Raw genomic sequence first — 288,358 nt, 5'->3', positions numbered from 1 at the left:
GATCTAAAATAATGAACAAAATTAGGAAAGAAGAAAGAAAATCGATAGAGAAAATAATTAATGAATTTTATTCATACACCCAAAAAAAAATTATGAGAGAATACAATTCAATGTAATATATTGTACATGGTTGAACTCGGTGTTGCGGGGGAGCACCCCCCCCCCCCCCCGATCCCGCTCCCAATCCGTGCTCCAGGCGGGAGCGGGTCGGGAGTGCTCCCGATAAAAAAATTTGCGCTCCTTGCCAAATCCGGGAGCGTCGCTCCCATCGCTCCGGGAGAGAAATTTAAAGTCCGAGAGCGGTCAGGGAGCGATCGCTCCCCTATCGCTCCCAGGCTTTAAATTTTGTTCCCGGAGAGACGCGCGTGGAGGCCGAGAGTGAATTCGGTAAAAAAAAATTTGCGCAGCTAAAAAATCAATTTTTTTTTTATATAATGAGGGAGGGAGGGCTTTTATGATTCATTGTGACTTGAGTGAGACTGAGAGCGAGTCTTGGGTGCATTTGAGGTAGGTTAGCAATTTTTTTTTTAATGTTTATTAATTTACTCCTAATTTCTAAATAAATAAATAATTTTTTCTCTATTTCGGTTTCCCATTGGGCCATTCCCATTCCCATTCCATTTTATTAGATTTTGTAGATTCAAAACTACAAATTCAAACATCATGGTTATATATCTTGGCATTTTCTTTTTCTCGGTTCCTTTTCTGGTTATTATGGTGCTGGAGAGTAGGAAAAGGAGGGTTCAAAATGAAGAAGGGGATGAAGAAGGGGGACAAAGTGGATTTGAGGAAAACCCCGGTGAGGAGGAGCTGGAGGAGGGTGAACATGATTCAACAGCTGAAAAAACTAAACAAGACTAAACCCCATTGTCGAAATATGTTAACAGGCCTGAGGCAGGGAAAGGGGGTGGAACCACTAAATTTCATTGCCCCCATTGCAACAATAATTACACAAGTTCATACACCTGTGCTAGAAAACACCTCTGTAGGAAAATGCCATGGGATGGAGATAAAAAAATAGCAATTAAAACTTGTACAGGTGTGTCAGTAGCAGATAGAGCCAAATACATAAGGGAAGAGGAGGAAGCCCAATACAAATCTAAAAAATCAAGGGGTTTCTTTGAACCAAGCTCACAATCACAAGCACAAAAAACTTCAGCATCCTCCCAAGGTAGTGGATATGGAGGCACAGGAACCAGGTTTAAGGCGTAGAACCATATCAGATTTCCTTGATGAAGGGTGTAGGAATGATGTGGATTCAAAAGTTTACAAGTTTCTCTATGCATGTGGGATACCATTCAATGTTCTTCACTCACCTTATTGCACGAAATGGTTCCTGCCATAAATGATACCCCTAAAGGATACAAGAGCCCTGGGTATGACAAGGCAAGAACCGTTGGACTTGATCATGAAAAAGCAAAAATATCACATTCTTTGAATAGAATGACAAGTTCTTGGATTGGCCATGGGGTGTCCATTGTATCTGATGGATGGAAAAATGTAAAAGGCAAGCCATTGATAAGTATTCTTGTTGTGTCTGTTAGTGGTGCCATCTTTCTAAATGCATATGATTACTCAGAGAAGTTCAAGACTAGCATCAACATTGCAAAATTATTACTTGAAACAATTGACCGTATTGGGCCATACAATGTCATCCAAGTCATCACTGATAATGCTCCTAATTGTAAGTCAGCGAGAGCAATTATTGAGGATAAATACCCCAACATATTTTGTTCTGGGTGTTTGGTTCACACATTGAACCTTTTGATGCATGATGTTGTTAAGAACAAAAATGAACAATACAAATGGATTGGTGATTTGTACAAGAAAGGCAAACAAATGATAAAATTTATTACAAATCATAGCAATACCCATGGCCTTTTCTGCAGTCACTCAAGATTGGAGTTGTTGAAGATTGTGAGGACTAGATTTGGTAGCTATTACCTCACCTTAAAGCGCCTTTTGAAGGTAAGAGAGTCATTGGATAGCATGGTATCTAGTCCACACTGGCAGATATTAAAGGAAAGGGCTACAAATGCAGCTGACAGGCGAGGTTTTGAACTGGTGGAGGAGGCCGCTCTTGATGGTATGTTTTGGGCACGTGTGAGGCAAGTATTGGATTTCACCAAGACCATTTATCACATGATTAGGTTTGCAGATACAGATAAACCGGTGATTGGCGAGGTGTATGAGCAGATGGATACCATGTTGGGGAAAATAAAAGATATTGTTCATAACAATGATCCTGACTTGTACAAATTGATTCATGATTGTGTGTCTGTACGGTGGAATAAACTTAATCTTCCACTACATTGCTTGGCATATATCCTTACACCAAAATACTACTCTACATCTTGGTTGGGCCAACCTGCACCAGGGGGTGGGGTTAGGACCAAACCCCATATAGATGAAGAGGTATCTAAAGGATATTTGGAAGCATTAGAAAAGTTGATACCTGACAGGGAGAAATGTGCTAGTGTGCGCCTTGAAATAGGCAGATACTTCAGTGGCACTGGTTTGTTTGGTACCTTCCATGCAATGGAAGACAGAGACAAATTTGATGCTCTCACATGGTGGGAAACATATGGCGGCCATGGACTTTTGCCAAAATTGGCAAAAAAGTTCTATCACAGGTTGTAAATACTTCTTCTGCAGAGAGGTTTTGGAGCACCTACAACTTCATACATAATGTGAAAAGAAACATACTCAATGAAAACCAGGAAGAAAGCTTGGTTTATGTGCACTAAAACTTGAGGTTGTTGAGTAATTACTGTGATCGGGCTTATGAGGATCCAACATATAAAATCTGGGACAGCCACCCAGAGGATGGCACTATACATCTTGAAGAACTGGAGGAGGAACTTATAAGGGAGGAAGATGAAGCAGCAGCCATGCCACCTCCACCATCCAGTAGCAGTGCTCGAGTTCCGAGTCTTGTTCCTTTGCTGTCGCCACCTCCATCTACACCCTCACATGGAGGGCATGTGCCTTCTAGTTCTGGTCGTCGGTCTGTGTGGGAGACTCCTAGAAGACCACCACGACCTGCTCATACAGTAGACTCTCGTGGCAAGGGCCACATGCAGTAGTAGATAATAGATTTACAGTTTACTTGTCTTTTCTAGTTTCTATTAGTTTTCATAATTGTTGAGTCTTGACTCTTGACTCTTTCATATCATAATGATATTTTTTTGTAAACAATATATGACTGTGACAATGAAAGTTTGAAGTTTGCAGTTGGAAATTATAACTCATTGGTAATTATTCTGAATTATGAATATGATGCTTCGTGAAAGTAGTTTCATTTCATAATTCATTTTATAACATTTCATTTCATGTTAACAGTTAGATATTATTTCTTGTAATGGTTAAACTTAGCTTACAAGTACAACTTTGGTGATCAATGATGATAAATGTTATATATTGAATTTTCAATTTTGAAAGCTTGAAGTTGAAACTTTAATATTGATGAATCATGATTCACGAGACTCAATATGTTGTAATATGTATGTTACTAACTTGTGGACGTGGTTGATGAAGATTATAACTTCTAGATGATTGATGTGATATGGTTCAATGATCTATCTATATTTTTTTATGTTTTTTATATATAATTCATCTTTCTACATGTTTTTGTTGACATATATGTATCAAAATATAAAAAATAATAAATATATATATATTTTTAAAAAATCGCTCCAGGATTCGCTCCCAAACGGGGAGCTTTTGAAAATGTCGCTCCTGCTCCTGTTTTCGCTCCCACTCCCCGCTTTCGCTCCTGCTCCCAAGTAACACTGGTTGAACTAATATAGTAGTGGATCTATAGAGATGTAAACATGCACTGAAAACTGACACCCATACCTAGTTAATTGGCCATCTAATCATCAGTTAACTATCTCATGCAAGTCCCCGATGCGGGTGAAATTAATGAACTCAATGCTCTTCATGACAGATAGTAAGGTTTGGTACTGCCAGCTACAGGGCAACGTGGCTTCCCAGGATTTCACCCAGCGCAAGAAGGATAAACTTAAGAAGGGCAGATTTGGTAGGATCTCTGCATTAATGGTTTGCTTTGTTCAAGGTGAAGCAATGGTGGTTATAATCATGGCGCTCTCGATTATTCTCCCACAATTAGTGTTCAGCCTTCATGCTCCAGGCTATGGTTTGCTGCGGATTTTGGGGGAAAGCAGGTCTCTGCTCACAGAGGCAAGCTTCATGCCTGTAACCCATTATCCTGGTTGTGGTCTTATTATGTTAAGGGTCTTGATGGCAGCTTAAACTCTGCTATCAGCAGTAAGCTTTTTACTGCTCTAGAATTTCGAATTGGGAGGCCCTCATCATCCTCCCAGGCCTATCTTGTGCGCTCGAATTGGTACCCGGTGCAGTCTTATTGCCCTCCCGTCATTGTCCCTGGCTTTTCTGTGCCTCCCCCTACACACCTCAATATGGTTCGCCAGAGTGTGAGGAATCGTTCCGAGGGGCGCCGAGGTAGCCGAACGCGTTCGAAGGTAAGCAGTTCTGTGGACCTTGCCCTGTCTCCTGTTAATTTCCCCTCCTCTCCGGTGAATGTGCCTCTTCCTAGCCTTGCTCGCAGGCCGACTCCGAGCAGTGCGTTTCAAACCATGCACTTCAAGTTCCAAAGCAATCTCAATAAGCCAATGATCACTGCTCATATCACTATTATCCTTTCGGAAGAAGAAAACCAGTTTTATCCTCTGGTGTGCGTGGATTTTGAGCCTTCTCAAAGCAGTGAGAAATTTATGGATGGGGGAAGTCTAGAGAAACGAAATGGAGAGAGGCTCGGCAAGGTTGACGCCCCCAGCGTTACTCCGCCTCTTGAAGACATTGTCCCGGCAGTCGGGGAAGGGAATTCCAAAGCCACTCATCATCCCACGGCGAACCCAGCAGGCGAGAAGGCTAGAAGCAAATATTTGTGGATTGGCAATGCGTGTCCAGTGGTGGAGATGCCTCCTCGTGAGGACATGGATGTTTAAGGCCACCTGGGTCTGTTCAAACTTTCTTTTTTTGGTTTTGCTGACGTCTCAGATGACCATTTTCAGACAGTTTTGTTTGCAGTCATGGTTCAGCATCTCCAGCCATATGGTTTTTTTTTTCCTCTTGGGCAGTGGCAATATAATGATCTTCTGGTTAGCCAAGGAAAGGTTATGTCTTGCTTTCACGTCTCTTCTTATGTTATACTGGTCTATCTTTGGGTTCCACATCTGTTTTCTAGCTTTCTGTAACTGGTCTTCCCAGGTTCTTCCTATACTGGGGCAGTTTTGCTGCGTTGAGTGCTCTCGGGTACTGTTATCTGAGGCCTCAACTCCTTGTAATATTATTTTACTTTTCAGTTAATAGAATTAGTCTTTGCCGAGAAAAAAAAACTATCTCATGCAAGTGGAGATTGGTAAAACTCATGCATGCATTTGTGGAACTGTTCCCTATTGGTGATGATAATGAGGTTTCCATGCATAACTCCATTCATTAGTCTAATTGAAGTATAATTAAGTGTATTTTATCTCCAATACATACACTCCAAGGAAATTTAATGAAGAGATAAATATAACCAAAATATGGTGGTCATGTTTCTCCTTAAAAAATTCTACCATTTAAAATAGTCACAGGCCTAGAGAGTAGATATAAGAAACTACATTGTTGACTTATTTCTCATACAAAGTAGCAACTTCATGATCATTTATGTGGGCTTGTAAGTATAACTACTCTTTCATGAATGGGAACTAAGTCTATAACATGGAGACATTGCTTTCATACGTCATATTCTAGTTGCACCATTTGCAAAAGAAAGATAATTAGTACAGTTCACATTTCTACAAAGAGAGGAATTAACAGGGTAATAATTCCTATGGATAACTGGTTTCAAACCTAAGGTTGCAGATATTAAAAGGTAAGTAAGATCATGATTTCACAAATTGCTAGAGTAATATCATACATAAAAAAAATAAATGTTTTGTTATTATGTGTTTGTTCCAAGGTTTGAAGTTGCAAAATATTGTGACGCCATCATATTCTATGAGGCTATGAACTAGTTCAAGTGAATTGTATGCCAAAATATTGTAAACGCAAACTTGTAGTGCAAAGTAAGAGTAAGAACAAGAAACAAAGGAAAACTAGTTTATGGATACAAGATGTAGCATATTTCCATAAAAGAATGTATCATTTTTTAGTTTTGTGGTTGCAAGATGAAGAGACAAGTCAATCGAGGAAAAAAACATATTCAGGATATTTTTAGGAACCTAAGCATCTCAGTGGAAGCATGGTGAGTACATTGAAATGCAAAGGAGGTATAAAAGTTTGTGAAATAACATGGATAGCAAAAGTAATAGCTTAGTGAAGGAAGACATTGGATAATATGAGTTGGATAGAGAGAGAGATAGCCGAACTAAAGGAGGGATTGAGTATTTTGAGGGATCTACTCAAATAAAACTTGAATCATGGTTGGAAGCTTAAGAAGAGAGTTAAATGGCTTATTGTGAAATTGTATGCAAGGAAATTGATACAAAAGTTGAATGTTTGAATCAAAATAGAGAAAAAAACTCAATGGAACTACATATATATAGAGATCCATGAAGAGAAAGAAGTTCACATTTGTGAACCAGAGAAGGGAGCAATGCTTGGAGAAGATGATGAAGAAGATGAGAGAATTGATGAAAGTATTATGAAGCGTTGGGATGATTTAGACCAACAAAAGGAATAAATGTTAGAGGCATCAACGGAGACCAAGGAGACTCATGATTTTGAAACTTAGAGTTTGTCTGTATGCAGGTTATGCAGATTACGACGATGGATAGCCACCAGAAGTTGTCATAGAAGAAGAGGAGTAATTGCCTCATGAAGGTGTAGAAGAGGCTAGAATCAGAAAAAATCCAACATATGGAATAAAAGGGATAAAATATCTGGAACAAAAGTCAAAATTTATAGCATAAAGGTTTGAAAAATCCAAGCTGGATGAAGACTACATAGAGGTTACAGACATAATTCATATTATTTATAAGGAGCATATAAGAATGCCCAGCAATATTGGTATAGTTGAAGAAATCGAGGACAAAAAGGAGGATAAAGAATTTTTGAAACAATGGAAAAGTCAAGGGATGAAAACAAAAATCAGCAGTAAGGATCAATTAATTGAAGGTGCTTATGAAAGAAAAGAAATTGAGCAACAAGAAAGAGAAGAATAGGATCCTAGAAAAATGCAAATACTGAGAAAAACGACAAAGAAAGTGGACATAAACAACATAAAGTTTGGGATCCAGGTGGAATTAAAAATAGAGAAACCATGGATGAGAGGCCATGAAATTTTCTATACACCTTAGGATTCTAATGTAGAAGCATAACGGTAAATATGTTTTGTTCAAGCTATTTCTAGGTTCATAAGCATATGGAGGAATTTGTTTGTCCATAACCTCCAAAATGTCATGTAATGAGCAAAACAAATATAAGGTATTTTGTTTTAGCATATAGTTAGGGGTCTGAGCATAAAAATAGGAGTAGTTTTGATTTTCTGAGGTTTGGGAGATCTCAACACGATTTAGTTTGATCTTAGTCATGATCTATATAAAGGAGTTGTAAGCATTGTCATAATCGAAGTAATTGGAACTAAGAATATGTGTGATGATATTTGAATCCATTTCTCCATGTTTTGGAACTAGGTGTTATTATGTTACAACTCTATCTACATCATAGAGAGGGGAGGTATTTGTTGTAAGAATTAGTGGAACCTTAACTTCTTAGAGTTTTTCTATAGAAGTGGAATTTGACATTAATAAAATCAGCAGTTTCATTTGTTTGCAAGGTCAACCCATGATCGTTTGAGTTGTTGATTTCTAGCATTTAATGTGGTTTGTGGGATCAAGCATATGTTGAAGTTTTATGATAAATATTGGATGTTAGGGTTCTTTAAATCAAAAATAGTTGAATATCATTTCTACCGTAAACCTTATAGTAATTAAATTTGGATATGCATTATGGTTTTCCATTTTAATCCTATTACTCTATAATTGTTTAATTATTCAAGTTCAAATTGTGTTGGGCTTTGGTGATTTATAATAACTAGCCTAAGACTTTTGTTTGTCATTCTCTAACTATGGATTTCATCATTCAATGTTAGATTAATATCATTCCAAATGGATTTCCCTTTATCCATTATTTATTTTGCAATTTGTTTGCTTCTACATCTACGGTCTACTTAATTTGTACATGCTATACATACTATAACTAAAACAAATTTCTATTTTACCCATGGATTGTTAACTAAGTCTTTAGATTGTAGGGTAATCCTCATAAAGTATGAGAACTCGTGGTTGAGAGGTTTTACACCCACTTACCCCTCATACATTTCTTGAGATGTGAATCCTAGTGAACACAACATTGTAGATTTAGTATTCAATGGATTTCAACCTAAGATCCTACTAGAAGAGTTGTTCCATCAAAGATTCCCATGCTACTATGTCTCATTTCCTAGTATTTTATCATGCATTTAAAATTTTATCTCCTTATGCATAAAGATATCCAAATTAAAATAAATATGGATGGGTTACCAAAGATATTCCTCTAATGCTTTCTAGATATGGTTTAATCATTGAAAGTTTAAAGTATAGTTAGAGGTGGTGTTGAACCTAGTCTTTAAGGACTTTGAACATTTATTATCTAGTGAAGACTAGGTTACACTTGCAGAGATCAAAAATCGAAATTTGTGTTTAATGTAGTGATTAAAATTTTCAATGGGGTGCATTCATATATAAATCATACCCAATGACTATTTATGTTCTCCATTTCCTAGTCTAGGTGACAACTTTATTGCCTATTTTCCACTTTATTATATACACTATTTACAATGGAATTTACCCATTTACATTTGGTCACATATAAACATCAAGCATGCATATATTTATATGTTTATATTGTTATTTACCCAAATCTAGTGGCTTCAACGAAAAAATACTCTTAACACACCATTCACCCCCTCGGGTCATAAACATAGACATTCATAAAGAATAACTGCTTCTACCATTTGTTGCTTCTCTACTCCTATGACACACCTAGTACATGTTACCACAAAATCTAGCACTCTAGTGAAAAGCCTCACTAAGCACTCTAGATTAAGGAAAACAATGGGATCAACCACCATTGTCACCTTAGTAATTAATCCCTTGTTAATATGTGGATGGATATTATCACCACATGAGATGCTTTGCTAACAAAACTCATAGATTAGATGACCCCAGAAACTCCTAGGATAAATACCCTCCAAGGGATTTGCTAAATAAAACACTCAAATATGATACTCAATAAAGTAGGGCTCCGAGTGAAGTGAGTGATAATTCAAGGCAACATTTTCAAAGGAGTTATGGTTAAATCTATAAGGCTTGAATAGTCTTGGAGAGGCTCAAAAATATTTGAAACACATGTTACCTTCAAATTACCAATTGATGTTATAAACTAGGGTTTTTAGGAAGTTCAATTTACAGCATGCAAAATTTATGAAAACAATAACAAAATAGGCTATAAATAATGATAAACAACAAATAAACAAAAGATATTTAATGAGTAAACAAGGAAATAAGTTGCATAAATTTTTCAATGAATGAAAATGCATAAAACAGTTATTAAACCCTAAATGTCGTCCCTAAAAAGGTGGTTGAAAAATGCATTAAAAATGATATTTTTCTTTTTCAAATTAGTAGATCCAAAGCCTAACCATACTACTATATGGTTCAAGGTATTTTATGCTATTAAATGTAGATTTTGTTGTAACTTAATGCTAATTTACGCTAGAAAACGCGCAAAAAAAAATCAATGTTTTAAAATAGATTTAAGGTGATCACCTTCTGGCGGACTAGTTCCTAATCCTTTAGGGAGATTCATAGTCAAGAGTAATTATGACTATGGACATTGAATTTTCTATGTCAAGGAGGCCTCAAAGACAACTTCGCATAGCATTAGGGTAGTAACAAAAGCAACTTCAAGAACTTTATACTTCGTTTTGCAAGATTAATGGATTATCAAGATGAATTTCAATGAATAAGCATCTCTAGGAACATTCATTCATAATACATGGCCCATACATGAAGCATCACTATCTAGAAACTGAATTTCCACAACTTCCCATAAATGGATGCAGTAAATTAGCCCTAGTATAGCGAAATCCCAGCAACAATGTATGTGACAAGAATAAAAAAGAAAATATCATTAAATTGTACTTACATGTATTAAGAGTGTATCCAACCATCAAGAATTTTCCAATCAAGAAGCTCCAAGACAAGAGAAACTAATCCAAGAATCTGGAATGCGATACTCTTTGAGGATGTGGTAGGGCATCTGAGATAAGAATAATCATAGAGGATTGATATTGTTTGAGGAATGGGAATCCAAGATAAGAATAGTCCTGGTGGAACATGTTAGCCCCCACAATGACCCAAGCTGATAGGAATTGACAGAGGCAACCACAAACCAAGCTTTTAGTTTAGTAGCTTGCCCTACCAAACTAGAGAGGGATCTCTCTATGAGATCACAACCAAATAATTGATTGGAATATACAAGGATTTTAGGTTAGATATGATAGGCTCAGACAGGTTTTGAAAATTTAGGGTTTTGATGTTGGACAAGGGATGAAAACCAGGTAACTAGGTCAAAGGATCAAAAGGGTAACAACAACAAAGTATAAAGGAGAAAGGTAGCAATAATTTCATGATGGCTTAGGGTTTTTCATTGTAGTGTAGTGTTCAAAATAAAGAAGAGGTCTTAATGAGCATATATATCATGAATTCATTAAGCAAGGAATAAAGTAACACACAATGATATTCCCATCAAAACAGAGCTTTATGAAAAGAATTTTGCTTATAAACTTAAGGAAAAACCACTGAAGAAATGATGAATAGAAAGAGAAGATGAATATATTTCATATGAAACTATAAGAAATAAAATACAATCACAAACTCACTGCACATGAATTCCTAGATAATAGCTGCCATTGTTCCTTTGATTTCCTAAAAATGCTCAAGCACAAAGCTACAAGAGTTTTTTCCTCAAATGTCCAGCCTTTCTCTTTGACTGAGAAAATGATACATATAGACCAAAATAAACATTTTCCCCACCCTCAGGGGTCGAATCCATGAGTGGTGGAACAGTTCCCCCGAATATCTCAACCAATAACTAAGACTGAGAAGGTTCAATACAAACTCTTCGTTTAGACTTTGACTTGAGTTTTTCCTCTTTTATGAGGCCTAAGTTTACATAAAAACAACTTAACAAGACTAATTACCCACTATAACATCATGTTTATAGTAATATTACTCAATTACATCATTTACATCACCCTTTTGACTTTTACCAAAGTCAAACTAGGAATTACGAAACATCACACAATGAAAATTTTACAAAAATCTCATAAATTTCTAAGTGCGCGACGAGTTGTTGGAGGCCATTTTTTAGTGCCTTTCTGAAGTCCAAATCCATATCTGAAGCTTGTTATGTAAATATGGGAGAGTTTATATGTCTTTAGAGTATTTTTGCACTCAAAATGACCCATTTTTGGCTGAGATATGGCCATTATTCCAAGGTGTCTCCAAGTGTGCAGCGAAATGAAAAAAGAGAGGCAGAAAGGTGATTTTTGGCCTCTTCTTTGAAAATTTCTCAAAAACTAAGCCCTAGACTAGGAAAGTGGGAAAATGGGTTTTGAGAGGGGGTCATAATATTTCCAAAAATGTTGATTTTCCATCATTTGGAGCCTTGAGGAAGAAGCGCAGCGTGAGCTCGCTGTGCTCCTAGACAAAAATTGCCAAAAACTGCAAGTCTGCACCAGTATGCACCAAAACACAAAATTTTCTCCAAATCCTCCCAAAATTTGTTCAAAGATGCTTGATGAGGTATTTTATGCAACCATGGATGAATCAGCAAGAAAATCTAACTTACCCTTCTCCTCTTGGCTGATTAGGGTTTCATCTAGTTTGGCCTTCAACTCCTTGATTTTGCCCTTGCAAAGTTGATTTTCCTTGTGGTAGTGGATGGTCATTTTCCTTTGAAACTTGTTATCCTTGTTGGCCTTGTCAAGGAGCTTCTCAAGGTGGAAATTGAATTTGTCAAGCCAAAACTCCCTATCCTCATTTATTTCCATGGCAATCCTCTCTTCAAAGGTCAATTCTTCCATTGTTGGCTTTTGTTCTCTTTCCCTATGAAGTGCCTTCCTAAGACCCATTGTCCTTGGTCTCTTCCTTGCCACATGTCCTTCATGCTGCTCAGTGTCCTCATGGTCCACCATTGCCTTGCCTTTCATCTCTTGTTTCTTGGGTTTGAATTTCTCTTTCTCCATGACTAGTTGTTTTGCCTTAAGTTGATTGTTTTCTTGCACAAGGAATGAAATGATGAATTTGGCCCTTGTCAAATTGTCCTTGAGCTCCATGATATGAGAATCCTTCTCTTTGACGACTTGTTGTTAGTTTTGATGCTCATCTTATGCCTCCAAGTCAACTAGGTCAAAGTCATGCTCAATGGGCTCCTCATCATGCAAAGAAACCTCATGATGTGATGGTGACCATTGTTCTGCTAATGTAGTAGGCTTGGGCCCTTCCTAAATTTGAGAATCAAACACAAGCCTTTTGCCTCTCTAATATGTCTTGGTTACCTCAAGCCTATGTGCCTTGGAAACCTCATCATGTTTGCTTGATAACCCCACCTCCATTGGATGCGTTGACATGGTTTGGTATGCCTGTAGCTTGAGAAATGGCATCCACTAAAAACATGAAATCAGTTCGTGCAATGGTGATCTTGTCTTCCTTCAAGGTGACGGAAAATATACTTGTGAGATTCTCATGGTAACCTACTTCTTGCACTCTTTGACAAAACCCTAAACAATTGACATCTTCAAAGCATTTCATGACAAATGGGGAGGATGTGATTTCATTGCAAATGGGCTCAAACCTCAGTATCTTCCCCCCTTGTTGTACTTCCTCTTCTCTGATGGTGATGAGTCAAGCTCCATACTTCAAACCCTATGTGAAAGGGAAGCAAAAACAATGAAATATGTTGTTGTGAGGGAATGAGGAGGTATGATGGACTTAGGAGTTGCCTAAAATTTTAAGGAAGTTTAGGAAGTAGGGGATGATGTCAGTGAGTAGGGGAAGAAGTAATTTTGGGAAATGAGTGAGGGGAGGGAATGGAAAAGGCCAAAACACATGCCTACCCTAGAAAGAGATAAGGGTAGACTAGGGTTTAGAGGAAAATGATAGAAAATGGGGGGATAAGGCTTTGTGACAAATGGAGATGGCGTATTAGCTGCAAATAAAGGTTTAGGGACAAGGAATCTAGGGTTTAGGGCAATAATTCATCATTTGAAGATCAAAACCATGAAAATCATGTAAACCCTAGGAGAAGAAGTATTTGATCAATTTCTTGACATATGAGGCAAAGGAGGGCATGAAAATGATTAAACTTACTTGTTATAGAGCCTGGAGGATGAAATGACTGAAGAGGAGCTTTGAAAAATGGATTTTTGTGATCAAACACCAATTTTGGACAACTATGCCTCATGCGAAGCGCAGGCCTCTTGTGCATAGCGTGTTGTCCAGGTGTGCAGCGAGGGCTCTCTATGTGCAGTGAGGGCCAACTTTTTCCAATGAGGGCTATGGAATCACCATTTTTTGCAATGGAGAGGGGGGGGATCGATGCTAGGATGATAGAAGAGTGAAAATGAGTGTGAATGAGCCCCTCCATGTACTTTTATAACTTTCTTTTGGTGTCTAAGTGATTAATGAGGTAGTATGGCCCACCTCACCAATTCACTTTCTTTTTTAGTTTTGTAGCCTTAGGACCTCTTCTTGTAACTTTATAACCTTAGGAACATTATTACATATAAAAACATAAATTACATTTGAAATCAAGTTTTATTGAACAAATTTACCTATTTCCACTCCTCATTTGCCATATTTATACATGAAATGATTGATTTTGTGACCTTAACCCTAATGACCTAATGGTGACACTGAGCTAAATGGAGACCATGATGATGTGATTGAATTTATGTTAATGATGTTTTCATGATGGTAGACTCAACTGTGTGATGAAAGTGACCGTCATATGAAATCCTTGAGAGAGTTGAAATATCCCTAGACACACTAGCCAGTGATCAAATTTTTATCTGAATACTCACTAAAAAGACAAAAATTTGACCTCACACCCTAACAACACCTTGTAAGAGAATATTTGATAATTGGTGACAGACTAAACCGACCACACTAATCGAACATATTCTAAGAGAACCCATTTAGGGTATGTTCCAAGAGAGACAATGACGAGGGTGTCTATAAATCACTGGTCCCGCTAGCACTGTGCTATGATCTTGTGGAGAGATAGAGATATTAGTCAAGGCCTTGATATGTGACAATTCTAGAGGATATGATGCACATGGGTTACCAATCTGACAGTTCTTATGATAATTCTTCATATTGAGAATGTCCAAGTACCTTGTATGGATTACGAATACCTCCCTAGTTAAAAGGGAGTGTTGAAACATGTAACTAGGTTCGGTCTTCATAATGACATGTGTAATCATGATTTTATGTAAAGAAGAAAAATAAAATTAGTTTGTAATTCTTGAGTCATGGGTTTCATGATCAATGAATTTTATTTTATAGATGAAGCTCCCATTGTGAGCTATTAGGTTTGGTCATCAAGTCATAAATTCTAGTAAGTCAATGTCATGTATTGAAGACCCATTTGAGAATATTAAATATTGTAAAAAGAGAAATTGTTTGAGTCATTAACCCTCCAAGACCTTGTCACAAGCATTGGTTCAATTCGGCCTTCCAAAGAAGCGAGATACTATTCTAGAAGGAGATGTCAACCTAATATCAAGCACAAGTCAACTTATTCTACATGGACAAACTACTGTATATAGGAGGATTCAAACTCACTTGTAGGGCATCGATCAAGCCTCTGAAATACAATAAGAAGTGCGAACAAAAAGAGAGAACGAATCCTCTCATCCAAGCGAGGAAAGGAGGAAAGGAATCCGAAGTGTTTTGGGTATGTTTTGGGCTAATACCTCCCACACATGTGAAGAAGAATAATATAATCTGCTACTCAAGAAGTCGAGTTGTCACTACTATCCTAGGAGACCGAATTAAGGAATATTAAAAGACATCCATCAACCGAATTGGAGGAGAAGGCAATACTATCCAAGTGAAGGAAATCAAGGGATCAAATATTTGATTATCACCCGCGCGTGTTGCAACTAGGGTTTTTTGAAGAGGTTGAGAATTGCAAGTCTGTGGTAATAGGCTAAAATCTGTAGAAAAGTCGAGATTCTTATTGAAGCAAGAAGTTTGACTAGCGTTGACTCAAGGAAGAAGAAATACTTCAAGGAAGCCTTGTGACTTGGTCTTGGAGAGGTTAATAGGTCAAGGGTCTTGGTCTTGGAATTCGTCACTTGAAGATTCTATAAGAAGAATAATTCATTTGGGTTTTCCTCTCAAGTTGGAGAGGTTTTGGCCCTGGCTGATCGCCTATATCTTGTGTCCTTTGTCTCATTGTTATTTATGATTTGATAGTTGTTTGATGATAGTGAATACTAATAATTATCAAGATAAATAATAATCTAATGAAATAAAGTAAAAATACATCACAAACAACTATCATTGTAAAAGAAATCACCTACACTTTCTGCCCCTACATTTCTCAACACCCCTTAGGGTTGGAAGCAAACAACAAGGATTTCTGATAACCCTCCCATATCTAAGCATGGTAACTTGTTTACAAATCATAAGCTAGGAAGATATTTGAAGATGATTCTTGTGTGAAATTATTTTGTTCCTTTTGCATTAGATATGCCCCTTTGTGATTCTATTGTGGTTATTTTTAACCTATGATGATTATATCACTTGATTTTGAGGGTATGTTTCAGATCCTTACTCCCAAGTGAAGATTCCATCCCTTGAAGGATTGTATGGGACTTCTCCAACACTTAAGAGAGGTGTTGGGTAGTGGATCCCCCACGTAATGGTTTTGGGGCTTAAAGCCCACAATTTTGGGTATTGGTATTGTAAAGGCTCTGCGAAGTGCGCAGAGTGCGAATTGTAATGGGTCAAGTCAAAGGGTAGTCCACCCTAAAATATTGTAAATTAATCTAGAATGTGTCAGCCTACCCATGGTCCGCGAACCAAGGGAATGTATAAATAGAGTGAGGCTCTAAGTGTAGAAGGTAGCTTTTGTTGACACCAGAAGTGTATGGGTTTTTGAAAGTAATATTTGATCTAAGTCTGTAAGTCGGAAGTCGTGGGTCATAGTAGTAGAAGAGGCTCTACAGCTGTGTGCACAGAGGCCTAGTAGAGTCCGCAACTGTGTGCACGGACCCCTGTAGCTGAGTGCGCAGGGTAGGAAGTGAATTGTAACTGGAAAAATCATTAATAAAGATAAGTTGGTTTTGGAATATTGCATATCTGTTTCTATATTCTGGTTTATGCATCTGTTATGGTTTATGATTGCGCGCGTATCTGTTTATGTTAATTGATAACTGAAAGTATTGGACCTACTTAATTTAATTCAAGATCTATAATAATACTAAGCATAGAAAGGGGTAAAGAACATTCGCTCTCGTTATCTTAGCCGCGTGAAGGTAGTTGCACTGAATAGACGGTTGCGCAGAAGTAGCGTAGCGCATAGGATCGGTTCACGAGCTTTCCAGACCTCATTAAGACATCCCTAGGGTGCGGAAACCTGGTTCCAACACCCTCCCATACTACCTCAGGTGAGACCTCAGTCCACGCTCCGCGGACTGTTGCCGAAAGGGCCGGTAGTTCAGGATTTGTTTGGCTAAAACACTCTGAACCTGGGTCAGGCCCCATCAAGCCAACAAATGGTTTCATTGTCGGGACTGGGATTTGCCTAAGGGATGTCTGATTTTGGAACACTGGAACCCTACGAAGAAGGAAATTGAAGATTGGTTGGACCAGAAGCTTCACGAGTTCGTGATACAGGAAAACAAAACCCCGCAGATATCTAAGAAGAGGTGGCTGGATCGCTATGTATATACGGAAATCCACGAGATCTTGTTTGCGTCTTTCTCTTCCGAGCTATATGACTGGATCGCAAGGCTAGCAGACAACCAGGGAAGGTGCAAGCTTGATCAGCTGATAGTGTGGACTCCAGAGTTGGTGCGCAGGCTAGAGGCATCTGAAGATAAGATCGTGTGGGTCGTAGACCATTGGCTGGATCGAATGATAGGAGGGTTTATCACTGAATTTGCGAAAGACACGACTGTCAGCTACAGCAAAGTAGAAAGACGTTTTCTCAAGGGACCGCGAGGTAAATACATCAAATCTTTGAATACCTGGATTAAGATGTTGTTATGTGAAAAACAAGTGATGCGAATACATTAATGAGTGGAACGACACGAAGCGAAAAGGTCTACAAAGGTATTGAAGTGTTAGGAAACGGTCCTTTAATTTCACCTCGTGAGCAAGCGAGGAAGAGTGCACGTGGGGTTCTCCGAGGAGCGAGGTGAGTGTGATAAGACATCACATTCTGTAGTTACCATCCCCGCATACGCCGCCACCCATGACACCTCATTCGCCTCCATCTTCGCCCACACCACCTCCACCAAACCAACAATTCAGCATGGTGAGCGCGATCAAGCTGCCTGTATTCAGAGGAGTAGGGAACGAAGATCCATATCAGTTTTGGTTTGTAGTAAGAGCAGTATGGGAAGCACACGGGGTACGATAACATTAAGAAGGCCACATTAATAAGCGCACTATGGGACCGCACGCTGACTTGGTATATCAAGCACTCGAATGATCACCCAAATGCAGGAATAGCGGAGATCCAGATCGCGTTGAACAAAGAATTTAGCAGGCCGAAATCTGAAACACAGTCGATTATCATATTTAAGGAGATTGCAATGCTTCCAGGCGAAACCCCCTAGGAGCTGGATCAGAGGCTAAAAAGTACGATCTGCAAGGCTAATATGACACTGACAGATGCGCAACACTGTGCGTGGTTTGTGGCATCTTTGACACCACATCTGAGGATGGCGATGTCATAGTAGAAGCTCTCAACCCAGGCAGAAGCCTTGGAAATGGCTATGAGGTTGCATGAAACATTGATATAGGATCCAGGGTTGGGAGTCCAAAAAATCCACACGCAGCTACAAAACCTATGCTTGGAGATGCAGAGTTTGAAGAAGAATAGGGCACCTCGGCCAGAAGCGCGCGAAGAAGTGTGGTGCATAAAATGTAAAGGCCAAGGTCACAATAAGGATCACTTCCCCGTATTTGCAAACTATTTGGCGGGAGGAGGACTGATGTCGTTGAGGCCAGAGGCACAAGCGGGCCCAAGCGTGGCACCCACACTGTGGTTTGAGATCTGTCAAGTGGGAGGAAAGCACACGACAGACAACTGTCACCTGTTGCAGAAGTATACGCAAACTCCGCAACAGCTATTCTGTAATTTCTGTAGATTAGTGGGCCACAATGAGTGGACATGTCGGAGCTATGAGCTAATGATAGATAGGACTCCAGCCTATCGAATGTAGACAGAAGCGCGAGGCCTTGATCTAGCCGCAGCGATAGCACGCGGTGGATTTCAAGGATGCAAACGAGGGCGAGGAGGAATGGGACCTGGACGAGGGTGCGGACAGCTAATCTGTTACAATTGCAAAGGACCAAGGCACTACGCTCGCGATTGTACCAACCTGACGAGAATATCTTGTTCTTACTATGAGTACTTTGATCATGAAATGGTGGATTGTCTGACGCTGATCGCACAAATGCACGAGAAAGGGGTACTACAGCCTACTTCAACTCAAAATATCCAAATGATGAGGTTGGAACCACGTAAAGAAGACCCTAACGTGAACATGATGCTCAGAAGTGGCACGACCACAGGAGAGGATAAGGGGAAGCAGCCTAAGGAAGATACCTGGGTACGCAAGGCTCCTACAAAGGAACCTGAGTTTGACTTGGAGCGCACAAGAGAAATGTTTATGGAAGCTAAGAAGAGCTTCGCGAAGGTTTCTACTTCAGGTAGTAAGGATCAACCAGAGACAGGAATGGATCCTTCTATGCTTACTACCTTTTTAGATACATGCATGAAGTTTTTACGCGACAATAAGGTGGTTAAGGGACTACAAGATTTGATCACTAGGTGCGCCGGACCAGGTGAACCACGCGTAGTCTGAAAATTGGGAAGGCATGCACTACGCACTGGGAGGGAAATGAGATTGACAGCGCAGATTGGCGAGTATGAAATGGATCAGGTGATCTTAGACTTAGGTTTGGACGCGAATGTGTTACCAAAATAGACATGGGAATGCATGGGCAAGCCCACGTTATAGTGGTCTCCTATTCAATTATGGATGGCGAACCAGCAAAAGATCTTGCCCATGGGGAGATTGCAAGGGGTAATAGTGGATATCAAAGGTGCAAGGACATAAACGAACTTCGAGGTAATAGAGATTGTAGATGACAGTAACCCTTATCCTGCGTTGCTAGGAATAGACTGGGCCACGGATATGAATGGAGTCATCAACCTAAAAAAGTGGAAGATGATATTTGAGAAAAATTCCTTACGCGTAGTAGTTCCATTGGATCCAGCTGAAGGAGAGTGCTACACTGAACCCGTGCGCGATGATGGAGACGACGAGGAGCTAGATTGTATATACAAGATAACCGCGCGAAACCAGGATTGGCTAAATCCGACTGCAGGTAGAAGGGTCTCGTGGGAGCGTGCAGGTTCCTGCCCTTCGGATTCAGATGAAGAAGATGAACGTTGGCACAATTGGTTGAGTGAAGTAACGACGCTAAATTGTAATATGATGACCAAATCATTGCGATGCGTAACCGCCCAGGCTCGAGATCTACTGGCATATAATGGATTGACAGCGGTGGATGAATTCTTGAACAAGTTTGAGAGTGTAGTACCGAGCACCAAATATTTGATGCATTAAAGTGGGCGTTGCACGTGACACCTGTGCGTTGGTGGGGAACACATGAAGGAAACTTTGAAACCTGGCGCGACTGTAGGAGGATGATGCAGCTAAGTTTTGGGAAGATAGAACTACGAATAACCGAGAAATACGATGGACGCGATGACTTGCGCACACACCTCACAAAATGGACCAAAGCCTATGGAGAAGAACCCCAACCTGAATGGGTACACTTATTTTATCATACCTTGGATGTCATCCCAAGAAATTGGTATACCGAGACAGAACTCCGACATGGTACGGGCGAATGGGATATCTCGCATGAAGAATTCTTGTTAACGTTCTCATTTGAAGACCTATGGGCAGATATTGTTGATGATGCACTGAAAGCTGTGAAAGCCGCAATTTTCAAAATACCACAAGAACCATGGGAAATAGTTCAACCAGTATGTTCACCTCAATTAAGCCATGTCCTAGAATGTTACAACATGCAAGCAGAGGATGATGATGATGACCCCCGAAATATTAATATTATAGAAACAGAAGGGAGTCTCGAAGTTTGAGGACCGCCAATCAAGGACCCTAACATCACTGCGCCACTGAAAACAAAACAGGTAAACATTGGTACAGATGAGGAGTCGAAGTAAGCAACACTTGGGGACTATTGGGATGATGCCGCAGTGGATAAGGTCATCGAGTTACTTCGCAAATATCAAGAATTATTCCCAACCAAAATCACGGAGTTAAAAAGGATCCTCGGCAACCTAAGGATGGTGAAGATAACTCTGAAACCAGACGTGAAGCCAGTTAAGCAGCGTCCTTACCGTTTGAATCCGAAGTATAAGGAAAAGTTCCGCGGAGAATTGGACAAAATGCTTGCAGCAAGAATTATTGAACTAGTGGAATAGTCCGACTGGGTGAGTCCTATGATAGTGTAGGAGAAAAAACAGAAGGGTGAAATTCGAATCTGCGTGGACCTCAGAAAACTTAATGATGCCTGTGTTCACGATCCATTCTCGACACCATTTACAGATGAAGTATTGGAGAATGTTGGCGAACAGGAAGCTTACTCATTCACGGATGGGTTCTTAGGGTACCATCAGATCAAGATCGCACCGAAAGATAGGAGCAAGACAACCTTCGCGACCGAATGGGATTGTTTTCAGTACACTGTTATGCCCTTTGGGTAGAAAAACGCGCCAGCGATATTTTTGCGCGTAGTGGTGGCCACGTTCAAGGAATTCATCCACAAGTTTTTGGAAGTTTATTTCGATGATTGGACTGTATTTGGGTTAGTCAAGAAACATATAGCAAGCTTACGGTTGATGTTGGATACTTGCCGACGACACCAGATTGCGTTGAATCTTAAGAAGTGCACCTTCCTCATCCCCTTTGGAAATTTGCTCGGCCATGTGGTTTGCAGACAAGGCCTGATGGTGGACCCTACGAAGATTGTTGTCATACTCAATCTGGAAGCGCCGTGAAGTGTCAAACAACTCCGCACCATGTTGGGGCACACTGGCTACTATCAAAAGTTTATTAAGAGCTATGCACAAATCATGGCACCAATGGAACAGTTGTTGAAAAAGGACGCTACATATTGTTGGAATGATGATTGTAAGAAAAGTCTGGAGATTCTCAAGGAAAAAATGGCATCCGCTCCCATTTTGGTTTTCCCAAAATGGGACATCGAATTTCATGTACATGTTGATGCGTCGTGTATCACACTGGGCACTGTACTCACGCAGGAAGGAGCGGAAGGCATTGATCACCCATCGCGTTCGCAAGTCAACGATTGTCCAAAGCTGAAAAGAACTACTCTACTACTGAGCGCGAGGGATTGGCAATGGTATATGCACTCCAGAAATACTGCCACTATCTACTTGGTGGGCACTTCAAGATGTATACCGACCATTCCGCGTTGAAATACTTGGTGAAAAAGCCTACGTTGGGGGGATACATTTGTAGATGGTTGTTACTGTTTCAAGAGTATGACTTCGAGGTCATCGTAAAGCCGAGACGTCTAAAAACAGGCCCAGATCACCTATCGCGAATTGAGAATGGTGACGAGCCAACAAATTTGGAGGAAGGACTTCCTGATGCACAGCTCTATGCAGTGCACATCGTGGACAACCACTTCGAGGATATAATCCATTTCTTAACCACAGGGACCATGTCGCAGGGATATTCAGTTCAGCAAAAGAAAGAATTGGTGGCACGCGCGGTGGATTTTTCTGTTATTGCGGGGCACCTCTACAAAATGGGAAATGACGAAGATATGTACCTGAATTTGAACGAGGACAGATCCTCGCAGAAGCACATGGAGGGGTTGCAGGAGGACATTATGTAGGACGGGTGACAACACAGAAGATTCTTTGTGCTGGACTATGGTGGCCAACCCTACATCAAGACTCGAAAGCGTATTGTCGGGCCTGTGACGTATGTCAACAGACTGGGAAACCATCGCGAAGGGATGAGATTCCACTCAATCCACAGGTGACACTGCAGCCATTCAAAAGATGGGTGATAGACTTCGTGGGGCCCATCACACCTCAAGGGAAGACAATGGCGCACTATATCATCACTGCGACAGAGTACTTGACTCGGTGGGCGGAGGCACAGTCGGTTAAGGACTACACGGCTGCTACAGATGTGAAATTTTTATTCGACAACATGCAGACACGGTTTGGATGCCCGAAAATTCTAATGAGTGACCGCGGAACGCACTTCCTAAATGAAACTATCAACGCACTCACTGAGGAATTCCAGGTGTATCATCAGCAAAGTACATCGTACCATCCACAAGCAAATGGGACAGTAGAAGCATTCAACAAGATTTTGGAGACTGCGTTGACCAAAGTATGTAACGCGCAGCGAAACGATTGGGATTTGCACATTCTTATCATGCTATGGGCATACCGAACCACATGCATGAAATTGATGGGTCAGACACCCTTTAGGTTAGTCTACGGTACGGAAGTCATCATGCCCATGGAATACATTGTACCCAGTTTGCGAATAGCAGTGATGATAGGCATGTAGACCGCGAAGCCTTGGAAGAAAGGCTCGCGCAACTGGAAGAACTCGAGGAAGAATGGTTTCTGGTGGGATTCCATCAACAAGTACAGAAACAGTGCGAGAAAGCTTGGCACGATCGCCATATCAAGTTGCGCACATTTAAAGTAAACGATTTAGTATTGGTGTATGACAGCAAGTTCGAAAAATTCCCTGGGAAACTCCGACTACATTGGTTGGGACCATACGTGGTCAAAGAGGTTACCGACAGAGGCGCGGTCCAGCTCAGCTCTCCAAGCAGTTGAAAGAACGCGTGGGACTATAAATGAGTCCGCAAGAAAGTTGCGCGAAAACAGGGTTCTGCATAGGATGAGCCTATCGCAGGCATCGCGATCGCGCATAAGGGGCTGTGCTGCAGCGCAAACAGGCTAGAAAGTGACCGTTGAAGTCACTGTTCATGACAAGATGGTCAATTTAAGACAACGAGGAGCGGACCGTGGGCACTTAAGACACGGAGTCAGAACTAGATTTGAAACAATCTATAGGCAGTATCGCATTAATGAGCCAGAAAAGGAGGGAATGGTCGAATTTGAAAATCAACAGGCCTATAAATCACAATTGGTCATCCACCAAACAAACCATGGCACCTTGAGACTTAAGTTATTGCGCTATCTGATAGATATGGACCTATCCAACTCTGATGCTTTGAGAATAAGCCCAGTGGTTGACACATTGCCAAAAAATACACAAGACCCTCAGGACACTGTAATGTCGCCAGATGAGGCCGCCGTGCCAAGCCCAATGCCAATGGTGGGTGATGTGCTGCAAGTTCCCAGACAGATAGCAAAACTAGTCTGAATGTCGCCGCGAAACCTGTGGTCTGGTAAGTGATCTATGAAAGATAAGGCTGAGATGGTGAAGCTTAAGATGAAAGACAAGATTCTATTGAAAAGTGTGTCCCTGGGTCACGTGCCCACGATGAAACTTGAAAATTGGGACCTCGCGGATAGCAACATCTCTCTTGCAAAAATGCAACACAAGCTTCAACAGACATTGAGTATACTGGACCAGAGACCGCAAGCTTACTGATCTTGCACAAAAATTTCATGCCTTTGCCATCTCAGCTAGAGCTAAAATCCTATGAGGGGTCGCTTTGTGTTAACCTGGCAGAGCAGAATGAGCATCATCGGTTACACGAATTAGTAGGGGCAATGGATCAGAAGCTTAAAGAATTGTTGCAGGAGGCAAGGATGGAGCAACAGAGCGAAGTGCGTCACTCATAGGGATGGTGGATCGTGATGCCTTGGCAGCGCGTCTCGCAGCACCAACGGGTGACTCGGGACGAGTCACAATTATTGTGTTGGGGGCTTGTTGGGTAGCGTATCCCCCGCGTAACGGCTTTGGGACTTAAAGCCCACATTTTTGGGTACTGGTATTGTAAAGGCTCCACGAAGTGCATAAAGCGCGGGTCAAGTCAAAGGGTAGTCCACCCTAAAATATTGTAAACTAATCTAGAATGTGTTGACCTACCCATGGTCCGCGAACCAGGGGAATGTATAAATAGAGCGAGGCTCTAAGTGTAGAAGGTAGCTTTTGTTGAGATCAGAAGTGTATGGGTTTCTGAAAGTAATATTCAATCTAAGTCTATAAATCGGAAGTCGTGGGTCGTAGTAGTAGAAGAGGCTCTACAGCTGTGTGTGCAGAGGCCTAATAGAGTCCACAGTTATGTGCGCGGACCCTTGAAGCTAAGTGCGCAGGCTAGGAAGTGAATTGTAACTAGAAAAAGCATTAATAAATATAAGTTGGTTTTGGAATATTGCATATTTGCTTCTATATTCTGGTTTATGCATTTGTTATGGTTTATGATTTCGCGTGTATCTGTTTATGTTAATTGATAACTAAAAGTATTAGACCTACTTAATTTAATTCAAGATCTATAATAATACTAAGCACAGAAAGGGGTAAAGAACATTTGCTCTCGTTATCTTAGCCACGCGAAGGTATTTGCACTAAACAGATGGCTGCGCGGAAGTAGCGCAGCATGTAGGATCAGTTCGCGAGATTTCCAGACCTCATCAAGACATCCCTAGGGTGCGGAAACCTGGTTCCAGCACCCTCCCATACTACCTCGGGTGAGACCTTAGTGCGCTCTTTTCACACTGTTTCTGAAAGGGCCGGTAGTTCGGGATTTGTTTAGCTAAAACACTTTGAACCTGGGTCAGGCCCCATCAAGCCAACAAGAGGACATACAACAATATTTGATGAACGTTCTGGGCACCAGAGCTGGGATTTTGACCACCTTTTGAGGAGTGTTGAATTTGGGATGTATTCGACATTGACAATGGCCTTCTCCTCTCCCTTTAGAGCCTGAAATATTATGCATCTGAACTATGACATTTCCTAGAAAGGTGATGTACCTAATAGATAATACAATGCCCCTAGGCACACTATATTGTTGAGATGATTTAATGAGGATAATGACTTGAGACCCATGTGCAGGAAGTGATACACTTCCCTAGATGATGATGTTATGTCCTAGCCTTGTGATGTCCCCTTCATGTGGCTTGGAGTGATGATGTGGACTTGGTGGATGATGACATGTTGATGGGTATAGTTTTTCTTGATGATTTGACACCTTTTCTAGGAGATGGCCTTTTTGAGTGAGGATCACTCTTTGACCCATCCATGACACATTTGGATGGATATATTCACTTTTTGAGGATGGAATCACCCTTCGAGGCATTTTAATCACTTGTGGGGTTAAAAAGAGGCCTATTGCTATGTTTTATCATTGAGATATCTATCCTTTAAGTAAATTTGTGACATACTTGTATTCACAAATTTTATTATGAAGGATTTTAGTCAATTTTACTCATAAATGCACTGGTTGCCCTCCTATAAACAAAGGGAAATTGATTTAGAGAGAATCATTGTAACACATTGGTATCTTAGAGAGTGTACACTAGTAACATTTTTTTCTTTTGGATGCAATGGATCATTGATGTAGTGAATTGTCTTGAGTAGGATATTGTGGCTAGAAGGAATTTTCTCTTGGATGACGAAATGATTCTATGGTGATTTTGTGTAATTTTAGTGTGAGTATCTTCTTCCATTTTTTAATTGTTTTAGTAATAGGATTTCACTTAAATTTTCATCATATGTTGAATCTTTTATGACTCTAACATCTCCTATTGCAAAATTATCATCTAGTTTCAATGGAGGAATCTTGGTATAACATCCTTGACTTTTTATCTTCAATTGATTGAAAGTTTCTAAGGTTTGATGAAGAAAAACTTCTTTGGAGCATTCTCTCTCTCTATCTTAGCTCATTCACCAATAGGCCTTTTTTCGATAGACCTCATCCTTTGACTCCATCAACCGAGGACTGAGAAAAGACACTAGTCTATTAGTGTGTCAATCCTTTAAAACAATCCTCCATTATATCTTTCCAAGTGAAGACAATAATGATTTGTCTATCTCTCCTTGTGGCCTTCATAAGACTTACGGTTTTTAGTCTTAGTCTAGTGCATGACACATGAAGTAAAGAACCATAACTTGTCACTCCATCTTAAGAAGGGATGACCAACCCATTCTATAAAAGGAATGTACTCAAGCTCCCTCTTATCTAGTGACTTTACCAAGCTCCTTCATAACTAGGGGATTATTTCCAGCAACTCTTTTAGGTCGAGATCATGGGACAATCAGTTGCTTGAGGGGCTCCCTCTTTCTATGTCATGAATTTCATCTTCTTTGTTATGGAGCCTTCATCGTTTGGGACTTATTAGTAGGGCATGGACCATCCATCACTTTCATTCATGAATCATGTCAATCACATCATCCTTCTTTTCATCGGAAAGTAATCCATTAGTCCATGTCTAGCATTCCTTAATGCCTTGCTACCATATTCATGTCATGTTTCCTTAAGGACCTTTCATCCTACCTCATGAGCATCAGTTGTAGAATACTTCCGTAGCTCTTCCCTTGGTATCCTTGCATAATCCCATCCATATATTATTCAAAAATAGAAAATGAATATTAAATCAAAATTACCTTTGTGATGGTCTTTCATCATGACATCTCCTTGTTTGTATCAACATCCTACATACATATTGACACATCTCCAACAATATATATAATGTCAAGGGTCTCTTTCTTTTTCAGAATTCATCAAGGTCTTCATATCTTTCTCAAAAGATATCATAGTCAAATATTTTAGTCCTTGGATGTTGATTGTCTTCTCCATAGTTGCATTTTTCATGATCTCTTCCTTTCTTTCTTCACACATTTCTTTCCAGGAACTTCCAATCATAGTTCCTCCAATTTTGTCAACCACCTCATATTTCATATGAGGACATATTATGTTGATTTCATCTTGTCAATGTGTGAATCATGCCTTCCTACATCCTTCCAAAGGTGGAGATCTTTTTCTTTTGATCATGCTCTCGAGGTAGAGCATTCATTCATGATATTTGCAACCATATGACATGACTTAATTAAATATATGCATACATACCTCATTTATTTCTTTAGGTCATCTAGACTTCCTTCGCAGCTTCCTTGATTGAAAGAGATCCAATCATCTTGAACTTATTTGTATCTTATGACATCATACCTTTATTTCATGAATCCCATACAAGGTGGAATTCTCGAAACACTTTCTCCTTTCAATAGGTGAACCTTCCAATGAAGATTCCAATAGAGGATCTTGATTATCCTCATCCGGAAAATGTTCCTCTTGAATGATGTATGATGATATTTTTATACTAGATGACTTTTTTCTTTCCATAGGTACTACTTATACTTCTAATGAGGTTACCAAGAGCTACATCTTTCTATAGGTGGCTGCCATAGACTTCTATTTCAGTTAGCTTTCATACTTCTTCTAAGATAATGCCATGATCTCTTGCTTTCAATCATATGCTTCTATGATGCCATGATGCATCCTATCATGCTTCTTAGTACTTCCTATCATGATAGCTATACAACATAACAACTTGAAAACATAAACTTGAAAATGACTAGGTGAGGAAAACTATCTCAATCATAGTAGAGATCTTTAAATTCCTCTTTCTTGGATTTCTTCTTTTCAACTTCCTCCACTTCTTTAGTGATATGGGCTCATTCTCTTCCTCTTTTGATGTTTTCCTTCTTGATTTTAGGACAATATCTCATGTAGTGCCCATATTCTTGACATCCATATCATTGAACCTTTTCCATGTTATTCTTTCTTTTCTGAGGACCAAATTTTTCAAACTTCCCTTTTCTCTTTTCCATAGCAGCATATGCTTGAGTTTGCTCATTTTATCCTACATCATATTTTTCTTTTAACCTAGTATCTTCTATTTTACATAGTAACCATATATCCTTTAATGGAGTAGCTTCCTTCTTCCCATAAATAATTATTGTAAATTTACCCCATTCCTCAAGTAGTGCATTAAGTACTATGGTAGTCATTTCTTTGTCAGAGATAATTTCTCCCAAATCTTGGAGTTGATCCCTTATTTCAGATCTCCTCATAAAGTATGAGGTTATTCTGTATTCTTTAGATATCCTCAACTTGTAGAGTTCTTGTCTTAATGATATAACTTCTTATGCATTGCTTAAGGAAAACAACTCCACAAGTTTGTCATATATTTCTTTTGAAGTTTCAAGTTTTGATACATAGGGAATAAGGGGATCCTTGATGGATTCTATGAGAATACTTTGATCCCTTACTCCCCCTTTCATATACCTTGCGAGTTCTTAAGAATATTCTTTTTGAGGTTTGGTGATTGAGCCCTTAACATGTTCCATGACCTCATTTTCTATGAGGTTTAGATTTGTCCTTTTCTTCCATGCAAGAAAATTTGAAGCCCTAATCAACTTGTTGCTTTCCTTGCAAAAAAACGTTTTGATAGATTTAGATGTAGACATAAATATACTTACTTTAGAATATGCTCCTTTAACCTATTGCCTTCTTGAATTTGATGATGATATAGTAAATTGAAAACTTCTTCTTGTTTAAGATTATTTTCTTCAAGAGTGGTCCATGGCTCCAAAAAGAGGGAGATCACCTTGAATCCTTTAATGATGATGACAACGTCCTTGATCTTGATTCTCTTGGATGAGTAGACTTCAAGTTACTTGAGTTGTAGATCTCTTCAACTTGAGTAGAGGTAGGTTCGTTGTGGTCTCCTTCCTTGATCTTAAGCGAGGATCCCGAGAATGCTTCTAGTGTAGTCTTCTTCTTTGATCGATATAAGGTTTTGACACTTTTCTTCTAGATGATGATGTAGCCCTTGTCTTCTTTGAGATGAGAGGATATTCTTGATTCTTTGATGCCCTTGATGCCTTTATATAACTTTGGTATTTGATTACTTGAATGTCCCTTATTGCACTACCCTTCCTTGACTTGTCACCTTAGCTCTATTCCCATGTTGAGAAATCTAGGGGCAACAAGTGTAGGTGATTTCTCTTACAATGATAATTGTTTGTGATGTATTTTTACTTTATTTCATTAGCTTCTTCTTTATCTTGATTATTATTAGTATTCACTATCATCAAACAGCTACCAAATCATAAATAACAATGAGACAAAGGAAAAAAAATATAGGCGATCATCCAGGGCCAAAACCTCTCCAACTTGAGAGGAAAACCCAAACGAAATCTTCTTCTTATAGAATCTTCAAGTGACAAATTCCAAGACCAAGACCCTTGACCTATTAACCTCTCCAAGACCAAGTCACAAGGATTCCTTGAAGTAATTCTTCTTCCTTGAGTCAATGCTAGTCAAACTGCTTGCTTCACCAAGAATCTCAGCTTCTCTTCAGATTTCGGCCTATTACTACAGGCCTGCAATTCTCGGCCTCTTCGAAAAACCCTAGTTGCAGCATGTGTAGAGGATAAACAAATATTTGATCCCTTGATTTCCTTCGCTTGGATAGTATGACCTTCTCCTACAATTTTGCTTGATGGATGTCTTGTTATCTTCCTTGATTCGGTCTCCTAGGACAGTTGTGATAACTCAACTTCTCTAACAACGGATGGTATTACTCTTCTTCGCACATGTGAGAGGTATTGGCCCAAAATAGACCCAAAACACTTTGACTTCCTTTCCTCCTTTCTTAGCTTGGATGAGAGACTTCCTTCTCTCTTTTTTCTTTGCACTTATTATTGTATTTCAGATGCTTGATCGATGCCCTACAAGTGAGGTAAAATCCTCCTATATATAGTAGTATGTCCATGTAGAATAAGTTGACTTGTGCTTGATATTAGACCGACATCTCTTTCTAGAATAATCTCTAGCTTCTTTGGAAGGCCGACTTGAACCAATACTTATGACAAGGTCTTGGAGGGTTAATGACTCAAACAAATTCTCTTTTTACAATATGTAATATTCCCAAATGGGCCTTCAATACATGACATTGACCTACTAGACTTTATGACTTGATGACAAACCTAATAGTTCATAATGGGAGCTTCATCTATAAAATAAAATTCCTTGATCATGAAACCCATGACTTAAGCATTACAAAATAATTTTATTTTTCTTCTTTACATCAATTACATAAAATCAAGATTACACGTCGTTATGAAAACCGAACCTAGTTATATATTTCAACAATGGGGGGAATAGTTTCTAAGCCAACCCATCAATTAGTGGGTGCAAGTGGTTAGTGATATGGTAGAGTTTACTTCATGGAGGATGCCACAGTCTTTGTACCAGCTATGAAATTCCATCATCCTTGAGCGTTATAATGTGAAGGGGGAACAATCATGTGACTTAAATTACTTCTTTCCTCAGCCTATTTTTACCACCCTTGTGATAGGGTGGGGTTTACTTCATGGAGGACACCACAATATTTGTACCAGCTATGAAATTCCATCATCCTTGAGCACCATAATGTGAAGGGGGAACAATCGTGTGACTTGAGTTACCTCTTTCGTCGACCTATTTTAACTACCCCTCCGGTGTGCCTATTTCTTCATTGATTTTATTATTATTTTATTTTTTGTGAATAAGATAGATTATATTACTGCACAAAAGTTGTATTTACAAAAAGTTGGGTTGTGCGAGAAAAAAACTCTAGCACTAGAGCCAACAACACAGGCCTTCTTGGCTTCAGATGGAGCAATTTTACAATGAAGCTTACAAAAAAGAATTTCTGAGTTTTTCTGAGAAAAAATACAAAAAAATCGTGTTGATACTATCTCCCTTGATGTAGAAGCGACGGGTGACAGTGATGAAGGCATAATGGTCCCAAAATTCCTTATTGTCAATACTTTGCATGCCGATGAGAGCTCTTCGACAACTAAGAGCCAGAGAAAGAAACATAGCAAAAAATAAGTCTACCCCAGTTGTTAAGGATTGCCCTCCCCAGGGTCGTCGTCCAGGTTGATGGGCAGCTCTTGAGTGTTTCCTTTCTGTGTAACTAGGGCCACCAGACGACTAGAGGAAGAACCTATTACCTCCTTTTTTATGCTAGGAGATCAATCGATTGCCGAGCGGACACCCATGGCTACACATTTCTTCAGCTTTGCGTAGTGCGTAGATTCCCTGGTAACAAAGCGATATTGGTGCACTGATTCCACGTAGACGACAAACTTGTCCATAAGAATATCAATTTTTTCTTCCACAGCCTTGGACATTTATGCATGCTCCTACATCGCAAGATCGAGGATCATTTTAAGCTTCCAAGAGAGGTTAATTGTGCGAGTATACAGATTCTCCCTAGCCCTGGTGAGACTCGGGTCAAGGATCGAATCAAATTCCGCTGCCACCTCTTCCAAGGACACCCCGCGTCTAAGGACCCTTGCTTGAGCTTCCAGGTAAGAAATGTGTTCCTATGTCTCGGGGTTAACAGTAATGGCATAATTTGGGGCCACTCTCCTCGCGGAAGATTCAGCTCTGGTGGTAGGTAGAGTACCCAAGTTGTTCTACCACGTCAGGGAGCGGGCTATAACCTCACCTGAGTGCCATGATAGGGGGAGAGGGGATCAACATGAAGACTGGGAAAGGGGGCCGGGAGAAACAAGATGCAGGGACATGCAGGGTGACGGGGAGGAACGGGTGGGAGGGGGTATACATAGGAGCTGGAGAGCATCGAGGGGCGAGATGTCCTAAGGTAGGGAATGAATGCGGGCGGTGTACGAAAAGTTGGTGAGGGAGGTCATACCAGAGAGGGTTGATAAGATGGATAGATGACGCCCCTAAGGGGACGCAGAGCTTCTATTTTCACCTGTAGCAAGATTGGCATTGGGATTGCAGCTCAAGGTAGATTTCCTTTAGTACTTCCTTTGGCCGAGCAACTACTATCATTATTATTGAGACTGGAGATCTCAAAGCAGTTGGATCTCGTTATTCTGATTGTCATTTTCATTGATGGTCTCACATTGCTGACGTAGCCTACCGTTCTCCGGGTCAGTCCAAGCCAGTGATCATAGACGATAGTTGCCCACCATAACCTCATTTTCTAGTCTATCAATGAGGTCATTCCCTTTATGCCTGATAGCTTGGAAATGAAGACCCTCTCTATGTGGTCTTTTATTCGTTGGAGGATTCTATTTAGGTGCCAGTTGTATGACACCCCAGCAGCTTCCATGCCTTGTTGTAATTTTCGGCTGGCCTGAGGTTCCAACATTGAGCCCCCTTCAATGATCAAAGGCCTAAAGTTGTGGAGTTTGTTTATGGACATCTCTTGTTCCAAGGCCTATAATTTTGTTGCATTGTTGGTAGTGTTGCCAAGATTTCCCGCATAGATCCATTTGGTTTCCCCTTGCGAGTTCCGAAAAACACCCCCGAAACCTACTCTACCTGGGTTTCCTTTTGCTACCCCGTCATAGTTTAATTTAAGAGTGCCTATCTTCGAGGGAGAACAATGGTCTACATTCCCTAATTACCCAAAATCCTTGAGGCCTTGGAGTAATGGGTAAGATGAAGATCCAAGAGGGTTAGAATACGTTGTTCCGAACAAATGGGAGGTTCGTTGTGGCTCTCAAGAGTGGAAGAAGCCACAATTTCCCTGATATTCTACTTGACTATGGAAAGAACAACCTCTTCCGGAATGTGGATTCCCCTAAAAATTCTTGCATTCCTCTCCTTCCATAGAGCCCAGCAAATGATACCTCGTATAAGGTTCTAGGATCTATTCACCAACGGATTAGGGGATAAGGAGGATCTCCAATTCTCAATGGTGTTGAGGATGGAGGAGATATCCCTATCTAAAAATTTGAAAACTGAATAGACCCAGTTCCACAACTTGTTTGCGAAGGGGCAATCGTTTAGCAAATGGTTAGTTATTTAGTCACTTTGCTCACAAATATTGCATTTGGAGGGGCCAATGAACCCTTTCTTCCTAAAGTTGTCCCAGGTTAAAAATAAATAAATAAAAAATAAAAAAAAATTGTGCATGACGAGCCATACAAATAGGGTGATTTTAGGCCAGTGTTTCCTCTCCCACAGAGTCTACCATTTTCACTCCGATTGACATTGGTCATGGAGTGCAATGTAGTTGTAAGTCTCCTTTTGGTTGAAGTGCTCGGCCGGATTCTTCCCCCATCTGATCTTATCCTCATGAGTTTCAAATTGAATTTGTCTTTCCTAGAGTTTGATCAAGAGCTCCTACCACTCTAGAGGGTTAGGCAAGGGGTCCTAGTCTTTTTCATCTAACCATTCCCTCCAGTTATCACTACCATTGCTAGGCTTCCAGTGGTGGTTGGCCCTATTCTTGCCCTTGTTTTGCATTTTTATCTGGATCTGTTTAAATTTATCTTTGTTTATATCTAGCCTTTGTTTCCAAGTGTCTTCCCAAAAGAGAGATTTATCCTCATTTCCAACCTCCCAAAAACTGTGATTTTGTATGACTACTTTGTTGTCCCAAGCCTAGTTCCAAATGGAAGAGCCCTTGATGGTCCCATTGAGCCTGATGAGATGCTCATGCGAGTGGGTAGGAACATATTTCGCTTCCCAAATGATGCCCCAGGGGGAGTTTAGGTTTGCAATCCATATCCACCATGTTTTGGCTCCAAGGGTTTTCCCTAAGAGCTCAGGGTCCCTCAAATTGAGACCTCCTGCTTTTTTGGGTTTACACAACTTGTCCCAAGCCACCAGCGCCCACTTCTATTTTTTTTCCAAGCCCTTCCACAAGAAATTTCTCTAAAGATTTCTCGGAATGTTGGAGATGGATTTGGGGACCGCAAGGGCAGAATACAAATATTGGGTAATGACCTGCAGCACAGACTTGACTAAAACTAGACGACCTACCAAATTGAGAGATTTGAAGGTCCAGTCAGCTAGTCTTATTTCCATTTTGGCGATAAGATCTTCCCATATTGAACGAGCCAGGGGATTGTCCGTAAGAGGGACTACTAGATATTTTGAAGGGAGTTTGCATCTCTGAAATTCCATTATTCTAGCAATGTTCCTTTGGATGGCTAGAGGGGTGTTAGAGAAAAATGATTTGGACTTCTCTTGGTTTATAGATGTGCCAGAAGCATCAGAAAAAATGGAGAGGATGGCCTTTAAGGATAAGGCTTCTTTGATAGTGGGGAGGCCCATTAACAAGGTATCATCAACAAAGTGTTGATGTGTGGAGGGAGGAGCAGCGTTGAAGGAAATGTAACTAGGTTCGGCCTTCATAAATGTACTTTTGATATTTGTATTTATTCAAGAAAAGAATTATTATTTTTATAATATATGTCAATGAGTTTCTTGCTCATTGAAATAGGTCTAGCACATGTTAAAGTGATATAGGTGAGTTAAATGGTCAAAATAAAATGTTGAAGACCTTAAGGGCATGTTACACCATGTATGTTTATATACTAGAGTCAAGCGAATGCCTCCAAGCAAAGTCAACAAGTATCCTCCATACAACAACACTTATTAAAGAAGCAATCTGAATTATAAAAGGCAAGTTGGCCTTCAAGTTGTCCTACAAACAGTAAGTTGGCCTAAACGAGGGACAATCCTCTATATAGAGAGGTTTTCCACTCCTCCAAAGACAACACACTCATATCTTTGAAATCTACGAATAAAAGAGGCAAGTAAAGGGTAATGAAGGATGAAGAAGAGGTCTCCTAGTGCAGCAAAGAAAATGGATACATAACCAAGCATAGAGGATTGTTCTAGGGCTAGTTATAGCCACACATGCGAGGAAAGGAAGGTTGTCTCTGTGGTTATGACAGCAGCAACAAACAGTCTACTATCCCTCATTGTTTGGGGTTAAATCTAGGCCTACAAGGCCTCCTAATCAAGCATAGAAGAATGGTACTCAAGCGGAGGGGAGAAGGGTATACAACAGCAAGTAAACCTCCCACACGTGAGAGAATTTAGGGTTGTTTTATAGTCACTTCATTCTACATATACATCTCAAGAAGGATCTCATTTGAAGGAAAGTGTCTACATAAGTGAAGGATATCTCTAAGTATAGAAGAGAAGCATCTCATCTGGAGAAAGTGCTACAAGGTTTACCAATTGTTGAAAGAAGAACGAAGTGCTGAAAGGAAAAGGACAAAGTGCTGGAAGAAGGAAGTGTTAGGGAACAACGTGCAGAAAGGAGAAAGGACTTGACTTGTGCCTGGAGGACATTATAGTCAGGAGTCTAGGGTTTGGAATTGATCAATAATAAGCTTCAATAAGAGAAACTTACTAAAGGGTTTTTCTCTCAAGATAATAGAGGTTTTGGCCCTGGCAGAGAGCCAACATCTTGTGTTCTTGTTCTTATGTTTTTGGTAGAAATTTAATGAAGTACACACACATGCATTAATAATGAGAAGAAGAAAATTAAGATAACAAGAAAAAGTAAAAGGACTCCACAAATTGTTATCAAGTCAAGAAGAATCACACTACACCTAATTTCCCTTGACTCTTCAACATGGTATCAGAGCTAAGGTGACACATCAAGGAGAGTGCATCTCAAGAACACTCATCAAGGAAGGACATCTACAAAAGTTGAAGCATCTAGTCAAGAAGTCTCAATCACTTCAAGGATAAGAAGATATATCATCTATCTTTCATCAAGACATACTACGAAGCTAGAAGAAGAGCCTTACATAAAGGCACCTACAAGAAGAATGAATCAAAGAAGGACCTACATCAAGCTACAAGTCATCAAGCAAATCTCATCATCAAGCAAGTTCACTTGGAGAAAGCAACTTGAAGAACATCAAGATCTAAGGAAGGCAAGCCATCAAGTCTTCAAGGAGAAAGCAAGTCTACTACATCTCAAAATATATCAAGTATATGTCCCCTTCTGAATATACATCAATGTCTTTTTTCAAGGAAAGCAATAAATTGGTAGGTACCAATAACTTTCTTGCATGGAAGAATAGGATTGATTTACTTCTCAAGGATAATGAACTTCTAGAACACATCAAAGGGAATGTTACTATTCCTGCTAAGGAAAAAAATCAAGCCTTAGCCAAGTACAATAAGGATGAGACAAGAGCTCAAAGGATTCTAATAGAATCCATCAAAGACTCTCTCATTCCTTATGTCTCCAAACTTGAAACATCAAAAGAAATATATGATAAACTAGTAGAGCTATTCTCAGTAAGAACAGCTGGAGAAGTGATATCTCTACGAAATGAATTGTACAAGATGAATATATCAAAGGAAGGAATAGCTCCCTACTTCATGAAGATCTCTGAGATGAGGGATCAACTTCAAGAGCTAGGGGAAGTCATGTCTGACAGAGAAATGACAATTGTAGTACTCAATGCTCTACCTGAGGATTGGGGCAACTTCACATCAATCATATATGCCGAGAAGGAACCCACCCCACTAAGTAAAATGTGGTCTTTATGCAAGATATAGGAAACAAGACTCAAAGGAAAGGAAGATGTGGGATAAAAGGAGCAAGCATTTGCTACCATGGCCAAGAGAAAGGGAAAATTTTGGCAAATTTGGTCCAGGAAGAACAAACAACAAAGATATGTCCAAAGTCCAATGCTATGGATGCTAAGAATATGGAAATTAAAAAAGGAACTGTCCTAAACTAAAGAAGGGCAACAACAGCAAAAGAAAAAGGGAAAAATCTCACATGACTCAAGAGGTGAAAGAAGAAGAAAAGAAGAAAAAGAAGGAAGATCCTGTGGATCTCTACTATGACTAAGTCTACTTCTTTACTTAAAGTCTTCTTTCAAAGTTTTGAGTAGTATATGAGCATGTAGGAATAGAATAAAATTGCATGGCTAGAAACATATTTTAGAATCTAGAAGCATGATGTAAGCTCAAGATATTCATGTAGAAGGAGCATACATAGAATAGGACCTCATCCACAATGAAAGATGAATGAATGAATAACCGGGACTGCTTCTATCGTCTCGTACCACCGATCAATAGTGTCCAATCAACAGGGTCTAACCCGATCTATGGTACATGAACAAGCGGAGCAAGATCAAGGTGTAGCTATCTCAAGGAAAAGACATAGATCAAGGTGAAAGGCTTTTACCCACATCCATAGAATAAGAACTTCCAGATGATATCCCTTCCAGGAATAAGAAGAATCAATTCCTTCAAGGTGATATCCTCCCCCCTTCAATGAATAAGATAAGGAGAAGCTAATAGCTATCCAAGGAATAAGAACTTGATTCAAGGGAATATATTCCTCCACGGAATAGCGGCAATGCAGTAGGTCTAATGCTATAGGCCTGAATGCTGTAGGAATGAAAAACCAATAGCCTCGCAACTATTTGGTTAGGGCTTAGCTAATAGCCTTTCTTCCTTTCTAACCAACAGCCTTTCTTTCTTACTATTCTATCTGTACGGTATATATTGTAGCTGGGCTATCAGCCGACTTTATTACAATGACCTTCTGAACACCTTGCTTGGAGTAACCTATTGCAATCAATGCAGGGGATTCAATTCAAGAGTCGATACAAGAGATGCCAGGGAGGTTTTGATGCCGCTAGGATAGCCAGGATAGCCAGGAGGTAGGTGTAGATCTAATACTCCATGTTGATACTCACCCTAGTCCTTGATCCAGGAGTCCTTTCAAAAAGAAATTGATCATGATTAATTAATTTTAGAAGACCTTCATCATCAAAAAGAAAGAAACATTTGCGAGGTAAGGGTCTTCAAGATATTATGATGGAATCTTAAAAAGAAGATTCATAAACAAAAGCAAATGTATCATTGGCAATCCCATTCATGGGATTCAAGAAAAGGATGATATGCAGGCAAGCTAAGATGAAGCAAGAAGGGCCACATCAAGGATAGATAAATGAAGCTAAGATGATCAAAGGAGAATCAAGATGAAGTATGTGTGCATCAAATTTTAGTCATGTTATCATTTGTATATTATTGAGTCATGGGAATAGTTCTATAACATGATCAAGTAGGAAAGAATCTCTTTCACCAATGACATGCTCGAAGGCATGTACTACAATACAACGAAGGTCAACAAAAGAAAATACTCACATAAGGAGTATAAGATCGTTGACTAAGAAGCAAGTAAAGAAGAAATGTTGACTAATCCTAGAAGCAAGCAATGAAGAAGTGCTCTCACAAGGAGCAGAAAGTGGTTGACCAATCTATCCAAGAAGAAGCAAGTGAAGAAATAGATCAAGCATGTGAAGAAAACCATGATCACAAAGAATCACCATCTGACAAAGATCCATTGAAGACATCTCCCGAAAGAAGGCAAGAAAACTCTGACTAAGAAAGGAAAAGATCAAAGGACCCTTGACACCTATGAAGGCCTTGGAGATATGAAAGGTGTAGATAATTGATTCTACTCTACGAAGATGTCATGATGAAGAAGCCATCCAGCAAAAGAACCATTTAATGTTGAAGCAATATCAAGATGAAGTCATGAAGGACTACTAGATCAAAGCATGGGAACAAGCAATTACAAAGAAGCATCCATGTGAAGAGTAGTCTGAAGCATAGACAAGATGACAAGGAATAATCAGATGACAAGAGAACTTGATATGTGACAAGAAGGCCACTTTCCACGAAGGAAGCAATGACATGAAAAATAAGGAAGGAAAGTGATCGATGGATGGTGTGCTACCAAGAAGAAGTTCGAACAAAGACTTCATGACATCAAAGGAAGGAAGGATATCAAGTAGCTGGAGGAACCACGAAGAAGAAGTTGTTTATGAATGGAAAAGTCCCTAGCTAAGAGGGAGTTACAACAAGTTCCCTATTACAAAGGAACTTGGACAAGTACTTTTTCAGAGGATACCTTGGCATGCCTTCCTCAATTGAAAGGAAGTGATAGACACAACATTCTCGTCTTCACTTGGAAGGAAAAATGGGAGGATTGGGTAATCATATGGCATCTGATACTCTTTGAGAATGTGTAGGGCATCCAAGACGAGAGTAGGCAAGAGGACTGGTATTCTTTGAGGGATGGGAACTCGAGATAAGAATAGTCCTAGAAGGTCATACTCAGTGAACACCCGGGTGGGTATGTACCTTGAGAGACAATGACTAAGGTGTCTATAAGTCATTGGTCTCGCCAACATTGTGCTTTGATCTATTGAGAGATAAAGTTGTCATTCAAGGCCTTGTTGTGGAAACAATGTTGGTTATTATGATGCTATAACAGATGGATTGCAAATCTGGTTTCTCTTATGTGAATTCTTCAATATTGAAACATAGCCAAACACCTTGCAATGTTGTATGAATACCTCCCTAGTTAAGAGGGAGTGTTGAAGGAAATGTAACTAGGTTCGGTCTTCATAAATGTACTTTTGATATTTGTATTTATTCAAGAAAATAAATATTATTTTTATAATATATGTCAATGATTTTCTTGCTCATTGAAATAGGTCTAGCACATGTTAAAGTGTTATAGGTGAGTCAAATGGTCAAAATAAAATGTTGAAGACCTGAAGGGCATGTTACACCAGGTATGTTTATATATTAGAGACAAGAGAATACCTCCAAGAAAAGTCAACAAGTATCCTCCATGCAACGACACCTACAAAAGAAGCAATCTGAATTATAAAAGACAAGTTAGCCTACAAACAGTGAGTTGGCCTTCCAAGTCGGCCTAAAGGAGGGACAGTCTTCTATAGTTGTCTACTCCTCCAAAGACAACGAGCTCATATCTCTTAAATCTGTGAAGGAAAGAGGCAAGTAAAGGGTAACGAAGGATGAATAAGAGGTCTCCTAGTGTAGCGAAGAAAAGGGATACATAACCGAGCCTAAGAGGATTGTTCTAGGGCTAGTTATAGCCACACGTGCGGGGAAAGGAAGGTTGTCTCTGCGGTTATGACAGCAGCAACAAACAGTCTATTATCTCTCATTGTTTGGGTTAAATCTAGGCCTACAAGGCCTCCTACTCAAGCGTAGAAGAAGGGTTCTCAAGCGAAGGAGAGAAGGGTATACAACAACAAGTAAATCTCCCACACGTCCGAGAATCTAGGCTTGTTGTAGAGTCACTTCAATCTACACATATATCTCAAGAAGGATCACATTTGAAGGAAGGTGTCTACATAAGTGAAGGATATCTCTAAGTATAGAAGAGAAGCATCTCATATAGATCAAGTGCTACAAGGTTTACCAACAGTTGAAAGAAGAATGAAGTGTCGGAAAGAGGAGGACGAAGTACCGGGGAACGAAGTGCCAGAAGAAAGAAGTGTCGGGAGACAAAGTGCAGAAAGGAGAAAGGACTTGACTTGTGCATGGAGGACATTCTACTCAGGGGTCTAGGGTTAGGCATTGATCAATAAGAAGCTTCAAAAATAGAAACTTACTAAAGGGTTTTCCTCTTAAGAGAAGAGAGGTTTTGGTCCTGGCAGAGAGCCAACATCTTGTGTTCTTGTTCGTATGTTTTTTGTTAGCATTTTGATGAAGTACACACACATGCATTAATAAGAACAAGAAGAATATTAAGCTAACAAGAAAAAGTAAAAGGACTCCACAAGTTGTTATAAAGTCAAGAAGATTACACCTAATTTCCCTTGATTCTTCAACAAGCAGAGGCATAAAGCTTGAGGCCAGATAGGGCATTGTTGGAAAAGGAAACCATGATGGATCTGTTGAGGCCCTCGGCCATAATGACAAAATGGAAGGGAGAAATGGGATCCCCCTGTCGGATGCCTCTGCAGGGGCAGAAGGATTGAGATGGGGAGCCATTCAGGAGAATCGTGAAGAAAGCCCCAAAAACCATTGCCATTATCTATTTTATGCAGTCCTTGTGAAAACCAAAAGCTGCTAGGACATCTTTCATATACTCCCAACTAATTTTATTGAATTCTTTGGACATGTCCAACTGTATCATCATTCAAGGCTTCCTCTGAACTTTAAGGGAATGAATCAATTCATGGGAAAGGATGATGTCATCCAAGATTTGCCTTCCTTCCACATAACCTGATTGGTGTGGAGAAATCAATAGAGGCGGGATGGTTTTTATTCTATTGGCCAAGACTTTTGAGATGATCTTGTATATGACGTTGCAGAGGGCAATAGGGCGAAATTTATCCGGGGAGTTAGCACCCTCATCCTTGGGAATTAAGGTTAGAAAGGTGGCATTTAGAGCTTTTAGAACAAATTTTGTATTCTAGACTCCTCCACTAAGGCGTGAACCTCATTTTTTATCAAGGGCCAGCAGGCTTTGAGACATTGTCATTACTACTTCCTCCACCTCTTGCATTGAGACTTTTCTCAAGAGAATTTTATTGTTATCCTCGGTGATGATAACTGAAATGTTGTTGGTTATTTCCTGAATAGCCCTTGCTCTATCTATTCTAGGCTCAGTTACGAGATTGTTAAAGAACTGATTTAGTTCGGCATCCATGTCCTCATGAGAGTGGATAAGGTTTCCCTCTCTTTTTTTAGGGCCAAAACCCTATTGTGTCTTCTATGTTGTATCATCAAACTGTGAAAGAAAGATGAATTTCTTTCCTCACACTTAAGCCATTTTATGCGGGATTTCTGATACCAAAGTTTCTCTTCTTGAGAGACCCTTTCCTCCCAACTTTTTTGAATATTAATCTCTTCATGCTTCCTTTTTTCAGTGATGCCCTCGCTGATAGAGAGAATTACTCCCCTAGGGCTTTTTGGGTTGAAACCCTAGCAGACTGAAAGTTATCTATTCAAAGAAACATGCATTCATACAGCCATTATGTTATTGTAAGCAAATTCTATGATAAGGGTACGTACCTTTGGTCCTACGTTTGAGAAGGCCTTTAGGGTCCAAACCCTTCTTGGAGTTCCCTTCTTCTCTTTTGTCCTGCAAAACAACCAATTCAAAGAACACAGTAGTATATGGACAAAAACTTATAAAGAAACCATCTTCATGTTACAAAGAAAGGTAGTTAGTTATGAAATCCAAACAACCTTTTATATATGAATTCTAAGCATGAATATCATTAACATAAAGAAGATTCATTTCGGGAACCAAGACATGTGTTTCTTTCATTATAGACAAATAAAGTACATAAAAATGAATATTTTCACCTGAGTCACCTTCAGCAGGCTCCAAGCAAAGCTTCCTTCCAGATCCGTTCCAGCCTCAAGCCTCTAACAAACTCCTTCTATGACTCTCTCCATGATGTCATAAATGGTGGATGAACATCAACACACAAGGAAATAAAGGTTTCCTGTACAAAATGGGGGAAGTGCAGAAGGCACAAGGGACTTCAGACCTGGTCAAGGGAAAAATCTCAGCATAACCTTTCTCTCTCTTCTCTCCTCCTTTAGGCCTTCCCTTTGAGGTCTTTTTATACCATCTCCAAAGTAGTTTTTTAGTTAGGAGTTGGTTGGGAACAGTTGGGCCACGGGCACTAACAGGTGATCAGCAGGTAAAACCCGCGATCTCCGCCCAAAAATAAGGAGTTTTATATTTTTTTAAGTGTTTTAATACATACACGCGGGTTGGCTATACACATACCCGCGTATACACGCGTTTAACTCAGGGCAATGTCGCGTATAAGGGATAAAACATTGTTTTTTAAATTTTAGGACCAGGTCTGGAAGGAGGGGTTGCCCTAGGCCATGAGTACAGCATCACAAACCATAAGAGTGAGATTTGGAGCTATAACAGATGCCCCCTAATATATGAGGTCAGAAGGGGTACATGATGGCCGAAATATATTATGCGAGTACATGGAAAGGAAGTCTGTCAAAAACCGAGGAGGACTTCACCAGAATTCAGCCTGCCAAGCCACCAAAGGAGATCAGAAAGAAACACTGTCTGAGGCGGGCATACCCATGCTCAGAAAAAGTAAAGCATGTCCGCATATCAATTACAAGCGGATCCACTAAGTATACAAGTATAAATGACTGAAAGATACATAATGGATCATCTGATCATAATGAACAACTATATGTCTGAATATCACATATAAGACTGCCAATGATGCTGAAAGATGCAACGGATCACTCATATCAAAAACTGATCCCAAAAGGTACCACCTGAACATGATGGAATAGGATGGTACTACACTACAAACTCAGGTGCCAGCATATAAGATGTCAACATGACTGACTGCAACAAATAAAGTGGAGTGGTATCAACTAGCAGCAATAGGAGCAACTGTCAAGTGAACCAATGAATGCTTATACAACCTGAGGTCTTCACCGACCGCCGTGGTACATTTCTACACCATGGGAATAAATGATCTGAAGTCGACCATGTGAGAAATCGTTTGATTACCGGTCATTAATGTATACCGTTAACAAACGCGAGACTACTCACTGATAATGATAATGAGCGTCAAGGTACCCAGTACAATCTAACAAGTGTGAATAGATGAGCTGGAGTCGAACACCTGTAAGAATCTATCGATCAGGAGACAATGATGGTTTCCCACTGTCGATAGCGAAGGATCTGCCACTAATGACTGCAAACCCCAAGGTACTGCCAAATGGACTCTAGATCTTTGCCCCAGAGCAATGAGTCGGAGTCAATAGGGAAAGATCCGCTAGAAGGAAGGCATTAAGGCATCCTTCATCAATCTAGTGCGAGTGTAACCCGTAGGCCAATAATGTGGAAGGAATCAGACGAAAAAGATGTAGTAACCCAACCGAAGTACGTTTCCGGCATACACAAGATGTGGCTAGCGCACGACAGAAACCCTCTGAACCAACCAATAATGAAAGCTGACACAGAGGCGAGGTATCCACCAATAGGGTCAAATGGAAACCAAGGTACTGCACGAATCCCAATGTGTGATAATGTAAGCTGATGTCGAACACAAGGGAAACTACTCAGTCAAAGACCCATGATACTGATCGATGTTGAGCACAAGGTAACCTATCAATAATGAAAATAGGGCCAGGGTGTAGCTCTAGGCCCGTCCTCAGAGCGAGATGTCGTCGTCGATAAGGACAAGACCCGCCAGCAAGAAGTCAATGGGGACCTTCTCAAACCGTCACGAGTAAAAGACCAATAAAACTGATGTGATGATAGACATGACACTGACAAACAGGGATGGCCGACTGAAAAATGAGTCAAGAGACACCTCAGAGAGGTCGACTCGGGCTAACTTCCCTTGAACAAAAGCACAACTCAATGTGACTATGTGGCAGCATATGATGACTCTGTATAAGTTCGCCATGCAGGAGGCACGAACAAACCCTCCATATGATTGGAAGAGGTAACCAATCGGTGGAGAACTGACTCAATAACAAGATTATGGCGTACCTAAGTCAAACTAAATTCCACCCATACGGAGGAGACTTGTTTTGAGTGCTTTGTTCAAGGGCGACACGACTGACTCTAGCTGCCAACAATAAATGGAAATAATGTCCCGTTCCCGCTCTTTTTGGAATATTTAATTTTTTTTTGTCTTTTTCTGTTAAGCCGGAAAAAGAATAAAAGAATGCTATGGTACAGTGGAAAGAACGAGTGTCAGTGAAACAGATGATCTAGTTCCTGGGAAAGGAACGTTCCTATGCTCAATGCAGGGAGGTGAAAACTGGTCAGTGACACTCAAAGATATGTTCTTTCCACGGGTCAAGGTGTGTCAAGCTGCAGAAGTCAAGGGAATGCAAGGTTGATTTTGCAGATGTCATGGTCAAAAGTTGGCTTAAACACGAGTCCAAGTGAAGCCGGCTCTAGGCCAAAAGGTGCAAGTGGTCAACATGCAATGCAGTAGTACAACTCAACACAAAGGAGCCTCTAGGGTATATGGCCAGAACAAAGCAGAGAAGCTAAGAAGAATGAGTCTTCAATGCATAAGTCATGGTGGGACTACAGAGGACTCCCGAGCCTACTCAAAACGGAGCAGCATGGGCAACAAATGTCAGTGAGGTGCTAACTAGGATGCCCATGTAAAGGATGGCTCTACCATCGTGTCATGATTTAAAGAATCGGCAAGTGAAGATGGCTTACGAACCATAACACGATGGGATCGACCCTATGGCAGATGTATCGGTCAAATGGAGGCTAGTATGCATAATGCAACGGAAAAATGGTGTCCCTAACCTATATGCCAGTGAGAACACGATACCTGCCGTGACGGGTCAGCAGTCATTGAACCGTCTCGAACTGTCGAAAAACGTCCAAAATGTCCTGAAAAATAAACCAATCTCGACATTCCAAGCTCCCAAGTTAAAAGTCACATGAGGCCAAACAAAATAAAATTTTGAAAAAATTTTGCATTTTCAAAACTTATAAAAAGCATTTTGGACTCACCATTTTTACCATTTGAGTTTGAGAGTAAAATATTTGGAGCAAAAGGAGCAAACTTCCCACAGCCAGATTCAACCGTTCAAATTCGTCGAATACCTCCAGGTAACCCTTATACTTAACTTGCAATTGATTGTGACTGGTTTTAAGATCTTTGATTGATGTTTCACCGTTGAACTTTTGTCAAAAATTCGCTCGCGGCGTATACGCGGGTTGGTAATATTGAACCCGCGTACACGCGGGCCCTATACGCGACTGTGTGCACAGGGACCCGCGTATACGCCGCGAATCATTTTTAAACAAAAACTAATGGTTTAAACTCGATTTTTTCTCAGGATGCCTGTCACGTGGCGTGAAAGAGAACATGCAGCGGTAGACAATGAAGTTATGAACAGTCCAGAAGCATTAGATGCACTCCGGGGATGCGGTTTGCTTAAATTTTTCAAATTGCCAAATATGAAAGCGAACACGCATTTGCTGGAGATGCTCATTGATTATTGGGATGTCGATGAGGAAGCCTTTATGATTGATTAGATGCCGCTCAGGGTAGAAGTGGAGGATATCTATTTTATCACGGGCCTTTCCCGAAGAGGAGAGGTAGTACAGTCCCGGGGCAGGACACGAAGTGCCCTTTTGATAGAGGACTATGTACAGATATACTGCCCGGGACATCCCAAGAAGGTTGGGAGCCAGATTTCCATCACACGTGTGGCGATTTTATCACTTAGGATAATCATGTTTACCATGGCTCGAGTGAACGGATCATCCTCTCTGCATCAGGCATCACGGCAAAACATGAGCGTGGCAGTTGACTGTCTCACTACTGTGTTTGACTGGTGTACTCCTCTTCTGGCCATCATGAAGAGCCAGCTCACTTCTATCAGGAGGGGTCAGACTAAAAACTTTGGATATGGGAGCATCTTGTGTACTTTCTTTTTCGAGAAGGTTCCCGCACTCCGCCCCAGGGTAGCAATTTCCATCAGCACCCCACGCGATCCACGCATGGGCCGGTGGGTTGATCTGATGAAACGTCTGGGGGGTGGGGAGGTCCCAAGGACTGCCTTTGACGATGACTTCTTCACCTGGTGGGATCAGCAGATCATCGCCGTGGATGACTACCCCTATGCTGGGCTGGATTTCCAAGGAGATCCTGATCTAGCGTTACCACTGAATGCAGCATGGGGCGAGATTGGTAAGATTTTTTGATTTTATGATTTTTTTGGATTTTTCAAATATGATGAATTTTGAAAAATATTTTTTATGAGATTCAAATGAGTGATATGATGATCATGTTCCAGACATCGGGCCAGTACGACCAGATGGATTCCCGCGGCATGGACGGCGCGGCCGAGGAGCCGAAGAGGCGGCTGCTGATACAGAACGGACTCTGAACAACGTCCAGTGACACTTGGCGAGACTGAGCTACCGAGTACCGATGGCCGTCATAGAGGACCTTCCTGAGGATATGCAGCGTCATGTGGTTGGCATGCCACGTGACTGGGTTCGCATTTTTCGGCGTGTGGCCAATGCTATAGTGACATACTTAGACGCTCATCCTGAGCCGAGGCATTAGATATGCCGGACATGATTATGGGCATTTGAGTCCCAATTTTGTATATTTTTTGGACACACATATGTACACTCGAGACGTTTTACGATATATATATATATATATATATATATATATATATATACAATTTGACTTTTTGATGCTTGATTTTATTGTGATGAATGATTGATATGCCAGTCTAATGCTTGATTAGCGATAGAATCAGCGAACCAATTATGAGATCTTGGAATATGCAAATAATTAATATAAGTAAATGATCTTTGCAACAACCTCACCGTTAAATATTGGCGATATAAAGATGGATCCCGTACCCGATAAATGTTATTTAATTGAGACACTATCAATTGAGAATCAAGATATACTACCAACGAGTCGATCCCATGAGAGATTGCCTCGGATAATAAATTAATAACAGCAATATACTCGGCCATATTGTTTGAAGCAGGACCGATGCACACGCCTCTTGATGCCATCAATTGACCAGTTGGATAATAGAGTACCCAAGCTGCGGAAGCAAGATTCCGAGTGTGCCGACTAGCACCATCGGCGAACCCAAAATAGACCAAATCATTCATCAACACCTGCCACAGCAGACCAAAAAGTGCTGATATCAGAAAACTCTCGATGATATATGTACAAATATACATAAAAATACAAAGAAGCCATTGCCTGGTCAAAACTAAGCAAATTACTTCTTTAGGTAGAGCCCGTTGCGGGGCTCCGCCTGCTTGTTTCCTTCGAAATCAATTAACTCATACGATCCTTTTTCTAAAATGCGTTTAATAATGAAAGGACCGTACCACATAGGCTTAAATTTGCCTGCCCCCAAGGCGTCCTTATCTTGGTCATAGAACAGGACAAGGTCGCCTTCAGAAAAGACTCGAGGACGGACAGACTTATCATACTGTGTTTTAACCCTTTTCTTATGGGCCTCATTCATTGTGGCGGCATCTCGACGCTACTCATCGAGATGTTCCAAGTGAACTAGGCACTCCTCGAGACTCGAAGTCTCTGGAAGAAGCTCAACAGCCAACTTAAGAGATGGAATTTCAAATTCAACCAGAAAGATAGATTCCATCCCATAAGCCAATTGAAAAGGAGTAAAACCGGTAGCCGTTTTGACGGAGGTTCGGTATGCCCAAAGAGCCGAATACAACATAATGTGCCAGTTGGACTGATTTATATCGATTGTCCATTGGAGTATCGTCTTAAGAGTTTTATTGACTGCCTCGACCTATCCATTGGCCTGAGGATAATAAGGGGACGAATGCTCTTAGCGGAAACCTAATTTAAGAGCCAATTCGGACATCAGTTGATTCTGGAAATGACTGCATTGGTCAGTGACAATCTCTCTTGGGATACTGAATCTTGAGATAACCTGATTGAAAAGAAACAAAGCGGTCGTCTCACTATCGTTCTTATAAGTAGGCATGGCCTCAACCCACTTCGTAAAGTAGTCTATAGCCACGATAATGTACTTGTGATTCGCCGCTGAAGGCGGATTACAAGTTGTAAAATCAATACCCCACTTGGTAAAGGGACCGACGGTGACAACAGGAAAAAGGGGAGTTGGATGCGCGTGCATCTTCCGAGTAAAAATTTGACACGGGTGACAGCGTTTGACCGCTTCCACACAGTCTTTAAAGAGTGAAGGCCAAAAATAGCCGGCACGTAAGATGCGCTGGGCTGTAGCAAGCCCTGATAAATGACCACCACAAGCTCCACTGTGGTAGTCATTGAGCACAGACTCTGCTTCCTCTAAGGTTAAACAGCGCCGAAGGATGGAATCAACCCCTCGACGGTATAATGTGTCACCAATGATAACATAGTTTTTAGCCAGGTGACGTAATTTTCGACGTTCATCCTTGGAGAAAGTAGAGGGAAACTTCGAAGTCTGGAGATAGACAATGATATCTCCATACCAAGGGTCGAGTGAAGAGATGAGGAATAAATGTTCGTCGGGAAAACTTTCCTCATAAATAGTATCCTCTCCACAAGGAAGCTCAGAAATTAGCTCCGCGAAAACCATGGATTTCTTAGACTTGGCAGACAAGAACTCGAGATCGAATTCTTGCAAAATGACTATCCATCTATTATATTTGCCCCCAATCACTCGCCTACTAAGGACAAATTGAAATGGATTGACCGCCGCTAAGACAAAAGTTTTGCGTAGCAAGATATAATGATGGAGCCTCTGGACAGCATGGACAGCTGCCAAGGCCAACTTCTCAACCGGAGAATAGCGAAGTTCAGGACCTATTAAGCCTCGACTCAAATAATAAATCACGTGCTCGGCGAGAGCATCATCCTCATGAACTAGAACCATACTAATGGTTGATTCTGCTGCGGCGAGATATAAAAGGAAGTCTCTACCATAATCTGGTGGACTCAAAAGCGGGGCAGAGACTAATGCCTTTTTCAAAGCATCAAACGACCGCTGCGCAAAGTCGTCCCACACAAATGGAACTCCTTTTCGTAGCAAACGCATGAACCCTTTAGTGATCTCGGCATAGTTTGCTATAAACCGTCTTAAGAAATTAACCTTCCCTTGAAGACTTTGAAGTTGTCGAATTGAGGCCGGGGAGGAAACTAAACTATTGCCTCAACCTTGAAGGGATCAACCCGAATCCCTTCATTAGACACAATGAACCCTAACAACCGACCGGACGTAACCGCGAAAATGCACTTGTTGGGATTCAACCGGATTTTATAAAAACGACATCGTTCGAAAACCAATCGAAGATGACTAGGATGATCGATTCTCTTTCGAGAACGAGCAGCGAGATCATCCAAGTATGCCTCGATGACATGTTTGATGTCGTGGAAAGCATATGACATGGCCCGCTGAAAAGTGGCTCCAGCATTTTTAAGACCAAAAGGCATCTTTCTATATGCAAAGGTACCCCAGGGACATATAAAAGTTGTCTTATGTTGATCTTCAGGACGGATAGAGATTTGATTATAACCTGAAAAACCATCCATGAAGGAAAAAATTTCATTACCCACACACTCGTCGATAATCTGATCAATGAATGGCGTGGGGTAATTATCTTTCGGACAAGCCTTGTTTAGGTCCCTAAAATCGATGCATACTCGGATTGTTCCTTGCTTTTTGTCCACAGGGACTGGATTAGAAACCCAATCAGTAAGAGGAACAGGGTATATAAAACCCGCCTTTAGCAGCTTCTCAACCTCAGCTTTGATAGCTGCAGCTTTCCTAGGGTTAACCGGCTAAAGCCTCTGACGAACTGGTTTCGCGTTTTCATATGTCTTTATCTCATGTTGAACTATAGAAGGATCAATGCCAGGCATTTCTTCATAAGACCAAGAAAATACATCACGATATTCCTTGAACAGGTCGGTGTAGATTTGAATTTCTTCAGGGGAACACTCAATTCCAATGAAGATATTCTCGATGACACTAAGGTCCCTAGAGATGTTTATAGGTATCGTTTTTGAAATTACCGACATATTACCTTCGGCACGAATGTGTGCTGGAGCCAAAGGGTTTGACACCGTACAAACATCACTAGTGAGGAGCTCGGAGAATCTAGATTCTACTTCCTGCAATGGAGGAAAAAAGTATGAACGATGGTGTAAGTCTTCCCAAGGTCGATCTATACCCATCATTACTTCGAGGATTGCTTCTTCAGAAGGTAAAACCGAATCTAAGCAGTCCAAGGCAGAGGTAGAATCAAGGTTCCAAGCCGGGGCCACATGACCATCTAACTCCTCTTCGGAAAAAGGAGTAGAATGGTTGTCTGCAGAGTCTACGATAGACTGATATCTAAGCTCAGCTGCAGATATAGGGAATTCCATTCCATTTACTTGTCCTTCAACTAATGTGGTTGTAGGTGAAGGCAAGGTCCAAGGGTCTGAAAAATAACGAGTTCGAAAGAACTCTTCTCGAGGAGACTCCTTTGATGATGAAATAGCATTGATTTTAGCGAAAGGAGAGGGAAGATCAAATGTACCCATCAATGAGGAATACATCCCTACTCCTAAATTCTCAGTTGGCGGGCGAGGGTTATCCACTAAAAGGACAGTAGAGTCAGAGCTTGCTTGAGGATCGACTAGACAATAGTCCAATTGATCAACCTTAACGATTTTCCCCTCATGAGGAAAGCAAATGACACGAAACAGAGTCGAAACAACGGCATCCATCTCGTATACCCAGTTCCTTCCTAATAGGAGATTATAGTCAGGTTAGCATCTACGACCTCTACTTCAATATTGACGACCTTTCCCCCAACACATATAGGAAAGGCCGGGATAATCCCATGCGGCTTATGAAAATGACCATCAAATGCAGTCAAGATGGTGGGTGAAGGAACAGCCGAGGGTGATCCAATAACCTTCCAGCATGACATCGACATAACGCATGTGGAAGCTCCTTCATCTATCACGGTGCGAAAAATATTAATTTTTCGGTATGTAGACTTTATTTGGAAAGCCATATGATGAGGGAGTCGCTTTTTGACATTTAACATGTCAAAAGTGAGCACTAAAGAGTTAGCTGGATCGACTGCTCCAATTGCGGAGAGTAAAGCACTTCTCTGAGCCGGACACGACTGGAGAACCTCTAAAGCGGACATAGCGCACGGACTTTGAGCCAGATCCTCCACAATGGAGTAATTCTGGGCGGCCCTAGCATTAGGATTAATCGTCGCGCGTTTAGCGGAACCTTTCGGTATCTGTCGTATAGTCTCGATAGGGGGTCGCTCAATATGAAGGTCAGTACTTCCGGGAACAGTCTTGTCCTTGGAAGTTTCGGCTTCACCATAATCACGTGACCGAGTAGCCACATGGACATTAGAACCCATCATGAAAACATTTGACGATTTTTCCCCTTCCTGGTTGCCCCCAGCGGAGGTTCCAAGGTTTGAACTCGCGCCAGCCAGAAGTTGCTGCCCTTGGGGAAACGGGTTGGTTAACACAGCTTGAGAACTAGAAGTCCCTTGCTATCCTAACAAGCGCTGAGCGTCTTCAATCTTAGGGCAGAGATGAGTTAGATGATCTCCACTGCACAATTTTCATGGAAACTTAACTTTCTTTCTTGACTCATTTCTACCACCACCAGTGTTGTTGCCGGATTTATTTGCATTAGGCTTCCCATCCTGGTTATTTTTCTTACCTCGTCCTTTCTTTTTCCCATTGGAATTTTTATTTCCTTTGGGGTTATCAGATTGGACGGCATTTATTGAAGAAGTTTGGGAACCGGGGGATTAGACGATGTGACTTGGTTGTTAGAAGCAGCTTGCAAAGACAACTGCTGCAATTGATTCAACAAGTTCACTGTAGTTGTGTCTACTGACCCAATGATACCATCCGCGTGCGGACCTGGCTTCGACTTAGCTACGTCAACCGTAGATCCAGGAGCATCTGGAAAGTATTTCTGTAGGATCTCAGACTGAGAGTAGATTAATTCTAATTGTTGGGCCCTAAAAATGGCTTGCTCCTCAGAATAGACTCCAGACATGGAGACATCCTTGGAGATCTCGGGTTGTAAAGACTTCAAAAACCACTCGAGACGGTACTCCGGAGGGATTTCGGCTTTAATGAGCCTCTTTCTCCGTCTCCATTCCTGAATATGGTCAGAAATGTGGGTTGCTTTATCCTGACGAAAGGTGGCCAGAAGTTCAGTTCCGGCATCATAGCAGACAGGCAACTGAAAATGATTTAAGAAGATATTGGATAAGTCAGCGAATGATGTAAAGCTGCCCCCTGGCAACTCTATATACCATTTGGCTGCATTACCAGTCAAGGTGCGCTGAAAGAGTCTCAACCTAATCGAGTCATCAATAAGGGAGTTAGATGAGCACCACAAATGGAATGTGGTTACATGGTCGCCTGGGTCTTCACCACTCTTCCCTTCGAATTTTGGAATGTCCGAAGGGAGTTTGGTTGGGACTGGAGGCCAGGCCGGATTGTACTTGATTGGGTCATTTGTTAACTTAGTGAGATCTGGCAAGTTCAACGTTGCCAGAAACGGAAGCCTAGGTGGACCTTGGGGGTTCCACCCGGACTGGGCAGAACTTCCAAAGCTCTGAAAAGATTGTCCTGGAATTTGAGAGGCACCAGGTTGCCCGAAGTAACCAGTAGAACCGGCTGAACCAAAAGGCAAGCCTTCTGATCCAGCAAAATTCAAAGTTTGACCAACTCCAGCCGTATAACCTCCATAACTAGCAAAGTTTCCTCCTAAAGGATTGTAAGGAGTTGATAACCCTTGATACAGATTCCAAGCCGAAGCTAGAGGAGGAATAGTTTGAAACGATCTAACCGTGGAGTACGGCCTATTCCCTTGTTGGCCGATAAACGGATTCCCAGTTCCCGCGCTACTAACCCCAGGGTTATTCCAACCTTGGAAAGGATTGTTGCTTTATCCTACAGAAGAAAAAGGCATGGATCCTACCGTCGGGTTGGAATGTGGTATATGACCACTTCCAAAAGGAAAACCCTGGAATGAAGCCGATCCGCCCATCATGGACGTAGCGGCACTAAACGAAACCGATGGAATACCCTGTGAGTGGGTGCCAAATGGGAAGAATCCAGTACCAAAAGCATTGGTTTGGGCATTTCCACTCATGGACGGAATGGAGGTAGACCCAACTAAAGATGTGCTAGAAAAAGATCCAAACAAGGAAGCAGAGGAGATGGAAATGGTTCCTCCCCCTTGCACCGATGTTGGGGTTTTCATAGTCGTAGCACTTGTAGAAGCCATGCTTCCAGTAGTGGTCATCGATGGTAAGCGCGTAGCGTAACCTGGACTTGACGGTCTATGCGTTGGAGTCCCAACGTATTGCAGTACGTCTGGATGACTAGATGGTAGAGGAGAATTTGGAGCTGCTAACGACTCCGAAAGTTCTTCTACCTCTATGTTATTCTCCGCTTGAAAGAGAACTCGAGAAAGGACTGGAGTGTCCCTCTCTTGTTCAGAAGTGCCAGGCCTTGCTTGGCCGCTAATGCCCCCGAGAGGAGGATCAATCCCCGATGCGTCAACCGGCGTGGGACGGAACCCACTGGTAGTATTGCCTCTGCGCCTTCTAGGAGAAGGCTCTAAACTTGGTGACAAAAGACCATGAAGTCTTCGAGACCGTCTTGGAGATCGGTCAACCACTTTGAATTTTTTGTTATGATCTAATTAAAGACTCAAAAAATTGAAAGCTAGGCCAACTAGGAGCACAGAGCACACACTATAAAGTCCCTAAAGATACAGCCAGTCAAACAAATTCCAAGTATTTCCGCTCTGGGCGATTAAGACCGGACACCAAAATACTAGAAAGTGAATTAAGGGGCCTTCCGAAGATAGTCTGGGATGATGAGGGCCCAGTCCTATCAACGAAGGTATCAGAGGAAGTTACGCTGACCTCCTAACAACAGCCTGCGTCAGTGCAAGCCCCCAAGCTTCGCAAGGGTGCCCTCCAGTAGTACTGTCGAGAGTGATGCAACGTCGACCTCAGGTGCCACGGGATTCCCCTCTGCAGCCACCTGTGTAGTTCCCTAGGAGCAGCAACTATGGATACCAACTCGTCGCAGAAGCCAGGCGGAATAGTCGTGAGGTAAGTTCAGACAAGTAGGAGAGGGGGTATCTCTCTTCCCTGTCTTCACAGACCCTCGTGCTTAACTCCCAGATCCGGAGCTTTCCTGGTCTTCCTAACGCTATTGGATTTTCTCTCGTTATTCAGACTCCTACATTTGACGTTTATATGGCCTTGGAGAGTTAACTCTCCACTCGCCTAATCCAAGGCCCTAAAATCCTAATCTTGTTGGTGTAACTGACTAAAACAAAAAGTTCTAGTGAATTTTAGTTAGCGCTTGATTTTATTAGGCTGTTCTTTAAGTCACAAGGTAACGGAAGTGAAACTAGTGGTGTTTTTTGACGCAAAAGAAATTAATAAAAACTTAACTACATGCACATGCACTTTTTCGTTTTTCGATGAAGAACAATTTCTATAGGGTTCAGAGGTACTTCTAATAAAACAAAAAAAAAAAAAAATCGTTAATTCACACTTCACACTCACAAAAGCTAACAAAGTTATATATGCCTAAAACGGGGATGCAAATCTATCCTAATGCAACAACTATATGTGGATGCAAGATTTAAAACTACTCTAAAAACAAAAAATGAAAGTTGCTTGCTTATCAATCTTTATCTTGCCACTTAAAATGCCTAGATGGAATATGAGATGTTACCATTCATTTCGTCTAAACACTAAAAACAAGTACTAAGACAAACATAAAGCACTTTCACTTTACTAAAAGGAAACCAAATGAAAAGCAAGTTCAAGAAAGCAAAACTAAGATTTTCAAAAGATTTTCTTCAAAGCAACAAACAAAAGAGTCTTTTCAAAAGATGCTCTGAACACTAAAACTTGTGATTGAAGAATAGGCAATCAAACACTTTTGCGAATTGACATCACTCAATGGATGAAAACTCAACAAAAATAAATGTGTTTAAAATCGCTCTTAACAATCAAAAGCAGCAATGAAAGCTTTGGCAATGAAAACCAAAAGATCAAAAAGACAAATTCCAAGAAAGTGTCAATCAACAACTTTCATGAAACAAAGAAGTGGATGGTCACAAAAAGTGGTTTTGTCAAGCAAACAAAAAGTCACCAAAAGCAAGATTAACATAAAGATTGTGATCAATCTCCCTACTCTGATGAATCAGAGCAGCCAAGATTCCTAGCAAGAAATCTTGCGTGCTTTAGCAAAAAACGATGACGCTTGCAATCAACAAAAAATAAGACCAATACTCCTTATACTCAGAGAGAATTCAAAACGAGATGCTCGCTGTAAAACAAATAACTGATACTGGAAAATGTTTATTTCAGACTGACTCAAACCACCAGACAAACCTTCAGAGACTAAAAAGATTTATAAATCTTGAAAATTGCAATATATACGCGACTGTACTGAAGTACAGATTGCGTGTATACGCGACTGTATCTGAGGAAACTTGCGTATATGTGGGTTTACTCAAAGAAACAAGCGTATATACGCCTTTGTATCTAAGAAAAACAACGTATATGAAAAGCTTCAAGAAAAATAAATAAAAAAACAAACTGAAGAAACTGGCAAAGCTTACAGTTCAAGAACAGACCAGATAGTAACAGCAAGCAGACAAGGCAGCTGAGCCCTCATTGGCTTGAAAAACACGCAAACTAGGAACAACAAGAGTGTTGTCCCCAGTGGAGTCGCCAATTCTGATAGAGAGAATTACTCCCCTAGGGCTTTTTGGGTTGAAACCCTAGCAAACTGAAAGTTATCTATTCAAAGAAACATGCATTCATACAGCCATTATGCTATTGTAACCAAATTCTATGATAAGGGTACGTACCTTTGGTCCTACGTTTGAGAAGGCCTTTAGGGTCCAAACCCTTCTTGGAGTTCCCTTCTTCTCTTTTGTCCTGCAAAACAACCAATTCAAAGAACACAGTAGTATATGGACAAAAACTTATAAAGAAACCATCTTCATGTTACAAAGAAAGGTAGTTAGTTATGAAATCCAAACAACCTTTTATATATGAATTATAAGCATGAATATCATTAACATAAAGAAGATTCATTTCGGGAACCAAGACATGTGTTTCTTTTATTATAGACAAATAAAGTACATAAAAAGGAATATTTTCACCTGAGTCACCTTCAGCAAGCTCCAAGCAAAGCTTCCTTCCGGATCCGTTCCAGCCTCAAGCCTCTAACAAACTCCTTTTATGACTCTCTCCATGGTGTCATAAATGGTGGATGAACATCAACACACAAGGAAACAAAGGTTTCCTGTACAAAATGGGGGAAGTGCAGAAGGCACAAGGGACTTCAGACCTAGCCAAGGGAAAAATCTCAGCATAACCTTTCTCTCTCTTCTCTCCTCCTTTAGGCCTTCCCTTTGAGGTCTTTTTATACCATCTCCAAATTAGTTTTTTAGTTAGAAGTTGGTTGGGAACAGTTGGGCCACAGGCACTAACAGGTGATCAGCAGGTAAAACCCGCGATCTCCGCCCGAAAATAAGGAGTTTTATATTTTTTTAAGTGTTTTAATACATACACGCGGGTTGGCTATACACATACCCGCGTATACACGCGTTTAACTCAGGGCAATGTCGCGTATAAGGGATAAAACATTGTTTTTTAAATTTTAGGACCAGGTCTGGAAGGAGGGGTTGCCCTAGGCCATGAGTACAGCATCACAAACCATAAGAGTGAGATTTGGAGCTATAACACTCGCTAATGATTTGTTGCTGGAGGATTTCCATTCTAAGTTCCAGGTTCCTTTTGTCAATGGTGATGTTGCCAAAAGTTTCCTTGTTCTAGACTTTGATCTCATTTTTTATGAATTTCAGTTTCTGTTGGAATTTATACATCTTGTTTCCAGTTTGGGGCATTGGGTTACTCCACCATTCTTTCATTTTTTCCATGAAATCTAGGTGCTCCATCCAGAAGGATTCAAATCTAAAGGGTCTATTCTTCAGGCCAGAGGAAATGTGAACCTTCAAGGATATTGGCCAATGGTTGGATCCTGATTGACGAAGAATTTTGGCCTCTGTTTCCTAGAAGGTGAGATAGATCTCTTATGATGATGATGATGATGATTAACGTCCGCTGAGACCAAATAATGGTCTATCGTACCTTATTGCCTATGAAAGAAGGAAACGATCAAGCCTGGAAGAAATTTGCCTATTTCCCCCTCGTCTGTTATTCCAAGTGAAGATTCCATTGTTTGTAGGGATGTCAATTAGACTAAGGCCCTCGATGGTGGATTGGAAAGCTTCAAAGTCCTTATCTAGTTTTTTATGCCTCCCTTCTTTTCCCCGAGGTTTAGTACCATGTTAAAGTCATCTGCAACAATTTTGAAAGGCAGATGGATAGAATCAAGCAGCTTACATATGCTCTGCGACATCATGATTCTTTCAATCGCTCTGTGTGGAGCATATATATTGGTGACACATATGCTATCGTTGGTGCCAATGATTTTCAAAACAATTGTGATGGAGTGTTTTGTGGCAACTGAGGAGGTTAGATCATACTAAGAGCTTTTCCACATAGTCATGATTCCCCCTGTTGATCCTAGGGCTGAGTTCGTTGTATAGTTGTAATGATTGAAACCATTTTTTTGTAGGAGGGTGAGGTTAGCCATGTCAAGTTTGGTTTCTTGAATTAATAGGATATATGGTTTATCAGTTATGAGTTTGTTTTTCAAGACTATCTTCTTTCCAGGACCATTGAGTCCTCTAATATTCCAAGAGATGCAATTCATTGATAAAGAGTGGGAGTTAGGGCTAGGGCCTTTACCTTTCCTTTGTTAATGAGTCTAGCCCCAAGTTCCTGAAGAAGCTGACTAGTTGTTTTCCTTCCTCTTTTCCTGCTTGGGCCTTTTGGGTTGTATTTTCCTGCTGCCATATTTGCCAGAATGTCATTGACTGCATTGTTTCCAGGTGGTGTTTGACTTGATATTTGTTTTAATTCCTCCTGTAGGAGGTAGGCTCCTTCGATTTTTTGGATTTGGTCTTCTGGAATTGTTGCAAGGTTGTTTTTCTTCCATTCCTCTACGACCGATATGACGTAAACTTCTTCCAATGCCTCTTCTATTGCGTTTTCCTCCGGTGTAGAGTCCACCAGAACTTGTTCCATTTATGTTTCTTCTTATATATTCTCATCTTCAATGTTGTTGTGTTCCAAGTATTGATCCTCTTGCCTCTGGTTTGTTGTGTTTTGTTTATCTTCTTTGGCCTCCTTGTCATTTGAGTTGTTTGAGAGCGGTTGTTCTTGCATTTTGTTCAAAGCTTCAAATTTATTTAGGTTGGCTACCTGGTGCTACTCTTTCTTTGTGTGTGTCTTCTTGTTGTTTTTGTTCCTTGTGCTTACTTTGGTGAAACCCTGTTCATCCTTTTTCTTGTTAACCTGCTCACTGCTTTGAGGCATTTTATTTTGTGGACAGTCCCTAAAGAGGTGTCCATGCTCATGGAATTTTCTACATCAGAATGGGATGTGTTTGTAATCAATGCTCTAGAGCCAGACCTCATCCCTGAATATCAGTTTTATGGCCTCTGGAAGGGCTCCTGAGACGTCGATGTAAACGCATATTCTGGGATATGAAACATAATGTCTATTTCATGTGCCCTCAAACATTTTTATATATTAACCTAGTTGGTCTCCAATTCCTTTGAGGACTGATGGAGCCCAATAATCAGTTGGCAGGGAGTAGAGGTGAACCCACACTGGGACCCTAGTGAAGTCCTCTTTCTCTGGAGTGAAGCTTTCTTTCAAGAATCTCATACAAATTCCTGCAGAGTTGAAGAAGTAGGGTCCTCCCTCAGATATCTTGTATCTGCCTTCCAAGAGATCAAAGGTGATTGTAAAAAGCCCCTTTGAGCCTAGTTGTAGTTTGATTTTTCCCTTTGGTTTCCATTTGGATTGAAACCACCAGTTTAGTGCTTTCTCTGTGGGCAAAATGCCCATGAATTTACATATTATTATGTGTTCTTGCATATGGTATCTATATATAGCTACCCCCGAGTCTTGAATTTCCAACTCTGGGATTTTTTTTGCTTTTGGGTTGCAATTGCTTCTTAGTTTTGTTCTTGCCTTTTGCAGTTCTTCCTCTATGGTTTATGCCTCCAACATTGTTGATGCATTTGCAGAGGTGGTACCTGTAGTTGGTTGAGCCTCTACATTTTTCCCTTTTTCCTTCCGTTTTTCCCTTGCTTCAGGGCTCGTTATGGAGGAGTGAAAAGTTGTGCATGAAGCTAGCTTGGTGAAAAAAGAAGACTCCTGATCCTTCGATCGACCAGTAACCATATCACGAAAGGAGGGGGCCTTAAGGCCATCATCTAACTCCTCCATGGAAGTAGGAGAGGTGAGGGTTATGCCCTGGCGACTGAGCATCGTGGCACTCTGAGGGGAGCTGTCGGGAGAGCACAGAGGAGGCTAGACCCAATGCGCCTGCGCTTCAGATCGCATGTCGAGCCCGCCCGAAGTTTTTCTCTCTGGTTCGCTAAAAATGGATAGGGATATGTTGGTGATGCAATATTTCCATTGATTTTATTTTTATTGCAAAGCTTTTGTTACATGCTTTTAATTATGTAAAATTGATCGCTTAAAGATGAAGCGATTTATTGCTCATAGGGGTAGGTATATTCATAGTTACTTTCATTTTTATTACCCATGCATTAGCTAAGAACGGAGTGAGGGCTTATGAGTGGGTAAAGCTTAGTCTATGCTTTTGTCCACACATTTTATTATATCCTAGCCAATCTTCTCATGCTCTTAGTTTCTTTTTGTTGCATCAAATTCTCAAGGAAATGTTTCCAAACCTCTACTCAATGATGAAGAAAACAGGAATCCAACACTGGATATAAATAGAAATCAATCCAAAGATGGAATGTGGATACAAAGGACAAATTGAAAGTGTTAAGTATGGATTACCATGGACACATAACATCAATCAGTGCCTCCTATTTGCACCTCTCCTAGTAATTGGAAAGAAAGGCCTCAAGGAAGATCACGCTGGACTAGGAGTAAGTGATAACCACCAAGGTGAAGCATGGGAATAAGAATACAACCAAAAATGGTATATCATCCAATGAAACATGTGATCCATACTATAATTCCCTTGAACATTAAATGAAAGAACTTGATTACAAAAGTGGTTAATGTACCTTATAATAGATGACCCACCTTCATCTGACGAGTAAGCTAGATTAAATAAAGCACTAATTGGAGCATGGATGGAAGGCCTTTGAAGATAGATATATGTGGATCATCGTAGGGTTGTTGGTTGGCAAGCTAAACAAATAGGATAAAGAATTTCTCCTAGGGGTTACTGACTTAGGTGGGTAACATCTAGCTCCATCTTAGAAGGAACAAAAATAAAGTGCTAAATATGTATTACCATGAACAAGCAACATCAATCAGAGCCTCCTATTTTTGCCCCTTCTAGATAGTGAAAGAAAGGCCTCAAACAAGGTCACAGTGGACTAGGGTCAAGGAATACAGACCAAGATGAAGCATGGGAACAATAATACAACCAAAAGTATTTATCATTCAATTCAACATATAATCCATACTAAATTCCCTTAAACATTAAATGAAAGCACTTGATTACAAAAATAACTTATAATAAAATACCCACTTTCATCTTATGAGTAAGCTAGATGAAAGAAAGCACTAACCAAAGCATGGATTTAAGGGCTTTGAGGCTAGCTATCTATGGATCATCATAGGGTTGCTAGTTGGTAAGTTGTACAAATAGGAGAAACATTTTCTACTAGGGGTTACCCACTTCGGTGGGTAACAGTACCAACCATTAAGTTGTCCTCGCCATCATGTACCTCTACATTGAAAGTAGAATCCACCAATATTCCATGCTACTACATCAAATTGTCATGACCTTCATATTTAAGATAGAAACACATAATGCATTTTCCATGACCTGTAATGATGGGTAGTGGGGTTGAATGTGTGCATTTGATTTTAAGGTTACGAAGTCACCTCAACATCTAACACTAAATCCACCCCTCCCATCACTAATTGTAGGTTGTACCTTATAAACCCCTTAAGTGCGTATTTCATCTAGTTGGCTTTGATTTGTGCCCTAAGGAGCATCACAAGTCACGCATATTTACAACTTGTTTTACGCATCTAAAATGGTGCCCTCATTTATGTGCAACAACATGCATCTCTCATTCTAGTGTCCCACACCATTTCCCTAACTTGTCCTACTAACAAGGTACACATAGTGCTCTTGCATGTCTATCCATCTCTATAACCTCTAAACACTCATCTAACAACAATAACAAAAAATATACATACAAAGATCTATAACATCACTAAAATTTTAAAGTTTGTCTTCATTTGGTTTAATTTAACCTTGACATTGTACTTATTTCCCCAATGGAGCAATGGTAGTCAAAAGTATAAATGTCATATTTCCACCAAAACAAAAGTCAAAGTACAAATTGTTTTTGGGTCTTATATCCACATTTCTATGTAGAAATTTTTTAAAATTCTCTTTCATTATTGTTCCCCATTCAATACCTCAATTACACTCATTCAACAATATCCTTCTCTTGCATAACCACACTTGATTTTCTAACATGTATTTTTGAAGTTCAATGGATCTAAGCATTTATATTCATGTATCTTTTGCTAAATTATCACTTGGCCTTCTTAATTTGGACATCAATACTTAAGACAAATTGTAGAAAACACTCATGTAAATTTAAAACCAATGTTGCTCTCTAAGACCACATAAAAATTCAATAACAAACTTGCAAGAATAAATATACAAATTTTCACTAAATGCAATGATTCAAAATCCCCAAAAGATACATTCTATTATAGCTCACCCTGTAATTATTTCTATCTCCTATTATAGTTCATTTCTTATTCCAAGGGACACCTTGTATATTGTGTACTTATGTCACAATATTACACACTACCATTACATAATATAATTAACATTTGGTAATTTAAATATCAAATACATGTGTATGTTGATATTATCTCGATATTGAGCACCATGTTACAACAAAATCTCACTTCTAGAGATTAAGTCCAAAGCCTTAAGTCTGAGACCCATTATACTCAAGAGGGAGCCACTCTCACCTCACCAACCATCCTCTCGCTTTTGGCCAACTCTCTACTAGCTCAAGGGGGTTCTCCCTAGTAAAGCCTTGAGATTAAATGGCCCAGTCAAACCAAGTCAAGAGTGTTGGGTGTGACTTTTATACCTGTTTCCTACACTTTCTTTCCCCAGTTTTGATCCTCTTTCCCTCCAGGCCCATGAAACTTCACATGTTAATCACCCTTTTTCTCATTTATACAGCCTATTTCACCGTCATGTTATTTTGCCATGTTTTGTTGAATATTATGATACAATATTCCTTTTTGTGGCTAACTGGGGTAAGCATTGGAGAAGTATTTTGGACCCTCTTCTCTTTTTTAGGTGTTGCTTGCGGGGACGAGGTTATGGAGTGAACAAGCTGCGTTGATCGGTTTCAAAGCAGGGTAGAGCAGATTGTTGTTACACCCTATATGTTGTTACAGGTTGTTGTTACACACTGTATGTTGTTACAGGTTGTTGTTACACCACATGTTGATAAAGATGACCATTGTTACACCAAGGATGTTGTTACCCAGTGATTGTTGTTACATCCTGAACTGTCATTTGACCGTAGGATGTTGTTGCACCGTAGCTGGCAAAGTCGTGGGTACTATTCCACACAATAGTTGTCGGGGGTTATGAATTGTTTATTTAGAAGCAACAAATCCAAGCGGTTGCGATCTTAACCAATGTATCTGAGAAGCATTTGTATTTAGAAATAGGTTATAATTACTTCTATTTTATGATCAGCATGAGAATCGTGAGATTCTCATGACTGATCTATTCTTGATTTTGGGTATGTAATAATTATAAAAGAAACTCGATTTCTCATGTACGGGGACGGCATATAGAAAAGCATTATTACTCTGATCTTGTAACTTTTAATTATTTTTAATATTGAAGTCACTACGATGATGTTGTTATTTCTCCTCGTCTGATTCTTTAACTAATCTCGTGTTTATTCCTGCGCCCCAGATAAGGACGAAGGGCCCTCCTCTATAGCAGGGACTACAGCAATAAAAGTAGTTGTATAATATTGTTTCTTTTATTATTGTATGGTTTTATGTTCTTGTTGTATAAATTGTAAAATACACCCGCTTCAGTTCCAAATCATATTATGATGTTACACTGGTTTGATTAAACAGAATGGTAGTGACCAACTGGTGTAGTCATTAATTTACTGTGTGGTGCGACCTTGCTCTGGTAATTGCGAAGTGTGATTTCATTTATGTGGAGTGTTTTAATTTCTGCATGAATGATTTAATTTTTGCAATTGATTTAGCGACATTCTTTACTGTCTCTTTTTATTTTTCATTCTTGGCTATAGTGTATCAGCACAGACAGTGCGAACTCCATTGAAATAGCAAGACCTACCATGGGTTGACAATTAATGGTTGCAGTCTTGGTCAATTAGGATTAATTAAAACAACACTACATTTTGGCGTCATTGTCGGGGATGGCAGTTGACGATACAGTTAGTCAAGTTTTTTGTTTGATGATAGAGTGTTCCTAGTCCATAATCGTTGGGCGGTAAGACGAGAGGTAAGAACCTGTGCATCGATCTAACATACCTGGGCGGGCTCACCGTTGTGATCACTAGGGCACTTAGGGTGTGGAATTTTGGTGTTTGTTTAGCGTGTCTTCGGCTCTTCAGTTGCTGGGCGGTAAGACGAGAGGTAAGAACCCGCACATCGCTCTAACATACCTGGGTGGGCTCACCACTGTCGAAGACTGAGACACTTAGGGTGTGAATTAATACACATAGGGTCCATGTGTTGAAAAATGGCAACAAGAAATTGCTAAAAATAGCAGTTTGGGTATCAGTGCTGGATTGGAAAACAGGGAATGAAAAATGGAAGTGCTAAAAATAAGAGTTCTATTTTTAGCAGTTCAGTGTGGATTCCTATTTTAGTCAGTCCCTGGACTAGAAATAGGGAGTAAAATTCGAATTTGATATTAACAGCAGTTTGTAAATTAATTAATTAATTCACTTTGAGTTAATTAGTTGTGAATTATGAACTTGAAGTCTATGTGAGGACATGCAATAGTTTCCCCTTTGATTGAGGGATTTAACCATCAGTTAAAGGATGAGAATGAGTTGTAATTATGAGTTGCAATTAGTTGGCTCAGTTAACTGAGTCAAGTCCAGTTAGATTAAGTTAACAAGTTGTTAAATTAATGAGATTCAATTTGTTAATGCTTGCATGCATGTAACAACTGGTATTTTCATATAACTGAAGATTCACTCATGGATAACTCATGCATGTCAGTTCAGACAGAGACCCAGTTAAGATCAGATGGAGGGACAGTATACTATCAATTGCTAGGATATTCCTTTGTGAATATTCCTTGCATGTAGAAGGAATATTATTCCTTATGGATTGCGTAGTTGGACCTGAGGTTACAGCAGGTATGATGTGGCCAATTCACATATGTTATGTCATTGGACCCCAATCAAAACTGCACAAGGAAATAGGAGCTTGGAGGACTTGTGCAGCCTATATATACAGGCCTAGGTAGTCCATGAGCTACATCATTAGAGTACAGAGAGAGCAGGATAGCTTTTGAGCTGATTCTTTTTGTATGTTGTTGAGGATTTCCACTTGATTGATAATACAGAGATGGGGTTTTAGGCTGGTGCTTTTCCCGGATAAATTCTTCTGTGTTATGTGTGATTGATTCCTTCTTATCAGTTATATGTGTTCATGCTTGATGTTGCTCATGGTTGATTAGCTTCCGCAAAGTTTATGGTAGATGTAGATCTAGTATTATGCTTTAGTACATTGCATATATCAATTTGATCTGCAAGTGAAATTTCTACATGATATCAGTAAGCTAGCTAATTTGTAGAGAAAATTCTACACCATGTGTGAAACTGTAGGAATTATAGAAATACCAAAATTACCCCCCACTCTAATTAGTCACAGGAAAAACGGGTCGTAAAAAAGAAAGGAAGAGTGTAGATTAGGGAAGGAAAACATTTATCCAGGAACTGATCTTGAAGGCAGAAAAAGAACAATCAAATTCTCAAAGGGATGCAAGGAAAACAGGGCCAAAAAAAGTTGTTACTCCCATAACAAGGACAGAAACCTCTGATTCCTCTATCTCGGGGCCGGACCATTCTAAATCTAGCGAACATACTCCCAATATTAAGCATCCAATTCAGGAACCACAGGGGGAAGCTAGTAGCCAAAACTTTAGGATCGAGGGACAAGGGGAAACTAAAGGGGGCCATCAAAAACCTAAGACAAGAGAGCACCTATTGGTTTATCAATATCGGGATTCAGGTAGTGTGGTGAAACAGCCAGCCCTGAAGTCGCTTGAGCCATCAAATCCACTTGCAAGATAATCACGAGAACAGTTTGAAGAACCTTTGTTAAAGCAAGGATTAGAAGGGCTAGCAATGGGGGACAACAATGACAATGCTAAAACAGATGCTACTATCACTACCTTTGAGTTCCCAATTGTGGATATCAGAGGCAAGGCTCCCATGAAAAATATTATGTTATCATCCCTGGGGAAGACTCGGACACCTTCTTATTTGAATTTGATGTCTTATGCAGGAGTTATGACTATGTCTCAGATGCTCAGAAACTAAAATTATTTCCTGCTACTTTAAAAGGAGCAGCCTTGATATGGTTCATGGGGTTAAGCTCTGCTTCTATTCAAACATGGAGTGATACGAAGGAGACATTTTTATCAAAGTACCAAGACTATTGCAGAACTAGGGACTTAAAGGAGGAAGTATTCAGAATGACACAGGAGGATGAGAGCCTAGAGGACTATGTAGAGCGGTTCCACTATAATTTGCAGAGGTCTAAACACAGTGATTTAGATCATGAGATCTTAAAGACCATATTTATAAGAGGAATGAGGGACAACTGCCTTGATACCTTGAATGTACTAAGAAAAGGGGACATATCTCAAGAACCATTCACCGAAATTGTAAAGATCTGTCTAAGATGCTCTAGAGGATCGTCTAAGGGAAGAAGCACAATCTGAGATGCCTCTTCCCGAATACAAAAATCTGCAATCAAAGGAGTAACTAGAGCATATATCGGGAATTTATTCACAACTTTCAAGACCGACATCCTTATTACTCTATCTGCCCAGATAATGACAGCACAGATCAAGAAAACACAAGCAGAAGTTGATACACCTCTGGCTGTGTTCTGCCCAAATTTCTGGAAGAAACATCCCTTGAGGGAGTGTGAAATGAACAGCATCAGCTTGTGCAATATTTGTGAGTTGAAACATTCGACAGGTCAATGTCCGTAGCTTCCTATAATGAAAGAAATACTTAGAGAATCGAAGGAAAAAGTGCAGTCCTCTTATTTCATCGCACCTAACAGACCATGGCAGCCACGACCTCCAGGTATGTCCCAAGATTTTTCTTCTTTCAATTCGTGGAACAATGCATATAATACTCAGCAATGTCCATGGCAATATTTTGATCCTTCACTAGCACATTTTCCTTTGCCCTGGAACCAGTGGTCCCCCTCTCCCTCCATCTAATATCCTCCATCTCAACCATACCCTTGGAACCAGAACTGGAGGGGGAATGCCCAGAATACAGCTCCACCTGGATTACCAATGCAGCAGCAGCTACAATTTCCTCCTTTCCAAACTCTTGCTCCTACACCGCCTGTGCGACCCCAACTACCTATGCAACCTAACCCTAACCTGAACAATAAAGCAGCCCAGGGCATAGAGGCTCCGACTACCTTCCAGACTTACCTTATTACCCCTGTGGGACTTAATGAAATTCAATTGCGGTCGGGTAAGGTAATTAAACCAAATCACTCCCCTATCATTACCGAGGAGGAATGTGAACCTTCCAGAGGAGGTACAGTAGATCCTGAGGCGGTTGTTACACCTATAACAACCGATACAAAGCAAATTGTTACGTTTGTAATAGCCAACCCGAGAAGGATTGTTACTCCTATAACAGCCAACTCGGGTAAGGCTGATACACTTGTAGCAACCGACTCGACTATTATAACTCAGAATCCTCTGTATCCTCAGAGATTAACTGAGCCTGGAATGGCCTCACAACCCGAATCTGATTTTCTTAGGGAGTTGCAAAATTTGCATGTACGAATTCCTCTGTTGCAAGCTCTTAAAGAAGTACCTATTTATGCTAAAACAGTACGAGATTTGTGCATTAAGAAACCTGGAAGGAAGCCTAAGGACCCTGCTACTATACACGTGATGGGGAAATTGTCTGAATTAATGTCTGCTCAGCCTCTTCTAACCAAGTATAATGATCCAGGAAACCCTACGGTTACTGTCTACATTAATGACCAGCCCATAACTAACACATTGATCGATCTTGGGGCTTCCATTAATGTGATGACAAAGGACCTCTTACAACCCTGAGGCTACATGGGCTTAGACATACTCCTATTGTACTTGAATTAGTAGACAAGTCCCATGTCAAACCCAAGGGGGTGTTAGAAGACATAGTAATCACAATAGCCTCCTGGAGGTATCCGGCTGACTTTCTTATCTTACAGCCCAAATCCAACTTGGGGGGACATCCTTTGATCCTAGGGAGACCTTGGCTGGCCATTGCAGATGCATTTATAGGATGCAGATCTGGATCTATGGTGATCTCGAATGGCCAGGCTACAAAGAATCTTAATATTTACCCCCCAAAACCAAATGTGGATTTGTATAACCCCTGGTGGGATGAGTTTGATCCTAAATCAGATTTTTCCCTACAACTCCTCACTCTGGGGAAAGCCCAGTATTTCAAAGATGAGACAGAAGATGATATCATTAATGGTCTTATTAGTAACTCGCTTTTTGTCGCTTCCATTGAAAATTTTGTTAGCCTCCTATACCAATAGGTTTCATATATCATGATTGGCAGGGGAAATTCCAAATATGTTCTGCTCTGATGATGCAAAGATTCCATATTTGTGTGTAAAACACATCTGTAAACAATTTTGTTCATGTCCTACTTGTTGATGGGTGATCCAACAGTGTAATCTGGGTCATGCCATGTTTAAATTGATGTTGTAGAATAGAGAATGAGAATCTGTCCAAACAGTTTAATCTTGGCAGATTAATAGCTAGGTAGAGAATAAAGGTGCCCAACTGCTTAATCTGGGCCCTTGGAAGTAATAAGGGTAGTCTTAGATAGAAAGGCATTTGAAAAAGAAAAAGAAAAGAGCAATTGAGGGTTTTCAAGTCTAAATGCACCCTCCTTGAAGTAATAAAAAATGCTAGGTACTAAGATGGGTAGGTAGACAAGGGTTGCAGAAGCTTGACTTCCTTCATGTTGCTGGCCTTGACAAAGAAAGCATATATTGCCAAGAATAGAGATATCTACTCAACATCTTTATAACAAAGTATGGAATCATGTCTAATTTCCCCATCATTCCTCACAATACTTCTTTCTAACATCCCCTCAGTGGACCAGTGGGATCTCCTCATCCAGTCCTAACATCACTCTAAGATTGCAGCAACATCAAGCCAAGGTGCTAGTCTCCATCACACAAGAAAGCCACATTTCCTGTGTAAAACCATTCCCCACTCTCATATGCTTCCAAATCCAAGTTTACTTCCTAAGCTTAGCCTTCAGTTCTTCTTTCACCCTTTAAATCCATATTAACCTCTAATCTTACTATATAACTCCCCGACTTTTCCCCTTCCCCTAGTATTATAGCATTTTTTATGCAAAAAATCCCAAAATATGTATATATCCTCCCCTTGGGCAATTTAGCCATATACCCTAAAGAGTGAAAGTATAATAAAGTTGAAATCTAATGTAGATTGATGTTCATACTATATTTGGGGATTAAATTAACATCTGGTTGATTTAATAGCCCTAACCCACCTTACAAGTTGTAAATTCATGTTCCTTCCCGATGGTTTTAAAAATTTTGCAAAAAACCCACTCTAGCCGTTTATCCAATGTTTTATATCTCGGCGCATTTCACCAAAAAAAAAACAAAAAAACAAAAACAAAAACAAAAAATAATTAAAAAGGTCGTCGGATCCTGCCGTATCGCGCTGGCACTTGCATTGTCTGTCATCCGTCGGATCCGGGCCCTCCCATCCGACGGTCCTCAGCGATTTCAGACCACCCCCGCCGTCCAGCCTTTAGCGCCCGAAATTGTCAGTCGGCTGACGTATTCCCTAGGGCGCGTGTCAGTTCCTGATTGTATCGGGCGGCTTCCGACAAATATCGGGCCCGTACCAAAAGCGGTCCGATAAAACCGCTTACCGTCGTTCCTTTCCAGCCCATGCCAGCATCACGTCAGCGTTACGTCAGCAGGTCATGTCAGCGCCTATATTATCCGTCAATCCGACATGGCCGCCCCGTCACTCGTCCACCTCAGCCCAGTCATGCGTCACCACGTCATCCCGCCGTACCCTGACCGGACCAATGACGTCATGCTGACGTCATTCATAAAAAGCGCCAAAAATCGATTTTTCCATATTTCGCGCAAAAGTCATGTTTTTTCTCATTTTTCATTTGAAGAGCTTTCTGCCGCCTGCATGCCATTTTACGACGTTTTCGCCAACCTCCAGAAATTTGAACCTTGAGCTGCTGCCGCCGCGAATTCACCACTGTCAGCACCCCACCAGCTACGTAATTTCCAGGTATTTACCATTCCTCTGCGCAACCTGGTTTTCAGTCCTCCACTATTAAAAATTCAAAATTAACCAGTCAATTTCCCTGAAACTGCAAAACTAAACTAAAAGTTTATCAGAAGGGTGTCCCGGCTCTAAACCCGTTCGATTCCCGCACTCACTGCACCATTTTGGCTCATACCCTTTGTCAAGCATTCCTCACTTCGCAAGGCGAACCACTGCATTATAATTTATCCTTTTCGCCTCTCTCAACAGCATTTTACCTCTGTTTCACCCAATTTACCCCTTTTTTTCTCTCTGCAAATTGCTTTATCCTTCAAAATTCACTGTTCAAGTGTTACCTTTGTTCAAAACTCAAGTACAATTCAACTCCAAGTGACAACTAAGCAATGGAGGCCCCTGTGGCATTAAAAATTGCACCTCTGAATGCTCCACATAAGAACCTAGAATGGTTGGCCCTTGCTGACCGGAATTATCAAATCAAAGAAACGGTTGAAATAAGCAACTAATATCACATAGAAACCATTTGTGAGCTGAAGAAGAAACACATAAGTGGTGTTGATGACATAGGTATCTGGGAGTCCATCTTGCCCATCTATTACCTTCCACAAGTGAATGTGTTCCCAGACTTCATCCATCAGTGTTTTGAACACTATGAACCCACTCAAAGAGCAGTTTTGGCTCCATCTGGGACTGTTTTATTTCACATCACTCCTCAATCCATAAATGAGATGCTAAGCTTTGAGCCAACTAAACCTCTGGTGCCCCTTTCTATGAATTTTCTGCTCAAACAAGGTGCCAAGCTGGCCAGCTCAGAGGTCACAAGGATTGGCCAGTTGTTCATGCAGCCCGATTATCAGCACCAGCAACCTCCTCCTTATCTGCATGTTTGGTTCAATGAAACAGGGAGGCTGCTAGTGGATATGATATCCTACATCCTGGGTTACAATACCAGTGAATATGTGGATGAAACAGTCTTGGTAATGCTATCCATGTTCACTCCAGGACAGCCCCCTGCTGTCCAGTATGATTATGCCACATTTATTGCTGACAGAATTCATGAGCAATTCATGAATCTGGAGAGAGAGAGGGTATTTAAATTTACTTCATACATATATCACTTGATATTATACAATCAGCCTGACAGTTTCCCTATTTTTCTCAAAAAGCTGGGTGCAAAAGGAAACAGGAGGTCAGTGATATACTGGACACCAGTCTGTCACCATATCTTTTACTCTCCATACAACTACTGTGAGTTCATTGATCTGTTCATTCATCCAGCCTTGTCCCTGCTACAGAGTTCTCCTCCTCCTAGACTCACTGATGAAATGCAGAAGATCCTCCAGCTGTCAAAGAACTATAGCATTGGAGATTGGTACTTCTACCAAGACCACACAATTATCAGAATATATGGCTGTGAGCTAGCCCCATACAGACTGCCAAAGTACGTTCCCATGAGACTTTTTGCCCTAGAGTACTTTCGGAAATTTGGCAATTCAGACATGGTACACTTTCATAGCAAAAATAAGAAAGCACAGCTGAAAATTAAGCACCAACTGGGTCCATTCATATTTAATAAGAGGGAAGAAGCCTGGGGAGAGGCGGACAAGATCCTAAAAAGCCTCCAGCTCAAAACAAGCTTCTATTGGGCACCATATGACCCTAATCATTTCATAAGCCTCAGAAGAATCAAGTATAGGCTTGCTACCTATGATCATTTCAGCATTCCACAAATTGAAAAATATGCTAATCAACTAGAGTGGAAAGAAGGCACATTAGTGGAGGATTATTCTGAAGAAGAATTAGCAGAAAGAGCAATTAAGAATTTAGAAAAGGCAGTTGACTTGGAATATTTTGGACAGGTTTGGTCTCCAACCCCTCGGCATCTTGGAGAAAGTGCCTCATCTTCCACTGTTCCCCAGCAATTTTCCAAAGCAACTGGTCAAGCAGCAAACATAGCTAAAGGCAAAGAAGTACAACAAGAGGAATCACTTCCTAATTTGGAGCAGCAAGTAGAGCAGCAAGAAGAAATGGCTGAAGCACCTGCCTCCACAGAGCAGCAAACCCAAGAGCAAATCCCTCCAAGGCAGGAGGTAACAGTTGAAACTACAGTTTTACACACACCTGCAAATGAAGAAAGAATGAGGAAAAGGGATAGGCAAGAGGAAACTCTCACCACTTCAACAGATCAGCAAGGTGAGAAAAGGCAAAGACTCAATCCCTTCTCTGAGGAGGAAATTCCTGAAAGAACAACTGATGCTATGCTCCCTCCTAGCATCGAAACATCAGCCAGCTCCTTACAGCAAGAGCAAGAAATGCAAGGAGGAGCAGAAGCAAGTTCTTCAAGGCAGCGAACCAAGGCAGAATCTAGTATAAAAAAGAAGTTCACATACATAAAAGCAAGAAATGAGCCGGTTAGATACCAGCTCTATAACCAACTGCTTAGAATGGCACCAACCAATCAGGAGAGACTCATGTCAGCCTATGATATTCAAGAAGGGAAGATGACTCTCAGTCATTTTAGACCTACCATGCAGCATCCTCAGTGAGCGGCAGACTACATCAGAACCAACTTGGAAGTGTTTGCCAAAGACATCCACCCCATGGATCAGATTGAGCTACACAAGCAAACCGAGGAGATGGTCTACTCAACCTTGGCTGATAAAACTCTGTTGGCACACAGGTTACAAAATTCTCTACACAATACTGCTGCTCAACTGGAGCTAGAAAAGGCATCATCTCAAGCCAAGGACAACAGAATCAAGTCCTTTGAAGAAATTATTATAGAACTAGGACATGATCCAAATGATCCTAAGGGTGTGCAGGCCTTGATGAAGAAGAAGGATGAGGATATAGCAGCTTTGAGAAAGCAGATCAAGATACCACCTACCCATCACCCTCAGACTGAAGGGGTTGCAGAACAAAAGATCAAGATGTGGTTGCTCTACTCTTGACCTTACATAAGAGATTGGTAGAAACAGAGGGTGCTTTGGAAGCAGCACTAAGGCAAAGGCCAGAAGGGCAAGCAGCTCGGCCACCACCAGCAGTCATAAATATTGAGGATACTCCTCAAATAATAACTCCACCAGCTCCTCCCACCGGGCAAACATCGGAGGTAGGCCCCTCAGGCTCAGCACCAGCATCAGAATAGGTACCCAGCCTCAGCATGCAGAATATGATGAAGGAGCTTGAAGCTCTAGAAGTGCAGATGGCTGAACTGAAAGAGGCTAAAGAAAAGTTAGCCAAGCTTGAAGAAAAATATGAAAAATCCAAGCAGAATTTGGCTGAAAGAGTAAGGGAGATAAGAGCTCTTGAGAAAAGGATAAAGGAGTTAGAAAAAGAGCTCACTTTGGACAAAGTTATAAGTGAAATCAAGAAGATTCTGTGGGCCAACATTGGTCAATCCATTACAAACCAATGGCAGTCCATCAAAACTATCCATGAGCAAATGGATCTCCTAAGCAGGGCAAAAGCAGAAGGACAAAGAGCCCGGGCATCCCTGGGAAATATGCCTGAAATAGCCAACAGAATGATTCAAGTCCTCAACAACCACACTGGCCTTCAGCTAGCAGGAATGGGTATCAGAGATAGAACTGATACCATATTACTAATAAAGAGGGTGCTTACCTTGAGGAACTATGTGCAAACATTGGACAGAAGGTGTCAAGAAATGCAGACAGAGGTAAATGAATTTATTGCAAAAATCACAGCATTGCATAATAGAGGTCTTCCCAGCTTGGTAACTAGTGCAGGAAGGTTGTTATCACATGAAAATTATGCCAAGAGGGTCAACAATTATGCAACAAATCAAATAACAGCATCCGCAAGCAGTTCAGAGGAAACAGGGCCCCCATCTGGGCAGACTCTCTATGAAAAGTTGGAAAATTTGTTTTTTATTGAGCATGAGATCAAGCACCTTTTTGAAGTACCTCCAAATTACTACAAATATACTGAAGCTGATGAGACTCTAATTAAAATACAGAGACACCAATTGCCTACTGAAGATTGGTGGAGAGGCATGATAGAAACATTACTTTGATAAATCAAATTTTGGTTAAGATTCTTTTTTGATCATTCTCGAGTCAGCCTTTTCAAAAAGACTCACATGTTCAATCTACCTGGGTGGCAATAGAAAGAGCAGCTGGATAACAAGGATAATGACTTGGCACAAATAAACGAGTGCAGGTGACGAGGCAAAAGCAGTCACACCGTGGCAAAGCAGCAAAAGGCGAAGTTCCTCGAAATGGATGCAAGCACTCGGTCGACCCAGTTGGTTGCAAAGTCAAAGAACTCTGACAGAAATGAACAGTTGTTGTTTGTCTATTTTAATGGCAATAATTGTTGTATCTACTATTTTTGAAAGTTGGTAAGAAAAGTTATGAGTTAATGACTCATCTTTAGGATATTTTGTGAAACACTTTGTATATATATCCCCACGCATAACTTATTTGGGGTTGTTGATTTTATTCTGGAGAGCTCCATTGTATCTTCTCAGAGTTGAATACAAGAAGCTGTTGGTGTGTCTATTTGGTTTGCTTGGACATGTTGTGATGAGATTGCTGGCTACTGCAGGATTCCCGTGTTATCTCGTGATACAATAAGTTTCTTCTGAACTGTGTTTTGTATTTTCTCTGTTTGCTGAAACCATCTATATTATATGTTTAATACTCTTAGCAGTAAGGAAAAAGAATTGTTTAGGATTTGTCCATTGAGGCACCCTAAACTCAATCTTTGTTGCTAATTATGTTTTCTTCAGAACTAGTTATAAATGTGGAATTCTTAAGTGCTCCCATTTTCTCTAAGTTTACATGGTGAAATCTATTCAGGAATTCTTAACTGCTCTTGAATAAATATTCAACCCTTTATACTCGTTTTCACAGTGAAAGAAATCTTCATTGCCTTTCATTGTGTCGGTTCTTACTGTTTTTCCTTTAAATCAAAAGTTTGTTTCATGAATACCTGTCTGGCTCTGCAGTAACACTATCCTTATCACATACCCCAAGCAACTTACAATCATGGACTCCCATTGCCCAATGGAATAAAACTCTCTGAACATTGCATGCCCCTCTTTAGAGCCTATCATTCAACCAAGCTTCAAACAAAATTCAGTGTTTCATATCTAGCCTAAAATTCCCAAAACAAAGCTAAATCAGAAAGAGAGAGCCCTCTCTGATTGCAGGTAGGCTAGGACCTTCAATCCAAAGATTGGTTTGTGGTTACCTCGGTCGTATTCCCTTGGGAGTCAAAGGGAACAACCTGAGTGATAACAAATTCAAAGGAGGAAGAGGAGGTAGAAGATATAGATTTTGAACAAATGAGAACCACCTTGAATACTGACAGCAGTCCAATTGAAATAGAACCAGGAAAGTTTCTGAACATTAACCCCAACTTGATTGCTGAGAAAAACCAACTCTTGTTACAGATGTTACAAAAATATAAAAAGGAATTTGCATGGGACTATACAGATAGGAAAGGGATTCATCCCAACCTGTGCATTTATTTAAAATATGGTTGCAAACCAGTTAGACAACCACAGTGCTGCATGAACCCTGCATTGAAGGAGGTAGTGAAGGAAGAATTACAAAACTCTTGAGTGTTAACTTTATTTATCCGATATCTGACAGTCAGTGGATGTCTTCACTTGTCATTGTTCCTAAGAAGAATGGCAAGTGGAGAGTCTATGTGGATTACAGAGAACTCAATAAGGCCACTCAAAAGGACCATTTTCCTTTACCATTTATAGATCAAGCCCTTGATACCCTTTCTGGAAAAAAGGTTTTTTTCATTTCTAGATGGGTTTAGTGGCTACAACCAGATACAGATTTCTCTGAAGGATCGGATAAAAGAACCTTTACTTTCCCTTCGGGAACTTTCGCATACGAAGTACTCCCTTTTGGACTCTGCAATGCACCAGCAACTTTTCAAAGGGAAATACTGGGAATTTTTTCTAATTTGTTGAATGACTCCCTTGAAATCTTCATGGGCAATTTTACACCTTATGATGATGCTTTTGAAACAGCGTTATATAATTTAGAAAAAGTGTTGGAACGTTGTATACAGACTAAATGTTGCTTTGAGCACTGAAAAATGTCACATGATGATGACTGAAGGGATCGTGCTAGGACACTACATTTCTACTAACGGGATCAAGGTAGACCCTGCTAAAATAGAGGTAATTCTGAAAATTCCAACTCCCAAGACGCAAAAAGAGGTACATAGTTTCTTGGAACATGCAGGGTATTACAGAAGATTTATAAAAAAAATTAAAAAATAGCATCGCCATTATTTTCTTTACTCATGAAAGATATCGAATTTTTATGGACACGAAAGTGTGAGCAGGCCTTTTTTAAACTGAAATGTTGTGTATCAGCAGCTCCAGTTTTACGTGGACCTAATTGGGAACTGTCGTTTCACATAGCTACAGATGCATCTGATATTGTTGTAGGTGTTGTTTTGGGCCAACTAGAGGATAGGAAACCTTATGTTATTTACTACATAAGCAAGAATTTAACTCCGGCTGAGCTCAATTACACAATGACCGAGAAGGAATTCTTAGCAGTAGTGCACGCCATCAATAAATTTCGACATTATATCACCAGGTATCAAGTATTTGTACACATTGACCACTCTGTCATTCATTTTTTAATGAATAAGCCAATTACCAATGGTAGAATTACACGTTAGTTATCGTTGTTATGGGAATTTGATATCACAATTGTTGATAAACCTAGAAAAGATAATGTAGTCGTTGATTTCTTTTCTAGGTTAACCATTGATGACAATTGCATTCCTACTGAGGATTCTTTCCCTGATGAATATCTCTTTGCTATTTCTACTTACTCACCCTAGTATGCAGATATAGCCAATTATCTTGTTGCAGGGAAGTTTCCACAATATTTGTCCTCCAAGGAGAAGAGAAAGATCATACAGCAGAGTGCTACCTATACCTGGATAGATGGGAATCTCTATCACACTGGACCAAATTTCCAGATCAGATGTTGTGTTAGGGAAGATGAGATCTTTGACATCCTTAAGGCTTGTCACGAGGAACCTTGTGGAGGGAACTTCGCAGACAAGCGGAAAGGATGCCAAAAATTTCGTGAAAGGATGTGATAGTTTCCAAAGAATGGGTCAACCACTGCAATCAGATGAGATGTCGTTACAACCTCAAATCATCTTAGAACCTTTTGAGAAATGGGCCTTGGATTTTGTGGGACCAATTAATCCTTCATCTAGATAGAAATTGTACATCTTGGTCTGCACTGACTATGTCACAAAATGGGTTGAGGCAAAAGCACTAACTAGAGCCACGGAGCAAGTTGTTTCAGACTTCCCGTTTGAAGATATCTTTTTCCGTTTTGGTATACCCGAGAGAGATAGTCACAGATGGAGGGCCCTAGTTTACATCCCATATGATCCAAAAGTTGGTTGAAAAATATAAAATCCATTATAGAATCACAACACCTTATCGTCCACAAGTGAATGGCCAAGTAGAAAGCACCAACAAAATCATTAAGTGGATTCTTACCGAGACTGTGGGCAGTCACCGAAGGAATTGGGTTGATAAACATCCAGAAGTGTTCTGGGCATACAGGACTACATGGAGGAATACTACGGGATTCTCACCATACAAACTTGTGTATGGTAAAAATCTCTTATTCCCTATTGAGTTCGAAATCAAGACATTGAGAACAGCATTGCAGGTAAATTTGGATCTGGCTACAACACAAAAGCAGAGGTTGAACCAGCTCAATGAATTGGAGGAGAAACAGCTAGCTGTTATCCAGCAAACAGAGATTATCTAGCAGCAGAGAGCTAAGTGGCATGACAGGTTCATCAAGAAGAAGAAGTTCCAGAAAGGAGATTGGGCTCTCTTATATGATTCAAGATTCAAGGACTTCAAGGGTAAGCTTTGCACCAGATGGCTAGGTCCCTATGAGGTAGATGCAGTCTTTGACAATGGGACTGTGAATTTGGTTACCATTGATAGTGCAAGGACACCATTGCTTGCAAATGGGCACCGTCTTCGGTTATATCATAAACATGCTTCAAGGGATTCATTTGTCAACATTGTCACAAATTCGAATCTTCAGATTACAGGAATAGGGGAAAACCCCCCTGTGCTGCCAAAATTCTAAATTTTCAATAAGTGTAACAGCTGAAAACCAACCATTGTTGGCGACTATTACACCTTCCTAAAAAAAAACATAATAAAACAATATGGCTGTGAAAACCTTTTTCCGGGTGCAAACAGACAATTTCTGTAGCAGTTGAAAACCACTATGTGGTGGTTGTTACACACTTTGTAACAGCATTTGTTATTTCAAGCATATTCTATAATAATGTTGTTACACGAATTTTTTCTTTGTTTTTATCTTTTGTGAAAATCAATAATACATAACAGTCGTCTTGGTTGTTACATCTGTAACAGTCGATGATTTCTAGAAATAATCTGAGTAAATTATTTATTGTGACACACAGCATGCATCATCGTGGTTCAGGAAGTAGTTTCCTTGACCGCCGGAATTAAATTTGCATGCCTCGCCACCAACGTCTTCTCCCCACGTCACACCAGGTACATCATACAAAGGTAATATCATTATCCGCTTTTATTCAGTAATTATGGCAATCTAATGCAATATCCCTTTTGACAGTCGAGGTTGGCTGTCACAATTTAAGGGGCATGAATTACATGGTGACATGACCTTTGCATGACCAGTGAATATTTAAAAACCAAAAACAAAGCATGATGATCTGGTAATCATTGTCACTTAATGATCGATCATGCCAAAAAAGGGAATTGCTATGGAGTTTGCGAAGAATTTAGAGAGGAATCAAACGGAGGTCAAGGGATTAACGTTGGAGGTTACAGAAGGGGTAATTTCCCGAGTGATGGCATTACCAATAGAAGGAAAAAGGTGGTTTAACAGGAAAGTTTATGACCCCTCCTTGGAGGATTTTCTCGAAGGGGAGGACCAACTTATGAAAAAAGGAAGGAGGATTGACAGGTTTTCACTTCCCCAGCCATGAGACAATGTTTCCCTTTACCTCATCAAGTATATCACCTGCGAGGGAAGGACAACAATCGTATTCAATTACCACTTTCCGTTGCTAAACCACCTTCGGCATCGACATCTAATAAATCTTCCCTACTTTTTGTTGGAAAATATCAGGCATATGGCCGCGGCCGTAAAAATAGTTGCACATCCAGATACATGCGTCACAAACATGGCATCATTAAGCTAATTGTGTTGGACGCCTTAATTTGTCAAGCAGGAACAGGGAGGAATTCATGAGAAAGAAGGCTAGAACTACCCGCAAGAAACAAACTGGGACGTCTGAGGAAGCTCTGGCGGAAACCGAGGAGCAGTCCCAGCCCTCGAAAGTAAGGGTTGGAAAGAGGCTAGTTGACAAGCCAATTGGTGATAGGCGGCCAAAACAGAGAATAAGGGTTAGTGGGCACCCAAAGTCCCCATCCATGTCTAAGAAGAACAAGGAGGTAGCAGAGCAGAAGGATGAAGAGCAGGCTCAGCCGGAGGAACCTTCCTCACTAGGTAAGAACGAGACTCAATCCTTGTTGTTCAAAATTGAAAATTTAGAAAAAGAGAATGAAAAGCTAAGGAAGCAGTTAGCATAGGAGAAGGTAGAGGCAAGGGCCCCGAGGTTAGACACTTTGGCTAAGGCTGTAGACAAGGTCGGGAAGGGAAATGTTCCGAGTGCTATGTGCACGATCTGTGCTAAAAAGCTAGTGGCAGTGGGGTATAGAGTCTGTGCAGTGAACACCATCTCAAGGGAAACACAAACCGAATCCTGGGAAGATGACACACAAAAACTTGTTGAAGACGTTGTTGTTACACAAGAACCAGCAACTAAGACGGAGCAGTCCACAGAAAGTAATTTGGTAGCTAATACACAAGAACCCTTGGTTGACGCTATTGTTACACAAGAACCAGCGATGGAAACAAAAACCAACCAAGGGAAAGAAGAAGAAGAAGTTGATATCCATGAACCTGTGGTTGACATTAATGTTACACAAGAACCAGCAGTGGAAATAGAAGCTTACCAAGGGAAAAATTATACACAAAAACCTGTGGATAACACTATTGTTACACAAGAATCAGCGGTGGAAGTGGAAGTTGATCAGGGAGAGAAAGAAACAGTTACACAAAATTCCATTGATGACATTGTTGTTACACAAGAACCAGCAGTCGAAATGGAGAAATTTCACCCTCGAGAGGTTGGTGGACCCTCGATTGTTAGTGCATGTGAGAGAACGTCGGGTCCTAATGAAGGATGGTGTTTTGAAAGAATGTTGTTGATACCAGAGTTACAGAAATGGAAGCAGCATGCGCTCTCTCTACAAGAGGGAATGATCTTGCTCAAGGCACACAAAAAGATGATGGATTCACTCAGGGAGAAATGGTTAAAGGAAGAGTGGGAGAGAGAATGGGAAGTGTGGAGACATAAGGAAGCCATGAAGAAAAAGGACGAACAGTTGCAGCTGTTACAGCGGCAGGTTCTGGATCTGAAAAATGACAAGACAAAGCTTCATGAGCTTGCCTTGAACCTGCTAGGATGCAGGCGGCCTTCCCCATCGTATCCAGTGTTCCTCTGGGAACGTTATTATTTATTTCAGTTAAAAGTAGTCTTTGAGAATAGGCCTTATTTGGGTTCTTCTACCTGTACTTTTCTTGAAATTTTTCGTACTTGTGATTTTGATGAACAGAGCTTACTTTGTGAGCTATTTTTGCATAACATAATGTGTGAGTATGTCAGCACAAATATGGTAGCAAGTGTTTTCTCCTATATGGGAGATTTGCAGTTGCGAGCTTTCCTTTTGTTTATGAGAAACCAAATCGAATGGCATCTAGCCATGAAATCAGCCGAAACCAATGAAGAAAGGGCAGTATTATGGGTCAGAGCAGAACCAGGAATGGTTTATGAACTAAGATGTGAGTTTAAGTTGTTCTTGAGCACCCCGGGGGTCAGGGAATAGTTAGCCACTTATAGAAAGAGGATTGTGAGGATTTGCCTCAATTTGCATGCACAGATGAAAATTCAAGCGCTAGCAGGGTGCCTTAAGCGCACCGAGGCCTATAGTGTTGAGTTGCAAGAAGGAGATCCTTTTGAGTACAAGAATTTCGTGGTTGTTGTTACACGAGTACCCGAATATGCTCGGGTAGTGCAAACATTGGGAGCATTCTGGATTGGACTTAGATTCAAATTTCCTTTGATTTGGTTACCAGTAGAAGAATATCAGTCGGACTACCACCTGTGCGACTATGAAGAAGAATCCTGGCCGCAACAGTTGATGGCTACTCAAGGGTACAGGGCTCCGGGTGAAGACATTGTTGGTGCCTATAATTTTACAGACTTGCATCGGGGGTATAGCAGGAGAAGTTGAGATTCTACATGGGGACATGCAGTTGCTTCAGTTGGAGGGAGATGTTGGGTGTAACTTTTATACCTGTTTTCTACACTTTCTTTCCCCAATTTTGATCCTCTTTCCCTCCAGACCCATGAAACTTTACATGTTAATCACCCTTTTTTTCTCATTTATATAGCCTATTTCACCATCATGTTATTTTTCCATGTTTTGTTGAATATTACGATACAATATTTCTTTTTGTGGCTAACTGAGGTAAGCATTGGAGAAGTATTTTGGACCCTCTTCTCTTTTTCAGGTGTTGCTTGCGGGGACGAGGTTATGGAGTGAACAGGCCGCGCTGATTGGTTTCAGAGCAAGGTAGAGCAGATTGTTGTTACACCTTGTATGCTGTTACAGATTTTTGTTACACACTCTATGCTATTACAGGTTATTGTTACACCACGTGCTGATAAACATGATCGATGTTACACGAAGGAAGTTGTTACCAAGTGATTGTTGTTACATCCGAACCGTCATTTGACTGCAGGATGTCGTTGCACCGTAGTTGGCAAAGTAGTGGGTACTATTCCACACAACCGCTGTCAAGGGTTATGAATTGTTTATTTAGAAGCAACAGATCCAAGCGGTTGTGATCTTAACCAATGTATCTGAAAAGCATTTGTATTTAGAAATAGGTTATAACTACTTCTATTTTATTATTAGCATGAGAATCGTGAGATTCTCATGACTGATCTATTCCTGATTTTGGGTATGTAATAATTATAAAAGAAACTTGATTTATCATGTACGGGTACGGCATATAGAAAAGCATTGTTACTCTGATATTGTAACTTTTAAATATTTTTAATATTGGAGGCACTACAGTGATATGGTTACTACTCCTCATCTGATTCTTCAACTAATCTCGCGTTTATTCATGCGCCCCTGCTAGGGAGGAAGGGCCCTTCTCTTTGGCAAGGACTGCAGCGGTAGAAGTAGTTGTATATTATTGTTTCTTTTATTGTTGTATGATTTTCTATTATTGTTGTATAAATTGTAAAATACATTCGCTTCAGTTCCAAATCATATTATGTTGTTACACTGGTTTGATTAAACAGAATAGTAGTGACCAGCTGGTGTAGCCAGTAGTTTACTGTGTGGTGCGCCCTTGCTCTTGTAATTGTGAAGTGTGATTTCATTTATGTTGAGTGTTTTAATATTTGCATGAATGATTTAATTTCTACAATTGATTCAGTGACATTCTTTATTGTCTCTTTTTATTTTTCATTCTTGGTTGTAGTGTATCGGCACAGACAGTGTGAACTCCATTGAAACAGCAAGACTTACCCTGGGTTGACAATTAATGGTTGTGGTCTTGGTCAATTAGGATTGATTAAAATAGCACTACAAAGAGCCCCCTAAGGTTTCTACTTCTACAGAAATCACAAAATTAAACAATTACGGTTTAAGGTGGCTCTTTAAGATGGGAGTGTCAGGGTTTTAGGGTAATCTCCAAGTTTGAGTTCAAACAGAAGATCCCCAAACACACACAACAAAGAATCACAAGGAGAGATAACCTTGAAAAAACATTTTAAAGAATTTTTGCAAAGAATAAAATGATGGTGTTGCAAATGTAGCAAGGAATGGCTTCTTTGACTTCTGCCTTAGTCAAAGATGCTAATTTGAATTCAGTCGCATAGATACTTGAGTTAGTTGTCAGCGAACATGTGTGACGTGACCTATCACTGAGTTATTGTTAGTTAATTCGAGTTAGATGGCTTTCAGTGAGTTGTTTACTAGTTGATAGCTAAAATTTAGCTATCTCGTGGAGTTAAACTCTAGTGTCTGTCAGTTAACTAATTTCTAGTTCTAGAATAGAGACTTGGGTTCTCGAGTTTAGTTGAGCAGTTTGACTTTCTATTAACTCAATTGACTCTCAATTAACTAGTTGTAGCTACTAAATTTATCCCTAGTAGGTCATGCAATTTGAATTGCCTATTGAGATTGAATGAAGGCACAAATTTATTTGATCATTGTACACAGGTTTTTGTGTAGAGGCTTGAGGACCAAGCAGAGTAATTTCTCTTGGGAATTGTGCAAGGAATTAGGAAGAAATCCCTACTTTTTAGGGGCAGAATTGCGCTAGCAAATAGGACCTCTTAGCTGGCCTTATTTGCTAATGTGTTGGGAAAGTCTTGTGTGTAGAGTTGATCAGTGTTGCAGGGAGCTTCAAGCTTGAAGAAGATTCTATGTAATAGATCAAATAGCTCAGTTGATTTAATACAAGCAAGAGGGGTTTTTCCTCATTGGGTTCCCTAGATAAATTTATATGCGTGATTGATCGGTGTGTGATTGTGTTTTTATTCATTTTTTTCTTTCCGTGGAATTTTTGTAGAGAAATCTTGTGTCTTTTACAGATCAATTTGCTCTCATTAGCAGTTGCAGGGTTTCAAGGATTTTCTACATGGTATCAGAGCATAAAAAAAGATAGAGACCAAGTTCCTTTATCAGATTCAAAGTGCAATGTTGAGAAGATCAGTCAGTGCAAGGATCATGTCTTCCTATGGTTTGAGCACAGAGCATGCCTTGGAAGGGACTTCGATTTTTTGTGCATGAAGGAACATAATGGAGGTTGTATTAGACGACAATGGGGTTTCGAAATATATCAAGTCTGGTATTCCTAAGCCTGTTGCATCATATGCACAGCAGCTGGCTCAATGGAGGAAGGACATTGCCAAATCTAGGTGGATGATCCTACGAAGAGTTAGAGACCATATTGTTGTAAATTTGCATGGGAAGGAAGCTCCATTCCAAATGTGGAAGGTCGTTATTGATCTTTTCAAAAGTAGTAGTGATGCCAGAAAACACATTTTGAAGAATAAATTGAGGAACATTCGAATGGGCAAGGATAAGCCCATTGTTACATATCTATCCATGTTAGCTCAAGTGAGGGATGAACTTGGATGTGTAGGAGAGATAATTCCACGAGCAGAGCTTGTGAGCCTTGCTCTTCTTGGGCTTTGTTGACCACTACGTGTCAACGACCCATATTAGTACACCCTCTTTTTCCGCAAAAGGGATAGCCCCTGATCGATGTTTTCGTGACGTACAACTATCATCATCAATTTCACTTCCAAGATGTTATGTAAACCCTTTCTATATGTGTATAATGTAAATAATTTCAACAGATTCATGTCATGTATGTAATTGCCTAGATAAACTTACTTTTCTGGTGATGATCTACATTCCGGGAGGTTTTTTGTCTCACCGATCCATTCTCGGATGGTCGACAAAATTTTCCTTCAGTCTTACCCCAACGCTGGAATGGATTTTGTCACTGGGATCTTAGGCGAATCCTAGTGTTCTAGATCGAGTCTATGTAAAAGTGATTTGGGAATAATCATAACTATTTGGCAGGGTTATTTTATTATAAATTGTTTGGTCCGCTAGATTATATTTGTGTCGCAGAAATGGGTAGTCTGTGAGAGTCTTTTACAAATGGGTTTCCCCCTTGAAATGTAAAAAATATGAAAATTATGATGTAAAGTGTCTTGAGGGTGGGAAAAATAGTTTATCCCCTCATAGGTTAATTAATTAAATTTTCTAACCAAAAATTATTTAAAATCCTGAGCCAGAAATTTAATTAATTCTAGATCTTAGGTAAATTTAAATTCTCCAAAGGCAAAATTCATTGGTCCTTACAAATAAAAATTTAAGAGGTCCAGGGACTGAGGTAAATTAATTATTTTAATAAATTTTAAGCCTTTGATCCTTGGGGTAAAGTCAAAGTCAAAATTTTGGGGAAATTAATTCAAAATTTTAATTTTTGACTTAATTAAAATGCATTTAATTGAAAATTTTGAATTTCCTCAATAATTAGAATATTTCGACTGATGAGATTAAAAAAAGTGTAATCCTCATCAACAGTGAAGATTTCTTTGACGAGGATCACTCAAACTAGTCGTTAGAGGATTTATCTTTAAATAAAAAGTCATTTGTTAATCAATTCATCTGACCTTTGAGTCGTGTGCTAAGCAAAAAGCTCTCATGTATTTTGTTTTTGAATAATAAAAAAGGACTTTGGGGTTAATTTTCGTAGGTGTTACTCTTCATAGAAATACTGTAAGATGTGTCATTTTTCATGCATAAAATTTTTTTAGCCATTGATGATAGCTTTTGAAGAGTGATTTGAGTACAGGTATCTTGCTCAGTGGTTGGGGTTTAAGTAATAATTTAAATTTTGAATGTAATAGCAAGTATCTCTATTTATCTGAATTTTATTATCATTTTCTCGCTCTATTTTGATGGTTGAATTGAGTTTTGCAGGAAAGTCTTGATTTTTAGATCCTCAGGCGTTAGGGGAAGTTTTTAGTTGGACCAACCAACTCTCGATCCGTGTTTTCTGAAGAGCCCAACTTAATTTAATCCCAGGCTTATCATAAGATTTTTATTGGTGATGCATGAAGGGTTTTGAGCTAAGCACCTCCTTTAAATTTAAAAATTTAATTTTTTATGTGCGAAATTGATAAATATGGTTGTTGAGAGCCTTAGATTATCAGATCTGGAAGCGGAGTTGAACTCACACTCCCCAGATCTGATAGATCTGTCATTCATGTGCATACATCTGTAATTATTTTTGGTTTTCTGGCTCGGGTTATTCTGGGTTTTAGATTTTATCATTGTATATATCGTTTGGTTATTTTCTTGTTGTCGTGCAGCTACAGATCTGAGGAAGAAATCTGTATAGAGTTCAGACCTAGGCCCTGGAGGGTAAGATCTAGATCTCTGGGGTTCATGAACATCATTTTGCATGAATATTATCCAGTCTTTTGCAGTCCAAGGGTTTGAAATTTTTAAATCTGGAAAACTTTTTAAGGGTTTCATTGATAAATCTAAAGCATAAAAATACATTAGTGTGAAATTTGTTTTTCTGGTTTTATCTTAAGTTTTGGGCTACAATTTCTTTGTTGCCTAGGGTTTTCTAAACAGAAAATTTTGAATTTGTTTTTACTGTCTACTTGGGGTTTTTTGGAAAATTTCGAAAAAAATAAATATTATCTGTGTTTGGGTTTTAAATTTTTTTTAAACTGGAAAATTTTGGGTTTCTTTTCACCCTTGTCATCTGCGTTTTCTCCCATACGCTGCTCATTTACCTTCGTTGCCTCATCCTTCTCGCAGCCATATCTTTCTCTCTTCATTGGTCGCGGCTTTCTCTCCACGTGGGCTCATTCTCTGTGTTTATATTTTTCCTACGCTTCTCAAAGCCCTCATCTGCTACCCATGCATCCTTCATTCTCTGCATAACTCAGCCATGTTCTCCATTCCCGCAGCCTTCCTCATCTGTGACTGCCTAAGCCCTGCGATTTTGTCCCTCTCCGCTGCTCTGCCTACTCGCGGCCCTCATTACTGCTCTCCCTCTGCCAGCCTGTCGCACTCCTCGTTGCTCCAGTATCAGCCTCCCATCAAGCTGCAAACTTTCAATCCGTGGACTGCAAACCCTCCTCCCTCTCGCTACTCCGTCGTGATACATATTCCCCCGTCGAGCAGACCTTGACCTCCAACACTGCCAAACCTACATGACACAACAAAACACTTCGATTTTTTATTTGGATTTGTATTTGCTTTTAGGTTTTAGTGAGTTCGACTTTTATATTTTCATCTGTATTGTTATGTATTGTTATGAGTTTAGGTTTGATCATTTTTTTAGTTTGGTTAGGTTTCATTTCATTTTGATTTCAATTTGATTTTGTTTTTACTTTTCATTTTTTTTATTTCATTTAAAAAAATCTAAACATTTAGAAAATATTTTAAAAACACAAGAGTTTCTAAATTTTAAAAGTTATAAAAAATTTAGAAAACAAAAAAATAACTTTTTTAAATCTTTGTGACATTTGATTTCTTTTTATTTTTATTTTTATTTTTTTCAAAATTAACCAAAAAAAATCATAAAATTTTAAAAATCTGATAAAAATCTAAAATTTTGTGACTTGAGATTATTAAAAAAAAAAAGAGGATTTGTGCTTTCACATTAAAAAATTTAATGTGGCCCATGGCCCATTAAAATTTCGATTTATTAACCCTTTTAATTTACTTTTGTCACATTAAAAAACTAGTCTCTTCATTTTACCACATTAAATTAATTTCCTAAGGAATAATTAAATTGTTTATCTAAAGTTCCTTGGTGTCTTTTCATGGTAAGTAATTTCTCTATTGTCAAGTGCAACTAATGTTTTAAAAATTATATTGGCTATAGGAGAAAGTTAATTAATTCTAGATATGGGTTATTGAAGAATCATTGCTTAGAAGTTAATTTTCATAATTCTTCATGGGATTTGATTGCTAAACATATTGTTGTTTTGAACGTTTACATTGATCATTCATGATTGTCACTTACTTGGGATATCTTGCTTTTGTTCAATCTATAGTTAATCGAATATAAAGGCATTGGTCTTTAATCATTTGTTTTATCTTGTGGTTGTGTCTTATTTGTTTAATCTATTCATCTCAGTTAACCAAGATTTGTCCTAAATTCATTAGGTTTTCCATCTTCAAGTCTCCTAGACCCTGTGTTCCACGGACTTTTTCTCATTCATTCACCTTAGGGACTACCCCCCTTGACTTGTCTAGGAGAAAGTCTCAACAGAGTGAGTAAATATTAGAGTGATAACCCTTACTCTGAGCGTTGTCGCGGTGCCTAGACACTTTGTGCCACAACAAGCTTCACAAATCTTGGCATAGTTTCCAGGATGCAGTGAATGGCAAAGATAAGCTCCCTAATTGGGAGAGACTGTGGTCAGATCTTGTGCAGGAAGAGATAAGGAGGAACACAAGGGATGGAGTCTCATTTGGGACAAAAGATGAGGAGAACTTTGCTTTAGCTGGCAAAGGGAAGAAAGCCAAGGGCGAGAAGGCCCAAGGCAAAACCGAGTCTAGTCAGAATGGAGGCAAGGAAAAGAAGGATCTTAGCAAGATCAAGTGTTTTCATTGTCATGAGTTTGGACATTATGCTACAAAATGTCCAAATAAGAAATCCAGCAAGCATGTTGCAGTAGCAACAGGAGGAGAAGCACTCTCTTCTCAAGTTCGAATTGGATTTCTCTTTGATAGCTTGCATGGCAAGCTCAGTGTGAGGTAATGTGTGGTACATTGACTCGGACGTTTCATTCCACATGACAAGGAACAAAGATCTCTTCAGCAGTTTGGAGGAGAAAGACATGCAATTCCATATCGAGATTGGAGATGATGGCAGATACATGACCAAAGGAGTTGGTACAGTGAGCTTTAAGAGGGAGTTTGGTTCCCTTCTCCATCTCAAGAATGTGATGTATGTTCCAGGATTGAAGAAAAACCTTGTCTCAGTAGCATCCATTGAAGACAAAGGGTATGATGTTGTATTCAACAAAGGGAAGGCCTACCTCAAGCATTTTGCTTCAAGACAAGTCAAGCAAATTGGGGTCAGGATCGAGAACCTCTACAAATTGGAGGTTGAGGCATGTTCAGCCTTGACCAGCAAGGTAGAGAGTACTCATAATAGAGATGCCATGGATGAGCGAGAGCGAGACAAAGCTCTCAAGATAGAGCCTCAGCCAATATTTCAATTTCGCTATAAGTTAGTTGGTAGTTGAGTTGACCAAAGGGATGATGATGAGGAGGACCATAGCCCAGGGCAAGTGGAGGCAGCGACTCAGTCAAATACATCCAGTATAGGGAAATTCTGAGCCAAGTGGGCAGAGGATTTGGTTAAGGGAGCTCAGAAGTGAGTTGAGTCCCCTAGCTTCAAGAAACAAACAACCAGATACACAGGGTACATGGCTCTTTTTACTTCAGAGGGAGCAATTGCAGTAGCGGAGAACTTGTTAAAGTTGAACACATATCCAGGTGGACGAGGCTCTTCCAAGAATCCCTTCCTCAATAAGAGATGGTGTTGAAAATGTAGCAAGGAATGGCTTCTTTGACTTATGCCTTAGTCAAAGATGCTAATTCGAATTCAATCTCATAGATACTTGAGTTAGTTGTCAGTTAACATGTGTGATGTGGCCTATCACTGAGTTATCATCAATTAATTAGAGTTAAATGGCTTTTAGTGAGGTGTGTACTATTTGATGGCTAAATTTTAGTTATCTAGTGGAGTTAAACTCTAGTGTTTGTCAATTAACTAATCTCTAGTCCTAGAATAGAGATAGACTTGAGTTCTTGAATTCAGTTGAGTTGTTTGACTTTTTGTTAACTCAATTGACTCTCAATTACCTAGTTGTAGCTATTAAATTTAGCCTTAGTAGGTCATGCAATTCGAATTGCCTATTAAGGTTGAATGAAAGCACAGATCTATTTATTCATTCTACACAAGTTTTTGTGTAGAGGCTTGAGGATCAAGCAAAGCAATTCTCTTGGGAATTGTGCAAGGAATTAGGAAGAAATACCTATTTTTTAGGGGCAGAATTGCGCTAGGAAATAGGAGCTCATAGCATGCCTTATTTGCCCAAGTGTTGGGCAAGTCTTGTGTGTATAGTTGGTCAGTATTATTGGGAGCTTCAAGCTTGAAGCAAATTCTATGTAATAGATCAGATAGCTCAGCTGATTTAATAAAAGCAAGAGGGTTTTTTTCCATTTGGGTTCCCTAGATAAATTTATGTGTGATTGTGTTTCTATTCATTGTTTTCTTTCTGCAAAATTTTGGTAGAGAAATCTTGTGTCTTTCACAGATCAGTTTGCTCTCATTAGCAATTACAAAGTTTTAATGATTTTCTACAGATGGGAGAATGGAGAATCAATGCCTCAGCTTGCCCATAGGATTAAAAAGGGGGGGTATATGGAGTTAAGGAACAACTCACTTGAAGAATTTAGAGTAGATACAAGATTCAAAAAAAGACTAGGGTAAGTCCACATATCCTACGGTTCTGAATCAAGGCTCTCAATCTTCAAAGATGAGATAATGGAAGGAGCCCACTTAATACTTCCTCCCTCAATGGCTTGGAAGAAGGGTTTGTTTAAAAATGGTAATAATCCAAGAAAATATAAACCTATATATATATATATATATGTTCCACTTATTAGGTTTATCATGCATTCATCCAAGCTTCACCATAAATCATCCATGAAAAGAGATCAAAATCCACATCAACAAGGCCTCCCAAGAGGTTGCTCTACTCATCCATCCATAGCCAAATTATAAGAAGAAAAAATCACAAATATTTCAGACTTGCTGAGGTATTTCTCCACCAATCCAACCATGAGAAAATGAGAGGAAGTGCGCCTCTATTTATAGAGGAGGAGCTCAACTTTCTCTAAAATCTGAGATAAAATCCCCTATGCTACTGAACTGGATCTAACTGTGCTAGATCAGCTTTGACTGCTGCAATCTTTGCTTGTATCTCTCCTGAGATTCAGAGGATTGATATCAGTGGACCCACATGACAGGCCAACATTCATGTTCACATTTCCATTCTTCTGTTGTACCAGAGATGTAGCACCATATTGGCTAGATGAATCTGTCCCATACGAAGTGCTGGCTCCAAACAATGAAGAACTAATTGAAGAATTAGCCTATGGAGAGGCAAAAGGCCCTCTTCAATAATTAATTATTCTAAATTATACAAAAGAAGGGCATTCATGCCACATGTACAAAGATTAAGGAGCATATGCCCTAAAAAGTGACCAATCTCCAATAAATGAGGGAAAAAGAGGGTTTTGGCGAAGAATCTAGCCTCCAAAATCCCTTTAAAAATTCTCCAAAGCATATAGATTTCCACAAAATCTTCCAAGTGTGCCACGTAAGATAGCCCATCTCCCTTCAAACTAGATAGCAACGGCTTTAAAAGTGGATGTATATCCAACTCCAAAGGCTTCCCAAAGGTTGATGTGTAGCCATTTCAAAACCCTTCAAAAGGGTGAAACCTCCTTCAAGCATGACAATTAGCCCTTCAATGGTGGAATACTATGAAATCATGGCCCATAAGCATCTCCAGTTAGCACCCCTTACCATTTCATCATATTTAAGGCTCTAAGAGGTCAACCTCACAATTTAAATACTATGCATCAATATCCAAAAACATATTTAGGTTGACCCAATGAGTCTAATTCAATTCAAGTTGATTCATGCTAATTTACAAATTACTAAAGCACTCCACATGTATAAATATTTGTTGAAGGCTGGGTATATCTCCTTCAACACATTGATCTATTTCCCTGAGTTCGGCATAAGGTCTTTTCTGGGAACTGTGCTTGTGTTTTAAAAGGCTAGAGATGTTGCCTTCCCGCCAAAACTCCTTTTGTTATATGTTGCTCCCTATAGAGCGCTCCTCTTCTTTGGCACATTTGGATGTTACCCAAAAACTGTTTCGTGAAGTATGACTAGAACTCATCATGAACAGCTCTGAAGTAAATCTAGGATGACCACACTCTTCACAGCATTTACAATGGCAGCACAACCATGCCAGATCCCAGTCTCGAGTCACATGCAAAATAGAGGTGATACAAAAACGAGTTTACTCCATAGCATAACCAATACAAGTTTACAGTGTGTTTTCTTTATCAACATCCACATGAACACCTAAGCAGCCCTACCAGAAGGATCAAGGTTTCTAGATTACACAACATCCCATTCTAAAGTTTTGGCAGTGCTGCAAGCAACACTGGAGCCTCCTGGTACACTCAAGCATGCAACATTCTGAGAAAAGAATCCTTCTAATATCGGGCAGCTACTCATATCAACCACTTGCAAACATGTCAACCCATTCCTCAACTATTTACTCTTTTCTCCTGATCTTATATAACTCTCCAATATTTGCCAAGTAAAAGTTTCATGTATAATGCACGTGATGACTGACACATGCACTGATAGTTCTCAAAAATCCACCATCTCTCACTCGCCCGACAAGACAACCAACCTCCTTGAAACATCTAACAAGCTACTAATCCAGACCCCAGGATAGACACCACCAGACCAATAGACAACTCAACTCTATGAGATCCAAAATTTGAATTCTCTCTATGTTGAGTAGCTAGTTTTCTATTTAGACACCACCAGACCAATAGACAACTCAACTCTATGAGATCCAAAATTTGAACTCTCTCTATGTTGAGTAGCTAGTCTTCTATTTAGAGATTCTTTCCCTAGCCTTGGATGTTAGGAGTGATAAATCTCCTCGATCTAAGGCAACAAGTAAAATTACACAGCTGCCTCAACCCCGATTACACTCCAAGCACCATTATTAGACAATGCATCAGCCCCTTTGCAATGATTGATGACTCAAGAAACGAGCCTTCCCTCTCCTCCCTCTGAGTCTCAATCTTGGATTTGGTTCCAGCACCACTTTGGCATCCTCTTTTTGTAGTTGCCATAGCTTTATTTCAGTGCCTCTTATGTATTTTTGTAGATTTTTAGCTTTTGCACTCACTATGTATTTATTTTGGCTATGCTTTTCAGTCCCACTGACCTGCTATTATGATAAATCATTGGACATTAATAAAATTATCTCATACTATCTTATCTTCTCATTTTGGTAAATTTGCAGAAATTTGAAAACTATCTCAGAAGAATGGACAAAATTTGACTTCAAATTTCTCAACTTTTGATTGCATTTAGTAGAATATATCAGTGTTTCCACCTTAATGTTATCCACATGTTCCTGAAGCTGAAATGATATCAAGTGCACTGCTATTTTCTGTTCCTTGGACATGGAAGGCATGTAATTAATGTTTTGCTCATCTAACTAGTAAAGCTTCTTCATTCAGAAAATTTAAGGTAAGAATTAAACTATCCTCTAAATTATCATGGTACATATAAAAAGAAGGCTAAACGTTCTATGATTTTGATCTTTTCCAATTTGCCATCACTAGAATCTGGCTATAAAATCTTTGCTGAAATTGCAATTTTGGATTGTTGAAATTATTGTATTTAATGCAGAAATAGGTTCAGCAGCCTCTAATACTCCAACAACAACCTGATTTTGCAATGTCAACCATTGTTATATACAATTTCATCAATCCAAATTGATTCTCACCAAAATTTAGGCAGAAAATGTCAGTTTCCCAATTTAAGTGGCCTGACAAGAGCAAATTTGTATAACGTCTAGACTACAGCCACATATAATGCTGCAGATGTACTATAATTAAAATAAAATATCGTGACTTGATGCACAGGGAATGCTCGAACTATATTTCAGTAATTAAGATGCCCAGAAAGAAGGCATGCACTATTAAAAGCTATTATTAACTGAAATTATAGCATTGGAAAATGTTTCCAGTTCAACTTTATAAGTAAGCATCATTCCACCACCTAACCAGCCAGTCCAAAGTAACCGTATAAATGGCCTGTGAACAGCGGATACCTATGCCATCGTGTTCACATATCAGCTTGATTTTTTAATTGGAAAGTGGCCATCAGTTATGCTAGTTAACAGTGAGAAAGTAGTGCATGAACTTCAACCACGGAAACCTAAGTGAGCTTTCAATCTCCTTAATTTTGCTTCTTGTGTGCCATGAATTGGTAGCTTATATTCCATCAACAGTGCTTCAATATGATCACTAGGAAGCAACATCATTTCAGCAAGACTACCCGGAAGATTGTCTGGAATGCTACCATCCAAAGTGGGAACAGGCACCAGAGGATCTGTTGGAGCACAGAAAGCATTTATGCGTCTTGCGTCCTCAGAGCGCTGCCTGCAGAACAACAGTAGATACTTAGCTTGCTTTATTAGATGGGTGAAGTGAGTTTACAAGTTTTCGAGAGGCTTTCGAAAGCCTCGTCATATTTTCTTTTCAATAGAATGTAGACACGGCCATGTTTCAAGAGTATACTGTAGACTGGCGAGAAGAATCTAATTTCTCCCACAATCTAACAAATAAAATGGCCACATATTTTTTAGTACAATCTATAAGTTTGAACAAGTATTTATCTTGTTAAAAACTGGTTAGGTCTACTGGATCATTATGTAGTATTAAAAACACATTAAAAATTGGATTAGGACTTGAACTAGCTTTACTATACAGTGAAGGAAGATCTTCTGAATAGCCCAAGGACAAATTAGCATATATATCAGTACAATCACTAACAAAATCTAGGAATTATTCAATTTCTTGGCTGAGTTATTTCACTTGAGACATAATAAAGGCGTTGACAAGAAATGCCATATATTTTCTCAAATATGATCACAAAAAAATGCAACAGGGACAGATATAGCAGCAAGACCAAAGAACTTGGCCTACATAAAACTTACATACCAACAGGAACAAAAGAATATCCAACAAATTGTAGGAACAGCAAATTAATTAAAAAAGAACGCTATTTGTCTGCATGGACATCCTTACAGAAGCCTTCAAATTTCAAACAATAATGACTACAAAATGAGGTTCCAACATTAAAAGCCTCAAGCCCCTTGGAACATGTTAAAATTGGCAACTAGGGCCAAACTTTATGTGGGTCATCTTATTTATGGCAGCTGATATTTTTCTTGGATCCCTCTCATCGAGAGGTATAGGGTTGATCTAAAGATCATCCAATTCCGATAAGTATTCATGGAGATATGAATTTATTTGTGTTATGGAACAAATTGTCAAGGTCGGCCAGCAACCAAATAACCCCCACATGTGCTCAACGTTTTAGTATAAAAGGAGGTGACTTGATAGTCATTTCTACACACACTTCACTCTTGATTTTCTCTCCACTTGTTCTGGGTTTTAGTGGCAAGAGAAATCTAGATGATGAAGCCCTAGATGCAGGAGGAAAGGAGACTAAGGGAGCTGCCCTAGTGATGATGCCCTAGCCGCAGTCCTAAGGATGATCTAGCTGCAACTCAAGGGAGGAGACCCCTACTTCTATACGTTGCCCAACCTGCCCTCTACGCTGCCTAAAGGAGAGATATAGCAGGCCTATTCATGCTGCCCAAATACGCAGGTGCCCTAGCCGCAGTTAGGAAAACAGGCCAGCGAGTTTGAAGGGACGTTTTCAGGTAACCGAGTGCTGGAAGGAGGGCCAAAGCACCATGCTGGAGGGCCGCAATAGTAAGGGACTATTCTGGGCTAGTAAACGCAGGGATTCCTCCTAAAACAGGCCGAGTAAGGGACTGTTCTGTTGTGACTAGGCCGCAGGCCTGTAGGTGCTGTTTTGAGGGTCAAACAAAGAGCTGTAGGTGCCTCCTCAAACAGCGAGGTCACATAACTTGAAGAGAAGAGGAGGCCACATAAATTAAAGGTGTGTTTTGGGCATGACTGTTGGGTTGCTGTAGGTTACAGTGGGAGCCCTAACCAGTGACCAAAACACTGCCCATAAACAGAAGTGCAAAAGTATGGTAACTTGTGCTTTGACTTGTTTGATTGGAGAGGTCTCTTCATTGATGAGGAGATTCTATATACTGCCACATAGGAGCAGCAATGTGCTAGTAATGGGACAGCAGCAATAACATGTGGCAGCAATGGTACAATGGGACAGCAGCAATAACATGTGGCAGCAATGGCACAATGGGACAGCAGCAATGACATGTGGCAGCAATGGCACAATGGGACAGCAACAATAACATGTGGCAGCAATGGCACAATGGGACAGCAGCAACAAGAAGGTGCAGCAAGCACATGGTGGCAAGCATGGTGCTGCAAGCACATTGGGACAGCAGTATAACAAGCAAGGTGCAACAAGCACATGGTAGCAAGCATGGTGATGCAAGCACATGGGACAGCAGTGGCAAACATGGTCCAGCAATGGCACATGATGCAGTACAGTGATGGTTACTGTTATGATTGGTGAAGCACGATGATGGGTGCAGCATAGTGATGATTGGTGCAGCATAGTGATGATTGGTGAAGCATGATGATGGGTGCAGCATAGTGATGATGGGTGCAGCATGGTGCAGCACAATGAGGTGCAGCATGATGATGAGAAGCAGCACAATGATAGGTGCAACATGATGATGGAGTCACCTAGGACAATCTGTTAAAGCAGCATGTCTTCAACTGAGTTTAGCTACCTCATGTATCATCTACTTAGAAATGATCTATGCTTTTACTTAGATAAGTCAAAGTGTTGACTTCTGTTGTATATGTACTATCTCTCTCTGCTGAACTATTGAAGAACATATAAGAAGAATTGATCAACGGTTTCCCCACATTGGAGTTTGTCCCTGGCTAGCACCACATCTTGTGTCCTCTTGTCTTGGCTTGTCTTCTACAATTTATGTTTATGTTCTATCTACAATTTACTATTATGCTAATGTGATTGCTAATCTGGAAAAGATATTGAGCTAACTGTGAAAATTGAAATAAATTGCTCTAAGCATAGAACATACCTAAAATTAACATGGTATCAAAGCTGAGGTGAAGACAAAGCCCAAGCAAGAGTGAAAGAGAAATCACCAAAGACAATTGGGAAAGGACAAAAGGCTCAATGGATTCCTCATCCCTCTTCAAATTCACCTAGGGTGAATTCGAAGCAGAGAATGTTATCAGAATGGCGCAGTGTAAGCTTCTGATGGCCTACCTTAAGATCACTTCAATGGGAAATCCGGATCTAAGGGTGGAAGGAAAGGAAGATGCCTTGTTTGTAATAAGTTCGGCCATTATACGAAGGAATGTATGAATGGTAAGGACACATCACTTGATGATGATATTCATTCCAGGGACATCTTCAATGATCGGAGGAATGACAGGTAATGCAAATCATCAAGGAAATAGCCAACTCTTTGAAGAAAGAAAGGAACCCCATGTATGAAAAATCAAATGTTGTTTCTGATAAGATAAAGAAGCATTAACTTATATTGGCCCTCTCCTCTAGACTCTTTGGGTATCTGGCTTATTAATTGTAGTGCTTCAAGGCACTTCATCAGATAGAAGGGTGTTCTCTCTAATTTGGTAGAGATGGAAACAATCATGGGATTATACTTGGAGTCAATGTCACATATCCCAGAAAGGGTGTAGGAAATGTTACCCCTCAATCATTGAGGGTAACTCGATTCATTTACAAGAATCTCTTTTATGTACCTAATCGCAAGAAGAACCTGGTGTCCATTTCGGCAATGGAAGTCAAAAGGTTTCAGGGTGACATTCATCGATGGAAAGGTACGTGTTTGAAAATAGAATTTTCAAAGATGCTTTTACTCATGGGTTCAGGGTTGGCAATTTGTATCAAGTTGCAGGATGGTCCATTGGGGACCATGTCAGTTGACACATCTCATCTATAGCACCAAAGGTCTACTTATTATGGGGCCCTACCCGATGTAAATCAGATGGTGACAGGGATGCCTAAATTCAAGAAGAGCATGAAGGTACATGTCCGAGATGTACCGAAGGAAAATCTTACAAGGGGACCATTCCCCTCATGTAGCAGGTCCACAGGTTTGGAACAACCCGAGGGGTTTGAGATTCATGATCGGGAATCTCATGTATGCAGGTGGAAGAAAGCCCTCTATGGCTTGAAGCAAAACACCCCCGGCTTAGTATGAGAGGGTTTATAGCTTTTTGATGAAGCTGATATTCACTAGGAGTGAAGCCGATCCAAACCATTGCTTGAAGGTTGTGGATGATAGACCTCTCATACCGACACTTTCTGAGGATGACCTCTTTCTGACAGGTGCAGACCCTCTCATTTGCAAAAGTAAGAGGGAGTTGGATTCTGGATTTGAAATGGTAAACTGCAAGCTCGTGACTACCTCGATGGATCTTAGCTTTCAAAAGTTATATGGTAGGGATGTCGGACCTGATTTGGGAAATGCCTCTGAGTTTCATAAACTCATTCTAGCATTGATGTTCTTGGTGAATGTTCTTGGTGAACTCCCATCCGGATATATGTTTTGCAGTTAGCATGTTGAGCTCATATATGGTTGAGCCTCACTAGATTGGTGCCAAGAATCTTCGGAGATATCTTTGAGGCTCAATCTCTCATGGATTGAGATACACTACCGAAAATGTGAAGCTACATGACTATTCGAATGCTGACTGGGCAGGCAATGTGGAGGATCGCAAGAGCACTTCTGGGTGTTGGTTCTCTTTGGGTTCTGCTCAACATCCTGGATGAGCAGGAAGCAGAAGACAGTTGCTTTGAGTGTCGATGAGACCGAATACATAGCTACGAGTATGACCTCGTGTGAAGATGTCTGGTTGTGGAAGCTCTTCAATGAGTTGTTTGTACACATGATGGATACCACCGTGATCTTCTGTGTCAACTAGAGGGGGATTCGATTGTTGAGGAATCCCATATTCTATGATTGCTCCAGCATATAGACATCAGATACTACCTTTTCTGGTATATGGTACATCGATGAGCAAGAAGGCTCCATCGAATTAGCATTGATGTGCAAGTCGCAAATATTCTGTTGAAGCCCCAAGGAAAGGTCAAATTTGTGACTTTTCAGGGCCCTCTTATGACGGTCCTGTATGATGCATGCATTGAGCTTTGGGAGCTTCGGGGGGCTTGGGGTACTTCTTGGAGCAACAAGTGACCATAGGGCAACTCACCCTCCCCTAATGGTGTGTTGTGTACAGGGTGAATGGTTCAATCTTCCCTTGTGATACCCCGTGGCGACTTATGGACAGGATGAGTGGTTCTCCTGTCGAGGCATCCTACCCATGCAATCTGGGACTCATAGGAAGTACCTCTCATCTGGCCAATGAGTAGGGAAATGGGGTTAGAGACCATAGTAGTACTATCGATGGACGCATCGTTGTATCTACCATACTCCCTATGCTAGGATGACCTCCACTGATCTGGGATCAGTATGAGTGGTTTGAGACACTCTCTTTTGATATTGATCTAGGATCAATTGGAACTGACTTTGGGTCAGTCAGAGTGATATGACTCACTCTCTTTTGGAACTGATCTAGGATCTGTAAGAGTGGTATGACACACTCTCTTCATATGGAATTGACTTTGGGTCAGTAGAGAATGGTATGAGACATTCTCGATCAATTCTTCTTCTTCATGGTTCAGCAGAGCAGAGCAGTGCAGGGCACTGATGGCAGAGATAGTACAGTCTGGCAGATGGATCAACGGATGGAGTTCTCCCTAGTTGAGAGGGAGTGTTAAAATTGGCAACTAGGGCCAAACTCCATGTGGGTCATCTTATTTATGGCAGCTGATATTTTTCTTGGATCCCTCTCATCGAGAGGTATAGGATTGATCTAAAGATCATCCGATTCCAATAAGTATTCATGGAGATATGAATTTATTTGTGTTATGGGACAATTCGTCAAGGTCAGCCAACAACCAAATAACCCTCACATGTGCTCAACGTTTTGATATAAAAGGAGGTGACTTGATAGTCATTCTACACACACTTCACTCTTGATTTTCTCTCCACTTGTTCTGGGTTTTAGTGGCAAGAGAAATCTAGATGATGAAGCCCTAGATGCAGGAGGAAAGAAGACTAAGGGAGTTGCCCTAGAGATGATGCCCTAGCAAGGAAAACATAGTCCTAAGAAGGATGCCCTAGCTGTAGTCCTAAGAAGGATGCCCTAGCCACAATCCTAAGGAGGATGCCCTAACCGTAGTCCTAAGGATGATCTAGCCACAATTCAAGGGACGATACCCCTACTTCTATACGTTGACCAACCTGCCCTCTAAGCTGCCTAAAGGAGAGATCTAGCAGGCCTATTCATGCTGCCCAAATACGCAGGTGCCCTAGCCGCAGTTAGGAAAACAAGCCAGCGAGTTTGAAGGGACGTTTTCAAGTAACCGAGTGCTGGAAGGAGGGCCGAAGTACCATGCTGGAGGGCCGCAATAGTAAGGGACTGTTCTGGGCTAGTAAACGCAGGGATTCCTCCTAAAATGGGTCGAGTAAGGGATTGTTCTGTTGTGACTAGGCCGCAGGCCTGTAGGTGTTGTTTTGAGGGTCAAACAAAGAGCTGTAGGTGCCTCCTCAAACAACGAGGTCACATAACTTGAAGAGAAGAGGAGGCCGCATAAATTAAAGGTGTGTTTTGGGCATGACTGTTGGGTTGTTGTAGGTTACAGTGGGAGCCCTAACCAGTGACCAAAACACTGCCCATAAACAGAAGTGCAAAAGTATGGTAACTTGTGCTTTGACTTGTTTGATTGGAGAGGTCTCTTCATTGATGAGGAGATTCTATATAATGCCACAAAGGAGCAGCAATGTGCTAGTAATGGGACAGCAGCAATAACATGTGATTGCAATCGCACAATGGGACAACAGCAATAACATGTGGCAGCAATGGCACAATGGTACAGCAGCATTGACATGTGGCAGCAATGGCACACTGGGACAACAACAATAACATGTGGTAGCAATGGCACAATGGGACAACAGCAACAACAAGGTGCAGCAAGCACATGGTGGCAAGCATGGTGCTGCAAGCACATTGGGACAGCAGTATAACAAGCAAGGTGCAACAAGCACATGGTGGCAAGCATGGTGCTGCAAGCACATGGGACAGCAGTGGCAAACATGGTCCAGCAATGGCACATGATGCAGTACAGTGATGGGTATTGTTATGATTGGTGAAGCATGATGAGATGCAACATAGTGATGATGGGTGCAGCATGGTGCAGCATAGTGATGATGGCTGCAGCATGGTGCAGCACAGTGAGGTGCAGCATGATGATGAGAAGCAGCACAATGATAGGTGCAGCATGGTGATGGAGTCAACTTTGGAAGGTCAAAGAAGAGCAAGTGTTGTAAACCTAGCACACATCTTTGTTATGCAATTAGACTGTATGTAACCTCATCATTTTGTAATAGTGTTTTAGCCTTTAAGCATCATATCTTATAATGAAAGTTCAAGCATTAATAACCTCAAACCCCATTGAACCTCATTGTGAGCGCATATAAAAAACAAAGCAGGAGTTGAAAGGCAGTATGACGGGTAAAGCAGATGAAGTTTGGAAGGTCAAGGGTTGTGTCCCAAGCGACATCTTCATTATGCAATTAAACTCAGTAAGCTCAGACTTTTGTAAAAGTGTTTTAGTCCTTGAGCTAAAGTGTTTTAGACATTAAGCATCATATTCCAATCACTGAGCCACTTTCATGTAATAAGGGCATAATTTGGCCCTAAAGTTAGGGTTTCTCTCTCTTTTGTATAAATATGGATTCCCCCCCTCTTTCATGAATCATATTACTTCAAATATATACTCAACAAAGTTTCTTTGGAGAGTTGTTCCTCCACACTATTTATATTAAAAGGTGCATTCCACTTGGGTGTGCAGGTGACACCAACACTTGTCTTTTTGGTTCTTACTTTTGTTATTTTGAGCATGCATCTATCATATCTTTATTTCCAGTCTGTTGACCACTACATGTCAACGAACTATAGCAGTACAACCCTTTTTTCGCAAAAGGGATAGCACCTGATCAATGTATCTGTGTCCTTCAACTATCATCATCAACCTAATTGTCATATTATAATGTAAACCCATTCTGCACGTATATGATGTAAATAATCTCAGCAGATCTGTGTCATGTATGTAATTGCCTAGGTAAACCTACTTTTCTAGTGACTACCTACATTCTGGGAGGATTTTTGTCTCATCGATCCATTCTCGGATGGTCGACAAAATTTTCCTTCAATCTTACCCCAGAGCCGGAATGTATTTTGTCACTGGGATCTTAGGCGAGTCCTAGTGTTATAGATCGAGTCTATGTAAAAGTAATTTGGGAATAATCCTAACTATTTGGTTAGGTTATTTTATTACAAATTGCTTGGTCTGCTGGATTATATTTGTGTCGCAGAAATGGGTAGTCTGTGAGGGTCTATTTTAGATGGGTTTTCCCCCTTATGATGTAAAAGATATGAAAATTATGATGTAAAGTGTCTTGAGGGTTGGAAAAATAATTTATCCCCTCATAAGTTAATTAATTAAATTTTCTGGCCAAAAATTAATTAAAATCCTAAGCCAGAAATTTAATTAATTCTAAGTCTTAGGTAAATTTAAATTTTCCAAAAGAAAAATTCATTTGTCCTCAAAATTCCAATTTTAAAAGGCCCAAGACTAAGGTAAATTAATTATTTTGCTAAATTTTAAGCCTTTAGTCCCTGGGGGTTAAGTCAAAGTCAAATTTTTTAGGAAAAATTCGAATTTCCTCAAGAATTTAATATTTCGATGAATGAGATTAAAAGAAATTTTAATTCTCATCGACGGTCGAGATTGCTTTGACAAGGATCACTTGAACTAGCCGTTGGAAGATTTATCTTTAAATAGGAGGTCATTTGTCAGTTGATCCATCCGATCTTTGAGTCATGTGCTAAGTGAAAATCTCTCTTGTAATCTTTTTATGAACAATAAAGAAAGACTTTGGGGTTAATTTTCGTTGGTGTTACTCTTCATGGAAATACTGTAAGATGTGTCATTTTCATGCATAGATTTATTTTTAGCCATTGATGATAGCTTTTTGAAGAGTGATTTGAGTACAGGTATCTTGCTCAGTCGCTAGGGTTTAAGTGATAATCTAAATTTTGAATGTAATAGCAGGTATCTCTATTTATCTGAAATTTTATTATCATTTTCTCGCTCTATTTTAATGGTTGGATTGAGTTTTGCAGGAAAGTCTTGATTTGTAGATCATCGGGCGTTCAGAGAAGTTTTCAGTTGGACTAGCCAACTCCCGATTCGTATTTTCTGAAGAGCCCAGCTTGATTTGATCCCAGGCTTATCATAAAAAAAAAAATATTGGTGATGCATGAAGGGTTTTGGGCTAAGCACCACCTTTGAAATCTAAAAAAAACAATTTTTGATGTGCTAAATTGATAAATCTGGCTATTAAGAGCCTTAGATTATCAGATCTGGGAGCAGAGTTGGACTCACACTCGCTAGATTTGGTAGATCTGCTATTCCTGTGCATAGATCTGTAAAAATTTTTGTTTTTCTAACTTGGGTTTTTGGGGTTTTATATAATTTTTGTATATCCGGGTTCTGGGAGTTTTTATTTTCAGGTACAGGTTACAGATCTGAAGGTGAAGTTTGATTTGAAGCTAAATCTAGGCCTTGGAGGGTAAAATCTGGCCTCAAAACCATTTTTTGCAGGGGCCTTATTTTTGTAGTCTAGGGGTTTTAAATTTTTTCTTTAATCTGGAGATAATTTTTTCAGCATTTCATTAATAAATTTGAAGCAGAAGAATTTGACATTTTATTCAGGATTGTTGAGGTTTTCTGGCTACCATTTGTCCGAATTTTTGATCTGGTGCCTAGGTTTTTTGGGTTTGCTACAAAATTCGAAATTTTCTTCTAACCCTCTCAGCCATCAAGCCCATGTCTGTGTTCTCTCTTGGTTGCATCCTGAAATCCTCTCCTCTATACGCTACCATGCTTCTATTGCTCCGCAAACAGTCCATCTCCCTCTCTCATCACCCTTCTGCTGCGTTATTCCTCAAACAAAACCCTACCCTCGTTGTTGCATTTCCGTTAATCTGCCTGCATCCTTCATTCCCTCAGCCCATTCCACAGCTCCATCGACTTGCGTCTTTCTACCTACAAACAAAAAATAATATAAAAATAAACGCGTTGCCCGCAGACTTGCATAAACCCTTGTTGTCCATCAAGCTTCCTAAACCTGCACACAGCCTCCCATCTGCGTTCATCCCTTAATCTGTTGCACGCATTCCTGTCTGTTGCCATAGCTCCGATGTCCCAACCCTCCGTCGACCTGTTCTTCCTCCTCCTCGTCGAATCCCCTGCCACCTACATCCATTGTTGCCTGCACTCCATCGCTTTGCCATCATCCCTCTGCTGTCGAAACTCTTTCACACTCACGTAGCATCTACAAGCAAACTTTACGATTTCAATTTTTTTTTTCCTTTTTGTCTTTGTGCATTCGTTGAGTTAGATAGGATAGGGTTAGGTTGATGTATTTTAGTTCTAATTCATTTTGTTTTTTTTATTTTAAATATAAAACATAAACAAACAAACAAAAAATTGAAATTCGATTTATTTTTTAACTGATGGTTTTTTCGGTTTTTCTTTTTATTTTGATTTTACTTTTGTTTTCTTCTTTTTTTTTACATTCTTTCGATTTTCATGACTTTGACATTTTAATTTTTTTTATTAAAATCCAAAAGATCTTAAAAAATAATAAAAATCTAAAAATTTTAAAAAGTTCTAAGCATTTAAAAAACCTAAAAAGTTTATTTTGTGTGACTAGAAAATAAATAGAAATTAATTTTCACATTTAAAGATTTTAAATTTTTTATGTGGCCTCTAGCCCATTAAAAATTTTAAAAAACATTATTAAATCAGTTTGATTTGTTTTGATCATATTCAAAAGAAAGATCTTGATTAATCATTTACCACATTAAGTCTTGTTTCATAAAACTTAGCCATCGAAAAATTTTCTTAAGGGCTAATTAGATTGTCAATTTAAAATTCCTTCTTGGTGTAATCGCGGGCTAAGGGTAAAATCTAAAGAAAACTCTTATGGTATTAACATTTTTTATTTCTCTATAGTTAAACGTGCTTAAAATTTTTTATCTAAATATTAACTATAGGAAAGTGGTAAATTTTCCTAGATTTGGGTCACTAAGCATAAATCATTTTAATTCTAGGATTGGAATTGATTAGCATTTAAATTTCATGGTTGTTTAAAGTAGTTGTATCTTGAGAAATTTAACTACTAGAATATCTTGCATATATCGAAACTGATCATCATTGCTTGAAGTATTTGATGTGTGTTACATTAGATATATTGCGAATTTTTTCAAGTAATTGTTAAATTGTGTTGTCGTGGAATCATTAATAGATTGCATATCTCTGTTTCCTAAGCTAAGTACTTTTGACGATCTGTTGACATCGATATTAATTGCAAAGAAGTTTTTGTTCTCTTTGAGCTATAATTGTATCAAAAAGATTTGAAATAAGCTTGTGCTTTAATTGTAATATCTTCAGGGGTTTGAAAAGAGAATGGATGTTGCTTAATCATAGCTACGCGTGCAAGCCCCTGACCTAGCCACCGTTGTTGCCTCCTGCAGCTTCCCTGCTTGGCAGCCATCGGCTGCTGAGCCCGCTTTGGCTCTGACTGGTCTCCACAGAGGCCCTCCAATTGATCCTTTAATGCCTGCGAACTCCTTTTCCTTCATCCATTGCAGCCTCACGCAGTCCCTTTACTCAGCAGCCTCCTGTTGCTGAGTTCTTTCAAACAATGCGCCCCACGGTAGAGGGAGACTCTTCCTCCCAACAAGGGAATGATGAAAATGAAGCAGCATTTGCAACTCTGATTTCGGAAAACGGAGCTCCAAGAACTAGGCCATCGGTCAACAAATTTGTGAAGAAACTTGCGGACATTCCAGAGATTTCATTACCGCCAACTCTCCCAAGGAAAGCTGCCATTTCCTTAGCAGAACGTGGCCTTGTTGGATAGTTCACATGCTGTGGCCTTCCCCAAGATCAATTCAGAAATGGGTGGAAAGAAACTGGAGTGCAAACACACAAGGGAAAATAGCTATACGTTTCTGTGGAAGAGGATATTATACGTTCCTATTTGAAACTAAGGAGGACAGAGACTTAATATTCAGAAATGGACCCTATTTTATGGATTCGAGAGGACTGTACCTGAATAGATGGACGCCAGACTTCGATCCAGAGATGGATATTCCTAGCGCGGTCCCGGTCTGGGTCAGGTTGCCGCATCTACCCCTCCACTATTGGGGTGATGACTCGGTAAGAGCTATTGGGAATGCGGTAGGCAAATACATTGACAGGTGTGAACCCAAAGACAACATGCATGCCTGCGCAAGAATCTGTGTGGAAGTAGATCTGGGAAAAGGTCTACCTGAAGCGATTAAGATCAAGGTGGATCAATGGACTCATATTCAGCAACTGGACTACGAGCAAATCCCGTTCAAATGCAAGGTATGTCATGAATACGGTCATTTCGCAAATAGATGTAGTAAAAAAAAGAAGCTGAAAGTGCTGAAGTTCACGAAGACACATGGGAGCAAGTAAAAAGAAAGAAGCCCCTCAATAAACAAAATGCAACAAACTCCTCACAGCCTCAAGAGATCAATGAAGCAGCCCCAGTTCCTCCAATAAATATCGCTCCTCCAGTTATAACTTCCTCAAATCCATTCGAACCTTTGGGAGAAGATTTGCCATCCCCAAGATCTCCTCCACCATCCAACGCATTAGCTCTCATCACCTCCCCTATCCAGAGCCCATCCCCTCCTCCACCCACAGTAGATCGAATCCAAACTAGAAACAAAGCAAAAGAAAATAATCAAGCATGGGAACAGCCAAGAAAAGTTGGTAGGAAATCCAATAAAGAAATAAGGGATGAGGTAGCAGCAAAGGAAATGGCCATAGGAACACAACAACCAATGGATACTTTCCTCGGCAAGCAGACGGGAAGTGGAGAAAAATATCAGCACAAAGAAAAGGGAGGGACACACCATAAAAACAGTAAGTAATGATTACGGTCTCTTGGAATAGCAGGGGTCTGGGAACCACCTTTAAAATCAATGCAGTCAGGGATATAATAAAACAGGAGCATCCAAACATCTTTATGATCCAAGAGACCAAAGTAAGCAAGAACTTCAAAAAATGATCCAAAAGCACAAAGACTTTGAAGGAACAGCCATAGACTCTAATGGAGCCTCAGGTGGAATATGCACAATGTGGAACAAAAGGAAGTGGGAGCTAGTTAACCAAAAAACCAATAATCATTGGGTAAGAACAGATCTGAAAAATAACAGTACAAAGGAGGAGTATTGCATCATAAACATTTACTCCCCCAACCACTATAGAGACAAAGAACAATGCTGGAAGTCAGTGAAAGAAGAAGCAGCAGAAAGGCAAAGAGGTAAAATAATTATGGGAGGAGACTTAAACCTGATCAGAAATATTGATGAAAAGTTGGGAGGTAACTACTACAATGATCCGTCAAGAGCAGCGCTGGAAGAAATCATTGAAGAAAAAAATTACTAGACATTCCTCCAAGTAATGGAAAGTATACCTAGAGCAATAAAAGAACAGGGAAACATAATATAAAGGAAAGATTAGATAGAATCCTGATTCATGAAGAAATAGCAGCAGCATTCACCATAGTGAAAAGCAAAATTATTCATGCGTCAGCTTCAGACCATAAGCCAGTGGTATTGAGTTTGGGTAGGCTAGAAAACCAAGGTCCGCTCCCTTTCAAATACAACAAAATTTGGGACAGCAAAGAGGATTTCGGCAAACAAATAAGAGAAAGTTGGAAAATAAATGTAACAGGCTCTCCTCACTATGTGTGGGAAACGAAGTTAAAAAATTTAAGACTTTGTTTAAAATCATGGGCAAGAGAAAATACACTCAAAGAAAAAGCAAAAAAAATAGAACTCCAAGGGAAACTAGACAACATTAGTAAGGAAAAAGAAAACAAACAAGAGAGTGAGCAAGATTATGCACAAGAAAAAGAGATTTTTTTGGAATTATACAAGCAGAATCAGCAAGAGGAAGAAGAGAGCAGGCAGAAGTCAAGATGTTTATGGCTGAAAGCGGGGGATAAAAATACTACTTTTTTTCATAATAATATGAAAATAAGGAGAGCTGGAAATCAAATTGAAAAAATACAAGTAGAGGGGCAAGAAATTAGAGGAGTAGAAGAAATTAAAAAGGCAGCTCACAACCACTACAAAAATCTCCTCTCAGCTAGAGATCAGCAGGTGGACAGCGTGGAATTTTTACAGCAAATTAAAAAAAATCAGCGAGCAGCAAAACAGAGATTTAGATAAAGAGGTCACCGAGGAGGAAATCAGAGAAGCAGTGTGGAGTCTGCACCCGGATAAAGCCCCAGGACCGGATGGATTCACAATTGCTTTCTATAGGAACCATTGGGAAATTATCAAGAAAGACTTGGTGAGAATGATCAAAAATGTCTTTAAAAAAAATAAAGTTGGGGGAAATACAAAAGCCTCTTTCTTGGCTCTCATCCCCAAAGAGACAAACCCAATCTCCTTTGATAGATACAAGCCTATCTCCTTGTGTAACTCTTCCTACAAAATCATCACAAAAATCTTGGCAAATAGATTAAAAAAAATATTGCCATGCATCATCTCTGAAAATCAAGGTGGCTTTGTACCAAGAAGACAAATTACTGACAATGTAATAATTGTACAAGAAGCCATACATAATAGTATACAAAGAAAAGAAAAGGGAATGGTCATCAAATTGGATATGGCCAATGCTTTTGACAGAGTGAACCATAACTTTCTTGCTGTTGTCCTCCAAAAGTTTGGCATCTCTTCCAAGTTTATAGACATCATTATGACTTGCATCACCAATCCCTGGATTGCACCTTTGATTAATGGAAGGCCAAGCAACTTCTTCCAAAGCTCAAGAGGATTGAGGCAAGGTTGTCCTCTCTCCCCCTTCCTCTACATCATTATGGCAGAATCACTAAGTGCACAGTTAGAAAATCAAAGGGAAAATAAAAAGATTCCAGGCATCAGGATTTCAAGAGGAGTCAAAGAGATCAACCACTCCCTCTTTGCCGACGACACCCTCCTCATTGGGGGAGCTTCTGGCATCATTGCAAAACGCTTTAAAAAAGTTCTAGATGACTTTCTCCATGTTTCAGGAGGACTCCTAAACAACAGCAAATGTAGAATTTACAGCTGGAATGTCTCAATAAACATAATGCAGAGAATATCCCATATAATGGAAATACTGGTACAATTAAAATGGAGCCATTTTATATATCTGGGACTGCCATTAGCAAAAGAAGTGGTCAAGGCAGAAGTCTGGAATAAGCATGTGGAAAAAATGAGGGGGAAAATTCAGAGTTGGGGAATGATGTGGCTCAATCTTGCAGGAAGAACAATAATGATCAAGGCCCTCCTTTCAGCTTTGCCAATATATCAGTATGCCATAATAATGGCTCCAGCAAGTGCCCATAAACAAATGGAATTAATTATTAGAAGCTTTCTCTGGCAAGGAGGAAAGCAAGAAAATAAAAAATTCAGCCTTGTTCGATGGGAACAAGTAACTCTCCCATATGAGAAAGGAGGGATCTCAATCCGGATACCAGGACTGATGAATAGTGCACTTGGGATCAAGTTAGTTTGGAGAATGATAAATGGCAAAGAACAGTGGTGGGGAAAAGCTTTAACAAGAAAATATTTAAATTGTCAAAGGACAAAAATGCTCACCGAAACAATTCCAGAGCGGCCTTGTACTCAGGTCTGGAAATTGGTTAAAAAGATCATTCCTCATATAAGAGATCAAATTTCCAAAAATCCTGGGAATGGGAAAACAATCTCAATATGGGAGGACAGAATAATGGGAGCAAATCCATTAAAACAACAGCAAAATCTAAGAGATCTAAAAGATTGGATGGAGGAGACAAGCTTAACCACCTTACACTCTATTTCTGAATGGGAACAAAATATCTGGACAAATTGGAGAGTGTCGGCACTCCCTACTAGACTGAGAAGCCAATGGGAAGAACTGAAAACCTTCTTAGTAGGAGCAGCGCCAACAAAGATAGAAGACCAAGATGAGTTTATATGGGATCCATCTGGAGGAAATTACACAGTGAAATCAGGCTACAACTATCTTCAAAATTACAACAGTTAAGAGAACTGGAATCTATGGACAACAGTATGGAAAAATGAATGTTTGCCTAAAATTAAATTCTTTACTTGGTCACTGCTGAAAGGCAAAATCCTTACTGCGGAAAACTTAAAAAAGAAAGGCTTCCAAGGACCCTCAAGATGTGTCATGTGCCAAAGGGATGAGGAAAACATTCAGCACCTATTTATGAATTGCACTATGGCAAGAGAATGTTGGAAGCAGTTAATCAGCCCATTAGAGCTAAGCATAGACACAACAGTGCAGTTGTCAATTCTCCACAAAAATTGGGCACAAAGCTACCCCTATACCAAGAAGAAAAAAGCAGTAATAAACAGAATTTGGAAATGTTTGCCCTCTATTCTCTGCTGGCAACTATGGCTTGCCAGAAACAAGTGCATATTTAAGGGACAAAAACCAAATACAGGGATTATTATATCGAAGACTTGGGGACAAGTTTCGGAAATAATAAGTGTAAATGGAGCAGGAAGAATCGACCTGAATAGCCTGCAGCAAGAAGAAAGGGAATGGTACAACAAAGCTCTAATTGAAGACAATTCTGGAGCTTACAAAAAAATAAATAAAGTCAGGGCAAAAACCAGAGAGTGGAAGCTTCGTTTGGATGACAAGGAAATGGAAGAGTGGATTAAAGATCAGAAAAAACACATATTATTTTTTGATGGAGCCTCAAAGAATAATCCGGGCAGAGCAGGGGCAGGCGGCCTAATCCTAGATCCGAATGGCAAGAAATTAATAACTTATGAATGGGGTCTAGGGAAGATGACTAACAACAGGGCAAAGGCATACAGTTTGTGGATTGGCACTAAGATTTTACAAAAAAAAGAGATAAAAGACCCAATAGTAATTGGGGACTCAGCTATCATTATAGCAACAATGGAAGCAGAGAAGGAATTCAAAAGTGTAGCCTTAAACAAAATAAGACAAAGAATCATATCCAACACAAAAAACATGGGAAAAATAATGTATAAGCATGTATTAAGAACTCAAAACAAAGATGCAGATTTACTAGCCAACAAGGCAGTGGATAGACAAGCTGGATTTGTGAGAGAAAATGACAAAATCTATGAAGAAAACATCCCATAAAGTGTTCTCCCTGGAGGACTGGTTCGAAATCCAAAGAATGGTAAATAGCATCAAATCAACAAGAAGAGGAAAGGAAGAAAACATCAATGAGCAGGAGATTCTCTTACATCAGTCAGGGCATACAATCAAGTATTATTCTCCCCTTTCAAAGATGAGGATCCAAACAATCTTCAAAAGGACTCATCGTGATTCGAATCATGCCAGTAATTGTCCTCGTGAGCTGAATAAAGTTGGCAAAGGTCATATCGGGCACGATCATACCAGAGAAAATAGTGATCGCCATCTGAATTGGGAGGTGGACATCTGTGCTAGGATGGGAGGTAAAATTATGAAGGAAACCCACAGTAACAGGTTAACGCATGGGATAAACAGCTATAAAATGAAGCATCAGCAAAGGATTACATAGCACTTGGGAAAGCAGCGAGAGAGTGTCATTGTTGGAAACAAAAGAGATAAGAGAAAAGAGTGCAGAAGCAGAGAGCATCACGAGTCCAAGCGAAACAGAGGTCAGCGAAGTGTTACAGTAGGAGCCTCAAGAGCTGACTGCAAGCTGGGCAAAACTATAATAGACAGATTCAGAAGCAAGGTAACAGCATCGCCACATTTCTCAGTTGTTGTTTACAGCATTCTCTTATTTCCAGTTTAAGGACTGATAAAAGTGTTAGTGTGTATTTGTTGCACGATATCTGGCCTCGTAGACTCATCCTGAGCCGCATTCCGACCCTCTTTAATCTCTTCCACAGTCCCAAAATCTTGCTCGCAGATATAGAGAGCAAAATCCTCTCCCACCTGAATTCTCAAGGTAAAAGCATTGTTATATTCCTCTGTTGTCACTTTCAGTTTTATCTTCCTCACAGCACTAGGACTGATAATTCCTTTAGCGTTGTTTTGTTGCTTGTTAACCGGCCCCACAGACTCCATCTGAGCCAATTTCTGACTCCATTCGATTTCACTCACTCTCGCAACACCTCCAAAATCAATACTCAGCCCTTAGCTCCTGAGTCTACTCGTTTCCCTCATCAAATTTCTTATAAGCAGATCATCAATCAGCTCAGTAACAGTAAGTGGGAGTTGCATCACAAGCAGCATTATAGAAACAACAAAAAAGTCAAGCAGATAGCGCAAAGAGGTCAGACAGAAGGCAAAAGAAGCAGAAATAATAGAAGTCATCAAATCAAGCATACAAGAGCTACCCCAGGCAAAAACAATTCTGCTGAAAGATCAAACCAAAAAGAAAATGTCTTGTAATCCCCTGGAAAAAGTTGAAAAAAATGAGAGTTGCCCGATGTGTCGAACAAATAGATTTATGATAGGTCGCTTCATCCAAACTCTTAAAGATCTGCGATCTGAGATGAAGATCATAAATGTTCATAAGCAAAGTGAAATAGATAAGCAAAGAGCAGAAATCGAAGAGCTGAAGGATAAGTGCAAACACTTGGAGGACGTCGTGGATTACATCAACTCACTGAATCAAAGCCAGCAAGGAGAGACTTCTTCAAGATATAGCAAGAAAAGAGGACAGCAGCCAGAAGAATCAGTGAACCAATTTTGGTGAACATCATGCAATCATCTATCTATGCTTTGTAAATACTGTTTGTTGCTTGGGCAGTTTGTTAGACAATATGTTTTCATAAATTTCCAGAATTTCAGAATCAAGGTCTCAAAAGCAGAGGTAGGGATTGCGCTCCCATTTTGTACCTCTACTGAAGACCAGTTGTTCCCGGAATGTAATAGGACTTAGCTCCTTTCTTTTTTATAATACAAAAGTAATTGACCTTGTTTAAAAAAAATATATCTTCAGGGGTTTTATTTGGAGTCTTCATCCAATAAAGCGAACATTTAATTTTGGTGATTGAGGGCTTCTGCCACACAAGTGTTTTCTAATCCTCGAGTCTAACTTCATCCCATCATCTAGTGCATTTGCATATAAGTTAACTTTTCATAAATTAAAATTTACTTCCAAGCATAAGCTTGGTCGATAGAGGGATAGGTATCCATCCATCTTTGCTTGAGAAGCCTGTTTTTAATAGTACTTAAAACAGTGACCCTGAAGTCGTCAGAGCCGGAGGCACCGGGTATGTTAGATTTTCAGGAGAAGTATCGTTAATCACACCTTATTGTGCCTCGCATTATCTTCTCTCTGCCAATTATTAGGAAATCAAGCTCAACACAGAAAGGATTGAAGGATTCACATTTAAATAGGCATTTAACTAAAATTAACCAAGATTCTTGCATCTCACATTAGTTTTAGGATTTGCATTTCATATAAGATAGTCATTCATCTAAGCAACAGTTGCTAATCGATTACTTGGTCTTAATTTCCCTAGCAAGATCATTGACTCCATAAGGCACTGATATCAATCGTTTAAAATCTAATCAAATCCTATAAGTCTTGCTAAATCTTAATCAAGTACTTGATCGCTTCATTGTGTCTCCCGAACTGGTTCGTTCCCAGCTAGTTCTTTTTCATTCCATTTTTCCATAGGGTCTACCCCCCTTAGCCTGTTGTAGGGAGAGAGATTACTAGGAGAGATTGGGGATCAGGGTGACAGCCCCCGATCTGAGCCATTGTCGTGGTATCTAGACATTTTGTGCGACAACATTTTTTGGCATCGTTGTCGGAGACCTATTTATTGGGCCTTGGCTCTACGACATTCATCTTTCATCTTTCTATCATTCATTTTAGCCGGCAACGCCAACATTTTTTGGCACTGTTGTCGGGGATAGAGTTTTTATGTCCTTGGTTTCTTCGACATTCATCTCATTTCTTTCTTCTCATCCTTTCGTCTCTTTCCAGGATAGGTTCCTTGCCCTTGGATCCTTGCTTTTGGGTTATTTCGAGTTAGATTTTTGTCCAAGTGGCAAATCCACTTCCTCTATCTTCTACAAGAGTGTATACTAGAAGACATCCAAGCAGTTTGGTTAATCCTGCTCCTGATCCTGAAAGGGCTCTTAGAGTACGATTACACAAACTCTCTTCTCGTACCCTTCTTGTTAATCTCGGACAAGAAGCTCTCTCTGATATCCATTTGCTTTTTACTAACCCGGTCGAGCACAACATCATGGACATATTCACCCCTTGTAACTTTGCTAACATTCAAGGTTATCCCAATGATATTCCAAAACATGGGATGGATAAATTGCCTGCCTTTCAAGGCAATAATGCAGTTAGTGTTAACACTCATCTGAAAGCTTTTAGTTCTTGGTTGGGTAAGTATGCGAGGGCTGCTGATTATAATCATGAAGATGTAAAAATGACCCTTTTTGTTCTTACCTTGGAGGGTGATGCTTTAGATTGGTTTACGGAGAAGCCTCATGATTCATTTGATTCTTTGCAATCGATTATTAATGCCTTTAAGGAAAAGTATGGAGATAAGAGAGAAGAAAGGCATCTCGTAAAAGCTATTAGTATCATTAAAAAGAGAGAAAATGAGACCGCAGAAGAATTTAACAAGAGGTTCAATGATATTATTAAGGAATTACCTCAAGATTATAAACCTCTTGATAAATCTCTTCGAGACTTCTATATTGATGCCTTTAGCCCTGATCCCTCTTATGAGTTAAGACGTGCTAAACTTCCTGATTATAGGGATTGTCAAGCTTTAGCGGTAGAGCTTGAAAAAGATAAAGCAGCATCTGGGAAGTCTGAAATCCCAGGTTGTCTGAAATCCCAAGTTTTGATAAGGCTTCAACGAAATTGAAAGAACCTAGAGGGAAAGAGGTTAAAGAATCTGATGACAACCTATTCAGAAATTACTGCAAAAAATTTGAAAGCATGGAGCATAACCAAGCGAAATTAATCTCTAACCATGTTAAGGAGATAACTACTCTGCAGAATAGGTTGGTTCAAATGGAAAGAGCTCAAACGCAAAATTTCCAGCCTAGAAATAATAATAATAATCAAAATAATAATTGGCAGAAGAAAGGTCAATCTAGTGAGCAGAGACCACCTAATCCGCTTGAATCTACTAACTTGATCGATGATGCTCCTCCTTATTGTCAGGCTTGTGATGCTCTTCATGAGGAGGCTACTTGCCCCACGGTTATAAGAATTTTGGATAATGGAATGACTGGGGCAAGTAATCAAATAAATGTAGTGGGTAAAGAATTTTCTTTGACTATGGAACACTGGATGGAAGTTAAGGAAAACAGTCAAGATGTTATGCCTTCCACATCAGCTTTTAATATAAATAATTTTGAGCATGAAAATGATATGATGGTTGAATTATTTGGTGAAAAGCCTTCTCCAAAGTGAGTCATGGAAATTGCTAAAGATAAGGGTTTAACTTATCAAAGAAGGGAAAAAGATCAAAGTGGGAATCAAATTCCCCCTCGAATTTTTAACCCAGGTTCAAACTCTGGATTAGATATCGATTTGGGAAGATGGTTTAATAATGCAAATTTTGGGTTCCTGTCACCAAGATTGCAAAGATTCTTTCCCAAAGGGCTAAGTTACTAAAAGCTATTGAAGCTCCTCAAGTGAATGTTTCTCAACAGAAGGCACCTGAAGCTGATTATCAGGATGCTCCTATATATTTGCAAAGTTTGGATTCAGATAACAAGGATCATCAACCATTCTTTATTACTTTGATGGTTAATGGATATAAATTGAATAATTGTATGCTGGATTCTGGTGCATCAGCTTGTGTCATGACCAAGAGGGTCATGGAACAGCTTAATTTAAGAGTTTCTAGGCCTTACTACAATATATGTGCCATGGATTCTAAGAAGATTGAAGTTCATGGGTTAATCAAGGATTTGCAGGTTCATTTATCAATTTACCCTAACATTAAGATTGTTATGGTCATTGTTGTTGTTGATGTGTCTGATGCTTGGGGTATGCTTTTATCTAGAAAATGGGCCTCTAATCTAGGAGGGAGTATTCAAATGAATTGGTCATATGCTACGATTCCTTCTCCTAGAGGTGATGGGTTTGTAAGACTTAATAGAGAGCCCGAGAGAAGATTCCATGTTGAAGATCCTAAGAGACCTCATAATGAGATAATTAAAGAACAATCTGACACTGGGAATTATGCTATTCTGTTTAATTCCATAATTCTTCCCGATAAATGGGTTGATAAAAAGATTGGGGATCTCAAGAATAAAGTTTGGTACATGTATTTTGATGGTGCATCGTCTAGGCATGGTAAAGGTGCAAGAATTATATTAAAATCTCCCCTTGTTCATATTGTCAAGTTTGCCTATCGATTGGAATTTGAAGCAATCAACAACGTTGATGAATATGAAGCTTTGTTGTTGGGTCTTGAGTTGGCCATGGCTTTGAAAGTTAGGTTGCTTAGCATCAAGGGGGATTCTGACTTGGTTATCATGCAAATTAAAAATAAATTTACATGTAAAATAAAAGGTTAAGGAATTATTGAAATGTTGTATGGGGTACTATGGAATACTTTGATACCCTTGACCTTGAGGCTATCCCGAGAGAACAGAATAGTTCAGCAGATGAGCTTGTCGTAGTTGCTTCTACTTTGCAGTTATCTGATGGGTTGATTAAGGATAAGATAAAAATGGAAGTTATATTTAGGCCTTCTGTTCCAGATAACTCAGAGCATTGGCAAGTTTTTGATGACGAGAAACAAGTGATTCGTTTTCTTGATAATTTGGATGAGTTTGAAAATTTTCGGATAGATTCTAAGGAGGATGGATCTAATGATCATGAAGATATTATAAATCCTACTCCTAGGAATGTGGTTTCTTTAGAATAGCACTTTGATCGGCATGATGCCACAAAGATGAAAGAGGAAAATAAAATGGATCTAGGCGAATTCATCGAGGTAAACATTGGTACCTCTAGTGATCCAAAGATTATCAAAATTGGTAAGGGTACTAATGATGAAGAAAGGAAAAAGTTAACCAATTTACTTCGTGAATATCGAGATGTTTTAGCATTTTCTTATGATGAATTAAAAGGTTATAGGGAAGATGTCATGGAGCACATTATCCCCTTGAAAGATGAAAATGCTAAACCCTTTCGTCAAAAGCTTAGGCAAATAAATCCTAAGTTAGCCCCTTTGGTTCAAAAGTAGCTTTCAAAGATGCTTACAGCAAGAATTATTGCTCAAACAACGCATTCAACACGGTGTTCCAACCTGGTGATTGTTAGGAAAAAGAATGGTACAATAAGACTTTGTGTCGATTTTCGAAACCTTAGTCTAGCATGTAAGAAAGATAATTACCCTTCGTGAAACATGGAGACTATGTTGCAAAGAGTAACTGGTTCTGGAATGATGTCATTGCTAGATGGTCTTTCTGGATATAATCAAGTATGGGTTAAGAAATAGGATCGTCACAAAACTACAGTCACCACACCATGGGGTACTTTTGAATATATTAGAATGTCGTTTGGATTAACCAATGTTGGGGCTACATTTCAAAGGACTATGGATTATGCCTTCAAGGGTTTAATTGAGAAGTTTATCGAAATTTATCAAGATGAGCTTACTGTGTTTTCTAAGGATGGTATTAGTCATATAAGTCATCTTAGGCAGGTTTTTGATAAATGTAGAGAGTATGGGATTTCCTTAAATCCGGCTAAGTGTGTTTTTGGAGTAACTGAAGGGAAATTACTTGGTCACGTCATTTCTAAAGATGGAATCAAGATTGATCCAGAAAAGGTTGAGGCAATCCAAAAGATTCCTCTTCCCCATAATCTTAAATCCCTTCAGTCTTTTCTTGGAAAAACGAATTTTCTTAGAAGATTTATTCCAAATTACGCAGAAGTAACTAAGCCTATTCAAAGTCTTCTACAAAAAGATGTAAAATTTTTATGGAAAGAAAATGGCAAAAAGGCTTTTCAGGAAATCAAAGGTGCTATTGCAAAAGCCCCTGTTTTAGTTAGTCCTGATCACTCTAAGGATTTCATGATTTTCTCTTTCGCGATTTTCTCTTTCGCTTCTGAAGATACCATTATTGGTGTCTTTTGGTAGAAAAATAAGGATGGTCATGAGCAACCTATTGCTTTCATGAGTAGAGCGCTTCAGAACTCTGAATTGAATTACAATACCATGGAAAAGCAAGCCTATGCCTTAGTCAAATCTCTTAAGCATTTCAAGACTTATGTGGGCTATTCCAAATCATTGCTTTTGTCCCACATTCTGCGGTTAAAGATATATTAAATCAAACTGATTGCTTAGGGACCCGTGCTAGGTGGGTTACTAAAATACAAGAATATGATTTACAGATTAGACCCACCAAGTTAGTCAAAGGCCAAGGCTTGGCTGAAAAGATGACCGAAGGTAATGAGAAAGCTCTTGGTTTGATTTATCTTAACGATTCATCTTCACCTGAGCTGCAAATATTCGGAGAGCATGAGTGGTACAAGGACATTATTTTTTACTTGTTAAATCTTACATGTCCTAACCTAAGTCACCTGACACGGGGATTCGAGACACGTAGGATTCGAGATTCGTGGTGTCGAATTTGGACACGTTGACCCCCTGGAAGAGGACACGTAGGATTTGTTATATATTATTTTATTAAATATATATATATATATTAAAAATTAGATATTTCTTACACAAATTTTAATTAATGATACAAATTTATTGATTTCAAACATAGATCTTCATCGATAGCTATTAGCATGCATAGTACATACAAAATTCAAATAAATGTCAGTGGTACTAGTCACATAAATGATAAATCTATTAAAAATTTAAATCATGATTCATAATTCATAACTGAAAGACAACTTACAACTACAAGATAGTAAGATAAACACACTGACAACTGTAGTTTTCTCATTAAGTCATCAAATCAAAATGTGTTACATAGGTAGTGCTCGTGCAATGCTAATGGCAAATAGAAATAGAAAATATAAAACAACTACAGGTATACAAGCCTCAAGGCATCAATCAGCATCAGAATCAACATCACTGTCCTCATCATCATGGTCCCCACTGCTCTCCTCTGCATCCTCCTCCTCCCCTGTATCCATAGTCGCCTCTGCATCTGCTGGTGTGGAGGTTGACCCCTCTAAGTCATCAAATCTAACAGGCTCTAGCACTGGATCATTGAGATCCATGTTGGCCAATGCCAACTCAACAGTGGTGTCCAGACCCATATCATCAGGAAAGACATCCCACATCTTTGTCTTTCCCCTCAACCACTCTTCCCTCTGCCTGTAAATAAGACGAAGGTTGGTGTGCACATACACCATTGTCTCTACCCTGGACTGCTCAAGCCTGCTCTTCTTCACATTATGCAAATTCCCATATGTGCTCCAATTCCTCTCGCAACAAGAGGATGAAGTCACCTGAGAGAGGAGCCTCATGGCTAACTGCTGAAGAGGAGGGCTTGTTGCCCCATGATTTGCCCACCAAGAATAGGGCTTCTTAGCCCCCCTATCTCTAATCACATCATAACCTCCAAATCGACCACTGCCAGTGGAAAACTCTGCAAAGGCATCCTCCACCTCAGCAACCAATGCACTATCCTGATAAATCCGCCTAAATGCCTCTTTCCTCCCCTATGAGATTTCACCATCCATGTGAGGAGAGAATTTGCGAGAAGGTCCACCATTCAGCCACTCATGGCTGTAGTATTTGGGGTTCAATGAGTGAGCCAAATAATGTAAAGGTGTACATTCTTGTCCCATCTGCTGACAAGAATATCATGTATGGTATCGCAGAAGGCCTCTGGTGATGTCTCATACTCGGGGCACTCACTCTGTAGAATAATGCTCCTCACAGACTCAATCATGGAATCCCATCCGTCATAAACCTCTCCTGGGATGGGTTTGTCTATATCTGCAACTCGAAGAAAAGAAATGATAGGGTCCATGATCCGAATAATTAGATCTACCCTCTCCCACCAAGCATCATCTAGCACTGTGTCCTTCACTCTTTTAGAGGCTTCCTGATCTGTCTTTCTCCAAAAAGACCAAAAATCATAAATAACCATGGACCCAAGAGCGGTCTTGACCTCCCTCAACCTCTTCAACATCATGAATGAAGATGCAAACCGTGTATCAGCAATCTTCAACAATGATAGATTGTTGTACTCCTTGTAGATAGTGAGGGCATTTATATGATTTTGCACAAAGTTACGGATATGTCTTGCATCCTCAAGAATGCTTCCAATCCAAAGCACATCAGAAGCAATGGATTTCAGTGCTAAGTTCAATGAATGGACAATGCAAGGTGTCCAAAACACTTGTGGATATTTAGCTTCCACAATCATGCCAGCAGCCTTGCAAACAGGTGCATTATCTGTAATGATTTGCACACAAGAATCAACACCTACATCTTCAACAACTTTAATAAATAACTCACCAATAAATTGTGCATCCTTGTATTCGCCAAGTGTATCCACTGCTTTCATGAAAACTGGCCCACTCAAGGAAGACACCATGAAGTTGATGATTGGGTGTCGTGTTGGATCTGTCCATCCATCAGAAACAATGTTAACCCCAGATGTTGGCCATGATGCTAATAGGCTCAAGCATTTTTTGCACCTCTTTTTTTGCCTTCGTCAACAATGTGGTTCTCAGCTTCTCTGACCCAGGAGGCACATACCCTGCTGGAGCCCCTTGAGTTAGAGCTCGGCACATCTCAATAAATAAAGGTGAACGTGCAACATTAAATGATATGAAGTTTTGATAGAAGAAGAAGGCAATGGTGAGATCAAGCTCTTCCCGTCTCTCTTTTTGGAAAATCTTGTCCATTGGACCAAGTGCTCTTCTTTTTGATGCTTGTCCCCCAGTAGAAGTAGAACTCTCAAATGGAAATTTGGTGGTGGCTTTCCTCAAAAATGTAAGGGGGTCTTCATTCTTGGGTTTTTTTTATTTTGAAGCCACATGTTCCATACCAACATTGGCCTCCTTTTCCAATTCTTTTCTCTTTTGTGAAGAAATAGCTCTACAAGCTCCAATCCCACAACCAAGTAAAGCCAACAAATGTGATTTCACACGGTAATATGTGCTTTTGAAAGAAATGTTACAAAAGTTGCATTTCCATTGCACATTGCCTCCTCCCTTTCCCTTGTTGTTTGGCCCATCCTCTCTTGTGACATATTTCCACAATAGATATTTATCATTGTCTTTAGGTCCTCTTCACTCAACATTACTTGCAGCAGACTCTGATGATATTGGGGGAGGAGGGGCATCTCTACCCATGACATTCTTGCCCTTCCTTTGCCCCCTAACTGCTGCCTTTGATTGAGCCATGAATACTGTTACCTGTAAAAGAAATGAACAAAGCATGCACAAATTTGTAAATAAAAAATCATATACAAACTGCTGTAAGAAATGCAAAAAAATGGAGGTGAAATGCCAGTCACATTTAACACACAAACTCACAAAACCCCCTGTATTGGTCACCTTGCAATCATAAGCAATTGCTGTGAATAGAGATGGAACTATTTAGAACAAAATTACTCTCTTGCAGGGGTTATTTTAAACACGGGGAAATAATGGAAACAATTTACAAAAGATTCATACCACCACAGCAGCAGTTCTACTCACTCAGGACAGCAACAGCTGCCAGAAAAAGCATGGAAGAAAGACATACATGACAGGACTAGATATGGTTGACCATATCAAGAAAGCACAGTTGGATAATATTTGATAACTCAAACCACATATTCAGACCACCACAGCAGCAGTTATACTTGCTCGGGACAACCACAGCTCCACAAAAAGCACGAAAAAAAGACATACATGATGGGAGTAGATGTGATAAATTTTAATCAAGAAAACACAGTTGGACAGACATAGCTATAAAGCTATACACAAGTCCGGTAACTATGGTTAACATCCATGACCTTAATATACACAAGCAGGATAGTATTATTAAATTGTTTTTTTAAACGAAATCCACCAAAAATGAGTGCCAAAATATAGAGTGTAACAATACACATAATTAAATAGATTCCATATATAAACAAAAGAATAGGAAAAACAACATATATCTAGCGCACAAGGTGTAAACTTAACCGTCCTTACTTGAATCCATATCAAGTTGGACCACAACCTATATGAGAGAAACCAGATAGTGCTAAATACAGAACAAAGTGAAACAGTGAGATCAGAAATGCACTTACCTGGTGGTCGATTCTCCTTGCTGAATGCTCTACTCCCTGCTGCAAACCCTTCTCCACTTGCCAACAGCTCACAAAACAATTGCCAAATGAAAATATGCATGGTTGTAATGAGCAAACACGCCCTTTTCATACCCACGCATGTCGCTTTTTGAGCTTAGTGAGTCCTGGAAACAGGACACGATTCCCAAAATCGTGACACGCAGATGAAAATCGTGACACGACCTCTAATTCGACGAGTCAGGAAAGGACACGACGTGTCATTGGATTTGGACACGAATCTAGACGGAATCGCGTCGGATTCGCTGGATTCGGGATTCGAGGGGCCTAGGGCGAATCCGGTTATCTAGGTCCTAACCATTTAGTCGCTCATAAGAGAATGGCTCTTAGAATAAAAGCCACTAAGTATTGCCTCATGAAGGATGGTCTTGGATGGAGAAATCCTGAGGACATAGTACTTAGGTGTGTTAATGAAATTGAGTCCAAGAAGTTAATTTTTGAGTTTCATTCAGGATTTTGTGGTGGTCATTATGCTGTTAGAACTACTGCCCACAAAATTCTGAGAGCTCGTTATTATTGGCCTTCGATTTTTTCTGATGTGCATAAGTTTGTTAGACGCTGTCAAGCCTGCCCATTGTTCACTGGGAAACATAAGCTTGTTGCCCTGCCCTTACAACCTGTGGTTATGGAGGCACCTTTTCAGCATTGGGGTTTGGACTTCATTGGGAAGTTTCATGAAAATTCTAGCAATGGCTACTCATGGATTTTGACTGCTATTAATTATTTCACTAAATGGGTCGAAGCCATCCCTGCTAAGAATGCCACTGAAAAGGTCATTATGGATTCATTGAAAATAATATCATTACTAGATTTGGTGTCCCTGCTAAGATCACTAATGATAATGACAAGGCTTTTAGTTCTTCAGAATTTTAATCTTTTTGTTTCAAGTATGGCATTGTCTTATCTCATTTATCAAATTATTTTTGAGTTAATTAAAATGCATTTAATTGAAAAATTCGAATTTCTTGAAGAATTTAATATTTTGACAGATGAGATTAAAAGAAATTTTAATTCTCATCGACGGTCGAGATTGCTTTGACAATGATCACTCGAACTAGCCTTTGGAAGATTTATCTTTAAATAGGAGGTCATTTCTCAGTTGATGCATCTAATCTTTGAGTCGTGTGCTAAGTGAAAAACTCTCTTGTAATAAGGAAAGACTTTGGCGTTAATTTTTGCTGGTGTTACTCTTCATGGAAACACTGTATGATGTGTCATTTACATGCATAGATTTCTTTTTAGCCATTGGTGATAGCTTTCTGAAGAGTGATTTGAGTACAGGTATCTTGCTCAGTCGTTGGGTTTAAGTGATAATCTAAATTTTGAATGTAATAGCAGATATCTCTATTTATCTAAAATTTTATTATCATTTTCTCGCTCTATTGTAATGGTTGAATTGAGTTTTACAAGAAAGTCTTGATTTGTAGATCATCAGGCATTTGGGGAAGTTTTCAGTTGGACCAACCAATTCCCGATTCGTATTTTCTGAAGAGCCCAGCTTGATTTGATCCCGGGCTTATCATAAGATTTTTTATTGGTGATGCATGAAGGGTTTTGGGCTAAGCACCTCCTTTGAAATCTAAAAAAATAATTTTTTATGTGCTAAACTGATAAATCTGGCTGTTAAGAGCCTTAGAGTATCAGAGTTGGCAACGAAGTTGGACTCACACTCGCCAGAACTGGTAGATCTGCTATTTTTGTGCATAGATCTATAAAAATTTTGGTTTTTCTGACTTGAGTTTCTGGGGTTTTATTTAATTTTTGTATATCTAAGTTCTAGGTGTTTTTATTTTCAAGTACAGGCTACAAATCTGAAGATGAAGTTTGATTTGAAGCTAAATCTAGGCCCTGGAGGATAAGATCTGGCCTCAAAACCATTTTTTGCAGGGGCTTGATTTTTGTAGTCTAGGGGTTTTAAATTTTTTTCTTTAATCTGGAAATAATTTTTTAAGGGTTTCATTAATAAATCTGAAGCAGAAGAATTTGACATTTTATTCAGGATTGTTGAGGTTTTCTAGCTACCATTTGTCCGAATTTTTGATCTGCTGCCTGGGTTTTTTGGGTTTGTTGCAAAATTCAAAATTTTCTTCTAACCCTCTCAGCCATCAAGCCCTTGTTTGCGTTCTCTCTTGGCTGCGTCCTCAAATCCTCTCCTCTATTCGTTGCCATGCTTCTGCTGCTCCACAAACAGTCCATCTCCCTCTCTCATCGCTCTTCTGCTGCATTATTCCTCAAACAAAACCCTACCCTTGTTGTTGCATTTCCGTTAATCTGTCGACATCCTTCATTCCCTCAACCCATTCCACAGCGCCATCAACTTGCATCTTTCTAACTGCAAAAAAAAAATAATATACAAATAAATGCACTACCCCAAGAATTGCATAAACCCTCGTTGTCCATCAACCTTCCTAAACTTGGACACAGTGTCCCATCCACATTCATCACTTAATCCGTTGCACACATTCCTATCAGCTGCCATAGCTCCGTTGTCCCAACCTCCGTCGACCTGTTCTTCCTCCTCGCCGTCGAAACCCCTGCCACCTGCGTCCATTGTTGCCTGCACTCCATCACTCTGTCGTCGTCCCTCTGCCGTCGAAACTCTTTCACGCTCCCGTAACACCTACAAGCAAACTTTACGATTTCAATTTTATTTCCTTTTTGTCTTTATGCATTCGTTGAGTAAGATAGGATAGGGTTAGGTTGATGTATTTTAGTTCTAATTCATTTCGATTTTTTTTATTTTAAATATAAAAACATAAACAACAACAACAAAATTTGAAATTCGATTTTTTTTAACTGATGGTTTTTTTTATTTTTCTTTTTATTTTGATTTTACTTTTGTTGTATTTTTTTTTACATTCTTTCGATTTTCATGACTTTGAAATTTTAATTTTTTTTATTAAAATCCAAAAATTCTTAAAAAATTCTAAAAAAAAAATGTAAAAATTTTAAAAAGTTCTAAACATTTAAAAAACCTAAAAAAATCATTTTGTGTGACTAGAAAATAAATCGAAATTAATTTTCACATTTAAAGATTTTAATTTTTTTATGTGGCCTCTAGCCCATTAAAAAATTTAAAAAACATTATTAAATCAGTTTGATTTGTTTTGGTCATATTCAAAAGAAAGATCTTGATTAATCATTTACCACATTAAGTCTTGTTTCATAAAACTTAGCCATCAAAAAATTTTCTTAAGGACTAATTAAATTGTCAATTTAAAATTCCTTCTTGGTGTAATCGCGGGCTAAGGGTAAAATCTAAAGAGAACTTTTGTGGTATTAACATTTTTTATTTCTCTATAGTTAAACATGCTTAAAAAATTTTATCTAAAGATTAACTATAGGAAAGTGGTACATTTTCCTAGATTTGGGTCACTAAGCATAAATCACTTAATTCTAGGATTGGAATTGATTAGCATTTAAATTTCATGGTTGTTTAAAGTAGTTGTATCTTGAGAAATTTAACTGCTAGAATATCTTGCATCTATTGAAATTGATCGTCATTGCTTGAATTATTTGATGTGTGTTACATGTTAGATATATTGCGAATATTTTCAAGTAATTGTTAAAGTGCTTTGTCGTGGAATTATAATAGATTGCATATCTTTGTTTCCTAAGTTGAGTACTTTTGAGGATCTGTTGACATTGATATTAATTGCAAAGAAGTTTTTGTTCTCTTTGAGCTATAATTGTATCAGAAAGATTTGAAATAAGCTTGTGGTTTAATTGTAATATTTTCAGGGGTTTATTTTAAGTCTTCATTCAATAAAGCGAACATTTAATTTTGGTGATTGAGGGCTTCTGCGACACAAGTGTTTTCTAATCCTCGAGTCTAACTTCATCCCATCATCTGGTGCATTTGCATATAAGTTAACTTTGCATAAATTAAAATTTACTTCCAAGCATAAGCTTGGTCGATAGAGAGATAGGTATCCATCCATCTTTGCTTGAGAAGCCTGTTTTTAATAGTACTTAAAACGATGACCTTGCAGTAGTCAGAGCCACAGCTCTCTGCAGTGCACCGGATATGTTAGATTTTCAGGAGAGGTATTGTTAATCACACCTTAATGTGCTTCGCATTATCTTCTCTCTGCCAATTACTACGAAATCAAGCTCAACACAGAAAGGATTGAAGGATTCACATTTAAATAGCCATTTAACTAAAATTAACCAAGATTCTTGCATCTCACATCAGTTTTAGGATTTGCATGTCATACAAAGATAGTCATTCATCTAAGCAGCAGTTGCTAATCAATTACTTGGTCTTAATTTCTCTAGCAAGATTATTGACTCCATAAGGCACTGATAGCAATCATTTAAAATCTAATCAAATCCTATAAGTCTTGCTAAATCTTAATCAAGTACTTGATCACTTCACTGTGTCTCCTGAACTGGTTGGTTCCCAACTAGTTCTTCTTCATTCCATTTTTCCATAGGGTCTACCCCCCTTAGCCTGCTGTAGGGAGACAGCTTAAATGGAGAAATTGGGGATCAGGATGACAGCCCCCAATCTGAGTCGTTGTCGTGGTGCCTAGACATTCTGTGCGACAACATAGTCCATATCTGTATTTGCAATAGTGATCTGCCAACTGTATACAGGTACACTACAACTAGTATCAAAGTAGAGATTTCTATCCTAGAGCAAGGCACCATAATAGACAATGGAAAATACACGGGAGGCAAAGATGGTAACAATATTGAAAGGGAGAACACTAACAATAATGTACTTGTAGTTGAGGGTATGTTGAACTCTGAAGTCAACACAGTTAGAGATGACAACAAAATGGGGCGGGAAGAACTATCGAACCAAATGAACAAGAACATCAGAGGTGATTAAGAACCACTGAACCAGGTGAAAGGAATGCTTAGTCAAACACTGGTTGAAGGTTAATACTCTTTGCATCTCTATTGCTATCTCACAAGAACTGCTAGATTTTGAGGCAACATTTTTGGCATTGTTGTCGGGGAATTCTCCTATATAGGAAGTGGTGTGCCTTAATTGGTGGGCACTTACAAATGGACTTATCATATGCCACCATCCCTACTATAGATGGAGCGCCATTTATCCTTTATAGGAAGCCACACATGCCTGAACATGTGGAAGATATGGAGCCTTTTTCACTTCCCAAGACCATTGGAAAACCCAAAGTTGGCATTCCTTCCATGACCTGCATATCAAACAAAGACACTTTGAGCCAAAAATGGATGAAAGGCCAAAAGAGGTTGAAGCTTCAAGGAAATGTCTGCCAAGTTAAGAACACATTTCAAAGCAGAAAGAAGCAATGGGTTCAAAGACAAGGAAAAGACTTTCAAGTGGGTGATCTAGTCCTTGTCGATGGTAATCCCTTTCCTATTAAGGTCCATGGCAAAGTAGGGGTTGGCACTTTTATATTGCTAAGCTAGATGGTGAACTCTTGCCTCCTTCAGTAGGAGGAAACTACCTCACTTTATTCAATGGAACTTGATATATGTTAGATAGGTCATTGCATTGCATTTGTGTGTTGCATCTTATGTGAGAATCCTAATTAATTATTTTATCATGTTGTTGTGTTGCATCCTACATTAGATTGCATTTGGTTAAATTTTTCTTTTCTGTATTGATTTCACCATATATTGAAAAACAAGGGTGACAATCAGCACCCCATGCGCATGCTTCCAAACAAGTTGATTTTAGTGTGCATGTAACAAGTCTGTGAGCCCAAGGATTGCTAGGGTTCTCATGAACTCCCCGTTTGAGCATATGGATCATGTACTCTATGGTGAGCACATGTCCCTGAGTTGGAGCCAGTTGTTACCCACCAAAATGGGTAACCCCATAGGACAATTTTTTTTTCTCCTATTTCGAACAACAGCGAGTAGCCCTACACATTTTCATATCGATGATGATATGCCAGTGCCTCCGCCATCTACACCAGCCATACACCTCTCACCATCCAACATTCCTCTAGGATGAAGATGGGTTAGCACTCAACAAGTACTTTGTTCATTTTGTAATCAAGTGATTTTACTTATTGTTTTGGGTATTTATTATGGATAAAGGGGTGATCTAGATGGTTGACCAATCTTGACTATAAACTTGTTCTCTCAACTTACCAAGAGGGTTAATCTTCAGCCCTAGTCCAGTGGGACATTGTTAAAATTGGCAACTAGGCCAAACTCCACATGGGACATCTCATTTATGATAGTTGATATTTTTCTTGGATTCCTCTCTCCGAGAGGTGTAGGATTGATATAAAGATCATTCAATTCTGACATGTACAAATGAAGATATGAATTTATTTATGTTATGAACAAATTGTCAAGGTCGGTCAGCAAACTCATGTAGGCTCAAAAGCCCAACAATCACATCTATTCATCCTCAACGTTTGCTTATAAATCAATGAATCATGATGCCTCATCCTCATTTGGACATCACTCATCTACACACATTCATCCTTCTCACTCTCTCATTGGTTGGGTAAGGATTTATGGGCTTCTCTCTCTCCACATGTGCAAAGGAAAGGTTGTTTTCTTGTTGTCCCTGCGTTGACCAAATTTGACCGAAAACTTTAGGAGGTTGTTTTGAGTCTTGACTGCGTTGACCAAGCGTTGACCATCTTTGACTGCGGTTTTGTGTGAGGAATTTTTGTTTGGGCAGGCCACAATTTTGGGCACGAAATTCAAGGCTTGCTTGACCTTTGTTTGACTAGTGTTGGTTGTGGTTAAGGCTGACCGCAAGTTGACTGTTTGACCAGACTTTGACTGGGCTGAATTTGACTGTTTTGAGGGTTGTTTCATCTTGCTATTTGGAGGCCAAAGTTGACTGAAGTTGACCGAATCTTTGAGGGTCAAATCTGCCCTGTTGACCAGCGTTGACTTTTCTGGTTAGGGCTCTTTTGCTGCTGTTATAAATTATCAGAATTTGTAAATTGTACTATCTCTCTCTGCTGAACTATTGAAGACTAAAAGAAGATTTGATCAAGCGCTTCCCCACATTGGGGTTTATCCCTAACTGGTGCCACATCTTGTGTCCTCTTGTCTTGGCTTGTCTTCTACTGTTTATGTTTATGTTCTATCAGCATTTTACTTACATGTTTATGTGATTGCTAAACTAAAGAAATTGAAGTAAAATTGCTCTAAAGCATAGAACATACCATTGTTGCCTAAAGTTAACATGGTATCAGAGGTGAGGTGAAGACAAAGCCCAAGCAAGAGTGAAAGAGCAATCACCAAAGGCAGTTGGACAAGGACAAAGGACTCAATGGGTTCCTCATCCTACTTCTCCGCTGAAGACAAGCTCCATGATAAATATGACTATCATGGATGGAAGATGTCTCTTGATTTGACCTTGGAAGAGAAGGAAGTGATGGATTATGTGCAAGGTAAAATCCCTGAGCCTCCTTCAAATGCACCGACTGCTGCGAAGACCAAGTACAATAAGGTTGAAGTCAAAGTGAAGAAGATTATCAGGGATTCCATTGACAAGCATCTGGTGGCCTGTATCTCTAAATTAAAGACCTCCAAGGAGATATGCGACAGGTTGGTCGGCATGTTCAAGGTTAGTAATGCTAATCAAATTCTCTTTCTCAAGAATAAGTTGAAGGAACATAAGAAGGGCAAGGACGAGGACACTCAATCCTATTTCTTGAGGATTACTGAGATCAAGAATGATCTACTCTTGATTGGAGAAGTCATTCCTCACAAGGAACTTACTCTCATCACCCTTGGAGGAGATAGAATTCCAAGGTTTGAAGAATTGATGTCGAGATGCATTCAAGAAGAAACAAGAATGGTGGAGCAAGAACTGCATTCTCCACCCATTCCAAGAGGAAGAACAATGCAAGTTCAAAGAAGCAAAGTCAAGGAAGACCGGAATTCAAAAATGGAAGGAAGGGAAGATACTTTGTTTACAATAGGTTTGGCCACTATGCCAGGGAGTGTCCTAATAGAAAGGATACATCTCGAGATGATGACTATCATAACAACTCCAGGGGCAGCTCCAACAACAACGATCAAAGGAATGGCAGGTCCAATGGCAAAGGAAAAAGGAATGCGGTACATCAAGGAAATGGTCGACCCTCCAAGAAATCAAGGAACTCCAGGTATGATGAATCCAATGTTGTTAACAATAAGCAAAAAGAGTACTATCTTATATCGGCCCTCTCCACTGCCTCTCCTCCAGACACTTTGGGAAATTGGTTGATTGATAGTGGTGCCTCAAGGCACTTCAGCGGATACAAGGAAGCCCTCTCTAATCTAATAGAAAAGGAGACAAACTTGGAGATCACCCTTGGAGTCGATGCCACCTATCCCATGAAGGGAGTAGGGAATGTTACCCTTCAATTGAATCAAAGTAACACTATTCATTTGCAAGAAGAAATATATGTGCCTAATCTCAAGAAGAACTTGGTGTCCATTTCAGTAATGGAAGATAAAGGATTCAAGGTGGCTTTTATTGATGGAAAAGTACGTGTTTGGAAAAGAAATTTCAAGGATGCTTTTACTCTTGGGTTCAGGGTTGACAATTTGTATCAAGTTGGAGGAAGTCCATTGGGAGCCATGTCTTGCGACACATCTCTACAATCTGAACTATGGCACCGGAGGTTCGCCCATCTTCATTATAAGGCCCTACCCGATGTGAGATAGATGGTGACAGGTATGCCCGAGTTCAAAGTAGAGCATGAAGGTGGATGTCCAGGATGTGCTGAAGGAAAACTTACAAGGGGACCATTCCCCTCAAGTAATAGCAAGACCACAAACATATTGCAATTGATCCACTCCGACATATCTGGTATGATGCCCGTAAACTCCTTGGGAGGATACTTATATTATCTCACCTTTGTGGATGATTATTCTCACAAGACCTGGATCTACTTCTTGAAGAAGAAGGATGAAGTGTTCACCTGGTTCTGACATTTCAAAGCCTTGATCGAAAACCAATTCGAGAAGAAAATCAAGAGATTGAGAATTGATAATGGGACTGAGTATGAATCTAATGAATTCCAAGATTATTACAGAGAAGTTGGCATCAAGAGGGAGACTACAGTGCCATACACTCCCGAGCAGAATGGTGTGAATGAAAAAAAGAATCGCTCTATTGTAGAAGTTATTTGTGCCATGCTTCATGATCAAGGCCTTTTGAAGTTTCTATGGGCTGAAGCTGCAAATATCACAGTGTAAGTTCAAAACCGATGCCCTCATCAAGCATTGGACTCCAAGACTCCCGAAGAAATGTTCACTGGTAAGAAACCCAATCTCTCATTTTAGAATTTTTGGAAACCCCGTATATTTTCATGTGCCGAAAGAGAAAAGAAGCAAATTGTGTGCATCTGGGAAGAAAGGAATCTTTGTGGGCTATAGTAAAAATTCTAAGGGATATAGAATTTATGTGGCTGGTCAAAAGGAAGTTGAGATAAGTCATGATGTCACCTTCAATGAAGATATGGCCCTCAAGAAGATCAACAACCTTCCTATCCTAAGGAAGGACAAAGAAGCTGACACAGGAAATCAAGGTGAAAAAGAGGACGAAACGATGCCTGATGTTGATGAACCTATGGATCCTATTGATCCACTCCCTCATGAGCCTTCCTCCTCCAAGAGGAGACCCTCATGGCTTAGGGAGACTCTCGAAGATGCTGAGAGGCACATTGCACCAAGGGGGACTTTTCGTGAAAGCAAGAAGCCGAACAGGTATCAAGGATATTTGATCGCCATGAGCACTATCATTCAAAATGAGCCTTCATCATTCGACGAAGCCGTGAAGCAACAAATATGGAAGGATGCTATGAATGTAGAATACGAGTCAATTATGAAGAATGATGTTTGGGATGTGGTCCCTAAACCCCAAGACAAATTGGTTGTCACTTCTAAGTGGCTCTACAAAATCAAGCATGGAGCTGATAGAAGTGCAGAATGTTGAAATTTGGTACCGGAGGACAGGTGGTTCCCTAAGGCTTTGATCTTTGGCCTAGGGAAAAGTGTCCAAAAGAATTTAATTTTTTTCCTAAAGTGACTTTGTAATTTTTTTTTTATAAAGTTAAATCTAATTTAAAAGTGACTTTAAGTGATAAAGTTACTAAGTCTAATTTTAAAGTGACTTTTATAAAGTCAATGGAAAATTAGAAAGGAAAAGTGACTTTGGAAATAAATGACTAAGTGGGTCTTTATTAAAGTGGGGTGAATTAAAAAATAAAAAGTGAGATTTAAATGAGCATTTAATCTCAGCCTTAGATCTCAATCTATTTCAGCCATTGGATTTAGGGATCACCCAAAAGTCACTTGGGATTAGATTAAAGGAGGAAAAGGTCATTCATTCTTTCATGAGCAGATTGGGAGAAGGAGAGCAAGAGAGCAAGAGAGATTTATGAGCAGGGAGGAGAAGGAGACAGCAGCTTGGCACACATTCCAAGGCAGCAGTTGAGCAGATTTGTACAGCTGGTTCAGCACACAGTGAAAGGCAGATTTTGGCACAATTTTCGAAGAGTAGTTTGCACAAAAATCGAGGAGCAGTTTGCTGGTTTTTCTGCACGCAAAACGAGGGTCGTACATCAGCATTTATTGTTGAAAGTAGGCACGAAAATCGAGGAGGCCGTACAGCATTTATTGTTGTCCTATTTGCTGCAATTTCCAGTTTGCTGTGAAGCATGGGAAAAGAGATAAGTTGTAAATTTGCTTGCTGATTTTTTGCTAAATATTTCTCACTGTAAAAAAACAATTTTCAAAAATAAAAAAGAGCTCTCAAACTGGTTTTCCCCAAAAGTTGTAGGGTGTTTTTCCAGGGTCAAGTTGACCAAAAATCTCAGTGTTTAAATGTGTTTTAATGACTGTTTATTACTGCTGATTTTTATTTCTGCAATTTCCAACATTCTATAAAATTTCCAGAATTTGTGTTTTTAGCAATATTTATTTTTTTCAGCTTGTTAAATGTATGGTTGTGGAAAAGGGCATTTAACTACATGGGAGAAATAAGGTGCAACTGAAAACCGGGGTGGAAAAACACAAATTTCTACATGGTATCAGAGTTGAGTGCTAAAGGGCAGTTTGGGACAGCAAAAGGAAAAATTTCAGCTGCTGATTTTTCACTCAGAAAATTCCAGCAAGCTGATTTTTTCATAAACAGCAGTTTTATCTTTACTGAAACAGTGCTATTTTTCAATTTTAGGACAGCAGGATGTCATTGGGATTGAGGGTGGAGGATAGGCTGGATGGGCATATAAATTACAGCGTTTGGAAGGAGAGAATGCAGAGAGTATCTTTAAGGCGGCAGAAGTCTGGGATATCATGGTGCATACCACACAGAACCTTGTTGTTGTGCCTACTGATGCTACTCAATTGGTTGCTTATAATAAAAAGAACAACAAGGGTAAGAGGCTAATTCTAGACGGAATCAAAGACCATTGCATTCTTCATGTGAGAGGAAAGAGCAATGCCCATGAGATGTGGACAGCATTGTCCAATCTCTACCAGAGTACCAATGAGAACCGGAAGATGGTCCTGAAGGAGAAGCTGAAGAACATTAAGATGGGTAATGATAGTGCAGCTGGATATCTCACAAAGATTACTAATGTGAAAGATGAGTTGGCAGCGATTGGAGAGGCCATTCCACCCACTGAGTTGGTGCGGATTGCAGTGAATGGCCTCCCCCGTTCATGGTTGAACTTTGTTGATGGGGTTTGTGCACGTGAGACCCTTCCCACATGGGAAAGGTTTTGGGATGATTGCATTCAGACAGAGATCAGGAAATGTCAGCTTGGGGCAGCCAAGCTAGTTGAGCAGGATGAGGATGTAGCACTGGTGGCAGGAGGCAAGAAAGGCAAAGGGAAGAAGCAGGCTTCCACAAGCAGTGGTGGGGGCAAAGGCAAAGGTAAAGGTAAACAGGGGAACACACAGAAGGACTGTTCCAAGGTGAAGTGTTGGAATTGTCAAAAGATGAGACACTATGCAGTTGTGTGTCCGGAGAAGAAGAAGAAGAAGGGGAAGAACCAGGACGTGGCAGCTTCAGCAGAGATTGAGGACTTTGCAGGTCGTTTTGACCGGGAGTTTGCGTTCACTACGTGTGAGTCCTCTAGTGCAGGATCACCTGCCACACAGGTTCAGAGGGAGCATGCTTCTCCCTCGATTAGCGGAGCATCTTCAGGTATCTGGTATGTGGACAGTGGGGCTTCACGTCACATGGCAGGAGTCCGTGAATACTTCTCAGAGCTTTCAGAGGGTGGCACTGATATAGAGGTAGTACTCGGTGATGACAGAGTTGTTAGAGCAGTCGGGGTGGGGACACTGACATTTCAGAGGGAGTCCAAACCTCCCTTCAAACTGTCAGATGTTCTTTATGTGCCACGGATGAGGAAGAACCTCATATCCGTCTGAGCTTTGGAAGACAGAGGATATGAGGTACTGTTCAAGGGAGGACAGATGTTGATGTATCCCAGGGGCACTCCAGCTGATTCAGCTAGAGTGATAGGTGTACGCCATGCAAAGGTGTACAAGTTTACATTCTAGCCCCTTTTGGCATTGAGCAGTAGTACCGACAGCAGAGCTAGCAATTCTGAGCTGTGTGAGATTTGGCACCGCAGGATGGGACATATGTATCATGGAGCCTTGAGGACATTGCGGGAGATCACTACAAGTGTGCCAGATTTCAGTACTGATCACTTTGATACTTGCAGAGGTTGTGCAATGGGCAAGTTTGCCAAATCCCCTTTTCCCAGCAGTGACAGCAGAGCGACTGGGATACTTGATTTCATTCATTCTGATGTGAGCGGTCGGATGTCTCATGTTTCCTTGAGTGGATATGAGTACTATGTTTTATTCATTGATAATCACTCCAGGAGGACCTGGATTTATTTCTTGAAGACCAAGAGTGAGGTCTTCAAGCGGTTTCAGGAGTTCAGAGCTCTTGTGGATACACAGACAGGTCGAAAGATCAAGTCCCTGAGGTTGGACAATGGAGGAGAGTACACCCTTGGAGAGTTTGTTGACTATTGCGCGGAGGCAGGCATTAGGAGGGAGTTCACTGTTCCTTACAACCCCCAATAGAACGGGGTTGCAGAGAGGAAGAACAGATCCATCATAGGGGCTGCCAAAGCCATGTTACATGATCAGGGGTTGCAATTGTTCTTGTGGGCAGAGGCCTGATACACAGTTGTTTACTTGCAGAACAGGAGTTCGGATCGTGCCTTGCGGCACATGACTCCGGAGGAGGCTTTCTCTGGGAAGAAGCCTGATATTGGTCATCTTCATATCTTTGGATGCATTACATACTCCTATATACCCAAGGAGAAGAGGACCAAACTAGAGCCCACCACAGAGAAGGGTATCTTTGTGGGCTACAGTGAGACCTCAAAGGCCTTTCGGATTTACATTCCTGCACAGAGGAGAGTTGTTGTCAGACGGGATGTGAAGTTGGAGGAGGACAGGGCCTTTAGGAGGTCACGGGAGTTAGAGTATCTGGATCAGCCAGACCCTCAGCAGCAGTTAAGTCAGTCGCAAGGATCCAGTGGGCAGGAATCAGGAGGATCAGGAGGTACATCTATGAGGACGTCAGGTCCGTCAGTGAGAAGTGGCTCACCAAGCCAGAGGGGTGGTGCTCCGGGCAGCATGCAGAGCAGTTCACAGAGCAATTCACTAGGGAGTCCACTGATGGACAGTTCACACGGTACCTCAGCTTCTACAGGTTCAGGTGCAGGCAGGAGGACAGCAGACAGACAGTCAGGAGTTCATGCTCCTGATGATGATAAGGAGGAGTTTCATTCTCCGGTGGGAGAAGTGCGCTCAAGGAAGAGGGAGCCCAAGTGGCTTCAGGACACCTTGAGAGATGCCACATCTGTTGCTGAGCCGAAGAGGCCGGCCAAAAAGAGTAGACCACCTGAGAGGTTTTGTAGCTATATGGCGATGGTTACCAGCATCCTTGACTCTGAGCCTTCTAGCTATGAGGAGGCAGCTAGCCAGCAGGTCTGGAGAGAGGCCATGCAGGAGGAGTATTCTTCTATCATGAAGAATGATGTTTGGGAGGTGGTGCCGAGGCCTGAGGGCAAATCCGTGGTTACTTCCAGATGGCTTTACAAGGTAAAGCATGCTGCAGATGGCAGCATTGAGAAATTCAAAGCAAGGTTTGTGGCTAGAGGGTTCTCCCAGGTAGAAGGAGTTGATTATGAGGAGACCTTCGCTCCCGTGGCTCGATATACTTCGATCCGCTCCATTATATCGATAGCAGCAGAGATGGGTTGGAAGATCCACCAGATGGATGTGAACACTGCATTTCTCAATGGCTTCATACAAGAGGAGGTGTACATTGAGCAGCCACAGAGCTTTGAGGTGCATGGGAAGGAGTCCCATGTGTGCAAACTGAAGAAGGCCCTTTATGGCCTGAAGCAAGCTCCCAGAGCTTGGTACTCCAGGATAGATACATATTTGCAGGGGATGGGTTTCACAAAGAGTGAGGCAGATCCAAACCTTTACTTTATTATGATTGGTGAGGAGCCTCTCATTCTGGTGTTGTATGTGGATGACTTGGTCATTACAGGTGCAGAGAGACTCATAGAGCACTGCAAGAGAGATCTTGCGACGGAGTTTGAGATGAAGGACATCGGCTTGATGCATTACTTTTTGGGCTTGGAGGTGTGGCAGGAGGAGGGGCATTTCTTCCTGGGGCAGGGGAAGTATATTGTGGACATCCTTAGCAGATTCCACATGGAGGATTTTAGACCCATGTCGACACCGATGATCACCAACTGGAAGAAGCTTCATGCTTCGGATTCCGAGTTGGTGGATCCCACATTGTACAGGCAGCTGATTGGTTCCTTGATGTATTTGGTCAACACTAGACCAAATATCTGTTTTGCAGTCAACACGATGAGTCAGTTTATGTGTGAGCCTAGGAAGGTTCACTGGGTGGCTGCAAAACACATTTTGCGATACTTGCAGGGGACAGTGGATTATGGTCTGGACTACAGGCAAGGAGATGGAGTGAGATTGGCAGGATACACTGATTCTGATTGGGCAGGGTGTGCTTCTGATAGGAAGAGCACTTCAGGGTGTTGTTTTGGGTTGGGCTCAGCAGTAGTGTCATGGTTCAGCCGGAAGCAGCAGTCAGTAGCACTGAGTTCAGCGGAAGCAGAGTATATGGCAGCCAGTCTAGCTAGTTGTGAGGCTATCTGGCTTCACAAGATGTTGTTTGGCTTATTTGGTCAGTCGTTGAGACATTCAGTGATTTACTGTGATAATCAGAGTTGCATTAAACTCACGGAGAATCCAGTATTTCATGACAGGTCAAAGCATATCGGGATCAGATATCATTTCATCAGAGACTATGTTCAGAAGGGAGTTGTGAAGCTTGAGTATATTTCCACTGATGAGCAGGTTGCAGATATTCTTACCAAAGCCTTACCACGGGGCAAGCATGTCTACTTCAGAGACAAGATGGGTGCGGTGAGGAACACCTTCCTCGGTAAGAGGGAGTGTTGAAATTTAGTACCGAAGGACAGGTGGTTCCCTAAGGCTTTGATCTTTGGCCTAGGGAAAAGTGTCCAAAAGAATTTAATTTTTTCCTAAAGTGACTTTGTAAATTTTTTTTATAAAGTTAAATCTAATTTAAAAGTGACTTTAAGTGATAAAGTTACTAAGTCTAATTTTAAAGTGACTTTTATAAAGTCAATGAAAAAATAGAAAGGAAAAGTGACTTTGGAAATAAATGACTAAGTAGCTCTTTATTAAAGTGGGATGAATTAAAAAATAAAAAGTGAGATTTAAATGAGCATTTAATCTCAGCCTTAGATCTCAATCTATTTCAACCATTGGATTTAGGGATCACCCAAAAGTCACTTGGGGTTAGATTAAAGGAGGAAAAGGAAGAAAAGGTCATTCATTCTTTCATGAGCAGATTGGGAGAAGAAGAGCAAGAGAGATTTCTGAGCAGGGAGGAGAAGGAGACAGCAGCTTGGCACACATTCCAAGGCAGCAGTTGAGCAGATTTGTACAGCTGGTTCAACACACAGTGAAAGGCAGATTTTGGCACGATTTTCGAGGAGTGGTTTGCACAAAAATCGATGAGCAGTTTCCTAGTTTTTCTGCACGCAAAACGAGTGTCGTACAGCAGCATTTATTGCTGAAAGTGGGCATGAAAATCGAGGCCGTACAGCATTTATTGTTGTCCTGTTTGTTGTAATTTCCAGTTTGCTGTGAGGCATGGGAAAAGAGATAAGTTGTAAATTTGCTTGCTGATTTTTTGTTGAATATTTCTCACTGTAAAAAGGCAATTTTCAGAAATAAAGAAGAGCTCTTGAACTGGTTTTCCCCAAGAGTTGTAAGGGGTTTTTCTAGGGTCAAGTTGACCAAAAATCTCAGTGTTTAAATGTGTTTTAATGACTGTTTATTACTGCTGATTTTTATTTCTGCAATTTCCAGCATTCTGTAAAATTTCCAAAATTTGTGTTTTCAGCAATATTTATTTTTTTCAGCTTGTTAAATGTATGGTTATGGGAAAGGGCATTTAACTACATGGGAGAAATAAGGTGAAACTGAAAACCGGGGTGGGAAAACATAAATTTCTATACAGAAAAATTCAAGGCTCGCTTTGTTGCTCGAGGTTTCTCTCAAAAGAAAGGTGTAGATTACGATGAGATATTTGCACCTGTTGCCCGATACACCACCATCCGCTTGATCATTGCCCTTGCTGCCTCGCAAGGGTGGAACCTACATCAAATGCATGTCAAGATCGCCTTCTTGCATGGTTCAATCAAAGAGGAAGTCTATGCGGGACAACCCGAGGGGTTTGAAGTTCATGATCGGGAATCTCATGTATGCAGGTTAAAAAAAGCTCTTTATGGCTTGAAGCAAGCACCTCAAGCTTGGTATGAGAGAATCGATAGTTATCTGATGACGCTGGGATTCACTAGAAGTGAAGTCGATCTGAACCTTTACTTTAAGGTTGAAAATGGTAAACTTCTCATTCTAGTATTTTATGTGGACGACCACTTTCTGACAGGTGCAGACCCTCTCATTCACAAATGTAAGAGGGAGTTGGCTTCTGAATTTGAGATGAAGGACCTAGGACCGATGCACTATTAACTAGGGTTGGAGGTCTGGAAAAAGCCAGGCGAAATTATCCTCTCTCAAGGAAAATATGTTGTGAAGATATTGGAAAGACTTGGGATGGTGGACTGCAAGCCTATGACTACTCCGATAGAACTTAACTTTAAGAAGTCATGTGGTAGTGTTGTTGGACCTGAATTGGGAAATGCTTCTGAGTATCGTCAACTCATAGCAGCTGATCCAGGTGGATATTGGTGGCCACCCGCTAATTCCACTTGGACCCCCACCATTGTTTCTTTCAATTTTTCAGTTTCCTTAATTGTAGCACAGTTTACTATTTTTAGCAGTTTTTTGGGTCCTAAACTTTCGAAGTTGTTTTGAGGCCCTAAAAGACATTTTTTTGGCAATATACCGCCAACGATTTTCTGCTTAAACTCGCCTTTTTTATCGTAGTCCTTAGAGAGATCTTTCCAACAGGTTATCATGCACGTCAAACGGAGATAATATGACCAAGTCGCGACCCCGAGAAGTTGGCTGTCCAACTCACCCCAACGGGGCCCATAAACTCTTGGTGTTACATCTTCTCGGGTTAGGGTTTTGGTTGTTTAGGGTTTGCTCTTATTGTTCAATAATAAAAAGACCCATGAGCCTCATTGTAACGCAGTTCAAAGGCATGTAGCCACCACATCTCTTCTCAGAGATAAGCTTCCATCGCCCGAGCTAGTCCTATTTCCATTCTGTTTGTAAGCATATTTCAATATTTAATATTAATGAAATGAAGTGTTATTTCTATTGCATCTCTGTATTTATGGTTATATCAGTGATTTTTTGTGTTCATGTTTAAATCTGGATCAATGCTATCACAGCGGTCCGCTCTTTCTCTTTTTTTCTTTGCATGTCCCCAACGAGGTCGGGATATAAGGAGTTAGGGCTTGAACTGATCCAACCTTTGCAAGACCAGCCTCGCAAATCCCGACAGCCTCCCATGGTGGATGAAAAGAAAGACGAGGGGGTAGAAGATCCTATCGAAATCTTGCTCGAGGAAGCCCTCGAGTGATAAAGGAACGCAATGATGGACAACTTTGCCCAGATCCTTCAGCGACTACCGAGGGGCGACGCATCTACTTCCGGCAACTACTTTAGAAGCGCCACACCCTTTAAGGTACAAGTTAACTTCGACATTCCCATATTTGAGGGTCAGATAGATGCAGACGCTGTAGATAAATGGTTAAATCTGCTAGAAGGATATTTTTTCGTTCATGATTTTTCCAGCCGGGAAAAGATCACCTTCGCACTTCTCAAAGCAACCCCCCACGTCAAGGACTGGTGGGGAACCTACTGTGAGCAGAAGGATGAAAGTACGAACTCACTGTTTTTAGTCGCACCCGCTTGGAACTCGTTCCAGGATGCCATCAACGAGCAGTACTACCCTGTCAGAAGCTATGAGGATAAATACATAAAGTGGACAATGCTACAACAGGGAAGGGACCAAGATGTGTCGGAGTTTACTAATGTTTTTCATACCCTTCACACGAAGTTGGGTATCAAGGATTCTAACAAGCATTTGGTTCTCGAGTACCTCGGCTGCCTGCACAAGTACATCTAGGAAGAGATGGAATTCCTGGACATCTCCTCGCTCAGCACGGCATATTGATATGCGATCAACATCGAGCAAAAGTTTAAATAGAAGAAGCGAGACTTTGGATCTGCGTATCTGAAGCAAAGGAAAGGTGCCCCCAAACCGCAGAACAAAGGACAAAGCCAAGGCGGGGCGGCCCAAGACAACCCGCTAAAGCCGCAAGCAAAGAACAACGCCACGAAGCTGAAGAAGCACACGAGAAAGTGGTGTGAGTTCCATAAGAGCTCCACTCACAACACAAGTGAGTGTCGGGCCAAGCAGTGACTGGTGGCCGAGCTAAAGGCTTCATAATCAAATGCATGTTACGACTCTAAGTCAGAACCCGACAAGGGGAACGACAAAGGGAAACATATTATCGATGCGGAACCCAACGCCATCGTTGCCACCATGAAGATCCAAAAGGAGGAACCCGAAGATCCAGAGGAGGAGGAGCGCCTCTTCCACTCCCAACTGTGGGTAAAGGGTTCCCCGCTACAGTTCATTGTCGACTGCGGGATCCAAAAGAACCTCATTTCGGCAGAGGCCATGAAGAGGCTGGGATTACCGATCATAGCACATCCACAAGCGTACACCATCGGGTGGCTTCACCAAGGATGGGATCTTCGCGTGAGCCAGCAGTGCCACCTTCCATACAACATCAAGCCCTTCACAGATAAGGTATTATGTGACGTTGCTCCCCTTGATGTTTGTGATGTATTATTAGGCCAACCATACTTATGGAAGCGACATGCTATGTATGAGTCAAGGCCTCGTGCTGTTATTGTTACTTTGGGAAATAAATTGTACAGGGTACCGGAGGCAGCGCCGCCATCTCTTTGGTTACTGCAAACAATGCAGTAAGCTCATTTCCAAAACCGAGAAACTTGTTTCCTTGATGATAAGCCCTCAAGGAAAGAAGAAAACGATGGCCGCGACCTCCAAACAGGGCCCCTCCGCACGGCAACAACAGATGGACAAGGTCGTGGAGTAGTACGAGGACATCTTCACCTCCCCCATAAGGGTTCCTCTGCACTGTCAAGTCAAGCACTCCATCGATCTGACCCCAGCTGCGCCGCTGCCCAATGGACCAATCTATCGATGCTCCATTCTTAAGAACGACGAAATCAAGAGGTAGATTCAGGAGCTGCTACAGAAAGGTCACATCTGTCCGAGTTCATCGCCCTGTGGGAGCCCATCGTGTTGGTACAGAAGAAGGATGGGACTTGGAGACTCTATATTGACTACCGGGCGTTGAACAAGATCATTGTCCGGAATAGGTACCCGATCCCACGGATTGATAACCTTCTGGACCAACTAAAGGGGGCAAAATATTTCAACAAGATCGACTTGAAGTTCGACTATCACCAGGTACCAATCAAACCCTCCGATGTGTGGAAGAGTGCCTTCAAAGCCAAGGAGGGCCTTTTCAAATGGTTAGTTATGCCTTTTGGGTTGACGAATGCTCCTGCAACCTTCATGAGGCTGATGGATGACATCTTGCGGCCATTCACCAACTCATTTGTAGCAGTATACTTGGATGACACCTGATCTTCAGCCAGAGATGGGAAGAGAACCTCCGCCACGTCCGACGGGTTCTCCAAACACTGCGGCAACACAAGCTATGTGCCAATTTGGAGAAATGCATTTTTGGCATGACCCAGGTTCAGTATCTGGGATACATTATTGATGAACGAGGGGTGCATGTGGATCTAGCCAAGATCCAAGTCATTTTGGATTGGCCAGCTCCAACCACTCTGACAGAGCTCCGTAGCTTTCTGGGTCTTGCCAATTTCTAATGCGAGTTCGTGTTGGGATTCTCTCATATCACTTGGCCCTTGTGTCAAGTCACCAAGGGAGGAGCGAAAGCAAAATTCTTTTGGTATGAATCTCAACAGAAGTCATTCGCAGAGTTGAAACATAGCATCTGCTCTGCACCAGTGCTCACTTTACCAGATTTGCAATAGCCATTTGAGACCGAGACAGATACCTCTAACAATGCTATTGGGGCAGTCCTTACTCAACAGGGGCAACCAGTGGCATATCATAATGAGAAACTTTTAGACACAGTCTGAAAGTATCCCACTTATGACAAAGAGATGTATTCCATTGTGCAAGCTTGCCGACAATGGAAGCATTACATTTTGGGGAAGGAAACGGTCATCCACACAGACCACCAACCCCTGCAGTTCATATAGACGCAAGGGAAGTTGCAAAATGATCGCCATCAAAAGTGGTCCACATACCTGCAGCAGTTCCATTTGAATATCAAGTATAAGAAGGGTAGCACCAATAATGTTGCAGACTGCCTTAGCCGACCACCGATCATGGCGTTAACCACCGTGCTCAACTCTTGTGGGCACGAGACTTCTGATTGGCCACTTCTCTACAAAAGCGACCCAGAGTTCGGCCACACATACCAGATGCTCTTGGAGGGTCAGCAAGTTCCAGATTTTCACCTCCAGGATGCCCTGCTATGCCACCTGGGACACCTTTGTGTTCCTTCAAGCAAGCGAGCCAAGATGATTTGGGAAGCGCACTACAGTCAAGCCACTGGGCATTTCAGGGTCGAGAAAACAGTGGCAGTATTGCAGAAGTATTTCTACTGGTTGAATCTTCGACAGGATGTCGGGAAGTACATCAGATCCTGCACTGCCTGCGCCATTGCCAAACCAACCATCAAGAAGCAAGGCCTCTATACTCCGCTACCTACCCCTAGTCGACCTTGGGAATCCATCTCCATGGATTACATGTCGAGCCTTCCTTCTACTAAGCATGGCAACGACTGTGTTTTTGTGGTCGTCGACAGATTCTCAAAGATGGCCATTATGGCGGCCTACAAGAAGAATATCACAGCAGAAGCCACTGCTAAACTCTTCTTTGAACGAGTGTGGGTACACTTTGGGATCCCACAGTCTATCATCTCAGATCGGGACAGCAGGTTCCTCAATACATTTTGATCCAGTCTTTGGTCGATGTTGGACACCAAGCTCACTAAGTCCACAGCTTTCCATCCCCAAACTGATGGCCAGACAGAGGTCGTCAACAGGATGATCGTACACATTTTGCGCATGTACAACTCAAAGCATCCACGCACATGGGATGAGAGCCTTCCCTATGTCCAGCACAGCTATAACCAGGCTCTCCACAGCTCGATTGGCCACAGCCCTTTTCAGGTGGGCTTGGGATTCCAGCCACTATGTCCCATTGATGTGGCCATACCATTTGCAGCTACTCAGGCAAATTCGGCTCATGTCCAGTCGGAAGCCGATAAGGCAAACAACTTCATTGAGCACATCCAACATATCCGCCAGCAGGTCCATGACATTCTGGAGAAATCAAATGCCAAGTACAAGCAGCGACATGATCAACATCGGGTGCCACACAAGTTTCAGGTGGGCGATAAAGTTTGGTTGCATTTGCAGAAGGAATGCCTTGCCAGAGCCTATCGTAAACTCTGACCACTCCGATATGGTCCTTACACCATTACCAAGGTTGTGGGAAACAATGCATTTGTGTGCAAACCTTGTACTTGCTAAACCTAGGTAAATCTCTTCCAATTGCACCAAAACGACCTCTTGCTGCAAGAACTTCGACCTCCTACTGCAGATCTGAAATTTCGACTTCCCAGCAATTGTTGTTGCCACACGTGGGAACTTCGATCTTCTTCCTAGAGCCTTCTTTTGTCCTTCGCTTGCCTTTCCTTGTGACTTAGGGCTTGAGAGATACCCTTAGTAGCCTTCGCTTGCCTTCTTTCCTTCCTTTGTTCCAAGATCAAACTAGATGAGACCCTTGCGCAAAAACCCTAGCTTTCTCTAGCACGTGAGAGAGAATTAGCCCAAAACACTTCGTCCTTCTTCGACCTCTTCTTCGTCCTCTTCTTCGCATAGAATGAGAGATGAGTGAGTGTCTCTTTGGAGGACGAGTTCCTCTCCTTATATAGGCTTCTTCAAGGAATAGACGTGGCTCTTCAATTAGGCTGACTTGATCTTGGAGGGTATTTCGAAACTTTAAAGTCAAAAATAATTTTTCTATACAAGTTTCAAAGTGCCCATGGGGGCCTTCAATATATGACAATAGCTCTTTTGACTTCTAGACCTAGGACAAACCCTAGAGGCACCCAATGGGTGCTTGACCTATAAAATAAAAGAACTTGAGCATGAAACCCATGCTCCAATAATAATAATTTCTTTTCATTTTATAATTTACAAAAGATACATTTCATACCTATGAAGACCGAACCTAGTTACACACCTTTTCAACAATCTCAATTAATTTTGATTAATTAACCCCTTTTCCTAAGTTTAGACTTAGGAAATAATTAAAAATAGGCTAATAATCTAATTGAGACATTTCCAGGTGGAATTTCTAGAAACGATTTGTGGGTTATGGAGCACTCTTGTGTTTTAGCCTCTCCACAAAGTTTCGAGTCTAGAACACCTCCAATGCTATAGAAACCAACACTCCCTCTTAGCGAGGAAGGTGTTCTCTCTCTAGCGCTGCACATTCCGCCACAACACCCTATCTTTGTACCACCCTTTGTCACGTTGTTGATGTCTGGCCACTGTGACTCCCTACCACTGCCCACCAACCACTGTGCAACTCTAATGTTGCATTCGTGTTGTTGTTGACACTAGTATACTTGTGCCAACTCTGCTTCTGGATTGCAACTCCCTCTCATCTGTTGTTGCAGCAACTGCAACTATTGCAACTGAGAAGCATCCTAAATACTGAATCAATTGTGTTTGCCGCATCTATCTCCTGAGTCCTAATTTCTACTAGCAACTACACTGTCCACTGAAGATTTTGCGTTGTTGCTGACTTTGCTACTGAGCCACCTGCTCTACTACCAACACTGCACTGTGCTCTTCAGCACCTGACTGCTACTAGTCTGCAACTCACTCTAGAATCTGACTGCATCACTGACATTTATCCATTCTGCTACAAAATATTGTGGGCCCCTGTAGCCAAGTAATGATCCATGAGGAGGACACCTCAATGGACCCTGCCCATCTCTGCGCTTCTTTGGGACTATAGCTCCGTATCGCCCCACCTCTCTCTTGGAGGTATAGTTGCAAACATAGCAAATTCTTCCTCCAACCTGTTGAGAAATGTAGGGCATATAGTAGATAACAATTTATCTTCTTGATAATTGCTTGTGATGTTCTTTTACTTTCTTGTTCTTGTATTCAATTCCTTGTTAGCTTATTAATGTGTTCTATCATCAAGACAATTACCAATAATAATAAAAGAGACAAGTGACACAGTATATAGGCTTCTTCAGCCAGAGCCAAAACCTATCACTTCTAGAGAGGAAAACTTGATCAAAATTCTTCTTCTTAGATCTTCAATTGATAAGTACCAAGACCATGACACAAACCCTTGACTCTTGTATCCTTCTAAGAACCTTGTCACCAACCTAGATACTCTGCCTCTTCCTTTGCTCTGCCTTTCTCACACTGCTTTCCTTCGCTTCTTCTATAGAACTCAGTCTCTATCCTTCTTACTGCTTCTCTTTGGCTTACCCTAGAGAATCTCGGTCTCTAGGTCTTTCTTAGTTTCCTCTAGAGAGACTCGGTCTCTAGGTCTCTACTTCGACCTCCAAGAAGGTTCCTTCTTTTGTTTCCCTAACTTCGCACTTCCTTGAAGATTCTGCTCCCTAGACTTCGCACTGCCCTAGAAGATTCTGTTGCCCAGAAGAATTTTTGCTATCCCAGAAGATTTACTGCCCAGAAGAATTTTCGTTGTCCCAAAAGATTCTGTTGCCCAGAAGAAATTTCGTTCTCCCAGAAGAATGTTCTTTTCGCTAGCCTAGAAGAAACCCTAATTTCGTATTACCCAAAAGAATACTCTTTCTTCACACTTCTCCTTCTCTTCCTTCTTCGTATTGTTGCTTCTCTTCCTTCTTTCGCATTTCTTCTTGTCTCAAGTGAGTCAAGTTCTTGTCTTCAAATGGAAGACGAGTTAGGCTATATATACACCTCCTTCGTTGCCCTTTAGGCTGACTTGACGACTGGAGTTAGGCCAACTTGATATAGCAGCTTCCTCATCGTTTGTAGGCCAACTTGACAGCTGGAGTTAGGCCAACTTGATATAGCAACTTCCTCATCGTTTGTAGGCCAACTTGAAAAGGTTTGGTGACAAGTTCTTGGAGGATACTTTACATAGATAAAATTGACCTTTTACAAAGTGTAACATGACTTCATTTACATGACAGTGACTCTTACATTTTATGACTAGATGACAAATAAATCCTAGACTCTCAATTGGAGTCTTGACTCAAAAACCAAATCTTTGCTCATGAAACCGTGAAGCAAGTCAATAAAATAATTTCATTTTTCTTTATTTACATCTTATTACATAAAATCATATTTACATGTCATTATGAAGACCAAACCTAGTTACACTTTTCAACACTCCCTCTTAACTAGGGAGGTATTCATAATGGTACCTTGGACTTTCTCAATCTGAAGAATCTCTTAAGAAGAATTCGGATTTGTAACTCATTTGTTATAGCATCATACCAACCAACATTGTCATATAGCAAGGCCTTGACTAACAGCTCTATCTCTCCACAAGATCAAAGCACAATGTTGGCGAGACCAATGATTTATAGACATACTCATCATTGTCTCTCCCAAAACATACCCCACCCGGGTTCTCTCAGGGTATGCTCCATGAGGACTATTCTTATCTTGGACTCCCCAGTCCTCAAAGAATATCGGTCCTCCACGACTACTCTTACTGTTGGATGCCCTATCTCATCCTCAAAGAGTATTAGATGCCAAATGATTACACAATCCTCCATTCTGCCTTCCTAGGTGAAGAACAGAACAACATGTCTATCTCTCTCAATTTCAAACTAGGAGGATTTATTCCATTAAAGGAATGTACTCATTCCATCACAAAGGAATGTACCTAAGCTTCCTGCTTAGGAATTTTCAAGTTTCTTCCAAGTAAGAAACTTCTTTATCATGCTCCCTCTTAACTAGGAATTTTCCGCGTCTTCTCTTGTGGAGATCCTGGAACAATCAATTGCTTGAAGAGCTCCTTCCTTTAATGTCATGAATTTCTTCTTTGTTAAGGAGTCTTCAACTTTGGGGACTTCTACATAGGGCACAGTTCATTCATCACTTTTATTCATGAGTTAGTCATGTCTTCAACTCATTAGAAAGTGATCCATCATATCTTTCATCTATCTTTGCTTCATGTTATTCTGTTTTCATACCATATTTTTCGGAAGGACATTACATTCTTCTATATGGTCCACCTACATAAGTTCATCCAGATATTAGTTCAAAAATAATCAATGAACATATCAAATCAAGGTTACCTTTACCATGACATCTTCCTTTAAGTATCAGCATCCTGCATGCAGATTGACACATCTCCCATTGATATTCATTGTCAAGGGTCTCTATCTTTTTCCGACTTTCATCAGAATCTTCACATCTTTCCGGGAGATCTTCTAGTCAAATCTTCTTGGACTTCGGATGTTGAATGCCTTCTATCTTCGTTGCATATCATCACGATCTCTTCCTATCTCTTCACACTTTATTCTCGGGAGCTTCCAATCTTAGTTCCTGATTGTAGTCAGCTCCCTCGTGATTCATATGAGAACATATTATGTTGATTTCATTTGGTGTGACTTATGCTTTGTTGCAAACTTTCGAAGGAGGAGATCCTTTTCTTTTCTTTGACCATAGTGATCCATATTATCTGCAACCATATGACTTCTACCATAACCTGTGTAAGCATACATACCTCATCTTCCTTTCGGTCATTCAGACTTCCTGTAGTAGCTTCATTTGAACGAGGGAACTTCATCCTGTTATTCTTGTGATGTCATCATACCTTCATTCCTTGAATCCCACGAGATGGAATTCTTATTGAAAACCTTTTGCTTTCTTTCTTGATTAGTGAATCCTCTAATGAGAATTCCATCAGAGAGACCCGAGGATGTTTCATATCCTCACCCGACAAATGTTTTCTTTATAGATTCTGTACGATGACTCTAGTCTATGATGACCTTCATTTCTTTCTATACATATCACTGAGGTTTCCTAAGAGCTTCCTATTCTATTGTAAACAATAAGATTTATCCCAGACATACTTTCTTCTTCCCATGTCATGAGCTCTTACTTCTAATGCTTCCATCATGATGCTATGTTGATGTATTCTATCCTATCTATAATTTACAAGTGAAAAGTACCTTCTTGTGAGGAAGATCATCTCAGTCATAATAGAGATCTTTTACTTCTTCATTCTTTGGCTTCTTAGACTCAAGTTCTTTCACTTCTTCGGTGATGTGGGCTTCTTCCCTATTTCTCTTGTCCTTACCACGTTTAGGACAATCTCTTTTATAGTGCCCTAGTTCTTGACATCCATAGCATCTTACTTTATCCATGTTCCTCCTTTTCTTTTGAGGACCAAACCTTCCAAATTTTCCTTTCCTTCTTGTTGTAGCAACATATGCTTGATTTTGCTCACTTGGTCCAACATCAAGCTTTGCCTTCAGTCTCATTTCTTCGATCTTACAGAGTGACCATAGATCTTGAAATGGAGTAGTGTCTTTCTTCCCATATAAACTTGAAGTGAAGTTACCCCATTCTTCCGGTAGTGCATTCAGCACCACTATGGTCATCTCACTATCAGACATTACTTCTCCTAATTCTTGTAGTTGATCCTGAATTTTTGATATCCTCATAAAGTATGAGGCTATTCCATCTTCCTTTGATATCTTTAGTTTGTAGAGTTCTTTCCTTAGAGAAATTACTTCTCCTGCAGTACTTACTGAAAACAACTCTACCAATTTGTCATATATAGCTTTTGTTGTTTCCAACTTTGATACATATGGGATTAGAGAGTCTTTTATAGATTCTATAAGAATCCTCTGGGCTCTCACTTCTCCCTTCATGTATTTAGCATGTGCTTGAGTATCTTCCTTTGCAGGTTTTGTTATCGATCCTTTGATGTGATTCATGACCTCATTTTCAATAAGATTTAGGTCTATCCTTTTCTTCCATGCAAGGTAATTTGCAGCCCCAACCAATTTATTGCTTTCCTTGCAAAAGGATATTTTAATATTATCAGATGTAGTCATAGACTTACCTGAGAGTTTGTTGTGTGCTTCCTCCTTGATGTTGAGAGAGGATCTGCTTCTTGTGAGGTTGATGAGAGAGAGCTTGATTCATGATCCTTCTTGAGTGTTTTATTCTTCCTTCAATTTGAAGAGCTTCGACTTCTTCGAGTGATGATCTTAGAAGAGATTCTAGGGTTTTTTATCTTTCTTCTTGTTTTCCTTCTTGAAGATGACTTCAATATAGTAGATGTAGATCTAGGGTTTCAAATTGATGAAGATCTAGATTTCTTGCTTGGAGTACTTTGACTTGCTTTGATCCTTCTTTGAAGTTTGTCTCTTGTGTGCTCACTTGCCTTGACTGCCCTTTCTTGTCTTCAGCACCTAAGCTCTGATACCATGTTGAGAAATGTAGGGCATGTAGTAGATAACAATTTCTCTTCTTGATAATTGCTTGTGATGTTCTTTTACTTTCTTATTCTTGTATTCAATTCCTTGTTAGCTTATTAATGTGTTCTTTCATCAAGACAATTACCAATAATAATAAAAGAGACAAGTGACATAGTATATAGGCTTCTTCAGCCAGGGCCAAAACCTCTCACTTCTAGATAGGAAAACCCGATCAAAATTCTTCTTCTTAGATCTTCAATTGATAAGTACCAAGACCATGACACAAACCCTTGATTCTTGTATCCTTCCAAGAACCTTGTCACCAACCTAGATACTCTGCCTCTTCCTTTGCTCTGCCTTTCTCACACTGCTTTCCTTGGCTTCTTCTAGAGAACTCAGTCTCTATCCTTCTTATTGCTTCTCTTTGGCTTTCCCTAGAGAATCTCGGTCTCTAGGTATTTCCTGGTTTCCTCTAGAGAGACTCGGTCTCTAGGTCTCTACTTCAACCTCCTAGAAGGTTCCTTCTTTTGCTGCCCTAACTTCGCACTTTTAGAAGATTTTGCTACCCAGACATCGCACTACCCCAAAATATTCTACTGCCTAGAAGAATTTTCGTTGTCCCAGAAGATTCTGCTGCCCAGAAAAAATTTCGTTGTCCCAAAAGAATGTCCTTTTCACTAGCCCAGAAGAAGCCCTAATTTCGTATTACCCAGAAGAATCCTATTTCTTTCTTCGCACTTCTTCTCTTCCTTCTTCGTACTGCTGCTTTTATTCCTTCTTTTGCTCTTCTGCTTGTCTCAAGTGAGTCGAGTTCTTGTCTTCAAATGGAGGACGAGTTAGGCTATATATACACCTCCTTCGCTGCCCTTTAGGCCAACTTGATCTAGCAGCTTCATCATCGTTTGTAGGCCGACTTGATTTGTAGGCCAACTTGAAGAGGTTTGGTGACAAGTTCTTGGCGGATACTTTACATAGATAATATTGACCTTTTACAAAGTGTAACATGACTTAATTTACATGACAATGACTCTTACATTTTATGGCTAGATGACAAATAAATCCTAAAGACTCTCAATTGGAGTCTTGACTCAAAAACCAAATCCTTGCTCATGAAACCCATGAAGCAAGACAATAAAATAATTTCATTTTTCTTTATTTATATCTTATTACACAAAATCATATTTACATGTCATTATGAAGACCGAACCTAGTTACACTTTTTCAACACAGCCTGGAGGACAACTTGTCTATCTCAGCAAACATTGTCGCCTGGTCCTGATCTCCTTCTTCCTAATAGGACACTGCATACTACAGTGACTGAGCTCACCACACCTGAAGCATTTGACCTTCAACAAGTCCTTCTTTTTCTTCTCCCCCTGTCCCTGACTGGCACCCTTCGATGCTAGGGCTACATTCTCTTCCTCACTCTTCGATCCCTTGTTGTTGATGTCATTGACAGTACTCTTTAACAAAGCCCATCTCAACTCCTGTCGTAGATTGGACCACATCCTGTCACATTTAGGCAATGTGTCTCTGCCCAAGATGCTTTGGACGAACACTTTCCAGTCATCTAAGACGCTATTTAATGCCAACCATACAAGCTCTATGTGTTGGGGTGCCTTCCCAATGGTTGTTAACTGATCTCAGACTTCCTGAATCCGAGTGAGAAATTCATCTATGCTCTCGCCCTTCTGCATCCTAGTACTTCTCAGTTTCTCTTAGAGAAACATCTTTCGTTACTCGGAAGAACTCTAGAATAGCTCAGAGAGAGCATCCCACATCTCCTTGGTCGTACCTTTGTCTGCCACATGTGAGACTAGATGATCTCAAACTTCATCTAAGATCATTCGCTTCACCTTTTCCATTTCCCTTTTGTACTCTTTTAGTTGATCAAGGTCCTAGGGAACTACCACCACACTCTCTACAAAGGCTTTCAGACCATGTTCATCCAGTAGGAAGGACATTCTAGCGTTCCAAATGACATGGTTGGAGGCTCCCTCCAACCTATCCTGATCTCTAAGCCCAGTTGTGGCCATCTCTTAATCTGATATGAAAACTCCCTCTTCCTCTACTCAGCCGCTAAATCTGCTACTCGCACTCCCTTCTGGAGTGAGAAGATCTGCTTACAGCTACTGCCAATCTGCCACTGGGAAAATCAGATTTCTTAGCCAGAAACCCTTTGAGAGAAATCTCCCTCTGTGTCTACTTTTCTCTTCCACCCAGTGCTGATTTTGCTACACAAACTGCTGCAAAACCCTCTGCGCCCAACTAAGGAATCTGCTTAGTGAAAAAATTTGAGCTACTACTGCTCCCTCTGCCTGTTGGAATCACTATTCTAGGCAAATCAAATTTTTTGCCACCCTTTACCTGAAAACTGAATCCTTGCCCAGTAATTCGAACTGCCTAGCTAAGCACTACGCAGCACTAGAAAATTTCAGCCTACTGCTCCCTCTGAACAACGAAATTTTCTTCTTCCGCTTCTGAGCTTCTCAGCTGATCAATCACGCTATGATACCATGCGGAATTTTCAATTCTAAAATCCTATTGCAGCCACTAGAATTTAATTCTTCTAATTGTTAATTATTTAACAATTTATTTGCTGCAGCAAATATCGAATAAATCACACTGCAACCTTCACAAATAAAATTGTGGTAAATAATAGCACTGGAAACTAGGAAAAATTCTAGCACACACACATAAAAATTGACACAATTATTTTTGGACAAATGTCCTCGGAAAAACCCAACTTGGGAAAGTTGGTGCAGCAGCCGAGGGTTTTATTATTAAGCAGCAATGAATTTATCTGAGAACAATTTGGATGTTGAATATTGGCTATCCTGCAGAGTAAATACTAGCAAAACTATCTTGAGGGAAACTACCCTCAGTCCGAGTTACCCTCAGTCCGAGCAATCCCGGCACTGAACTGCCACTGAAAATCAGGTCATCCACCTAGCTCTGCGCAGCTTCTATGTCACCTTGGCGCAGTCTGCTACACGCTCAGCCCGAAACCACTGAAAAACAAGACGTCCTACCTATTGTTGACTGGGAAAACGCTTCTCCACCCCTCTGGAACCTCTGCCCGGCCTCTGGAACTGAAAATGTCTTCCTCAGCAAATGGAACTGTCTAATGAATCCTTTGCGCAGCATCCTAGAGAAATTTTGGCCTCTCCACAAATGCACTCACCAAATCTGGAATTCTTCCTTCGGATTCACTGTCTCTGCCCCTCTCTGTCTTTGCTTCCTTTTGAAGCTTGAACTCTTCCGGCTACTGCCTTTGGAAAATAGAACTCTCCAAGGAAATCGAACTCCACAAGTGTGTTCTCCATCCACCCATAGACTTCTTCTTATAATCCTTTGTTGGACCTCCAACGGCCGAGATTAAAACTTAATCAAGGGCTTAGATTATTTGTCAATCAATCTGTGTGAGTTTCTAGATAATTCACACCTTATCTCAATTAATTATGATTAATTAACCCCTTTTCCTAAGTTTAGACTCGGGAAATAATTAAAAAGAGGCTAATAATCTAATTAAGGCATTTCTAGGTGGAATTTCCATTAACGATTTATGGGTTATGGAGAACTCTTGTGTTTTAGCCTCTCCACAAAGTTTCAAGACTAGAACACCTCTGATGCTACAAAAACTAACACCTTGGTGGTTGATGCAACTAAAAGAATGGAAAAGCATAAGATGGCCACAAATAAAGAAAAAGAAAAATTAAAATGCAAAAGATGGTCAAGACATAAGATAGTGCGTGGGCAAAAGCCTAGCATGAGCTCTACCCTCCTCATTAGCCAATCACCAGATTCTGGAGCATTTAATGCTCCATCTCATCAAAAGGAACCCTTGAATGTCCCAACCCTGATGAGCGATATACAGTGTTAACAAACCGGACCAAAACCAATGGAACTAGAGTGAAACCAGTGGAACCAGTTAGTCCAACAAGTTTGGGGGTCAAACCAATGGAGTTCGAGGTCTGCAACTAGAAATCGCTAGTTCGGTATTGAAATGGCCTTTTTTCACCAAACCAGTTCGTTTTGTACAATGTGACCAACGACATTGTAGTGCCATTCTCCGTTATCTTTCATTTTCATCCTTTTACTTCAATTTTTAACATTAACATTAATTGACTCGAGATGTTTGAGAGTGGTTCTAACTTCATTGAATTTCATATGGCAAAAGTAGAATTTTAGATCTCATTCAAAATTCAGCAAACTTAATAGTTTTGAAGATTTCAGGATTCGGGGGGTTGCAATATTTCCATTGGATACTCGTCGTGTACGAGGGTATGGAACTAACATTTAATTAAGAGCACCAAGCCCTCTATGTACCTTGGTGTTAGTGGCATTGACTATTGAAATCCTTTATCATGACCCTAGTAAAAAATGTACCCATCACTAAGACGAAATCTCGATTTGATATGTGAAGCTTTTTCTATCTTATCTTAATGCTTAAAGGGTGATATTGACGATGACAATCCCAATATAAGCAATGATTTTGATGATATGTAGGTATTTGTTGTTGCGTGATTTTTTTTGACACTATAAGCCATCTAGAGCCTCTTTGTTGATGTATTTTTGGTTCAGAAATGTATTGCATTAAGTGCTATTTTGGTTATATTCACTCTTATTTGTTATATAAATGAGAAATTTCACATATTTGTGTATAAATGGTTTGGATTCAAATGGATGCACATGAATATATATGTTTTTCAATTAAAATTTTAATATTTTATGTGTTTTCAATCGAATAGTTTTTGGTCCGGTTTTTTTACCAATTCTGGTTTGGTTCGGATTGGTTTCCAGTTCAGAGGGTTTTATGGTTCAATCGCCAGTTCAATTCTAATAACATTGGCAATAAACTACCTCATCTTAAGGGGTAAATTAAATGTTATATCATAAAGATCAAGCTTTGATCCTCTAGCTATGCGCCCAAATAAAAACAATTATCAAAAAGAAGTAAAAGGTGCACCAAAGGGGTGGAAAAAGCAAGTTGAGCACGGTAACACATGCATCCACGATTGTTTTTTCCATTACATCTATACACTCAAGATATGGACTCCCACTAGTTGGTCCTCTAACCATGGCACTTTGCCATGAAGTCTTTCCCCTCCCTTGTCACTTATTTACATTAAAACCTTTTGATTGAAGAGCTAACCTTGGAAATGCCACCTCCCCTTAGGGTCTAGAATCACCTAATAGGTTGACTACTGAGCCACCCCTACAAAGGTAAGGAACACTTTTACAAGACTTGGTCTAGTTAGATATTTGAAGGTGATCCCAGTTTGAAGTATTAATATGCTCTTAACACTTAAGTACGATCCAGTTAGATGCATTTATGATCTTAGTCTCTAATGAATGGTTGCTTTCACTTGAGTTTGAGTTGGCTTTGACAAGTGGTCCAGAGCAACAAAGGCCTTGATGGCACCCTACTCCACATGATGCCCAGGCCATACATTGCAATCCAAAGAGCATGATGACTTAGCATATGCAGCGTTGCCTACTTTTAGCAGGGCATTGGGCCTTTTGATGACTTGAACAGTTGATATACACCCCGAAGCAACCCCGTGAGCCAAAACGTTGAGCTTCTATTGCTTAGCATGGAGGATTCTTGATGATATACTAGTGGACCCAACATGCCCCCAGGCTGGCCTTGACACTACTTGATGGGCATGCCATGATCCAAGGCCCAGATGAGGATGGTCATCCTTAAAATGATTGAGGAGGGATTGTTGCACCTGATGGAGCCCTAACGCTGAAGAGAGAAGGCACCATGTTGCCTACTTAGCACCCATGGAGATGATGTGTGGCACCCACAATTGGATTTTGGACCCTTGGAGTTGCTTTGATGCTTGATTTTGGGATTTTCCTCAAATGGAGGATGATCATGATGCTTGGAGACATTTTCAGCCTTGTCTTTGCCTTGATGGAGCATTTGGAGCCCTAAAAGGGCATGATGTCATCATTCTTTAGGGCTTATAGTTCACCCGTGTGGGCTTATTTTGGCATATTTTGTTGTAAAGCTAATGGTTGGCTTGTAACCCAATTTTACTTTATGTCCACTAAAAAATCAAACTTGTGTAGAGGCTTTTAGTCATAAATTAGTAGAGGTAGACCTCATATAAATAGAGGATCACCTCTCTCATTGTTTCATCATCACTTGTGTGGAATTCAACTTCTCTTAGAAAGCTCATTATTTCATCATCTCTTGTGTGGAATTCAGCCTCTCTTAGAGAACTCGGCCTAGCTTTTGTAATTTGCTACTTTGTGGACATGTCATCTTATGTGGACTTTTGGTTACTTGTGACTAGTGCTTGTTGTGGAAACGTCATTTTGGGATTGAAAGAAGGCAATTTCTTGGATATATTGTGAGTACTTTTTGTTGAATATCATTTATGGTTATTGCATGTAATGAATATTGCTAGGGTTTATATGTTCCTTGTCTAAATGCTTATATTTATATGAAATGCTTGGTAAATTTTGCATGCTTTAATCTTGTATCCTTGAACTCCCTAGAAAACCTCCTAGTGAGCATTTTTCTAGTGAATTTCTCCACTTATAAAGTGATAGCTAGGGTTAGCAAGTGAAAACCTAGGGTTTTCCCCCTTACTCCCTTCAAGGGTTTGATATTTCCACGATTAAAGTCCTTAAGACTTCATCACCCAAGTATATATAAGGCACTAGCAACCATCTTGGTGATCAAAAACTCTAAAACTTCATCTTTTTCCCTCCTTCCTAAAATTTCGGCCCTTCAAGGAAAGTCGTTAGGGTTAGGGTTTCAAGCCAAATTCAACTAGGGCTTGAGCATTGAGCTAATTTGAGGTCCTTTCACCTTGCTTGGCCTTAAAACATCAAAATCTAGCAAATTGCATGGTTGAAAGTGCTTCCCTAAGGCTAACGTCATCAACCCTAGGCAATTCTAGGGCTTGTAAAACCCTAATTTTGCATCAAAGCTTCAACTTAGGGTCATTTCAAGGTTTGTCATTCTATTTTGTTGATCATATCTTTCAAGAAAACATTTTCCCTTTCACTTGTATGCCTAGATGTACCATTGTTGAGCCACATCTTGAAAACACTAGGCTACAAGATTTATCTCATAGGCCTCTTCACACATATGATACTCACTATCACAAAGAATTGAGCCTTGCTCCTAGTCTAGAGTACCTTGACTAAGCCTATCAAAGTGTCAACTTGATCCAATTAACCTAGAACAGCTTTAGGCGACCTATACTAGGAAGCCTCCCGTGTGGTGAAATTTCGCTGAAGCACAAAAGGTAGAGTGTTGAGGTCACAGTGGCATTCACCTCATTGTTGTGTCTTAGTCTAGCTTTTGTATTGTGAGGCCTCTCACAAGACCTATGAGATTTTGAGGCAACAGTTCGCATCTAACTTGTTGCTTTATGATATGGATAAGGATAATTCATGGAGCGCTCACCTTTGGCACACATGTTGAGGCGCCCCACACATTTCTTTCATTATTTTATTACTGGAGGATGGGGCCAGCTTTAGTTTCATGAGATCGGTAAGAGTTTGTCACAGTTAGTTACTTTTTGGATGACGTACAGGAATTTATTATGAGGACATGGCTACAGATGGTGGTTATTCCTTGGAGACCATATTTGACCCTTATTTATGATGTGTACACCTTGCATCCCTCACATGTGCAACTTCAGATCTCTTTGGTATGCTTTCCATTGTAGTGTGATAGGATGATTTTACACTTGGGGCTTCACGCATGTGTCTTAGAGTGGTTATTTGCACATGGTTTAAGGTGTTTGAGTAGATCGATTTGGCTTGGAGAGGTTTGAGGAGGTGGTTAAACTTAAAACCATTGCTTAGTCTTCATGTCCATATTAACGATGCATCTCACCTGTTTGAGTGGACATGTTTACTTTTGGCATCATTATCTCTATTTTGTGCATTATTGACCATATCCACTCAATTTAGGTGAGGGATATCCTTAGTTTATGCATTCCTAGGTTATATCGAGGGTGCATGCTCAAATATTATTATTTTATTGATGCAAGGTTTGATCCAAGAACATTATAAGAGCAAGACTCCTCTATTTGTAATGATTGTTGAAGGATTTAGTACTTGTATCATGTCTTTCATTGAAGCTATCGGATGGTTTGGTAATGCACACTTGAGGATGAAGAGTGCTTTTTACATACTGATGTTATCCATGCTGGTTATTTCTTCATCACTGGTGATTGTGAGACATAAAATCCTGGTAATATCATTCCTATTTGCTGGAATTTATCATTGAAACGGCTTATGTTGGTTTGTCTTTCCCAATGTTTGATTGAACACACCTATAACCATTTCTTGACAAATATATATCTCATAATATTTGAGCTTATCAACAATAACAAGCTTCTTTGATAGATTTTCTTGATATTTAGGACAGCAAGGAGAAGATCAACAGGGCTTGCAATCTGCAGCCTTATTCATTTTCATGTCCCCATTAAAAGCAGCTTCCCCCAAGCCTTATGAGACCCCATATGGACAAGGAATACAAAAAGCAACGGCACCACCTCACACCCACCCTAAAAATTCTGTATAGAACTCATTTTACACTAGTTCTACAAATCTGAAAATTATCTAGGATAGCCCTACTCTAGATCTGTCCCTTAAAGTTTGGTTGTATTCTTTATCGCATATCAAGAAAGGCTAGACTTAATTTTATATATAAGTCTGCTAAGTTGTTTTCATTACAGCAACTTCTGGGAGCAGATTTATACATTTTTGGTTCTGTATTTTATGTTGATTGCCCCTGAAATTACTGATCATTTACCATCTATATTGCACAAACCTGGCTAAGTGGGGTCTATTCTAGCTGGAAAATCACTGTTATCAGAGCTACAGTCAAATCTGTAATAAGTCCTAGGACTGTCAATCTTATCTAAAATACAGGCTAATATTAATTTATCAATCTGCCTAACACACATCTATATCTTTTCCTTTGTGCTGGAAGTATAGTGTGGCGATAGTTGCTATTGATCCACATAAATTCTGTTTGTTAACTCTGGAAACTCATGCTGTAATATACCTGAAAATACACTGTTAATTGGAGTTGAAAATCTGAACTAAAGAAAAACATAAAGCTCACCTTTGTTAAACTCAAACATACCTATAATAGGTGGCTTTATATGTGAGTAGAAAACTGTTTGCTAGACAGCCAACTTGACTTGGATATGGTACCTTTTATCTGTGGTGGTTTACAGCCTTTAAAGTTTACAGCTCATCCTAGTCATCCCCTTCTATACAGAGAAGCATAAGCAGATTGATGACCTTTCCGTCATCAGATATTCATCGATCATAAATTATAGGAAAAGAGAATCATAGGGAAGCCCCCTTAGCTGTGATCATAAATCATCCTAAGGTAAGGAAAGAGGGTGTCAAGGTGACAGTGGTGACTCTTCAGAGTTCCACTTGTCTTGTCATCTGGTGGAAGACTTTGCACCCAGGGTTAAAAATAAAGCAGTGACAAAGACAATAACACTTCTGGGTGCAAACAGAAACTGAAAATAAATAATTCTAAAGCAATTAACAGAAAGGAATTTGTTATGATGCCTCTTAAAAACAATGTTTATTAAATTTCTTGCCGTCAAGACTTGGACAAGGAGTGGAAACACTAAAAATACTACAACAACTTTTCAGCAGTAATTAATGGACTATTCTGAAATAGAAAAGGTTATTTTCACAAAGCTTTCTTGTTTATGGAACATTGCCTTGCATTTTCTAGAAGCTTGAAAGGACAAAAGATTATTCCATGTTTTTGTAAACTCAACCAGAGATCTTACATTAGATGTAGGTCTGCTCTTAGGTGGTGAAAGTCTTCTCGTGTAACAACTGCCTCTAGCATGTTAGCCATGCAGGACAACTGGTTTGCAATAGCCACAGAATCCGAAACAGGGAGCAGCATGCCTGGAGCCCCACTTTCCAATCCACTATTTCTATAACAAGACATTAGAATTTGAATCAATGAAAAGCATGACAAATTGTTGCATCATAAAAGATGTGCCCACAAAAAAATTACCAACCATGTCAGATGGTATGCAAGTTATCACAAAACACATTAGTTTTTAAAAACATGTAGACCAATGGATTGATTTTATCATTAACCTTGTGTCAATACTGAGATCAGTCCATTTTGTCTTCTGGATTGATCCAAGATAAGAAAACATAAACACTTAATTGCCTGAGAACAGATTTAATCGCTAGTCTAGAACATTGCAAAATATACTAGGCAGGGCCATAAGTAGAGTACTTTGCTCATGCAGCTACAAGTTCAAGTCCAGCAGGCTTGACCTCCTGCAGATCATGATCAGGGAAAAGGTGGGGTGGCTCTAGGTATCTGGGGTGGTTCTAGGTATCTCCCAATGTTTGTAGAGTTTTGCTACAGTTTCAAGGTGTGACTTAGATAATAGGCGTGTGAAGATTACTCTTTTAATTCAGGAGAGACTGCTAGGATTTTGTTCAGTTTATGCATCAAAAATCAGTTTGGCCAACACTACTCTCTGGGAGTGGTTGGAGTCATCCTTACTGTGAAAATTCCTTGAAATGCAGTGACTGGAAATAATTCTTCTAACTGAAAATTTTAATTATGCAGTTTATTTTGTTTACGGCAAAATAATGAATTATTCACATTGCAATTTCTTCACCACATAAATATTGCGGAAGCAAAAATAGGAACTGAGAAATGCTAGAGCATACACATAAAAATTGACACACTTATTTTTGGAAAAATGTCCCCGGAAAAACACAATGTGGGAAAACCACTGTAGCAGCTGAGGATTTTTATTATTATGCAGCAGTGAATTCAAAGTACAATAAATTTGGATGCTCAATTGGCTATCCAACCTAAGAGAAACACTGGCAAAATCACCTGAGGGAATTTACCCTTGTCTCCAAGCTATCCCGGCTCAAAACTGACAAGCCCAACAAGTCATCCAAACCCTCTGCGCAGGCCCTGCATCAACTTTGTGCAGTCTGCCACACACTGAGCCTGGAACTGATGCTACTCAAACTGTCTTGCATGTTGCTGATCTAGGGAAGTGTCTCTCCTGCCTATTGGAAAATCCTCCTGGCCTCTAGAAACTGAAACGACCTCCTCTCCACCTGAATCGAACTGCTTTCTTGAGGCACTGCGCAATCCCTACGCGGCCTCCTAGAGAAATAATTCGACCTCCTCTCTTGCCTCTTTGAAACTAGAAAATCTTCCTCCAGATCACTGTGTTTGCCCCTCTCTAGCCCTACGTCCTCTCTCTGGCTCGAACTCGGTTGTTGGCTAGCTCAAACTGCCCAAGGAACTCACACTATTGGCTCTCACTCACTGTGATCGTATATTTCTCCATCTACCCATCGACCTCTTCTTATAATCTCTAGTTGGGACTCCAACTGCAACAGCCAAGATTAAAACTTAATCGATGGTTGAGATCATTTCCAAGTCGATCCGTGTGAGTTTCTAGGGAATTCCCACCTTTCTCAGTTAATTACTATTAATTAATCAGTTTTCCTAAGTTAGACTTCGGAAAAATTTAAACGATGATCAATTAATTTAATTGAGTTATTTCTAGGTGGAAATTCCACAAACGATTTATGGGTTTTGGAGAACTTCTATGTTTTAGCCTCTCCACAAAGTCTCGAGACTATAACACCATTTGATGCTACAAAAACTAACACTTACCAGATGCAAAGTGGTTTATTGGTGGGGACTTTAACACAGTTGAGTGGCAGGATATCAAGGGTGCAAGTCGGTTCAGTGATTCGTGGTTCTGAGAAGCATGTGTGGTTGAAATGCAAGGCAACTCTTCAACTCTTTGATCCCAATTGGGGGAAAAAGGCTTGGATCATGGAGGACGATTCACCAAATCCAATTTCAGACAAGGTACTACATGGGTTCAAACAAGGCTAGATCAGATTTATGGTCCACGAGACAACATTTCTTTTTTCGGGAGTATGCAACTAGTAGATGTATTGATTCCGCTATAGGGTTGGACCAATGACACATTTTGACTTTATATTTCAGTAGGGCGTGTCGAGGATTTGTTACCCACCACCCGCGGGTGACACCCATAAGAGAAATTTTTCTCCTAGATGGTCCTTAGTCGACAGCTAGCAGCCCCTTGTAGCCACCAAATAGCTCGATGTACCACCATCTCTGCCACTTGATCCAACCATTATGATCCCTCGCCCATCTGTTGTGATCACATGTTTGAAGGTAGGCCTTCCAACCCCGAAGGTGTGGCTTTCATTATGTAGTTGGGTATTTTTTCTTACTTGCCATGGACACTTTCGAACATGAATTAGTGGGGGGATTCGGAGGAAAGAGTGGACTTGGTTTCTACTCTTGTCTCCTCTGTCCAATTTGATGGTTAACCCTGTATCCTAGTCTCGTGGGATCTCCTTTATTGGCTACTAGCTTCATGGGTGGCACTACATGGGACCTCTCGATTTTGGTTGCGTGGTCCCACTTCCTAACACCACATACATCACTCCCTTCCACTCATTATAACCCCTTCCACCATATTCCCCATCCGTGTCCACTGGGTCCACAAGGAGTTAGCTTCCCCCTCCCCTTGTCCACACTTTGGATTGAGCTTGGAACGATGCCTCAGAGGTTGATGCAGCGAAAAAGAAAGGAAAAAGCATAATTTGGCCACTCTCAACAGGATATACAAAATGCAAAATATGGTAGGATATACAAATTTAGCACGTGGGCAAAAGCCATCATGAGCTATACCCCTATCATCATGGCCATCACCCAGGTTCCTAGGGCCTCTTATGCTAGCCCCCCTACATCATTAAAGAACCCATGATTGTCCCAACCATTGGTGGGCGATGAACTGCCTCACATTGAGGGGGGGTATTCACTGTTATATCTTACACATCATGCTCTCATCCCCTGGGGCCAGTTACATAAGGAAAAATCAATAAAAAGAAAAAGGCATATGAAGAAGAGTGGAAAAACAAAGCCTGGACTAACATAATTTGTATATCCTACCATAAAATGCAAAAGATGGTAGGATATACAAATTTAGCACGTGGGCAAAAGCCATCATGAGCTCTACCCCTATCATCATGGCCATCACCCAGGTTCCTAAGGCCTCTTATGCCAGCCCCCCTACATCATTAAAGAACCCATGATTGTCCCAACCATTGGTGGGCGATGAATTGCCTCACATTGAAGGGGGGGTATTCACTGTTATATCTTACACATCATGCTCTCATCCCCTGGGGCCAGTTACATAAGGAAAAATCAATAAAAAGAAAAAGGCATATGAAGAAGAGTGGAAAAACAAAGCCTGGACTAACTCATGTACCATGATTGCTCCCTCCTACATTCATACACCCAAGTGTGGGCTTCCCTCATTATAGCTACCCTTGTACTATGGCATGTGGCTTGGAGCCTTCCCCTGATGCCCCACTCTATTCCATCATTATATCACATGCCACTTGCCATTTGATGGATGTACCATGGACATGTCACTCCCCTTAGAGGTTGAAACCACCTAATAGGGTCCTTGGTTAACCTTCTTCTTGAACTTGGAGACACTTGTACATTCTAAAGCCCACTATGGAAGGGCATGCCACTATGAAGTGTCCACTTGGTTCCATGATTTGTAAGCTTATTTACTCGATTGCACTAATGATTTGTTGTACTGGAAAGTGAGGGGACGCATTGGATCTCATATAGGATTGCAGGTGGGTCTTCATCGTGGGTTTGGTCTCCCTATACGAGGTCCAAGTCCTCCAGAGGGTCATATTGGCATTTGTAGGGTGAGCATTGAGAGCCATGGGCCTCCACCATAGCAGAGAGTAGATTGTCACATTGTGGGATCCTTCAATTCCACTCATTGCTTGCTCGTGTTCCATTTATTTGATGATGATGATGCACCTAGACCACCTTGCCCAACTAGCTACACTCTTGCACCACACACTTGGCAGTTGATCCAGGGCCTAGATGAGGATGTGTCTCACCATGGGAGACAAAGGGAGGGCTTGCATCATTCTTCTAGCCCTTACAGATGGGATACAGGCTTGTTCGATCCATTTGGAGACCCAAGAGGATGTTTTGTGCCCCCATAGTCACTTGGAGGCACCACAAGCCATTTGCTTGGATATCAAGGGGCCAACCCCTTTACCACTATGTTTGGAGCCCATCCATTCATTTTGGCACATATTGGACTCCACTAGGCCTCTTCAATGGCCCTTCAACCTATACTCATTTTTCCCTCATAAGAGGCTTATTGTTGTATTATGGAATTATCTTGGTGGGCTTGTCACCAAGTAATGTTATTTTGCACATTATTTTATTAGTTGGGGCATCATTAGGCTAAATTAGGCTATTTGAACCCCTAAGAGGATTGTATAAATATAAGAGAGGTGTTCTCTCTCATTCATCACTTGGATTTGGATCTTTATCTCTTCTTGCGAATTTCGCTATAACTATTGGAGGACGAAGTGGAGATCTTTGATGCATTTTGATATTTGGAAATCTTTTCTTGGTCTTGGAGCCTCGATTGCCGTCTCTCTTGATGATTGGATATATTTGCTATACTTGTAAGTGTCATTTTCATGATCTATTTTCTATTTCATATCATATGTATAACGTATGAAATTTTAGCTCATGAAGATAGAGTTGTTTCCCTAATGGAAATATGAATTTGTTGAATCTTGACTTTGTGAGGGTTTTTCATATGTTTCATGCTCAGTACAGTGGATGAATGTTCCTAGGGGTATATGATCCTCATAATTACCTTGATAAATCATCAATTGTAGCATCATGAAGTATAAATTTTCCTAGTGACCTAATTGTTGCCTTTAGGGCTATGCAAATTCATTGGGGAAATCCTTGATTGGGTAAAAGAAACTCTAAATATTAAAATCTCATTGACTCCATTCTCCCAATAGACTAGGCACTAGTCTAATCCTTGGTGATCACCTAAACGAAAATCTTTTCACCTCCCTCCTCTTTTTCTAAGCCCTAACCCTAGTGTCTCCTAAGGCATCACACGAAATCAATTGTAGCCATCCAAACTTGATGAAATTTGGTCTAGAGCTGCGTTGGTGGGTCCTTGAGAGGTCCTCCAATTTTGGAAGCCAATCCAACGGTTGAATCTCAAGTTTTGTCGAGCCCTAGATCAAGAACCATTCTCCCTAGTTTTCCTTTGGTTAGCAGCTTCATTAAGGATCATTGCATTAAAATCTCAAGTCAAATCTAATCTTGTTGATCCTTTTCTTCTCCCTCACTTGGTCAAGACCTTTTGTTTGAAGTTTCACTCTAAGCCCTTGACCTTGTTTGGGCCTACTAGGGTTTCTTTGTGGTCTCACAACCTTGTCACTCCAATTTCACAAGGATTGCTTAGAGAACCCTATTCTCTTAGGATTCTTAGGTCTAGGGCACTTTATATCAAGAAATACTCCTCAACCCTAGGTCTAGGTTTCCCTTTAGCCCTTCTTGGAGAGCCACACATCTTGCTTCTAAAACAAGCCCTTGATAGTATTTGTAGCATTGGATGTCTTCTAGCCTTGAAATTTTGTGGAGTCTAGAATGCGTGATATCTGCAAAACCCCGAAATCGTTTCTAGGAATTCCGCTTAGAAATGACTTAATTAGATTATTAGTCAGTTTTTAAATATTTCCTAAGTCTAAACTTAGGGAATATGACTAATTAATCAGAATTAATGAAGTCAAGGTGTGAATGTTCTAGAAACTCACACGGATCGACTTCAAGTTAATCCTAGCCATCGATTAAGTTCTAATCTTGGTCGTTGAAGTCTCAGCGGAGGATTATAAGAAGAATTCGATGGGGCTTGGAGAAATCACTTGAGCAGTTCGATTTTATGAGCAGATCGATTTCCTAAGTAGCAGCGTTTAGTTGCCAGAGAGAAAGCGAGAGAAATCGAAGCAGTGAGAGAGAGGCAGGGACAATGAAGTCGGAGGAAGGATTCCAAATCCAATGAGTGCATTTGCAGAGAGGCAAAGGAGCCACAAAGAGGCTGACATAGAGCAGCGCAATAGCCTTTAGAGGAAAAGTCGATTTGCTGGGGAGAAACATAATTTCAAAGCCAGAAGCTGATTAGAGGTCCCAGAGGCCATGAGGGACATTTTCCCAGACAGCAATTAATCAAACGGCTTGAGGAGAAGTTGTTCCAAGCTGAGAGCAGCAGCAACTGCGCTAGTGTGACGCAATGACTGCGCATAGGCAGTTTGGACGGCTCAATTTGCGCCGAGGTCAGTGTCGGGAATTGCCTGTGGAGTGAGGAATTCCTCCTCACTAAATTTTCTTGCCAATATTTCTCTATAGGATTGCCAGTTTTGGCATCCAATTGTACTCAGATTATTTCACTGTTGCATAATAATAAAACCCTCAACTGCTACACCGGTTTTCCCGAATTGGGTTTTTTCCGAGGACATTGGTCCAAAAATAACTTTGTTATTTAATGTGTGTGTGCTAGCATTTCTTCCAGTGTTTATTTCATTCACAGTTTATTTGTGTAGTTTGCAGTGTGATTGATTCAGTATTTGTTGTAGCACACAGTAAATAAATTGTTAAGAATTAATTTCCAATTGCTACAATAGGAATCGGGTCATAGATTTTCACATGGTATCAGAGAACAGATGATCAGCCGAAGAGCTCAGTGGCGATGGAAGAGGGAGTTTCGTGGATCATTGTGGGGAAACAGATCGAAACCCCAAGGGCAGTGCAGTCACCTTGGCCAAGAGGTCGAATTCTTGAGGAGAATCGATTTTTTTGAGAGAGGGACAGAAAAATTCGATCTCTCAAGATCAAGGGTTTCCAAAAGCAGAGGGAGCAACCAGTATATTTCGAAAAGCAAATCTCTAGCTGGACGCAGCAATTTTTGCAACAGTTTGCTAAAGCAGAACTAGCATTGGGAGGAAGAAGAGCACACACTAAGGGAAAATTTTCCTTGGGGAAATTCTAGTCTCAAGAAGTTCAAATTCCCTTGCAAATCAGCAGTCGTTGTGAGCAATTTTTCTAACTCCAAAAGGGAGTGCGAATAGCCTAGCAGCAGCTGTGCAGAGGAGAAGAGGAGATTTTCGACATCATTTGAGATGGCCACTACTGGACTTCAAGATCAGGACAGGTTGGATGGTGCTTCCAACTATGTTATCTGGAGGGCAAAGATGTCCTTCCTTCTAGGTGAATATGGCCTAAAGGCATATATTGATGCAGCGGTAGCAGTTCCCATAGATGCAGATCAGCTAAAGGAGTACAAGAAGGAGATGGCCAGGGCAAAGAGGTTGATCCTTGATGGTGTTCGGGATCACATTGTATCACACATAGCAGCCCAGGGAACGACCAAAGAGATGTGGGATACACTTTCCACGTTGTACCAAGGTACTTCCGAGAAGCGGAAGATGTACTTGGAAGAGAAGCTGAGATGCACCCGCATGCAGAAAGGGGAATGTATAGACCCCTTCCTCACCAGGATTCAGGAGATCCGGGATCAGTTGTCAATTGTTGGGGCAGCGCCTCAAGCCACAGAGCTAGTACGATTGGCACTCAACAGTGTCTCCAAGGACTGGCAGATATTCGTCCAAAGCATCTTGGGTAGAGAAACCTTGCTAAGGTGGGACAGGAAGTGGGCCAATTTGCAACAAGAGGAGTTGAGGCGAGACTTAGTGAAGAGATCCATCAGTGGTAGTACCAACGAGTCGAAGCAGGTAAAGGAAGAGGAGAATGTGACCCTCACATCAAAGGGTCCCAGTCAAGGACAAGGGGAGCCGTGAAAGAAGAAGAAGGACCTGTCGAAGGTCAAGTGCTTCAGGTGTGGTGAGCTCGGTCACTATAGTACCCAGTGTCCTCTCAGGAAGGACAAGGAGGACAAGCAGGACCAGCAACAGCAGAGATCGATAAGTTGTCCTCCAGGCTAGAGAAAGACTTCGCCATGTTTGTTGACATACCCCCAGGAGTGAAGTGGGGTGACTTGGTGTTGTAGCCTCAGAGTGCTACAGATGGGCAGGATTCTTGAGGAGATCCACCTCTTGAATCAGTACGTAGCTACAAAGGCCCACGGTATTTCAGTAGTAGGATAGATCAGTGACAACAGATGCAGTCAGATGCCAGAGTGACAGATGCAGAGTCTAGTTGCAGTCATATGCTAGGGAGCGTAGTGCAGAGTCAATAGCAACGCAAATGCCTCAATGACAGCGCAAATACTAGCAGCAGTCAGAGACTCGAGCGACAAGTGTATCATACTAATCACAATTGATTCAGTATTTAGGATGCTTTTCAGTTGCAGATGTTGTAGTTGCAGCGGCAATAGATGGATAAGGAGTTGCAGTGCAGATGCAGTGTTGGCAGTAGTTCAGCGAAGTCAACAGCAACACATATGCAGCACATATGTGCAGTGATTGGTGGGCAGCAGCAACCAGACATCAGCAATGTAACAGGAGATGATACAAAGACAAAGTGTTGTAACAAGGTGTGCAGCACCAGAACACATTCCTCGCTAAGAGGGACTTATAGCTTTTGTAGCATTGGATGTGTTCTAGCCTTGAAATTTTGTGGAGAGGCTAAAATGCATGAGATCTCCAAAACCCAAAAATCGTACTTGGAAATTCTGCCTAGAAATGACTTAATTAGATTATTAGTCAGTTTTTAAATATTTCCTAAGTCTAAACTTAGGGAATATGACTAATTAATCAAAATTAATCAAGTCAAGTTGTGAATGTTCTAGAAATCACACAAATCGACTTCAAGATAATCCTAGCCATCGATTAAGTTCTACTCTTGGTCATCGAAGTCTCAACAAAGGATTATAAGACGAATTCGATGGGGCTTGGAGAAATTACTTGAGCAGTTCAATTTCATGAGCAGATCGATTTCCTGAGTAGCAACATTTAGTTGTCGTAGAGAGAGCCAGAGAAATCAAAGCAATGAGAAAGGGGCAGGGACAGTGAAGACAGAGGAAGGATTCCAGTTCTGGTGAGTGCATTTGCAGATAGGCTGACACAAAGCAGTGCAGTAGCCTCTAGAGGCAAAGTCGATTTGTTGGGGAGAAACAGAATTTCAGTGCCAGAAGCTGGGTAGAGGTTCCAGAGGCCAGGAGAGACATTTTCCCAGACAGCAGTTGGTCAAACGGCTTGAGGAGAAGTTGTTCCAAGCTGAGAGTAGCAACCACTGTGCTAGGGTGGCACAATGACTGCGCATAGGCAGTTTGGACAGCTCAATTTGAGCTGAGGTCAGTGTCGAGATTTGCTTGCGGAGTGAGGAATTCCTCCTCACTAGATTTTCTTGCCAGTATTTCTCTGTAGGATTGTCAGTTTCGGCATCCAGTTGTACTCAAATTATTTCACTGCTACATAATAATAAAACCCTCAGCTGCTACACTGGTTTTCCTGAATTGGGGTTTTCTAAGGACATTGGTCCAAAAATAACTTTGTTATTTTATGTGTGTGTGCTAGCATTTCTTCCAGTGTTTATTTCATTCGCAGTTTATTTGTGTAGGTTGAAGTGTGATTGATTCAATATTTGTTGTAGCACACAGTAAATAAATTGTTAAGAATTAATTTAACAATTAGGAGAATTATTTCCAGTTGCTGCAATAGGAATCGAGTCACCGTTTTTTCACACCCCTATCATTAAAATCTCTCCTTTGAATAGCCCCTTGAAATCACTACCTCCACACCATTGATATATTACTCTTAGTGATTTCCCTCGTACCAGAACTCCTCCCATTTGTGAAAGTCCATAAAGAGCAGGGAGCTTTAGCTAATGTGACAGTGGGCTATTGCTCCATTGTTTCCACTTGACCTAGTAGTTGCTCTATAGGAACCCTTCCTAGGACCCTTGCTAGATTGAGCAGTAATAGGATTCTACGCCTTCGTCCTTCTTCAAGTTGAATGTCTCTTACTTGAACTTTACGAAATTTCTTGCTCGTGTACATCATGTTCAGAACCTTGTGCCCCATCTTGGAGAGGAAAGAGGATGGTTGTCGTGGTGGGAGGTGACCACTTGTCACACTGTAAAGTTTATGAGAGGGTGGGGTTACGTGGTCACAAGTAAGCACATGAAAGAGCTTTCAGAGGCCAAATAGAAGTTTGAGGAAGTTCATACCCTTTTGGAGAACAATTTGCAAAATGTTTCTCTTCAAGAGGATGCAGCTTGGCTAGAGTTGGTGGTGTGAAGGAAGGAGGAGTACATTGCCAAAGGAGCCCAACTGTGCATCCAATTATAGTGGATTCAGGATGGCAATGAAGGCTCTAAGTTCTTCTCTAATTTCCTAAAGAAGGTGGTAGCTAACAAGGTGATTGGTCTCAGTTGAGTTGATGGATCCCTCATATCTGACTGAGATCTGAGGTATTTTAGTGAGCATTTTCATAATATATTTTTTTCTTACCCTTTGTCAGATTTGGTCATGGCTACCAAGGATGCTTATTACAGGATTGTCTCTCAGAAGGTCTCAAATGTTGATCAAGATAGATTGGATAAGGATTTCATGAAAAAAGAGTTCTTTGTTATGCTTTCTTTCATGCATAATGGGAAATCCCCTAGAATTGATGCCTCGCAATGTGAACTCTACAAGGTGTCGTGGAATTCAGTTGGGGGTGACTTTTGTAACCTTGCTTATGAGGTTTTTCTTCAAGTAGAATTTCAAAGTTCCTTAATCAATGGTTGATCAGGTTTATTCTGAAGAATGTTGCCAGAGACTATTGGTGGGTGGCATTCGACAACTTTATTCGGAGTTGCCTATAAAATCATGGCTAAGGCAGTCACCATGAGCAGATGTTATGTAGCCAGGAAAATTGTTCACCAAGAGTAGACAAGGTTTGTGCCAGATTAATTTATTTTGGATAGAGTGCTATCAGTGTGGGAGGCCACGAAATGGGCTAGAGAGGTCATGGAGTGGGCTAGGGAGTCTAATTAACAAGCCCTCTTCTTGAAAAATAGTTTTAACAAAGCCTATGATTGTATTGATTGGACTTTTATCATGAACATGTTCACGTGCCTTGCTTTGGCCTACAATGTGTTAAAATGATTAATGCTTTGTTCTCTTGTGCGTCAACCTTTGGTTTAATGAATAATTCTTTGTCTTGTTGTATCCACCTTCACAAGTCTATTAGGCAAGGGTGTCCTTTGGCACCCTATCTCCATAGCAAGGGGTGATGACATGATGAATAACCATTTTGTGGATGTCACTTTTTTCCATGATTTTTAAGCGGGAGTCCATTTCAGCTACTAAAGATTGCTTTATTGTGCTCTATGAGGGTTTTGGGGCTATTGTCAGTGATCACAAGACTAACTTTTGGTTGGTGGGTCTTGATAAGCCCCCTCTCTAGATTCCAACTACTTGGAATTTTGTTCATACCATTGTTACTGTGAGATATTTTGGTAGTCCTTCAATGCTAGACTCTCTCAAGTTGCCATGTGGGATTATTGCCTTGAATAGTTGCAATATTAGCTTCTTTTATAGAAAGTATAAGGATCTTCCATTGTAGGTAAGTTGATTGTGGTGAGCAAAACCCTTCAAGCCTGTTACATTTATTATGTGTCCTATTACCTTCCACACAAGGCCTAGTTTCATTTGTTGAAGCAGATCTTGCAATTGTATTTGTTGGCCAACTATGGTGGGGCTTGCTACCAAAAAATCTAGCAAGCCTTGGAGAGTGAAACCCTACAAGACAAAAGTTAGACAAAGTGCTAACAATGGGGTAGAGGCCCAGTGTCACCTCAGCCAAAACCCCCTGCTCTTTACAAACTCTCTGTTGATTTTTGTAGCATCATATGTGCTCTAGCCTTGAAACTTTACAGAGATGCTAAGACACATGCATTATCCAAAACCCGTAAATCGTTTCTGGAAATTCCACCTAGAGATGATTTAATTAAAATAATTAACTTTTTTAAATGGTTCCCTATGTCTAAACTTAGGAAATTTGGTTAATTAAAGGATATTAATTAAATCAGGTGTGAATCTTCTAAAAAAGACAAGGATAAACTCCAAGTTAATTTATCCATCGATTATGTTTTAATCTTGGTCGTTGGAGCTCCAACGAGGGATTATAAGGAGTTCGATGAGGTTGGAGAAAAACACTTGAGCAGTTCGATTTTGCTAGAGAACCGATTTCCTGAGTAGAAGTTATGGGTTGCCGGAAGTGATTCAATAAAGTCGAAGTAGTGAGAGAGGGGCAGGGATAGTAGACTGAAGGAAGTTTTCCGGATCCGGGGAGTGCAAGGCAGAGAAGGCAAAGAGAGCAGTTCAGTGAGGCAGCGCAGTGCCACACAGAGGCAGCGCAAAGCTTCAGAGGGAGTTCGAATTCCAGCTGGGAGAGACGAGATTCAGTGCCAAAAGCCGGGGTGTGAGACCGAAGGGCCAGGAGGTCAAATTTCCAGACAAGAGATCAGTAGAGGGATTGACGCAGAGCCCAGCCAGTGTGACACAGAACTGTCTAGGGTTGACGGAGAAGCTGTGCAGAGGTAGCGTGGGACCAGTCAGCAAGCCTTTGATTAGAGTCGGATCAATGTGAGATTCTTCTCACTAACTTTTTGTCAGTATTTCTCTGTATCGGATAGCCAATTTGGGCATCCAACAATTTGTACTCAGATTTACTACTACATAATAATTAAAACCCTCAGTTGTTGCACCGGTTTTCCCAAGTTGGGTTTTTCCGAGGACATTGTCCAAAAACAACTGTGTTGATGTGTGTGTTTATTTCTCTCCAGTGCAGTATTTAGTTTCCGCAGTATTTTATTTTGTGTAGGCTGCAGTGTATGTATTTCAATATTTGTCGTAGAAAACTGCAAGTAACTTGTTCAAGTAATTTAACAAGTAGGTGAAATATTATCAGTTTGTTGCAGTAGGAATCGGGTAACCAATTTTTCACATGGTATCAGAGCATAGATCGTGAGCAGGAGAGCTCAGTGCAGAAAGGAAGAGGGAGTTCGAAATTACTACAAAGGCAACAATTCGAAACCCCAGAAGAAAACGCAGTCCTTGGGCAAGGAAGTCGAAGTTTTGAGTGATATTGATTTCTTTGAGTGAGTCGACAAAGAAATTTGATTCTCTAGATCGAAGCTTTCCAGAGGCAGAAAGGAGCAGCGCAGTTTCCTTGTAGAGCAGATCTTCAACTGGAACGCAGAGATTTTGCAACAGTTGCTAGCAGAATAAGCGTCAGAGGGAGAGAATAGCACATACTGAGGGAATTTCTTCCTCAGAGGACTTCCAGCCAAGAAGTCCGAATTTTTTCTAGCAAAGTAGTAGTAGCTATGTGCGAGATTTATCACTCCAAAAGGGAGTGCAAATAGTTGGGCAGCAGTTGCGCAGAGAAGAAGAGGGAGCAGTTCGACTTTTTCAGGAGAGATGGCATCAACTGGGTTAAGAGATCAAGATCGATTGGATGGAGCCTCCAACTATGTGATCTGGAAGGCTAGGATCTCCTGCCTTCTAGATGAGCATGATCTCAAAGCCTATGTCAATAGTGTGGTAGTTGTGCCCGCCAATGCAGATCCGCTCAAGAAGTACAAGGCTGAGATGGCGAAGACTAAGAGGATCATTCTCGACAGGGTTCGAGATCATGTAGTATCCCATATAGCCGGCAAAGATATTGCCCGACAGATGTGGGAAGCCTTAGCTATGCTATACGAAGGATCTTCCGAGCAACGGAAGATGTACTTAGAGGAGAAGTTGAGATGCACGAGGATGCAGAAAGGGGAGCAAATAGACACCTTCCTTAAGAGGATTCAAGAAGTGCAGAATCAGCAAATAGACACCTTTCTAAAGATTGACAAGTGTTTGTCCAGAGCATCTTGGGGAAAGAACACCTGCCAGATTGGGAACATGTATGGGTTGATCTGCATCAGGAGGAGATGAGGTGTGATCTGGTGAAGGCCACAATCAATGGCAATAGCAGTAGTGGGACGAAGGCTGTGAAGGAAGAGGAGGACATGGCCCTTGCATCAAAGGGGCAGCAGGAGCAGTGCAAGAGGAAAAAGGACGTTTCAAAGATCAAGTGCTTCAGGTGTGGTGAGATGGGCCACTACAACACTCAGTGTCCTCTCAGAAAGAAGGACAAGGAGGAGAAGCGGGATCAGCAAGTTGCATCTGCTGATATTGACAGACTTTCCTCTAGGCTGGAGGAAGAGTTTGCCATGATTGTTGAGAAGCCTCTAGGAGTGAGGTGGGGTGATCTAGAGTTGTAGCCTCAGAGAGCTACAGGTTGGGCAGGATCCTTGAGGAGTCCACCTCTTGGATCAAGACCTTGCTATGGGAGCCCATAGTCATCAGTAGCAGGATGGACCAGTGTCAGGTGGTGCAATCAGGTGCCAGAATGACAGATGCAGTGGCTAGTATCGATCAGATACTCAGCAGCGCAGAGCAGATTTTGTAGCAGTGCAGATGGCACAAAGCAAAGTCAGCAGCAGCACAGAGGCTTCAATGACAGCGCAGAGTCTAGCAGCAATCAGAACTCGAACGACAGATGCATCATACTGAACACAGTTAGTTCAGTGTTTTGGATGTTTTTCCGTTGCAGATGTTGTAGTTGTAGCAGCAGTAAATGGAGAGAGAGGGTTGCAATACAGATGCAGTAGTTGACAATAGTTAAGCAGGTTCAGCAACAGCACAGATGCAGCTCATATTAGAGTTGCGCAGTAGTTGGTGGGCAATAGAGCCAGACATCAGCAGCGCAGCAGGAGGTGTTGCAGAGTCAGAGTGATGCTCCAGTGGGTTGCAGCACTAGAGCACATTCCTCGCTAAGAGGGAGTGTTGATTTTTGTAGCATCAGATGTGCTCTAGCCTTGAAACTTTGCAGAGAGGCTAAGACACATGCATTCTCCAAAACCTATAAATCATTTCTGGAAATTCCACCTAGAGATGATTTAATTAAAATAATTAACTTTTTTAAATGGTTCCCTAAGTCTAAACTTAGGAAATCTAGTTAATTAAAGGGTATTAATTAAATCAGGTGTGAATCTTCTAGAAGAAGATGAGGATCAACTCCAAGCTAATCTTAGCCATCGATTATATTTTAATCCTCGTTGTTGGAGCTCCAAGGAGAGATTATAAGAAGGAGCTCGATGTGGTTGGAGAAAAACACTTGAGCAGTTCAATTTTGCTAGAGAATCGATTTCCTGAGTAGCAGTGGTGAGTTGCCGGAAGTGATCGAGTAAAGTCGAAGCAGTGCAAGAGGGGCTAGGATAGTAGATTGGAGGAAGTTTTCCAGATCCGAGGAGTGCAAGGCAAAGAAGGAAGAAAGTAGTTCAATGAGGCAGCACAGAGCTTCAGAGGGAATTCGAATTCTAGCTAGGAGAGACGAGATTCAGTGCCAGAAGTCGAGGTGTGAAATCGGAGGGTCGGAAGGTCAAATTTCCAGACAGCACGAGATCAGCAGAGGGATTGACGCAGAGCCCAGCCAATGTGACGCAGATCTGCGTAAGGTTGATGCATAAGCTGCGCAGAGGCAGCATGGGGCTAGTCAGCAAGCCCCTGATCAGAGTCGGATCTCCCAAATCAATGTCAGATTCTTCTCACTAACTTTTTGCCAGTATTTCTCTGTATCGGATAGTCAGTTTGGGTATCCAACGATTTGTACTCAGATTTACTAATGCATAATAATTAAAACCCTCAGTTTCTGCACCGATTTTCCCAAGTTGGGTTTTTCCAGGGACATTGTCCAAAACAACTATGTTGATGTGCATGTTTATTTCTCTCCAGTACAGTATTTAGTTTCCGCAGTTTTTTATTCTGTGTAGGCTACAGAGTATGTATTTCAGTATTTGTGGTAGAAAATTGCAATTAACTTGTTCAAGTAATTTAACAAGTAGGTGAAATATTATCAGTTTGTTGCAGTAGGAATAGGTTAACCCATTTTTCACACTTTCACAAATGGGAGGAGTATCAGTAAGGATGAGATCACTTGAAATAGATATGTTATGGATAAGATGCACAATGAACTCGCTAGGACTCATTCAAAGAGAGACACAATCAAAGTTAAAGGCTCCACAAGAAGCAATTCACTCTCTATGAAAAGACCTAGAAAAGGGGGGTGCAAGACCTAGGGTTTAATGTAATTGACAACAGTAGGAGTTCCAAAGGTCAAGGCCAAAGAGAAAAGGTTTCTTATGATAGTTCCAACAATTACACGGCTCATGAAACCTTCAAGAAAGTCCTCAAGTTGAGGGAGAAGAAACTAGGGCTTCCCTCTTAGGGCAACACCTACAGCAAGATATTTAATGGATGATTGAGTGGATGCCCACCAAAACGATAGGTGAAGTAGTCAACACCTACCTCTTGACGTTTAGTCTCTCAAACCGCCAAAAAGCCTCCTCCCTATTTCACTCCAAGCCCTAGATTCTCCTTCTAGCCTTAAAAGGACCGAATTTGAGAAGAGAAAATTATGGAGAAAATTTAAGGTTGATCACCAAGTGATTGGTCCAATGCCTTGTCCTATGGGTATATCGAGTCTAGGATGCTTAGGATAAGCCAAAAGTTGTTCCCAAGGAGGCCAAAATTCGATGCCCTGGCTATCAAAATTCCAGCGTTTACCCACACAATGATAAAATGGAGTTGCATGGTAGAGCTATAAAGAGATCACCACTAGGAACATTCATCACATGCTATGATGAGTAATGCATACAACATTCATCTAGATATTCTTCAATAAATTGACCTTCAACAAATTAGGGCACACGATTTAACCTAGAACCAATAGTTCCATGCATTAGACATTTAAGAAATAGATATTCAACAATAAGATCCACTTACGAGATAACATGCAATATATCCATCTGTTAGACCAAGAGTAGCTCCAAAGAATATCCAAAAATTAGCTTCCAAATGTCAAAATGCATCTAAGTATCTCCAATCCACCCATAAGAAGCAAGTGCGAAATTTATAAATAGGTCTAAAATTCACAAGTTTGATGATGAGAGAGAGATCAAATGAGATCTCTCTAATATATATGTATCCAACGATGTCCTATTTTAGCCTAGGAGCCCCTCAAGTAATAAAATAACGGGCAAGTACGAAGTTAGGTCACAAGTCGACCTTATAGCCAATGTGAAATAATAATAATTAACCCATGGGAAGGTTGAAATGTTGACACCATGCATGCATAGGCATTCTTTTAAGCAAGCGTTGGGCTCCTCTAGTGCCAAAATGAGTGTAGAGGGATACAAAAATCAAGGTCTAGGGGTTGGCACCTAGACTTCTATGCAAATTATCTTGTAGACCCCAGTTTTGGTTTGGGGCACAAAAGTTGGTCTCATGGGTCTTTTGGTGGTGAAATAGCTTAGTTTTGCTCCAACGGTAAGGGCTTTGAGGATAGTTCTAGCCCTCTTATGTCTCAAGGGGTGAGACAAACCTCATCTGGGCCTTAGATTAGCTACCAAACCATGTGATCACTACTAAGCTAGTTGGGGCATGATGGTCCAAGTGCATCATCCCATGAATAATATTAGGGAAAATGCAAGCTTATTGAGGTGTTGAGGGTGCTCATGGATATGAATGATGCTTTGCAAGTGACAAGAGCCCCATGGCTCTCAACGCATCACCTATAGGGTGTCATATGCTCCTCTAGTGGGCTTGGGCCCGAGTTAAGTTGCCCAGCACATGATGAAAAACACCTGCCAGTCACACACAATATGCAGTGTTGCATCTTCACCATTAGGTACAATAATCATTAGTGCATCTAAGTGGACCAAGCTTGTTAATCAAGGGCAAAATGATACTTCATACAAGGATTCACTTCCAAATTTGGGGCTTTAATCATGTAATAGCGTTACCTCCCTAGGTAGGAGTGGCTAATGGACGACCTTATTAGGTGTTCCCATCCCCTAAGGGGAAAGACAGGTCCAGGGTACATCCTTCAAACAATAGGTGTTATGTGAATAATGATGGAACAGAGGAGAAAAAAAGGGGTCTCAAGGCCAAATGCCATGGTCGAAGGTGTAGCAATGATGAGGAATTCCACATTATGGACATACATATGTGAGGAGGGAGAAATCATGGATGCATGAGTTACCCCAACCTTTGTTTTTCCACCCCTCTTATTGCCTTTTGTTTTTTCTTGATTTTCTTTGTATTACCGACCGAAGCTCTAAGAAATGAGAGCATGCTTTGAATGACGCGTAGCAATGGTTAACCCCTTAACGCTGGGGTAGTTCATTGCCCACCGAGGGTTGGGACATGCAAGGGTTCCTTTCCATGGTGTGGTAGGGAGACAGTGGCCCCAAGAACTGGGTGATGGCCATAATGATAAGGGGTGGAGCTTATGCTTGGCATTTTCCCACATGTTAATGTTAATGTCCCGATCATCTTTTGCATCTTATAATTTTCTTTCATTTGTTTCTTGTTTGTGGCCATGATATGTTCTTTCTTTTTCTTTTAGCTACATAAACCTTTCGGGGTAAAACTTCCAGGCCTAACCCAGATATGTGGAAAGGGGGAGGACGTGTGCTACATCCTAGAGGACCCAGATATGGGAGGTGGAGTAGAGAGCTTGTAATGTACAGAGGGAAACGATAAGCATGGAATGGGGATAACGAGAGCACGCTATCTCAATCAAGGTTTCCCAAGTAGTGCCCTTCCTAAAGCCATGGACCATTAGGGGAGGTCCCACTGGACTAGGATTGAAGATTAACCCCCCATTTAAGGCGAGGGAACAAAACCACAGTCAAAACCCTGTTAAAACTTTCTTAACTCAAAATTATTATTGTCCTATGTTTCTTTATCAAATAACCCAGATATTGAATTACTTCAATAACAGAATTAAAATTTTGAACTTGTAGCAGTCACATATATAGCTGAAAATATAAACAATAGAAACTAGCTTTTCAAGTACACATGAAATTTTGTTCTTCAAATCATCGTATTGTAAATGATCAAAAACTTATAAGGACACCACAAAACTGAGGTTTTCATCCTTCTAGACACTCAAATTTGCTTGTTGTCCACTTAGATCTGCTTGTTGTTCTCTTAGATTTGCACTCAGATTTGCTACATTTGCTTGTTGTTCACATAGATCTACTAGATCTAGCTGCCAGATATGAATGTGAGTACTTTAAATTCTTTAGATCAGAATATCAACATGCATAAGTAATTGAAATAAACTGTTAAAATACTCAAACACATCAATACACGAGATTTACCCTGGGGAAACCCAATAAAGGAGAAAACCCTAGCAAAGCCCTTCTTACTTTATTACTCTTGAACAAACTTGCAGGTACAAAACCCTTCTTGAGGGCGCTAAAGTACAGTTTGCTAGGAGAGAGGACGACTGGAGACAAATGAAACCTTAACTGACTTGAAACTTCTTGCATGCAGGTGCAAATGACTTAGATCAACTCGCCTTGAGCCAAAGATGTCAAATCTGAGGCAACTCGAACTAGATCTGAGCTTGTATGAAGTAGATATGAAGATTACTTGGGCACACTGCAGAAAAATAGACCAGATCTAGGCAAAATGACTGTTGAACTTTGAATGCTTATATCTAACAACTGAGAACTTGAAACCTTGGGCGCTCAAGAGGGATAGGTGTGCCTTGGAGAGTAGATGAAAAACTGCAGAAAAAGAACTTGTGTAGCGAATTGCTTTCTCTTGGTCCTTTTATCATTTCTCTTGGCTAGAATGGAGCGCCCAGATTTAATCTTGGATTGACATTGGATAAGCTTCATGATCCTTCTAGAAGACTCCATGGAAGAGGGGTTAACAACTTAAGTTGTTCTCTCTAGACACAGGTGAGCCCCCCATCCCCCCTTCTAATTTTACATTGACATCTTTAATATAATAATGCCATTATAAACTTGGGCAAACCTAGGCTTTTAGCCTTTACATTATAACATCTCAACTAGTCACTAGGACTAGGAGTTTACATGACTCAAAGCTTTTACATAGACATTTTATCACTCTCTCAACCAACATGGTCCATTCACCTGCAATTACATTTAAGTACTTATGTTCAAGATAACAATAAGAAGGTGGTCTTTTCCATGTGATCATTTAGTACTACAACTTGGACACTTGTTGGAGTAAGCCTAGGAGGGGTCAAGTCCTAGGTAGTCACATCACAACAAGCCAAGGAGTCCATCATTCCAGTACTAGCTCACAGGACTTCTTCATTCGTCCTGACTCGTGTTAGACTGAGTCTTGATTGTTGCTCAAAGAGCTCACATGACATTGCCTTGGATTTTTCACATGGCTTGCCAAGCATCCACTAGCAGCTCCGTCATCCTGACTCTTATCAAAGCTCACAAGGCGTCTACTTTCGCCTTGACTTTTGCAGTGCCTCACAGGATTTATTGATTCTCAGGGTGGCCATTTAAGGCCTCTCATTGGAGAATGACTTCCAATGTTGTTATTTTCAACACTACCTTTCAGCGAGGGAGGCATTCTCCGCAACTCCAAGATTGCCTCTTAGGTGCGCAAACTGTTTTACTGGCAAGGGCTTGGTCAGGATATCTGCAACCTGCTCTTGTGTTGTTATGTACTGTAGCTTGATTGTTTTCCTTCAAGTCTATGTGCTTCAAGTCTATGTGCTTCATTCTTTCATGGAACACTGGATTCTCAGCTAGTTTTATGTAGCTTTGGTTGTCACAAAAGAGGACTGTAGTCTCCAACCGAGTTTGAAATCAATTTCCTAAGCCACACTGCTTCCCTGCATGCTTCACTTGCTGCAATATATTTAGCCTTTGTTGTACTATGGGCAATGGACTCCTGTTTTCTACCGGACCAGGAAATCATGGCTCATCCAAGAGTGAAACAGTGACCTCTTGTGCTCTTCTTGTCTACTGGACTTCTAGCCCAGTCTGAGTCTGCATAACCATGCAAAGAAATACCACCTGTGAAAATTTCTGAATCTAACACTTCAGAAACCCCTACTGCATTTTCTAGTTTGTTGTCTACTACTTGTTCTTTGTATTAAAAAGTTATTTAAATGCATAAATATCTAAGTAAACACAAATGCAATCTTCACAAATATACAGATCAACAACTGAAATAAACTGAGACAACACAAGGGACACCGTTATTTTTGGACAATCGTCCCCGGAAAAACCCAATGCGGGAAAACCGGTGCAGCATATAGAGGGTTTTATTATTAAGCAGATTCTAAATACAACTAGGGTGCCAGAAATGGCTCACCCTTCAGAGAATATCCTTGGCAGCAATACCTCTATCCGGAGACAGATATTTCGGCTGATTAGCAACCAGATGAACAATCCCACAATGACTCTGGTTGTTCCTTGTGCTGGATAATGAAAGCTACTCCACGCACTCCTCTGGAACTACGTCACCTTCTTCAGAACTGCGTCACCCTCTCTGGCTTTGCGTCAACCAATCAGCGCTTAGTTTGTCCCACTGAATCACCTCAGCGCAGCCCCAGAATCTCTTTGCGTCCTCTGCGTCAACCTCTATGGCCTCTGCGTCAACTTCTTTGGCCCTCTGCGTCCTCTACGCTGGCCTCCTTAACCTCTGCATCAACCCTTGATGCCTCTGCGTCAACCCTCCTAGGCTCTGTGTTGCCTCTCTGATATGTATCCTTCAGCCTTGGATCAAAATCCCTTGCTGAACTACCCCTCGTTGCAACTAATCTCTAACTCGATTTCCTCAACAAACCCAGCCCCAGAAAATCAAATTCTTGATCTCTCTTGGTGTGTCTCCAACTAACCCTCAAGCCTCCTCTTATACTTTTCCTGTTTACGATTCAACGGTTGAGAATAAGTCCCTAATCAACAGCTAAGATTAGATATGGCTTGATCCTCATTATTTAGAACTTTATCACCCATATTATATTAATACACATTAATATTTTAATTTTCCTAAGTTTAGACTTAGGAACCCCATTAAAAATATTAATTATTTTAATATCTCTTCATCCGGGTGGAATTTCTCCAAACGATTTCTGGGTCTTGGAGATCTCATGTGCCTCTCCACCAATTTTCATGGCTAGAGCACATCTGATGCTACCCAAAATCAACACAACCGTTGGAAGAGTAACTTAGACCATAGGTAATGGTCCTTTTCAGATACCTCAGAATATGCTTCGCAGCAACCCAATGTCTTTGTCTAAGCTCGGCGATAAACTGACTTAGCGCACTCACTGAATAACGAAAATTGAGGTGAGTCAAGATGTCACCTTCCATGAAGAAGCAGCCTTTAGAAAGTCAAAAGAACTTCAACTTGAAACCAAAAATGAACCTACCTCTCCTTCTGCTGAAAGTTCAAGTTCAAGGAGTCAAAGGGAGAGAAACGAAGATGATCCCATGGATCATGACATGTCTCTTGAGCCTGCTAAAGTCCTAGAAAAATCATTTGAATAAGCTCCAGTTGAAAGAAAACCATCTTGGGCTAGGGAAATTCTACAAGGAGCAGAAAAGATAGCTGCTCCCAAAGGCACATTCAGGGAAAGCAAAAGACCTCACAGGTATGGTGGTTATGTAGCACTTGTCAACAACTAAAGTGAATCTGAACCTTCTACTTTTGATGAAGCAAATAAATTACAAGTCTGGAAAGATGCAACGCTTGAAGAATATAAATATATAATGAAGAATAATGTATGGGATATTGTTCCAAGACCTACTGATAAATCAATTGTTTCATCTAAGTGGATATACAAGATTAAACATGTTGTAGATGGTAGCATTGAAAAGTTTAAGGCAAGGTTTGTTGCCCGTGGTTTCACCCAAAAGGAAGGCATTGATTATGACGAGACATTTGTGCCAGTGGCAAGGTATACTTCTATTCGTACAGTCATTTCTTTAGCCTCTATATTTGGTTGGAAGTTACATCAAATGGATGTCAAAACTGCTTTTCTAAATGGAAATGTAGAGCAGGAAGTTTATGTTGAACAACCAGAAGGCTTTATTTTGCATAGCAAAGACTCACATGTATGCAGGCTAAGGAAGGCTTTGTACGGCCTTAAACAAGCTCCTCGGGTATGGTATGAAACCATGGACAATTTTCTTAAAGATTTGGGCTTTCAAAGCAGTGATGTTGATTCTAACTTGTATCTCAAGATGATCAAGAATCAACCTCTATTTGTAGTGCTATATGTTGATGATCTCTTTCTGACAGGAGAAGACCACTTAATTGAGTGGTGTAAAAAGGAACTCACAGAAAGATTTGAAATGAAAGATCTTGGCCTTACGCGTTACTTCCTTGGGTTGGAAGTCTGGCAGAACAAAGATGATATCTTTCTGGCTCAAGTAAAATATATTGTGGACATCCTAAAGAGGTTTGGAATGCTTGAATGTAAGTCAATGGCCACACCAATGATCACCAACCTCAAGAAACTACATAACTCAGACACATGATCAAATTTAGTGGACCCCACTATGTACAGGTAGCTAATTGGCTCCTTGTTGTATCTAGCTCATACTCGACTTGATATATGTTATTCAGTGAGTGCGCTAAGTCAGTTTATGGCCGAGCCTAGACATCCTGACCCTTTTATCCCGGAGGGTTCTAGTTTGGACCTCTTGTCCTTGGGAACATGAATGTAAACTACGCAACCAAAGACTCTAAAGTGGCTTACATCAAGCTTGATTCTAGTGAAGGCTTCTTCAGGTGTTTTATCCTTGAGAATGGAATGAGGGCTACGGTTTTGAATGTAAACAGTTGTCCTGGTAGCTTCAGCCCAAAGAGAGATAGGAAGGTCTTGGTCAAACATCATTGCTTTGGAGGCTTCAACAAGGGTTCTATTTTTCCTCTCAGCTACTCCATTTTGTTGAGGATTATAAGGGGCAGTCAATTGTTTTCTTATGCCATGTTCTTTACAGAAATCCACAAAAGGATGGTATTCATACTCCCCCCCATTATCAGACCTAAGAGTTTTAATCTTCTTATCAATTTGATTTTCCACTAGGGCTTTAAATTCTTTGAATTTCTCAAAGGTCTCATTCTTGTTTTTCATGAAATACACCCAACATTTTCTGGAGAAGTCATCAATAAAAGATACATAGTACAAATAGCCACTCAAAGAAGGACAAGTCATAGGACCACATATATTTGAATGAATTAGCTCTAGGATATCTTTAGATCTGCTATCACTGCTATTAAATGATTTCTTTGTATTTTTCCCAAGCAAACACCCTTTGCAAACTTCATTTTCTGAAAGTGAAATATGGGGCAAGCCTCTTACCATGTGATGCAGATCTGGAAGTGCCTTGTGGAAGAGATGGCCGAACCTCCTATGCCAAAGCTCGTTGTTGCTGACAGTATTTTGAACAAGAGCTTGAATGGGATAGCCAGTGAGCTTGTAAAGTCCACCTTCGCAAATTCCAATTGCTTCAACTTCCTGGATGCCTTTTTCTTTCGGCCATAGATATGCTTGCTCATCTATAAAGGCAATTCTGAAGCCTTTCTTTTCCAAGGTAGATACTGAAATAAGGTTCTTCTTCATGTCTGATACATGTAAAACATCATTAAGATGCAAAATAGATCCTGAATCTAGCTGTAAGGATATGGACCCAACTCCAATAATCTCATGATTGGAGTCATCTCCTAATTCCACCTTAACACCAAATGATTTCTTCTTGTAGTTTGTAAGGGTCTCTTTCTAACCTGTCATGTGGATGGAGGCACTACTATCAATCAGCCACGTGTCTCACATGGAAGACACTGAACCAGAGAGAGCTGAAATTCCCAAGTATCCCTTCCTGCCTTCACTTTCTTGTTCATGGAAAGAATTCCTAGTTCTTCTTGGATTTTCTTCTTCAAAAATAGAAGCATATTGTTTGCCTTTGTTATAATTACCTCTCTTCCTAAACCTGCAGTGTTTAGCCATGTGTCCCAATTTGTTGCAATTATAACATTTAATCTTTGAAATATCAAAATGTTTACCTTTATAGTGCGCTTTACCTTTCTCCTTTTGATCATCCTTGGGAGTGGAAGTCCTTTGGAAGGGTGGCCTCCTTCCTCTTTTCCTTGTTTTGGTGGCAAGTGCATGGATCTCATCCTTGGAGGTTCCTTCTCTGATCATTACTTTGCTTTGTTCTCAACACAATCATGCCAAAGTCAATCAAAAGTAGGTTGTTCAGCGCTTCCACTTACGCTTGGAAGAAAAGTTCCCCAAGAAGAAGGAAGGCCATCATAAACGGCCTGCACCAAATCATCATATTTGTTGGGCAGCGGATCCCCCCATAGCAGGTTTTTGGGGCTTGAAGCCTGAATTTTGGTCAAGTGTAATGTAAAGACCCCGCGAAATGCGTGTGCGGAGCACAAGAGTCTAGGGTTGTCCGCCCTAAGATAATGTATTTTAATGTAAAGTATGTCAGCCTACCCATGGTCTGCGAACCATGGAATTGTATAAATAGAGCGCGGCTCTAAGATGTAAGTCATAGTTTTTGGATGATGAATTAGCTCTGAGTCTGTAAGTCCGAGTCTTGGGTTGTAGTAGTAGGAAGAGGCTCTGCAGCTAAGTGCGCAGAGGCCTGGTAGAGTCCACAGCTGTGTGCGCAGACCCCTGCAGCTGAGTGCACAGGGCGGAGTTGGGATTGTACTTGGACAAAGAATTAATAAAAGATAAGTTGATTCTGAAATATTATGTGTCTATGCTTTTGTTATATTTATGCATCTCTTTACAGTTTTATGATTGCATGCACTTGTTATGAATGTTGAATGATTAATGAGAATATTGGGCCCACACAATTAAGTTAAGATCTGTAATAATAGCACAGTAAGGATAAAGGATCTAGACAGCACCTCTTCACGCTCTTTACAGAGCTGCGCGGAAGCAATTGCACAAGTTGCGAAGGACAGACGGCTGCGCAGAGTAGCGCAAGCGCGCAGGTTCGGTTCACGAACTTCCTAGATTTCATCAAGACATCCCTAGGGTGCGGAAACCTGGTTCCAGCACCCTCCCATACTACCTCGGGTGAGACCTCAGTCTGCGCACCACGAACTGTTGTTGAAAGGGCCGGTAGTTTCGGGATTTGTTTGGCTAAATCACTTCTGAACCTGGGTCAGGCCCCAACAAGCCAACAAATGGTTCCATTGTTGGGACCAGGATCTGCCTAAGGGATGTCTGATGTCGTGCCACTGGAACCCAACAAAGAAGGAAATTGAAGAGTGGTTGGACAAGAAGATTCACGAGTTCGCGACACAGGAAAACAGAGCCCCGCAGCCATCCGGGAAAAGGTGGCTGGATCGCTACGTATATACAGAAATCCACGAGATCTTCTTTGCGTCCTTTCCTTCTAAACTGTATGAGTGGATCGCGAGGTTAGCCGACAGCCAAGGAAGGTGTAAACTCGACCAACCGATGGTGTGGACTCCGGAATTAGTGCACAGGCTAGAGGCATCAGAAGATAAGATCACGCGAGCCATGGACCATTGGCTCGACCAGATAATAGGGGGATTTATCACTGAGTTTGCGGTAGACACAACCGTGAGCTACAGCGAAGCAGAACGACATTTTCTCAAGGGACCGCGAGGTAAGTACATTAAATCTTTGAATACCTGGATTAAGATGTTGTTATGTGAAAAGCGGGTTATGCGAATACATTAATGTTTGGAACGACGCGAAGCGGAAAGATCTACAAAGGTAGCAGGGAAGTAGGAAACAGTCCCTTAATTTCACCTTCGCGAGAGAGCGAGGAAGAGCTCGCTCAGGTCTCTCCGAGAAGTGCAGTCAGTTTGATAAGGCAGCGCATTCCACAGTTACCACCTCCGCCCATGCCACCACCCACTTCACCTCCATCTCCACCCACTCCACCCCCACCAACCCCACAGTTCAGCATGGCAAGCGCGATCAAGCTACCCGTATTCAGAGGAGTAGGGAATGAGGATCCGGACCAGTTCTAGTTCGTGGTAAGAGCGGTATGGGAAGCGCAAGGGGTCACGGATGACAACATTAAGAAGGCTATATTGGTGAGGGCGCTGCAGGATCGCTCGTTGACATGGTATATCAAGCACTCTAATGACCACCCAAATGCAGGAATAGCAGAGATCCATAATGCGCTAAACAGAGAATTTAGCCGGCCGAAATCAAAGACACAGTCAATCATTGGGTTCAAAGAGATCGCGATGCTTCCAAGCGAAACCCCCCTGGGATCTGAATTAGCGACTGAAGAGTACGATCCGCGAGGCTAATATGACGCTAACAGATGCGCAGCACCGCACATGGTTTGTGGCATCTTTGACACCACACCTGAGGACGGCGTTGTCACAACAGAAGCTTTCAACCCAGGCCAAAGTGTTGGAAATGGCGATGAGGTTGCATGAAACACCGATACAGGATCCGGGGCTGGGAGTTCAACAAATCCACGCGCAACTATAGAATCTCTGCCTAGAAATGCAGAGCTTGAAGCAAGATAGGGCACCACGGCCAGAGGCGCACAAGGAAGTATGGTGCATAAAATGTAAAATCCAGGCCCATGACAAGGATCATTGCCCAGTATTCGCGAACTACTTGGCAGGAGGGGGACCAATGCCGTTGAGACCAGAGGCACAGGCAGGGTCGAGTGCGACACCCACACTATGGTGCGCGATCTGTCAGATAAGAGGAAAACACACAATGGATAACTATCATTTGTTGCAGAAGTATACACAAACTCCCCAGCAGTTGTTTTGTAATTTCTGCAGGTCAGTAGGCCACGACGAGCGTACTTGTCGCAGCTACGAGTTAATGATGGATCGGACCCCAGCCTATAGAATGCAGACAGAAACGCGAGGCCTCGACCCAGCTACGGGGATGGCGCGCGCTGGATTTCAGGGGCGAGGTTGAGGACGAGGAGGAATGGGGCCAGGAAGGGGCCGCGGACAGTTAATTTGTTACAATTGCGGAGGACCAGGGCACTACACCCGCGATTGTACCAACCTGACGAGAGTATCTTGTTCATACTGTGCTCAGTTTTATCATTTCGCTCAGTTTGATCATGAAATGATAGATTGTCCTACGTTGATTGCACAGATGCGCGAGAAAGGGGTACTCCAGCCTCCTCCGACTCAGAATATCCAAATGATGAGGTCTGAACCGCGCGAAGAAGACCCAAATGTGAACATGATGCTCAGAAGCGGTGCGACCACAGGGGAGGATAAGGGGAAGCAGCCTGAGGAAGATACATGGGTTTGCAAGGCTCCTACAAAGGAACCTGAGTTTGACTTAGAACGCGCAAAGGAGACATTCATGGAAGCTAAGAAGAGCTTCGCGGAGGCCTCTACTTCAGGTAGTAAGGATCAACCAAAGCCAAGGATGGATCCTTCTATGCTTACTACCTTTTTGGAGACATGCATGAAACTGTTGTGCAACAATAAGGCAGTTAAGGGACTATAGGAGTTGATCACCAGGTGCACAGGATCAGGGGAACCGCGCATAGTCCGGAAATTGGGGAAGCATACATTGCGCACCGGGAGGGAAATGAGATTGACGGCACAGATTGGCGAATATGAAATGGATCAGGTAATCCTAGACCTGGGTTCAGACGCGAATGTATTACCAAAGCAAACATGGGAACGTATGGGCAAGCTCGCGTTACAATGGTCCCCTATTCAATTACGAATGGTGAACCAACAAAAGATTTTTCCCATGGGAGGTTGGGCAGGGTAACAGTTGATATTGAAGGCGCGAGCACACAAACGGATTTTGAGGTAATAGAGATTGTCGATGACAGCAATCCTTAACCCGCGTTGCTAGGAATAGACTGGACCACTGATATGAATGGAGTCATCAACCTAAAGAAGCGGAATATGATATTCAAGAAAAAGTCCCTACGCATAGTAGTTCTGTTAGATCCAGCCGAAGGAGTGCGCTACATTGAACCTATGCGCAACGATGGAAGCAACGATGAGCTGGATTGTATCTACAAGATAACTGAGCGAGATCAGGATTGGATGAATCCGACTGCAGATGGAAGAATCTCGTGAGAGCGCGCAAGTTCATGCGCCTTGGATTCAGATGAAGAAGACGAACGCTGGCACAATCAGTTGAACGAAGTGACAACGCTGAATTGTAACATGATGATTAGATCACTGCGTTGCGTAACAACCTAAGCCCGAGATCTGCCAACATATGATGGATTGACAGCAGTGGATGAATTCTTGAGCAAGTTTGAAAGCACAGTACTGGAACAACAGCGGTTCGATGCGTTGAAGTGGGCGTTGTGCACGACACCTGCGCACTAGTGGGGAACACATCAAGGAAATTTTGAAAATTGGAACGAATGTAGAAGGAATCAGCGCCTACGATTTGGGAAACCGCAACTACGGATAGAAGATAAATACGATGGACGAGATGACCCACGCACGCACCTTGCGAAATGGACCAAGGCCTATGGGGAAGAACCTCAGCCTGAATGGGTACACTTATTCTACCATACCCTGGATGTCATACCCATGAATTGGTATACTGAGACGGAACTCCGACATGGTACGGGCGAATGGGATGTCTTGCGCGAGGGATTTTTGTTAACATTCACATTTGAAGACCGATGGTCGGATACTGTTGACGACGCACTGCAAGCCGTAAAAGTTGCCATCTTCAAAATACCAACGTTAGTTCAACCAGCATGGGCAACCTAGTTAAGCAATGCCCTAGAATGTTATAACATGCAAGTAGAGGAGGATGATGACAACCCCCGAAATATTAATATTCCAGAAACTGAAGGGTGTCGCGAAGTTAGAGGACCATCAATTGAGGATCCCAACATCACTGTGCCGCTAAAAACAAAGCAGGTAAACATTGGCACAGATGCGGAGCCGAAGTACGCGACGCTTGGGGACTATTGGGACGATGCTATGATAGATAAGGTTGTCGAGTTACTCCGCGAATATCAAGATTTGTTCCCGACCAAAATCACGGACTTAAAGGGGATCATTGGCGACTTAGGGATGATGAAGATCACTTTGAAACCGGACGCGAAGCCAGTTAAACAGCGACCTTACCGGTTGAATCCAAAGTATAAAGAAAAGGTCCGCGACGAATTAGACAAAATGCTTGCAGCCGGAATTATTGAACCAGTGGAAGAATCCGACTGGGTGAGTCCCATGGTAGTACAAGAGAAAAAACAGAAGGGCGAAATTAGAATATGCGTGGACCTCAGGAAGCTTAACGACACCTGTGTTCACGATCCATTCCCGACACCGTTTACAGATGAAGTATTAGAGAATGTTGGTGGTCAAGAAGCTTACTCATTCACGGATGGCTTCTCAGGGTACCATCAGATCAAGATCGCGCCGGAAGATAGGAGCAAGACAACCTTCACAACCGAATGGGGCTGTTTTCAATACACTGTTATGCCCTTTGGACTGAAGAATGCGCCAGCGATATTTTTGCGCGTAGTGGTGGCCGCGTTCAAGGAATACATCCACAAGTTCTTGGAGGTCTATCTGGACAATTAGACTGTATTTGGGTTAGTTAAACACCATATAGCAAGCTTACGTTTGATGCTGGATACTTGCCGACGACACCAGATTGCACTGAATCTTAAAAAATGCACCTTCCTTGTCCCCTTTGGAAACCTGCTCGGCCATGTGGTCTGCAAACAAGGCCTGATGGTGGATCCTGCAAAGATTGTTGTTATTCTCAATTTGGAAGCACCGCGAAGTGTCAAACAACTACGCGCTACGTTGGGGCACACTGGTTACTATAGAAATTTTATCAAGAGCTATGCACAAATAACAGCGCCAATGGAAAAACTATTGAAAAAGGACGCTACATATTGTTGGAATGATGATTGTAGGAAAATTTTGGATGTTCTCAAGGAGAAAATGGCATCCGCTCCCATCCTGGTCTTCCCAAAATGGGACATAGAATTTCATGTACATGTACATGTTGATGCGTTGTGTATTGCGCTGGGAGCTGTACTCACACAAGGCGCGGAAGGCATGGATCACTTGATCGCGTTCACGAGTCGACAGCTGTCCAAAGCCAAAAAGAACTACTCTACTACTGAGCACAAAGGGTTGGCAATGGTATACGCGCTCTAGAAATACCGACACTATTTACTTGGCAGGCACTTCAAGATGTACATCGATCATTCTGCGTTGAAATACCTGGTGAACAAGCCTATGTTGGGGGCGCATATGCAGATGGCTGTTACTATTTCAAAAGTATGACTTTGAGGTCATCGTAAAGCCGGGACGCCTAAATGCAAGACCAAATCACTTATCACGAATTGAGACAGGCGAGGAGCCAACAAATTTGGAAGAAGGACTACCTGATGCATAGCTCTTTGCAGTGCACGTCGCGGACGGCCACTTCGAAGATATAATCCATTTTTTAACCACAGGGACTGCGCCAAAGGAATATTCAGTCCAACAGAAGAAGGAATTGGTGGTGCACGCAGCGGACTTTTCTATCATCGCAGGGCACCTCTACAAAATGGGAAACGATGAGATATTGCGAAGATATGTACCTGAATTTGAACGAGGATAGATCCTCGCAGAAGCACATGGGGGGGCTACAGGAGGACACTATGCAGGACGCGTGACGGCACAAAAGATTCTTCGCACTGGGCTATGGTGGCCAACCCTACATCAAGATTCAAAAGCATACTGTCGGGCCTATGACATATGTCAAAGGACTGGGAAACCATCACAAAGGGATGAGATGCCACTCAATCCACAAATGACGCTGCAGCCATTCGAAAAATGGGCAATCGACTTTGTGGGACCAATCAAACCTCAGGGGAAGACGGGTGCGCACTACATCATCACCGCGACAGAATACCTGACTCGATGGGTGAAAGCACAGCCAGTTAAGGACTGCACGGCCGCTACAACTGCGAAATTTTTGTTCAACAACGTGTTGACACGGTTTGGTTGCCCGAAAATTTTAATGAGTGACCGCAGGACGCACTTCCTGAATGAAACCATCAGCGCACTCACCGAGGAATTCCAGGTGTATCATCAGCAAAGTACACCATACCATCCGCAAGCTAATGGGACAGTAGAAGCATTCAACAAAATTCTGGAGACTGCACTGACCAAAGTATGTAACGCGCAGCAAAACGACTGGGACCTACGCATACCTGTCATATTATGGGCATACAGAACCACGTGCAAGAAATTGACGGGTCAGACACCTTTCAGGTTAGTCTATGGCACAAAAGCAGTGATGCCAATGGAATACATCGTACCTAGTTTACGGATAGCAGCCATTACAGGCATGTCGAACCGCGAAGCCTTGGAAGAGAGACTCGTGCAATTGGAAGAACTCGAGGAAGAACGGTTTCTTGTGGGATTCCATCAGCAGGTACGAAAACAGCGCAAGAAAGCCTGGCACGATCGCCACATCAAGTCGTGCACATTCAAGGTAAACGATTTAGTGTTGTTATATGACAACAGGTTCGAAAAATTTCTTAGGAAATTCAAAATGCATTGGTTAGGACCATATGTGGTAAAAGAAGTCACAGACGGAGGCGTGGTCCAGCTAGTCAAACTTAATGGAAAACCCTTCCCAGGAAGAGTAAATGGCAATCGCCTAAAGCCCTACATGAGTGGGCCGGTTGTCTGACTAACTGACCAAAGCACAGTCTTCGCAACCCGACAAGTCGAACAGAGGTGCGGGACTATAAACACAGGTACTAGAAGCCGGCATCAAAGTAGAGAATCAAGTCAAACGCAGATGATTCAGAAGCAGAAATGGAGTAGATCCAAACGATGGCAGCATGGTGCGTTGTGGACCTTTGCGCAGCACAGGCACAGTTGGATGGACTTCATGCAAAGATCGCCACACCAGCAGAGTGACTCGAGGACGAGTCACGATGATTGTGTTGGGGGCCTGTTGGGTAGCGGATCCCCCCATAGCAGGTTTTTGGGGCTTGAAGCCCGAATTTTGGTCAAGTGTAATGTAAAGACCCCGCAAAATGCGGGCGCGAAGCGCAAGAGTCTAGGGTTGTCCGCCCTAAGATAATGTATTTTAATGTAAAGTATGTCGGCCTACCCATGGTCCACGAACCATGGGATTGTATAAATAAAGCACGGCTCTAAGATGTAAGTCATAGTTTTTGGATGATGAATTAGCTCTGAGTCTGTAAGTCCGAGTCTTGGATTGTAGTAGTAGGAAGAGGCTCTGCAGCTGAGTGCACAAAGGCCTGGTAGAGTCCGTAGCTGTATGCGCAAACCCCTGCAGCTAAGTGCGCAGAGGCCTGGTAGAGTCCACAGCTGTGTGCGCAGACCCCTGCCGCTGAGTGCGCAGGGCGAAGTTGGGATTATACTTGAACAAAGAATTAATAAAAGATAAGTTGATTCTAAAATATTGTGTGTCTATGCTTTTGTTATATTTATGCATCTCTTTACAGTTTTATGATTGCGCGCACTTGTTATGAATGTTGAATGATTAATGAGAATATTGGGCCCACACAATTAAGTTGAGATCTGTAATAATAGCACAGTAAGGATAAAGGATCTAGACAGCACCTCTTCGCACTCTTTACAAAGCTGCGCGGAAGCAAGTGCACAAGTTGCGAAGGACAGACAACTGCGTGGAGTAGCGCAAGCGCGCAGGCTCGGTTATCGAACTTCCTAGATTTCATCAAGACATCCCTAGGGTGCGGAAACCTGGTTCCAACACCCTCCCATACTACCTCGGGTGAGACCTCAGTCCGCGCACCGCGAACTATTGCCGAAAGGGCCGGTAGTTTCGGGATTTGTTTGGCTAAATCACTTATGAACCTAGGTTAGGCCCCAACAAGCCAACAATATTCAACTTTGACACCAACTGCTATAAGTTGATCTCGTATCTGCTTAATCTTTGAGCAGAAATCTGCAATAGTCTCTCCATTTTCTAGCTTTAGGAACTTTAGTTTATGTTTTTAAATATCTCTTCTGACTTGTTGCAAACTTCTCATATACTCTGAAAAGTGAATCCATACATTGTTTTGGAGTCATTGCAACTACCATTACCCCCAAGACATTATCCTTCACAGAATCAAATATAATTCTCCTTGCTTTTGCCTTGTTTCTATCAAAAGCAGCACCCCTAGCAATGGAGGTAGGGCGCTCTGGTTCAGAATTGATAAAGTGGAGCAATTCTTGCTCTTTAAGGATGTTAGTGATCCTCATCTTCCAAACATGAAAGTTGGAGGACCCTTCCAATCGGTCTTCCTTCAGCAGTGGAGGAGGAAGCCATAACTCAGCCTACAAATAAACTTGTGTAGATCTGGAAAAATAAGTCTCTGATTTATTCAGAGTCCAAATGCTGCAAGTCAAAGCTCTACACACCCTGCTCTTATACCATGTTAAAATTTTCTTAACTCAAGATGACCGATGTCCTATGTTTCTTTATCAAATAACCCAGATATTGAATTACTTCAATAACAGAATTAAAATTCTGAACTTGTAGCAGTCACATATATAGCTGAAAATATAAACAACAGAAACTAGCTTTTCAAGTACACATGAAATTTTGTTCTTCAAATCAGCATATTGTAAATGATCAAAAACTTATAAGGACACCACAAAACTGAGGTTTTCATCCTTCTAGACACTCAAATTTGCTAGATTTGCTTGTTGTTCTCTTAGATCTGCACTCAGATTTGCTACATTTGTTTGTTGTTCACTTAGATCTGCTAGATCTAACTACCAGATATGAATGTGAGTACTTTAAATTCTTTAGATTTGAATATCAACATGCATAAGTAATTGAAATAAATTGTTAAAATATTCAAACACATCAATACACAAGATTTACCCTAGGGAAACCCAATAAGGGAGAAAACCCCAGCAAAGACCTTCTCACTTTATTGCTCTTGAACAAATTTGCAGGTACAAAACCCTTCTTGAGGGCACTACAATACAGTTCGCTGGGAGAGAGGACGACTGGAGATAAATGAAGCCTTAACTAACTTGAAACTTCTTGCATGCAGGTGCAAATGACTTAGATCAACTCGCCTTGAGCCAAAGATGTCAAATCTGAAGCAACTCGAACTAGATCTGAGCTTGTATGAAGTAGATCTGAAGATTACTTGGTCACACTGCAGAAAAATAGACCAGATCTAGGCAAAATGACTGTTGAACTTTGAATGCTTCTATCTAACAGTTGAGAACTTGAAACCTTGGGCGCTCAAGAGGGATAGGTGCGCCTTGGAGAGTAGACAAAAAACTACAGAAAAAGAACTTGTGTAGCGAATTGCTTTTTCTTAGTCCTTTCATCATTTCTCCTGGATAGAATGGAGTGCCCAGATTTAATCTTGGATTGGCATTGGATAAGCTTCATGATCCTTCTAGAAGACTCCATGGAAGAGGGGTTAACAACTTAAGTTGTTCTCTCTAAACACAAGTGTGCCCCGCCTCCCCCCTCCCCCCTCTAATTTTACATTGACATCTTTAATATAATAATGCCTTTATAAACTTGGGCAAACTTAGGCTTTTAGCCTTTACATCATAACATCTCAACTAGTCACTAGGACTAGGAGTTTACATGACAAACATTTTTACATGACTCAAAGCTTTTACATAGACATTTTATAGCTCTCTCAATCAACATGGTCCATTCACCTGCAATTACATTTAAGTACTTATGTTCAAGATAACAATAAGAAGAAGGTCTTTTCCATGTGATCATTTAGTACTACAACTTGGACACTTGTTGGAGTAAGCCTAGGAGGGGCCAAGTCCTAGGTAGTCACATCACAACAAGCCAAGGAGTCCATCATACCAGTACTAGCTCACAAGACTTCTTCATCCGTCCTTACTCTTGCTAGACTGGATCTTCACTATTTCTCAAAGAGCGCACAAGACATTGCCTTGGATTTTGCACATGGTTCACCAGGCATCCACTAGCAGCTCCTTCATCCTGACTCTTGTCAAAGCTCACAAGGCTTCTACCATCGCCTTGACTTTTGCAATGGCTCACAGGATTTATTGATTCTCCAAATTTTCCCTAGCTAGCCTCAAGGTGGCCATTTAAGGCCTCTCATTGGAGAATGACTTCCGATGCTGCTATTTTCAACAAACCCTTCCTTCTTCCAAGTCACCCCATAATCCATGCCAAATGTCCAAATGAAAAGCAAGCATACGCACCTGATTGCATAATGAATAAAGTACCTTTTGGATTGAATTGCCCGCCTTCCAACATGTGCTCTTGACAAATGAGTGAGGAAACACACAATTGATGCAGATGGTAGAGATAAGAATGGCACGTCACATCGACTACTTAGTGGCTGTCAAGGGTTGCTGGTTGTCGGTTGGAAGAGATGGCTAGGAGAAAAAATCTCCTATGGAGCCACCCACTTTTGGTGAGTAACAAGGCCCAAAGTCTTCCCATCATCCATGGTGTCTTGGGATGTCTATATTATTCCCAAGGATGAGGAAGGCCTTGGTTCAATAGATACTACAACTCAAGGTAGCATTTTGGTAGCTAAGTGGATTGTTAGATCTCTAGATGTTACATCTCGTTAGCAAGTCTTGTTGTGGCACAAATTACTCTCAGCTCAATATGTTGGTAAAACCAAGGGTCTGTTTGGCTTATATGATATCATCCATACTCCTCATAATTTCTAAATTGAAAATTATTTTGTCCTCAAGAGTATTTGGGTAGGTTGGAGAAAGGTGGCAGGTTTAGTTTATTAGCAGATGTCAAGCAACTAAGCTGGGTGGAATTTGGCCAAAAGGTCGCTTTGGAGTTGAAAGTTGGAAGACTCTTGAGTCTCTAATCTTTCTCGCTTCCATGAAACAAGACTCAATTGAAAGAAGATCTTTTTCTAGTGGGATTTGTGGGATACCAATTCTCACTCTTGAAAGGAATGGTACTCTGTGGCTCAAGAGTTTGGAGTGTCTCTTGTGGACTGACTTACTTTTTTGGCAATCATTAGGCTCATCTCACAAGAAGATCAATTCAAAATGAACATTGATATGCCAAGCCCCTTCTCATGTGATTGGGAGTGGAGTTTTAGAAGCCTTTTGAGTCTTGACCCATACGACTCACAAAGACTTTACTCCATTTTGCATTAAAGACATGTATTAAGCCCAATTTCGAATTCTCAGTAGGTTCATTGAATGCTGAGATTTGTTGGATTCAAAGATTGTCAGTTGCAATAGCAAGGGCACAGTTTGAGCAAGGGAGACACCAACAAAAGGGTTTTAGTAGAACACGGGTGGGACTATCAGTGATTTCTAGTTTCCAGTGGAAGGAAGGAGATCGATTTCATCTGCAGAAGAGGAGGCCGAATTTAGCAGTGCGGGTGACAGAGAGGAGCTTGTTTCAGTTTGCCAGTGTCGAATCTATCACCTGGAGGCAGAGTGAGTGGGTCAGAGGAAGTATTGGAGCCAGTTGTACTTGTAGAGGAATTTTCCAAGAGGCAATGTGAATTTTTGAAGCAACCAGTGCAAGTTGTCGGGAGGAGTGTGAGTTGCACAAGGAGGCCGAACACACTTGCAGGGGGAGACTTTTGTGTTTCCAGATCATATTTGTGAAGAGAAAAATATTTTCTGGAGCTTTGCCAATGAGAGGCAAGCAAATTGTAATTCTCAATTTTTGTTGAAGAATAATATTAAACCCTCATCTGCAAAACTTGTTTTCCCCGCATTGGGGTTTTCCAAGGCAAATTTGTCCAAAAATATTGGTGTCAATTATTTTGTGTGTGCGCATAATTTTATAGTTCCTGTATTTATTTGTGAATATTGCAGTAGTGATTTAATCGTTATTTGTTGTAATCAAAATTCTGAAGACAAATAATCTCCAATAGATAGAAGATTAAATTCTAGTAGTTGCAACTAAGGAAATTTCACAAGAGGGAGAAATCGTGGGTGCATAAGTTATCAACTCGACCATTGCTTTCCACCCGTGTTGTGCACCTTTTACTTTTTCTTGATTTTTCCTTATATTACTGCTCATAGATCAAGGGTTAGAGCTTGCTTTGAATGATGTTAATAGTTGTTTTACCCCTTAATTATGAGGCAATACATCGGCCATCGGGTTGGGACATGTTAGGGTTCCTTCTTTTGATGTAATAGGGCAAGCATGTGCCCAAGAACTAGGTGATGGCCATATGAGTGAGGTAGAGCTCATGCTAAGCTTCTGCATGTTGAAAATAGTAGCGAAAAAGGTTCCTTGATTTGTGCCTTAATCAAAGGGACCATAACGAGTTTATCCTTAGCATGCTCAAGTTACCTATAAGTTAGGACGAATTCCGATAATTCAGGATTCATTCCTAAAAGTTAGGACAAGTTATGAAGCAGTTAACTAATGTGCAAAAGTGGAAGCCCGAGTTAATTGCCTTCTAGAGCGAGTTAATTTGGGAAAAGGACAAGTGACTAAATCTCAAGTTCTAGAATTGAGATGAGACGAGTTGCATGAGTTAGTTCAATTCAATTAACTTATCAATCACAAAATCAATTTCTAAAATATAATTTGCCAGATTTAGCCATTCGAATTCCTTAAGAGGAACAAAGGCACAATTGTATTCATTCTTGAGCACGAGTTTTGGGTGTGAGCTTGTGAGAGAGTGAGTCAAGTAGAAGGCTTGTGTGAGTTGATAGATGGAAGAATTGCCTTGGGAATGCGTTAGGAAATAGGAGGAAATTCCTGAGAAAAAGAAGGTTATTTCCAGGATTTGTGCAAGGATTTCGGAGCTCATTCAAGCAAGGCAAGAAGGTAAACAGATCAGGGGTATTATAGATTGTTTCAAGCTTAGTTCAAGCATGGAGATCACTGTATTCTCTACTGGAGCAAGAGTGTTTTGTAAGAGATATATTGCTCATTCTTCTATCAATAAAATTCTCAAGCAAGCAGAGGATTTTCTTAGTTGGGTTCCCAGGAAAAATTGTGTTGTTGAATTGTGTGATGGTGTATTTATTTTTGTTCCTATTCCACTGCAAAATAAGTAAAGAAATTATGTGTCTATATGAAAAGAAATTAGTTTCAGGTTGTTAATATTAGCAGTTGCAGAATTTCATGGATTTTCTACATTGCCCACGTGCTAATTTGTATGTCCCTGGCCATATTTTGCATTTTGATTTTCCTTTTTTTGTTTTTTTATGGCCATGACATGCTATTTCTGTTTCTTTCAATGGAAACAACCTCCCAAGGCAAAGCTCTGAGACTACCCAGGTATGTGGATGTATGGGTGCCAAATCCCAAAGAACCATGGTCAGTTGAACCTCAAGAACGTAGATGAAATAAAGGCTTGTAATGTATAATGGGAAGTGGTAAGGATAACATAGGGATAGATGGAACTACGCTATCTCAATCAATTCTTCACAAGTATTGCCCCTCCTATACCCATTGGGTCATTAGGGGAGGTCCCACTAGACTAGGATCAAAAATTAATCCCCCATTTAAGGTGAAAGAAAAAGATCATGGTCAAAACCCTTTCCTTCTTCAAGATCACCCCATAATCCATATCAAGTGCCCAACAACAAACAAGCATGAACATTTGATTGCAAAATGATTAAAGTTCCTTTTGAGATGAGGCCCACCTTTGTCCATGTGCTCTTGCCAGATGCGTGAGAAGCATAAGGCTGATGCAAGTGGCAGAGACATAACGGCATGTCATCGGTTAATGGTGGCGGTCAGGGGTTGCTGGCTTGGCCGGCTGTCTATCAGGAATAGGAGAAAAGTTTCCTCCTAGGGGTTGCCCATTTGGGTGGGTCACATCCAGAGTTTCAAAGTTTCCACACGCATAACTCATTCCTCCTCTTATTCTATAAAAAAAAGGAGTGCATCACTTCAACATTATTAGCTTGCTTGATTAGAGATATACAAGAGAACTGTTGCTAGAGATTAGCGTGAGGCTATTAATAGTTAGGGTTTTTGCTATTTGTTTGTTTTGCTTCATGAGATTAAGAGAAATTGTTGGTTTTGCATTATAAGACTGGAATAAGCTTATTTGTTGTTTAAACTTTATATTTTACATTTGCAGCATGGGAGAAACTGATTTATTGTAATGCAATCATCTTTCATGTGCAATAGAAGAAATATATGTTTATTGTCCAAAATTTGCATGGAGGTCCGATTTTATAGATCTGATTTCTAGTGTTTTAGTTGTTGATTTATTATACTGATATAATGAACAGCAAGTCGGATGTTCAGTTGATTTAGCATGCTTTAATTTGTACTTTCAGCTCTGATTTTTGTCGGGCTAGTGCTCCCTAGATGTAATTTTCAGTATGAGTCTTGTATTAGATCTTGCCCTAGCAGCTGCTACAATGATCTAACCATTTGACTTGCAGTGCGTACACTCTTGAATGCTGCACTAGAGGTATTGTTGATTGCATATCTGAAGCTATGACAGGTGTTTCCAGAGAAATCAGATTTACAATTTGGGCTGAAACTCGATGGTGCATATCTGCTGCTTTATGAGGCACAAATTTTAACAAATGTTCTATTAGGGTTAAAGGTGTCATCGCTGGTTGCCTCTGCTAAGACAACTTAATTCCAATAGCTTCTTAGTGCCATGAAGTAGCCTATTGATTTCTTATTACTTTCAACTCTTGCTTTGTTTTTCGTAAGCTTTTGCCTTTCATTTGTTCATGTTTCGCAAGTATTTTGATCTAGACAACGACCCTAAGAGAAGTGTCTCAGCTCTCTAAGTTCATGTTATCAATGGAGATGGAGGTTGGGATGCCTGTGCTGCAGCGTTAGAGTCTTCGTATTAAACAATTGTTGACTTGCTGAAGAAGAAAATTGGGAAAATGATGGTTATGTCTCTAAAATGCAGTGAAGTCTTTGAAGTTGCATATTCGTTGATCATCATGTTAAAAGCAAATCCACTGGCAAACCACATCAAGATTTTGATGAGCCAACCTTAACATGTCACCTCATTGGTATCTGGAGTGAGCAGACATTGTAGCAAAAATCGATTACCTTCAGACCTAGCATTTAAGCAAAACGGATGTCCATTTTAATGGTGCAACCCTCCACCTTAGGTTGTGTTTATCAAAGCAACTTCCAAAAAAATAGATTAAGGTGCACATTTTAATAAAAAGGTGATATTTAATGTGCAGCAAATTTTATTATATAAAAACAGATGACATTTCTATGGTGAATGTTGAAGCCATATAGAGTGTCAATGGTCCTCGACGTCTACCCAGTAAACGTGGCATTCAATGCGCAGGAAATTTTATTACATGAAAACAGACGACATTTTTATGGTGAATGTTGAAGCCGTATAGAGTTTCAATGGTCCTCGACACCTACCCAATAACATGGGCAAAGGCAAGAGCTTGTGAAATACTTACGCATATCCGCTAAGAAATTAGCAGAGGAACTCCAGCAATGGTTACAGCATTCACTGGTAATTAAATAAAATAAAAATGACACTTTCAAAATTCAATTGGTGAAAAGGGGGCAAAACTGACTTTCAGCCTAAAAAGCATCTATTGACAACATGCAAAATCAACAAAACTGCGCATTTATAGGTATTCGGAAAAAAACACAAAGCAATAGATTAGGGTTACTTCGACTAAGTGGAAAATGAAGATGGCATGCATACATACTTGGTGATCATCTCAATGTTGTGAGTTTCAGTCCAACCTTTATGAGAGAGGCAAGCATTCTTGTGGGCACAACTATTCTCATGGGTAGAAAGGGCGCTCGGTTGGAAATTACAACTACCCTCCACTCTGAATGCATTTCTAGTAGAGGTGCTGCCATGAGCTTCACATAAAGTGCAGAACATTCTATCTTCCCCATTAACTTTTCTCAGAGAAGCCCAAGGATAAAGCTCCTGCCATTTCTCCTTCCATAACCTCGGGCCCCTGTGTCTCTTCCTCTTCGGTCGTTTGCTCGTATCATACAAAACATCATCATTCTCCTCCTCCTCCTCCGCATTATCATAATCCCTTCCAAGCCCTGGTGTATTGCAATCCACCTGTAAAACATCATTCGTGCTGCCCAATTCTATACAAGATCCCCCCTCCATTGCATTCTCCAACAATGAAGCAGCAGCATTGGTATATAAGTTCACCATGGTGAATTTAAATAGACAAATAAATGTAGAATCCCTGCGTTCATTTATTGATTCATTAAGATGAATTAAAAACGTATTGTCGAGGAATTTTGGCCTCTGACGCTGGAAAGGGAAACTATTCAGATTTTCCGGAAAGGGTCCTGAACTCACCCCAGTGACTTCAGCGGTTTATCATCAATGTGTACATATGTCCAAGCAAATCAAGGCCCACATTTTCCCGCCATTTCCTATGCTGAATACCATCCATAATTGATTTTGACAAAGCAGTTGGTCAACTCATTTATCCATATGCATAATTGTTTTAGAAATTCTCATTACATCAGTCAAATTTTAAGATTTTAGATGTTTTAAAGATTTTTACGGTTGTAAATTGAATTTATTTTGTACGGTAAATAAAAAAATTCAAACACTCTTAAAATTAGATTTCTTCAAAAATTAATTCACCAAATTTTCACAAAAATTTTATCATCCCACCACCAAATTATGCTGTGTGAACACATGAGTGCACTTATAGTTTAATATCTTTTTGGACTTAAAATCATTTGTTATTTTGACCATCAAATGTGATTAATAAATTTCAACTCAATTAATTTAAAAATAAGATTAATTAATATGTTAAATATATTTTAATATATTTAATTAATATATATGTCCACGTAGGGGAGAATTTCGCCATTAATGGAAAATTGTGCTATGTGCTCACATGATTGTAATTATAGTTTTTGGACTTTGATTTTTCATTTGTTATTTTAATTGAAAATGGTTATAAATTTCAACTCAAATTCCAGAAATAAAATTAATTAATATATGAAGTATATTTTAATATATTTAATATATATATTTAAAATAAATGGTAATGGGCTTATTGTTAAGACATTCTATAATGTGAAATCATTAGTTCAAAATGTTGTCGGCAAAAATCTAATTATATTACAGAAGGTACTCTATAATGTGAAATTATTAGTTCAAAATGTTGTGGGTAAAAATCTAGTCATATTAAAAACTAATATGATCAAAACTAGATGTGATCCCAAATAATTTTGATGATTTAAATACGCTTAAATTATGATTTTTAAAACTAAAAATTAAATATAAAATAATCTCAAAAATCACACAACTTAACAAATAAACAAAAATATATATATATATATATATTTCTTATAAAATTTTCTAAAGAAATTAATATTTCACCGCATGGATGTCCATGCGAGTTATGGTTATCATGAATTATGTTCTATAGATGTGAGTTATGGTTCTATGTGAGTTATGGTTATTGTCTTCTCTTTTAAAATCACGACAATGCTCATTACTCCATCGCTTAGTTTTAATGGCTTGGACTACATAAGTGTAAGTGTCTCCTTCTCGAGTCTTTAGGTTGCCTAAAGAATACTCTATGGGACGAGAAAATGTATATAATGTATCAACTTTTTCATTCTACATTCTAAATGTGTGTATATGAGTGCACTTGGTTCCATTACATGAGGTATCTTAACTTTATGTGGGTTAAATATCATATTTTTTTCAATATTATGTTTTATCTTAGAGTTCAAACATGTCTATGTTTTTACATTTTTATATTTAATTTTACAATTTGAAACTAGTTTTTTATTTGTAAATTTCTTTTTTTTACGATTAAAAGTTTGTACAGGCAATTGTTAGTTTCTTTTTGAAACTAGGTTTTTACTTGCAAATTTATTTTTTTTATGATTAAAAGTGTGTACACGTAATTGTTAGTTTCTTATCAAATGGTTTTGTTAATGTTTATTGTTTGCATATTCTTAGTTTTTTATATTATATGCAATAGAAGTTGTTTATTGTCCATATGAGAAGGAGGATTATTTGGCCTTCTTTGCATTCAAACTTTAAAGAATCTCATGGTATTGACGATCAAAATCTTTATCAAAACTTCATTGGTAAGATAAATTATTTGACAAATTTTACTGTTAAATGGCACATTTTAGACAAAGTATATTATGATTGGGACCATGGAAACTTAAAACATAAAAAATATTGATTCTTTAACGAGAAAGGGTGTAAGGAAAATCCCAATATTGCTTAGAAGGATGCATTTCATAGTTTTCTAATCCTTAGTAATAGTTAATAGAGTTGCAGTAAGATGGATCTATGCTAGTGTTATTATGTTGCCAACTTCAAAATTATTGATGAAAGTATAGTTGTGTTGCTCTTTAATATAAACAGTCGATCAAGCTATGGAGTGGTGTATTACTTTGAAGCTATATAATTATGATGGTACAAGTTATTTAATTTTCAATATTTAACCCAAGCTACGATTAGTACTTGAAGTGTTGGAAGATGGTGTGTTCCACCAAGGCTAGAGGTGCCATTTCTCTATCTTTGCTAGACTAACTTAATTCTCATGGCTTCTTATTAAAATATGGTAACTCCTTGACCTCTTTTTCATTTTCAACTCATGTGTGATTCATTTTTTGTTAGCTTTTGCCTTTCCCTTTTTCATGTCTTATAAGTATTTTTTTTCTAGGCAATGACTATCATAGGGGTTTGTAGCTCTCAAAGTCAATGTTGTCGATGGGGATGGAGGTTGGGATGCCTTTGGTGTGGCCATAATGTTTTAAAGATATAGATGAAGAAAAGTGGGAGAAAGATGGTTTTACCTCCAAAATGCAATGGTGCCTTCAAAGCTGTGTATAAATGGTTTTGCCTCCAAAATGCAATGGTGCCTTCAGTTGTGTATTTGTTGCCAATTGTGTTGAAACCGGATACACTAGAAAACCACATCAATGTCTTAATAAGATCAACCTTAATATGTCATTTCATCTATGTTTGACCTAAGTAAATACCACAACAAAGTGGATACAGTGAAATTGAAAGCCTTGAGATTCTATGGGTGTTTGTTAGCACAAAATTGGTTTTGGTTTGCAATGAACCAATCATAGTTTGTAACACCTAAAATTATCAACATGTGACTCTTATGTGATAGTGCTCGATTTGCATTATGCATGGAATGGTGACATCCTTGTGCATGATTACCCAGATAGATGCATCTAGGATTTGTGAAAGAAAGAAAATGATTATTGGCATTCAACATTATTCAATACACTAAACACAAAAAACACTATAAAAATGGTAAGGTATTGCATGATTACCAATATATCTTGTATTATAAAATCAATATACAAAATGCATTTATTGAAATTCATGAAGAAAATAGCATGAATCACGTTGTGACCTTAGTATATCTTGTTATTATTAGATATATGATATATAACTCAAAAGAAATTACAATTGATAGAATATATAAGAGAGAGCAATTATCAGTAAGTATATAATAGAATGGTCTCAGTCATAAATTGACCTCAATTTCAACTTAGGTAATTAACTCTATCTAATCATCATGGTGAGAGCACATAGATATAGTTGTACTCTAATCACAATATTTCTCAGTTGTGCCCTCAATGCATCTCAGTGAACATCCACAAAATACTCTAAATCACAAACGCTTTGGACTTTATCAATTTCATTAGTAGCACTATGAAAGACTTGTGGTAAAAGGATATTTTTTAGCCTTCTTATAAACCCCAAGGGCGTGGATCTAGTGTTTGAGGGTGGTCCATGGATGATGGACAGAGATTATCTCTTCATGGAGCTATGGAATATACTATTTGATATCTTTGAAAAGAGTCCCTCCTTTGTCCTAGAATAAATAAGACTTCTATGTCCCTACATGTGGACTTTTGGCACAACTCAACTTTTACACATATGGGCAATACCTTTAAACTTATCTAATGTAACGCACACATTACTATGTGACCTACTAGTCTAACATGTATAGATCATGACATTAGCAAACCACTTTCAACTTCAATCAAACAAAAGTTACTTAATTACACTTGGGTGGGGCCCCTCGAGCACGTAAATATTATTTTTATTTTTAGGACATGCTGTTCCAACTAAATGACATTGAGAACATTAATACACAATACATGAGAGGTGTAAAATATATGGACTATTTTTCAAGTGGAATAAATGATGCACTGACATCTTTTTATTCATGATTTAGGTAGTTGTATTACATAATCACTCCTAACCAACAACAGAAACACTTATTATATTAACTTAATCAAACTCGTAATATCCATGTCTTTTATTACTCACCACAACATCATATGTTAGGACTCCTAATATATCACTATGTTCTACTTATTATGACTCCTCCCCTTAACACAAAATGTAATTTTATTTAATCCCCCCAACTCCACCAATTACAAAACCCAAATGACTAATGGTTACTAAATTTGAAGAACATTCTTTTTCAATATTCAATAATGCAATTTGAAGATAAACATCCAATTGATTTGCCTAAACAATCTCATACCCTTACTTACCATCACCTTATTTTTGCTAAAAAGGCATAATACAATCAAACCCATCCAATTAATCAAATGGGCTTCCTTACTCAAATCCCTCCATATTAAGTTTAAGTTATGAAGGCACAAACTAAAATAAGTGATGATCACAAAATTCAACATTGTCCTCTTCATTGGAAGATTTTAATTATTTACACATGCCCTATAGGGCTTTGGGACAACTTGTGGTCTTTATGGGGCTTTGGGTCCCCACAAGCCAAAATTACTTTCCTGCACGCACCAGCTCATATGGGTACCCACACACTACCTAAAAGCACTGGAAAGCTTAGAGGTGCACCAACGATGTTGATTTATCATTTTAGTTTTTAGGAATCCATTTCACCTTCTTTATAACTAAATCATTTCTATATGAGTTGGATTTTGAAGTGCCACAAAAGATCCTATAAATTCAAAACACCAAGGAAAATTTGAATAAAAGGGAATAGAAGGGAGAAGAAAAAAGATGGAATGTTCACTACCATTGATGGAGCACGTCATCTACTCGTGCTTTTGTTCTCTATAACTTAGATTATTAAGGTGGATTGATTTGAAATAAAGAGCATATTGGTTTTTGATAGACCCTTGTGGAGTTCCAATTATTAATCAAAGAAGTTCCTTCAAGTACATAAAAAAGTGGAGATAGAGCCAAAAGGCAATATAAATTCAATGACTAACACTCTTCCTGGCATGAGATCAAAGGCAACAACAAAGGACGAGAGAGGATTGTTGTGGTAGTCAAAGTCCCATGCAAAGTTATATTTTCTCGTAGAGCTCTTTGTATAATCTATTATTTGTCTTCTCCTCAAACACTTAATCATGCATAAACAAAGCCATTGCATTGCCAAAGTTTCCCAATGTTGGTTTCACCAAGGTAAAATTTGTGCATGAGCTTTCATGGTTATACATGTTGAAATTCCATGCTCGTTTCCACATTTAGATAATAGTAAGCAAATCTACCATAATAGAAAATAGTAATTTAAAAACAAAATCTAATATATATCATGATGAATTATTTAGTAGGATACTTGTTATCATCTATGGACCATATTGGTATCAAATCCTAACTTTGAGAGTGATTAAGAAGTAACTTGTTTAGAAAACACCTATACTAGATACTAGAATAATGGAAAGACATTGTTGCAAGGTCTAGAATGAAGCAAACATCCAAACACCGCGAAGACTTCTAATGAAGATGAATGCAACAAGACCTTGAAGTCAAGATTAATGAGTTGGAGTAGAGCCTTGTGGTGCTCACTGATATGGTAACACAATATTTTAGTAGAAAATGATAACAAGGTTGAATGCTTTAATAGAAAATTTGCACTTGATTGGTATGAAACAAAATCATCAGGGAATGTGTGGTGTCATGAGCTCCCCACACCACATGCAATTTTGGACATCATCTTTATACACTATCATTAGGTGTAAGTCATGGTTCATGGCACAATAAGGAATTTGTGGGACTTGGGACGTAGGGATAACAATGATGGAAGGTATCAGCATCAAGTCACCATAAATGGAATGGGCACGACTCTACCTGCACTGCTACCTAATGGATTATTTGAGCCCTCCTTTGTTATACTTTGGTATGTTGTTTCCATTCTAGATTATTACAACGATTCCCCTCACTCTCTATCTACTTTATGCTTCTAGCTCTTATAGGTCAGTATGGATCCATGCTCATATCGTCATGAGAAGGCTCCAATGGATCAAATCAAGTTGGATATGGCATCCTGGGATGCGGTAAAGGCCTTTCATCTCTCCTTTCCACTAGTAATCAAACACTGCCTTCATGCTCTTATTGACAAGGTCGAGAGGGAGAGGACCTGTCACTGTAGTGAAGAAATTAACTTCACGTTTAAGCATCTCACTCAAGACCTAGTGTCCATTATAACCTATGACACCAAGTTCCAATGTACATTCGAGCTTTATTGCCATGCTCAAACTTTTGTAGCTCACTCCCTCCTCACTTGGGGATGTATACCTACTGGAGCTTAAATAATTTCTTAACAAATTGGAAAAGTAAAGTCACTTGTTGGTTACTCTTGTCTCATGGAAAAGTACGATGATGTCCTCATCTTTGAATTTGTTAGATGCTCCAAGGACAATCCCATTGATGTCTCAACAACCCCTTGTTATTAAGCAACCTTGCTCAATGTCCTTTCTCAGGGCACATGGTTTTTTTCGTCATGAATGTTTTGTTGGTTTTTTTTCTACCCTTTAGTTGTTTAAAACTTGACTTAGGGCCAGTCTAATTTCCAATATGGAAGTTGACCGTTAGAATGCTTCTCACTCTCAATAATGCTTGGTTTCCCTCAAGGTAAGCTCTAGGACTATTTTTTGCTTTTTGCCTTATCTAAACATTGATTAGAATGGATGTCAAAGAGCATATCTTTCATGGTTGGTCTACTCTCTCCCAAACCATCAGGGACACAAAATCTCTTTCTTTTGTATATATGTACATCTTTTATTTTCTAGTAATAAAATAGTCAGCTTACAAAAAATTTGAGATGTTTATTTTGGCGTATATGAAATATAAAAGAAAATGCAAAATATTTCATTTGTTTGTTCAAAAATGTCTATCCATTCTCTATATGGCGAGAGAGTTATGTAAATGGATTACAAGTGGGTAAGAAGCCCATGGTAACAATATGGGATAATTTCAAGGAACCATTGAAATCCCAAATTTATCTTATAAGATATGAAGAGGAACAACTCATGAAATGGGAATACCTCCAAGAATAACAAGGGAAAAGAGTTCAAGAATACACATTGTAGTTATGGAACCAAATAATCATGTCGAAGATCTCTTTAGAAGAAACTCGGGTAGTTTGTGAACTACCTTTGAGGCGTATTTAGCCATATCTACAAGCAATTGTTGCTTCTAAATGTGAAAATCATCGACAAAGCAAGTAAAAAGACTATTTACATTGACACAAACATCAAAAGGGGACATTAAAAGGGCCATGAAGTCACTGATAAAACCACAAGAAAACATTTGCAACCACAACCCAAAAGGGAAGATATTCTAAAAAGCACTGCAAACATTATGATGTACATGGGCGCATAGATGAGAAGTCTTGGAATAGGAGAGTGTATGACATATTACATATCAAAGAAAGGAGCAAGGATATATATGAAGATTGGAGAAAAAGAAATTGTAGTGAATTGTAGTGCTAATGTGGATGAAACAACAATCCACACCACATTAAAATGACCAAGGGAAAGTGGAGGCATCAACTCATTGTTTCAAGTCAAAGTTCAAGTGAAGAATATGAAGTTAAATGCTTTGTATGATATATATTCTCAAAGTAATTTGATTTAATAAACTTCAGTTGGTGATATAAAATTATGATATAGTACAACCATATCCAATTGGGTGCTGACAAAAGGAATCTATCTTGAAAACCTTTGGAAGATGTAAGATTAGGTTTTCCATTAACGTTGATTATATTGATGAAGTAGAAGGTGATGTAACATCACTTAATGCATGTGAAGTGATGTTTGTTCATCCCTGTTTATGATATAGAAATGCAACCTTTTACCGGAAGGAAAATATATATTGCTTAGTTAAAGGTGGCAAGGAGAATGTCATCAAGGACATGAATCGAGAATCATAATATGCCATGTAGTAGCAAAGCCAAGGCAAGCAAGAACATTGATCAAGACATGTCAAGAGCAAGCAACCACTTCCATAGATGGGTTAGTTTACTTAAAGAAACAAGTGGAAGTCATGTGTTTCCATTTTCTCCATCAACAAGCTTTTGGAAGTGAAAAGTCTCACAATTAGGGAGGTGTGATTTGAATGGCCTGGTTTATTTTTTGAATCCAAAGCTAAGGGTTGTATCCACATTGATAGATTCCAAAGGTTTTGGTAAAATGATTAATCCCCTATAGGGAACATAGGATTGTGCATGTTCTTTATAGGGATTTGACACTACCTATGGCTCTTGGGATCTTGTGCATGTCAATTTGCTTGGGGCCCATGCATTGCATAGAAGTAAATTGGAGAGCCTAAAATTGCACCATCAATGCCAATGTATCATTTTAGTTCTTAAGAAGGCACTTCACCTTTAGCATAACTAAATTAATTTTAAGTTCGTATTTTTTTTCACATTAACTGGTGAATCAGTAACTTCAGAGGATTGTTCTAGGACAAACTCAGGATCGAATCACAATGATTGCCATTATCCACCTTAATATCAAGATATTTAAATTTCCCTACCCTTTCAGGCTTATAGGAATTACTTATCAGGATGTTCAACTTGTTTAATTTTTTTTCCATACGGGCTAACATGTATCTAGAGCATAGAACCCGAGTGGAGGGGGAATTAAAACCTCTACCACTTCAGCTATTTTCCTTTGACTTAAGTGGTAAAATATTCAAGGACCATAGGAGATCCTATATATTCCACATACCAAGGTAAAATTTCTAAGAGGCAATAGAAGGGAGATGGAAGAAGATATAACACTTATTGCCACTAATGAAGCAAGCCAACTTCTCACTTTGTTGTTCTCTATAACTCAAGACATCAAGGATAATTAATTAAAAAATAACGAGTTATTGGCTCTTGGTTGGTTATTTTGGAGTTTTATTTATTATTTGAATGAATCTTCCAATTGGAGATAGAGCCAAGTGACAAAACACTTTTTCCAACATAATAATGAAGAGAAAAATGATAAAAGAATATTGATAGTGGTTAGAGTTCCACGCACATTTATTGTTTCTCATTGAACTCTTTGTAAAATGCAATTTCTCTTATTCTCAAGGGATCAATAGAAGGTTATTCCTTTGTTGGAGTTTTCCTCGAGTAAGATTCTTTAGGTAAAGTTTGTGTATGAACTTTCCTAGCTGTAATTGTTGAAGTTTTGCGATTTTTTCCATGAAAAGAATAGTAAGCACATCTACCATATTATAAAGCAATAACAAATCCATACTATAGTTGATAAATCATATTGGTGTTGAAGCCCAAGTTTGAGAATAATTGGTGAACAATCTATTTCGTAAACACTTGTAATTGTAACTAGAACAATGGAGAGCCATTATTGCGAGATTTATAAAGAAGCACACATCTAACATGACAGAGATTTCTAATAAATGACTCGGTTGGAGCAAAGCCTTATGATGCTAATAAAAAAGTAACACAACTTTTAGAAGCAAAGGATGAAGAGAGACACTCAATAAGGTCTAGACACATGGAAGTAAGTGCTAACTATCCCAAGGGTGAGCATCTTCTTTTCCTTCATCTTCAAATAACTCACTTATGGTTGATGAAAATTTTGAAATACGCATATAATGGTCAAATAAATGCCAAAAAGGACAATAGTCTATTAAAGCACTAAAAGTATATTTTAACATATATCAAATAAAAGAAACCCATAGTATTTATTTTTTCTTTTTGAAAATGACAAGGCACGTTTTATTATGGTGGGAGAGCTATGTAATTTCTTTATGACCGAGTGATAATCTCATCATAACAATATGAGAGAATTTCAAGGAATTAATGAAATAAAAGTTTTATCGTATAGGCTATGAAGAGGAATAAATCATGAAATGGGGATAACTTTGGCAAGAACAAGGGAAAGGAGTGCAATAATACATTTACTAGTTCCAAAAGCAAGCCATCACGCTGAAAATATATTTGGAAGAACTCAGGATAGTAGTGTAAATCCAATAAAGGAATATGGACATTTATGAACATGGAATAAAATCAAAAAATAAAAAAACCCTAGTATAACACAATTCTAATGTGGATGAAAGCATGGCCTACACCATAATACAAGAACCAAGGGAAATTGGAGGTGGAAATACATTACTTTGAATCAATTTTTAAGTGAAGAACATGAAGATAAATTATTTGTTTAATATTGGTGATTTATCAATTTGATTTTTGAAATATTGTTTAGTAATCCCAATCTGGAAACCTGTGATATAGTACAACCATGTTCATTATGGTTGGCACAAAGTAAATCCTTTAAGAGAATTGTGAGAATATGTAAGAATAGGGTTGTCATGAATCTTGATTACGTTGATTAAGTAAAATGTGTTGTAGCACCACTTAATGCATGTTGAATGATGTTTGTTGATCTGTGTTTATGGGATAGGGGGTTGCAAACTTTAGTTGGTCAAAGGTAGTAAGGCCCAACTCATCAAAGCAAATATAGGAATAAGCATAGTACCTCATGTAGTAACAAAACCAAGGCAATGAAAAAGACAAATCAAGACATAACCACTTTAACATATGGGATAATGGACTTGGAGAAATGAGAAGAGACTATGTTCTTCCATCTTGTACATCATTTCACTTTTGGAGACCAAAAACCTCTCATTTGGGAAGGTGTGATAAAAATATAACATGTAAAATAGAATGTCTTGGTTTTCTTATTGAATTCAAGGCTCAGGATTGATTTCGAAATCTAGTAGAAGGATGAAAACATACATGTTGATGCATGCCAAAGGTGTTAAGACCACACATCCCCCTTGTAAGGTCTTTAATACCATGTAGATGCCTTATGGGGGTATAGGACCACACATGCCCTCTACAAGGCTTTGTAACTATGCACGTAAGTTATAGAGCTTAGGGATTATGTGCACCCTCTACAAGTCTTAGGAATTACACATTCCAAATTCACTTTTTATGCACACCGCATATTTCCTGAGAACTTATGTATTACCCATAAGTGTGATGGAAAGCCTGGAGTTGTGCCAACAAGACCTAAATATTTCCAATTTCGAGGAAGCCATGCCACATTCTGTAGAATAAATTGGTTTTTAGTGAGTCTTAATTCAATGGATTGTACAAGATATAACAAATTGAACACACCAAGGCATAATTGAATAGGAGGTCATAGAAGGGAAAATGAAGAATACAGAAGGCTTGTTGCCATTAATGGAGCAAGTCAATTTGTTATCTTGTTGTTCTATATAACTCATATTATGGAGGAGGATTGCTTATTAAATAGAGAGGCATTGGTTCTTCTGAAGTTCGTGTTATTATTTAAAGGAATTGTTCCAATTAGAGAAAAAACTAGGGACAATGCCCAGATATAAGGGAATTAGGAGCAAACCTCATGGTTCACTTCACCAAATCATAATTCATGAATATGAAACCCTATAATATCCATTAAATAAATAATAAATATTTTTTTTATCATGAATATTATTATATGAGTTTGATTGAAATGAATACAATGGGCATGTCTATAAATACACACACGGCTGATAAGTCATGTCCTTTGGAAAAGGCACAACTTAACATTATTACACTATAGAAAATATACAATATTAACCTATGATTGTAATAAATGTTTATATAGCATTATATTAGTGGTAGTATATCCTAGGTATATTACAATTCCCCCCCACCAACCTTAAAATGTTTTATACTCAAAGCACGGGGTAGAGAGATTTGTTTTTGATAGAATTGGTGATCTTCTTATAACTTTCACCCTTTTTGATAGAGTTGAGAACATGAGGTAATATGAATTTTGAACCCTTGAAAAATATTGTTGCATAAAAAAAGGATGAATTCATCCTAAATGGATTCCTTGGAACTCTCTGACGATAAGATTTTGTTGACAGTGTTTGACTTGCCAACATTCAAAGGGGTCTCCTCGATATGTGGTCCCAATTAGACCTCACGCCATTTGGTAAAGGAGTGACATCTGAGATATGGCTTGGTTGTCATTATATTAAAGATATGCATTGCCTTTAGCTATCAGCAAGAGAGAGAATCACATATGTGCCTTCGAAAAGCAAGTAGGTGTGCCTTGTGAGTGTCTAATTGCAGATGTATCTAATTCCTTTCACTGCGTAGGAGAAATAAAGTGAGCCTCTGAGAGAGAAGTAATAGTACTACCCTAATAGAGACACACACAAAAAGAGAAAGATTCGCCTAGCATCAAGCAAAATAGTTCACATAGATGTGACAATCATTATTATCATTACAACACATTTCCAACAAGAAGCATTGAAGTAACCAAAATAGTTCAACTAATTCAGTACTAATGAAAGCAACCATGAACCATAAACATCCAAATAATAGTCTCAGAAACATTCACAATCCATGTGTGGAAACATGTTGGCCTGGAAGGCTTCAATATTAAGTAAAAGTCCAGATATACATAAATATAATGGACAACACTAGCTCCAATAGTGGAGCGTTAGAGCCACTTCTTGCTCCCCAAAAGTACTAACTTTGTCTCTTTAATGCCTTATGGGAGAAGCCAAGGTTAAAATTCTTTTACATGAGAAATGAGGATCTATTTATAACTTGAGGAGTGACCTTTCACATCCTCATGACTCTTGAATTTCTATCTTTTAGTGACCTTTGGACTTCTGCAACCTTTGGAGTTCCAAACAACTTTTGGAATTACATATGACTTTTGGTATTACATGTCCTTTGTACTTTCGTGACTCTTGAGTTTATAAATGACTCTTGGACTTCTACTTGTTTGTATTTTACAGTGATTACAATAATATGTCTTGACTTCCACATCATCATATGATGAAACTAGCCATGTCACTATCTTGGATGGTTGAGACTGACAGTGATTGATGACATGGAATTTCTTCAGTGGTGACATAAATACCACTATATTTTCTCTTCATTCATCTTCTGATCCTAGCACTTTCACCTTCCAAATGGTCTTTGATCTTGGAGTCTTTAGGGCGCTTCGATCATCAAGTTTCAGGTATGTTCTTGGTTCTTTTCACGCTTCCTTTCTGTATCCTCTTTGCCTGATCTTCATCATGTGTGCTTGCCATGAGGTCCCTAGGATACATGTTTCTACAATCACTCATGACGAGCAACTATCAGTATGAAAATCTCGTACTCTACCATGTTTTATGCAGATTTTCATGTACATGCCTTTTCGGTGCACTAAAAAAGGGTCAAAGGAGATATAGGGCGCACTTTGAAAGGATGAAGGACTAAGGAGGGGAGTCTTTGAGTCTTTGTTGTGTGCTCATGCGCTCAAGGGAAAAAGGCAATTAGGGTAGGCACATGTCGCAAATTCGAAGGACGAAGGGGAATGATTTTGGCTTCCCATGTGTGTTATGCGCTCAAGGGAGAGAGTGAGGGCATAGAGTGCACTCCCAAAGGCTGAATGTTGAGGCTTTGTGCCTTTGGGGTGCGCTCAAGGGGCCTCAGGAAAGGGCAAGGTGCATTGGGGAAGGCTAAAGGATTGAGCTTCGGGTCTTTAGGGTGCACTAGTGCGCTCAAGGAGGGCACACTTCTTCGAGTTGAAGAAGTGCGCTCAAGGAAGACACAGTCATTTTGGAGGGTGCAATTCAAAATAAGGAAGGGCATTCATGATTTTGGAGTGTGGCCAACTCTTGAGGAGGGGGAAGGGCACAATTTTGAATAGCGAAGGGTATCCCATCAAGACTTTGGAGTGCGGTCATGTATTCTTGGCCTTAATGGGCTTGTTTTACAACCGAAATTTGTCTAAGTTTGGATAATTGGTCAAGGGGTGATAAAGATGTGTTATAGACATAAAACCATGTGCAACACATACTAAATCATTGAGAAAACTTAGAAAAACTCTATCAACAATGAATATACATCAAAACACCACTTTATGCACATTTCCCAAGTATAACTAGTGAAGTGTGTGCGACTGTGACCCGAAAGTGTTATTTACAAAAACAAAGGTGTTATGACCATGAAATGCATATAGAGATGTTCTAATCAATGCGACGACATTTGATAACATTCAATAACACTCAAGACATATAAGACAACACAAAACGACACTTGAAAATTGAGGCGACACTTGATATGACAATAGAGTAGGCTCCAAAATTTGAATGTAGTGAAATTTTGGAGGGTGTTGTAGAGACAACAACAGGTTCTTAGATGAAACTTATTTTTTATTTTATTTTTTATATTTTGAGTTGTATTCATTTTTGGATGCCCTGTTATGTCATAATAGTTGACATAGGTATATTTATTCTTATGTGCTTCTATTTCTATAATTTGGGTGTTGGTTCCAATCTATGGCGAGGAGATTGCCTTACGAGTATGAACTAAAATGCATGTCACCCATAGAGCTGAGCTGACGTAGGCCTTTTCTTTTCTGAGCATCTACTCTCACTTACTATCTTCCCGAGTCTCTGAAGACATTTTTGGCTCCAATAGTACCTTATCAAAGACTACCCGATTAGCGCAGCCATACCCTCGCCCCCACCAAATCCCTTGGGTTATGGCACCATGGGGCACATTGCACAAAACTATCCACAATCGTGTCAACCTGTTTTGACCATTGCCAAAATATTGAACATAACATTAAGGATTGTCTTGAGATCATTTAGAAGTGGGAGGCATGCGACAAAGGAAACATAATGTGAACACAATTAATTCAGGGTTTAAATCTTGCATATGACATGTTAAGATCATAATGAGTATTTATTATAATGGATTTGAGCCTTGTTGCTCGAGCAATGTATTCGTCATACAAAATATAAATATACTTCTCATGGAAAAAAATTGGGTGTTGACATGGTACCTTAATAACTTCATCCTTCTAAATCTTTGGTTTAATATTTTCATGAATTACTCCTACCATAATGTTAATATTTTGAATTTTGGCATTCATTGGTGTGTCAATAACTTCATTAGTCATTAATTGATGGACCTTCAACCTTTATTTAATTTGTAGATGTTGACTTCTTGTTGCATTATTTTTTAATGTCAATCTATGAATTACGTTTGATGATAAAACCTCACTAGTAACAACATTTTGATTATTTGTTTTAATGAATTCTATCAAGGTCTCTTTCTCTATAGTTTCAACTTCTAAAAACTTTCTTGATTCATTTGAATTAGTGGATGTCCCTCTATTTACTTTTTTTTTGTTAATTTATTATTTGGGGGGAGGGGGGGAAGGGGGGTAAAAAAGGAAAATGTTTACTCATATCACTACAAGGAAAATACCTTCTAGGAGAGGTTATAACAAAGGTTTTTAGTGTTATAAAATTGGCAAAAATTGTCAAAAAAATCTCCACTACAACATATGTTTGTGGTAGCAGATGTTTTAGCGGAGATGATAATGGAACTTCATCACAACTAAAAAAATTTGGGCGGCTGGAGGTTTTAGCAGATGTTTTCTTAGGGGTGCTCTTATTAGAAAAATAACACCAATGCATTACTAACATAAAATCATGTGTTGTAAGTTTAAATAAAAACACCGGGACTAGAAACAATCATATGGAGCACCAGTGCATTAAATTTATAAAAGCATCGATGCTTTAATAATAAAAATGCATTGGCTCGTACAATCTATGATACCATGCAACGAGGCATTGAATGTAAACAACATCAGTGCCTGAAAATTATACCACCTTGGTGCTTATGTCTTCCAAGAACACCTCGGTGCTTATGTCTTCCAAAAACACCCTGGGAAGTACTTCTCATGAAGGGCACTGGGGTATGCACAAAAATCTTGTAGCCTCAGTGCTTTATCTTCTCCAATGCACCGGGTAATTATGTGTAATAATGCACTAGTGCTGATGAGTTGTATGAACAACATCAGTGCTTGAAAAGTATAACGTCCTAGTGCTTATGTTCTTGAAAACGCCTCAGTGTTATACTTTTCACAAAAGGAATCAGGGCAGACAAACAAAATCTTGCAGTACCAGTGCTTTTACGTAAACTAACGCACTGGTGCGTTAAAGGTAACGATACACTAGTGCGTTAAAGATGAATCACACTGGCGAGAGAAATGTATATCTTCCTGGTGCGTATTTATTTTACAAACGCATTGGGATACCATTTTTTATTATTGTAAATATCATTGTTGAAAAACTCGTATTCAGAGTGATGCACATTAATATATGATGTCCCGATATCCAATTTTTTTTTTAGAAACATTGATTTGTGACAGTGCAATTGTTGTGATTGTTTAAAATCCGTTATTCATCAAAAAATCAAAGTATATCTTATAATAGTATTCGTTTAAATTAAATTTTTATTAGGGAATTTGTATATGATGTTTGGATTAATTTGTTATATCATCAAATTTCGCATCTCTTCATTATAATATTTAATCATCCATATATTTATTCAATGGTGTAATATTTCACAACGACATTGGACAACATAATAAAATAAAATAAATTTATTTTATTATATATGAATAAGAGACTCTTTGTCATACAAAATGGGATAGCTATTGGTAACCCCCTATCTTTCAATTGGGACACTATCTCCATTACATTAAACAAAATGCCTGATTTTCATAGACAATTATTTCAAAAAACACAATAGTTGTAACAACCTTGGGTTAAAGTTTCATGTAATAAAGGATAATAACTGAAAAATAAGACCAAGGTCAGAGGACACATATTCCAAGTTGAATATTTGGCAAACACTTTAGTGGGCATCACTAATGGTTTATTAATGGCTATGGAAATTGGCAAAGGAAAAGAGGCAATAATTGACATTTAATTGCGAAAATAAAAGAAAATAGGAGAAAAGGAAGATGAAGAGACACAAATTTGCATGCAAGGGAAATTAGAGGGAAAATGAAGGAAAATGAAGAAAAAGGGAGATCAATGATAAAAAGGCATTAACGAAATAATTCACAACTTTTTTCAATTCAATTTTGGCTCTCTTCTTTCATTCTCTCTCTCTCTCATACACGCTTGCACACTTAGAGTATTCTTGGAGCACTCTGGCATTCACTTGGATTTGGAGAAGGAAGAAAAAGGACAAGCAAAGGAAAGCAAAGGAGTGCAAGGGGAAGGTTGGATCAACAACTTCAGCAGGAAGATTTTGTAGGTAACAGGTTGCATGTGTGGTTTCCTTGCTAGGATGTGAATACATGGTACGCACATTTGTTATTTAGTTCATTTGGTGTCATTGGCATGGGTTTTCTCTGGTTTGACAGTGGTTTCAACCTTGCCTTTCCATTTCTTGGATAGCCATGGTGCAATGGGATTCGTTCTTGGTTGAGCTTTAGATTGTCTAAAGGTTTTGGAATTGGGTGAGATGGTCTTAGGAAAATCCCAAGGGTTGGGGGTAGAGATGGTTTTCTCCGGGAAGCCCATGACAGGTGGTTGGAAATAGGAAAATTCATTAAGGTATGGTGAAGGAATTCTAAGGCATCCAAGGTCAATTTGGTTTTGTGATCTCGAGACGAGTTTAGGTGAGATCATGGTAGCTTGAGGGTGGAGGTGGTTTAACCTCTGAATTCTTTGTTTGATTATGTCTTGGTTTATCCCATGAGATCCTACATTCATGCTTATAATATGGCATGGGGATGATTGGCTGAAATAAAGATTTGGTTCAGCCCAATCTATGGTTGGGTGGTACGCGAAAGTACCTGACTTGATTAGCTTTTGCATAAGTTAATATGAGTTATTATTCTAATGTAATTAATGAGCACATGTACTTGTTGTTAGGTGGATTTTATAGTTGATTTGTCATGGTTTCTATTGTGTTAATATGCTAGTTATAAGCATGGTTCTATGATGGGCTAGATCTATGGTCCTTTTTTCATGATTTTATAAGTTATTGAATGTTTGATGAATGCATGGGCTAACAAGTGTAGTTGCAACTAGATTGAGAGGGCATTAAGCCCTCTTGGTGATTCTCATATGAACATAAGTTTATGATCATATATGCATTCATGACATGTATCTTTCATGTTTACCATATGTTTGATGAAATGGCTAGCATGTACTAGGAATGTTTTGGTCAATATCCTGCACAAGTGATGATTGTTTAGCATTATTTTCATGATTCCATAAAGTTACACGTAGTTCTAGGCATTGGTATGGAGGCTTTCCTGGAAAAGTGGCATAGATCTCATGGCCACATGTACAAAATATGGGATTTTGATTCATAACCGTTGGTATACAGGCTTGTGGTTGCATTTATAGCCTCATAACCGCATGCATGAAGGGTCAAGGGTGCAGTTGTGGAGTTAGGTTAGTGAAAAGAGTTATAGATCAAGGATTGAACACCTAGGGTGGTATTCAGGCCCCTGAGTGATATGTAGTCCCTGAGGGATGTCAGTAAGTTGTCGGTTTGTAGGCCCCACTTCCATCATTGGAATTTGGAGGTTGGGTCATGTCATAGTAGCACTCGTATCATGTTTACCCTGGAGAGCTTGTAAAAGAAGGTAAATGTGGTGTGGGGGGTTACAGGTTAGTGTTGTAGTGTTTTTGTAGCAATGGGGTACCAAAACACACCTTCTTAGAAGTTGGTTGTTCCCTGCAAATAAAAATAAGCAATGTGGCTTCTTTCAGTGGACAAGCATGAAGAAACACAGTATTGCAAATGGTAAAAATAATACATATACAAACATAAACTAAAACAAAAAGATAAACACACAAATAATGCTTAACGAACCAAACAAGTCAACATGATTATGGAAAATTGTTCCCTTTATTGGCTGTTGGTGGTATAAGATGAATACAAATAGTAGAATACTAAACACTTAATAAGAATTATTTGAGCTATGGTGCTAAAAAATCCTCAGCACGGAGGCTCCTTTCTTCGCTCTCTTTGCAAGATTCTCATATCTATCCAAGAAGTATCAAGGCTCTCTCAATGGTGAAATCCTCTCCACACTAGAGTGATGGATTTCTAAGAAGAAATTCCACCAACAAAATATTGCTCTACTTCTTATGCTTCAACAATGAAATGAAGGGTTGCTCTCATAGCAATTTGGCTAACATAACATTGTCTTATCTTTGGCTCTCCCATGGCCTATTTATATAGAATTTTTTGAATCCCTCTTCCCTCTCTTGGTTCATGAATGAAAATGACTTATTAACAAGACAAGAGGATTCCTTTGAGGGATGCATATCTTCAGGGTGACTCGAATTCGAATGTCCTTGACTGAAATCCTGGCAGGGAATCATCTTCCAAGTTTGGGAAGTGGTCCTGAATTTCTAAGTCGGCCATTTTTTTGACCGCATGACTTTCGAAGGAAATGTCGCGCGCCACGTGACTATTAAAGGGAAAGTCGCACAGTCATAAATTTTTAATTCATTATACATTTGAACTTAGGATAAATCATTATTTTTGAACTTCATAATGTCTTCAGCTGAAAAATCTTCACTTGTGCATTATGTCAGACAACTTTGGGTGTCTTTTGGATTGTACAAATATGCGTATGAATTTTTGGTGTTAACAGTTTCCCCCTGATGTATGAGGCTAGGAGAAAATGTATAGCAGAAATACATCACTTTTTCTTTCTCGAGTAAGAGTCTAATCAACTTCTCAATAGAGAGAATAACTTGCTACATAGATGAATAAGGAAACAACCTTGATTGAATATAAAAGATAACCATGCTCTCGAAAAAGTGCTTATATGGGGTGGGCATGTCCCTTTCTCATTATCATGGATGGTGACTATTTATTACAATTAGACAGGAAATATTCCTGTCAAGTCAGTGTTGGAATGATTGATATGTTGATAGTTGATGATGATAACTACTGACACCCTATAGGGCACTTTTGACACATAGACGAAATCAGGTGCCCCCATGCATTAAGAAAATGTAAAACACTGCTAGAATGAGGTGCTTGTGGATGCATGGGTCTTTGACTGCGGGTACATCCCACTCATAAAGATGTAAACACTGTTGAGTGAGGTGCTAAGTGATGCATTGGTCTTCGACTAAATGAGGTAATTGCAATGGTCATGAAGTACGATACCACCCTAACATGAGAGCTTATGTTGGTGTCGAATGTCAGGGGGACCAATGAAATTAATGGGAAATAGTAATCCCATTGTGCCACCATAGGATTTCCATGAAGGGGGGGGGAGAACCCATGGTACTACCTCTATCCTGGAAGATGGGTGTTGAAGTCGATAGGAAAGAGGCATCTAGCACTCGAAATAATGATTCTGGAAATCAAGATGTGTAGTGAAACATATTGTACTATGGTGGTCCAATAAGGCATGCTAATGAAAGATGATGATGTGAATGGATATAGATAACTTACCTGAGGTCAGAGCTATAATGCGAGTGGGGGCAGTTAAAACAGTTCTTCTGAAGGGAGTGGCCCTGGATTCGGCAAGACATCCAAGGTAGTTGTGAGGATGTTCTGACTCGCATGAAAAGGGTGAATGAATGTGGATTATGTGCGATATTTGACTAAGGGAGACTAGGGACTGTCGTCGAGTACAAGGTATGAAAACATGGGAAGGGACCATTTTCCTAAAAAACAATTGTACACTTTCCAAAAGTATGTAAAGGTGGTTCGGGATGTACATACACAGAGATGGGTGCCCCATGAAAATAGTGACCTGCATGATTATGGAGGTGAAGTGTATTTTGTGGAGGGTGAGGTCCCCATTAGTTGGTCTCGATGTTGGGTTGGTGAGGCGGAAGGAGTGACACAAATGATCTTAAGCTATATGGAGGGATGATAGGCCCAATGTAGAGCACAAAATAATGTTCATCTTTATCCGTTGCAAATGAATAAGGTGGTTCAAGAGTATGGTTTGTTAACAGTAAATGAAGAAGATACCTGTGAGGGTAATCTTTAAGGTATGCAAGTGAGATGGCTCCCGAGCCAAAGCAGATGGTCATGGATTTCAAATAAATGTGGGGGGCTATAACATGAGGTGATCCATGAGTGGGTAGGCTCTATCGACTAACGTGGATGTTTTTCACGTGCAAGGGGAGGTGGTGGTAAACGTGGTCGAGATGGTGGACCTTATGGTGCATTTCGAAGAAATGATGTCAGGATATGCAAAGATTTGTAGGAAGCCTATCATGATGAATGAGGAATGATACATGTCCTATCAATAACCCCTAGGGTGCTCATTCTGTCAAGAAGTTATTGACGTACCTATAACCTCAATGACCAATACCCCAAGTGAAACCATATTGATACAAACATATGTAAGTTGAAATGGGCTAAACAATATGAATCGAAAAATAGGAGAAGGCACACTTGAAGTGGTACTCTGAGAATGCTCCAGGCCCAAAAACTGAGTTTGGGGTTGAAATTGAATGAAGGTTACCATGATGAAGATGATGTGGTATTGATTATTGTGTCTCTCACGGTTTTGAAAATGGATGTCATGATCTCTTGTACTGGGCTCCAGAATATGACAAAGAGGGCAATATATAGGGCAAAGTGGGTTATATGGCATCTCATTTGTACTTGCTATTTTAGGAGGTCAAAGTTGTTCTAGGAATTGTTTCTTGTTGTTGTGGTCAGCCTATGCACTCAAGTAGCACATGAGGAGAGACAAGCTAAAACACATAACCATAAATTTGTCATTTTAGTAGACTAGGCTAGGTTAGGTCGTATAAGGGTGAAATGTTATGCCTTTCTTAGGGAAAAATATTTTAACCGCGTGAGCGACTGAGTTTCAATTGCACAGTCTCCACAGGTTTCTCAGGGAAACCTATGGAGCCTTTGTGGGTGTAGGAGGGTCGTTTGTGCTGACAGTGAGACTTAGGGGATCAAATTCATTGGGTCATTGGTTGGACAATCCCACGGCTAAGCGATCTAAGATTGTGTTGTCGGTGCGCCTGTAATGAGAACAGGCATGTGGACGGTGCATCTCCTCAACAAGGAGACATGCGGCAAGGTATCTGACATCGCCACGACTAATGGTTTGACAAACGCTCGGCCCGCACGTCTGTTTGAGAAACAGATGCGCAACTCGTGCGCCTGTTATTGGTATAAACGCGCGGATGTGTGAAAGTGATTTTTGGAAGCATGAGAGGTTGGTTTTTTTTTCACTCTTGACATCCTTGATGGCTGGATGGGCATGTTGTGGAGAGAGCATGACTAGGAACCTCTACGCACAACGATTGCGGGGGATGTTGCTGCTAGTAGGACACTAGAAGGTTGGGGGTTGCTGAAGTTCCTTCAGAACCCTATTATGTGGTCACAAGAAGCTTTCCAACGATTCGTGATCCAATGCTAAGATGAGGACCAGTAGATATTTGTCATCAAACGAGTTGATCTACCTATTTCTCCTGAGGTAGATGTATACTTTGTGACTTGTTTGGTTCCTTGTGGGGAGGTCTTATAGGTGCCCTTGTCGAGTGGGCAGGTAGGCATTCGTGAATGGGCGGAGGGCCACTATGGTCCCAACCCTATTGATGAGGGGTGTATCTGTGCTACTTCCATCATAGATCTCACCGAGCAAGCTACGCTAGTGATGATTGTACAACTTGTTGGGTCGGTGGCCCCTCACCAGGCGTTAGAGCCTCAAATTGCAGTGTTGCAGAGACTATAGGCTGGCCACTTCTTTGACTGGGTCGGTTTTGTGTATAAGGGTATGGTGTCCCAACTGACATAGGTGTGACAGGGTCAGGCACAAAGTTTCTGCTATGCGAGCATTTTGTGCAGCATCGTGTATGATGCTCCGACCTTTTTTAGCAGTGCCACCAGGACCTGCTAGATACCCACGGATTAGACAGTGGGCTCGAGTGATGTCGTGGGCTAGTGGTGGTGTGGTGGGGTGTTATTGGAATGCCACTATGGAGGGTTGGTTCATATCCAACCCTCAGATGATTCTAGAGTACCCCTATCGCGGTGTGGACTTTATGGGTGATCCAGATATGGGGCGTCCCTCTGGTGATGCTTGGGAGCCAGTAAATATGTGATTTGTAATTTATGTATTTGTGTTTATTTATATGTATACATATGATGCATATTTTAATGATGTTGATACCATGTGTGTTTTCTTGCAGATGTGGGACCTCGTGGATGACCATTGACCTACTTGGTAGGCAACAATCCTTGTCGCATGGGTGTTGTTGGTGCGGTTGTTGTACCACAATGACGAAGAGATGTCAGGGCTCAAGAGGATCTTGAGAGACTGGCGCAATGCGGTCGGCTAGAGATTAGTGGTCCCTCTGGAGAGGGAGGTAGCTCCTTTACCTCAATGAAGAAGATCCAGATGCGGAATTATGCCAAGACAACAAAGGCTTGAGTAGTGGCTGCAGAGGCTGAGGAAGAGACTACAAAGGCTCAACTGAGGGACTCAGAGGATGCATGGGGTCAAGAATTCACCCTAGCGCGGGGGATGCCCAAGGAGGGGTGGGATGGTTTGGGGGAGGAGGTCGTGGAAACGGTTTTTGCACACTACAAAGCACAACCTCCAACTCTTTGTCACTTTGCGATGGCGGTATCGTCAACGCGTCCTCTCCTAGTACCAAATATGACAGTGGACCTCCAGCGGGAGGTGCAAGGGCACAACGCTAGATAGAGTTTTTGTATGTATCAGGGAAAGCACCCATTATGAGGATGCTCCCCTATTTTGATGACCTATTTTTCTTGGCCTTGAGCCAACAGATGTATATATATATTTTTTACTCATATGTATATGAGCTCATATGTTAAGTAGGCATAAGAAGTCGTGCGCATAGGTGGCATAGTCAAGAACAAAGCTACATAAGAAGTTAGCCTTATCCTGTAAGCTTTGGAGTTGCTTTAAAGTTTTTGGAGGTGAAATTTCCTTGATGGACTGGAATTTGAGAGGGTCAACTCTAATACCTTGTTAGGAAACAATGAATCCTAGTAGTCATCCTGTGTTAACGTAGAAGGCACAATTGAGAGGGTTCAAGCGTAGGTTATATTGTTGACATCTTTGAAACACCAGGTGAAGGTCCTCCAAATGGTCATCACGCTTTTTGGATCGTACAGTAAGGTCGTCCAAATAGGCGAGAATGAGATGAGCCAGATCATGGAAGATATAATTCATGGCTCACTAGAAGGTGGCACCAACATTTTTAAGGCCAAAGGGAATCACTTGATATGCAAATGTGCCCCATGGGGTTGTGAAAGTTGTTTTTATACTGATTGGTGTGGTGAATTTGTATCTGATTATACCGAGAGAACCCGTCCATGAAGGACAGGGCCTCATGACCTGCATAAGTGTCGATAACTTGGTCGATGAGTTGCATAGGGTAATTGTCTTCGGGACATGATCTGTTCAGATCTCGAAAATCAGTACAAATTCATATGGTGCCCTATTTTTTCATGATGGGTACATGGTTATAAACCCAAGATGTGTAAGCGATAGGATAGATGAAACCAACTTTGTGGAGTTTCTTAATTTCATTCTTGATCACTTCTGCCTTAGAGGGGTGTAATTGACGTTGTTTCTGCCTAACAGGGTGGGCGTTAGGCCAAGTGTCAATATGATGTTCCACAATGGTGGGACCGATGCCTGGAATTTTAGAGTAAGCCCATGCAAAGATATCCCTATATTCTTGGAACATGGCAGTGTATGAGGCCACCTCGCCTTGAGAGAAAGCCGCCCGTAGTGATATCTCTTTAACTATGCCAGGTTTGTTTGAAATATTGACCTTGATGGTAGATGAAATATTTGCTATGTTCTCTTCCTCGAATGCATCAGTTGTCTGGATGGGATTCTTAAACCAATCTACTTGTCTTGAAGGTAGGAATTTTTTTGATTATATGTTGTAAATATCAAGGCTAGGTGCGCCAGTAGGTACAAATGCTTTTTTAGGTAGAAAGTACGAGTGATGGTTCATGGCATCCCATGGAAATTCAAGTTTCGTCATGGCTTCTAGAATGTCTTCATCTGAGTGAAAAATATTATCTAGTATTGAATTAGGTTTTGTTGGGCCTTGAGATTTGAGTTCAGGCCTAGCTATGCTGGTTGACAAGCAAGAATATGATTCGGTGGTTGATCTTGTAGAACCTAGCAAAGTTGACAATGTGCAGATAGGATGGGTATGCATTGCTAGTAATGGTACCACCAGTGTGGTGGGTTTAGTAGTCTTGACACCAAAAAATAATGAGAAGACAACATGAATCATGGTTCCCACGGATAAGGAAATGAATCGTGTGTGATGTTGTGTGTTGTCAACATTAGGTGGTGGTAGAATTTCCGTAATGGCAGGCTGATAATGAGTGGGAGAAATTTCTTGCAACCTGGGTGGTGTTCGAGGGGAAATTTTTTATTCCTCATGATGGGGTTGATGTTGAATCATAAGTTTTCTAAATGTTTGCAACATATGACATGTCTCAAAACTATGATATTTACTAGTGCAAATATTGCACACGAGACTAGTGCTAACACTATAAATGGTGTGGGTTGTCAATATCGTCCATAGCATGAGACGATGATGCTTGGTTGGTGTCATGAGGTGGGTAAATCCGCGGTGCTGACAACCTCCGGATCTACATATAAACATGAGGTGTGTTCCCAATGTGAGTTTGTCTCAATGCTGCTCTCATTGCTCGAAAATGTGGAAGGTACTGACAGTTTTGCGTATGGTGTGCTTGAGAGAAGATGTGACAGTAATGACACAAATATCTAACGTGGTTAGGTCACAAAGTATGGACAAACAAGCAAAAGATGATTGTAATATTGCCCAATTCCCGACATTTATTTACCAAGTGGTTGGGTCTGTCGCATAAGGCACATGTGTGGGGTGATTTTGGCAAAGTGGTATGAGGCCATTTTGTCTTCCTTCTAGATCCAGACCAATGGTGGTGGTGGTTGAAACATTAATGGGTGCCTAAATTTGGCTCTGGTGCGGTTTTGTCCTCAAATGTGCACAAGATGGACCTAGATCCATCATCTCCCATTGGTGTGGTGTTTTCCAGGGTTTAGGTATCTAGTTCGACTAGATCGGAGTTCTCAGCGATGAATTACCGCACAAATTCCAACATTTCACAGAATCGGGAAAGGTGTGGGAAACACTGGGTATGATGGTTCATGAACAATTGTGGTAGCTGTGACGCCTATGTCTGGGTTTGTTTCTCAGGTTTGGGTGTAGGTTAGGGTAATACCTCCTAAATGCCTATAACTCGGGACATTGGTTTATGAAATGGTCTGATTCGTTGCACAAAGCACACATGTAGGTATGTTGGGGTGTCACTTATTCTGTTTGTCTTCGTGCATGGTGGGAGGTTGAGGGACCAGAAGAGGGATATGAGCAAGAAGTTTCTTCCCTCATGACATAAAAAATGGTTTTAGACCCATCATCTGTTGGTAGTGATGGGGTCATGGTATTGGCTTTGGCCAATGAACTTAACACATCTCGATATCGAGGGATTTAGAGGAAATGATGAGTGTAATGCCCGTATTTTGTGTATATGACATGTGCATGGTTGGTGCACAATGCCTTATAGCGTGCAGGTGTGTTATTTTCTCCAGCAGGAGGGGGAGGATTCACTTGCACTTTCGAGGCATGCATAAGAGCTTTTAGCTCGTCTAACTCGGGGAACATATTGGTGGGGTTCGCAACTACTTCACACAAAGCATAGGGTGGAGGTACCCTAGAGGAGGCAACGTTTGAAGCTTTTTCCTTCTTGCATTTTTTATTGTCCCTTTTTCTAGCACTGGTTGGTGTCGATGCACGTATTGTTTATTATGGGGTGTTATCCTGAGGAGGTAAAAGAATGACACATGTCGACATGGCCTGGGGGGCTAGATACCATACCAATATCGCCAGAGCCATATTGGGAAACAAGAGCATTACAATGAATTGGTGCGAGATAAAACTAGGTGGAGGGAATAAGAAGGGTGTTTGGGTGATATCATATGGTAAGAATGTAGGATCACGAACAACATTATTGTTGGTATCTGAAACTGGTTCTTGATGTTGATGGATGTTTGATGAACTCATCATGCACATTTGGGCTCTTGTGCCTAGAGGAATATCCTCTATCACAGATGGGTCTCCTAGGAATGTCCCGAGGAGCATTGATGGCTTAAATTGACCGAGGTAGAATTCAGTGTAGGTTGTGACCAATTCGAGAGAAGATATAATGAAAGGTAGCACACCATCAGGTGCAATTAATGTCTTCTTCTCATAATATGTGAGTTGGTCAATTGTAATAATTTTCTCATCATGGGGTAACATCATTACCCTGAATATGAAAGATGTTACTACTGAAATTTCGTACATATAACTTCAGCCAAGAAGGATATTATAATCCAACTTTGCATCCAATACTTCGATGTCTATGAGCATGATTTTACCATCCAATTGTACTGGAACACCTTGGTATAGGCCTATGGGAACAGAAGGGTGCCCATTGTATGATTTGAGAGTGATGTCAGATGTTTTGAGTTCAGGGGATCCAAGTTTTTTCCAATCTGTTTTGGACATAATACATGTGGATGCCCCCTTGTCGACTATGCAACGATGGATGGTGATATTTTGGACTGAGACTGGAATTTGAAATGTGACAGCTGATGGTAAATGTGGGGTGGATTTATCTAAGTCAAAGAACATTAAAAGAGAATCAATAGGATCCATTTCTCCTAATGTAGAAATTAAGGATTTCCATTGGGTTGGGCATGATTGCAAAACTTCCAATGTTGACATAGCTAAAGGAGTTGGTCTAGGTCATCGACTGTGCTATAGCTGTGAGTAGCCTTTGAGGTACGTCCAGATCGTCGTAAAGGACCTTTAACCATATTTTGGATGGGCTCTATGGCGTGTTGAGGTATTGTCAAAGGTGTTGTAGGTGCTGCAGTAGTCAAGGTGGAAGGGTTGTTTTCTGGTGGAGTTTCATACTCTTGGTTGCGCGATTGCAGGAGAACATGTTCCCCTACCATGTAAATGTCGCGGTTTGAGGCACTTTGGGAACTTCCTCCAGAAGGGTTCTGGTGTTGTTGGGAGTGTTCCTGTTGGGTATTTACCACTCCTTGATGGGGGAAGGGATGTTGCATCACTGCAGGTTGTTGGTTTTGCCCCCCTTGCCCCCCATTATCTTTCATCCTTTTCAACTCAGGGAGTTGAGGACAGTGATGGGTGTAATGACCATATTCACCACAAATGGAACAAGCATGATTAGTCCATAGAATTGTATTTTTGTTTTTCCTTCATAGTTTGTTATTGGTCCTTCCCTGGTTTTGGTTCCCCCAATTGGTGCCCGCAAAGGTTGTTGTTGATTGTTGCCCCTTGGCCAGGCTCTCCCTTTAGCTTGCTATTTGATTTTTTATTAGCAATGTTAGGTGTGTTATTTGTGTTCAACTATTCAATCAATTTTTGTTGTTGAGCGAGAGAAGGATACACTAAATTAACCCCTGCATTAGCTTATGTTGGTGGGTTATTCTTTTGAGGTGTGAGGAAAGATAAATATTGGTTCAATTGTCCCTGACTAGTGTATGAGTTATGGGAAGGAGGAATTGCTTCCACATTCCTATGGGGTTGTGGGCCACCTTGCATGGGAAGGTATTGGCCACCCTACGTAGGTTGAAATTGGTTAACCTGCATAGCATGATTCTGCATAGGTGTAGGTTATCCAGGGTTATATCCTGTGTGGTGTGGTGGTGGTATGGCACTAAATGGTTGGCCACTGCAATTGTATACAGGGTACTGGAAGATGTTTCTAGGTTGATTATGGGCTATGTTCTCAAGCAATCCATCAGCAACATTGGATGCACCTGGTGTCTCTTGTTTAAAAGTCTACATGCTTGGGGCGTCTGGAAGAACATGGTAGAGGTATCCAGACTGGGTGTATATAAGATCTAATTGTTGAGATTTGCTAATGGATTCTTCCTCATTTTATGGGGATGAATTTGCCACATATTTTGAGATTTCCTTCGTGAGAGATCTCAAAAACAGGTCGAGGAGGATTTGGTCTTCAAATTGTTCTTTACAAAAGCTACGACATTTCTGTGACTGATGGATGTGATTTGATATGTGTGTAGCAAGTGTTTTTTTGAAGTGGGTGAGTAGTTCCATTCCCAAGTCCTGAAAAGATGAGAGTTGGAAGAATGTTAGGAATGTGTTGGGATGGGGTCCCCTGGGTTAGTTTTGGGGTTAAAAACCCAAGTTTTGATGTAATTTTTGCAAAAAGATGTAAAGTCTCCGCGATTTGTGGATGCAGAGTGCGTAGATGGTTAGGAGTAAAAAAGGTTTTTATCCCTTGTTTATGTAAAGTTGAGTCGATTTTGAGATCCACCCATGGTTCGTGGACCATGGCATTGTATGAAGAAAGCTATAAGTAGGCGTGTCTTAGAGAGTCTAAGGCATATTAGATATAATAATGGATAAAAAGGGTCAGTAGAAGATAACGCAGAGAAGTGGGTCAGATAGGAGAGAAAGGCTCTGCAGCTGAGTGCACAGAGGCCTAGGTAGAGTCCGCAACTGAGTGCGCGGACCCCTACAGTTGAGTGCGCAAGGTAGTTTTGAGTCTGTAATACCATATTGAAGATCAATAAAGAAGATCGTTGAAGAATTCCTGTGTTTATCTGTTTATCTCTGTTTATTTATGCTTGCGATATATGTTGTTTATCAATAATATGCTTATGAAATATTGATCTAATGATGAAAAATTCTATCAAATAATTCTTAATAACATTACACAATACATGTTAAATACTTTTGTGAAGATTATGATACATTCTGTTATGTTTATCAAATACTTAAGTAGAGTTGTGTGAGCTCAGATCTAGGGTTGATTTTTAATGCTCATAAGTGAATGAACAAACTGTTAAGGGTTCGAAAAGGTCGATCGTGGACCTTCACGAAGGTCTGAAGGCTGTTTAAGTGGAGTTGCAGTATCGATCCCTAAGGGCTCATAGATCTGCACGAAGGAAGATATAGGGTGCTAAAAGACATCACATTGATCTCTGGATGCAGAAACTTGGTTCCAGCATCCCCCCATACTGCTTCAAGTGAGACTGCAACCTGCATTACATGAGTTGTTTCCGAAAGGGCCAGTAGTGTAGGGTTTTGTTGGTTGGCGCAACTAACTCTGAACCTGGGTCAGGACCTCCTAAGCCAACCAATGGTTCTGTTGACGGGACCGGGATATTTCTAAAAGAGACGTGTGATGTCGTATCACTGGAATCTCACCAAGAAACAAATTTAAAAGTGGTTGGATAGAAAAATTTCACGAATTCGCGGTGCAAGAAAATATGAATCCACGCCTATCAAAAGAGCAGTGGTTGGACAAGTATTTGTATATGGAAATACAAGAAAACTTCTGCACCTTCCTAATCAAATTATACGAGTGGATAGATAGGTTGGCAGACGACCAAGGAAGCTAGAAGCTTGTCGATCCAATAATGTGGACTCCAGATCTAGTACGAAGGTTGGAAGCTTCGGAAGATAAGATCACGTGGGTTGTTGATCACTGGCTCGATCGAATTATAGGGGGATTTGTTACAGAGTTCGCGGTTGATACCTCAGTCAACTACAACAAAGCGGAGCGAAGGTTTTTCAAGGGACCGCGAGGTAAGTATCTGAGATCTCTGAATACCTAGATTAAAATGATGTTGTGTGAAAAATAGGTTATGCCATTGCCTTGATGTTCAGAGCCAAGTGAATTGGAAAACTCTTCAGAGATCGCGAGAAATCAGGTCCTGAATATAGCCCATTGATTAGACCTCCTTCGAGTGATGACAAGGGAGTGGTACAAGCTTCACCACGGAGTGTTGTTTAGCTGATAAGACAAGGTTTTCCGCAGATACATCAACCATCCACTCCACCTCCACCTCCACCTCATACACCTTCAACCACACCTCCACCACCACCACCACCGTTCAACATGTCGAACACAATGAAGCTGCCAATTTTCAAGGCTATAGGGTGTGAATATATAGATCATTTTTGGTTTGTTGCAAATGTTGTATGGACAACACAACAGATTACTGATGATAACATAAAGAAAGCGTAGTTAGTTACTGCTCTGCAAGATCACGCGCTGACATGGTACATTAAGTACTGTTATGATCATCCTTTGGCGACGCTAGCAGAGACTAAGGCTTCTTTAAACAAAGAGTTTAGTAAACCTAAGTCTGACTCACATTCAGTAGTTGAATTTAAGGATATCACGATGGGGGTTGATGAGACGCCTTGGGCGTTAGATCAAAGGTTGAAATGTGCGATTCACGAAGCTAATATGTAGCTCACAGATCGTTAACAATGGTGAGCGTCAACACTGCGAGTGGTTTATAGCTTTGCTTCTGCCCCACCTGAGGATTGCTTTGTCACAGTAGAAGATAGGAACTCAGGCATAAGCCTTGGAAATTGCGATGAGGTTGCATGCGATGCCTATGTAGGATGCGACCTCAGGGGTACAAAAAATTCACTCCCAGTTGCAAAACCTTTGCTTGGAACTACAGAGCTTGAAGAAAGAGAAGGAGACTAAACTAGAGGTGCGCGAGGAAGTGTGATGCCTGAAATGTAAAAGCGAGGGGCATGATAAAGACCATTGTCCCGTATTTGTGAACTATATCACAGGAGGGGGACCAATTCCCCTAAGGACAAAAGCTTTAGCAGGATCGAGTATGGGGGCCACACTATGGTGTACTATTTGTCAGGTGGTTGGAAAATACGCAACATATAATTGTGATTTGCTTCAAAAGTTCATTCAGACACCTCAGTAGTTGTTCTGTGACTTCTGCAAATCAATGGGCTAAGATGAGCGGCATTGTCACATCTATGAGCTAATGATGGAAAGAATACCTACATACCGGATGCAAGCAGAAACTCGACCTCCAAAGCAGGGCACCAGAGAAGCGCGCGAAGGTTATCTAGGAAGAGGATGGGACCGAGGAGGAGGACGACCTGGCAGAGGTCGCGGAAAAGTTATTTTCTATAACTCTAGGACACCGGGGCACTATGCACGGGAGTGTCAGAATCAGACATGCCCGTCTTGTCAATATTGTAGCCAGTTTGACCACACTATAGAAGAATTCCCTGTGTTGATAGCTAAGATGCAAGAGAAGAAGGCACAACCTCAAAAACCTACGTAGAACTTACAAATGATGAGAGTTGAGCCCCGCGAAGAAGATCAAAATGTGAATATAGTGCTGAGGAGCGGGATAAAGACTGGCGATGATAAGGGAAAACAACCTGAAGAGGATGGATGGGTCCACAAGGCCCCGAAAAGGAAGTTGGTTTTGATATGGAGCATGTGAAGGAAACATTTATGGAGGCTAAGAAAAGCTTCATTGAGGCATCCACCTCAGGAAGCCAAAACATAGTGCAAGAAATCAGCATGCCCACAGAGGTGGATCCCTCTATCCTTACTACGTTCTTGGAGACCTGCATGAAACTGTTGTGCGATAGCAAAGCTGTGAAGGGGCTATAGGAGTTAATAAACAAATGCGCTAGGAAAGAAAACACCCCTGATGGAAACCACATAGTAAGAAATATTGGAAAGCATAAGGCTAGAATAGGGCATGAGATGAGGCTCACCACGCAGATAGGAGATTATGAGATGGACCAGGTTATCTTGGATCTGGGCTCTGATGTGAACATTTTGCAAAAAAAATCATGGGAAAGAATGGGGAGACCCGCGCTACAGTGGTCTCTGATCCAGCTTAGAATGGAAAACCAGCAGAAGATCATCCCTATGGGATGACTACATGGAGTGACAGTGGATATAGAAGGTGCGAGCACACTGGATGATTTTGAAGTAATATAGCTTGTTGTTGATAATAGTCCATACCCCACGCTCCTCTAAATTGACTGGGCCAGTGACATGAATGGGGTGATCAACTTAAAAAAGTGGACAATGTCATTTGAGAGGAAATCACTTCGAGTTGTAGTACCATTGGACCCTGCGGAAGGGTCGCACTACACTGAACCAGTCCACTATTATGAAGAAAGTGATGATGACTTGAATCAGATCTACAAAATAACAGTGTGAGACCAAGACTGGATCAATCCGATGGCAGATGGAAGGATTGCATGGGACCAGGAAAGTTCCTGTACCTCGGATTTAGATGAAGAGTTGGAGCACTAGCAGAATAGGCTGCATGAAGTATCTACACTACGCTACAACATGATGACTAAATCGTTGCGTTGTGTTTCGTCGGAGGTAAGAAAATTACCTTATTATGATGGTTTAACTGAGATGGATAAGTTTTTGGATGCATTTGAGCGTGAAGTTCCTGAGCATCACCGCTTCCAAGCGTTACATTTGGCTCTTTGCGCTGCGCCCGCACAGTGGTGGGGTACGCACAAGGATGGATTTGATGGATGGCGGGATTATAGAAGAATGTTGAGGTTGCAGTTTGGTCGACCTAACCTTTGATTGATTGAGAAATATCATGGGAGGAATGATTCGCATGATCACCTAGCGATGTGGACTAAAGCGTATGGAATAGAGCCGCAGCCGGAGTGGGTACATTTATTCTGCCATACATTGGAAACCATCCCTATGAATTGGTACTTGGAGACAGAGCTCCGCCATGGCACCGCGGAGTGGGATATATTGAGGGAAGGATTCTTAATGACGTTCAATTTTGAAGATGGGTTTGAGAGCATTGATGAAGCCCTGCAAGAGCTAAGGTAATGGTCTTCAGAATACCACAAGAACCTTTGGAATGGGTCCAACCAGATTGGAGCACCCAGCTGCGCCATGCGCTGGAATGTTATAATGTGACAGCTGAAGGGGAGGATGATGATCCTAGAAATATTAATATTCCAGAGGCAGAAGGGCACCGTGAAGTTGAAGGTCTACAAATAGAGAACCCATATCACCACGCCACTGAAAACCAAGCAAGTAAACATCGGAACTGAAGCAGAGCCAAAGTTTGCAAAGATTGGAGATTACTAGGACGACGCTACTGTGGATAAGGTTGCTAAGTTACTCCGCGAATATCAGGATCTGTTCCCTACTAAGTTTTCAGACTTGAAGGGTATAATAGGAGACTTGGGTGTTATGAAAATCACTCTGAAGCCGGACGCGAAGCCTGTTAAGCAGAGGCTGTATTGCCTGAATCCTAAGTATAAGGAAAAGGTTTGTTTAGAGTTGGATAAGATGCTGGCAACAAGCATCATAGAACCAGTGGAGGAGTCTGATTGGGTGAGCCCCATGGTGGTCCAGGAGAAGAAACAAAAGGATGAAATAAGGATTTGCGTAGATCTGAGGAATCTCAATGATGCTTGTGTCCATGACCCATTCCCGACGTCATTTACATATGAATTATTGGACAACGTTGGAGGGTAGGAGGCCTACTCGTTCACTGATGGATTTTCTGGGTACCATCAGATCAAGTTTGCGCCAGAGGATAAGAGCAAGACAACCTTCGCGACAGAATGGGGTTGTTTCCAGTATATCGTGATGTTGTTTATGCTCAAGAATGTGCTGGTGATATTCTCTCGCGTAGTTATAGTGCCATTTAAGGAGTTCATCCATAAGTTCTTGGAAGTTTACTTTGATGATTGGACGATGTTTGGTTTAGTAAAGAGCCATGTAGCAAGTCTGCGCTTGAAGTTGGATACCTGCCACAGATACCAGATCGCGTTGAATTTGAAGAAGTGTTTATTATGTGTCCCCTTTGGGATCTTACTGGGTCATGTGGTGTGTATTATCACTCAGAAGTCTTCCCTAGAAGTTATCAAAAGAAGGAATAATCCGAGGTAACCACAAACCTAATCTTTTAGACTTGGGTTCTAGCAAACCTAAGTCTAGAGAGGGCTCTCTCTTTATAATTTAACTTTGTTTTGGGTGGGATTTTAGGCTAGTTCTTAGTGTTCATAAGGTTTTAAATTTGGTTGGGTGGTGGAATTCTAGGAACAGATGGATGGAGCAAGGCCTTCAAGCCATTGGGCTATGGAGTCAATCAAAGGATGGCTTAACTGGTCCAGATCACTAAAGGGAGTGTTCACAGGCCAGGCTAGCAAAGAAAAAGGCAAATCTTCAAGTTCAATGGATGAGATAGTCCTAACCAGGGTGAAAGGGCGACAAAGAATCCTTAGATCGGGATCAAGATGAAGAGCAGGAAGTGATCATGAGAAAAGGGCAACTAAGAATCCTTTACTATAGACTGAGGGGGAAACTATAGAAGTAAGGGAGCATTTAAGAATTCCCTAACTAAGATAGTTTAGCAGAAAACATTAAGAATGTAAACAGTCAAGACAGAGTGCATTAAAGTAAGTTCTGAAATATCATTCCTAGTTTACCATTCAGATTTCATAGAAACATATATGATTATTAATAAACATAAAGAAAAACAATAATACACATGAGAGAAAATACTTATTTTAATTCCGCTTTACACAAGAATCCTGTGAAATGTCTTTACTTTATTCCTTGATCTAGCAAGCCAATCCAGTCTTGATACAATAGCACTTTAACTTGAGAGGAAAATGTCTATAGAAATGTCTTTGAATCCACCCTAAATACTTGGAAAGGTGAAGTATTTATACAAAAAATATTACAAAATATCTCATTACAGTTTGAGAATTAATCTAGGGAATCAAAATATCTTCAAGCATGAAGATAGAGATAGACGGAAAACTGCATCATGTTGTTCCTTTTATTGTGATAGTGTTGGATGTTTCAGTTGAACTTGAGCCCTTTTAGGCTAGCTGATATGTGTACGCTAGAATCATCTTTGTCTTTGACCTTTGACTGATACTCTTTAACCTATTACTCTTTGAACCTGTTTACCTATTTCATCTGGCTGCCATTTAGATTTACTGTGGTAACTTATAGTAAATCTGTCATTTTTTCCCACCATTCATCTGCATGTAACTTTACCTTGAGCATCCTTCTATATATCTCGTCTGCATCAGTGTATTTGGCAAAATTTAGCTTGGTGAAAAATAGATGTTTCACCTCCTGCTCTAGGAAGAATATATTTTCTAAAGTATCATATAGTACTTCCCCTGTTGGCAATGCTTTGATTCCTGAAGTGCTTGCCTGTTCATTGGAGAATTTCTTTAATCTGTCAACACATTCCAATTGGGTCATAAGTTTTTCATTGATTACCATGGGACTGGGAAGGCCTTTATCCCTCAAAATTTGAAACTTTGTCATGAATCTGTCAATGTCGACCTGCATGTTATGGCATTTTCCCTCTATTTTAACCATAAGGTTTCTTTTAGAAAGAACCTTTTTGACTTTAATGATGGTTTCAGTTTTTTCCTCCACACTAAGCTCATTTAGTTCATGCCTGTTCTTGCTGTTCAAGAATTGGATGAGTCAATTAGCATCCTCACACTGGCTCCTAGGTCTTTGTTATAGACATTTTTGTGCCTTACAGCTATAAGCATGAAATGTCCATAAACCAAGGGATCCTAAGTCCCTAAAGATGTTGTTCCGGCTCCTAAAGAAACAAGGTCAACCAATGACATCTTCTCCCAGAAGTTCTCCACCAAAAACTACTCAGAACTAGTCAAATCAAGATCAATTCAGATGCTCCACTAGCTGCCTACGTTGCAAAGCACCCAAATACACTGGCTAGGTGCGTTGCAACGCACTTGAATGCACTACCCAGGTGCGTTGAGCGGGAAATGACAAGTGGCAGAGTCATTCAACGAGGTGGAGAGACAATGGAAGCTTCCAGAATCTTCTCCAATGACACTTGCCTCACTGAATTCGACCAGTGATAAGTAAGAGGCTCTCAGCCTCCAAGTGGAAGCAAGAACTAACAGAGAGAAGCCACAAGTCAAAACATAAGCTGACTCATCCTCTCTGCTTACATCTATATATGGATCCCTCATCCCAGAGATCCAGAGGCTGGAATTTTGTACTTTGCAGAGAATTGCTGTTGGTTTGAGATTGAGATTAGTGCATTGGGTGATTTATGCTTTGTTGGAGGTGAGGAAGGGATTCCTTTGCTGGGAGGTAGATGCTGGATCGGGACTCACTTGGTTGTATCTCCTCCTGGATCTTCTTATTGCATTAATGAAACTATTTGAGTTTCTTCTACATGCTTGTGTATCAGTGATGTTTTGTTATATTTGCATGTTTAGATTAATCTGATCCTAAGCTTTTTATGAATGTAAATCTATATCTTCGAGTAGTTTCTCTCTTCTGTGATCTTGCAGGAACTTGGTGAAGCTGGGCCGGTAAGGGAGTAGGTAGCTGGAAGCCAACAAAGAGGAGAGCGATTGGATCAACAAACTAGTGCAAGACACAAGTTAGTTTATCCTTCCTCTTCGTTTACATTTCATAAAGAAGAATACACAAGTAGTTTTTCCTTGTTTGTTGCTAAGGCACTGTCACACCTTAGAGTGGGATAGGGGGATTCTGAATAGATACTTTTCCCAACAACAAAATGGCGACTCCATTGGGTAGCGTGTCTAGTTAGTTTGTTTGTGTTTCTTTTGTTGTTTGCTTCATAAACACAGAAGTAGCAATCGAACTGCATTTGCCATTATCAAATGCAAAGTAGCTGCTACTTCAATCCACCCTTTGGATTTGTTTATGATTTGAACAACTGATCCACAAATACTCTAATTTCCCTTTGTGATAGCTCTTAGTCCTCCTTTAAATCATCCCTCTAATTGTACCTTACTGATAGCTTTTACTCGGCCAAAATCCATAGATTAAACTGCAAACCGTGACCCAGAACCCATATAGAAGTCTCGTTTCTGCCCCAGCTCAGGCTCTGTGAAGAGGTTCTGCATTTCAATGCAGGTCCCGAGAGGGCTACCTGCGCTGCAATTCAGTTTCTCTGTGCAACAGGTGCGCTGATCAGCCCTTTCCCTGTGCAGCTGAGGTTCTTTGCTTCATTTTGTTCAGTTTTATCTCTGATTTTTGCAGCCTGTTATCAGTGTGTGTACCTATCTGAAAACCCCTTTTCTTTGCCTTAATTCTACCTCCGTTGTACAAAAAGACTGTAGGTGTTCTTTGTGTATTTGTTACATCATTTACAGTTTTCCATCGAAAAGTAAAATAGTCATACTGTCGTCCTTAGATTTAGATCTGTCGTAAGTGTCGATTCTGATCTTAGGAGAAAGTTTCTTTGCTGTTGACAGTTGATTATACTTTTTGCTTTTGCTTTGGTTTGAATTTGTCTATTTATAGTGTCGAAACGAGTGTTTATTTCAAAATCATAAAGTGTCGTAATCTTCTCTACCTTTTTGATTTCGAAAAAGAAGCTTGTTTGTGTTTTTCACTTGAAAGCAAATTCAAATTTGTACATCAACTTTCTTTTTAGGCATCAATATTAAGAAAGTGAAAACAAATACATGCATTTGTGCATTTGCATATTGATAGTTTGTATGGTTTGATTTATGAAAAGTGCATTTACAGTGTGCTCTTTGCTCTTTGAGAAAAGATTGTGTCTTTCTTTTCCCTTGTAGCTATGATTTTCATTGTTGAAAAGAGATAAATGCTTGCTTATCATCTTTAGATTTCATTTAGGAATTACATCTACATCTCGTGGTGATCCAAAAAGGCAAACTTCTAAGAAAGATCAACTTAAAATAAATTGAATGAATCTAACAATGCATTGGAACTTAACGCACAACATAGAGGTCTAGGCTAGAGACGTGTTCCGACGTCGTAAAGCCTGGTAATTGTTGTCCTCACTGATGGTTGGGTGATTCCTCCACTGTGAGACGATAAGTGCCAGTACGGATTGTGCTCCCATGTACCGTCGAGTATATATTGGGAGACCCCTATAGGTTTAAAACCTTTTATCCATAGGAAGCCGTGTTGGCCGCCCTACTGATCGCAATGCACCGAACACAACATTCGGGAAGATTGACTGCCCTTCCGTAAAACGTATTCTGCAGTTTTGTGATTGGTTTGGCACACCCTCTACCTAGATCTCCAGAGCAGTCCCTTTCGTTCCTTTTCAGACTCCTTAACGGAAAAGGTCCATCTGAGCACTTGTCACTTCAGGCTCATTAAAAATCGAAGGAGACTAGAGTCATCTTTTGTTTTTTCTCGACTCTTTAAAATTGAAAAAACAAGTTGTGTCCAAGCGTCGTAAAATTTATTTTAAACGGAATATTCATACCCTTTTCATACGTTGATCTTAGGTTGAAAAAATGGAATCTACCAACCAAGGAATTCCCCTTGGTGGAAATCCTAGTCCCTTCTCCTCTTGGGGAGATGTTGGTGCACCCCATATGGCCACATTGTTGCTTCCAGGACTGACAATTGGCTTGCCAGTCTGGCTCTTCTCAACCAATGTCGTTCAGAACACCACTATTCTTGAACAATCGAATGAGCAGTTAGACCAATCCAGAGTTACCCACCAACCTTCTACTTCCTCTAATTCTTCCTCTCCTCCTTCCTCTTCGCTTGATGGGGCTGGCAAAGTCAAAAGTCAAGTTCCTAAAGAGAAGAAGGAAAAGAAGAAGTAGGAGCCAAAAGCGACTGGGGGCAAACGAGTGTCGTCTAACGAAAATCCACACACTGCACTGACCAGGCCTAAATCGCCATGTGTCATTTGCAAGGGAGACCACTTTCACAGAGATTGTCCTTGCATCCCTCGGATACTAAGGGACTGGTCCCCCTGTTTGCACAATCCGGTGGCGTCAACCTCTGATAGCCATGTTGAAAGCACGCCGTCAACTAGCGAAAGTGAAGTCCCAGGACAAAAAGGGAGAGCTAGATCTCCTTGTAAATTGTGCGAAGGCGATCACGCCATCCACCGTTGTCCCTTCTTAGACGAAGCTAAAAGAGTTTTGGATGATCGTCCGGTTTCACTGTTACGACTCCCTCCTGGATATAAAAAACTCTTGCCAAGTCCTTCGTTAGTTGAAAATCCAGCTGGCCCGCTCAAGTGGTCAGCTGAAGCGCCAGTCATTGAAGATGAACCAGCTGAATCCATACCCGAAGAAAGTCAAAAGGTCGAGGCGGCAGTTGACCCGGTCTTGCCTTCAGAGGTTTTATCTTCGAATGACACAGTCACTGGAGAGAACAAGGATGACACCATCCAAATTCTCTTCATCAACACAGACTCCGACGAACACGAGGGCAACCTACCCATTCCTTTATCGCAGGAAGGAAGTTCGTCAGAGCCATACCCGGCCGTCTACTCGGTCCCACCTCCAAGCAACCTATTTGTCTCCTTCGACTGGAATCAACTAGGCAGACCCCGTTTACCAGCAAGCATACCATTCAGAATTATCGTCCAAATATATAGAATGGTCATGGCTGGTACCATCATAGATGAGGGGGCTTCTGTGAGTATCCTTTCCTCTACTACTTGGAAAGCGCTTGGTTCACCATCACTTCTGCCTGAGATGAGAAATCTGACAGGCTTCGATAAAGGAACCAGTCGACCTTTAGGGATCCTCCCCAATGTGCCCATAACATTGAAAGGGAAGACCGTTCAAATGAACATAATGGTCGTTCAAGGACCCTTGGATTATAACCTACTCCTTGGACGAGACTATATTTATTGCATGGGATCCATCGTCTCCTCACTCTTTAGAGTAATCTGTTTTTCACACGAAGGAAGAGTGGTCAAGCTCGTGGACCAGCTTTCATTTCCCAGATCACGCATCGCAAATAGTCATATACCATCCCTAAATGGTCTCTTCACGCAAGAAATGTCTCAACCCACGGTCCGTCCTCCCGATGAGCGCGAGTAATTCGGAAGGATATGACTGGAACCCAGGGGGTATGCGTCCTGGTCTGCTTCGGCAGGAAAACTTCAGGTATAGGGTAGGTTTCCGCGGGAGAATATGACTAGTCTGTACCCCGTCCATGATTGAGATAGGGGTTATTCTGGAATAAGATTCTCTTGTTCAAGTTATGTGAGTTGACATAACTGAGTCAATCACCTTTGTTTATCTCGGTAGACATCGCCGAAGAAGTGTTTTGTTTGAAAGATTAATAGAACAATCTTTGGGTGACCTGAAAGAGGTAGGCCTTTCCTGATAGAACAAATGTTTTGTCTGCAAATTGAGGGGTAACCTTGAAATCGTACTTTATACCTTGGGGCATGCAAACCTTTTGGAGTGCAAGCAAGGGGCGGCTATTTATTTTTTAAATTTTTAGGTCCTCCCTTTAAACCTGTAGGCTAACCCTTTAAACTTGTAGGATTAGTCGTTTCCGAACTTGCATAACGAAAGGATGCGGGGCATGGATTTGTAAGGCGCAAGCTCCATAAAAAATGGCATCTTATATGAGACATTCTTATCATATGACTGGATTATCGAGCAATTTTAGCACATAGTTCATGCTCGTTAAAAAATAAACATAAGACCGAGCAAGTGTTTCAATCCACGTTTAAGCTCGTTAAAAAATGAACTATCCTCCGGTAAATAACCACCGTGAATATAACATTATCAGCCATTAAAGCCTTGGTCGTGTTTGCACCGTCACCTCCACTTTTCCATTGGCCGATCATTCACCTCCATTTGATTGTTTACCCATTTTGAGGAACAACTGCGAAGAGTGATTTCACTAGCCATCCTTGTGAGACTGCCGCGCTTAGAAAATTCCAACCCTTACCTGGAATCAGCTGCTACCCATTTTATCACTCGTTCCTCAAAAGACGAGTCTTCTTTAAGCTCTTTTCATCTGACTCGTAAAATATGAAAAGATTGTCGAGTTTTGGCTTCCAGCTCGTTAAAGCGACCGGAAGAGCTATCCCTCCTCTAGATTTTAATCTTTTTGGACCTGAGGGATTATTGCACAAAAAGATCGAGCGCTTGTTTTGTTCGGCTCGTTAAAACTATCGAAAATTCATCCCTTCTGTATTATTTTATACTTTTTCGGACTTAAGGGATTAGATGACGAAAAAGGAATTTCGGAGTTAACTTTACGTACCTTTTCAGACTCTCTAAAAATGAAAAGGACTGAGTTATCTTTGTCGTTAGACTCGTTAAAAAACGTTAATAGCGACAAACTTGTCTTTAGACGAGAACGAGTTTCACTATCGCTAGGCTCGTTAAAACATAGCGATGGGTTTGCCCGAAGGGCAAATTATAGAACAAGCATATGTTATCCTCCTCAAGCTTGACAAAAATAAAGAGGTACTGGTCAGCAATGACTGGGGAAAAATTGGGAAGAAACTCAAAGAATCTTTGTTGGTAGCAAGTCGCTCTTGAACATGACACTTCCACTCCGTGCCTGAGTCGGGTTGGGTTGTTTCATTCACCAGTCACATCACCATGGTCTCGCCATACCATCCACATTTGGGGTAAATGCTACCGATCCATCACATAAGTGTCGCCGACATGTTCAAGAGAAGTCATCCAAAGAAGTCAACCGTGTCCCATCCACTGCCATACATTATACTTCATTCTTTCATGACCACCACCCTGAACCATATATCATCAGTTCGTTTTCACCTCCATCAAAATCATTTGCTCCGTTCCATGTCATTGATGTGGGATTCATCAAGGCCCTCCTTTAATGGATCACTTCTTGTCGACATCAGCTCATTATCCAAGAAGTTGATCTAGGAACACCCCATTCAGTACTTTGAAGCTTGCATGCCTCAATGGCAAGTTTCTCACTTCCGGCGACAGGTATACATCAATGACCTTCGACCGAAAGATTTTGCGTGGTGTTCGACGCCAAGTCCGTTATTCACACCACGTGAATTGTACTGCAGTACCTTGAGGGTCATCATCCTTATCGGTGATTCCTCTCGCGCTTGTTAACAATTTACATCATTGACTGGTAATCAAGCGATGTCTTTCCATGTTCGACTTCAAAAAATTTCTCACATGGATCGACTTGTACTTCGAGTGAAGATCGGACGAGATTGAAGACCCCGGATCTAGTTTCATCAATCCGGGCTGCGATATATATTCAGGAAAAATAAATAAATTGACATGTACAGCATTGCAACACAGATAATCATCCTACCAAAAAGATGATGACTTCATCAAAATCATCAGTCTACCATCAGACGATTGTCTGTCCTGTGTACATAAAAAATGAATTTATAAAGCTGAGCATGGGAGTGCCCGCCTCAGCGAGATCATGAAAACAGTATGAAAATAATGTATTGTATTGTATCTTATTACAGGTCTCCTCCCAGCATTGAAAGAACTTCAGATCCTCCTAATAAAGCATTTCACCCGATAAATGGCCTCATACTTTAGGGGGCAACTGTTATAGACATTTTTGTGCCTTACAGCTATAAGCATGAAATGTCCATAAACCAAGGGATCCTAAGTCCCTAAAGATGTTGTTCCGGCTCCTAAAGAAACAAGGTCAACCAATGGCAGCTTCTCCCAGAAGTTCTCCACCAAAAACTACTCAGAACTAGTCAAATCAAGATCAATTCAGATGCTCCACTAGCTGCCTGCGTTGCAAAGCACCCAAATACACTGGCTAGGTGCATTGCAACACACTTGAATGCACTACCCAGGTGCATTGAGCGGGAAATGACAAGTGGCAGAGTCATTCAACGAGGTGGAGAGACAATGAAAGCTTCCAGAATCTTCTCCAATGACACTTGCCTCACTGAATTCGACCAGTGATAAGTAAGAGGCTCTCAGCCTCCAAGTGGAAGCAAGAACTGACAGAGAGAAGCCACAAGTAAAAACATAAGCTGACTCATCCTCTCTACTTACATCTATATATGGATCCCTCATCCCAGAGATCCAGAGGCTGGAATTTTGTACTTTGCAGAGAATTGTTGTTGGTTTGAGATTGAGATTAGTGCATTGGGTGATTTATGCTTTGTTGGAGGTGAGGAAGGGATTCCTTTGCTGGGAGGTAGATGCTGGATCGGGACTCACTTGGTTGTATCTCCTCCTGGATCTTCTTATTGCATTAATAAAACTATTTGAGTTTCTTCTACATGCTTGTGTATCAGTGATGTTTTGTTATATTTGCATGTTTAGCTTAATCTGATCCTAAGCTTTTTATGAATGTAAATCTATATCTTCGTGTAGTTTCTCTCTTCTGTGATCTTGCAGGAACTTGGTGAAGCTGGGCCGGTAAGGGAGCAGGTAGCTGGAAGCCAACAAAGAGGAGAGCGATTGGATCAACAAACTAGCGCAAGACACAGGTTAGTTTATCCTTCCTCTTCGTTTACATTTCATAAAGAAGAATACACAAGTAGTTTTTCCTTGTTTGTTGCTAAGGCACTGTCACACCTTAGAGTGGGATAGGGGCGTTCTGAATAGATACTTTTCCCAACAACAGTCTTCCTTTAAATTTTGTATTGCTTCGGTGGCCACTCTCACCAATTCTGTTTGCTCGAATATTACTTGAATTGATGGCCAAATATCATTGAAAAAGTCAACGATATTGGCCCAAAGCATCTCCTTAGTCTATCCTAGTGGCTTTTGTAATGTTAGATCCTTCTCTAGGAACTTAATCTTCTCACCAATCCTTAGGGCTTTCTGCGCTTCTTCTTTCTGCTGTATTTGGGAAAGTTTACAGTCATTTTCTAGGCTTGCCACTTTTTCCTTAAGATTTTTTAGCTCTGTTGCCTGGATGGACAAACCTCCATGGATTTCACTAACTCTGTTGTCTTCTTTGTTGAAGTACCTGTTGTTGTAAATTCTGTTGTGATTGGAAGTGTTGTAGCAGATGGAGTTGTTGGTGCTAAAGAGGCTGCCAATGTTGAAGGGACTGCAGTTGTTATTGTGGGAATGGAAGCTGTGGAGGTAGTGGCCAATTCACTATGTTTGGACTGAATCAATGTGTCCAATTCTTTCTCTGTTTCTTTCAACTAGTCATTTAGCTTGAGGACCAAGTCCATAAGCTCTTCTTGTCCTTTTTGTGTTTCCAGGACTTCTGCTGTTTGTGGATGATGCAATGGTGGAATTTTGAGTTGCTTCTTCAAAGCAACTATGTCATCATTCTTCTTTTTTATCAACTTTTCAGTGGCCTTTACATCTTTGGGATCATGTCCCAACTCAATGATTAAGTCCTCTAAGGACTTGATTCTGGTGTCTTTTGCCTGTGAAGAGGCCTTCTCCAATTGGAACTGAGCTGATATATTATTCAGGAGTTCTGCAATTGGTGGGCTGTGATGGCTTTCCCTGTCAAGGTGGAGTAAATCATCTCCCTTGTCTGTTTGTGCAACTCAATCTGGTCAATAGGATGTATGTCCTTTGCCAACACTTCAAAATCTATCTTCTAGAAGTCAGCTGCTGATTTTGGTTGTTGAGTAGTGGGTTTCATGAATGTCATTTGCATTTTGCCTTCTTTCACATCATAGGCTGACATCAACCTTGTCTGGTTGGTAGGTGCCATCTTGAGGTATTGTGCATAAGTCTGGGCCTTTAGCCTCTCATTCCTGGCTTTGATGTCCTTGTACCTTTCTTTGATATCTTGATCTTTGTCTGCTAGCATCCTAAATGAGGACACTTCAACACTCTGTTGCCTCTCCAACATCTGAGTATGAGATGTGGAAGGTTCTGGTGTGCCCCCAGAAGGAGTAGCAGGCCTACTTCTTTCTTTCTCTGTGCTGGTGGCCCCCACTGTTTCTTCTGTGAATTCTTGCTCCGAAACAGGATTTAACCTCTGCCTTTTGACTAGGCTGGTTTCTGCATATGTTTGTATGGTTGCTCTGCCTGATGTAGTGGCCTCCTCCCTATTCCTTTTGAGGCTTCTTTCCTCATTTAGAGGAGTTTGCAAGTTAGGGGGAGTACTCATATTGGGCTGTTGTGTACCTGTTTGACCTAATTCCTCTGATAGGTCTGGTTGCTCTGATTCTTCTTGTACCTGGGATTCTTCTTCTGTGTGTTGTTCACTGTGTGCCTATGATTCTCCTTGTGCTTGAGATTCTCCTGGCACCTGCAGGAAAGAACCTTCATCAAGCCTTTTCTCTAAATCAATTAGTGCATTTTCAACAACAACTTCAGTGCTATCTCTGTCCACTAGAGTATTCTCCACCCATTCCAACTGATTTGCATATTTCTCTATTTCAGGGATTCGGTGGTGAATGTAGGGAGTCATCTTATTTTTCTATCTTCTGTTGTAGATGAAGTCATAGGGGTCATATCTCCACATGAAGCTTTGTTTTAGTTTGAGTATCTAAAGGATTTCTCCTGCTTCTCTTCTAGCTTCTCTGCTATACAAAGGGGCCTAGTTGATCTTTGATTCTGAGCTAGGCCTTCTTTTTGGCTTTAACAAAATGTACCTCATTTGAGTTGATTATCTGCCTGTAGTACTCCAGAGCAAATAACCTCATTGGGAGGTATCTGGGCAGTTTATATGGGGCCAACTCACAGCCATAGATCCTAATTTCTGTGTGATTTTGGTACAAGTACCAATCTCCCACTTTGTGTTGTTTTGACAACTGCAGGATCCTCCTGATGTCTAAACTGATTCTTAGAGGAGGACTTCCTAGCAGCATGGTCACTACTGGATATACAAAAAGATCAATGAAATCTGTATATGGATATGGGGAATCATGCTTATGTATCAAAGGAGTCCAAAAAATTACTGACCTAGGATGACCTTTAGTGTCAAGCTTTTGGAGAGTGAATGGGAACTTGTCAGCTTGATAGTATAAGAAAAGGTGGTACAAAATTGAAGAATACTTAAACACTCTTTCATTACTCTTTCTAAAAAATTGTTCATGCATCCTATCAGCTATGTACTTGGCATAATCATACATGACAACAGGGGGCTGTCCTGGAGTAAAAATGGACATGAAGGCTAAAATGATTTCATCTATATACTCACTGGTGGTATAGCCTAAAACACAAGAGATCATTGCTACTATATCCTGACCAAATGGGGAAAATATGGTAGCCACATATGGAGGAGGTTCTGTTGGGACATGCTTTCCCTCCCTGATGAAGGTTTGAAGCATTTCAACAATCTTGGCAGTGGTAAGCTTGGGAAATTGGTCTAGTAGGTCTCCAATTGAAATAGGGGTTAAGTTCTGCCTTGGTTGTAGTTGCAGCATTTCATTGATTGACTTGGCAGTGATGGTGAAAAGTATGGTGTGGTCAGGGGACATCACTGCTCTTTGATTGGGAATATAGTTTGCATGGCAATAATGGACAATCTCTGGAAAGATGTGCACCTCAGGGAATTGATACTTGGGCAAATTAGACTCCCAAAGACCTATTTTATCAGCTTGGTTTAGGTATTGGTCCCTGTATCGGCAGTACAGTTTGATAGGGGATTCAAGGACAGAGGTGTCCTTGATTTGGAAGTCTTTATCAGCAAGGGGAAGGTGATCCAAGTCCAGGTGAGGAGTGGAAATTGGTCTAACGTCCATAGCAATTGGGGCGGCCATTCTCAGTTCTTGTGGATTTGAGAATGGGGGACAAAAATTATAGTTTCTTGAGGGTAATGGGGTTTTAGTGTAGAGTAGGTTGGGGCAGCTTCAAGTTCCTTTCAATTAATCTTTCTTTTAATTTTTAAGAAACTGAGTAATTTGTCCAGAATTTTAGACAAGGTTTTTTCAGCGGATTTTGGTCTAAATACCTGGAATTTTGAGGAAAATGGGTTCTGAACAGGTTGACTGGCAACTGCAAATGGTCGAAGACATTCAGTGTTGGCTGGAAGGTGAACTGAATGTTCAATGGCGTCTTTAGGGTGGCGAGTGGACGTAGACGACAACTTCGACGTTTGCAGGTGTGTGCATGGCAGTTTCTAGTTAAAAAACGATAAAAAAATGATTTGGGGCTTATCTATTTATTTATTTATGTGTAAAGTCAACTTTTTGGTGGGTAATGTGAATAGTGATAGTTTTGGCGTTTAGCAGGGGGGCGGTAAGCGGTTTCCATCGCACCGCTTTTGGGCGCCTGGCAGTATTGGGAGGAGGGCGCCCGATTCCATTCATCGAGTGCCACGTCGCTTCGGGGGCCCAGCGGAAAACAACCCATTTCGGGTGGGTAAAGTTCAGATTTCGGGCCCGCTCGATATGGTTAATAGCCGTCGGATCAAATGGGATCGCACGGTGATTAGGTGTGGGAGTTGTATGGAGGGTAATGGAGGGGCCCGACTGATGTTTAAGCACAGTGGGATTTAATTAAATGATGGATTAAGGCGAGGTTAGGGCGTCGGGGTCATTAACAGAAGGTTAACTTTTAATTAATCGCAGATCGATTAATTACATGAGTCGTCGGGGTTTGGGGCAAAGTATAGTTTATATTTAAACTGGGCTAGGGATATTAAATTAAAGGGTTTTAATATAACTATACGGGAAAGGGTCTTTTCTTTGGGAATTAATATATATAAATGTTAGAAATTAATATGAGAATGGCGGAAATGAAATTGCGCTAAGTATAATGAATTCTTTGCGTTTGTTTGCTTTTAGCATACATACATCATAACTTAGGCTAAAAAGTATTTTTGGGTTTTTTGAGAAAAGGGGTTTTTTTCATGGGGGTGATCACTTTTCCTAGGACAACAAGGTTTTATCCTTAGGAAAAGGGGTTTATTAGGGGAAAATGAATGAATTGAAGGGGGTGAATGTTTATGAGGGGATTTTAGTACTTAAGATCTATAAGTCATTGGGCCAAGGGTCCGGTCCCTCAAGAAGTCAGAGAAATTAGTTAAGTAAAAGGTCAAATGAGTGGGGGGAAATTAATTAATTGCCTTTGATTTTCAATTTCATGCTTGATTTTCCATTTATCCATAGAATTTTCTTGATAAGGGTGATAAATATGCTTTTGTCTAACAATCATCACAATTCTGCAACCTTTCTTCTACTTACCCACCTACTCATCCTACCATTTTTACTTCTCTTTATTAGGGTGAATTTGAGTTAGTAAACCCTTATCAAACATTTTTCTTTCTTTTACAATGGTAATCTAACTAAATCTAACCTTATTACATCCAAGGGCTCAGATTAAACAGTTGAGCTCCTTTATTGACTCTACCTATCTACTTATCTGCCAAGATTACACTGTTTGGTGAGACTTTATTCTCTATCTATAAGCATGAAATTGAGAGCATGAAATAGCCAAGTTTAAACATTTTGACTATCATGGAAAGTGGCATAGGTTACAAACTGCACACAATCTTTTATTATGCACAAAAAGTAAATAGTAGTGGCATTTTGACTTGCACACTTTCATGGTCTTTTCTTTCTTGGGGTTCATATTTTTCATCTTTTTTGACCTTGTCTATTCTTTTTGTCCTTTGTTTTTTTCTTTTAGGACATACCCTCTTTACATTTTTTAATTTTTTGAATATGGAAAACATTTGCAGAAAGTAAAGGTATGTACATATTACATGTTTAATCTCAACCATTCAAAAATTATGACTCCTATTGGTATAGGAACCTAATAGTGTGCAAGCAAGGGCTAATGGTGGACCATTCCAAGATCACGATTATAGTGAATTTGGAGGCCCAGAGGAGTATCAAACGACTACGTGCAACGCTGGGACATACAGGAAGTTCAATAAGGCTTATGCTCAGATTACCGCGCCCATGGAGAAACTGCTAAAGAAGGACGCTACATTCTGTTGGGATGAAGAATGTCAGTGTAGTTTGGATGTATTGAAAGAGAAGATGGTCACCGCACTGATTTTGGTCTTCCCGGATTAGAAGAGGGAATTCCATCTACATGTTGATGGTTCTTGCATTGTGTTGGGTGTAGTGCTAACACAGGTCAGCGAAGGAGAACTAGACCATCCTATAGCCTTTGCAAGTAGGAAATTATCAAAGGCCGAGAAGAATTACTCAATACTGGAGTGTGAAGGATTGGCTATGGTGTACGTGCTTCAAAAGTTCAGGCACTATCTATTGGGTGGAAATTTCAAGGTGTACACAAATCATTCTGCCCTGAAATACCTAGTCAATAAGCTCGTGGGTGGACATTGCAGCTCTCACAGGTATGGCATATCACGAAGCCTTGGAGGAACAGCTTGCGCAGCTGATGGAGCTTGAAGAGGATTGCTTCTTGGCTGGATTCCATCAGCAAGTACAGAAGGAATATGAAAAAGCATGGCATGATCGACACATTAAGCTTCGCACGTTCAAGGTAAACGATCTGGTATTGTTATATGATAGTAAGTTCACTAAGTTTCCAGGGAAATTTAAGATTCATTAGCTGGGCCCATATATTATCAAAGAAATTACAGATGAAGGTGCAATTCAGCTCGCAAAGTTGAATGGAGAACCTTTTCCGAGAAGAGTGAATGGAAGCAGCTTGAAATTGTATACAGGGGATCCTGCTCAATGACTATATGGCAGCAGGGCAGTCTTAGTGCTCCAGGCAGTTGCAAGGGAGAGTGAGACTATAAACTACATTGCTAGGGTTGGAGGACTACGCAGTAGGCGAGCTGTGCGGGAAATGGTGAAGTTGCAATATAGGAAGTTGTGCGTAGGAAGCCGCGCTATGGAGGGAGGTGCCATGCGGCACAATAGAAAAGTGACCGTTGTTTATGATTTGATAGCCAGAAAACGGTTAAGGGGAGCGGGTTGGTGGCATTTAAGGCCAAAATATTTGAAGATCTATCGCCAAAACAACATTAATGGTTGAAACTTGGGGGGAACGGTCAGATTTGAATTAAAAAACCCTATAAATTACGTGTGTCGGTCCAATGGAGAACACTTTGCACACTTGGAGCTTTTTCTGAAATTCGATGTCTGTTTATGAGCCAAGTCTTTTGGGAAGAGTTCTTTGCCCACATAGATGTATATATTGAAGCCCATGAATTGTTTATGCAGAAGATGACTGCCACCAACCCCGCCAAATCTTCAAGTGTAGAAGCAATAGTATCTGACGCCCCAGGCCCTGAACTATCCAGTGCTGAAGCTATGCCTGCGGTGCCCATGGTGTTGAGGTCGCTAAGGCTGAAACAATCCATGGCCGAAGAGAAGCAGAAGAAGTTGGTATAGATACACACTTCCCCAAGGAGGCATACAACAACCCCAACCCAGAAAAAAGACAAGCAACCAAAAAAAGGAAAAGAGAAGGTTGTAGACCTGGAGGCATAAGATGGCTAGGGAACTGAAGATGTCGATGCTGAAGGAGAAAAGCCCATCAAAAATCTCCCTCAGTACATCCCTCTGAGGAAGGGAAAGGCGAAGATTCCAAAAGACCCGAACTCAAAGAAATTTTTCATTTCCACACCCCTGCCACGTGAGCAAGTGCCTTTTGAAGGTTTGCGGCTCGCACGAGTCCCGCTACTGAAGATGGAGGACTGGGACTTAGCAGATCACACTAAGTTCCCACACTTCTCAATGGAAAACTTCATGAAGTGTGTATATTATGAAGGCACAGGTGTGACAATGCTGGAAAGAAAGGAATGGGCTCGCGGTGTTGAGATATCTAGGTTGCTCAACTTGCTTTGGGTGCCACACTACCACCACACCCCAATTAACACAACGTGCGTACGCTAGCTGCTCACTCTAGTACATGATGGGTGTTTATGGTTAGGAGGGCATATCCCCATCACTGATATGTTGATTCAAAGGCTTACACACTTGGCGCATGAGGAGCTGAATTTGGCCAAGGAGTTTGGCGGAAAGACAGGAGAGAGGGACCTGATTGAGCGCATGAAAAATAATTATAAATTGGGGAAGAGAGCTTGAGGGTATTCCATCGTGTCAATAAATGACACTGCATTTTAGTTGGCTACGCAGATATTGGCTGGTAAGGTGTTGAGGAAGTGTCGCACGGATGAAGTCCTTACGCTCGTCGTATCTCTAGCAGCTCAGTACGCGAAAGGCGTACTATTCAATTGGTCTAGATACCTGTGCCAATAGTTCCTCGTGAATTGTCGCGAGGCACAGGATGAGACCAAGCCGTTCCATTATGCTTGGTTGCTGCTCTCCATTGTGTTGGTTTCTTGGGAGCTACCAAAGGATAGCCCTTTTCCTCCGTTGGAAGAGGCATTGCCGGAGGCCGTGCAGTTCACCTCCCTATGGGCTACGAAGGACCCTGCGTGTGTCATAGAGACGAAGATTTTTTGGGTCTTGATGGAAACAAGTCTCCGCATGGCAGTCAACTAGTGCCCAAGGTTGTCCCAAACTTTGTACACGTAGTTGTCTGCCTATGGAGCTTTCGAAGCTCACTTCCATAGAGTTTATATCCAGGCCCAGAAGGATCCCGCGCATAAGTGGTATGACCTGCCCTATTTGGTAACAGACTCTGATGTGCAAGAGGTAGTGTCGCGCTGGCCAGCCGAGTGGTGTGCCCCTTCAGATTTGGTTATTGGGCCAAGCACAGGCGTAGAAAGTCTGGCCGCAAAGAAAAGGAAGGAGGCATCCAAGCAGGCTGCGCAGAAGAAGAAAAATGTTGAAGAAAAGGCACGGGTTGACGAAGAAGACACTGCTAAGGATAAGGTAGAGCAGGATCAACGAGAGATCCCAAAAGGTGACAAGTCACCTTCGACAACAACAAAAATAGAAACAGGCAAGGCGACGGAAGCAAGGAAGGGCATCGCACCCCCTTCGTGGTGAAAAGGCGATATTTAGGACAACGAGCGGGATCAAGGAAGAAGCAGAAGGCACACAAAACACAGGATGAACCCCTAGTGCTCACAAAGACCGATCTGGATGTGATCAGTGATAAAGTCAAGGATGTCGCCACAAAAGTACTGCATTAATTGGAACAACAGTAACTTCAGACCTTGGGAGGAGTGCAAATGGATCTTCGAGAGTTGTAGATCCAAGAAACAAAGCTCCAAGCAGATGTCAACAAAGTGAGTGATGCAGCTAGTAGTTCAACGCCAAAACAAACTACAGGTGCAGAGCTAGTTCTGTGGCCAAAGATGGATGTGCGAGTCTTCCCCTTGCCTACAGGTTCAGTATGCGCTGAGACCGAGGAAAAATGCGCCCTCCTTGATAGCATCTCGAAGATAGTCCTGAACCTTGTCGCGATACAATTAGAGACATTGCATGAATTATTACATGGAATTGTGGAAGAGCTTCGCCTTCAGGAATAGCAAGCACTTAGTGCTGTCAACGAAATCAAGGTGAATAACCGATAGCTGTTCGCTAAGAAGACACAACTTTTGGAAGAAAAGGAGGTGCTCCAGGCGCACAGTTCATGATTGGAGTCCATGGTCATGGAGGCATGTAGAACTGTGCCTGAACTCCATATTCCCGAGGATGCACAGCCAGAGGCGAAGGTTAGAAAATTGGATGCTGGTGTGCATGAGGAAAAAGATGAGGTTAGTCGAGTTCAATTTGAACTCAACATGAAGATAACTGAGCTACAATTAAAGATGCAACCATCGACTCTGACGAAGGTTCGGGAGCAGCGCAGAGCCGCGATCAAGGAAGGACTGGCCACTCTGGATGCCACAGTTGCAGATTGCACAACATTATTTGAGCAGGCAATGGAGTTGGTGACTACTCTGCAAGAAGACCCAAACTTGCAAAAACTGAATACAGAGGTCAGGGAGCTGCAGAAGCAGTATGATGAAGTCAGGGCAATGACACGCTCAATTGCTCCAACACAACGCCTAGCCAAGTTGCAGGAGGGGAAGCAGCTCCTCGCGTAGGTTGAGGCAACACAGAAGAAGGAGGCCTTGCTTAAGGCCAGGTTGGGACCCTGGTTAGACGAAGCTTACCAGGTCTCGACCAACATTCAGGAAAGGCTCACAGGCTTGCAGCAGGTGCAGAAGACGATGAAGCTGGCCGCAGAGGGACCAGCTACAAAGAAACTAGTGGAGGAGATCAAGCGGGAAGCCACTCAGAGCACTACCAATGTTGGTGTAGTTCATGTGGTGTTGGGGAATCTTCACAGCAAGATCGTCGTGCCATCCAAGTGACTTGAGGGCAAGTCACGATCTTTGTGTTGGGGGCCTATTAGGATGGGGTCCCTTGGGTCAGTTTTGGGGTTAAACACCCAAGTTTTGATGTATTTTTTATAAAAATATGTAAAGTCTCCGCGATTTGTGGATGTGGAGTGCGTAGATGGTTAGGAGTCAAAAAGGGTTTTATCCCTTGTTTATGTAAAGTTGAGTCAGTTTTGAGATCCACCTGTGGTCCGCGAACCATGGGATTGTATAAAGAAATCTATAAGTAGGTGTGTATTAGAGAGTCTAAGGCATACTAGAGATAAGAATGGATGAAGAGGGTCAATAGAAGATAGTGTAGAGAAGTGGGTCAGATAGGAGAGAAAGGCTCTGAAGCTGAGTGCGCAAAGGCCTAGGTAGAGTCCGCAGCTGAGTGCGCGGACCCTTGCAGCTGAGTGTGTAGGGTAGTTTTGAGTATGTAATACCATATTGAAGATCAATAAAGAAGATCACTAAAGAACTCTTGTGTTTATCTGTGTATCTCTGTTTATTTGTGCTTGCGATATATGTTGTTGATGAATAATATGCTTATGAAATATTGATCTAATGATGCAAGGTTCTGTTAAATAAGTCTTAATAACATTACACAATACATGTTAAATACTTTTGTGAAGATTATGATACATTCTGTGATGTTTATCAAATACTTAAGTAGATTTGTGCGAGCTGAGATCTAGGGTTGCTTTTTAATGCGCGTAAGTGAATGAACAAACTGTTGAAGGGTCCGCAAAGGCCGATCATGGACCTTCATGAAGGTCTGAAGGCTGTTTAAGTGGAGTTGCAGTATCGAGCCCTTAGGGGTCATAGATCTGCAGGAAGGCAGATATAGGGTGCTAAAAGACATCACTCATATCTTTGGATGTAGAAACTTGGTTCCAACATCCCCCCATACTGCTTCGGGTGAGACTACAACCTGTGCTACGCAAGTTGTTGCCGAAAGGGCCAATAGTGTAGGGTTTTGTTGGTTGGCGCAACTAACTCTGAACCTGGGTCAGGACCCCCTGAGCCAGCATAATGTTTTGGCTAGGGAACTAAAGCTCCCATGTGACGTAGAAGGTTGGTCAATACACCATTTCGTTGCAGGCCCGGTAAGGGTGCGTTGAAATAATCATAATCGAATAGTATCATCTGTGATATTTTGGATGAACACCACATGTGAAAGGTCATGACATGATTTCTTGGGTCTTCTCCCTGCTTCCCCTCGAATTTTGTAATGTCAGAAGGGATACTGGTGGGCATGGGTGGCCAATTCTAGTCATGTGCAATCAGATCATTGGTTATCTTGCTTAAATCATGAAGGTTTAAATAAGCTAAAAATGGGACTTGCAAGTTGTTCGCCATCACAAAATTATTTTGGAGAGCTATATGTATGGGGGTTCCCTAATGAGGATGGTTACCTTAGTGAGTGTTGCGTGGACTCTCGGGAGGGGAGTTGTGGGGGCTTCCTTGAGGGGTAGTGAATAGGAGTTCCAAACAAAGCTACACTGATAAAGGAAGATCCTATAACGGTAGATGTATGGTGTCTTATGCGCCTAAATGGCGAGAGAGGTAACACTCCTCCTTGTAATGAAGGAAGGTTTTGAAAACGTATAGATCGACGGGGAGTCGTGGAGTCCCCTATGGTGTCGAGTAGAGTGTGTTCTACTTTGAGGAAAGGAGATAATTCTTACAGAAAATATCTCACATATATAAAACAAAGCGAAAATAAAATCATTGCTTTCTCTTTAACTTAGACTATGTGATCAATCAAACAAAAAAAGTGCTTTTCTTTTATTTTTGCATATGATAAAATAACTTATGAAAACCTATTCATCCTTGCCACTCTCAAAGTAACTAGGCCTTGTAGAGATATCTTATGATTGGTATTGGGTCAATGTCTGAAAAGAACTGGCGATGCCTTCCAACACCCGAAGAACCAACCAAGGTAACAAATGAGGCTTTAGTGTTGCCCACACCTCCACCTATAGGGATGGATGCCCTAGATTTTGGAAACTAAAGTACCTCCATCCCACATGAGAATTTGAGTTTTAGCTTCTTGGTATTAAATTACCATTACCGAGCACTAGACGATTCGGGTAGCCCCAAATAGTACCACACGCACTGGACCTAAGCCGAACCCCCTCTGAATTGACTCTGTACCATGCTCGGGTATTCTTTTCCGTGGGATGATTGAAGGATTTTAAGCTTCCTAAAATTCAATTGTTATGTCTCAAAGATGTAACATGACCATGGAGGCTTATGGGATGCCTACCCCTAATGGTCCTAACCTGAACTATAAATTATTTTGTGGCCCCTGTGGGGAATTTAGTTGGTTCACGTTATGGTTGCTTTTCTTAGGGTGTGATATGTAAGCCAAAACAAGCTAAGTACAAAATGATCCAAAAACTAGATGCCTTCTTATACAAAGGTTATAGAAGCTTAGTGTGTGATGTGTAATTGTGTGCAAGTGAGCAAGTGAACATGCAAAGTGTGATAATATGTGGATATTCGATGATCCATTACAATATCCTCCTAATTACACTAGATTTCAATTGTTCCTTGCATGAAAAAGAAATTATGTGCGAATAATGGGTTGCTCACTCTTTCTCCTATTACACTATGTGTGCCTAAAGGGGGGATGAGAAACACAAGTGCTTTAAGAAAAATATCATAGGTTAGCCCAGGTTCACCTAAAAGATGCAAGGGAAGCAAATATTACTTACTTTCTATAATGACACTTGGCCCTAGTCCCAAAACTAATGAAATGAAAAAATGATTTATTTAGTAACAAGGTTGTGGATGATGGGCCACTTACTCCTTGTTTAATTAATATATGTGATTTGCAAAAACTAGAAAATAGTGTAACCCCTTATTGTTATTAGTGCAACCCTCTTATTATATTACTGTGCCCGTATAGTCCCCATGTTGTTATTATTATGCCCCATAGAAGCCCACTATTGTTATTACTGTTCCACTACAATATTATTATTATGTAGGCTCCGATTGTATTGGGACCCCTTAGACTCCTATATATAGATATTAGGTCTTGTCATTTGTATCATCCAAGAATTGTTCATTTGTGTAATGTAAAGGAAGTTTCCCCCTCGAAGAGGCTTATTTCTAAGGCGTTGATCTATCTTTTCTATATTTTTGTGAGCTGGTTTCATAACATTTGGTATCAGAGCTTTAGATTCTAGGGTTTTGTTGTTCCAAACAGGTCATCGTGGAATTTACGATATAAATTTTTTTCTACAAAGTTTCAAAAGCTTAAAAAAACCCATTTGAGTCGAAATCGTTCTGAACCTCGGGTCAAAATTTTAGATCTTGTCTCGCTACAATTTCAGAGATATGATCTGAGGAAGTTAGGGTTTTTGCAAGCTCTAGAATTCCATCTCAAACAGGTCATCATGGAATGTTCGCTATAATTTGTTTTCTACGAAGGTTCAGACTCTGAAATTAAAACCCATTTGAGTTGGAATCGTGGTGAATCTTGGGCCCGAATTTCAGATCTTGTTTCACTATATTTTTGGAGATACAATCCAAGACATTTAGGGTTTTTGCAGGCTCCTGAATTACATCCCAAACAGGTAACCTAGGGAAAATCATCATAACTTTCTCTTTGAGCATCACATTGAAATTGTGTAAGAAGCTACAGAAAGAGGACATACTGTAATTTTTTTGGTATTGTTTTTAGGTTCGAAGGTCGAAACAGTAACACGTGGCACTTAGTACAAGTTTGCTCTAATGAAAAAGTATATAAGCAAGTCATCTTTGGAGATTGGGCATAACTCTTTCTTGGAGAATCCAATTTCGATCAGACTGGTGGCATTGGAAAGAGAACACAGACGGATACTGCAGGTCGCAATTTAAGACATTGGATATCTAGAATTATAGAGTTACATTCATTTCAAGATCGAAATCCTAAAATTAAGAAAAGGTGATATGAGGAAGTTTGATGGCAAGGACCCAGTAAATTGGATACTACAGATGGAACAATATTTTGATCTACAAGATGTACAACTATTAGAAAAGGTACGTATTGCATATTTATATTTAGAATCGAATCAATTTTTATGGTATAAAGGGCTTTGTTCTCGTAAACCACTTGTCACTTGTTTAATTTTCACGAAGCAAATGATAACACATTATGAGGATACAAAGAGCAACACCTTCTTTAGCTAATTGATAAATCTCAAACAAAAGGGTTCAATGGCAGAGCACATTGAGGACTTCCAAAAATTGAATATAAGGGTAAATGATATTCCAAAGAAGCAAAGGATTGATTACTTCATAGGGACTTTAAAGGATAACATTCAACATGAGGTTCGTCTTTGGGAACCTGATTGATTGGAGAAGGCATTCATGTTCGCAAGAAAAAATGAAAGTGGAATTATGGAAACAAGGAATCCTACCCGTTACAACTATAAATATGGAAGTGTTTTTTCTCCTAGCCTTCCACAACCTAGAATTTTTACACCACAACAATTGGAAGAAAAAAGAGAAAAAGGGCTTTGTTACATTTGTGATAGCGAATACACTAAAGGTCATAAGTGTGCTGAGAAGAAATTATTTTACATAGATTGTGAAGAGGAGGAAGAAAAGGATCAAGAAACATAAAAATAAGAGGATATACGCCAAGAACCAACCCCAAAGAAAGAAGAAATTAATCCGATTATATCTTGTAAATAATTGGCAAGAATTACCACTCCTCAAACTCTCAAGATAGAAGGACATATCAAGAAGAAAAAGGTTCAAGAAATCCGACCATATATTGTAATGCATTGGTAGGAATTACCACTCTTCAAAATATCAAGATAGAAGGACATATTAAGAAGAAAAAGGTAATAGTGTTGGTTGATTCCGACAATACCCATAATTTTATTCATTGTAAGATAGCGAAGGAATTAAATTGCTTCTTATATCCAGCACTAGAGTGTCAAGTGATGGTTGCAAATGGAAGAACCATAAATTGCTCTGGAAAGTGCCATAATATCAAGCTATCCATGGGAGAATATGTTTTGAATAGTCCATTGCTTTCCATTCCAGTGGGTGGTATTGATGTTGTACTAGGAGTCCAATGGCTACAATCTTTGGGTATGATAACTTTTAATTTTCAAGAACTCTTCTTGAATTTTTTTTCAAAAGGAAAGGAAGTTGAATTAAGGGGATTCATAGGGAAACCGGGAAAGATAATTAGCTCTAACGACATGAGAAAGCTTCTAAAGGAAGAACGACATGGCATAGTTTCGCAATTATGTCCGCTAAAGGTTCCCACGTCGAAATCATCTATTTATCCAAATCTCCAAAAAGTCTTGGACAATCATCCCAAGGTATTTGAGACTCCCAAAGGCCTCCCACCTATTTGTGATCATGATCATGCTATTCATTTTCCAGGAAGTGTTCCTCTAAATATCATGCCTTACAGATATCCCTTTGCACAAAAGAGTAAAACTGAATGTATGGTTGAAGAAATGCTAGATGCTGGTATAATTCAACCTAGTCAAAGTTCTTTCTTTGCTCCAGTAGTATTGGTGCAAAAGAATGATGGATCATGGCGCATGTGTCTGGATTATAGAGAGTTGAACAATGTCACTATTAAAGATAAATTTCCCATTCCTCTCATTGATGAATTATTAGATGAATTACATGGAAAAATTTACTTTAGCATGTTGGACCTTCATGCAGGATATCATCACATTAGAATGAAGATTGAAGACATTCTGAAAATAATATTTAGAACTCATGAGGGTCATCATGAATTTTTGGTCATGCCTTTTGGCCTTACCAATGCACCTTCTATATTCCAAGGTTCGATGAATTCCATTTTCAAACCTTTCCTTAGAAAATTTGTGTTAGTATTTTTTGATGATATGCTAATCTACAACAAGTCTTAGAAGGATCATGTTCAACATGTTGATAGAGTGCTCATACTATTGGATGAGAAACAATTATATGCAAAAACCTCCAAATTTTTCTTTGGAGTACAAGAGGTGGAATACTTGGGTCATATTGTATCTCATGAAGGTGTTAAGGTAGACCCTCAACAACAACAAGTTCTCCAACTCTTAAAGGATAACCTCACTTTGGCACAGAATTGAATGAAACAACAGGCAGATCAACATTGCAGTGAAAGAAGTTTTGATATAGGCGACTGGGTATTTTTACGAATACAACCATACAAACAAATGTCCCTCAAGCAAGCTAAGAAGGATAATAAATTATCACCAAAGTACTATGGTCCTTACAAGGCACTGCAAAAGATTGGTACTATGGCATACAAATTGGAGCTTCCTGCATCTTCCCGAGTGCCCCCAGTTTTCCATGTTTCATGCTTAAAGAAGTTTATAAGTGACAATCTCCCAGTTCAAACAATATTGTCGGAACTTGATGAGGAAGGAAAAATCATATTGCAACCTGAAGCAGTCACGGAAAAAAGAACCTGATAGCTATGAAATTGATCAATTTTAGAGTATATCATCAAGTGGAAGAACTTACCCGCTGAAGATTCCACATCGGAGGATGATAATTTTATACAAAAGCATCCAGAACTACTCAAGCGTTGAGGACAACAATTTTTGAAAGAGAGGGGCATGTTAGGTCCCTATGCTACTAGTGTAACCCCTTATTGTTATTATTATAAACATCTTATTGTATTATTGTACCCATATAGTCCCCATGTTGTTATTATTATGCCCCATAGAATCCCACTATTGTTATTGTTGTTCCCCTACAATATTATTATTATGTAGGCTACGATTGTATTGGGACCCCTTAGACTCCTATATATAGAAAGGAGGTCTTGTAATTTGTATCATCCAAGAATTTTTCATTTGTGTAAAGTAAAGGAGGTTCCCCCCTTGAAGAGGCTTATTTCTAAAGTGTTGATCTATCTTTTCTATCTATTTTGTGAGTTGGTTTCATAACAGGTAACGAATGAGGCTTTAGTGTTGCCCGCACCTCCACCTATATGGATGGATGCCCTAGATTTTAGAAACTAAAGTACCTTCATCCCACATGAGAATTTGAGCCTTTAGCTTCTTGGTATTCAATTACCAGTACCGAGCACTAGATGGTTTGGGTAGCCCCAAATAGTACCACAGGCACTGGACCTAAGCCGAACCCCCTCTGAATTGACTCTCTGCCATACTCGGGTATTCTTTTCCGTGGGATGATTGAAGGATTTTAAGCTTCCTAAAAGTCAATTGTTATATCTCAAAGATGTAACATGACCATGGAGGCTTATGGGATGCCTACCCCCAATGGTCCTAACCTGAACTATAAATTATTTTGTGGCCCCTGTGGGGAATTTAGTTGGTTCAAGTTATGGTTGCTTTTAAGGGTCTTGCTTTTCTTAGGGTGTGACATGTAAGCCAAAACAAGCTAAGTACAAAAAGATCCAGAAACTAGATGCCTTCTTATACAAAGCTTATAGAATCTTAGTGTGTGATGTGTATTGTGTGCAAGTGAGCAAGTGAGCCTACAAAGTGTGATAATATGTGGATATTCGATGACCCATTATAATATCCTCCTAATTACACTAGATTTCAGTTGTTCCTTGCATGGAAAAGAAATTATGTGCAGATAATGGGTTGCTCACTCTTTCTCCTATTACACTATGTGTGCCTAAAGGGAGATGAAAAACACAAGTGCTTTAAGAAATTTTTCATAGGCTAGCCCAGGTTCACCTAAAAGATGCAAGGGAAGCAAAGATTACCTTTTTTTTTTTTTTCCTGTAATGACACTTGGCCCTAGTCCCAAAACTAATGAAGTGAAAAAATGATTTGTTTAGTGTTATAGATCTATTTGGGCACATCAATCCCATCATCCAGATTAGTGTTTTAGGGCTCATCAAACCCTAATTTCAGTTGCTTCATGCCCTAAACAAGTCACCCCTTTGAATTCCTCCTTCCTAGACAGTTTCATGACTTGAAGACATCCAAAAATAGCCTCTAGAGAGACCAGTGCAGGCAAGCCCTTGTAAAGGTGCATTACAGAGCAGTTGAGTCCACTGTCAGGGTGCTCTGCAGAGAACTTAGGCTTCCTTTCACCTGCGCTGGGCGAGATTGAGCGAAATTCACATAGGGTTTGGGGAATATTCTTATATTTTGGAGTCATCTGGAAGGTTCCCTCACTTATCAACTCCTATGAGCTCGAAAATGGATGAGGAATGTGTTAAGGTGCATCCTATCCTCTCATCCCTTCCTCCATGGAACTAATTCTAAGTATGGAAGGCCATTCAATGCCACCATTTATGACAAAACCTCCTTCATCTTCCTATAAATTGACCACTCATCTAAGTGATCAGGGGCTGGATTATGTTGAATTGTAAGGAGATAATGTTGCTATGAGATTTGGCTTTGAAGCAAGTATTGTAATGCTACAAATTTGTCATGCTTTTGATGTGATGTGGATGGGATCCAAGCTGGAGGAATGGCTTTGAATTAGACACCACTGGTTGTAATTCCTTATTCTATTTAATAAAGTGTTTGAACCTTTCTCCCATATGTTTGTATTGTTTCATAATGCTTATATGTATGAATTGTATCTGATTCCTTTCACTTATATTCAATAGATCGTGTGCTTTGATCAGTTCTTTGTTTTCTGTTGTGTTTACATGTACTTCTCAAGCGTATTAAGTACGAGAAGGAGCGACAAGATCGATACAAGGGAGAGAAGAGGAAAGCAGAACTAAAAGTAGGTCTTCTTACCTACTCATCTTATCTATTGCTTATAGGAAAAGATTAAAACACTTTAAACTGTTGTTCTAGATACCATTACTTATCTAGGGAATTAGTATTTATCCGTAGATACCAAATTCGCCAAAACAAATTGGTGACCATACTGGGGAACTATCACCTTTCCTAGTAGCTTATCCACCTCCTAGGACATTCTTGTAGACCCTATCTGTGTTCATTGACTGTATTTCAGCTCTTTTGCATTGAATTTTGGTCAAAAATTGAGGTTAGATGACTCTTGAGTGGCCTCTCAGGAATCAATGCAGGCTTGGTCAGGGGAAAATGATCTGCAGAGCACCCTTGAGTGAGAGACAATGCTCTGCAGCACAGTTAGCCCCTCTTTGACCTGCACTAATCCACCTTTGGAATGCATTTTTGCCAATTTTTCTCTCCTTGTTTGCTTGCTGATTGATCAATGAATGTTATGTCTCAGAGAACAAGTTTCTATCTCCTTTTCTAGCCCTACTTTGATTTGATTGATTAATGTTTCTTTAATGTTTTCCTTTTCATTATCAATCCGTAGTCAAAGTTAGAATATAGTTGATTAGTCTTCGTTCGAAAGAAAGTGTCGTAAAGTCTTCTTTTCCTTCGAAATAGAACTGTCATAAAAGTCTTCGTTCTTATGAAAGATTGATTGATTGTATGTGCATTGGTTTCCTTTTTGTTCATCGTAACATTAAGGGATTCGAAAAGAAAAACTTGCATCGTTCATATTGTAGTTTGTGAATGCTTGAAAGGAATAGCTAGGGAAATTGCATTAGATGTGCTCTTTGCTCGTTGTCAAAGATCTGATTGCTCTATCCCTACTAGATAAGGTTTTCATTGTTCAATTAAATGAAAATAATGCTTATCATATTAGTTGCATTTTAGGAATTGCAAATAAACATCATGCGGTGAACCTTGAAAGGAAATTTCTAAAGAAGATCAACTTAAAATTTATCTGCCTAATGGAGCATTGTCACCTAATGAAAAAAATTTAGTGGTTCTAGGCTAGAGACGTGTTCTGGCGTCGTAAAACAAAGCATCTGTCACTAACTTGTTTGCAATACATCCCGAGTGTGATACCTCATTCCACATACGTGAGTATATTGTAGCTCGTCCACGTACCTTCGGGTATATAGGGCGGTGTTACAGTCTGTAAAGTATATGGGAATGCTCTCACTGTGTGGTTTTGCATTAGACAATGTTTATACGGGCTAGGCCTCCATGTACCTTCGGGTATATATGGGAGGACAACACTAGGTTGCTATCCATCCTTAGGTAACCGAGTCGGTCGCCTTGTACACTGTGATACACTGAACACAACATTTGGGGAGATTGCCTGCCCGTACTTCTTGGTTCGCTAGGAGGTATTCTGCAGTTCACAGTTGCTTGGTAAACCTTTTGCCTAGATTATCCCTTTTTGTTTTGTTATGTTACTTTGATTAAAATAAAATTAATTGACCACGGATAACATCTTCCACGCTCGCTCCTTAGTTGATCTTAGGTTGAAACATATGGCGACAAATCTAGAGTCCACCGATAAAGGAATTCCTCTTGATGGGAATCCTAGTCCTTTTCCTCATTTTGGAAATATTGGTGCTCCTTATATGGCTACATTGTCCCTTCTGGGATTTACCATTGGCTTGCTAGTATGGTTGTTTTCAACCTCCTTGGTTCAAAATGTCATGATTTTTTCGCAATCGAGTACTCCTCCAACTGGACAAAATCAACCTCCAATTGATCCTAAAGTTGACCCTTTGCCTTCTTCCTTGGTTGTTTCTTCCTCCCATTCTTCCTCTTCACCTGGTGAAAGTATTGGTACTAGTAACAACATGGCTAAGAAGAAGAAGAAAGGGAAGAAGAAGAAGAAGAAGAAAATTTAGCAAAGGGGCAAACAAGCAACCATTGCTTTGAATGCAACATCTGATGAGAAACCGTCCGTCAAGCCTCACAAAGTTTGATGTCCATGCAAACTTTGTGTGGGAGACCATCTTCTTTGAAATTGTCTTGATATTCCATAGATCTTAGAAGAATGGTCTTCCTGTTCACATCATTTGAAGCGAACAAAGTTCCTTCTATAAATTAATTACTCCATAATACTTGGAATATAAAGATATCCATGAGGATACAAATATTATATATTAAATGTGTGAATAAGAATGAGAACGAATGAACTACAATGAGAACGAGAGGCTTGCTTATATATCAGGCAAGTGTCTCTTCATGAAGAGTCATGTCTCATTTAGACATGCCTCTTCAACCTAATTACTAGTTTAACTAATCATTATGATTATTATTGTTTACAATTATTTACATTATTTATATATATTTTATTCGTTACATTGCCTCCTTCCTCTAAAATATTTGTCCTCAAAGCTTGTCAATGAGAAAGGCTTGATCTCTTTTTCGGCTTCGAATGTCTTTCTCTCTCGGAATAGTCATCCTCGTTGATACAAGTTGATATGATCTTCTAAGTGACAAACAAAATTGTCGCACTGAGAAGGGATCAGACCACCCTAAATTAATCTTCCGTGGAATATTCTGATCGCTACAATGTTGTAATGACTTGTCATCATAGGACTGGATTAAGGTTACATTACTCTTCTATGGAACATCAGTTTGTTGTTTCTGTTCTGAACGGTACCAATACGTAGCATGGTTGAGTTGTATAATCTCGTGATGCATATGTCGATAGGGAATTTTTTTGGTTTGATTTTCCCTTATTAAGTGTTTGGTTTTTTTTTTACTTTAGGGGACGATGTTGTTGATTTCGTTACCAAACCTTCACTTGGAGTCTTTATCATCCGAACTGCAACATCCAAGCGCGTCTTTTCTTCAACTTGCTTGTCTTCTTCCTGAGTTGTGACATTCATTGGATTGGTATCTGTTGTTTTGTCATCAACTTGAATTCCTACATTTGATGCTTCCTTCTCGATAAGTTGTTGTACCTTGTTTTCTAATGACTTCTTATCCTTCTTAAGTTTCTTAATTTGCATTAGTAATTTTTCACTATGGTTTTTAAGTCGAGAAACTTCTTCATTTTTGTCAACAATGATTTTGTCAATTTCATTTTGCATATTTTGTAATACTTTTTTACCTTCTTGAGAAATTACTTTTGAAATATCTGATATATCTTCTGGCATTACTGAATTTGGTTTCAGTGTAACATCTTGGAGTGTTATTTTCTTCTTGTTGTAAAATGTCAAAAACTTCTTTTTCGTATTTAGAATAAAAGATCCTAGAGTTTCCTTTATTTTCAACTTGAACTGTTGCGACTGTAGATTTCGATACTTCTTCTTGAGTGAATTCTTCTAACTTATCTTTTAATGCCTTCTTATCATCCTTAAGTTTCTTAATTTGAGTGAGTAGACTTTGATTATGGTTTTTCAATCGTAAAAGTTCTTTGATTTCTGATTTATCAACCTTATTTTCAACGTTTTGAATTTTAAGATTTTCATCTTTTAGATCTCTGATTTGTTCTAATAAATTGTTATTAAGGTTCTTTAAACACAAAGTTTCATCTTCTTGTTCTGATAAGTGCTTGTTGAGTTCTTTTTTTGTGACCTTAGTCTTCTTCACTTGCGCCAGTGATTTTTCGACGTGGTACTTGAGACGAGAAATTTCTTCGTCCTTTTCCATTATTTCTCTGTAATGCATGTCTACAAGATCTTTATGTTTGTGTTCTAACGCTTTCTTGTTTTGTTGGATTTTGACTATTTTGCCATTCTCTTGACCTTCTTGCACTTTCTCGATACACTGGATTACATCATTCTATGGGGGTGATGATGGATGTAGAGAATGGAAGAAGGATTCCATTCTCTTTCTCTCCTCAGCATATTGTCACTCAAGTATTGTGATTACTTGTTCTACATCTCTTTGGAATTGTTTTTGTTTATTACTTAGAGATTCCATATTTTTTTTACTTCTTTTATCTCCCTTTTTTAATTCTGGTCTTTTTAATTCTTTTTTTTAATAATTTTGTTTTTAATTTTTTTATATAATAATAATTTTTTAATATATAATTATAAATGATATATATATATACTTTTAATTTATATATATTATAAATTATAATTATATAAAATTTATACATACTTTTTGTAAACTTTTCCTTTTTTTTATATACTCTTTTTTCTTATAATTCTCTTTAAATCATTTTTAAGTATAACTACTTTTAAAATCTTGAATTGGAACTTCTCTTCTCTTTTCTTCTTCTTCTTCTTCTTATTTTTTTCTTTCTTTTTTTTAAAAAATCTCCCCTATTACATTTTAGCTATCTTTATTTTTTTAATTTTACTTTATATAATATCTCTCTTCTTCTTTTTTAAAATTACCCAAAGTAAATTAGTCTATACATGTCTTCGACTTCTAGCACTTCTTCTTCAGCAGTAAGTGGTTATCTCTTATACAACTCTTGCATACTGATTTGATTTTTTTATTATTATTTATTATAAATATAAGCTTGGCCTTGAGACATATGTCACGGTCGACAAATTAACTTAATATGTAAACATATTTTTTCGGTGGAAAATGATTGTAATTATTGTTTATGAACAGTTGTGGACCGATTCAGAGATTACTTAGGTGCACGGGTTGCATGATCATCACGATAGTCGAGTAATTGCAACAACAGTGATAAACATGTTGTTATGTGGTGTCTTGAATTGTCGGATTGACTCTTTTTGAAGGATGACTCCCTCCGAAAGGAGTTTCCCACGACTTATTTCTTCTGGGATATGAATCGAGGGTTTTTTTTTTTTTTTTTTTTTTCAACCAGCCATTTGGTATAAGCAAAGGCTGTGAATCCCTTCAATCAAACAATCTTTAAATACCTTAGAATTTGACTTGAAGCTTCTTCTATTTATGGATTAATAGCACGTCTTTCGCGTCTCTCTCTTGACTGCAGTTTGGTTGCTTTTCATGAAATGACTTGGTAACAGTAGCAGTGGCTGAATTGGTGGTTGGCGGCGGCAGTGACACCACTGATTGGGGGAGCCTGTCAATCGGCTGCAACACCCACTATTTTTTTTCTTTTACTGATTTTGGCTTGGTCGACTGGCAGGTGGTGAAGTTTTTGAACGACGAAATCAAGAGAGGCAGATGCGGGTGTGAACTACGAGTAATTGGCGGCTAGTTTTGTCTTTATTTGAAGGCAGAAGGCGACGTCTGCGGTAGTAGATAGCAATGGTGGAGCACTATGCAGCGAAACAATGACGTGGGGGCAGCAGGGACAATGGATGGTGATGGAAAAAACAAGTGCGGATTGCTGCTGCAATACGCTGTTTACAATTTTTTTTTTAACATTAGTTTTATATATATATATATATATATATATATATATATATATCTATATCTATATATATATGTTGATTTTTTATTTTATTTTATTTTAGTTTTTTTGCCAAAAACTTGATGGTGAGACGAAGAAACTCCAGTTGTAGTGAAACTCTTGAACTGCAACAGCAACAAAGTTGACGAAGAGTCGATGGCCAAGGACCTGGAAAATGGAGAATCTCCCAACGTGTAGCGAAACGCTTCAATTATGACAACAACAAGGTTGATGACGGTTGATGGCCAAGGGCTGGTGACCAGAGAACGAGCTTTGTGTAGCAATGAAGTGGCCAAAGGGTCGACTGCTCTGATACCAAATGAAGCGAACAAAGTTTCTTCTACAAATTAATTACTCCAGAAGACTTGGAATATAAAGATATCCATGAGGATATAAATATTATATATTAAATGTGTGAATAAGAATGAGAAAGAATGAATTACAATGAGAACGAGAGGCTTGCTTATATATCAGGCAAGTGTCTCTTCATGAAGAGTCATGTCTCATTTAGACATGCCTCTTCAACCTAATTACTAGTTTAACTAATCATTATTTATGATTATTATTGTTTACAATTATTTTACATTATTTATATATATTTTATTCGTTACATCATCCCATGTCATCAACTTTTGGAGATCATGCTGGTGACACACCATCAACTAGTGGTAGTAAAGTTCATGGAAATAAGGGTAAAGTTAAGTTTCTCTGTAGGTTATGTGAAGGGAATCACCCCATTCACTTTTGTCCCTCTCTGGATGAAGCCAAAAAAGTGTTGGATAATCGTCCTGCTTCACCGCAACGACTTCCATCTAGTTACAGGAGACTCTCCCTAAATCCTTCACTAGTTGATGAATTGGTTGACTCAAATCAACCGTCGGCCAAACCCACTCTCTTTGAAAGTGAATCTTATGAGTCTATACCCGACCCAAATCAACAGGTCGAGGAAACAGTTGACCCAATTTCACCTTCAGTTAATCGTACCTTTCCCAAAGGGAGTGAATATGATAGCACTCATGTTCTTTTCGTTTCTTTAGATTCAAATGAGCTTGGGGGCAATCCTCCTGTTCCATAAAGACAAGAGGAAAATCCTCCCGTTCTCGTAACTCAAGGGGTTAATTCTCCCGTTATTATGGTACCCCCTCCTTTGATTGGAATCGACTGGCAGGATTCCATCTGGTCACTTCCTTTGATTGGAATCGACTGGCAGGATTCCATCTTCCTTCTTATGTGCCTTTCCAGATCATAGTACAGGTTTGTAATATGATTGTACCCGGCACTATTATAGATGAAGGTGCATCTATGAGTATCCTTTCCTCAACTGCTTGGCAAGCGCTCGGTTTGCCGCCACTTGTGCCTGTTACCCAGAATCTGTTGGCTTTTAACAGAGGAACCATTCAACCATTAGGGATCCCCCCTCTGTTACCTATTACTTTGGGATGAAAAATTGTTTATCTGAATGTGATGGTAGTCCCAGGCCCTTTAGATTACAATTTACTTCTTGGGCGCGACTATGTTTATGACATGGGAGCTATTGTTTCAACACTCTTTCAAGTGATTTGTTTCCCGGATGAAGGCAAAATTGTCACCGTTGACCATCTTTCATTTCCCGGTCCAATATGGCTTACAATCAACCATCTTCCCTAAGTGGTCCTTTTGTACCAATGGTATCGTCCTCGCCATGGGTTAATTATGTGGCAACTCGTTCCATGCCTACATCAACTGACGATCAATTCAGTGATGTTGTACATTATGTACTAGGGGGATTGGAACCAGATCTTGGTTTCCTTGATACAGATCCCTTCCAGAGCATTGTTCTCCCATCAAATGAGAACCTCTTGGAAGTCATGACCTCGTATGGGTCGTGATCAAGGAATATGAGGGTAGTTCTTTTACTGTGTCAACCTCATTAAAAAATGAAATAGCTCCCACGAGGATAGTTCGTTGTCTTGTGTCAACCTCGTTAAAAAATGAAACCAAGGATACTAGAACAGTTCCTAGTCTTGTGTCAACCTCGTTAAAATATGAAACCAAGGATACAAGGATAGTTCCTTGTCTTGTGTTAATCTCGTTAGAAAATGAAACGAAGGATATCATGATAGTTCCTAGTCTTATGTCAACCTCATTAAAAAATGAAACAAAGGGTATGAGGATAGTTCCTTGTCTTGTGTCAAGCACGTTAACAAATGAAACAAGGAATCTGAGCAGAGTTCCTTATCTTGTGTCAAGCTCATTAAAAAATGAAATAAGATCCCCTGGAGCAAAGTTCCAATTTGAGTCTTTGATTAGATCTCGTAAAATCCCAGTCGAGTCTTTCACTTGATCTCGTAAATGAACCTTCATTCCATCCAACTGATAGCCACAAGTAGTCTACTTAAATGAATGTAATGAAGCTTGGGGGGCATGCACCTAGTGGTAAAGTTAAGTTTCGCTATAGGTTATGTGAAGGGAATCACCCCATTCACCTTTTTCCCTATTTGGACAAAGCCAAAAAGGTGTTGGATAACCGTCCTGCTTCACCGCAGTGACTTCCATCTGGTTATAGGAGACTCTCCCTTTCATCATGTTGCGGGCATGTAAACCAATCTCAAGCATAGCTTTTTTCATTTCAAGCTTGTGTAAAAATGAAACTGAATCCAAGCATAGTTTTTCATTTCGAGCTTGTGTAAAAATGAAACTGAATCCAAGCATAGTTTTTCGTTTTAAGCTTGTGCAAACATGAAACTGAATCCAAGCATAGTTCCCTATGGTTCAAGCTTGTGTAAAAATGAACCCATTTCCATTTTTAACCCTCGCAATGTCCATTCTATCAACCTTTTTTGTTAGATGAGCCTTGGTTGTTTTCATCCCATCGTCACCATCCCTTTGGCCAATCATACACTTTCACTTGGTTGTTTTACCCTTTTTTGAGGAACAGTTGCAATGAGTGGTCTTACTAGCCAGCCAGCTTCTTCACATAAATCAACATGTTTTGAGAAGTTCCAACATCACCGGAACTAGTTGCTATCCTAGACACCACTCGTTCCTCAAAATGGAGTCCTCTTTAAGCTCTGTTCAAACTCCTGAAATACGATAATATTGCCGAGCGTTTGTCATTTCCAGCTCGTTAATGGATTGGAAACAATATCTCTCTTGTATTATTTTATGCTTTTTCGGGTTTGAGAGATTAATTTATGAAAAATAACTTGTGGAGTTTTCTTTTTGTCCCTTTTCAAACTCTCTAAACATGAAAAGGATTGAGTTATCTTTGTCGTTAAACTCGTTAAAACATCAAATAGCGACAAACTTGTCCATATAGACAAGATCGAGTTTCACCTTTGCTAGACTCGTTAAAACATAAAATAGTGACAGATTCGCCCGAAGGGTAAAATTATACAACAAGCATATGTTATCCTCCTCAAGCTTGATAAAAATAAAGAGGTATTGGTCAGCAATGACTGGGGAAAATGGGAAAAAGGGGAAAGCCAATTTATGGTAGCAGGTCGCTCTTGAACATGACACTATCACTCCATCCCCGTGACTATTTGGGTTGGGTTATTAGCCTGATGGTTACCACCCCGTTGGTCTATCATACCATCCATCACTTTGTTTTGGGTCAATGCTACCAATTCATTTCAGTGTTGCCGACATGTTCAAGAGAAGTCATTAAGTCAAAATTCATCCTTTGCAATACCATAAACCTTCATTTTCATGACCGTCATTCCTAAACCTTGTGCCGTCAGTCAAATTCCATCTCCAAAATCACTACACTCATTTCATGTGGTTGATGTGGGATACATCAAGGCCCTCCTGCGATGATTTGCTTCTTGTCGACATCAGCTCATTGTCCAAGAACTTGACTTAGAAACACCCTTCCAGTACCTTGAGGCTTGCATGCATCAATTGTAGGTTTCTTGCTTCCGGCGATAGGCATACATCAATGGCCTTTGACCGAAAGACTTTGTATGGTGTTCGACATCAAATCATCCATTCACACTCTGCAGAATGTACTACAGTACCTTGTGGATCATTATCATTATCGGTGATTTCTCTCGCATCTGTTAACAACTTACATCATTGGCTGGTAATCAGATGGGGTCTTCCCATGTTCAAATTCAGATCACATATTCACATGGTTAGACTCGTACTTGAGAAAACGATTGAATGAGATAGAAGACCCTGGATCTAGTTTCATCCATCTGGGCTACGATTTCAGGAGTACTAAATCATATGTACAATGGATTTACATTGATAGTCATTCCAATCATGCATCTATATCTATAGACGATTATTTATGTACATGTAATGAAAGTTTATAAGATGAGCATGGGCATGCCTTCCCTTATCAATTCATGTAAAATCAAAGATCATGATATATGTATTCTAATTGAAGTAAGTCACCTTCCACTTCGATACCTCCTCATCACATCGTAAAGCATTTCATTCGACATTGGCATTTTTCCGACTTCATGCTTTAGGGGGCAACTGTTACAGATCCATTTGGGCACACCAATCCCATCATCTAGATTCGTGTTTTAGGGCTCATCAAACCCTAATTTCAGTTGCTTCATGCCCTAAACAAGTCATCCCTTTGAATGCCTCCTTCCCAAACAGTTTCATGACTTGAAGACATCCAAAAATAGCCTCTAGAGGGATCAATGCAAGTAAGGCCTTGTAAAGGTGCATTGCAGAGCAATTGAGTCCACTGCCAGGGTGCTCTGCAGAGCGCTTAGGCTTCCTTTCACCTGCGCTGGGCAAGATTGAGCGAAATTCACATAGGGTTTGGGGAATATTCTTATCTTTTGGAGTCATCTAGAAGGTTCCCTCACTTATCAAATCCTATGAGCATGAAAATGGATGAGGAATGAGTTAAGGTGCATCCTATCCTCTCATCCCTTCCTCCATGGAACTAATTCTAAGTATGGAAGGCCATTCAATGCCACCATTTATGACAAAACCTCCTTCATCTTCCTATAAATTGACCACTCATCTAAGTGATCAAGGGCTGGATTATGTTGAATTATAAGGAGATAATGTTGCTATGAGATTTCGCTTTGAAGCAAATATTGTAATGCTGCAAGTTTGTCATGCTTTTGATGTGATGTGGATGGGATCCAAGCTAGAGGAATGGCTTTGAATCAGACACCAATGGTTGTAATTCCTTCTTCTATTTAATAAAGTGTTTGAACCTTTCTCCCATATGTTTGTATTGTTTCATAATGCTTATATGTGTGAATTGTATCTGATTCCTTTCACTTATATTCAATAGATCGTGTGCTTTGATCAGTTCTTTGTTTTTTGTTGTGTTTATAGGCACTTCTCAAGCGTATTAGGAATGGGAAGGAGCGACAGGATCGATATAAGGGAGAGAAGAGGAAAGCGGAACTACAAGTAGGTCTTCTTACCTCCTCATCTTATCTATTGGTTATAGAAAAAGATTAAAACACTTTAAACTGTTGTTCTAGATACAAGTACTTATCTAGGGCATTAGTATTTATCCGTAGATACCAAATTCTCCAAAACATTTAGTAACAAGATTGTGGATGATGGGCCACTTACTCCTTGTTTAATTAATCTATGTGATTTACAAAAACTAGCAAAATAAATTGAAAAAAATATGTGGAATTTGGCCACTTACTTCTCCCCCAATTAAGCTATGTGAGAAGTGCAAAATAAAAACAAGGTAATCTAATTACCTTACTAATTGTTATTAGTAGAGAAATTAAGTAATGTGAACCAACTAGAACGCTCCGAAAATATGAAAATATGTGAAAATATAATGTGAAAATATGGTCATCATGATCCTTGGAACCTCTGGTACTCCATCAGGATCTGCCTCTAAGTAAAGTGGTGCTTGAACCCGATCTTGGTCTTTTCTCTCCCTCTGCAAAATTTGCAGAGGTTTTCTTCTATATTGAGGATTACAATTTCTGTTTTGCTGTACTTGTCTCTGAGAATTCTTACTCTCAAATTCCAATTTAATCAATTTATTCGACAAATTTCTAATTACATTATTCATATCCTCTAATGTTTGATCTTGAGAGGATTCTACTTTAGCCTTTCCCTTATTTTGGATAGGCTGTGACTCAGGTGTTTTACCTGCAGCCACCAGATTTGCTTCTATCTCTAAGGCATTAGTTTGGATTTGATCGAGGGTTGTGGATCTTCTTTCCCTCAATGTAAATCCAAAATCTGACTCAAAAACCCCTGTAAAAGTTATTTTTCCACCAGCAGGACGGAGCTTAATGTCCACTCAAAGACTATTGTACAATTTATTGAACCTTCTTATGAATTCAACAACACTTTCATTAGATTTCTTCTTGATAGCATTAAACTCTGCAAGTGAATACCCATGGTCTCTTTTTTCTCCCCATCTCTGGGTGAACAAGCGCTCCATCTCTTCCAATGTAGGAATAGAGTTATTAGGAAGCCCTTTAAACCATTTTCTTGCTTCTCCATCCAAGGATTGGAGAAAAAGTATCAGAACAACATCCAAGTGTTCAACATTTAGATTCTCTGCAAAATTATGAAATACTGCTATATGATTCTCTGTTGTTTGTTCATCCTCTCCTGTGAAACGAGGAAGAATCTTCAAGTATTCTTGTGGCATTTGATTTAACTGTTGTGGCAATTGAATAGGTGCATACCTATTCATCAAGAAAACAGGTGCTGCCATGTTTTCTCCTGAACTTACTGAACCTTGATTACCAGCAGATGTGGAACTTGACTGAGGGGTAAATGGAGTATGAGAAGGTGACAATGTAGTTATAGGTTCGGGCTGGATAACTACAGGAGATACTGAAAAAGAAACCGACTCTAGAGACTGTTCTTGACATTTGGGTTCTTGAAATGAATTAGATGTAAAAGGTGACTCTTATTCAATAAATGATGAATGTTTGGATGAAAAATGAGTTGAACTGCTACCAGGTGCAGATAGTGTAGGAATTGGTGTAAGTGGAGTTTTTGGCCTTCCAACCCTCTTGGAAACTAGCCTCTCAGGGTCTGAAAGGGCTTGAACTTTCTGCTGTGAGGTATATGACCTTGTATAGGGCCTCTTTGGAGCCAGAGTTTTTATTTTTTGTTCAATGCAACCAAATATTTCCTCCTCGTTGAACAACCAGACGAAAATATTAAAAACCCATGGAAAAGTCTTATTGTCTTCTCTCCCCGGGAACGACGCCAATTAATGTTGTCCCCTAAGAAACCAATTTCTTGGCTGTGTAGAAATTGTGCTTAAGACATTAATGTTTATTTTTTATGTCACTTAGTTGTCACTTAATTGTATGTTGTATTCTCAAATGAAGGACCTGAATGACCTGGTTTTTAACCCTCGATACTTATGTAACATGAAAGTCTCAGAATGCCATTTGATTGTTGAATATGAATGTTGAATGAAGAATGCTATGAAAATTCAAAGACAATATGCTATTTTACACAAAAGCTATTATTTGTGACACTTAGGGAAGTTAAAGACAATATGTTGTTTTACATAGAAACTACTATTTGTAACCTAGAAGAATTGCAGAGAAAGGGGTTTTAAGTATAGGAGCGCTCTTTTAAGGAACTTTAACTTCATTCACACAAGTAAACAAAGACTTGCAGCTTCATTACTATACTCAAAGGAAAGAAGACATATGATGACACATAACAGAGGAGTTACAAAATCATACCCAACAATGTGTGGAAAACTTCTAAATCTTTCGTTAACCAACAGTTTCAAAAATATAGGTTCTCCAAAGTCCGAACCCTTTCTCTGTAAATTTTCCTCTTCTTATACATTATGAGACAGCTGGTAATCACCAAAATTGTCAAACTGCTTAACTATCTCCTAATTGTCTAAAGTAAAAATCACTACAGAATATTACATTAGAGGGTAAAACACACCTCATTCTCAAGAAAACAAAATAAGAGGAAGTAACATAAATTAGAAAACTGATAATGGTTTCCCGCTGTTCAGATTTGTGGCTTGACTGCTGATGAAGTTTCTCTTTAGATGTTCTGATAATATTTAAATTATTTTAACACAACACACTGCACTTTAACAAAAATCCGTGTGTGGACTTGTGGGCCACACACATATTGAAAGTGCTCTGAAACACTAAGAAACCTGACCAATCACCGTTCCATTGAAGTTTTGGTCATCCCCCTCTGACTTTGGCTATTTTTCTAAAACAACGAAATTGGTTAATTTACGCAGAATAAAGCTTACCACAGAATTGAAAAGGATTTAGACTTTGGTTCATAAAATTATCACGTCCGCCTGAGCTGTGCGCGATCACCATCTGATCACTCATTCAATGGACGGTCCGATCCTTCGAAACTCAATGAAACTTTAAACCTGTTGAACTAAACCTTATCACGTTCGCTTTTTCAATGAGCCTTTGACTTCCCCACGGGCTCGATAAGAAATAAAACTGCCAGTTAAATATTTCTCGGGTCCAATTTTGAAAATTAAACTCGATTACTTTTCGACGCAATATCCATTGGATCTCACCCCTTTCGATGAACGACTGCGATTGATCCGGACTTCAACGGATTAAACTACATTTCATACACCATCGTGCCCGATTTCCAGAATAAATCTTGTTCTAGTTGACTGCAAGACTATTGTCGGATTTGTGGCCTGTTGATCGGACAAGCCAAATCTTCTCGCGGGTTTATCACTTTCAAAGCCATTAATAATATAAAATCAACCATTTCTTTCAAATCTTCACATTTCCTTTTATTTCTATTATAACATATTATTTGGTTTTTTCTTTCATATTTTTTTGTTTTTCTTCCATTTTGTGATAAAACTAAAAATAAACTTAAATAACAATGGATGCTACAACATTTGGCTCCACCTGGGGATAGTGCTTTTGTCACAGAAGCACTATGAACCGTAGATCAATGCCTTCACCTCGGGCATGGAGTCATATATTGCTTAACCAATTCAAATTCTATGGCATTTCTATAATGAATTCACTCCGGTATCTACAACAATAGGATTCTTGTGCTTCAGAACTGGAAATACTGCTTGAGGTACTGCCCATTGACAGGCAGCTGCAGAGTTTCACCATTAAGATTCTCTGCAATAGTTTTCTTAAGGATTCTCATCAAATTCTTGTTAGTGGATTCAACCAATCCATTTCCCTGTGGATGATAAGTAGTTAAATGAGATAAAATAACATTATACTTCTGACAAAAAGCAACAAACTTACTTGAACTGAACACTTGAGCATTGTCTGTTATGACTTTGATAGGGCATCCAAGTTTGCTGAACATGTTTTCCTCACATGCCTTGAGATATTGATAGGACCAAGCCAAAACATTAGTATATTGCCTGAAAAGCTTAATATATCTCTCCTTATAATTAAGTGAAACTTCCTTGAACAATTTGACCAGCTTGGGCTCCTTCTAGGTTTCAATATTGTGATCTTGAATCTGTTCACCCTATGAAAGGAAACCAACACCTGTCGCTTCTTTACAATAGGCACCATCAAAGAAGCACTTCCACATCCCTTCTATTTGCAGCTCTGTATTTACACTAGTTGAAGTAAGCTGCCTCTGGTTATCTTCAGCCAATTTTGCATTGTCATGCAGCATGAAGCAAGAAAAGTCATCTTTTTCCTGGCTATATACAGGTGAATTACTTGCTTCGTTATTTGTGATTATTATAATAAATCTTGTTTCTCTGTACAACCTCCTTTCTTCCCCACTAAAAATTGGTATAACAACATATGTAAAATCTAGTTTCAAAACACCACCCAATTTAGCTCCCCATGACCTAGATAGCAACATTCCAAACCTAGCAGGGATATCTGCTACCACCACATCCTTTACCAAGCTTCTAGCTGGGATCTAGGCTAGTGACACCACCATATCTTTAATGACCCCCAGACACTTGAATTTATTTGAATCAAAATAATACAAGTCTCTGTAAGGTTTAGTAACTTGTAGGTTTAGCTGTTTCATCACTGATAATGGCATAAGGTTATGTGAAGCTCCTGAATGAAACATATAATTGTGCAAGAGGAAATCATGAATCAATAGAGAAATGTAGAAAGGAGGTGTTGAAGAATCTACCTTCTCCACATGTGGACCAAAAACCACTACTGGTTTGTCTTCTTGCAGATTCACAGTGTCATTTACATTCACATTCTCTTTTAGATTGATAAAGTCAGCAATCTCTCTCTGATAAACTGGTGCTTTGACCAACTTTGTGAGGGGCACTTTGTTGTAGGGAAAAGTATCCGATTCGGATGACCCTATCCCACTCTAAGGGTGATAGTACCTCAGCAACAACTGTAAAGAAAACTACTTAAGGTTTACTTCTTTACGAAAGCAAGAGAGAATGAGGAAATGCACTAACCGTTGCCTTGCGCTTAATGTCGAATCCAAACTCTTCTCTTTGCTGCTTGCTCCCAGCTCCTTGCTCTTTTGCTGGCCCAGCTACGATGAGATCCTGCAAAATAACAAAGAAGGAAACTACAAGAAGCATGCAATCATAACTGATTCAAGGATTAGCATAAATCAAATATACAATTATCACAATACATTATTGAAACAAGTGCATATAGAAGAACCTCAATAGCTTTTATTAATGAAGAAGTAAAGTTCTGAGAAGGTTACAACCATTGAAGGCCCCAATCCAGCAACACCTCCCAGCAGAAAGAATTTCTCCTCTTCACCTCCTTCAAGCAATCACCCAATAGCTCTATAGTGAAACCAACAGCATATCATTACTTTGCACAAAATTCCAGCCTCCTGAGCTCATAGGAGAGAGCTCAATATATAGATGAATTGAGAAAGGATGAGTCAGCTTGCAACTGATGTGTAGTTGCCTTGTGTCCTCTCTCTCTTCAGTTGATCTTCAGTTCTTGAGTCCACTTGGAGAACCTTGCTTCCACTTGGAGAAACAGAGCCTCTGACTCATTACAAGGCGAAATCCCTTATCCAAGTGTCATTTTTGGAAGATTCCAGAGCAATGACTCAGTGTGCCACTTGTCCCATCTCGCTCAGCGCAGGTGGCCTTTGTTCCACTTGCTTTGCAACGCAGGTACACCATGGAGGAGTTGAGTTTCAGCGCAGAAGCCTAGTGGAGCACCTGCTTTGATTTCAGGATTGCTTGTTTTTGAGTGTTTTCAGGTGGAGAACTGATCTGAGAGCTGTTGGTTTGCTGACCTTGTTCCTCTAGGGGTAGGAACATCATGTTTAGGGACTTTGGATCCCTTGGATTATTGACAATTCATGCCTGTTGCTGTAAGGCACAAAATTGTCTATAACACACTTGAATTCTGATTTTCTCTAATTCTTAGTTAGACTAAACACATGACCCTGTTTAGTATTCCTTTCATTTTCATCTTCACCTCTCTTCATGACTGAAATCTCTTGTGGAATGGAAACAATTTTTTCTAAAGGAATTTTTTCACTTTTGTCTTGAGAAGACTCACCTTGAAGCATTTGAGTCTTGCTACTTGTATTTTGCTACTAATTTCCTTTATTCAATTGTTTTGCAGGTTGTGGTTCTTGTGTAGTCGCCTTTTGTAAGGGAGCTGAAACTTCCTGCTCACCTTCATCTTCTTGACTTCTAGATCTTTTCCTTGATCTCAAGTCATATTTATTATGTAATTCTGCCTGCATAAAATCAGAAAACCACTTCCAACATTCATCAATTTCATTATCATCATAAATGACATATGTTTCACTATATTCTTCTCCCTCAACACCTATTTCATCTTCATCTACTGCATATAATGTGAAAATATGGTCATCATGATCCTTGGAATGCTCTGGTACTCCATTAGGATCTGCCTCTAAGTAAAATGGTGCTTGAACCTGATCTTGGTCTTTTCTCTCCCTTTGCAAAATTTGCAGAGGTTGTCTGCTGTACTGAGGATTAAAATTTCTATTTTATTGTACTTGTCATAGAGAATTCTTACTCTCAAATTCCAATTTAATCAATTTATTAGACAAATTTCTAATTACATTATTCATATCCTCTAATGTTTGATCTTGAGAGGATTCTACTTTAGCCTTTCCCTTATCTTGGATAGGCTGTGACTCTGGTGTTTTACCTGCAGCCACCAGATTTGCTTCTATCTCTAAGGCATTAGTTTGGATCTAATCTAGGGTTGTGGATCTTCTTTCCCTCAATGTAAATCCAAAATCTGACTCAAAATCCCCTTCAAAAGTTATTTTTGCACCAGCAGGAGGGGGCTTAATCTCCACTCAAAGACTATTGTACAATTTATTGAACATTCTGATTAATTCAACAACACTTTCATCAGATTTCTTCTTGATAGCATAAACTCTGTGAGTGAATACCCATGGTCTCTTTTTTCTCCCCATCTCTGGGTGAACAAGCGCTCCATCTCTTCCCATGTAGGAATAGAGTTATTAGGAAGCCCTTTAAACCATTTTCTTGCTTATCCATCCAAGGATTGGACAAAAAGTCTTAGAACAACATCCAAGTGTTCAACATTTAGATTTTCTGCAAAATTACAAAATACTGCTATATGATTCTCTATTTTTTGTTCATCCTGTCCTGTGAAACGAGGAAGAATATTCAAGTATTCCTGTGGCATTTGATTTAACTATTGTGGCAATTGAATAGGTGCATACCTATTCATCAAGAAAGTGGGTGCTGCCATGTTTGCTCCTGAACTTACTGAACCATGATTACCAGCAGATGTGGAACCTGACTGAGGGGTAAATGGAGTATGAGAAGGTGACAATGTAGTTATAGGTTCAGGCTGAATAACTATAGTAGATACTGAGAAAAAAAAAAAAAAAAAAAAACTCTAGAAAATGTTCTTGACAGTTGGGTTCTTGAAATGAATTGGATGTAAAAGGTGACTCTTGGTCAATAAATGATGAATGTTTGGATGAAAAATGAGTTGAACTGCTACTAGGTGTAGACAGTTTAGGACTTGGTGTAAGTGGATTTTTTGGCCTTCCAACCCTCTTGGAAACTAGCCTCTCAGGGTATGGAAGGGCTTAAACCTTCTGCTGCGAGGTATCTGACCTTGTATGGGGCCTCTTTGGAGCCAGAGTTATTATTTTTTGTTCAATATAGCCAAATATTTCCTCCTCTCTAAACAACTAGAGGAAAATATTAAAAACCCAGGGAAAAGTGTTCTTGTCTTCTCTCCCCGGCAACGACGCCAATTAATGTTGTCCCTTAAGAAACCAATTTCTTGGCTGTGTAGAAATTGTGCTTAAGACATTAATGTTTATTGTTTATGTCACTTAATTGTATGTTGTATTCTCAAATGAAGGGCCTGAAAGACTTGGTTTTTAACCCTCGATACTTAGGTAACATGAAAGTCTCAAAATGCCATTTGATTGCTGAATATGAATGTTGAGTGGAGAATGCTAGGAAAAGTCAAAGACAATATGCTGTTTTGCACAGAAACTATTATCTGTGACACTTAGGGAAGTTAAAGACAATATGTTATTTTACATAGAAACTACTATCTATAACCTAGAAGAATTGCAGAGGAAGGGGTTTTAAGTATAGGAGCGCTCTTTTAAGGAACTTTAACTTCATTCACACAAGTAAACAAAGACCTGCAACTTCATTACTATACTTAAAGGAAAGAAGACATATGATGACACATAACAGAGGAGTTACAAAATCATACCCAACAATGTGTGGAAAACTTTTGAATCTTTCGTTAACCAACAATTTCAAAAATACAGTAGCCTAGTCTGCAGGTTCTCCAAAGTTCGAACCCTTTCTCTGTAAATTTTCCTCTTCTTATACATTATGAGACAGTTGGTAATCACCAAAACTGTCAAACTGCTTAACTATCTCCTAACTGTCTAAAGTAAAAATCACTATAGAATATTACATTAGATGGTAAAAGACACCTCATTCTCAAGAAAACAAAATAACAGGAAGTAACAGAAATTAGAAAACTGATAATGGTTGCCCACTGTTCAGATCTGTGGCTTGACTGCTGATGAAGTTTTTGTGTAGATGTTCTGATAATATTTAAACTGTTTTAACACAACACATTGTAATTTAACAAAAATATGTGCGTGGACTTGTGGGCCACATGCATATCGGAAGTGCTCTGATTGGTGGAAACACTAAGAAACCTGACCAATCACCGTTCCTTTAAAGTTTTGGTCATCCGCCTCTAACTTTGGTTATTTTTCTAAAACAACTAAATTGGTTAATTTACACAGAATATAGCTTACCACATAACTAAAAAGGAGACTCTAGTTCATAAACTTATCACATCTGCCTGAGCTATGCGCGATCACCATCTGATCACTTATTCAATGAAAGGTCCGATCCTTCGGAACTCAACGAAACTTTAAAACTGTTGAACTAAACCTTATCGCGTCCACTTTTTCAACGAGCCTTTGACTTTCCCACAGAACCGATAAGAAATAAAACTGTCAGTTAAAGATTTATCGGGTCCGATTTTAAAAATAAAACCTGATTACTTTTCAACACGATATTCGTCGAATCTCACCCCTTTCAATGAATGACTGCATTTGATCCAAACTTCAACGGATTAAACTGCATTTCATACACCATCGCATCCAATTTCTGAAATGAACCTCGTTCTAGTTGACCACACAGCTACCATCAGATCTGTGGCCTGTTGATCGGACGGCCCGGATCTTCTCGCAGGTATATCACTTTCAAAGCCAGTAATAATATAAAATCAACCATTTATTTCAAATCACCGCATTTCCTTTTATTTCGTTATAACATAATATTTGGTTTTTCTTTCGTATTTTTTGTTTTTCTTTCATTTTGTGATAAAACTGAAAATAAAATTAAATAACAATGGATGCTACAACAAAATATTTGAGCTATGGTGCTAAAAAATACTCAGCAAGGAGGTTCCTTTCTTCACTCTCTTTGCAAGATTCTCCTCTCTATCCAAGAAGTATCAAGTATTTCTCAATGGTGAAATCCTCTACGTCTTCTGCGTCAACAATGAAATGAAGGGTTTCTCTGAGAGCAATTTTGGCTAGCATAAATTGTCTTCTCTTTGGCTATCCCATGGTTTGTTTATATATAATTTTTTGAATCCCTCTTCTCTCCCTTGGTTCGTGAATGAAAATGACTTATGAGTAGGACAAGAGGATTCCTTTGAGGGCTGCATATCTTCAAGGCGACTTGAATTTGGTTGTCCTTGATTGAAATCTTGTTAGGGAATCATCTTCCAAGTGTGGGAAGTGGTCCTGAATTGCTGAGTCGACCATTTCTTCGACCACACAACTTTCGAAGGAAATACCACGTGTCGCGCGAATATCAAAGGGAAAGTCATGCAATCATCAATTTTTAGTTCATTTTACATTGAACCTTAGGATAAATCAATTTTTTTGAAATTCATAATGTCCTCAGCTGAAAAATCTTCACTTTTGCATTATGTTGGACGACTTTGGATGTATTTTTGATTGTACAAATATGTGTATGATTTTCGGGTGTTAACAGTTAGTATCATAGCTTCCAAGTTAAAACACTTGGACTATATGGGATAGACGTATATTCTTATACATGAATTGTGATGGTTATGGGTATCATGCATGTGGTTGTTATTGCAGTCTTCTATCATCATGCATGATGTTGGTGTGATGTCATTATATATATATATATATATATATCATGCTAATATGGACTGATTTGTGCGTACGAGATAGCCTCCCCCGAACTTCATGAAAGTATGATTTTGATTATGATTTCTATTTGGTTTATAGAACATGGCATGTTTGTAGGAAATAGAATGTCAAGGATGAAGAGCATAATGGTGGACTACAGTTCACATGACTATCTGGACTTCATCAAAGTATGATTTTGATTATGATTTCTATTGGTTGATCTAACATCACATGTTTGTAGGAAAGAGAAGGTCAAGGATAAAGAGCATAATTGTGGGCTACAGTTCACATGTCTCCCCTTACATTCCTAACGTAAATTTTATGGAATGGGAAAGGTTAGTTGAGTAGCAAGGAAAAGAGCATTCTCCTGATATAGAAAATACATTGAGGAGTCTGAGGGAAGACATCAGAAGTTGCAACGCAGATAATAATAGGCTGATTGAGGCACATGGAAGGCTTTCCAGAGCTTAGGAAAAGCAGGCAGAAGTTAATACAGTGATACAGAGTCTTTCAGAGTTGCAGAAGCAAGGACATACGACGAACAATCATGGAGATAAGAAGCAGGTGAAGACTAATGGGCAAGATGGTAGTAGGTCTTAGAGGAGACACACATTAGATAGGGATGATACAATAAAGAGTGGAAGATTATTGGATACACTTGACAGGATGACTCGTATATATGGGTTTTATTCTAGTTATTCTTAAAGGAGACATCATCGTTATCACCGCCAAAACCATAGGAGGAGTGAGTACTTGTTGGAGTGGTTTATAAAAGTCATGCCTCCTACATTTTATGGAGAGATGAAGTCAAAATATGTAGAAGCATGGATTCTTGGGATGAATAAGTTCTTCAGATTGCATGACTATTAAGAGAATATGAACTTCAAGATAGCCACTTTCAGTCTCAAAGGGAAAGCAGATATATGATGGAAGGATTTGAATAATTTTAGAATCATTACAAAATATTGTAACACCCTCCTTCCACATCCACCCAAGTTACCATGTCAACTGGGGTAAACATGAGAGGAGAGGCTACTATGATTAGATTCAACCTCCTAGGTGACCTTGAGGAAGTGGAATCGAAGAAACATTACATACAACTATCCAACACCATCAATAGAACCCTCAGGAGATAAGTCATTCACTCAGACAAACTGACCTTGGGTTCCATTGTTGTTCTGGATAATTCAAGGCTTAGTCTCTCTCATGCTATGAGTAAGGGAGCAACTAGAGACCTAAATTCGCTCTCACAGGTGTGCCTGTCAGTGACTGTGGTCCAAACTTTTCGGTTTTGTGCCGATGACTCTGGGATTTGAGCCACTTTTTCAGGCCCAAAGGCTAGGCCACTACCCAGAATGGAATGAAAGATCAAAATTAAGTAAATTACAAGGAAACAATGATGCAAAAGTAAATATTTGATCAAGGCCTTAACCAGAACCCCACTAGCCATGACATGAATTTCATCAAACATATCATCGACATGTAACGTATAGGTGTAAACAACAGAGCTAAGTGTAGGGATCTCTTACTTATCTGAGAATCACCATGAACCATTGTTTCCTCATGTAATTTTCTACCTTATCACTTATTAGGTCATAGTACAATATGCATTCAAATTCAGGTAAAAACATGCTGAGATCCAAACATAGTTGTTGCCATAAGATGAAGATATAACCCACATAATAGGAACAAAATTACACATGAAAATCAATGGAATGAATTTCTCATTAATCAATGCAATGAACTGACCTGAGATGGGGCTACCATGTTCCATCCGACCATATATTGGTTGATCCAAGTATCTCTTTAGCCAATCACCCCCATGCCATATTCCAAGCATGAATGTGGGACTCATAAAACACATCAAAAACACCAATCAATGTGGATGCCACCAGAGTTCTCTATCTACATTGTGAGGAATTTGAGTGCCTCCTAGTCTCTCAGGTTTTACCGTGCATCCGCAGTCTGATCTAGGGATCACTAGGCCCTACACTGAGACATACTCTCTAGGCTTTACCATGCATTCCATCCTGGAATCACTAGGCCCAACGGAGAGAAAATACACCTCTTGGCTTTACCGTATATCCTGCCATTCACCGAAAAGGATTCCTAGTCCCACCAAGGCACACAATATCGCTTTACCGCAACCCACCGTCCGGTTCAGGGGTTATTAGGCCAGTGGCTTCTATTACACAACATTTTGTCACTCTCCTTGTACTCCCCGTTCCTTGATCCTGGTGGACCTATACAGTGAACCCCACATGATTTGCCTTCATGAAGAAACTCCCAGTATGTCCCTCTTCATGAGGAGATGATTTCCCTTTTGCACCATTTCCTTTGAAACTTTTGTTTTGCCCAGTTTATAAGACCAGTGCTAATGGCCTTTGTCTCCCCCACGCCGATGTGCAGAGATTATCACTACTGCTCACACTGACCGGAGCGACTGAGATGTGTTCCAGTCGTGCCGGTCCTGTTATGGTAAGTTTTTTAAATTAGAGGCGAAGCCTCCAGCTCTAGAAGCTCCGTAACGAAAGTCTGGTAAATGGTTTGGCCGGATGGGGTCGAGGATGATAGTTTGGGCTCCTTTCCCCTATAATAATGGAACTACCTCAAGGGATAAGTCCTTCTCACATGAGAAGAGGATCCATCTCCCATCCATATTTCCTATATAAACCTCCCTTCTTCCCAAGCACAATCTAGTTGATGGTTTTTGGCATAGTTATTTTTGAGTGTTGATGTTATTTTGGAGTAGACAAACAAGCTATTACTAGTTGTAGCTATCTAGTTGTGTGAGGGAAAAGTGTGTTTTGGTTTGGAGTGAAGCCTAGAGGGAAGAGATTTTAA

General features: G+C 40.1%; 1 protein-coding gene across 2 annotated transcripts; it reads right to left on the bottom strand.

Annotated features, from left to right (window-relative positions):
* Positions 1-93,714: 93,714 nt before the first annotated feature.
* LOC149199075 (uncharacterized) lies at positions 93,715-202,425 on the bottom strand. Of its 2 annotated transcripts, none has more exons than XM_089399359.1 (3): positions 201,779-202,425; positions 160,241-160,387; positions 93,715-94,316 (listed from the first exon to the last, which is right to left on the bottom strand). In XM_089399359.1, exons 1-3 carry the CDS (start codon positions 202,249-202,251, stop codon positions 94,079-94,081), a joined length of 858 nt encoding a protein of 285 aa, XP_089255485.1. In that variant the 5' UTR covers positions 202,252-202,425; the 3' UTR covers positions 93,715-94,078. The 2 variants fall into 2 exon arrangements, with proteins under 2 accessions (XP_089255485.1, XP_089255484.1); XM_089399358.1 differs by having other exon boundaries at positions 160,241-160,393; positions 201,779-202,422.
* Between the last annotated feature and the right edge of the window lie 85,933 nt (positions 202,426-288,358).

Source organism: Pinus tabuliformis, chromosome 2_1 (assembly GCF_031772625.1).
Source record: "Pinus tabuliformis cultivar Carrire ecotype Pingquan chromosome 2_1, CPIR1, whole genome shotgun sequence".
In the NCBI taxonomy this organism is placed as follows: domain Eukaryota; kingdom Viridiplantae; phylum Streptophyta; class Pinopsida; order Pinales; family Pinaceae; genus Pinus; species Pinus tabuliformis.
Note: the sequence above shows the minus strand (reverse complement) of the source record. Positions and strands in the feature narration are given on the sequence as shown.

Excerpts from the sequence above, each read along its gene's own strand:
- LOC149199075 (XM_089399358.1), bottom strand. The coding sequence starts at position 202,251 with ATGGTGAACTTATATACCAATGCTGCTGCTTCATTGTTGGAGAATGCA. Across the intron at positions 160,394-201,778 it reads AACATTGAGATGATCACCAA|AAATAGTGGATTGGAAAGTG; the intron begins GTATGTATGCAT and ends GTCTTGTTATAG. Across the intron at positions 94,317-160,240 it reads AGAGCAGACCTACATCTAAT|GCAGCGCTCTGAGGACGCAA; the intron begins GTAAGATCTCTG and ends GTTGTTCTGCAG.